Source organism: Phacochoerus africanus, chromosome 8 (genome assembly GCF_016906955.1).
Source record: "Phacochoerus africanus isolate WHEZ1 chromosome 8, ROS_Pafr_v1, whole genome shotgun sequence".
Taxonomy (NCBI): Eukaryota; Metazoa; Chordata; class Mammalia; order Artiodactyla; family Suidae; genus Phacochoerus; species Phacochoerus africanus.
Genome location: NC_062551.1, coordinates 18,392,552 through 18,608,000, shown reverse-complemented (window position 1 = coordinate 18,608,000; position 215,449 = coordinate 18,392,552). Strand labels below are relative to the sequence as shown.

The following is a 215,449-nucleotide window of genomic DNA, read 5'->3' as shown; positions in this document are numbered from 1 at the left end:
CCCTTCTCAGGGAGGCTTCTGCAGGAGCGTGTCCCCAACCCCCACGCCAGCTGCCAGGCAGGTGAAGGCTCCCAGGTAAGGACTCCAGAGCCAGGACCCCAGTCTTGGTCAGTTTTCCACCTTCCCTGCAGCCCCCACCCCGTCTGCCAATTACTCCTTCCCCCCATGGCCTCGGGGCAGATCTTATAGACCTTATCGCCCTCTCCATCTTTAACTGCCACTTGGCTGGTGACAATCACAGCTGCCCAACACCCCCTTACACCATCCCTATACACCCTGTCCTTGGAGCAGCTGTGGAAAATTCCTGATTAAGATCTCAGGGGAGGAAGTGGCCGGAGGGGCCAGGGCTGGTTTCCAAAAGCGCTGGGGCCCTGCAGAGTGAGGGGCCACAGCTTTGCTGGGTGACCTTGAGCGAGCCACTTCCCCCCTCCACGATTCCCAGGCCTGGGTCAGCTCCAAGGTCCCTCCCAGGCCTGGAGGGGAGCACTTGCTGTTTCAAGAAGACTTCCCTGTGCCCCCAACCCCGCATCTCTCTGGGGTGGGATTTCAGCGGGACCCCTCAAAAGGTTTCTCAATAGGACAGTTGAAGGGACTGTCAAACTCCTTGTCCCAAAGCACAGACCCCCAGGAAAGGGGCTTCCTGGCCTTGGAGGGAGGCCCATCCCTCGGGGAAATGCTCTCCTTGACGGGGTACACCATGGGTCTCACGCGCCTCCCGCCTCCCAGGGCTTCAGCTGCCATGTGGTCCCGATCCTACTGGGTGTGAGACCCAGGAGTGGGAGTTGCAGGAACCCAGCCCCCAGCTCCCTCAGTAGCCAGATACAATTGGCACCCCCGCAGTGCAGTTGTCACTCACTCACTAGTCCAGGGTCAGTTCCCGGTGCCCTGGCTGAGGGCCTCTGGTCTCCCCCAGGAGGATAGGGACAATAAAGGAATGGACAGACTTGGCATCAGGGAACTCCCTGGAAGCGAAAACCCGGGCACCGGGGGTGGAAATGGTGAGGACGGAAGGACCAGCTGTCTTCATGGCCACAGAGGCACCTAAGACTTTAGCACCAGGACAGGCACTCACAGCCTAGCCCTGGAGGCAAAGCAGCAAGGAGAGGACAGCTGGCTAGCAGAGGGGGCTGCCCTGGAGGAGAAGGGAGCCAGGAAGGGTGGGCAAGGATGGAGGGGGTCCTGGGGCATGGGGTCCGGGGAGGGTATGGCCAGTGGATGGGACCAGGTGATGGGACCAGGGCACACAATGCCATGGGGGTGGGGGAGGGAAGAGATGGTGGGAGATGAGGCCGAAAGGGGTCCGATCCTTTCTTCATCACACACATTTATTGAGTGCCTACTACATACCATGCCCTATGCTAGGCAAGGGAGGCGCCACAGGGAACAAGACTAAGGCCCTGCCCTCCTGGAGCTCACATTCTAGAGGGAGAGACAGACAAGCAGTGAACAAGCAATTATTATACATTCAGTGATAAGTGCTACTAAGAAAACAAATCTTTTTTTTTAAGGAGGAGGATTTACACCTTTCTGAGCAGTTTGAGCTGAGCTCCAACAATAAGGAGCCACCCATAAGTGTGCAGGTAATAAGCACAGGGGTTCCAGGCAGAGGAGGAGCATGTGCAAAGGCCCTGGGATAGGAGTGTGGTTGGGGATTCCAGACAGCAAGGAGGCCAGATGGCAGGAACTGAGGGACTGAGGAGGTGGGTTGGAGATGTGGAAGGGGAGACACCAGGCCATATAAGCCAGGGTTAGAAGTCTCATGTTCTACCGTGTGATGACCAGGTTTATATTTTTCAGAGGTTACTTTAGCTGTTGTGTGGGGACTGGATGGAGGGAGGCAAGGGCGAAGGAAGACTGGTGGGGCCACTGTGGGTACACGAAGTTGGTGGCCGGGCCAGGGAGAGCTTCGGATGGCAGGGTCATGAGGAGTGTTGAGAGTTGAGATCCATTCTGAAGGCAGAGCCAACAGAACCAGTACATGGATCCGTGTAGCTCAGGGGGTAGAGAGAAGAGGGGGGCAAGGAGGACTCTGTGGCGGAAATGCGGTGTCCTCGCTCATAGGGAAACCTGGCAAGAAGGGCCTTGAATGCCAGTGTAGAAGCCTGGCCTTTGTCCTGGGAAATCAGATCTCATCTGTTTCTGGAAAGCTGGGGTGGTGGGCAGTGCTAGGCAGAGAGAATAGGGCCGGGAAGGTTATGGCGACCGCCAGGCACGAACAGACAACTGCCCAGCTCTGAGCCACAGGGCTCACCCAACTGCACCCAGACTCTGCCAACTCACTGGAGCCTCTGACAAATGCTGAGCCTGTGGCTCCCCCTGGGGATTCTACGGGCCTGGGGCCAAAAGTGGGTGAGGGGCCAGCACCAGTGTTCTTGGAAAGCTCCCCAGGTGATCCTGAGGAGCAGTCAGGCTGAGACCCAGTGGGCTGAAGAGAAGGATCTTCCACAGAGAGACTGCCCGCCCCCACCCCACTCCCACAGCCGCGTCCGCCCTGGTCCCACGAGGCTGGCCTGGAGAGGATGGGTATGATGCAACCCTGGTGTCGTGAAATAGCCGGGTAAGAGGATGCGCTGCTCGTCGGCCTGATTCACAACACCAGCTGCAGCAACCATACCAGAACTCGGCGAGCTTCCTCCTCTGGATGTGGCTCCGAGGCTGTGAGGCAGCGGTGATAAACCTGTGCAAACATCCTCCCCCAGTGAAGGCTGCCCTGGGCCCGCCCGCGTGAAGCAGGGCCCTAGGGCTGTGAAGGATGGAGGGTGGGTCCCTGCCCACGGGGGGCGCACAGACTTGATGGTAGCCAGGAAGTGGGGAGCAGACACAAAACTGTACAGTGCAGGGGGCAGAGCAACAGGCACTGGAAAGGTCTGGGAAGCCAGAGGCTGGCCGCAGCCTCTCCAGCAACCAGGACCAAGAAATCAGGATTTCTCTTGTACCTTGCAAATCCTGGTCCTTCTATCCAATGTCATAGCAGTTGGACACAGAAGCTACTGGCAACTAAAGCAAAAAAAAGGAAACATGCTTGATGATTAAGATATTTTCGCTGTTAAAGGAACTACTCCTGGCTCCTTTTTCTTCACAGTTAGACTTTTTTTTTTTTTTCTTTAAATCTATTTAGCAAACATCCATTCCACAAGTAACTGTAGGTGTTAATAATGTATTAGAGGAGTTCCCATCATGGCTTAGCGGAAATGAATCTGACTAGTATTCCTGAGGATGCAGGTTCAACCCCTGGCCTCGCTCAGTGGGTTAATCGAGGGTGTTTCCGTGAGCTGTGGTGGAGGTCGAAGCTGTGGCTGTGGTGTAAGCTGGCAGCTACCACTCTGATTGGACCCCTAGCCTGGGAACTTCCATGTGCTGTGGGTGTGGCCCTGAAAAACAAAACCAAAAACCAAAAACAAAAGTATTAAACACAGTCTGGCTATTGCGGAGGATACACAGAAGAACAGGGCATGATCGTTGTCCTCAAATAGCATATAGTTCATCAGAGCAGGGAAAGCCACCAACAGCCCCAACCCAAGGCATCAAGGCATAAATCCCTGGATAAAATGCTAGATGGGTTCAGAAAAGGGATGACTTCCTCTGGCTGAGGTGATGATGGATCGAATGCATGCACGAGCATAGTTAGGTTACAGGCAAACAGAGATAAGCAATCCTTTAAGGAGGTAGAGTGCCATAGGTTAGCTTGGAGCGTCCTGGCAACCAAGACAGAAAGCAAAATTATCATCAGTCGTCACTATCTGATAAAAAGAATGAGATATCCTTGTTTCCCCCCTTTTGCTCTTCTCATAAAGAAAATAAATCTCTACCAACTCTTTATCCCTCCACCCAGGCTTGGAAAAGCTTCCAAAATGAGGGTGGCCTGAGCTCATTCCTGCCACCTCAATACAAAATAAAGCAGTGATTCTAGTAAAAATTCAGTCCTGTGGTAACAGACATGACCACAGGCTCTTCACCCTGATGGCTCTGTCGAGAGGCCAAAGAGCCAAACCCACTGTCTCTCCCACCCTCAGCCTTTCACTTTTACATACACCTTTAGTTTTTCTTAACTTCCCTGTTGTCAACGTTTTGTCTTTCTTGAAAGCAATACACATGGTCATTCTGCTCGATTTTGAATTCCACAGGTGCATTTCTTTTTTTTTCGGTCTTTTTTTTTGGGGGGGGGGCGAACCAGAGGCATTTGGAGGTTCCCAGGCTAGGGGGTGATTTGGAGCTGCAGCTGCCAGCCTACACCACAGCCACAGCAACACAGGATCCCAGCTGCGTCTGCAACCTCCACCACAGCTCATGGCAACACTGGATCCTTAACCCACTGAGTGAGGCCAGGGATGGAACCTGCATCCTCATGGATGCTAGTCAGATTCATTTCCGCTGAGCCATGACGGGAACTCCCATTTTTAATCAGAAGACTCTTTTTTAGTGCCTCTGGAGCCCTGGAGCCGCTGACCTGATCCTGGAGCTGGGACCAAGGGGCCTAGAATCATAGCCCCGCTTTAAAAGCTCACTCCCCCACCCCATTCCCCAGATTGGGTCCAGCCCTAGACACATGGAGGGAATGAGAAAGATAGAAGCCAAAGGAAGCTGGACCTGGCTTGGCACCACCTACCTCATGACCTCTGGCACCTTAGTTTCATCATCTGTCAGATGGGTAATCTTCTCAATGAATTTTTTGCTGATCAAGTGAAGGAACTTGTGAAGGAAGCGTTTCAGAGGACATTAATAATGCTCGGCACATACACCTATTCCTCCCACCCCCAGCTCGTTAGCTACCAGAAAAGAAAGGGGGGGAAATCAGCTCATCCTTTAAATCAGTGCTTTCTGGTAAGGGCAGGTGCTAAAAGTTATCAACAATCAAACAAAAAGTTAGGATATGAGGATGAGTTGGAGGGACAAGTTGCTCAGGTTCAGAAGGCAGAAACCCAGAGCTGACTTTGGTCATTTGCAGTCATCAGAGCTCAAGCTTTGACAGAGCAAAACGTTCAGAGGATCCTGGAAGCCCAGAGTGGAAGAGGCTCTTCCCATCATCTGGTTGCCCCCTACCGGGTACTTGAGATAAGCTGCTGACCTCCTCAATACATACCCCAGAGGATCTCCTGCCAGTGTCACCCCTGGTCCAGTAACAAGATAGCACTTGGCATCCAGGCTGCATTTGTGCTAAAGTGGGGAGGGGGCTGGATCCCAGGGGAGTCTTCCCTCCAGATGGGGTCCCTGAGGCTGGGTGAATGTCCCACAGGGTATGGAGCCCCATGGCAGGAAGTTGGAGGGGCTGCACATGGCACAGTAGCAACTCCCTCACCCCCAGGGAGCCTAGTTAGCAGCAGCACTGAACACACACTGGAGAGGCTCGGGATGAACCTGGCAACCTCGTGCCTGCCAAAGGTGGACACAGGGAGGCTGGGGCAGGTGGACACTAGGAAAGAGCATCCTTGATGAGGGCCCAGGGATTCAACCAGAGTTGTTAGATGGTCATTCACTTGTGATTTCCTGGGAAATGTGACACTGATGTCCCTTCCCACGCTCTCACCCCCCCCCCCGCCATGATGCTCTTCAACTGATGCCATGTTGACTGATTAACCACCACCAGCAAAAACCATCCTAGACCACTGGCTTTGACCTTGGTGGGTACACAGTGGGCCCTAGGTAAGCTGCATATCTTTCCTAGTTAGAACTTTCACCTTCCAGTGCCTATCAGACACCCTATGATTTACTGAAAGTCTGTGCTGAGGAGTTGGGGGATGCAATTCCACATTGAGAGAGGCTCAGAAGCCTACTTTACTCCCTGCTTCCAGCCAGAATAAGGGTCTTGACCCTGTTCTTGACCCAGTGCATGAAAATCACATAGGGAGCTTTTAAAAAAAAACAGTCAAAAAAATAAAATAAAATAAAAAAATAAAAAATAAATAAAAAATAAAAAAAGTCAGTGCCTAGACCCCTCCCCAGACCAGGTGAGTCAGAAGCTCAGGGGGCAGGGGCTTGGAAATCAGTAGTTTTAAGAGCTCCCGGGGTGATTCTAATATGTAGCCGGGCTTGAGAATGGCAGGGCTGGGACGTAAGCTAGAGAAAGACGTGTTGGCTAGGCTGTGCACAAGCACAAAATCTGGCTTTTCTTGATAAAGGTAATGCTGATTTAGAGTTGCCTAAAAATAATCTTCCACATTGTAAAAGGATTTTAATGAGCTTTTTTTCTCCTGGGTAGACTCATGAATACATAAGCAGGCCACCAGCCCTTTGTGTGGATCCAGTGCCTAAGGCCAACAGACAGCTTTACAACAGTTAATTTTCACAGACAATTGTGTGCCCCAAATCAGACCGCTCCTCATCTCTCTCTGCCAGATGGGCTGCACACCTCAGGTGCCTCCCCAGCCCCCACTTCTTCACCCCTTGGACAAGGTGGATGCCCCTCACTCAGGCTTCTGCTCAGCCAGGAAGGGCTGAACCAAGGCCTACAACTCCGGACAGGTCTCCACCTGGCTCCAGGGCCCCTCAACTCACCTGAGTCCTGCTGTTGCCCCTGCTTCAAGGTCGTAGGAGACATTAACAGCTGCACGAGACTGCTGGGGCCAAGCAGGGAGCTGGAGCTCAAAGGTATCATTCTGGGCTGGCAGGGAGGCCACAGCCAAACCACGTCCTCCCCGGCCTCCCCCAGTCTGCAGTGTGGATCGTGGTCACTTGCAGAGGGCTCCTGCATCCTCCAGCCACAGGAAATCCTGCCTCTGATCTTCTTTCCCTGGCCCTTTCTTGTGGGCATTTCCTAAGGCTCCCTATTTTACCATGGTGTCTGTGCACACACACCTGCTTACCTCCTTCCCCTAACCACGAGGTGAGCTGAAAAAATCAGGGGCTGCACCTCAGCCTCAAAAATCCCTCCATAGCTCTTAGTCCTGGGCCTCCTGTGGGTGCTGAATGGCTGAGTAAAGCTCTCGAGTCAGCCTGTGGGGGAAGTGATCCACTTTTATAGGAAGAGGCCCTTTGCTGGTGGTCTCACCCCAGGAGAAGGGATGTCGACTCATTTCACCACTGTGTCCCCACAGCGTAGAACAATGCCTGGCACAGGGTAAATACTCAAACATTGGTTGAATTTCATTCTGCATTTAGTGGTCACTGAATCAGCAAGAATCACAGGTTGAACTTGACATGCCAAGGTCTGTTCCCTAGTAGCATGTTTTCGACTTACTAATTTTTTTCCTTTTTGGCCATCCCAAGGCATGTGGAGTTCTGGGCCAGGGATCAGATTCCAGCCATAGTTTTGACCTATGCTGCAGCTGTGGCAAGGCAGGATCCTTAACCCACTATGCTGGGCCTGGAATGGAACCTGTGTCCTGCTGCTGCAGAGACACCGCTGATCCTGTTGAGCCCATGGCAGGAACTTCTGGCTTACTAATTTTAATCTAATTTTGTCTCTTGGGGAAAAACAACTGCCATCCTTAGGGTGGGGGTAAGTGATTCCTCCCTGTACCCAGTCAAAAAACCTGTTTTGAAGGGCAGATGACCTAGAGATGCGACTCAACAAGGCTGGGAGCACGGTACACAAAATTAACCTTTGTTAGGGGCGCAGAGTGTGTCAGGCATTAAGTAGGCGATTTCTGTAAATTAACTTCATCTTCCTATTAGTCTGATGGAATAGGGCCAGCAGCCTGCCTGACACCTGAGCAACCCGATTCGGAGCAGGCACACAACTTGCCCTCAGTCACATGATCGCCAGATGGGGAAAGAGGGATTTAGCCCAACTTTCAGGCTAGCTCCAAGGTTTGTGGTGTCTCTTGAAAATGCCCAGCCCTGAATAGGCCCTGATGGGCCCGTTCCATTCAGGCCTCTGTGTTTGGAGAGCCCTCAATCTTGGGCTGGTCCCCCAATATTCATCCCCTTCTCCTCCCCTGCCCTCATTGTTGCTGAGCATTTTCCTTTCAGAATTTAGTTCTCAAAGAAATCTCTGGGAAATCCATCTTGGGCCCTTTGTGCTAAGGCTAACGATCACTGCCGGCCACCAGAGGGCCACATCCCAAACATCCCCATTTGAGGAATCCAAGCGCTCTTTTAGGTTTGGTTTAATTTTCTTAAAAATAGAAGCCAGCTGATGTGTCTGGCAGACCAGTATGGAAGCTCACCCAGGGACCCACTCTGAGTGCGAGAGGGGCAGCTGGGTGGCGAGGGCAAGCACTGTTGCAGAGGGAGGCATTAACACCAACTGAGGAAAGAGACTTTCCAGCTGACCTCCCCAAGGAGAACGTCTTTCCCCAGCAACAGCACTGCCAGCCTGCAGGTTTCCCCAGCTCTGCCTCACTGCCCACCATCCAACCTTACACTTCTCTTTGGCTGGCTCCTTGCCAGGGCTTCCATGGAAGGCTGGCCATTCCTAGGAAACAGCCAAAGTACCCCTTGTTTGGGGTGACCAATGGCCCTCACCTTGCCCTCTTTCCTTGCCACTAGGGAGGCATTTTAAAGGTTTTTACTGAGGACTCCACTGAAAAGCCTCCAGCTCTGAGACCTGGCTAAGTGGGCTATGCTTTACCACAGTGGCCATCTCGCCACCTGCCCCTGGCCCCTTGCCCCTGCTCCAGGAGTTGCCACCAGTCCCAGAAGAGACCATGAAGCCCTACAAGGGGTGTGGGGGCACTTGAATGAGGCCCCGATCCCCAGGTGATTCATCAGGAAGTGGCCTTCCATAGGCCACAGGGGCCTGAGCAAGCTGAGGGCCCTGGGGGAGAGGGAATGGGCTGAAGCTCTTCCACGAAGCCCCTTCAAGGAGAGAACACTGAGGACACCAGGCAGCTGGAGCCCTCGCTCCAGGGCTTCTCATGAGGGGCCAGGTCCCCCAGGTGGAGAGAGACAACCCCCGCCCCCACCTCTTCAGCCATGTGCACATCCCCAGGCAGAATCCCATTCCCAGATCACGAAAACCCTCCTGGTCAGCCACACAGGCAGATACTGTCCAAGGGAGCAGGAGGCACCTGCTCTGGGATCAGGCCCAAGTCTCCCACCATCGAGCCAATCCTGGGTCCCCTTGCCAACCCCAAGGTCAATAACTGGTCCTCGCCCCTTCATTTAAAATGCTTTCTGCTGAGAGCCCAAAATCAACGGTCAGAGACTTAACAGCTCCCAGCCCCAGAATGCATGCCACATGCTGAATTAGTACCAGCATGTGCTGGATTTCTTGTCCCACCACACCTCCAGCCAGACTGACCTTCCTCAGATCCCTGGCCAGGGGACTGAGTTCTGAGGCTGATCAGGGGAGAGCAAGACTTTGGAGCTGGGATAGGAGTCCTGTACTTACAGAAACCCGTGGGGGCTTCGCAGACCCAGGGACGCAGCAGGCCTTAGCCTTTCTCGCAGGGAGTGGAGAAGGGACCCGGCTCAGTCACCCCCAGAGGCTGGGAAGAGGCCCTTCTGCTGCCTTCTGAGGAGCCCCAGGCTGTGCCTCAGCTAAGGACATTCCCAGGAAAGGAGGCCTGAGAGAGGTTTCTGCTCCCCCGAAGGATGGAACAAGGGGACACATGGGACTTGGGATAGAACATTCCAGAAATTGACTGCCTATAGACAAGGGTGGTGGTGAGGGAACCATCCTAAACAGAGTAAATGCACAAGTTATTATACAGGAAGGAACATGCAGAACACGTACAAGGACTCTCTCCCACCCTGTCCCTTCTTCCCACAAACACCACACAGAGCGACAATGTCAGCGAAGCAAAGACTCAATAAAAATAATCAGTCAACCAAGGAATTCTGCCCCTTGCATCCCTAATCAAAGTTACTGATCAAGTGAGAAAAGGCTGTACTTTGCCTCCTTCCTCTCTTTATAAAATACGCATTTGAAATTTCTGATGGAAAAATACCCAGTAGATGCCAGCAGCTGAGGTCAACAGGGGCTCACAGTCATCTAACTCAGCCTGCCTGGCTCTTCAAGCTGAATTCCCGTTACTGCTCTCTCTCAAGTGATTTCATATCTCACTGTCATTTCCACTGCCCACAGAGGCACAAACAGTGCAACAAATCAGGGTAATCCAATTTAGCTAGCGAGCTCCTGGCAGACTGTGCCAAGCCTGGAAGCCTCTACACGGCAGATGCCAGCAGAGGCAAGCCTGAATAGGGTAGCCAGATAAAATTGGGATATACTTATACTAAGAACTGTTTATCTGAAATTCAAATTTAGCCAGGTGTCCTGTGTTTTTATTTGCTAAATCTGGTGCAGATGAAGGGGCCTTCACTGCAGGCCATGTAGGCCTGGATTCTACCTGAGAGCCACCAGCCGAGGCCAGCCCTGCTGGGGCCACCCGAGAGATGGGTCTGTTTCTCTGCCAGACATCCCCTCTGGGATCACTGGCTCCCCCACTTCCTGCTCAAACAGAAGCCACTGTCTGAGGCAAACTCTTAGCTTTCCCCTCCTAAGAAATAGATTCTTAAGGACTCCAAGGGCAAAGGCAGCAGGGAGGGTAGAGTTTGCCATGGGCACAGCAAAAAAAAAAAAAAAAATTCTGGTCTTTACTATTGGTGACAGTAAATCAAATGTCCACCCCTTTCTCAAGGTCTCCCTGAAGATTATGCAGCTCTGCAAATTTCCTTCTTTGAAGGATCAGCCCTGTTTAAACTGACCCCAGGAGACACTCCTCTATACCTTCAGACTGAATGAATGCCTATTAAAGGCCGCTAAGTCTGAATCCAGGAGTGTGGAGCTGGTAGAGGATGTGGGGAGGGCGAAGGCACAGGAGGCCAAAGCAAAGAATCTGCTCAAACATTTGCTGAGCAAACCATCGTGGGCTAGATAGCCAGGAGAAGGCACACAGAAGCTATGTCAAAAATCAAGGTTAGGACAAAAAAATTTCCCTCCTTTCCTGGGTTAGCAATTTAGAGCCAACGGCATTTCCACTTAGGTGATCCTGGTAAAAAAAAGGCAAGGAGCTGGAGTTCCTGCTGTGGTGCAGCGAAAACAAGTGCAATTAGTATCCATGAGGACGTGGGTTCAATTCCTGGCCTCACTCAATGGGTCCGGGATCCGGTGCTGCCCTGAGCTGTGTTGTAGGTTGCAAACAGGGCTCGTATTCTGCATTGCTGTGGCTATGGCTGTGATGTAGGTTGGTGGCTGCAGCTCCAATTTGACCCCTAGGCTGGGAACTTCCGAATGCCATGGGTGCAGCCCTAAAAAGCCAAAAAAAAAAAAAAAAAGGAAAGAGCCCACTTAGACTTATGAGCAACCCTGGGGACTTGACTATCCTGGCTACTACCCCAGCTACCTAGCACAGCCCAGCACACGCAGGAGAGCTATATCTGCTGAACTGAATTTAGGCTGACACATCAATATATGGGGGCCTGCTTAGCCAGGCCCTGGACTACAGCCAGTCACAACAGTTATATGCATAAAAAGGCACAGATCATTTGAAATTAATTTTTAAATTTTCAGTTAGTGGTTTAAGCTTCTTTCTAACCTTTTCAGTTAGGAACAAATGGCAGACAAATTTATTTCCTTTCTGTCCCTGTCCTGTAATGGATACTAGTAACTGTTAGAAGACGGGCCAGACAAAGGTGACTTCTGAATTCAACCTAGAAGAATGAAGACTGGAGTCATCCTAGACCTCAAAACTGCCTCATTTTCCTCCAGGGAGCTACACAATTTCTGCTAAGTGAACTGTTGACCTCTTTACGATATTCTGAAACACAGGTACAAAAGCCTTTTTTATACTGATACATAAAATGAGCATCTTGAACGATACCATAAAACACACATTTCCATTAGGAATTTTACAACATTTTCTCCCAATTTGCTGGACACAGCTCAGTCAATCTCCATGAATGATGGAGCCTAAGTGGGAGCCCAGTCAGGGTGGGGCCTGCCAGCACTTTGGCGGGCCTGGGGCAAGGCACCAGCCTGGGGATTAACTCAGCATTCAGGATGCTCAAGTCACTTCCTGCGTGTCGTGAGGAAAACAATGCGGCAGTGACACGAACTACCTAATGCGCTAGGAAAGGCTCGGATGCCTACCGGAGAAACAAGGATTATGGAGTTCAGTTTAAAGCAGCAGGACATGGACACATCTGCACTTAGTTGGTAAACTGAGTACTGAAGCTTTGGCCGAAAGAGATCACTCAAAAAGAGCAGACAGGGGCGGAACAGTCCTCACCTCTTTCTCCTCTGTATCAGTAAATGTACGATTCTGTGGGAAAGTCTCTAGCGCCGTCCCTAAAGTAACCTAACCCTAGAATTTAAATGATTTGTCACAAGAATAACAAGGCTTGCTTGACCGTCATTAAGTCTCTAACTAGGAGTTCCCGCTGTGGCACAGTGGTTAAGAACCTAACTGCAGTGGCTTGGGTTGCTGCAGAGGCATGGGTTAGATCCCTGGCCTGGCCCAGAGGGTTAAAGGATCTGGCACTGCCGCAGGTGAGGCGGCATAGGTCACAGCTGTGGCTCAAATTCAGGCCCTGGCCCCGGAACACCCCTTTGCCACATGTGCAGCCATTCCAAAAAAACTGAGTGTTTCTAATTAGATAGTAGGTTCTGGTGCGGGGGGGTGGGGGGCAGGAGCAGGGGCTACAGTCTGGCCCCAGTGTGCATGGGCACTGCCTGCTCTGGGCTGAGCCCATCCAGCTCAGGAGTGATAAAACCAAAGGATCAGCTCTGAGAGCTCACTTACTCCACTCCAGTTTCCCATAAGAAGTCAGGGGGCCAGAGTTGTTTAAAAAAAAAAAAAGAAAAAGAAAAAAATCAAAGAACAGAATTCTTGCAATCAAATCTCAAGGCCTCTGAAATGGACCCAGAAGTCAGTACTTCCCTTCGAGTGTCTCAGTGAGTTCATTATGAGCCACTCCAGGCAGGCACTGACCCTTTCAGTCTCCAAGTGCCCTTGATTTTGTTAGAAAGATTGGAATCTCATCTTGGGAGGATGAAAGACCACTTTCTCTCAGTTTCTCTGGGTAAATGGTGAAACCATGGACCAGTGTCAAGGGAAAAGATTTAGTTCCCTGAAGGAGTGAGCTGATGACTCTTAAACCTAATAACCTGGCACAGGACCATGATTTCTGGGCACAGGATGTCACCATGGGTACACGGGTACCTATTGACATTACAGCTTTTCAAATCAGCCTCGTCTCTCCTGCATCACTGCACCAGCAGGCCTTGCTTTATCACACAACTGGCTGGTAAGACAAGCACTGGGGTTTGCTCCATGAGCCTGGCCCTCTGATATGAACTGAGTTCTCTCTCCTATAGATGTCTCTCTCTGGGCCAGTCCTCAACGGCCAACCGGGACTGCGTTCCCCTCATCCCCACCCAGTTCCCCAGTCAGGGCGGCTCAAGGGCTGGTGGTTTTCCTCTCCTTTCTCTGGAAGGTGGCGACCTCCTCCCCTATGCAGGGCTCACGTGCAGCTCTCCTATTTGGAGCTGGGAGAACGGCAGGACTCAAGCAAAGGCCAAGTCACTATTAATTCTCAGGTGTGGATGATGAACAAGAGGCGAGCTGGGGAGCAATTACATATTTAAACACCTTGAGCCTCTTCTCCTTTACGGCACTGTTAGGTTTCTATCTACAAGATCTAGTATTAAAACAACAACAACAACAACAACAAACAGAGCACTAAGCCACACTTTATGAAAAGTCCACGGGGTATTTAAAGAACTGTTAAAGCAAATCCGTTGATTTGTTTAAAATATACATCAGTACATATAAACAGGGCACGACTGGTTAAATCAAGTCCCCTGCTGGGCTTGTCTTCTGAGACTTTCTTAGTAAAGCTCAGTTGAAGGTGAAGAGACGGCACTAGAGGAGGGGAGACCAAACAGTCCCCACGGCCCCTCAGGCTACATCCCTGAGATATAATGGAATCCAAGTGATGAACAGCAGATGGTCCCATTATCTGCAGATTAGTCCTTTACCACAAGGCAAAGCAACAATTAATATTTTTACAACCAGCGGATTGTGAGGGTAACCCTGCCCAGTGAAGAGTTTTCTCCAGAGGAGCAGAAAGCACCTTTGGAGGCTCCGATCTTGAGTCCTCCTGGGAGAGCCGCCTCAGGAGCAGGCCCAAAAACCAGCAGAGCCGACCATGCCCAATTCATTTTCCACAGCCCCGGCTGCCCTGTTTAGGAACAAATACCTGTCCTCACTTCCTCTCCGGTTTAGTCTAAGGCTTCAGGGCCAGTGGCGGGAAAAACAGGGCCAACAGTGGGGGACAACCTCTGCTCAGGGCCCAGATACCCAGGCTGCTGGTGTCTGGGTCCTGTACATCAGACACTCGGAGAGAGGCCCGAGCTGGCCTGGCCACGTGAGTGGGGAAAGGAAGGAGGGGCTGTCCAAGCAGAGGAACCAGCCACTAGAAAAAGGAACAGAAGGGCTCAGAAGCCCTTGCGAAGAGGGGAGAACACAAGCCCAGGCAGCTGTCTCTTGTGGGGCAGCTATGGAGGGAGAAGCGGTGAGGTCTGCCCTTCCTCGAGCTCTGGCTTGGACACTGACAATGTTCATTTTTTAGGACAGCATTTTCTAGCCTATGTTTTCATCTCCAGTGGAATTTCAATTAATCCTGAGATCAGAGCAGATAATCTGCAGGATGATCTTGGACCCTGCCCTGGACCCCAAGGCACAGCCAAGAGAAGAGAGAGGACAAGGAGTGCTTGGCATTTCACACCAAAAGACTAACTAGCCCAAGGCTGAGGTTGGCTTTCGCATTCAAATGAAACTATGCAGTGAACTGTGACCCTGTTACAGGGAATATTATATCTAAATAAAAGCAACTCCCAAAGGCTTCATTTCCTTGCTCATTTTGGGTGAATTTTTAATCATTTAAGGTCAACTTTAACCAAATCATAGATGCCTATATAAGCCTATCATTTTCTAGCCCAAGTACTAGTAAAGACATTTCCTTCCACACAAATAAAAATTGAAACAAAATATCAAAGAAAAAAAAAAAAAAACAATGAAAGTAAAAGAATGTGAAAAGAAATACAAATCAAAGAAATTTATTGGTGTTGACAAAAATACATAATACAAAAAAACAAAACAAACACAACAGAAACAAAACCAGAGACTCCCCCTGCGGCGGGGCCCCGCGCCCGAGGTACTGATAGCCAGCAGCCCCAGGAACCCTCAGAGCATCGCACTTAATTCATGAGGACCTCCATCTGCACCAGCCTCGCATTGGTGTCTCCAGACGTCCGGTAGGGTATCATCCCAGCAAAGGTAATCAGGGCCCGGGCTTGACTGCGGAGTTGCTGAAAGAAAGGGGAAGCAGAGAAGAAACCCTGTTAACTTCCAGCTTGGGGCACTGTCCCGGGAACCACCACTCTGTCCCCTTCCATCTCCTACTCCTTGGTGCCAGGGCAGATTCCTGGCGGTGGATGACAGTCTTACTCCTCCACTGTCACGTGCGTTCCTCCAGCACAGTTAGTTAGGCTCTTCCACTGGGGCCCAATCCCAAAGCCCTTCTACTTAGTAAAAGATGGATGGGCTTGCCAGGCAAGCTGCCTCGCCTGCCACATCTGACCAGCTGCCAACTCCACCCTGTGCCTCACACTGCTGCTCCACTTCCCTGAGCCTCTCTCTCTCCCCTGGCTGGTTTCTGTCCACCTGCTGCCACAGGGACCCGAGTTTGCAGAACCTTCACAAAGCATCTGCATTACCAGAGGCAAGGCCGTACCTGAGTGCAGCCCCTGCCAGTTTTCCTCTCCTACGTCTTCCCTTTCCTTGAACTCCTTCCATTTCTACCCTCCTGACTGAAGGGCTTGGCCCTCTTCTCGCAGACAACAGTATTTCTGGGATTCCTGGATCGCTCCGGAATGGAAGAAGATTTTTGTCAGGTGTTTCAACTATAGAAAGAAGACCCTTCACTCCAATTTCCAAGTGATAAATTACTGAATAAGGAATAAAAGAAACGTAGGAGGAGGGCTTCAGGCTGCCCCATACTGAGATGCACTGGATGTTCATACCAGCAAGAAAGGAAACCGTATGTGCAACAGAAGGGGGTGGTTTACACACATCTTTTGGACCAGCAACAAGACTTTAAAGGAAAACTTGAGGATTACTTCCTTGGCTTCTCAGGGACCATTCAGGAAGAAAATAGAAAGGCAAGTGCCTTTCATGTGATACGTGAAATGAATTGGCAAGTACAGGTCCAATTAATGTCCAAACCAAAAGAAATTTTATGATAAGAGCACACATTAGATTTCCCTTAAAACTGCATAAATGTGCACAGGCTCTCATGCCTAACTTGAAGATCCTTTAAATGAGCTCCAGGGGTGTTCAGGCCAAGGAATCCATCCCCTCACTGAACAGCACTGCAACTTAAACCATGAAGCCAACTCCTTGGGCAGGCAGCTTTTACACATAAGCCTCTCCTCGACCCTATCTTTCATTACAAAGGAGAGCGGTGGGCAAGAGGAAGACAGGAGAATGGCTCTATCCATCATATGTAAAAACTAAGCGCCTAAAAAAGAGATTAAAACACACAAAGAATGTGAGTCCAGCTCGTCTTCCAACCATTCCCTTCAGATGTGGAAAATGGCCACATTTTCTTTGTCTGTGAGCAAGCCCTGCTCTGACCTGTGAGCAGCACACAGAATACCAGAAACACCCACCATTTCAGGACTCATATTCATGATGGCACCGCCCTGGGTTTCTTTTATCATGAAAACTCTGCAGCCAAAGCAAGCCCACCGCTGGCACATCTCCTATTTAGGCTCTTGCCTGTCCAAGTGCAGATGGTGGACCAGCAGCTGCCTCTGGTGCCCACCATGGATGGACCACCACGTCCATGGGCCGCTCCTGAGCACTGCATGTGTGCTGCCTAAGGTGAAAACTTCTACCATTACTCAGGAGGCAGACATTCTGACAACGACAGTGCCTGTGGGGTCAGAGCAGAGAGTGCCCACAGACATCCCTGGAGGCAGAAGGTAGTTTTCAAGGCTCTGGTTTCTTTTTTTTTTTGTCTTTTTGCTGTTTCTCGGGCCGCTCCCGCGGCATATGGAGGTTCCCAGGCTAGGGGTCAAATCGGAGCTGTGGCCTCCGGCCTATGCCAGAGCCACAGCAACGTGGGATCCGAGCGGCATCTGCAACCTACACCACAGCTCATGGCAACGCTGGATCGTTAACCCACTGAGCAAGGGCGGGGACTGAACCTGCAACCTCATGGTTCCTAGTCGGATTCGCTAAATTGGTGACCAAACATATGTACGGTTTTCATGAAAGTGCTGAACTGAGACTCATAAAGTCACCTTGCATTTTAAAATAGGAGGAATTCTTGTGGAATCACTATAAATTTGCATTTCGTTCGATTTCTCTAAGGGAGATATTCACTGACTCAGCACATCCCCCCTCCCGCCACCTTGAGAAGAGTAGCAACCCCATTAATGTTGGATTTCTCCTGAGAGTCCCCTGACACAAGCTTTACATAGGTGTCAGGCAGCAAGAATGAAAAAGAAAAAACCCGAGTAGATTAGGATCAGAGCAATGGTGTCAGACGGTGCAATGGACGGCAAACCAGAAAGGTAGTTCTCAGCGATGGCTCTGGCCAACGCTGGGATCTTACAGAATCACGGTCCTCGATGACTCGCTGGGGCCTGGATGCCGAGGATGGACTCGTCCCCTTGAGCCTCTTAAACTGTGTGAACAAGATGTTCATGGTGGCGAGAAGCACCTCTGAGAGGTTGTGCCTGATCTGGGCAGAGAGAAGGGCATAAAGTAAGGAGGAAGAACAGGTTGCGCCTGGTCCCATCCCATTTCTACAGCTGCCAGGTGGGGCGCTACACAGCCACTGGAGAGGAGCTGACGGCACTGAAATGTCAAGTGTGAGAGCAAAGCCCGGGCAGCGCTGCTCAGGTCAGGTGGGTCACTCTTCTGCTCCCTTCTTGAGCCAGTCCTTCTAGGTGAAAGCATGCTGACTGCATCTGGTCAGCAGAGCCATCACCGAAAAAAAAAAGGCTTCATCTAAATGTCAGTAGGTAGGGCTGCCCGTGCTAAGTTCTCCAGTCCCCACCACTCCGCACTGCCTCCCACCCACCACACTGTCTCCGGTGGCCCTACACAGCCCCAGCAGAGTCCTTGGGAGTGTCTATGAGGACAGGCCCTGGGACACCACTTCAGGTGACATCATGCATGATGTAACCAAGGGAAGGCAAGAAAACAACCAAAGGAGCGGCTGGGGGTTGACTTGCAGCAGGTGTGAAGGGAAGGCTGCCAAGAGGCAGGACCTCCAGAAATGTGCATACCACAGCAGGCAGGGACCCAGCCCACATGCAGAAGCTGCCTTCCTTCTTCCTCTAGCAGAGAAAGGAAAGGCATGTGCCTACAGAGTAACTGTTTTAAGTTGAAACACTGTCAGGAACATCCCTGAACTAGGCAGCTGGCCCTGCTGCCTGTGGTTCTAGAGAAGAGTCTTACCCCAGGTTCACATGGGAATAGCCAGCAGAGGTCTGGGCTGCAGTCCAGATCAGGGAAACCAGAATTTCTGGGCTTGTGCATGAAGATTTTTTTAAAGGTCTAGCAATTCCAATGTGCAGCCCAGACAAGCACCCTGGGCTAGGCAGCGACACATGTGATAGACCCTACAGAGATGGTGGCTCTGGGGCCAAGTGAGTCCATGGTCACTGCACCTGCTTCTTGAGACAAAACAGCTCAGAGAAGGGAAGGAAGGAAGTGTATCATGACGCACGTCTCTATGCCCAATGGAACTACTCAGATAAGATCACTGACATACCCTCTAGGACAAGTGGATATTAAGAATTAAACCAGATCTCAAAGGATCAACAAAAAAACCTATTTCTCCCAAGAACATGTTTGATCACTAAGGCAAGTATCTTTTCTGAGACAATAATCTAATGGGGATACGTTTACTTGCAGAAAAACCAGCCCAGGAAGCCTGGAATTGGACTCATCTGAGTGTGGACGGTGACTGCAGTAGGACTCTTAAAGTGACTGGCTACATTAAAACAAAAGCTTTCAGTGGAAGTGGGGAAAAAGGAATTTTTTATTTCAGGAAGAAAAGGACTCACCTCATCACTGAAATTTCTGAAGGCAGCCACTCTCTCTTCCACACTTTCCTGATTCAGAGGCACTAGCTTCAAGCGATCAATTATCTGTTTAAAACAAACCCCAGCATCCCCATAAGATACAACCATCAGAGTCATTTCATCTCCTTAAACACACAGTCAGCATCTAACATGTTCATAACGGGTTTCTTAATAGCAAATGCTACCCCCTAGTACAAAGGCTTTGATTCTTACTTGCTGACTGACTCAATTCCTATCCTTGTTTTCTGAGGTAGTTTCACAATTGAGAGATTTCAAATTACTCCGAGAAACCATTATGCTTTTAGACTAAAGAAGAAAGGAATAGAAAAAAGAAAAAGAAAAAAAAGAGCAACACAGAAATCCTTTTAAAATTCCCAGGATCATACTTGTCCTTCTTCACTTAACAGGCGTATCGGTGACATTTCCTTTGTTTTAGATGAGTCCCATGAAACATTCTCATTTTTCAAGGGCATACATTAACTTGCACTTCAAACACCCCTCCTGAAACTTACATCAAAGGCTCTGTCAATATGCCCGCTGTGATACTCGTCAAAAAAGGTGATCAAGTCCAACAGAAGATAGAACGTGGAGTCCACAAATTTATTTGCACTGATTCCCTGAGCCCTATACCTGAAGCACAAAAAGAGGGAAGGGAAGTATGAGTAGATGAGGAATTTCGGTGCAATCTATAACTTGAGGATAGCATGTGATTAATGTCAAAACCTCTCTAGATGAGATCAACGAGGGTGTAGAAAATAGTGTTTCCTTTGAAATGGTCAAGCATTTAATGGTGGACTTGATAGAAATCCACCTATAAATATTCGGCCTCCCTTTCAGTGAGCAGCTCCAACCCAGTTTTCTCTGGGTCAACTTCACTAGGTATATCTGTAGAGGGCACAGAAAGTGAGGCCTATCACCACAGCCTGGGAGTTACACCAGTTGAAGTAGGATAACTCCGCTAAGTCATGGGGATAAAAGTAGATCCTGAAACACTGGCCACTACACCTCTAAGAATTCCCCCATCCATCCATCACTAGCTCCATTCCAAAATGCCTTTGGGATGGCTGTTAATGGTATGCAGATGGGTACAATGCCTAGAATTAGGCATGATTAAAATGCTGAGATCTCTTTCATACCCTTCTTCTTGGCAAAAATGTTTACCAAGTGACAGGACCAAGTGTTGGTTATGATGTAGGGGATCAGGAACTCATTGCTGGTGCAGTGACGAGGCAGTAGAGCCACTCTGGGGAACTTAGACGTTACAGTAAAGCCGAAGATGCAGCTGGGTGGGTGCTGGGAGCCCCAGGGCCCCTGGGAGCCGGCTCTTACCGTTCTGCGATGGAGAGCGCCATGTTCTTCAGCCTCTCCTTGTTGGACTGTGGCGCACTGATCTGGGGGACGACAGGGCTGAGCAGTTTGTTCATCAGCTCCAGCACCTTGTCAGCATTCTGTTTGATTTTGGTAAATTAAGGGAGGAATCAATTAAAAAATCATCAGTAAGAGGGAAAAAACTAAATAACCAAAGCAAAAGCGGGAATTTCTGTTGTTTCTTGACTGGATGGTGATGACATGGATATATATACCTCTGGGAAGGCCATCAAGAGGTACACTGGATTATAACTATATATATATATATTTTTTTTTTTTGGTCTTTTTGTCTTTTTGCTATTTCTTTGGGCCGCTCCCGAGGTATATGGAGGTTCCCAGGCTTGGGATCGAATCGGAGCTGCAGCCCCCGGCCTACGCCAGAGCCACAGCAACGCGGGATCCGAGCCGCGTCTGCAACCTACACCACAGCTCACGGCAACGCCAGATCGTTAACCCACTGAGCAAGGGCAGGGACCGAACCCGGAACCTCATGGTTCCTAGTCGGATTCGCTAACCACTGCGCCACGATGGGAACTCCCAATTACTACATTTTTATACCTTTTAATCAGACCACAATCAAAACATTTTTAAATTTAAAAAATGAATTACAACTCTCTTTTTGCCCACTTTTCTCAGTTGGTAAAAGGAGAGAATGCAATCTTGAAGCCACAGAGTCATCAGTGTTCATGCACGTTCTGAGGAAGCACTGCTTACTCCAGCTCTCTCAGAACTCCTGGGCTGCTGTTTTGTTCCCTAGCACACCCCCATCACCAGCCCGTCTGCGGCTGCCCAGAGGGGGAGCATCGGGCATCTGCACCGGTAGCTTTACCACCCAAACATGATGGATGCTTACTCTGCTGCCAGTGAGACGACAGCTCAAGGCCTTCAGGATGTCCTCTCAATATGTCACTTTTGTTTGGCCAGAAATACCTTATGGGCAGAAATAATTCTGAAAAACGGGAATTTCGCCTTGACTGGACCATGAACTGCCTGAGCACTAGGAGAAAATGCCTTAGCAGGGAGAGGGGTACAACAACAGCACCTCCGAAATGTTTGTGCATTTAATGCCCAAAGGCTGACAGATCTATAAAGTGCAGAAGAAGGAAAGGGCACATTTTACCTTGGCAAGGTCATAAAGCTTTGCTGCTTCTTCAAACAGTCCTTTGTTTTCTGCCACAGAAGCAACTTTGTTGATAATAGGCTTTGTGTCACTAGTAAACTTATCTATGACTCCAGGCTGACAAAACAAATTATGGAAGAGAGGAAGAGAGAAACGGGGGAATAGAACTGTTATTTTAAACACAGAGAAGCAACTGGGATCCGAAAACTTCTTTAACTGAAAATGCTTGCCCTGGGCAATGCATGTATTTCATCAGCTAGACTCTGGCTTTCTTGAAAATATGAAAAGGACCAAAGAAACTATACATGAAGAGGCAGACTCACAGGCGGCACAGAGGAGTCAGCAATAAGACTCTGGGTTTTCTGATTTTCTAAAAAATGATCCAGAGTAGGAGAAATTATCAGTGATTTCAACTTTGCTGATGAGTAGGGGGAAAAAATTAGGAGGCTTAGAGAAAATATCTGAAAGATTTTGAATTTGCTAAGACAGATGGCAAAAGAAACCCAGTCCTGAAAAAACATATGGCAAGTGGTGTCAGGATATTTAAAAAAAAAAAAAAAAAATCACTCAGCTGCAACCAAATGGTCAAGAGACTATGGGAGAGGCCTTAGGAACCACAGAGAGAGGGTAGATAGCGTGACGTCTGATTGGCCGTCTGATTCTCCATCTGAGCTGGACCAATCAGGGTGACCTGCTCCCCCGACGATGGCAGCACGAGAGATCAGTGAAGAGGTTCTGGGGTTAAAAAGGACTGGGTTCAAATTCCAGCTCCCTTTCTTACTAGCTGTACGACCTTGAAGATATAATTAACCTCTCTTGTCTCTACTTCCTCCCTTGGAAAAAAAGATAAGGGTTCCCACTGTCTTAGGTTACTGTGGCAATTAGGTGAGATAATTCATGTCAAGCATTCAACACAGGGCCTGGCAGCTGTCACTACTCAATAAGCATGGCCACTGTCACCAGCACTGCCAACTGGTCTTCTACACTGGACAGTGTAAGCGGTGTGAGCTCATCTTGCAATTGCTGGCTGTAAATCATACCTTTGGCATGCAGAAGTTCCTGGGCCAGGAATCAAATGTGAGCCACAGCAGTGACAAGAGAGAGGCAGGTGACCCCACAAGGAGCATGACTGAGTGGGGTCAGGACTGGTCTCTGACACCAGGGCCTCTGCCCCTTCTGCTACATTGCCCAATAGGCATGATGGGTCTCAGGGAATCTAAGGCCGACAGCAGCAGCTGCACCTCTGGGGTGGTGTAGGGTTCAGAGTCCTCGGAAACTACCTTTTGAGACAGGTCAAGTGGATTTCTAACTTTCCCATCTGGAGAGAGTAAGTGCCATAATCTATTCCTTTCTTGCATATATTCTGAATTAAGAATGGCATTAACGTAGCCTTCTCAGGTAAAAAATGGCAGGCATGAACAGATTCAGTATTCTGAACATAATTTAAAACGCTCTCGAATCACAAATTTACACATTTTAAGGAGAAACATCAATGTGCGCAAAATCAAGGCCATCGTTTGGGGCCCCTGATTTTCATTCTTTGTTTTTAAAAAGAGGCAACTTCATTCCAATTTGCATCTTCAGTACCTTGACTTCCAAAATCTAACTGTATTCTTTTGACAATTATAAACCCCCAATTGTAAATTCACACATCTCTAGCGGTGCATTTTACTCACCTTTCTACTTCCATCATTCTCTAGTTTCCCAAGAATCATATCAAACTGCAGAGACAAAAAAAGTTTACTCAATTTACTGAATGAGGATATACACATAATCCACAATTCTTTGGAGACAAGAACAATGAGACTGAATCAATATTTTCACAGTCAGAAAGCAAAGAAAACTCTAAAGCCCTCCTGGCCACATCCACCAAACTCAGACCTCATCAGGTATCACATTAGCTTGAGAACATGTATACTGGAAATCAGAGGGTGGAAAACGAAATAGACATACCTCTCGACTTTCTACCACCAGCTCGCTCACACAGCGCAGAAACATATTTTCTCCTTGACTATCCTTCTCGTCCCTGGAATGGACACAAATAACCTGGTTTCAGGTGTGGCCTCAAGGACTCTGTCATTCCCACAATGGCAGAAATCAAAACCAGCTGAAGTAAATGTTCAAAAGCCAGTCTAACCTGAGGAAGTAAAAGTACTGGAGGGCCTCCCTCGGGTCTGTGGACTCAAACTTGCGGGTGTAGAGCATGAGTAGCCTCACAAAGTTCAGCCTCCGCATGCAGGGAGGGTCACCGGGCTCATGGCTGACTGCACCAAGGGGGACAGAACGGGTCACAACCACACTGCCCTTCTGACCCTCACCTCCCCCCGCCAGCCCACCCCACCAGGAACTATGGGAACTGACTCCAAAGACCCAGCAGCACCTGCTCCTGCAGCCCAGCCAGTGTTTGAAAAGGAGAGCTTTGGCCAAGTCCCTTCACTACCCTGTCCTCAATTTCATCCCAAGTACAGAGTGGAGGAAACAGCATGGTAGTAAACTACCAGCAGGCTAGGCTCTGAATGAAAAGAGGGAGACAACCGACCAATAAGACACGTGCTCTGGGGTGATGCTGCTGTGCTAAGGAAGCGGCAGCCCCTCCCACATATTTATCTTCTCTCCTCGCCTGACTCCCACCCAGGCAGGTACGAGCAGAAGATGGCTGGTGGCGCTTCCAGGGTCCCCAGTCAGAGCCCTAACGGGAACCAGAATCACGACTCCAGGGGCTGCTTCTCCTGCACCACCCTCTAGGCAACCTGACTGGCCACTATAAACTAGCACTCTGCACAGCATTTAATATATTAAACACCCCAGGGAATACTAACTGGGGGAGAGGGGCAGGCATGAACTCTCCCACTAATCATCCTACAGAAGCCCAACTGTCTCTAACACTCTAAAACTATTTATTTGTCCAAATCCTTGCTGGCTGCGCTCTATGTCCACCGCCAGCCACGGGGATGCGTTACGGCTATGCCACTGCCAACAAATACTCACGGAGCTGGGCGCTCTGTCCCGAGGATTTTAAAAGCAGCTTCAGCTCAAAGAGCACCAGTGCCACGTGGACAGCATGGCAGCGCAGCCGCTCCATGCGGAAGAGAAAGGCAATGGCAGCTTCAAACTGCGCTGTCAGGAAGAGCACTTGGAAGTAGAGGAAGGGCTGCTGGTTCACCGTGAAGTGGGACTCGCCTAGAGGGAGAGGAGGTCAAACTGACTCAGAAGGAGCCAGCCTACGGGCAGCCCCGAGCCCAAGCAGAGGCCCTGTGTGCTCAGGACTTGCTGGGTGGGATGAAAGCCCCAGCCTCTGCCTGAGCTGGTGGTAGGGGCTCTGGACACAGCAGACGCCACTCCAGCAGCGCCCAGCTTTCACGTCCTCCAGACCTCACCACACAGCTGAGTGGCGGCCACACTGTAAAACCCAAACTGCCTGTATCAGTTCAGGACCTTAAAATACAAAGGGGGCTGTTTATCTTCTTTAACCTGTTAAGAGTCACTCAATAGGAGAGGAATGAAGATTTCAAGGCTTCAGTTCACTGAGGTTCACGGATGTTTGCATTCAACATTGCCGACCACTAGTTGGAACCTTTTCTTTCCAGAATTTTTAAACAATGAGAGAAGGACAAAAAAGGAAAGCTATTTCTCCCTTGTTTGTGCTCAGATACAGCCACTGTTGAGATGTGAGGAAGCAATGGCCAGGTCCGTTACGTCTCTCTGAGCAAATGTCTACCAGAGCAGGTCTAAGAACTAGAGGAAAGAGTTTACTGTAAACGACCATATGAGTCACAATACGCTGCTTAAGGCCATATGGCGTCTACTCAAATTTGAAATCACTGCTCTGTTGCATTGTGTTTTGAAGATCCACTGCATTCTGAAGGAAAGACAGTGTTTAGAGAGGAAGGATATTTCCAGAAAAAAGCGAAGCAGTAACCTTAGGCGCACAAGAGCGATAAGGCAGTTATGTTCACGGTATCTTACCATAGTCTTCCAACAACTGTTTCTGGAACTGAGAGAGAGTGAGCCTGTCTTGTGGGGAGCTGGTGCCGTCGTCATCAAAACACACCTGGTTCAACTAAACCCCCAAGAGAAACACAGGCATTGGTATAAACTACTTCCCAAGCCGGGTGTGGCGTTGTAGCCAGTCAGCAGCCATGCTCGAGGCTCTGCTAACTGCAATTTACTTGTTGGGAACATTACACCGTAAAAAATGGGCCAGGAGACAAGCACCAGTCAGGCCACCTTACTGGCATCATGCATTAAGCAGTAAAATCTGCTTGCAGAGCATGAGAAGGGGGAGGGGGCAAATGTTCTACTGGGCAAGGGAAGCAGCGCCTGCCTTGAGCCACAGGTAGTCCTCGGTTTTGTCGGCCACCTCGCTCTGGTTGTCGGTGACATCACATCTGCCGATGATACAGTACACGGCCCGTTTGTAGGGATCCGTGTTGTTCCTGAGGGCCCTGCGGTAATGCAGCCGGAGCTTGTTCTCTGTAGCTGGGGACAATCTAAAGACAAAGGAACAGATACACATGCACACATGCTGAGGGTCCCCAAGGGCATCTGACAGCACCCAGGTCCCAACCACGGAACAGGGGCACAAAGCCTTCCTTCAGAGAGGGTAACAGAACGGTCCTGCCCACACTCCCCTGGGTACCCTCGCTTTAACCTGACCTGCAGGTAGGTACCAGCACCAGCGCCTCTGGCTGCCGGCTTCTTTCTCAAGTAGCAGCCTTCAGGGGCACGTGAGACTCTCTGGGGAATCAGTCCTCCACCCCACTCCCCAGCAGTCCTCAAGCAGTGATGGCCAAGGGCAAGTCAGTTCCTCTCTCAGTCCTAAGCTGGCCTCTCCACTCCCTTGTCCCTGAGAGGTCACCTCCCTACACTCAAGTCCTCGCCTCAGGGTCTCCCACTGGGGGAACGCTAAGACGTTAATTCTACTTTACACTCTCTAATGTCAGCAAGACAAGGGCTTACGAACAAGACAACTGACACTGCCTAAAAAAGTAACCCTAGTCTTCCAGAAGTATTGCTCGGGTAACATTATTTCTTCTACATGCAAGTGCATATATTTAAATTGAGTTCAGATATGAACTTAAGTCCAATTACATTAACAAAATCCAGAGAAAAAATAATGCTTAGTAGTTCCTTTAATGCAAGGGAACTAATAAACAACAACAAAAACCTTAGTGAATTCATTCAATGATTACACCTCAAGTTTGCTAACTTCTAATTCTGTGCTTTGAGCTATGAAATGTATGACAACCTATTTTCTTCTTCTTCTTTTTTTTTTTCTGGCTGCACCCACGGCATGCAGGCCAGGGATTGAACCTGTGCCACAGCTGTAACCACAGCCACAGCAGTGACAATGCCAATCTTTAACCTGCTGAGCCATGAGGGAACTCTGACAACATATTTTTATTTGGGCCAACCAGAAAAGCACTGAACAAGAATAAACCAAGTGTAACAACAAGGTTTCATTTTATAGAGTGTCTGTGCTATGCCTTGGATTTTGTAAGTCTAGACATTGGTGTCAGAATGGGGCTCTTTTAATGTTTTCAACTGTTATTCTCCAGAGTTCTACTTATTTTCTAAACTTCGTTTCTTCCCAAGGAGAAACTTATCTGGAGCCATGCACAAGGGAGAGAGCAATGCCAGCGGAGGCTGCCCTGTAGATGCACCGTCTCACTGACCGTACCTTCTGTCCTTGCTGTTCATGTACTCCTGGAACCAAGTTTTAAACTCTCCCAGCTGGTGCTGAGCACGGTTAACCACCTGTGAGGCGGCAAGCAGGTCTCCACAGCGCATGCAGTAATAAATTAAGGCCCACACGGGATGGCCTTCCACCTCTCCATCCTAAAAGAGGAACGGTGCTTGAATAAACAGGCAACCAAAGCTAAGTGATGGCTTTCGATGCGCTGGCCCTCAGCTAAGCCCTCTTCTTGTATTGAGTCACTTACTCTCACGACTCCATTAGGCAGGGACCGTGAATGGGCTCCTCCTCTGTTTTCCAAACCAGGAAACCGAGGCATGGGGATGTTAAATAATGTGCCCGAGGTAAGCTGGTAAGTGGCACTGCAGCTGCAGAGCCTTTCCTCCACAGCACTCTGTGCCCCACATGACTCAAAGCCAGCCAGTGAGCTTCCCTTGGAGCCCCAGTCCCCCACGGCACTCAGGTGACACCTTCTGTGATCATTACAGGTGTGCACTCTTGCAACCCCCACAAGCCAAGGCTGAAGACGTTCACTGACCAATGAGAGACTTATCATCAAATTCAGTTTATACAATGTTGGCCATTAGCCAAATAGCCCCTGAGCTGTTGGTTCAGTTCCTGAGTATCTCTGTTTTGGATGCCGTGCTAGGCACTGGGCATCTAAGAAGGCAGCTGTTCCCACTCAGCACCAGAGCTTTTCTCTCCTAAAAGTGGTTTCATCAAAACCTGCGAAGCATCACCAGGAGCCCTCTGGTTACTCCCCTCTGCTTCTCCCCAACTCCCTCACAAAAGTGGACCTCAGATTTCCTTTCTTGGCTCTTCCACCCTTCCCTTGACAGGACTCTTTCTAAAACCCAGATCTGATCGTGACACCCTACTTAAACCCCTCTGAGCTGTTTATTATCCCAAGTGCTCAGCCTGGCATTCGAGGTCCCACCCTACCAGGTGTCATGCATTTGTCCACGCTGCTCCCTCCTCAGGAACACCCTTTCCCAAACCCCTGGCTGGTGAGTGCCTATTCTTCAAGCACAAGTGCGGCCTTCACCTCCTGTATGAAGGCAGCCTTCTGTGCATCCTACCACCCTTGGTACAAAACACTCCGCACACAGCATGGTATCTAACATAACTGGGCTGTGAGCTGAGAAGAAAGGCACATTCTGGGAACCTTACGCAACTCTGTTCTTCCAGCTGTTTGAGCCAACCATCTCTGAAGTCATGCCTGACTCTGCTGCTCACACCCACAGACAAGTTCTATTGGGTCTATGTCCAGAACCCAATGACGTCATCACCACCCCCACAGCCCGCACCTCCTCTATGAGCAACCTGGACTCCTGCACCACTAGCCTCCCAAGGTCTCCCAGCTTTTCTCCTCGCCCCCTCTGGTCTCTTCTCCAAAAAGCAGTATCCACACATAACCTCATTTAAACTGAAAACATCTATGCATGCACGACTGCTCTGGGAGTGTTAACTGACCACACAGAGAAAGATGCCAGTACCTGAAGTCCAGGCAAGGGAGCTGGAAGTTTGATGTTCAGGAAACTTCGAACCAACTGGTAAGTCCCAGGCACCCCGCCCAGCTGGGCCTGATGCAAGTTTCCAAAGACAGTCACAAGGGTGTAATTCTTATAACTGGAAAAAATTTAAAGGTAAAGAAGAGGCAGACTGAAAACACGTATTACACACATCTGTGTCCCTACGCACTACGTTAGACTGTGAACTCCACAGAGAAGGGCTTGGACTTCAACCGCAGAAGAGGAAACAGCGCGTGCCTGATGAAGCACACTGCATTATTTATTCAGTGGGTGGTGGATAATTGTGAAGGTTTCTCATCACAGCAGATTCTCAAAAGAATCCCTAGAGCAATGTAATTGTGGACTTCAAATGCATTAAAGGCTAACATGTAGAATAATAATTGCTCCAGCTCAGAGCCTAATGCTCTAGTGAGATCTTTTTAAACTTTTAGCTTGGAAAAAATTTAAAGCTACAGAAAATTAAAAGAATAGTCCAATGAATGCTCATATACCCTTTACTTAGACTCACCAACTGTTAATCTTTGTAGGCATGTTTCTCTATGTATGCATACATACACATGTTTACATATGTGCACTTTTCATCTGAACTATTTGAAAATGTTACAAAAATTTAGGAATCGGGGCTACCTAATCTTAAGTACTTCACCATGTATCTCCTAATTAGGACAAATTGCCTACCTAACCTCAACACTATCATGATAGCAGGAAATTTAACATTATGTACTGTTATTATCTAAAATATAACCTATATTCAAATCTCTTAATAATGTTCCATAATTTTTTTTTTTTAAATAACCCAGGGTCCAGTCAAGTGAATGCCTGAAATTTAGTGGTCATCCCACTTCCATTTCCCTTACTCTTACTCTAGGGTAATTCTACCAACTTTTTATGGCACTGACCTTTTAAAAAGAATCCAGGCAGCTACCTGGTTACAACATCCCATAAGCTGGATAGTTCCTTGTAATCTCATCCAAGTTCAACTTTTTTTTTTGTCTTTTTGCCTTTTCTAGGGCCACTCCCATGGCATATGGAGATTCCCAGGCTAGGGGTCAAATCGTAGCTGCCGGCCTATGCCAGGGCCACAGCCACGCTGGATCCAAGCCACGTCTGTGACCTTCACCACAGCTCATGGCAATGCTGGATCCTTAACCCACTGAGCGAGGCCAGGGATCAAACCTGCAACCTCATGGTTCCTAGTTGAATTTGTTAACCACTGAGCCACGAGGGAACTCCCAGGTTCAACTTTTTTCGTCATGAATCTTACAAAAGCTGATGCTGGTACTGCCACTGAGTCCCCCAGTGAGGCAGGTTATACCATTTTGTCCCATTCATGGTAATATTTAGTTGTTCTCTTTTTTTTTTTTTTGGCCTCTCCACAGCGTATGGAGTTCCTGGGCCAGGGATTAGATCCAAGCCGTAGTTGCGACATAAACTGCGGCTGTGGCAATACTGGATCCCTAACCCATGTGCTGGGCCAGGGAGCGAACATGTGTCCTGATATTCCCAAGACGAGGCCCATCCGGTTGACCCACAGCAGGAACTCTAGTAACATTTAATTTTGATCACTTGGTTAAAAGGTGTTGTCCATCAGATTTTACTGCTGTAAAAACATCTCCTTTTCTCTTTGTAATTAAGAAGTACTCTACGGGGCAATATTTGGAAGTCATGTGATTATTTTGTTCACCAATAATCTTTCACCCAATAGTTTCCACTGATGGTCCTCTACTGTCACATTGGTGGGTCAAGTGATAACTTTCTATTATTCCCTCATCGTTTATATGTTAAATGCTTCTTACAATCCTCTACAGCGTTTTAAAATTGTTTTTACATTAAGATTAAAAGGTCCGAGTTACAGACATCTAAACATGGCGTTAACACAATGAAGAGCTTTCTAAATATGTTTTCTGTCCAAAACAAAAGACTGCCTCAAAAAGTCGGTGCTCCATATACACAAAGATATTCAACACCAGATTAAGTATGATAACAGATTGAAAGTGAGAGTGGAGACAAGAGAAAGAGAGGGAGACACAGAGAAAAACAACTGAATGTCAATTATAGAAAACACTCAATCGGAGTTCCGTCATGGCGCAGTGGTTAAGGAATCCGACTAGGAACCATGAGGTTGTGGGTTTGATCCCTGGCCTTGCTCAGTGGGTTAAAGATCCGGCGTTGCCATGAGCTGCAGTGTAGGCTGCACACTCGGCTTGGATTCTGTGTTGCTGTGGCTCTGGCCGAGGCCGGCGGCTATAGCTCCGATTAAGACCCCTAGCCTGGGAATCTCCATATGCTGCAGGATCAGCCCTAGAAAAAGACACACACACACAACTCAACAGAATTTGCTGTAGTTGTAAAAAATGATACTGACAAAAAACTTGAAAACTATATAAAACCATGTATTGTACATATCTGGATTATAAACTGTGTAAAAGATAAAAATCAAACAAAATACTCTTATGTCCCAAAAAGCTGGGGTGGGGTGGGGTGAGGAAATACAACAAGGTAAAAGGAGCCTCTGGATGTGGGAGAGGAGATCACTCCTTTTTTCAGGTCCTCTTTTTGGCATCTTCAATAGTTCTATAATAATCACGGAGCATTTTTTATAGTGAAAAATAAACACAATTCAATTTAACAAATGTAATGAGCTCCCATCACTGGGAGTATTTAAAAGCAAAGGTTGGAAAAGAGATGAGAGAAGAGTCCTGTAGCAACCGGGACAAACAGATGCTGCCCAGTTCGGTCTCTTCCAACTTGAATGAAGACAACCCACATGCTGGAAAGCGCCTCAGTTGGAAAAGGAGCCTAAACTGCTGAGGGCTAAGAAACACATATCCTGCTTCAAATTTAGAATGCGGCAGGAAACCGACAGACCAACTCTATTTTCTCAACATTTTTAGCCTTATACTCAAAATACCATTTGGGACTGGGTTTACTGTGCCACCTGGTACATTATATCACTTGAAATATTATATGCTATACTGTCAGTGGATTAGCATCAGCAAAAAAAAAAAAAAAATTTTCTGTCTTTTTGTCTTTTTAGGGCTGCACCCATGGCACACGGAAGTTCCCAGACTGAGGTCAAATTGGAGCTATAGCTGCCAGCCTATGCCACAGCCACAGCCACGCCAGATCCAAGCTGCGTCTGTGACCTACACAATAGCTCATGGCAACTCTAGATCCTTAACCCACTGAGTGAGGCCAGGGGTCGAACCTGAATCCTCACGGATGCTAGCCAGATTCGTTTCCACTGAGCCACGACAGGAATGCCAGCAAAAATATTTTTTAAAGCGAATACAATTATTTGAAATACTCCCTTTATCAAAAGGGACAACAAATCCTTAAAAAGGATGCCATCAGAGTGATGTCACTAATATGAAAAAAGAGAATAAGGTACAATAGTCGTGCCAAGGAAACTCCCAAGTAGTCCCAAGTGCTGCTAAAGGAATTAGTGGAACAAGATAATTCTAAAACAGTAAATGAAAAATAAATGGGATGGGTTACATATATAAAACTAAAAAATGCAGCTGGTACCACTAGGGAAGTTCAGCACCAATGTTAAGGTTAGGTTTATTAAAGGAAAAGCAGTCATGAGCAGTTATATACTTACACCCATTAAAAAAAAATCCTAATGGTTTTCATACACTGTAAGAAATTCTGACTGATATTCTGCTGACTAGTAGCAAATAAATACCACTCTATCCATTTGGTTCTTTATGGCTGAAGATCAATATGCCCAAAACCTACATTATAAAAATTTAGTGAAAGTCTGATATAATTATGAATTCCTTGTGCCTGTGCCAGAAAGAATAAAAAACCATTTGGAGTTTCAGATTTTTCATAACAAAGGAATGGAAGCTAGTGAGTTTAATATGTCTGATGGTGTTCATCTTATGTAGCTATTATATAATTATTACAGTATTTGGTACAAAAACCTGTTCTTTCTCTGCTGTACCAAGTCTGAATTACCTTGACTTCCTAATGAAGTATTATTTTGTTGACAAAGGGTGACCACACTACAAGACCACTGGCAGCTGCACGGGCTCGGCAGCAACGAACTGCAACTGAGCAAGCGTATTCAGCTTGGCTTTCTTTTCTTGAGCCAGCGGAGAGAGACCCAGCACCCTGTCTCTGAAATACAGAGGGTCTGCTGCACACTCATGACAACCCCCGCTGGGCAATTCAGAGCTAGAAGGAGTGTCGACAGGGAGTGCTGAATGGCAGGGGCCCTACCAGAGAGAGGGACAATGGTTAGGGCACAAGGGCACAGCCACAAACACCTCGGTGGCCAAATCCAACTAGGGAGGAGGTGGCAAAGAAACCCAGGCACAAAGCAGAGGCGTCAGCAGCCAGGAAGGACCCGGACTCACAAAGATTAACCGAGCAGAGCTGGGTGGAAAATAAAGGATCAAAGGGCCTTCCTAAGGTTTAAGGGTGGTAGTGCTGGGCGAGAAAATCAGAACGCTGAGAGAAAACACAGAGCCTAAGGAGAATTGTTGAATCACATTAGGGACCAGGATCCTGACCCAAGGCATCATGGCCTAATAGTCATGTCCCTGTACTGAGGGACAAAGAGCAGAGAGAGAAGAAAAGCCTAGCCATGTTCCGGGCTCCCACTCACCCTGATTTTATATCAGTGTAGAAACAGTTCTGGTAGAGAAGTGTTTCTGAAAACAGGATAACACCTCTCAGACTTGCTCAACCTTGTAAATTATACCAGCTACAGAGCACTTAGCTTGAGGACTACTTGAAACACGCGATCAGCTGACTTCAGGGGATTGTAAAGGCCCCTCTGTGTTGCCGCTGCCTTACCTCTGCTCCAGGTACCCCAAGGCCTGCCTGACGAACTCCATGCGCACCTCCACGCTGTTACGGCTCTTCAGGGCGTCGGTTGCCGGCGCCAAAAGCACATCTGTCATTTGTTTTACCATGGCCCACATGTCAGAGATGTTCTGCACATAAACAAGACCGCGTGTGACATGGCTGCAGGGTGGGGAAACTGGTTCTTCAAGGTGTTCTGACTCAAAGGCAGGCAGGATGTGGAGGGGGACTGGTCAATGTCCTGAGACCCTCAGGCTCAGGTCTAGTACAAAAGACCCACCTCTGCCCCGCCAGATACTAGGCTCCCGTCTTCCTACCGGCAGCCCCTGTTTGCGGGCTGGTTTTCAGATTAATTACTATACCAGGTCTGACATACCCACGTACATAGTTAAGACCACACAAAAGTAACAAAAACACTGAATCTCAGCGGGTTATCCCTTAAGAAAGAGTGAATACATTTATAATAATCCAAAGATCTAGGAGTTGAAACTCAAGTAGCTGCATTTCTGTCCTTACAAGGTCATATGAGTTTTTTAAGGCTTAAAATAAGAGTTTAACCTACATAATATAGGTTTTGTCCTCCCAGAGACTCTCCAGGGGCCACTGCTGCTATCCCATTTTGTGAGTGTCACGGCCTCCCATTTTTCTGCCTACTCACTCCTTTCAAAAGACGCCTCCCACGCGGCCGCCTAGGAAAGGCATGGGCGTTCTCTCCTGTGTGTTAGCACCACACAGCTGGACCCCCTCTTCCCAGAATCCTCCTGGCTATAAATCTCTCCTTAGAAACGTGTTCCCTGAACCCTCTGCTGACAAAGTTAAGAAGAATCCTTGGAAGACAGCGGCGATTAGACAAAAGCATGTTTACACTGTTTCCAAAGGAAAAGAAAAAAAATCCCCTTTTTATTGTCTCTCTCAAAAATTAAAAAAACTGTAGAAAATCCACCTAAATGACTCTTTCTAGGTGGTAAGATGGTAGATAAATTCTTACTTTCTCCTTTAGATCAGTTTATATTGCCTTATACTTTACTACTTAAAAAAAATAGAGTTAGGAATTCCCATTGGGGCTCAGTGGGTTAAGGATGCAGTGCTGCTGCACGCTGCAGCAGAAGTAGCAGATACGGCTTGATCTGGCATTGCTGTGGTGAGGCTGGCAGCTGCAGACACAGCTCCAATTTGACACCTAGCCTGGGAACTTCCATACACCGCAGGAAGTTGGATAAATTTTTAAAGAGAAAAAAGTGTGTATGAGTGCCTGCTTCTGTTATAGCCTTCCCTCCTTTTCCCATCCTGGCCACCTATCAATCTATTCATCCACTTTAAAAAAATTTTCTCCCCTAGGGGGAGAAAATTGGCCAAGGATAAGAACTGAGGGACAGGAATAAAGATGAAGAGCCAGAGAAGAATGGAGACAGTGGCATAAGAATAATGCTTGTAAAGACCCCACCTGAGTCAAGTTCAAGGGGCTCACTGGGCCTATTGAAGATGCATTTAAAATACATAAATTTGGAGTTCCCATTGTGGCTCAGGGGGTTACGAACCCGACTAGTATCCATGAGGATGCAAGTTCAATCTCTGGCCTCGCATGGCGGGTTAAGGATCTGGTGCTGCCGTGAGCTGTGGTGTAGGCTGGCAGCTATAGCTCCAATTCGACCCCTAGCCTGGGAACCTCCATATGCTGTACCTGTAGCCCTAAAAATAAATATATATATGTATGTGTGTGTGTGTATAGCATCATCATCAAAAACCATCCCAAAATAGTAAAATAAACCTTTGAAGAGCAGTTAACATCTTATTCCATGGCGCAGAGCCTCTCTTTAGCATTATTTCTGCAAAGTTGGCAAGCGCTAATCCCATCAGAACACCAGATCCCATGGGTCTACTCAGGTCAGCTCTGGGCACTACCTTATCATCCAGCTCTGCGACAGAGGCACAGAGGTCCACGAGATTAGGCTGCAGGTGTCCATTTACAATCTTCTCATTATAGATATAAATCTGAAATGAAAAGCAAAGTAAATGCCACAGATTTTATTTTCACCCCTTCTTTTTAGAACACCTTGAAGCAGTTCTGAAACCAGCTTTTCTGCCCAATGGTCAGCAGAAGCGTTAGCCAACCTTTCTTGTCTCAGAGTAGCTGGGTAGCCTCACTGCCTGGAAGGTAAGGCCTCTGGCTGGCTTCCAGTTCTGTGTCTGAGCTTTGAGCAACAGCATGAACACACACCAAAGTTAACTGTGACCCAAGTTTTCCTAACACTGAGGAATGGGAAGAGGGTGGAGCCGGGGGAGGAGTACCACCGGCAGGACTGTGCTGCTCTGCCCAGTAGACCCTCAGTCCTAGTGAGCAAGGACCAAAGGGGGAAGATGGGACGATGGAAGGTCTCCTGCTACTGCTTCCTATGAATCCGAGGCAAAGTTTGGTAAATCTTTCTGGCAAAAGGACTGAAAGAAAGGCCCCAGGCCCAGGGTTTGTGGAATGAATAAGGAGTGAAGGGTTGGAGCCTTCCACATGTGTTAGAAGAGCAGCTGCTGCATATTTGGGGTACCTGTTTCTCTAGGAAAGAATCCCAGTTCTCTAGTACAATCTTCCTAAGAAAAAGGAATATAGGGAGTTCCCATCGTGGCTCAGTGGTTAATGAATCCGACTAGGAACCATGAGGTTGCGGGTTCGATCCCTGGACTCACTCAGTGGGTTAGGGATCTGGTGTTGCCATGAGCTGTGGCATAGGTCACAGATGCGGCTCGGATCCCGCGTTGCTGTGGCTCTGGCATAGGCCAGCAGGTACAGCTCCGATTAGACCCTTAGCCTGGGAACCTCCGTATGCCACAGGAGCGGCCCTAGAAAAGACAAAAAGACAAAAAAAAAGGAATATAGGATGTTTATAGTATGGAAAAGCCATTATTACTCTGCATTTTATTTTAAAAGAACCAATATCATGATGGTAACAACTAGTACGTTCTAGTCTTTGCATATGAAGTGCTTGTTCTACTGAGGTCTGAACAAGGTAGGGATGTCACACAAATCAGGACTCCATCAAACCTTACTTCCCTCTACTTTTTTTTAACGGCTGCACCTGCTGCATGTGGAACTTCCCAGGCTAGGGGTCGAACTGGAGCTGCAACTGCCAGCCAACACCACAGCCACAGCAACACCAGATTCTAGCCACATTTGTGACCTACACCAGTGTGCGGCAACCGTGCAGCAACGCCGGATGCTTAACCCACTGAGGGAGGCCAGGGATCGAACCCACATCCTCACAGAAACAATGTCAGGTCCTAACCCACGGGAACTTACTAAAAAATGTTTTTTAAACCATAAGGTGTTTATCCTCTCAACAAGCATCTACAAGGGGCCTTCCCTTGGGTACTATGTTCAATATGGGATATAAACATCCACTCTCCACTGGAAGGGACAGCCAAGTAAACAGATACATGATGTTACAGTGTCTTTAGTTTTACAAAGCTTTCATCCTCACAGACACAGAAGATACCATAGTCTCCCTCCTCAGAAGCTTATAATTTCATTAAGCCTAAACTCTGGAGGTGCCTGTGGCAATGGAATAAGTAAACCATATAATGAAAGGGAAATTTTTAAAAATCTGAAAGTACATTTTTTTAAAATGTGGGAGAAACAGAGATTTAAAAATTGGAGAAGTAAATAAATCAAGGCACAGTCATAAAACATGAGGGAGTTGGAAGGATGGGGACTGGTATGCGCGAGGCCAATGCAACTGGCTTCAGATGCCTGGAGTTAGAAGTGGCAACAGTACGCTGAAGGAGAGAGGCTTATCAAGAACATTCAGGGAAATTTTCCAAACAAGGGGTGCAAGAAGGATTTCTGATAATACCATCAGCTCACCAAGTAGGTCAGTTAAGGCCACACTCCATTTGCTAAATAACTGGCAACTGAAGGCAGAGACCTCTGTTAAAGGCACAGGGTCTAAAGGTTTCTCCCTGTGCCCAGCTCATCTCCACAGTTGCTGTATGTTTTTGCCTCCACCCACCCACTCCAGGTTGGAGGGAAGGGAGAAGTGGGTAACGCTTGGGGTCACGTGGGAACCACCGGAGTTGGTCATGACTGTGCACATGTTCTTTGGTCACTGCTGGTGCAGGATGAGTTACAGGGAAGAGAAGCCCACCACCCTCAATTCTAGAAACAAGACTGTTTTCTCTTCTTGGTACTCTGTGTAGGAATGTGACATATTATAATAAAATACACAGATGGCCAGCACCAAAAGTTAATTTCACGTAGGTAGTGTCCTAAGGGCAGGTTCAGTTAGTGGGGTCCCTTTACCACAAAGCATCTCAATCCACACTCCCACTATCTCATGGTCATAATATACAGCTAGAACCATGACCCCCAAGATATCATGAGCTTCTCCAGGACAGTAATATGAGGTAACAGTGAATATACTATGCTTACCAAGGCAGAAAAGCATTTAGAAAATTTCTCTCAACAGCAAGAGCTGAAGGAGGTTTCTGGTAATACCACCTGCTGACAAGGTGATCAGTTAATTCAGAACTCCATTTGCTTAGTGGGGCAGTTACTCAGAGCTTTACTGTAGATGGGCTGTTGCCAAATGTAAAATGAGATGCTTTGGTTCAATGTATGAGGCAGATTTCAATTTCCTTAAATCAAACCTGAGTCATTTTATTACCCAATTTGACAGACTTCTCCAGGGACCTAGATGGTAAAATATTAACAAGTCCTCTCAGTGAAAACCCGACTTGCTTTTTCATGGTTTGTCTTTCACATGAAGTCTGTGTTCTCTTTTACTCCTCAGAGGGCCCCTGTAGGATTTTCCTGGATTTGATCTTTCTTGAAAACACACTCACCTGCCGGGCATAGGCCATCTCGATGCTGTCCAGAGAGCTTCGACCAGGGGGTCCCACATCACTGATATAACTTGGCTATAGATAAACAGACATTCAAAACCGGTTCAGAATAGCATTCATTCAGGTAAAGAAAAAAAACAAAACCTCATAAACACATGCTTGTCATTAACAAAGCTGTTAGGAGTCTGTTTCCTAGTCAGATTTCCTCAAGATGAAGACTTAGGGGTTTCAACAGAAGACAATCTCTTACCATGAACACATGAGACGGGAGCAGGCATGGGGACTCAATTAACTCAAAAATAACGGGAGGTCAAAGAGGCTATAAGGGTATCTCAGTGTCTGCTTCTGGAAAGGCATATGTTTGTATTATTCGGTTTCAATGCCAAGCCCTGCTCCACCTCATCTTCTCTCTCCATGTTGTTCTATGCGTGAGCCTCTATCGGTCATATCAGACAGCTGAGAAAATGGAGTTTCTAGGGTCACAACTCTGGGATTCAGACATTTCCAATCTAGAGTCCACACTAAGACAACAGCTGCTGATTAATATTCTGCATCTGAAGACAATGGAGCCAGTCCAAGTTGGGCAGTTATTCATTCATTCAGTAAACATGTGCTAAGTGCCTGCCTGCAGCATGCATAGCTGTGTACACATCCACCACACAGGGATAACATGCTAGCCCATGGAGGCTGTCCCCAAAGAGCTTACCATCTGGTGGGTGGAGTTAGACACCAATATATGGAAAAGCTGATCACAGTCTTTTTTGTCTGTCTTTTTAGGGCCACACATGTGGCATGTGGAGGTTCCCAGGCTAGAGGGCGAATCGGACCTATAGCTGCCAGGCTACACCACAGCCACAGCAACATGGGAGCAGAGCCGCATCTGTGACCTACATCACAACTCACGGCAATGCCGGATCCTTAACCCACTGAGCAAGGCCAGGGATCGAACCCGTGTCCTCAGGATACTAGTTAGGTTCATTAACCACTGAGCTATGACAGGAACTCATACCAGTCTTTTTAAAGAGAAACCAAAGTTATCTTGCGTTTATTTCCTACTGTAAATAAATACGGATCAAAATTAGCTATGTCCCAATTAGGTATAGTAGGCATATTCTTTTTTTTTTTTTTTGGTCTTTTTAGGGCCACACCCGGGGCATATGGAAATTTCCAGGCTAGGGGTTGAATCAGAGCTACAGCTGCTGACCTACACCATAGCCAAGACAAGTGGGATCTAAGCTGCGTCTGTGACCTACACCACACATCATGGCAACACTGGATCTTAACCCACTGAGTGAAACCAGGCATCAAACCTGCGTCCTTACGGATACTAGCTGGGTTTGTTACCACTGAGCCACAACGGGACTCCCTAGTAGGCATATTCTTAAATGTCCAACGTTAGTTTGTACTGTACTGTAGCAGAGATCAAATTCCTTGAGCTTCTCTCATTTAAAATAAAACAAAAACAAGGAAACAACCTAAATGTCCCTTGACAGATAAATGTATTAAGAAGATGTGGGAGTTCCCGTTGTGGCGCAGTGGTTAAGGAATCCGACTAGGAACCATGAGGTGGCGGGTTTGATTCCTGGCCTTGCTCAGTGGGTTAAGGATCCAGCGTTGCCGTGCGCTGTGGTGTAGGTCGCAAATGCAGCTCGGATCTGGCATTGCTGTGTCTCTGGCGTAGGCCAGTGGCTACAGCTCCGATTCGACCCCTAGCCTGGGAACTCCATATGCTGCAGGAGCGGCCCTAGAAAAAGGCAAAAAGACCAAAAAAAAAAAAAAGATGTGGTACATACACACAATAGACTACTACTTGGCCATGAAAAAAGAACAAAATTATGCCACTGGCAGCAACATGGATGCTACTAGAGATTATCATACTAAGTGAAGTAAGTCAGAAAGAAAAAGACAAATACCATACGAAATCACTTACACGTGGAATCTAAAATATGGCACAGAAGAACCTATCTATAGAACAGAAACAGATTCACAGACATAGAGAACAATGGCATTGCTGTGGCTGTGGCACAGGCTGGCAGCTGCAACTCTGATTTGACCCCTAGCCTGGGAACCTCCATATGCTGAGGGTGTAGCCCTTAAAAAAAAAAAAAAAAGACAGAAAAATAAAACGCTCTATTCTCTAAAATCTAAAACAAGGCAGTTTAAAGTAGGCTTCCTGGGAGACAAATGGAGGATAGCAGCAAAACTCCCTAGCACTACCACAGCTGGTAAAGGGATTCCAGCTTGAGCACGCACTAGACAGGACAGAGAGGAGAGAGGCAGGAGGCAGAAAGCTGAGTTATAAACCCTCAATGGACTGTGTGGACACCTGGGTTCCAGGAGGACCACTCCACTCCCTGGCTGTGGAGACCTGGAGCCTCAGATTCACGTCAGTTGATGAAGGCGCTCTTAGATCATCTCAAAGGATCCTCTTCAGCTCTGGTTTTCTGCAATCACTGGTATTAATAGAGCTTTAAACAGTTTACTGTTCAAAATATCCAATTTGATCTCTGCTACAATATAGTAAAAACCAATGTATTGAATGAACATTAAGAATAAAACTAGAGGTTCCCATCATGGTGCAGTGGAAACGAATCCGACTAGGAACCATGAGGTTGAGGGTTCAATCCCTGGCCTTGCTCAGTGGGTTAACGATCCAGCATTGCAGTGAGATGTGGCGTAGGTCACAGGTGTGGCTCGGATCTGGCATTGCTGTGGCTCTGGCATAGGCCGGCAGCAACAGCTCCGATTGGACCCCTAGCCTGGGAACTTCCATATGCCATGAGTGTGGCCCTAAAAAAGACAAAAGACAAAAAAAAAAAAAGAATAAAGCTACTATTTCTAGTAGGACATACCTGATTTTGATCTACATTCGTTTACTACAGTAGGGGGAAAAGTTTGACTAAAGGTTAAACTTTAGTCTTTCTAAAAAAAAGACTAATAAATTTTCCTTATGTTGGCATCTAACTCTCCCCATCAGATGGTAAGTGTGGTAGGTGATGCTGCCTGGCTGACCCAATGACCATTTCAAATCCCTACCTCTTACCTCTACTCCCTGTCACTTTTTCAATATATCCAATGGTGTGCTGGCTTGGGGAAGAGGACCTCTGCAGCGTTTGATGGTTTCTGTCGCATAAATTCTCCCGCCATGGCAGAATTCAAGCTATTCCAAGTGGAATCAACTATACTACAAATTTTCTGAAAACTTAATGACAGGTCCTCATGAGCTGACACCTATACACTACCCTTCCCCAGCCTCTGCCGCAGCTAGGAATAGCCATGCACCCTCATTTTAGCCAATGAGATGAAAGCACAGGCCTGGTAGTACATTCTGGCTTAGTGCAGCTAGTGCTTTTTCTGATAAAGGGAGAAAGAAGAGTCTGGCTTGGCCTTTCAGCTTTCTCCTCTGAATGCAAACAGGATGTCTAGAGCTGCAGCAATCATCTTGTGAGCCCAACGTAAGTGGCCGTGCTAAAAATGATGTACGGAGATAAGGAGGTGTCTCGGATGGCACCGCAGAGCAATTGAGTTAAGGCCCACTCTCCACACCTGCAGACTTCTTGTTAGGTGAGAAAAATAAATCAAGGTTTCTGTTACTCACAGCTGAAAGCATTCCTATCCCAAATGACTGAAAACGAGGTTACAATAACAACGGCTACACTTACTGAGCAAACTACTGTTTGTCAAGCACTGTCTTAATTTCTATTAACTCCACAACCTTATGAGAGACCTACTTTTATTATATCAATATTACAGATGAAGACACCACAGCACACAGCAAGCAACTTGCCCTGAGGTCACTCAAGAGGAAGGCAGTGGAACCATGGTTTGTGTCCCCAGCCTGGGGCCCACACTGCCTGCCAGGGCAGCCCGGGGCAACTGTCCAAGAACCCCCATCAAAGAACAAGAAAGAGTACTGGATAGAAATCCTGGCTCCACTGCTCACTGGCTATACGATCTTGATTGAGTAAACTGCTTCTTTCGGGCCTGGGTTTCTTCAGCTGTAACACAGGGGCAGGAGTGGTACCCACCTCATAGGTTTGTGAGAGGATTAAATGGGAAGAAAACAGTACTTACTTCACAGCATGATTGTGAGGAATAAGTAGAAGGAACTCACTGCCCAACAGCTGACCAATAGGCGCTAGCTGTTATTTTTTAAATAAAAAATAAACAACCATAATGAACACAGGAATAAATCCGACGTTGAACTATGGACAGATATGGGTAGATATGGGCACTGCAGAAACATAACGTAAAATATTTTACATTGTGCTGGCTGGGGATTCTCATCTCATTTTTCTACAGTGAACACACATTCCTTGTATGAACAGAAGCCCCCCACCAGCTCATTTTCTACTTCTGAACTAATTCTGAGTAACACAATTGAGGACTGTTCTATAACACAGCCATCTTTCTGGAAAAGAACTAAGTTTCTAAGTTCCTAAGTTTCCAAGTCTTCTGAAAGTAAAGAGCACAAAGTCTGTTAATTACAGTAACCTAACTGGGGGGAATAAACAGGAGGAAGAAAAGGGGAACAGCACTAAACAATTCTGCAAGGAAACAGTTGTTTTGGCTAAATATACATAAACAGCCTTGAGAAATATTTCCCAGTACTACTCAAAACCTAATTTTAAAAATTATCCATTTAAAAAGTAGTTGGTTTTCAGCCTTCAAATTTCCATTTAAATTAATTCTGCCTATCGTGCTTGTTTTCCAAAGTACCTTTCCTTCATTTGCCCTTGGTCAAGCCTCTATTTCACCACACTTAAAGTCAATTATCCATCAACATTCCTGAGCAGAGGAACCAGCAAACAGTCATTGGAATTTCAAAGCCGGGGTTGCTAGCGGGCTGGGAAAGTAGAAGCCCTTTGCTATGTGGGAGTAACATTCCCAACTTCTCAGGTTTCCTTGGTACTGGGGGCTGATCAGACGTCAGTGGGGATAAAAGGAGCAGCGGAGCAGCGAATCAGAGACCGAAAGGCAGGAAGATGGGAGGGTCGGCCGGAGAGGACAACAAGGGGCTCACCTTGCTGTCCAGAGATAATGTGGAGAAACAGCAGCCTCTACGAGCACAGACATGAGAAGGTTGTTTGGGGAACACTCGGTATAGCTGGTGTTCCCCAAAGAGCCCTTCTAAGAGAGCATTCCAGAACAGGTGGGATGTGGTTGCAAAGTGGCAGGAGGGAATCACAAACTTTTATTAAGCAACTGCTTTTGTACATAGTATACCCAGGGATGAATAAATCTCTTTTCCCAAGGAGAGCACATTTTAGGTAGGGAAAAAGGAATGTAACAGGCACTCACTTCCAGCAAAACAAATACAGAGTAAAGAGAAAAAGAGATGATACTATAGAAGAGAGTTTTTAATTTCCAACTGGAAGAACGGCTTGGCAAATAAAGCAAAACAGAACCAAAGTAATCAATGTACAATAGTTGTCTACAAAAGCTGTACACAGAGGCCCAGTACTACTAGGAAAAAAACACTACCTGGGGACCAGAAGACCCAGGTTCTAAATGCAACCCAACTGTGTGACCCTGGGTAATTATATCTTACTTCTCTGGAGCATAATTCTTCATGAATAAAATGGGAAGAATACTTGGGCCATTTACACAATGAAATCTATTACAGCAACTAAAAAAATGACAGAAACTATAGTACTAACCTAGAAAAAGCTGTACAATAAGTTAAAATAAAAAAATAATGCTATGTTGTAGCATCTTTTATATAAAACGGTACCATTTACTGAATAAACTGACAATAAATTGATCGGGTGGACATATATGTATATATGTGCACATAAATACTTGAGAAGGAATTAGAAGCAAAGAGTGCCAGAGGTTATATTTGGGTTGGAGGTGGAGGAGAGCAGCTGATGTTAAAATGAAGGGCCTGTTGAGTTTAGACTTTTTTGAAAGAGCAGAGCACTTTCCATACTTAAAATCCTACTCAAATTCCAACATGTGAAACAAAACCACCCCCTTAGGAAACTAACAGGGAACCATAAAATAGAGCTTGGAATCATCTAGTCTGGGGTTTTCAAATTCATACTCTGTCCGTCTATATTTTTGCTGTATTCCATCGAATCTAGTACACCATCTATTATAAAGCAATAGGAAAGGAAAATGCTGGCAACTACTGAATTTAAGATGTCTTGATTTCAGAGATGTTAAAATACAGAAAAGATATGTAACTGGGAATTGAAGAAATACATTTATTAAGTCAGTTATCAAAATTAGAGACTCTGGGAGTTCCCGTTGTGGCGCAGTGGTTAACGAATCCGACTAGGAACCATGAGGTTGCGGGTTCGGTCCCTGCCCTTGCTCAGTGGGTTAAGGATCCGGCGTTGCCATGAGCTGTGGTGTAGGTTGCAGACGCGGCTCGGATCCCGCGTTGCTGTGGCTCTGGCGTAGGCCGGTGGCTGCAGCTCCGATTCGACCCCTAGCCTGGGAACCTCCATATGCCCCGGAAGCGGCCCAAAGAAATAGCAAAAAGACCAAAAAAAAAAAAAAAAAAAACAACCAAAAACCAAAAAACAAAACAAAAAAAATTAGAGACTCTGTTCAATATACACAGTTCACATGTCACATCATCAACTGCAATGGTTAAGTTACAACTTAGCTTCTCTACCAAGCCTATTGCTTGCTAGGCTGAGTCTTTTTCCAGACAATACATTCAAGCATCATCATTTATGTCTAATATCAATACAGCCACTACATACTGAGGTTAGATAAAAATTTACTTCTAAATGTTTTACAAGTTGGTTGAGATAGATCAAAGATTCCCAAACTGCTCAAACCCCGCGTGCTGTCACAAAAGCAGTGCACACTGGGAGTGTTCTTTCCCACAGGCCACACTCAAGGAACAAGGGCACGGGGGTTCTTAGCCAGCAGTCTCTTTCTTGCTTCAAAGCACATTATTTTTATTCAGACCACAACTTGGAAAGTTATTAACAATTTTTTGATTCCTACCTTCTGTTAAAAGTTAAACCTTTTTCTTCAATGATATCCAAAGGAAATTTATTTCCCAAATTAAATTTATGTTATTGAAGCATCATTTCCCTTACTAAAACTTGCCAGGCAATAGATACTATCAATGTGTTTTTCCTTTTCTGTTAGAGGAAGACTTGGAGGAAAAATGTTTAAGGAACCACCATATCCATAGTTTGTTTTTTTTAATTTTTTTGGCTGCACCCGAGGTACACAGAAGTTCCCAGGCCAGGGATGGAACCCTCGCCACAGCAGTGCCAATATCAGATCCTTAACCTGCTGAGCAACCAGGAAACTCCTATCCTAGTTCATTTTGCTTTAAAACAAAAACAAAAACAAAAAAAATCCTCAAGCCTATCTTTATATTAAATTACCCAAATTTGGACACTGGTTTTCAAATATAAGGTCAGCCTAAAAAGATCAGGAAGCCTCTTTCCTAACTAATGACTCTTTGGTTTATTCCTGACAATAAAGTGACCAGAAAAGAAAAGAGTGGTTTAGACACAAGTCATACTTTAATTATTCTATTTATGTCAAGTTTTTTGTTTCAGCATTTTTTTTTGCCATTGCTAGTGACATTTTATAAATCAATGGACACTTAAAAAAGGACAGATCCACATTAAAATGATAAAAATAAGCAATAACGTGCAGCTTACTAAATACTAAGCACCACTAAAACACTGCTAAGATGTGCTGAGAACACACTCTATGCCAGCACTGGGCCAGGCGCCTTACACACTTACATTCCTTCCAATGGTTCTGCAAGGAGGCCTTTTACAATGAGGATGAGAACAATGAGGTTCCGGGAGAGGCCTGGAATCCCAGGCCTGCCGATTCCAAAGCCTGCGTCTGGCCTTCACACTCTTTGGTTTCCAACAAAGAGGTTAGAGAAAGTGCCTGACCAAGTGGAGATAGTACCACCTTTCCATCATTTTCAAGAAAATTACATGGAAAAAGCCTTTAAAAACACATGGTTCTTCCACACATCCACAAGAATGGTTGAAATGAAAAAGACAAAAAATACCAAGTCTGGCAAAGATATAGAACAAATAGAATTCTCATAGTACTGGTGTGAGGGCACATTGGTATACTATTTTAGGAAACGGTTTGGCAGCATCTACTGAAGCTGAATGCACGTGTACCCTCTGCCCCAGCAACTGCCCTCTTAAGGTGTACCCAATAGAGGTGAAAACATATGTTCACCAAAAAAACACATATGAGAGTGTTCCCAATAGCTCTATTTATAAAAGGCAAGAACTGGAAACTATCCAAGTGTCCATCAACACCAGAATGGATAAACAGATTGCAGTCTCACACTATTTGGCCAGGAGAATGAATGGCCTTCGACTACGTGTAACAATATACAGAATTTTAAAGCAAGAGAAGCCAGAAACAAGAGTGTATGCTGTTATGACTCCATTTACAGAGAGTTCAAAAACAGGCAAAATTAATCTCTGATGTCTCAGAGGTCAGGACAGTGTTTCTCTTGTTGGCAGTGGGGAGAAGCAGTGAATGAAAAGACACAGTAGTGGCGGCGGGTGGGGGGGAGGGTTGCTAGGGTGTCAGTAATGTTTCTTCATCTGGGGGTGTTCCACTATCAGTAATTCATTGATCTTTTCTGTATATATATTATACTTCAATAAAAAAGTTCAAAACAGCAACAAAAAACAAAACAAGGTTCCAGGAAATGGCAGTCTCCAGGATAATCTGAAGAGGGAACCACGTGCCTCACAGGCCAGCATTTTCAGTAAAGCTATCCATTATGTTAGGTGTCACAATAGAGGACAGCAAAGATATTGGTAATTCCCTTCCAAGAGGACTTGAGGTCAAGGAAGAAGAGTCTACTAAATAGACTAGTCTATTTTTAAGAGAAGAGCAATCAAGAAAGAATAGCTCATTAACAGCTTATAATTACTTCCAAATCCCAATACAAACCACAACCTATTAACACAATTTTTAAAATGAAGTTTATAAAACCATGAGCTGTTCTACTTATCTGCCCAGATTCACAGGAAATGGAGAAAAACATTAGGCTGGCCAACGGTTTTAAACATCAGCTCTTCTTTCCCCAAGACCACTCTGCTTTGAAGACTTGGGGTCTACGAAATGTGCACATGGTAATTACTAATGACTAATTTCCTAAGATAAACGACTTTGGTATCTATTTGGGGGCTAATTTAATAGAAAAACAGAGTTTCAAATCAGGAACAAAGTTATAGATAAGGGATGTGTGAAGTTATCCTCCAGGAATAACTCCACTTTGACCCATACTTCAATAGAACGACGATCTAGAAGTCAACAGTCCTGGGTCTTACCAGCATATTACCGAGCTCTCTGAGCCTCACTTGTTCTCTCTCTCGTGAGAAAGAATGCTAGATAATCATGATACAACTGCCGGGGAAAAGATTTATCAGGAAGCATTGGTAATATTACTTGAAATATGAGTCTAACAGTATAGTTTCTGTGACATTATAATTTTTAACCCGTACCTCCAAATTCTCTGAAACTACTTTATTTTTTTTTTGGCCATGCCTTGACATGTGGAAATTCCAGGGCCAGCAATCGAACCCATGCCATAATGGCAACCTGAGCCCAGCAGGAACAGCAGCCCCTTAAAACACTGTGCCACCAGAGAACTCCCTGAGGGCACTTATTTTAAAACAACAGTAAGGAATGGGTCAGGTGCTTTACATGAATACTAATCTTCCCAGGAATTCCATTTCATCAATAAAGACGGTGAATGCCTGCAGGTTAAATAACTTGGACAAGGTCTCAGAACTACTCAGTGGTGAAGCCAGGATCTGAACCTTAGAGCTGTCTCTCCTCGGCACCAGTGTACTAAATGTGTGGGAAGTCACACCCCCCACCGGCGCAAGGGCAAACATCACCAGTCAAGCATGACGGTCTTTCTTTACTTCTGGGGAGAGGACCTGAGGCTTGCCAAGAGGCACATGGGTGAGCCTGGGAGTGGATCCTCCTTGAATTGAGCCTTGAGATGAGTATAACCTCAGCCAGGACCTTGACCACGGCCTTAAGAGACTCTGAGCCAGAAACTGCGCAGCTAGGCTAAATGCTAGTTTTCAGTCACTATGGTTTGAAATGGTTGGTTACACAGCAGTAGATAATGGAAAAAACCAGTCAGGAAGTTAGTCCTATAATGTGAACAAGCAATGAATGATGGTGGCCTGGACCAGAGTGCTAACAGTGGAAGCAGTACGAAGTGGCTGGATTCTGGGTATATTTTAAGAATAGGTTTAAGTGAATCTGCCAACATGTGAGAGAGACTAGGTGGAAAAAGGGAAGGACAAAAGTGAATCTGAGATTGGAGTTCTCGCCCGTCGTGGCACAGCGGAAACGAATCCAACTAGGAACCATGAGGACACAGGTTCAATCCTGGCCTCGTTCAGTGGGTTAAGGATCTGGTGTTGCTGTGGCTGTGGCATAGGCCGGCAGCAATAGCTCTGATTAGACACCTAGCCTGGGAATCTCTATGAGCCGCCGATGTGGCTCTAAAAAAAAAAAAGACAAAAAGACCAAAAAAAAAAAAGTGCATCTGAGGTGTGTGACTTGAGAAAGTGAAGAACTAGAACTGCCCTTTATAAATTCTAAACATGTTTGGCTTGATGGCTCTGAGACACCTGAGTGGAGCCAAGAAGGCCACTAGAAAAATGAGTCTGGGTGGGTAGGGGGCTTGGGGCTTCGATATTAATTTGAATATTCAGTACACAGATGGCATTTAACACGTAAGTCCAGATGAGATCAACAGGGCAGTGACTGAGAGAGAAACAAGAATAGGTCAAGGATTGAGCACTGGGCCACTCAAACATCTAGAGGTCAGGGAATTGAAGAAAATTCAGTAAAAGAGGCTGAGCAGAGAAGCAGCCAGACATGTTGGAGGAAATCCAGACAAGTGTGGGCGTCTGGAAGTGAATGAAGAAAGGGCTTCAAGGGGGAGATAGTCATCCACTGTGCCAGGACTGCCAGCAGTCAAGCAGATTAGCATTCTCACATGAAAACCTCACATTTGCCATAGCGGTTTACCTTCTGGACTCAACCTACCTCACTTTCCTGAGTAAAGTCAAGGGCATCTTCTCCTGATGCCAGCAGTGTGTGGAGAATCCGCTGTTTCACTTGCTCCCACTCAACCAGCATTGACTCTCGATGGTACTCCTCAGCCATACCGAAGGTCTGTCAAAGAGGAGCAGGGAGAAATGACCCAAACAAGGAACAAAGAACAGTTTTCCTTGCAGTGCCCCAGAAATTCAAAGCCCTTCAGATCTACCATCTTTCCCTGAGCAGAAGCAATCTATTTTAAATTATCCTTAGAGAATTTACTGACAACTGTTTGCAACATGCCCTATTCCATCAAGTCGAACACATTAAAAAAATTTTTTTAAATTGTGGGAAAAATGTACATTTTAACCATTTTTAAGTATACGGTTCAGTGGTATTCAGTACATTCACACAGTTGTGCAGCTCATCACCATACATCTCCAGAACTCTTTTTATCATGCAAAACTGAAATTCTGCACTCATTAAACAATAACTTCATTCCTTCCTGCCCCAAGCAATAGATATCCACCACTGTATTTTTGTCTCTATGATTCTGACCACCTACAGGTACCCCATGTAAGTGCAATCATACAGTATTTGCCTTTTTGTGAGTGGCTTATTTCCTTTAGCATCAGGTCCTCAAGATGTATCCAAGGTACAGCATATGCAGAGTCTCCCTCCTTTTTAAGGCTGAATAATACTCCATTATATGTATACACCACATTTAGTTTATATCCATTCATCTGTCCATGGACATCTGAGGTGCTTCCAACTTTTGGTTGTTATGAATAACGCTGCTGTGAACATGGGTGTAAAAATATCTCTTCAAGTTCCTGCATTCAGTTCTTTGGGGGTACATACCCAGGAAGGAAACTGCTGCATCACATAGTCATCCTATATTTAATTTTTTGGTCAGTGGCATATTTCCAAAGAGGCTGTGTCATTTTTCAATCCCACCAACAGTGCACAAAGGTTCCAATGTCTCTACATCCTCTCCAATACATATTTTGTTTTTTTTTTTTTTATTGTAGCTAGGTTAATGGGTATGAGGCGATAATCTGCATTTCTTTAATGGGTAGTGATGAACACCTTTTCTTACGCTTATTAAGACAAATATCTTCTTAAAACCTTAACATTTCTGAAATCAGGCTGCGTATTACAATTGATAACATGTCAAAAGTTTAAACAGAAGTAATTTTTCTTTGTAGTACATAAAATGGTGGACTATAAAAATCAATGATTATCTTAAGATTTGATGAGCATCTAAAATAAGACCAAAAAAAAAAAAAAGAGTCTCATAGTGTCTTTGTTTTTTTAAGAAACTAATATAGGAGGAAGCAAATCAGAAAAGGAAAAACAGAGTCTACTCAAAGTCACTACTGAAACATTTGGCAAACCTCATTCCTATCTGCTGGTGACACTGCAGGTTGTTGCCAAAACACAGTCACTCAGAAGGAAAAGAAAAAAGAGGGAGTTCCCATCATGGCTCAGTGGAAACGAATCTGACTAGTATCCAAGAGGGCACAGGTTTGATCCCTGGCCTTGCTCAGTGGGTTAATGATCTGGTGTTGCTGCCATGAGCTGTGTAGGTTGCAGATGCAGCTTGGATCCCAAGTTGCCGTGGCTGTGGTGTAGGCCAGCGGCTACAGCTGCGATTCAACCCCTAGCCTGGGAACCTCTGTGTGCTACAGGTACAGGCCCTAAAAAGACCAAAAAAAAAAAAGAAGAAAGAGAAAGAAGGAAAACAAAGAAAAGAAGGACGGGATGGAGAAAGGAGACAAAAAACCAAAACAAAACCAAAACACCCAAAGAACCCTGTGAGGAAGAGATTAAAGCAATTTACAGAGACATACTGAGTCATGCCCACTCTTAGCCTATTATTCTTTAATTGGCAGATGAGGTTTCCCATCAGCTTAAGCCCACTTTTCAAAAAGCCATTTCATTTACAATCAGATTGGCATCGATTTAGGCAGCACCAGGGGAATGAGTATTAGTAATGCCTGCTTTACTTTTGGCAAAGCAGATAATTTATACTGATAATATTCATACACGTGAGCTCTGGGAAACTGTCAGAAAAATCATGTACTCTTCCTACCAATGGGGTGTTCCGGTATGGAGCAATATTTATTAGAATGTGAAAAAGAAAGAAGACGCACAAAAATGATTAGGAAAAGGGTTGGCACATTTTGCAAATTTGATTTGGTCCATCTATCAACAGATCTCTTTTCTAATACACATTCTGAAGACAAAAGAAGAAATAACAATCAAAACTTTAAAAACGAGTCTTTCACCTGGTTTTATTCTCACTGAGAATCAGGCAGAATAGACCATTCCATTTAGCCTGGATTGAAAAAAATAATCTGAGAAAAATATTTTCTCTTGTTACCTCAGTGAACTTAAAAGCTATGCATTTTGAATAGACAGAAGTATGCTAGAACAGAGAGGTGAGGTAGAGGGGAAGAGAAGGGGTAGCTTCCCTAGAAGCTGTCCAGAAACAGTGCACAAGCGAACCACAATTTCTTCTAAAACTCTTCCTACCTAGTGGTTAACTACCTCCACAACCTTGAACCTGTCCTAAAGGGAAAACAGAGGGCCACGGGGCTGGAGGACCAGGGTGGGTAGAAATAAGCAGGTGGAGGGCTGGTGCATCATACAGCTTTCCAAACTCGCAAAAGGAACTGAGGCACTAACTAAGCTGTAGCACTCACCCAAGACATCACAGTGTCATAAGAATTTTTCTTAGGAGTTCCTGTCGTGGCGCAGTGGTTAACGAATCCGACTAGGAACCATGAGGTTGCGGGTTTGATCCCTGGCCTCGCTCAGTGGGTTAACGATCCGGCGTTGCCGCGAGCTGTGGTGCAGGTTGCAGATGCGGCAGCTCGCATCCCGCGTTGCTGTGGCTCTGGTGTAGGCCAGTGGCTACAGCTCCAATTCGACCCCTAGCCTGGGAACCTCCATATGCTGCGGGAGCGGCCCAAGAAATAGCAAAAAGACAGAAAAAAAAAAAAAAAAGAATTTTTCTTAGGGACAAGTCCTCTGTCTGATAAAGAATGGCAGAGCAATAAAGGCAACTGAAGAAAACACAAGCTATCTCAGAGACACCGTGGATGAAGATGGCAGAGGTAAACTTCAAGTATCACGTAACTGTGAGAGTGACAACATGGGAATTAACCATCCCCTGTGAATCAAGCTGACCACCTGTGTGCCAAGAACTACTTCAAGAACACAGGAAGAACTCTGAAAACTGGCGGCTTTCTGGGCTCAAATCCTCAGATATATATGAGAATTGTACAAGGCTACTTATTTAGAAACAGCTCACAACCTGAACAAATAGCATTGCTGTTCCATTCGTTGTCAGTGTGATAAGGAGCTTCAAATAAAAACAAATGGCCCAACAGAAAAATTTTCTTCCCTTGACCATGCCACCCCCAGCTTATCTTAATTACATTAGAGATAATGGAACATCCAATTTGTGGGCTAATCAGGGATGATCAGCTACTCATCTGGCCTCTTCTAGCCTATTCCCTATTCAAATCTGAACCAGCGGATTAGGTACAAAGAAGAATGTCAACCAGAGGAGCTAACGAGCAAGAATCAACAGCTACTCAACTCAGAACTAAGAGGATTGCGAGAGAGTCTGAGGCAATGTGAGAGATAGGAACAGCAGTGACAGCAAGGAAAGAAACCCAAGGGAAAAGAAAAAGGGATAGACTGAAAGGATGTGCAGAGGTCTAAACATTATAAGGAAGGGAAGGCAAACCAGAGAAAATGAAAAAGTAGTGGAGAAACTATTACAGAGCAAATCAGAATCTTTCAAGTTACGTGGGGAAATAAATCTCTCCGAACACAGCGAAGAAAGGAAGGCAGGGGAAGAACTCAGCAACTGAATTAAGAACAGGTGGGGAGCACTCGAACCCCATTTTCATAAAGGGAAGAGGGCAATATGCTTTGACTTCACACCCGCTTACTACTGAGCTGTTGCTGGCTTTTAGAAACTCTACATATGTTCCGATAATGTTGTTCTGTTTTTGCTGGGACGCACCAAATGGGAAAAGATAGGACACATTTATGGTTTTGTAGCTTGTTTTCTTGGCATTTCAGCAGGACATTGGCAAGTTATTCAAACGTGAAATTACCACCAAAATGCCAGGAAGCTGCTCACTTTTTATTGGAAAATGATTCTTGCTCAGCGGCAGCCTCCCTGTGTCCCGACAGGTGAAAGGTCTCCCCCTAGGCCGGCTCCCAACACCGGAACCTCTCCCTCACAAAAACGTGTGCACACATTTTGCACTGTGGTATGTCACTTAAATGTTTTGGCTGGCTGCACATTTAGTCTCAGTATGGCACAACGTTCAGAGCCTGCCAATTTCAGAAACACATTCCTCAGGGTAAATGGATTAATAAGGCTCGGTGGCATTCGACAATCCTAATTTAATTTCATTGGTCCTTTACACCAGGAGAATCAATGTTGTTGAGTAATTCAGAGTGTGAACAACAGCAACAACAACCACCTTAAAATATTTCCAAATCTGAATCAAGTAAATTTCTCTATTTCTAAGAATAAGTACTACTGCCAAAAATATAATTACTTAAATTTTAGGGAATTTTACTCTGATAACTAAACATACCAGTCATTGAAATAATGTCTCTGAAACATTTTCTTACACATTAGAGCTGGCAGCCCCCCAAGTGTCCTGTTTCACTCACATGGGCCCTACTGAAGATATGTATGGATACCTGCATGGAATATTTTAATCAAGCACACTGAGAAGCAGCATTATTTTTTTACTTTCTTATTTTTGAACCACATAAATAATTCACAGATATATTTCACTTGATATAAGGGTTATGTAAATAAACAGCAAAACCCCTACCCACCCTTGCAGGAGAGCTACCACCTTCAGACTAGTGTGAGCATCCAGCCTCCTTCCTGGGAAAAGGTGCATTTTTAGAATCAACTCCACATGATCACTAACCTTCTTCCTCCCTCCTCCAAAGACCCAGGGGCTTGAGAATATCTTACTCCATAAAGCAATGATCTAGAAAGGTTTTGCTCTTTTAATCCTTGTCAGAAACAAATGGAGATAATTCACATGTTAAGTCACATGATCTCTGAGTATCTTGAGGGAATGCTTGTTGCAAAATATTGCTGCACATATAATGGCTGTTCTGACTGATTTATTTACTGTCCTCTTGAGCATCAAGCTGCTGTCTGTTTTAAAGAGCTTGGAGAAATTGTTAGTTTAAAAGGTGGCGTACAAAGTCAAATTGTGCGATAAAAGGAAAAGAAATTGAGTAAAATTATCACTGATCATAATTGCTTTTCTGAAATGCTAATTCAGCAGCAACCAAAATACTATTTATACTGTAGCAATGAAAACAAAGAACTGTCTGACCCTTCCATTTTAAGATTAATTTAATAATTAACTGACCATTCCAGTGTTTCAGATGTAGTCACTAAACACACAGAGTTACAAGCACGGTATTTTCCTCAAAAATGGTTCCTTTAGAACTCTCTCTGATGAACTAAGCAGGAGAGCTCGGCCTGGGACACAGATTCCAGCTTCAGAACCCGCACAACCTGGTATACATGTTGCCCTCACAACAATACACATCTACCTTTGGTTCATTTCTTACCCTCTTCCGGGACTCTTCGATGGCAGACAGCAGAGCATTGTCTTTTTCATTCTTTAGGAAGCCCTAGGAAAGAGGAGAGAAATGACATAACTTAGGTTACAATTAACAAAATTAACCTCAAATACCCAAAAGTACAGAAAAAAACAAAAACAAAAAACATAGACATTATCTGCTACCCTTACAAAAACCTCAACTTGAAAATGACCCATACTGGAGTTTCCGTCATGGCTCGGCAGAAACGAATCTGACTAGTATCCATGAAGATGCAGGTTCGAGCCCTGGCCTCGCTCAGTGGGTTAAGGATCTGGTCTTGCCGTGACCTGTGGTGTAGGTTGCAGATGTGGCTTGGATCTGGCGTTGCTATGACTGTGGGGTATGCCACCGGCTACAGTTCCTATTTGACCCCTAGCCTGGGAACTTCCATACGCTGTGGGTGTGGCCCTAAAAAAGATGAAAGAAAGAAAAGAAAAAAAGAAACCCATATTACAGATACAGCTTTGGCTATGCAGCCAGTCACAGTGCCTGTAAGTGTTCTTCAGTTTATATTTCTCTGTTGCTTTGAGTTAATTCTTCAGTTTCTTCCTAACGTTGAGGAAGCCATCAGCCATCCCCTTTGGGTATTTTCCACTTGTCAATGGCTGGGATACCTGAAAAAATCATTTATTTACACAGTGCTTCTGGGGTTTTGCCACGTGCACTCCCTATTTCAGGCCCAATGACATCTACTGCTTACTTAATACAGGTGGGGTCGGGTGACGAGACCAGGGCTCACAAGTCTAGCTGAATACATGCAGGGTTAAATACCTGCAAAACGCAACTTCATAATAACAGACAACAAACCTAGCTTTACAGCATGGTGCTTCCATTTACTACTTGCATAGACGACTTGATTTAACACAAAACACCCAGACTCTTTTTTTCTTTTCTTTTTTTTTTTTGTCTTTTTGCCTTGTTCCCAGGCTAGGGGTCCAATCGGAGCTGTAGCTGCCAGCCTACACCACAGCCACAGCAACGCAGGATCCGAGCCATGTCTGTGACCTACACCACAGCTCACGGCAACGCCGGATCCTTAACCCACTGAGCAAGGCCAGGAATCGAACCCACAACCTCATGGTTCCTAGTCAGATTCATTTCCGCTGCGCCACGACAGGAACTCTTTTTTTTCTTTTTTTTTTTTTTCACTCAGACTCCCTAAACTTTAGTTTAGTCGTATGTAAAATGACTATTAAGTGATATGATGTAATCAAATGCTTTACCCAAGGTTCCATGCATGCAGCTCTATCTCTTGCTAGGACAGATCAGGTTTAGATCTCCTGGTGACGGTAATGAAAGAGATGCACAGGTGGCTCCCTCTTGCTATTCACTGTTCTCACTGCTCAACCTGAGATCTTGGGGAGGAGGGTGGGACAGGTGCAGACAGAGTGGGCTTCCATGCCTGCCTCCATGCCAACGCCTTGCCCTCCACACAAGGATGCAGCTTTTTCCCCACAGCCTGGGGTTTGGGGCCAAACAGGCATAAGGAAGATGAGCCATCAATTAACAGGTAGAGATCAAAGTCTTAGTTGTAATATGAAAGAATTCACCCTATACGTGAGATCCAACTATACAATGGAACGCAAGGTATCTTCATGTCGAGCACACTATAGGTATATTTATACATGTCCAAAATCACCTGTTTTTTTCAGAATCATGTTTTTGCTCTTTTTGTTTTAGGAATTCTTTATGGGAATATGATACAAAGTAGAATTAAGCTAAAGTTTTATAAGTGACATGCTAAATTTTAAAACATTATCCGAGAGTTTTCGTGAAAACTTACTGTCATGGTTAATTGATTAATTTATTGATCACATTTATATTTCAACAACTGTAATGTTTTGTTCAAATAGTCTCAGATATAAGGCTGCAATTCTTAAAACAAGAATAGGGGGCTGGATTATGTCTTGGGGACAGAAATTTAAATAACATATTGCTCATCTTTACAGAATCCTCAGATCTTTTATGTGTTGGCCCACAGTTCTCCATATCCTGCTGTCACACCCCAACTAGGGCAGTGCACTGGAATGGACAGGGACAACGGTCAGCAGTCGAGAAACAGTTCCCTCACAGGCTCCTCCAGGGCAGTCCCTGAGGCAGCTATCACAACATGGAGGTGGCACCAGATACCTATACTGCTAATTGGGGGTGGGGTGGAGAGAGGCACCCACCACTTGTCTACCAATGTAATGGCATCAGTAAACCAGAGCACAGAAAGCTAGGACCCCAGGTAATCCATTCAGGAGGGGGCAACCTGTCACTCCATGCCTGTTTCTGGCCATTGCAGGGGAACTAGACCCAAAATGATGGGAAGGATTTTAATGGACCATGTTCATAGTCTTCACAGCAAATAACTGCATCAAGTCCACAAAGATTTGTCATGATTTTCCTTTTCCTGGGTGGGTTCTTCATCAGCTAAAGCAAAAGGCTTTAGCGCCACAGTTTATCAACAAAGCTACAGAACTATTATCTCTGGTTGTTGTTCTTGAACAAAGGGTTGTACAGCCTGTGCTCTGTTGTACCTTTTCGTGGTTACTGCTGATTGTCTAAACAAGGCACATTTAAGATGGGGAGTAGTGGTGACAACCACTGTCTGAGAAAGCCTGGTCTCATTTTGTTCTTTCAGGGTGGGGTAGGAGGGGCTGTGCTAAGTGCCCCACTCCCTCTCTGAGCTTCTGTGCTCTTCCCAGTCAGTGACCAGCCCAGCCCATCCACATCTGCATATAAACTGTACACACTATTCGAACACAAATGCAAAGCTTATTACTTCAGACACATTTGTTTAAAAGAAACACAATATTCAATAAGAAACACAATTTCAAAATTTCTAAAAAATGAAATTTCAAGTAGTGGTGAAGGAAAAAAAAAGATATTGCTTTGGGGGCAGACTATTCTCTTCTTTATAAACCTACCTTCCAAAAAGCTCACTTGTCCATCAACAGATGATTGGATTCGGAAGAGGTGGTATATATACACAATGGAATACTACTCAGCCATAAAAAAGAATGACATAATGCCATTTGCAGCAACATGGATGGAACTAGAGAATCTCATGCTGAGCGAAATGAGCCAGAAAGACAAAGACAAATACCATATGATATCACTTATAACTGGAATCTAATATCCAGCACAAATGAACATCTCCTCAGAAAAGAAAATCATAGACTTGGAGAAAAGATTTATGGCTGCCTGATGGGAGGGGGAGGGAATGGGAAGGATAGGGAGCTTGGGCTTATCAGACACAACTTAGAATAGATTTACAAGGAGATCCTGCTGAATAGCATTGAGAACTATGTCCAGACACTCATGTTGCAACAGAACAAAGGGTGGGGAAAAAAATGTAATCGTAATGTATACATGTAAGGATAACTTGGTCCCCTTGCTGTACAGTGGGGAAAAAAAAAATTTATTGGAGTATAAAAAAACACAAAAAAACCCAAAAAGCTCACTTAATAAAATAGACTACATATATTTTATTTTTAAAAACATATATTAGTGACCTATCTTTTGAAAAGACTCTGGTATCTAGAAAAAATATAGTTAATACACAGTCCTAATAGTGTTGGGATCTGTGTGCCATCTAGTGGCAGTTAGTTTCTTGCAAATAACACATATTTTAAGGAAAAATAAATTAAAGAACTAGTAAGTTGGGCAGGAAAATACCTGCCTTAGCCCAAGATTCCCATGGGTCTCTTCCTTGACTTTCCTTTTCCAGGTGTGTTTCCTTTCCTTCCCACTCCTGTGAGGCACCTCTCAGGCCCCTCATCTCGGAGATACACTTTCAGAACTTATCAGAAAATGGGTTCTGTAGAGGTGTGCTGGGTATTAGGAGGTGCCTTCTTTCACTGGGTGGACTCCCTGCCGCAGTGAAGGTTCCTGATTGTGGAGAAGGCCCAAAAACTTACTTCCTACTTGGAGATGCCAGCCCTCTATCTGGGACCCTCAGAGTTCATCACTAATATCCCCTCTTTTTGCCAATGAATGCTTTTTATTTACTCACAGTCTCCCACCCAGCCCCTCTGATTGCTGGACCACTGAATAAAGAACATTACATAAACATCTGCAAGCCTTCTAAGTAAGTAAGATAACTACTCTGGACTTCCCATCTGTATGTATGCTGCTCCTCGCTGCCAGAGTCCTGGAAACAGACACTCTTCTAACTGGCTCCTTGAATGGGTTTTGGTTTCAGGTTTTTTGTAACATATAATAGCCTCCATTCAGGAAGCAATTAAGGGCTAGACACTGCTCTAAGCAATTCAAAGACATTACTGCTAATCTTTTAACAATACGAAAGAATAGACAAGACCGCTGCATTCTCCCCACCGCCACCCCCAATCCCGTTCTACAGGTAAGAAACAGATTTCAGCATTTAACTAACTTGACAAGAGTTCCCAACTGACCAGGAAAAGGCAGAGGCAGAGGCAGAATTCAAACACAGCACTAACTCTCAAAACATCAACTGTTTCTGAAATACTTAGGGAATAGCAAACTTCTAAATTTGGAAAATAAAGATAAATGTCCTTTTCTCTCTATAAGAACGAGTCCAGGAGGAGAGCAAAAAATATTATCTTTAAATTTGCTTCCTTCATCAGTTATTAGTTCCCTTTTACAGATGATGAAGTTGAAGGCTCAGAGAATACTAATTCTTATACTGGTACTAATAAGAGCTAATGCTTACACGGATATGGTGATTATTTTGTGCTAGCTGTGTGTTACACACATCTGGTTCTAGTCCTCACTTTTAACCCAATGCTGAACTGTCTCTCAATACTACTCAAGCGAATCATCCTTGGAAGCATGTTCCTAATATCGGTTTAAACGTTGAAAGGGCTGTGTGAGATGGTTTCCAGAGCTTCTACTAACTCTAAAAATGTTATAGTTCCATATTAAGATCACCTGGTTCATAAGCAGCAAAGTTCAGACTTAAAATTCATTATTTTCTGAACCCTTTTCTACCTTTTCCCATTCTCCCATGCAAGTCAAGATGAGACAAACAGCTATTTAATGCTTGCATATTTATTCCTCTCTTCCCCTACCTCACTGTAGGTGAGGAATGAAACAATAAACATCAAGTTTGGGGCATTCCTTTAGAATGGTGTTTTTCAAAACATGGGTCAGAACCTACATCACGGCGGTAATCTGAGCCACAGCAGTGACAACACTGAGTCCTTAACTGCTAGGCCACCAGGAAACTCCAACCAACATTTTTTAAATGAAATAAAATGCAACAGAGATATGTAGTATGGGTAAATACTGTTTCATGAAATTTTCTTTCAATTATATACACTTATTTGCATGTATGAAGTGGATCATGGTGTTAAATGTCACAGGCAAAAAAGATGGAGAAATTAAGTGTTCTAGACTGCCAATTCTAAGGCGTTCCAAAGTACTATTTTTGATTATTGCTGTGGAACAATAAACACCATTCATATGCACAAGCAATATCTCCAGCCACGTGTTCCATCCAGAGGAAGTCGGCTGCCTTGCCATGTATACTGGCTGAAAACAACCCAAAATGTAACTGTAAGGTAAGCTGATTTTCTTATCAAAAGTGTTGTCACATCTCAGGGACCTGGAAGCCAAACTGGCTTTTATCTGGCTCAGGTTGAGAAAGACAAGCATAAAAAAACTGTCTTTTTTTTTTTTTTTGCAATTTCTTGGGCCGCTCCCACCGCATATGGAAGTTCCCTGCTTAGGGGTCGAATCAGAGCTGTAGCCACCGGCCTACACCAGAGCCACAGCAACACAGGATCCGAGCCACGTCTGCGACCTCCACCACAGCTCAGAGCAACGCTGGATCATTAACCCACTGAGTAAGGCCAGGGATCGAACCCGCAACCTCATGGTTCCTAGTTGGATTCATTAACCACTGCGCCACAACAGGAACTCCAAAAAACTGCCTTATTTCAATCACCACTCAGAATCTGGGTTTCGGAGTACAAATGACTGTAGAAAAAGCAAGTGGGCAAAAGGATTTTTGTCAAATGGCCAAATTCTCTTAGCTTATTTGCTTTCCAAAAGTGAAAACTGTAAGAAATAAGGGTCTCTGTGAGAAATATTTCAGTATCCACTTTAGCTAGGAAAGTATGACGGCAAAAAGAGCTTGCATTGATTCTTTCACGGTTCTTTGCTTCCCACCACCACCAAGTAAGTGATTTGTTGAACGATTATGTAAACAATTGGAACTGAGGAACACACAGATTTTCTAACCATTAAAAAATAAAACAAACAAAAAATAATTAGTCTAAGTTGGCCCCACAAAACAAAAGCCGTATTTTACATGGCCCTCAAACACAAAAGACATTCTATAGGTCTCTTTCCCTTCAAAAAACCAACTGGAAATCCACCCTGTCAAATTTTAAAGTGAGGCAGCCACAGTTGGCCTGACTTTCTAGGAGAAGCTATCTGACAATGTGATAAGTGTTATAAAAAATCTTGCATCTTCTCTCATTTAACCCATACAATATGTACAAATTAGTAGGAAGTCAATAACCAACACTCAAAATAATATTACCGCATGTAAGCAGTGACTATAGGTATCAGTCACTGTGGTTGAAATAAACATTGCCAAGACTCAAGCAAGAGCTAGGAAGGCAACAAAGAAGGAAAGAATCATATAGCAGAGCAAAAAATAAACTTGAAAAACAGGATAATCAAGAGGGTCTGCTCCAAGATGAAACAAGAATTCCAATGTACACTGCAAGTATTCCTCAGAACTTTAGATAGTGGAGAAGTGGCCAGTTTCTGTCAAGACAGGAATATGAGCTGTACTCATTATTTTGCTTCAGCTCCTTCTGAATAAAATACCACTCCCATAACTGCTCCCAAAGCTTCTTCCCAATTTCTGAATGAATGACCTCTTCTGAAGTCTTCTCTTGGGTAAAATTTTTACAAAGGTAAAACTGCCACTTATGGAGAAAGTGAGGATGAACAAAGCAAGATACTGTTTTCAGATGAGCACAACAGAAATCCTGCCTGCACTGGAGCTGCTGCACTTATCAGATGGTGTGGACGGCTTTTCATAAGCTCCCTTTGTGTTGCCTACAGAGAACGCCTCGAAGAATCTTTCAGGTGCAGATATGTTCATTACTGATAAAGCCCAAAAGATGAACAGAGAAATTTAAAGTCTGGGGCATTTTCAAAATCTGGGGAACTTTCATATAGTTTTATAGCATGGTTGGTTATTTTCTTAGATCAATATTTAATGCATTAAAATAAGTATATAAAAATGTCAGCTTAAAAGGCCCACACGAGATGGAATCTCCTTTTGTAAGAAATACAGACTGAATAGCAAATCCAAACTTTACTCTCCAACCCAGGTATTTAGCGTAAATTCCATTGCTTGTTTTCCACACACCAAAAAAATCAGTATTTTAAATTGTTTGCTCATGGATTGCATTAAATAACATGCATATTTTTCCGGACTGCATTAAATATCTATCTCTTCAAAAAATACCCCTACAGAAAGCAGGACAGGTCTGATATGGGGCCACTGTAATATATATTTTTAATGCTGTTGCATGATTTCTCATTGCACATTTATACAAAAGCCTGGCCACCTTCATCAGCAGGTGGCAGCAGACCCTGCAGGAGGGGCTGTGGAATTCATCCCATCATTTGCCAGTTCAGCAGACCAACTGGCCTACAGGCAGCTCTGGAGCCAACAGGTGGCCGACCTTGGTGCTATATAACATGGCACTGTATGGGCACCAGGCAATCTGTCACTGTCAGGCTGCAGGGCCCCATTTCGTACATGGTTTCTGCTACTAGGCTAAACAAAGGGTCACACAATTACATGATAGATTTGGGCCCATTAAGGCAAAACAAATCACTTGCTCCCATAATTCAAATTGGTTTACATGATGATCTACAAATTCTCAAAGGCTGAAGAGAAAATGTGTGCAAATACATTCTAAACCCAAGAATACACAGCTCTGAGCAGAGCTTCCACCCAGATCCACCTATGGTCTTAGGGGCAGCATTCTGACTCAAGTGTACTGGCATGACTGGTCTCTCCAAGTCATGCCAATATAGCCGTGACACAATTCCATCTCACCTGTGCCTTCTGGAAAAGGCTTTTATGAGGGACTCGTATCATAACCCCTACGAAAGAACTAGAAGAAGAAGGGGGAGGGAGAAAAGGAGAGGGGGAGAGGAGAGGAAGGGGAGCTGGAGGAAGAAAAGGAGCAAGGACCTCAGGCTTATACCCTCAGGAATTAGCCCTCCTGTCTCTGGGGAAGGGGAGGGCAGGAAAAGGGGAAGGGGAGGGGAAGGGAAGAAAGTGGAGGAGGTGGGGGGCGGGGAGAGGAAGGGCAAACAGAGAAGGGAGGGGAGAAGGTGGAGGGAATAACTATCCTATAACAAACACACTGTTTCTAAGACTTTCAGCACTGGGTAAAGAAAAAATGTAAGAGGTAGGACTCACCATGCTCCAGAAGGAGAAGCCATCTTTGAGAACAGGGACATGTCATTCCTGTGGGGCATGTCATTCCTGTGGGAAGGAGGCAGAGCACGCGTGCCTCCCTTTGCCAACACAATGTAAGTACCTAACTACTAGATGCCTCTTCCTACTTAATACACCAAGCATCAAACTGGGGCTGCTTAGCATATCTAATTGCGGCACTTGGAGAGTAAGGCCAAGGTTAAGGTAAGGTCTGCACTCCTGTGAGGCCACTCAAGTCTCTGGCGCTACTGTGACAAAGCCAGTTCTGTCCCTTTTAGGGGGTCCAGTGTATTCCTGTTATCTATCTCTGGCCATTCAGGAAAGGAAAGTGATTTGTCCAACTCAGTTATTGGGAAACTCCATGGAAGCGGGAGCAAGTAGTAAGGGCATAGTATAAATGAATAAAATAAAAAATGATGGCCATTTAGTCAATTAGTAGCAGAAAAAAGGCTTTTCAGCAGAATTCTCCCCTCCTCCCAAATCTAGCGGAGCCCTGCAATAACCTTTCAGGGTTGTGTAAGCAACTTTCCCCTGCTGGTCACAAGAGGTCTGAGGAGGGGACATGACTTGCTCAGTGCTAATACCTTACCACTTCCAGCAAACACGCCAGAGCCTGCACCCTACTGATGCAGCAGGATGTGCCATGCTGCAGTCTTGGGCCTCTGCTGGCCATCCTCTCTTTCCACTTCTGGAAAGGAGGACAGACCAGCAAGAACACCGGAAGCCAAGAAAGGGAGAGAGGGCAGCCAGCCAACTGCTCCCAGACTGCTGAGGTGGTCCCACGGATGGAAGCAAGGTCAGCGACTCTGAGCACTTTATCTCCTCTCCTGTCCCCCAAACCCGCACCTCCTGCCCCACTCTACCCCAAACTAGCATACCTGGCTAGAGCTACCATTTGGGGACACAGGAACAGGGAGGATCCTAAAGAGAAAACTCTTCAACCCAGCTTTGCGACTGGAATAAACAGTGTGCCAAAGTATGCCTAACTTCAAAAAGCAGCTAAAGAGCCCTATCCTCACACAAAAGTATGAATAGGTCTGAAAAATATATTAATCCCATAGCCACTCTTAGGTGATGGAAAGATAAGATACATTAAGGGATGATTAAAAAAATGTTTAAATGTCTTAGGAAATTGATTTCTATCTTGGAGACAGAGGAGGCCACATTCAAAGAACTTTGGGTATGAAAACCGCACTGCAGTATGAAACGAGAATGCATCAATAATGGCCTTTATCATGGCCAAAGTCCCCTCCCACTGCCTCCAAACCCACCCTAAAAGAATTTGTTAAAAGAATCCGATATTAAAACAAACAAACAAAACCAAATCATCTGCTTTGTCAGGTCTAGTGTCTCTTTCCTTTGGAAAAAGGAAACAAAAGCAAGATTTGGGGGCTATGAGAAGGATAGACAGCAGAGGGTGTGTCTCTGAGGCAGTCAGGTGGAAGCTGGGTGGTTTTTGCCAGGCTGGTTTCCACAGCGCTCAGCATTAAGCCCAAATGAGTTCTACTTAGCAAGCACAAGGAGAGCCGTTAGTCAAGACAATGTTTGGGGACCACGTGTCATATTAATTCCCTGCTGGTACATGGTGTCAGTCATTTACACTGCAGTTGAAAATCACAGCTCCTCCCGCTATGCAGCATTGCTTATGCTGATGGGACTGGAGCACTGATCATCATGGCTGTCACAGAAAAGGGAGCATTGGTTTTGCTGCAGTTTCTTCTTATTCAGAAATTCTTTTTCAAAAATTTGTCTGGAGACCACTAAAACAAACAAGAGACTTCATAACTTCCCATTGTCTTCAGTGGAATTTGTCATCGTACCCCTCTGCTAACAGTACTTAGGACTTCACACTCTCTCTAAAGGCATAATTAAGTTTGGAAACGTTCTGACTTTACCCTGTCAGAGCTGAGAGAATACTGCAGGATGCACCACTCACCACTGTCACCACCGGTACAGAAAACATGAAACATTGCTGGGCTAAAATGGCAAGTACACTCAACAAGAGGAGAGAGGGCAAGCCCATTTTCAAACACAAATTGCCGGAAATTGACAGGGAGCTAAAACCTTTTGCTCAGCCCATCCATACTAGGAAAAGGGGCAGCCCTCCTCAAGATAAAGGAGTGATGTGCTGGAGGGCATGTCAGGATGCCTGTGCCCTCCCCAGAAGACAGGCACTTTGCACCCTTCATGCCTAAAGTGAGTGGACCTAGAAACTCGACCTGCAGGATATATCTTGTTTTAAATGTTTGTTTATAAATACATATTACCTACAGCAAAGGACCAGGAAGACTCCAAGCATGGCTCAGTAAGTCATTTCTGAGAAGACTGGAAAAGAACATCTCTGTGAGTAGGCTGCTAAAGCAAAGACAGACTCTGCGGCAAGCTCAATCCATTAGATCCATCATCACCAGCCAATAAACCCAAAAGAGAGAGGGTCAAATGTAGACAGAGGCACAGCACAGATTAGGAGTTAGCTGGCCTGGATTTAGGCAAAATGGACTGCTTTCCAGATCTATGACCTTGAGAAACTGGTTTAACGACAGTAAAACCTGCTTTGCTTAACTATAAGATGAGCTGATTGCACTACATAAATTCTAAGGCAAGCTCCAGAAATTCTAACTCCATAAGAGGTGGGAACGGTAAGAAATTAGCATCGTCACTACCACGATGACTATCATTCACTTCCAAAATAATCCGTACCTTAAAAACACAAAAAGAAATACAATATACTTTGTTTATGAAGGCAGTCACATATATTTAATATGTTTTATCATAACCAAAGCCCACAAAGAGCTAGAACAAAAACCAAAGTCAAAGGCAAATAATATATTTTCACTGAAATGCTAGTTTTATTTGCCATAAAGGAGAAGCATAGTGGCCTGTTTCCTAAACATTCGTCCTGTACTGAAAGGACTAAGTGTTCACATTAAAAAAAAAAAAAAAAAGAAGAAGAAGAAGAAGAAAAAGCACAAAGCAAGGAAATTCAGAAGTATTAATAGAAAACATCTACTTAAAATTTTATTTTATCAATACCTGCCCACACCAATTCCTCAAAGGCAACAATCAGAAGCTATCTAGATGTAAATGCTAATTAAATCTTTACTTCAGGAAAATCTCAAAATTTCTGTCTCCTAAGAGAGTAAAGGGTAACTGTAAATTGGCAAAGCAGTGCTCCCAGAGGCATCTTCGAACTTGAAAAAGGAAAAGGACAAGGCCTCGCGTGGTCCGCCTCTTGTCACAGTGTCCTGGTGACGCCATTTTACTCCTTCCTCACTGCCATCTTAGGGCCACGAACGTCTCCTAGCGGGCTGGCCGACGTGCTTGCTTATCTACATTATGGCACTGCCAGAGCAGTCAAAGGTTTGATACGAATACATTTTTTTTTGCAGCAAAAAGAACCAGCCCCTAACTCTACTACCAGCCAGGCTAAAATTTCCAGAGTGAAGAGATTCAGGAATCCCCTACAAGTACCAAAGGGGAAAGCCTCTTCTCAGCAGCCAAACTTGGGTCGACCATGGTGAAGGCAAAGAAAATGGGAGGCAACTAACTGGGTCTCTGCCATGCCCCCAGAGTTATCTGGCACACAGCTTAACGTAAAGCCAGGGAAAGAAAATAAGACCAGAAGCTTCAACCAAGTTTTACTTAAAATATTTCAAAGGAAGGTTCTGTGACACCCTTTCTGTCATCCAACTAAACATTTTATGCAAGCAAAGACGCAGTCAAAATGGAGTGCTAATGTGCTATCCTACAACTCTTTGATTTCAAAGTGCAAGCCTATAAAAACCAAAGGAAAAAAATCCCTTCGCATTCTACCACATAATAAACAATTAATATATTAAATGTCCCTCTCAGGATTAACAAAATTACACTGAGATCTAGGCTCTTATGCTACAAGCGTAAGCTTAATGCAAGATTTATGGAATCTTTGTGGGGTTCTAAACGGGGTTTAGGACAACAGAGCCTTCCTATTTCAATGAAAAGACTGATGTGAAAAATCCTCTCTCCTAGTTTCAAAAACATCTCTTAGTTGGAGAAAAGGGCATTCAGTGACCAGAGAACAACAGCTGGTGCAACAGGACTTGGAAGAACACCTGGCTTTATAAATTTGATATCAAGCTAAAAGAGTCTCAGACATCCAGTTCTGTGAAGATTCAACTTCTGGAATAGCTACTAAAGCATTTTGAGCAAATTCTTCATGGTACAGTTTACTGTAAAATTACTATAAATTCTTTGGGGTTAAGTGCCTTTAAAAAGATAAGCACACAAATCAAAGTTAAAATCCACTTGTTTCCCCTTAGTAACAGCCAAGGAACAAAGGAATAAGCCAGGTCAAATCTAATTAATTTTAAGAATCAAGGTTTCTAGGCTTACAATCACAAACAAGAGTCTTCCACAAATTGCTTTGAAGTCACAACTATTAATTAATTAGAAGGCACTAAAAATTATCCCCATTAATGAGACTGAAAGCGTCAATCTACTGATCTTTTAGGAGAAAATCTTGCTAAAACATTTTTTTCTTATATATTTTAATCAGCTACTACTACAGAGACCTCACATGGAAGCATTTTCTTAAAAACCAAAAAACAATAAAACCCCTAAAATCCAGCAATTTCCTTCAGGTATGGCAAACAAACTAAAAGACAGTGAAAAGAAGCCTGAACTCTTATAAATATACCATATTCAGATTTCGTTTTTCTCTCAAAGTGTCATTTTCATCTTTGACAAGTGATAAATTCAAACCTCTCATTAACTTAAATTACCAATGAATATTTAATTAAAAGCATGTGTTAAAACAAAACCTATATTTCAAGTACATATACATCACATTACCTTCTAACACATACATAAAAAATACATCCAACAACCTCTGTGTTACACATTTAATATTTACAGCATTCGTTTTAAAGTCTATTTTGCCCATTCAACCAAAAATAAATTTTCAACCTCTCACCACTATCTGAGTATGAGAAATACTTACTGTAGACAAAAGGATTCCATTTTCTTTCCGGGAATGCTCTCCACCCTCCTAGAGAACTCTTCTATGCAGGCTGCAAATTCATTTTCTGAGTTTTACAGTAACAAAGCTCTAGTGCCACAGAACCTAATGTAAATGAAATGGCCCTGCAGCAGCCTTCAGAACCCAGCTCACCTCAACCATGATACAGCTAATTGTTAAAAATGGTGGCTGAGACATTTTTCCATACATTAAATTAGGAGCTCTGATGAAGGCACTGGCATCCTCCCACTTCAGACAAAGGAAAATAATTTGCAACTGTACCAAAGCATGGATAATTGAGTCATCTCCCATACAGGGTCAGTGTTAGAGGTTTCCTCCATCTTTACAAAATGCAAACCACAGCTCATTGTCTCATCTCAGAAATCAATTCTTTGCAATGCTGCACTGGGTCAGAGTTTTAAAGGGATCTTAGCCCTGGTTAAATCCAGACTTCCAATGCCGAGACAAGTGACATTCTCACAGTTCCTCTCCCTTCCCACAGCAGCTCTACTCCATTCCCTACTTGACAGAGCCTCAAGTCTTCCTATTGTTAAGAGTACAGAAAGTCCCACACCTCTGAAGGGAGCTCGATCTCTCAACTAGGTGAGCAATTTCCAAGTCCATGCTTCAGAAAGAAGTCCAGACCCTACAGGTCCCATGATACAAATACATTTCTTAGAATAAAAAGCTATACATCACCTTTTTTTTTTTTAAGGGAAGACAATCAAGCTACTCTTTAATGCTGAATTAAAAGCATTTTCTCTCTGATATTAAAAGTAGTATAGGCAACATTTATAATTTTTATCACCCTCCAGATAATGCTCACATGACTTAGGAAGTTTTCGTTTCACTTACACAAATCACATTTGCTGCACCAAAAACTGGAAATACACTTAAAGGTCTTATACTCTTTTGAGGATGAATTTAGGATAGAAAAAGTATCTTAATTTGAATTACCTACATTTGGTAAGACTTAAGAATTACTCTTTAATTCTTCTAACTTAAAGCCTTATGCTAAAGTATTTCCTACAAGATAATTCCAAATACCTCTAATAGTACTTTTCCCCACAAAATATTAAATGACTGAATTTCTTGTAAAGCATTACACACACACACACACACACACACCCCTACAATTCCAAAGAAGGATCTGGTTTTAGCAAGGAAAAATCCCATTTTAATATTTTACTTCATAAAAGAATCCTGTACTTTACATGCATCTTTTCAAAAAATCCAAAACAAAGTCCATACTACTTACTACTTAAAGGTCTGCAAAAATCCTAAATAATCAACAATTTAAATCTTTAAGCAAATACCCCTTTGCCCCACCCAATAGATTTTTTTTTTAAGAAAAATGTTAGAATGACAAGGCACAAATCTGAACAATCTTCAGGAGAATCAAGTACTTTTCCTATCAAATGAGTTAAATGTTTCTGAATTCATTTCAGTATTTTAAACAAACTGAGACCTTGTCTTTCAGAGGCACTGCAACAACATGCTGTCAATTTAGCAGGGTGCATTTATCTTAATTTCATAGGTAATCCTACCTGCAGTTCTCAAATTTAAGGAGTTACAGACCGGTCGACGCTGTTGGTCACTGCAGCTCTTCCATACCTTCAATGTGGGATGAGCTCTGGTGGAACCAGTGCTCAAGTTTTTCCCACTCCAAACAGCCAAAGAGGAAGGGGGAGGGAAAAAGAGGGAAGAGGAGAGAGAGAAGAGAGAGAAAAAGAAAGAAGAAACAGGAAAAGAGAACACCCTGCAAATGTTGATATGACAGAAGCACTAAAGAGTCCAATTAGACAATAAGATTACAAGGTCCCCTTAAAAGGGGGGCAGGCAGCCCCAGGGGCACAGCATCATCATTCAAGCTGCTCCATACAGATTCAGAGAAGTCTGCCATCAGTTTGAAAGCACAAACTGATAGGAGTAACAGTTTATAGGTTACAGAAGGGTATTTTATTGTTAACGGACTGTACCAAGTTAAGATTTAAGAGGGGGAGAGACAACATGTAGGCAAGGAATGCTATGATACATCTTGTTTTTTTGACCCAAGCCACTGCAATTACTCTGATGTGAATTTTTGATGACTTCCGACATCTTGCATGGTTAATAATCGCTTCAGCTGTCATGTTTGGTTAATGTGGAAAATGCATTTGCTGCATTGTGATGCAGTGCTGTGGCCACAGATTGTAACACCAGTTCTGAAGCTGGTCCCTTAACTGAGCAGCAGGAATTTGCACATGCCATGATGCTAAAATAAATGGTCGTTAAAAGATTTTATACAGCAGCAGGCAGATTCTGCCATTTTAACCTACAGAATGTATAGATCCAACATCCACAAGCATCTCAGATCACTGTGCCCTCATCAACTGCGCTGTCCTTCAAACACAACAGTAAATTCCCCATTTTATATGTTTGGCCTCTCAGTAGTTAAACGATTTTGATAATGTTCAAATAACTATTCAAATTAATTATAGCTTTGAACAGAACTGAGGTTATTTGCATTTCAGGAATACACAGCCAATGAAACTGACAGTGACACGGGAAAATGCAGACCTTTTATTAACATATGCTCAGCTCAACTGTCACTCCTCTATACAACATTTAGGGAAAAAATATATGATGTGTAAGTAATGAATATTCCCATTCTATCATAATGGTTTTTTATAGTGTTCCTTAGAAAGGGATTTTTTTCCTCCATGTTCTAATGTATAACCTGAAAATTAAAGACTACGTTAAAATACTAACATGTGTTTTTTATTGTCACTAAAAGAAATTCGATGCAGCAAACAACTGTGCAATTGCAGGAAAGCTTGTGCAAAAGCAGAGATGAAACCACACTGAAAACCAGGCACCAGATGATTAAAGTCAGATCAGTCAGGTAGTGGACCTTCATTACAGTGCAGATTGCAAAAGAAAAATCCAGAGAAAGACCCTTCCATCTTCAAAAGCAAAACCACAAACCCTACAACTCCAATCTGTTGGCTGCAAAACCAACACCTTTACTGCAGAACCTGAAGGACACATGATTTTGCCAATATCACAATATATATATATTTATACAAATATTAACTTGGCTACTTAGCATCTAGAATTTGGCTACTTAAGGTTCTTATCTATAATAATCATCTTGGTATTTAAAGAAGCAAAATCAAGTCAGACTTTGCTGCTTTAAAAGAAAACCAATTAATATAATCAACTTGTATTTCTTACATCAGAACTTTTGCCAATTAAATGTTCAGAGTTGAGATGTTTCAGACGTTTCTGCCTTAAGAAATAAAACTAAACTAAAAAGAATGAACATAAGAACACATTGGTGTCTGAAGACTGAATAACAATGAAAGAACTTATGTTACTAACATAAAAATCAACACATGATTTCCTTTGTTTTATTCATTGTGATAGCACCAAATGCATAATTTGGAGGTGCATGTGTTAACAAGAGCTGTAAAACTGAAGAGCTTTCTAGTTTTGTTTCTTCTCCTAACTTAAAATTAACGGCACCAACAGTGCTATTCGGTGCCATAGCAGATGTCACAGTAGTTGTAGCGAACATTCAACAATTCAAGCTTTTTTTCCTAGACCCAATACAAGGTACCACTAGCAGCTCAGAAACTGCACAAGGAGGGAGGGAGGGAGTGTGCACTGGGGGTAGCTTTGAAATTAACCAGGCTCAGCTTATGCTCCAATTACCGAACAAAAGACAATCCTGGGGGACCTTTCTCTGAACCAGTGCAAGAAGCAAACTCTTTTGTTTCTGATCAAATAAATACAGCACTGGAGCCTAGTGGATATGCAGCAATAGGAGTCTCTGCCTGGGGATGGAAGGGGCAAGAAAAAAAAGAACTCAAAGACCCCAGTGTGGTTACAGTCAAACCATTTCACTGACGATTAAAACCTATTCCTGAGGGAGACATCTGAAGTTCACTACAGAGGAGTGAGAAAACCCCCTTAAATTACTAAAAAAACAAACAAAAAACAAAAACAAAAAGCCCCACCTCACAGCATCGTGTTTTTCCACCATGGCCAAGTACATTAAGATGACATGTCTTCATGCTAGAGTGAACTGTAAACCAGCCTCTGTCTTCCCAATCCATGAGTATCCCAAGGAAATCAGATGAGTTGCAGAACATTCTGACTGCAAGGACCTCGCAGTAGAGAGTACTGAGAAGTGTTAACTAATCTGCCTCTGACCCCAAGCCAGAATATGTATGTGGAGGTTGTTAAAACACTGGAAAGAAGCCACCTTACAAAGGCAGTGCTTCTCCAATTGTTTTATCACTAGATGAAGTTATCCATTCCTAAATGTCTATTGGTTAGTCCGTTGTTTAATTCTGTGTTTTGGCTTTATATGGCCCTAAGCACCAAAAACTAAAACAATGAGAAAAGGGTAGACAACTAGTAGACCCAGCATTTCTTGATATAAGGGACATAAATGAGCCTGCTTATACAAATGCAGAATGATGTCTGACCCTTTCTACCAAAGGGGATCGATACAATCTTTTCAAAATCCTCTGTGCACTGCACTGCTCTGAACTGCAACAGCAGCTAACCTGTATATCACACACACATACTTATATAAAAAACACAGACACCCAAAAGTGTAAAGACAGATGGAACTTACTACCACAATGCCAAAGTATATTAAGGTCTTTGCGGATTTGAAAGGTCTCCAAATTTCAGGTGAGGACTTGAGTTTTAAATAGTATTCCATACAAATTCCAACAAAGACTGCCTTTAGACAGTTCCTTAGAATTCCCTGTAATAAGCTATAATAGAAAAGTTTCAAGTTTTTTATTTTTATTTCCATCTCTCTATGGATTCTTCCAATTAGTCCATCAAAGAACTTCTTAGCAAAGAAGAGGTATAGGACCAAGAAAGAAAGAAAAAAAATTTTCTGAAAACGGTAGGAAAACTTCCTCTAACTTAAAAGACAGCCAGATTCTAAAGACTCTGACTTTCTCCCTCATGTAGTTAACTGATTTGAAAGATCTGGGTAGGGGAAAAAAAGGAGGGTGGAGACAGTTCCAATTTCCTTAGGCCCACGCTTGAAACACACCAAGGATTCAGAGACATTTTTGAAGGCATTAGTACTCCTTTTTTTTTTTTAACCTGTTACCACTAATAAATAAGATTACAGAATACGAAAAGGAAGCCACTGAAATTCTGTGGTTCAAGTAGAATTACAATAATCACTAGGTGAAGTCATCATGCTCAAGTGAACAACCATAAAGCTCTAAAGTACATTAACAACGTGCAGGGCTTTACCCAATAATCAAACTTTTACACAACCCTGGTGAGCTCTGTTCTGCCTTCTGCCAGGTTCACTGGGCTGTTGGGAAGATCAAGTAATATCACCAGTGGGTAAGTTCTTTTAAGAGTTAAAAATGAGAGGCCATGTGAGGTCGGGCAATCACTGCCTGCTACTTAGGCCTTCTGAGGCACAGCTGGCTCCCAGTTGCCCTCCCAGCCTGCCATCACCAACCTGCTTCCGGCTCCCCTCTCCTAGCTGAGACCTTGTTCCCTGGCCCCATGCTTGCTATACTTTCCCCCAGTACATTCATCTGTACTGCCACAACTCTCACCTCTAGACCAATGGCTCTGGGAAATTCTGCCTGGAGCTATTTTCTGAGCAGTATTTCTTATCCTGTCTTTAAATGTTTCAGGGCCATTTCCACAGTGATGTCTTTAGCCAGAACATCAAAAACTGAAACAAAATCTCGACTCTCAATCTAGTTAATCTTCCCAATTTCTCAGCCTCAACTAATAGTACCAATAGCACCGATCCTTCTCTCGCTATAAACCTCAAGTTATTTCCAAACATCCTTCTTAAACCCATCAGGCACCAAGTGCGACAGATGTTTTATTCCAAACGTCTCTCACACATCTTTTCCTCTCCGTTTTCTCGGCCACCAACCTGGTCCTGGCTGTCACCACTGTGCCTGGATTATTGCAGTTGCCTCTGAACAACACCTCGGCGGGTATTCTTCCATTGGCCAAGCCAACTTCCCTAAGTGTTTCCACACCCTCCCTCCTTTTTTGTTGACATTCACCTGCTCCAAAACCAGTAACAGCGAGTACTGCCTACAACCCACAGCTTGGCAGTCACTCCTTCCACATCGGATCCCCCCTCAATGACAGATTTTATTTCTCAGCACATAACTTCTCACCTCCCTGACCTTGTTCAAGTTATTACTCTCAAATCCTCTTTCACTTCCTGCAGGCTGAACCCATTTAACCTTTCACAGCCTATATTGGGATGCTGCCTATTCTGAGGGTCTTCCCCAACCACCCCAGAATTTAGAAGTCATGACTCCCTTCCTTTCCTCTGAACTCCATATGGCATATAGAATCTCAAGCCATTTCCATTCAATTTTGCCAGTCACTTTACACTGTCTTGGATAGTGTGACCCTATTATAGGAATGTTAGTCTTAGCTCTCTGGAGAGAAAACAATGAGCTTCCAGAGGGCAGTATCCAGATTTTGTGTTTATTCTATTGTCATCAGTGCCTACCACAGTGCTGTCCTTAATGGGCACTCAACAAAACCATTTCATTGATTTTTATTAGTGTTCACGAGGCCCCATTCAGAGAGATGAAGGCAACTACTTAAAGGGGAGCTAAATATTACCTTTGCTTATTGTTTGCACTTTGAAATCTGTTCAGCTCTTTGGGATAATTGCAGCCTTAGGTACTAAAGTCAGATGCTGAGGTGGTTCTTGGCTAATACACAGAGGCACCAAATTCCTTCTTTGTGACTAAGCAATATCACCAACAGTATTCAATTCCCAAAGATGCAACTTCCTTCTTAGCGGCATCTAGAGCCAAGGAGGTTCAGGGAAAATGAGATGGTCCTGGCCCAAAGTCAGTGGTGTGGCCTTCACAGCTGATCTGCCCTAACAAATCAGCTGAGGATGAAAAAGCAATCTGCTAATTTTATAATGACATTTCACCTTGAGTATTAAGCAAGGATCACTAGATTTAGGCAGTTGATAAAAAACAAATCAGATGATTTCTGCATGTTTTACTTAGCAGTAAAATAAATTAAGGTTCATTCTCTGTTGCTTATATGCAAATCTGTCTGCTCAGGGAACAAAAGGGAAAAAGAAGCTCTCTGCATTGAGAAGCTGATGCCCCATACCAGGGGTCTACCTTGCTAAGCCTACAGGTCCAAAAGGGTGGGAGGAGGCTAAGTTTAGAAGTGGGCTGAAAACTTACGTCAGGCAGATGAAAGTAACTTCAGAAGTAAGATTTCCACTTTAAACACATTTTCAAGTAGTTGTACCTCAGCAAGTGCAGTTACTAATGGGAGTGGGCTAAAATGGGGAGCAGAAGCAATTTCCTCAAATATTCCTCCAGGGTAATTCACTGACGTCCCAGGTTTCAGAAATTCAGAATGAGAGCTCTCTGTCAGCTTGGGTCTAGGTCTCTGTCTGTCCGCCTCTCTCTCTCTCTCACATACCCACACAAAAATACTCATAGCCTCGAATGAAGCCTTAGTACTTAGATAAAGGGAATAAGTGATTTTGACAAGAACTTAGAGACTAAATGAAGACTTTCTCCCTCAATAATAATACATGAGATAACAAAGTATATTAAAGACTCATCTTCATCATAGCCATAAAACTTCAGGGGCAATTCGTGTTCCTTGCGGCACAGGTTAAGAAAATAAGGCACAGAAAAACTCAAGATTCTCACAGGTCCAGGTCCTAGATTCAGGACCTTAGTTTCTTGCTTACAGAGTTCTTTACACAATACAATGTGACACTGTACCAACAAAAACTGTCCAGGTGTGTGCTTGATGAAATGCGATTTCATGGACTCAGAAGTTATTACATGGAAGATGATAGTGGATATAAAAGAAAAGCTTCTAGCTTTTGAGTTCTTGTTACCAGTGTACTTTATACAACAGATGTATTTCTTACCAGGTTGATTGTAAATAGAATTCTTTTAAACAACTTCTATTTTAAATTCAGTAGGGAGGCTGTTATTTGAAGGAATACTAAAGTTACATATCACCCCAAGATTTAATAAATGCAGATAATCAGTTTGGATTTGCTTATTAATATGGAGTCCACATTATTACCGTTGTTTTAAAGAAAAGACATGAAAACCTCAATTTTCATGTAATTTTTTTTTGCTGCATATATTTATTATTTCTGTTATTAACTGGAAAACACTGATGAGACCAGAAATTAATTTAAAAAAAAAAAAGACTTCTCAATAGCAAGAAAAGGATTATTAAAATTATTCAATCCTCAATGGCTTAAACAAGGGGAAAAGCGTACATATTTTGCTATCTGGTCAGAATTTCAAATTTACTGACATATATAAGTTCCTGAAATTTTTCTAAAAAAATTTAAGAAAATAAGCAGTTAAAAATTGCATATAATTTTTAACGAAAATATGTGAAATAAGAACTCAATGAATTTGCAACAGAAAACATGGTGACGCTCTGGTCCCACATCAAGGAGCAGGAGAGGTGAGAGGAGGCCCTGCCTTTCATCGCCCACTGCTTTAGGCCAGGACAGACAACCAAGGCAAATGGGATGGGTGACCTTGTCCAGGCCCCAGGAACTTACGCTGCCCTATAAAACCACTGGCTCAGGTTTCCATCTTTGTACCACACCCTCTACATCTCAACAGGAACTTGGGGATCTGCAATTCTAAAACAGTTTTTTGAAGCCGAGGCTGGTTTTAAAATCTGCTCTTCCCACATCACTCCCTCCACCAGGCTTCCAGCAGGGACACTGGAGAGTCATTTTAAAAACAACAGTCCAGGAGTTCCCGTCATGGTGCAGTGGTTAACGAATCTGACTAGGAACCATGAGGTTGCGGGTTCGGTCCCTGCCCTTGCTCAGTGGGTTAACGATCTGGTGTTGCTGTGAGCTGTGGTGTAGGTCGCAGACGCGGCTCGGATCCCGCGTTGCTGTGGCTCTTGCGTAGGCCAGAGGCTACAGCTCCGATTCGACCCCTAGCCTGGGAACCTCCATATGCGGAGGGTGAGGCCCAAGAGATAGCAAAAAGACAAAAAAACAAAAAATAAAAAAATAATAAAAACAAAAGTCCAGTTTTATTAACATGCTTCTTACACACGAAGTCCTCCAGGAAACTACTGAGATGACTAAGACATTTCCAGTTCTACTCCCTTGCCATCTCACATCCTTAAGTCAATACTGGGACATTTCAAGTAGCTGAATCCCCTCGGGCATACCTAAAACACTGAAAATCTAATGAAGATGGGGACTATATTATATCCACTTATGGTGCTTAACCAAAGCATCGTGTACAAGGTTACGTGCTCAACTATATTTATTGATTAACCTGTAAGTTGTTGAGGATTGTTACTCAAATGGCTCGAGAAATATCTGTGTAACTGCGGCTTACTGTCAGCCTTCTCCAACTGTGCTATTTCTGTGCAAACTCACATTTAGAATTTAATCGGGAGTGTTACTGTGAAGCTACCTATATATTATTTGAACTTAATCTAATTAAATTCTATTTAAGCCTTATGGGTGAAATGCCATGTAAGGCTACCTACATGCTTTCTAAAACCAAGAGATAGTTAAGTCTCGTGGACAGCATAGTCAAGCTGGAGTCAAAAGAACTGGGTTGTTCACTTTGAGTCTCAGTTTCCTCATCTGTAAAATGGGAAAATGCCAGCACATCTATATGAAGAACACTATGTATATGCCTATACAATAGAATTACTCTTCAATGCAAAGAGAAGCCATTTCAAATGATTTCAAAGACACAGGCTGCACATTTTAATACATTTTTGAAATATGCAGACTGATTTAGACACTTCCAAGGAAATACTTATTCTGCCTCTCTGCTTTCTCTCATGGCATCTGTTGTTACTAGCAGCTGAGGAAAAGTAAAATCTAACATCATTAACAGCAGAGCAAGATCCCCAGCACTCACTCAATTCGGGAGGGGGTTACAGAGAAGCAAGTGAAAAAGTAAACAAAATGAGGATGAGAGGAGCTGAGGAGAAAGGCAGAGAAAATCAGGTTAATGAATAAAAACAACAAGTCCATCTTTCATCTCTTCTGGCTCCTACTGATGGCAGACGGTGTATTTAATCTGCTGAGAGAACAGATTTAAGGCCTCCCTTTGGCATAGTCCATCCATGAATTATTAACGTTTGCAGAGCAGTAGCACATCCGCTCATAGCATCAGAGAGGAAAGCGATGATTAACCAAGATGGGATTATTAATCCCTTCACTTCCCTTTCCTCTGTCTCCCTCTCTTCTGCATTTCCCCACTGGCCTCGGATTGTTTTTTAGACAGTGTGTTTTAAGGTACAGCCTCCGTATCAGAGTCAATACCTCCATGGTGAAAAAAATAATCAATGACCAATAAGTCAGAAGTTTTTAATATATAAAAATTTTTAACATATTTTATTAACCACTGTGTCCTTCATGAAGCAAAAATAAAAATAAGGGTGGTTACAAATTCTTTACAGACTCAAACAATTAAAAGATAAATACATTGTTTTGGAGGCTGAAAGTTAAGGGCTGGTCCACAGGTAGACTAAATAAAAAAAAGTTGGAGGAGATGGCTAGAAAAGCAGGTTTACCTACACTAGATTTCTGTAACCACTTAACCCAGTGGCTCTCACACTAGAGGGCTTGTTAAAGCACAGATTCTGGACCCCACCTCCAAAGATTTGGTCTCAGTAGGTCTGGGGTGGGGCCTGAGAATTTGCATTTCTAACAAGTTCCCAGGTGATGCTGATGCTGCCAGTCTGGGCACTACATTTCAGAATCACTGACAAAGAGCTTCTTTGCTATTGCCAAGGACATTCAGGGCATGAGAGGAATGGAAGAGGAAATTAAAACCAACCTGAAGTAGAAAGTACAAAGACAAAGATGAGATCTGTAGCTCCTCTTGCCTTCCTAACCCCCAATGAAAAACACAGAGGCCTAAAGGACTCTGTAATGCTTGCTGCTCCAAAATAAACGCTATTCCGTAAACCCCTCTTTCCCCCTCCCCAACGTGAGCTACTAGGATGAGCAGTTAACAAATAGTGAAGACTACATACGAAGTTGAGAGCTAGATTAATTTATAACTTCATTCCTAAAACATGAGAAACAAAATCAAATATGCCCTTTTTTGTCGGTCATTTTCTTCCCTGTCATCCCCCCTACTTATTAGGATTTGGCTCTAATGATTGATCGATCAATCTTCAAAAAGCAAGTAAGCTGTAACAGCCTCACCCAGTTTGCTATGTACTGTAACAAAAAACTCTTACACTCTCAATATCAAGCTGAGTTAGGCACCACGAAAACCAAAAGTAGAATATTAGCAGAAGCTTTAGGCAAGGCCCCAAAATAATGAAATGCACCTCAGGGTACCCATTAAAAGAGCAAAACATGAGCAGATTAGCTAGACGAATAAATTAAATTACACCTCTTTGGGTTTGCAAGTGCAGAAAACACGAATGATGGTAGCACATGAGGAAGAGGCCTACCTCTGGCAGCGGCAAGTCCAGGCTCCCACAGAACCAGCCTCTCCACCAGGCCCAGCTCAACCTCATACCCAGAACTCAACCTACAAAGCAAGGATGCATGCTGCCAGGTTGCAGGAAGCATCCTAACAGCCACAGATTTCACGGCTAAAAAACGGGGGTTGGAAAAAAGGGGGTATGCTCTCATTAGAAATGGCTGCTCCAGAAACCAGCCAGTCTAAAAGGCTGGGGGGGTGGGGGGAGACAAGAAAGAGGGATGCAAAGGACAGAGGAAAGCAAGAATGAAAAGAAAAAAGGAGCAAAGACAAAAAGAATGGACAATGGGAGGATAGTCCAAAGGAAAGAAGGATGGAAACAGGAGGGTGAAATAGAAAGCAAAAAAACAAAATCTATACATAGAACTTCCATATGACCCCGCAATCCCACTCTTGGGCATCTATCCGGACAAAACTCTACTTAAAAGAGACACGTGCACCCGCATGTTCATTGCAGCACTATTCACAATAGCCAAGACATGGAAACAACCCAAATGTCCATCGACAGATGATTGGATTCGGAAGAGGTGGTATATATACACAATGGAATACTACTCAGCCATAAAAAAGAATGACATAATGCCATTTGCAGCAACATGGATGGAACTAGAGAATCTTATACTGAGTGAAATGAGCCAGAAAGACAAAGACAAATACCATATGATATCACTCATAACTGGAATCTAATATCCAGCACAAATGAACATCTCCTCAGAAAAGAAAATCATGGACTTGGAGAAGAGACTTGTGGCTGCCTGATGGGAGGGGGAGGGAGTGGGAGGGATTGGGAGCTTGGGCTTATCAGAACAACTTAGAATAGATTTACAAGGAGATCCTGCTGAATAGCATTGAGAACTTTATCTAGATACTCATGTTGCAACAGAAGAAAGGGTGGGGGAAAAATATAATTGTAATGTATACATGTAAGGATAACCTGACCCCCTTGCTGTACAGTGGGAAAATAAAACAAAAAACAAAAAACAAACAAAAAAAGAGTTCCTGCTGTGGCTCAGCAGAAACGAATCTGACTAGTATCCATGAGGATACAGGTTCAATCCCTGGACTTGCTCAATGGGTTAAAGATCCGGTGTTGCTGTGAGCTGTGGTGTAGGTCACAGACAAGGCTTGGATGAGTTGCTGAAGCTGTGGTGTAGGCCGGCAGCTGCAGCTCCGATTCAACCCCTAGCCTGCGAACATCCGTTTGCCATGGGTACGGCCCTAAAAAGGCAAACAACACAACAAAACCCCAAAAAACTAGCAAAAACAAACCTCTCCCCCGACCTGCTCTGAACCCTGACAGTCTAGTTCATCTAAAGTTTCAAATACGACATTTGTTCTGGTCTGCCACGTTGCATTTGCCTGGTACCAGTGACCTATTCGGACAACATAAACCAGGCTCATAGTCTCTAGTGTGACAAATTTCAAGAAACCCTAAGCCCTTTCACTTAAAGGGCATCTGTAAACTGTCAGCAGCAGCAACAAACATCAGTATCACTTTTTGTTCCAAAGTATATTTCAGATGGAAAAATCAAGGTTTGTCATAACTCAGTATTACTCTTCTAGGTAGCATTTTCATCCATACAATTAATTTAGTTAGCCAGCAAATCTTTCACATGGAAAGGAATAAACACTTCAGGGAAAACAAAAACAAGTAAAAAGAGGTCCAAGAGGAAAGACAGGACCAAAACATCAAGAAATCTGACCAGTGGCAAGAGAACTAGCTTAGGGTTTTTGAGGAGAAAAAAGAAATGTGGGATTTACCTAACCAGTCCGCCTCTTGATGCCTTCCTAAGCAAGGCACGATAATAAGGCTACAGAGAAAGGTATTAAGAAGTATCCAGGTTCAAGTTCCACCTTTGACAATAACTAATCTATCCTGGACAACACCAACACTCATTCACCTCACCTCAAACACTGCAGTGAGGAACAAGATGGTGATGGACAAAGTATTACACAAATACCACTGCAAAATATAAACGTAAGGATTATTATGGTGTGCTCACCAAAGTTCACATAAAATTATCAGCCTGTTACTTCCCTCTAAATCCACCAAATTAGGACAAAGCCACACAATTTCTTTATTTTATTTTTTTGTTTCTTTGTCTTTTTGCCATTTCTTGGGCTGCTCTCTCGGCATATGGAAGTTCCCAGGCTAGAGGTCAAATCAGAGCCATAGCCACCGGCCTACACCAGAGCCACAGCAACGCGGGATCCGGGCCGCGCCTGCAACCTACACCACAGCTCACAGCAACGCTGGATCCTTAACCCACTAAGCAAGGCCAGGGATCGAACCCGCAACCCCATGGTTCCTAGTCGGATTCGTTCACCACTGAGCCACGACGGCAACTCCAAAGCCACAGGATTTCTTAATAACCATTTTTTCCCCAACAGTTTGAGGGGGACAGTGAAATGATATAATTGTTACTCATGAAAGCTGCATCCCTTTTCACACATTAGGAGGTTTTTACATTAGGGAATAAAGGAAAAGACTGTATACTGCTTTATAGGAACTGACCAATTCAGAACTATGAAGGGTATTCTGTCTATTTTAGTAAAGGGGTGAATTTTATTAAAGTACAGGTTGCTCTCTAACACATGCTTCATGAACTAACTCCTTACCACCCTGTTAAATCAATCTTCCTTGTCATTTCAAACAGACGTTCTACAGCCTCAAGTATGTGGTCCAAACAACTCAACACTCCCAAAATGGTCATAGTCAAGAAAGTGCACTATGGAGCCATTTTCCAAGTTCTCTGAATTAAGCATGTCTTGCTTTTGTAATTAGAGGGAAAAGTGAGTTCTCCCTCCTAACGCTATTCACTTCTCATTCACACACTCAAAATCCAAAACTTAATGTTTGTTTTCTCATCATCTAACTCTCTCAGCCCTCATTCAGCCTTCAGTTCCAGTCAAGAAGGGTCCAGGTTGTGAAACAGGCAATGATTTTTACAGGCAATGACTGCTTTTCTTCCAACCACTGTGAGCCCAGCTCCCTTCATAAGCAGGACACTGGACCTGCCCCTCAGCTAGACTCAAATTTCAACTTCATGCTAGGAAAGTGGGACCTGCTGAAGGCCACTCATACAGAGTGCTTAGCTGGGACCTACTCTGGAACACCACCAGGCCCCTTCAGCTCCCCATAGGTCTTCTCTTCAAGATTCTGTTATGTTAATTTGCATTTATTTTTAAGAGCCAGTTAGCCCATAGGGTACCAATCTGCATGACTTCAGGTGCTAATGTTCTGCTGAATGTCACCTTCTCATGTTATGCTGTCTCCTAGAAGTAATTTTGCTACGTAGAAATTCTTTCTGGTATTCTGGAGCCCACACTAAGTTGAGGGCTTTGCATGTGTCTTTAAAAACCAAACACACATAATACCCTTAGACAGCCAAATCATATTACAAGAAGTAAGATTTCAACATTCCGGCACACTGCCAGAACTTAATGGCCAGTCAGACGCTAAGTAAGGAAATGGGTCTGCATTAAACCTACAAATAAGTCAACAATCAATAGTTCAGGATTACAGTAAAAATTTGATGTGCCCTTTAAATTGCTTCTAGCATTATCCTTCTAACTCGAGCTCAGCTTCAGAAGCAAAACAAAACAAAGATGATCAAGCAAGAAGCTGGGCACAACCTATTTTCACAAGCACAAAGCCCTGGCATTTCAAAACTAAAAGCTGCTCCAGGATTTGACAGAAATCCTTTACCGTGTACCTGTAGGGCAGCAAACTGAGAAATAATAGGCTGAGCTTTAGACATTAAACCGACAGCTCAGCGAGGAGAAAACTATGGCAAAGAAGCCAGCATCTGGAGATAAACGGAGGAAGCAAGTTTGGCCTTCCTGCAAAACTCATCCCCAACCCCCAACCAGCAGGGGTTTGTATTAGGGTGTATAAACCACATTCCGGCCTCTCGCTCCACCAACATTATTTTACTACTAAGCATATATAAGTAAGAGCAATGCTCACCATGGGCTATCTACTCATTTTGCTCTAGATGAGCAATCAATTACACTTCTATTTCATATTTCTATCTCCTTCCTCCTTCAAATATACCCTGAAAATTCACCCCTTTACTAAAATAGACTTTGTCTACAAACTAAATTTAAAACCTAGGGGAAATAAGGCACAGTACTGAACTCAAATGCACAGAAGAGAGTTTCAGTCTGGCATACCTGCCTCTTAGGCCTTTGGGCTCCTCCTTGGGAAAGCAGGGTTAAGGATAATAAACACCTCAGAGGGTTACTGGAAGGACTGAATGAGAAAACCCAGAAGGTGCTTAGTAGTATCAGAACACAAGAAATGTTCATTAAACCTTAGTTTTGCCTCCTCGATTTTAGCAGGGGTAAAGCAGAAGACAGGAATTGAAACTTGTCTTTGGTGCCATGTTTCACTGCACCAGCAAGAAACACTTAAAGGGAAGGAAGGGGGATAAGAAGGGAGAGATGAAGAAAACACAGGTATTGAAACCAGCACTGAGTTCCTGTCATGGCTCAGCAGTAAATGACCTGACTAGTATCCATGAGGACATGGGCTAAAAAGAAAGAAAGAAACCAGCACTGCCCAAAGTGCGGCTGAAGGAGCACCAGCACACAGTCTGTTCCCATGTTGCAGCAGATAAGTACAAAAACTAAGAAGCATTTAGAAACTTTTATAGCAATCTGACAGAGTAATTTTTATATCTATTGAATTTAACTTTAAAAACTAAGCTTAGGAGTTCCCGTCGTGGCGCAGCGGTTAACGAATCCGACTAGGAACCATGAGGTTGCGGGTTCGGTCCCTGCCCTTGCTCCGTGGGTTAACGATCCGGCGTTGCCGTGAGCTATGGTGTAGGTTGCAGACGCGGCTCGGATCCTGCGTTGCTGTGGCTCTGGACCCCTAGCCTGCGAATCTCCATATGCCGCGGGAGCGGCCCAAGAAATAGCAAAAAGACCAAAAAAATAAAAAATAAATAAAAACTAAGCTTATATTTCGCATGTCTTTTATTTCATTCTTTCTTAGTAATTCATTTCTCCTGTATTTTATTCAAGTACAGGTTAAGTTGGTGCTAAAAAAAAAAAAAACCAAAAATCTTGAGAAGCATGGATTCTGTAGGAATCTTTTGTTTGTTTTGGCCACACCCATGGCATATGGAAGTTTCCCTGGCCAGGAATCAAATCCAAGCTGCAGCTGCAGCAACACCGGATACTTAACCCACTGAGCCACAGGAGGAACTCTTGTGTATACAACACCCATCACCACATTCCTTCAATATGAAGACATGGGGCAGTATGGGACCTCATCACAGAACCAAGTGCCATGTGGAAGCGTTAAACCTTCAAGGATCCACCAAGCCCTGCTCATTTAGAGACTGGTCCTGCTGAGACAGACTGATATGCACTGTGAACAAAAGAGAACCTAGTAAGAAAGGAGAAAGCACTCCCAGATACTATTACACACAATGCTATTGTAGGGTAGGTAGAAACAGCCTTGGAAGGTTATAATATACTTGACTTGCAATAGCATTTTTAAATAGACAATTTTTTTTAAAAGCAAGAAGAGGAGTGGAGAACACTCTCCCCCATATCGTTTTGCTCATGCCATTCAAAAAAAACAAATCCAAGCAGGTAGTAATAAAAAAAAAAAATCAGCCAGTGAATCCACATTCCCACTTACATCCTGCTAACCTAATGCTCCCCTTTGTTCTATAAACTAAACAACCCAATCCTGGTTGTAAATATGTTTTATAAGACAAGGGTTTTTTCTGTACAATTTCTTGGAAGCTGTGTCACGCCCAGCCCTGCTCAGCAGATTCTGCCGCAGTGCTTCAAGTGCTGCAGTTTTCTGAAAAGCACAGGCAGGATTTTGCTGATGGCATCTTGGCCTCACAGCCACTCCACAGTGAGAAGCGGGGACTCGCCCTTCTGTCCTCCAGGATAATTAACACGGTGCGTGCACCGCTGCTGATGGTTAGCGGTACAGACCAGGAGCTACCTTAGCCTCGGCTTAGCTGCCAGCAGCCTAAGCTTGGGGGACTCACTCAGCCTCTCTATATCTGAAGTGCAAGAAGGGAGCCAGTCATTTGTGAGACACGGAAATGCTCAAAAAGAAAGCAACACACACTGGTCCTGAGAGCTCTGCAGCAAAAGAAATCCTAAGTACCGGTCTTGTCAGTAAGAGGATGTTGCCCATTCTACCTGACAGCTTCTTTGTCCTCACCAAACAACAAACACAAGAAGCAACATCAAGAGTCTCTCCTGTCTGAGCCTCTCTCTCAGGTCCTTCACAGAATGTGGATTTTTAGTGGAGATGGTGAGAGCCTGGGCCTCAAAGTTGTGTAACTAGGGAGCCATACTTTGCAACCACCACCAATGGAAAGAGCCCCATCAGGTTGCCGGAAAGCTTTTGGTGGAACATTCCAAAACAGAAATAAGAGATTACGGGGCACTGTGGCAAGCAAATCAAAGTGGCACACAGGGTCAAGGGCTGCCATCTGAGAATGACAGACTGGTCTACGGTACTGCATTCAATATGTGACAAGGTTTTAACCTCCATTTAAATCAAACAGTTCAGCCCATTTCTGGTTCCTGAAACCAAGCAATATAAATATACCAGACTGACGATAACAACAGATGTTTTCCCCATCTCCAGAGTACTGGGGCATCAATAGATATTGGCAGGTTAAGAGAAGGCTAGTGAAGGAGGGAGGAGATGATGCAAGTCCACTTCAAAGGCACCAGGGCCTGGCCAATATTTGAAGTGCTCTATTCAATTGTTAGATAAATATTTCAGCCATAGGCTTCCTCCAAAATACTCTTAGAGAACCATTCCAACTTCTTTCTTCTTTAAGTTGGTAATTGATATTCCCCTGCTCACTACCAGGATATAAGAAACCTCTGAGAAGACAAAAAAGCCTGTCATTTCCTGCCTGCTCAGAATGCATTCAGCATCCATTTACTTGCTTGTTCTGAAAGCCCTGCATTCAGAAGTAAGTGTGAATGGGTAAGTAAAAAGGCTGAAATCTCATATCCTTGGCTCACATAAAAGCAGTTTTTCACATTTTCCACAGACGATGCCTTTAACAGCCATTTTTATTCCAAAGTTACCATTTTTAATTCCATTCACAGGACACTTTACAATAATTGCATACTTTGCTACCAGACCACAATGCCTACCTTTATCCTTATCACAGTCAGAAAAATGAAATCATTTCAACACCACAGTAATCAGCATTACCCCTAATTATAAACACAAAATAGGATGGCACATTAACCTGCCCTGTGAAGACACTATTTTTTCCTTTTTACATATTTACTGGTTTTTACCAGCTCTGAGATTTACTCTGGGTCAGGGTTTAATGAAAAGGAAGAGCAAACATGTTTATTAAATGGGGGTGATGCGGGCACCAGTGTTCACCTAAGAGACAAAGCCTAGCACAGCTACTACCCTGAACAAGAACACAGGGCACAGTTAGATGTGTGTCTTTTCCACATGCAGCTCTGCCACTACAAATGAATTTTGGCCAGAAACCTACCTGGTATTTGTTCCAGGAAAGGGTTTCTAATAGGCTTTGGATGTGGTGGGAACCGAATGCTAGTGAACCCAAGAGCATTATCTATAGGTTGTCTTAAGTCCAAGATAGGCAGCTATTATAAACTAGGAGGTACATGGTAACCTTACTTTTTAATTTTTAAAAATACAAAATAAGGTTACCATGAACCTCCCAATGACTCTCTTAGGAGCAAGAGGAATATAAAAAAGGTCAATAAACACAAATGCTTAACTAAAAATCATCACACTGTTAGATTCCATGCAACAGTCTCTTTAAAAAAAAAAAAAAAAATGTTATGGCCACACCTGCAGCATATAGAAATTCCCAGGCCAGGGACTGAATCTGAGCCACAGCTGTGACCAATGCCACACCTGTGGTCACAACGGATCCTTTAACCCACTGCTCTGGGCTGGGGATTGATCCTGCACCTCCAGAGCAACCCAAGCTGCTGTAGTCAGATTCTTAACCCACTGCACCATGGCAGGAACTCCTCTTACATGTTTGTATTATGTGAAAACATTTACAGAACAAAGTCTTATTCCTTTAGAGTACATCAGCTGAAAATTTCTGGCGTTCCTGTCGTGGCTCAGCAGAAACCAATCTGATTAGTATCCATGAGGACACAGGTTTGATCTCCAGCCTCACTCAGTGGGTTAAGGATCCAACATTGCCATGAGCTGTGGGGTAGGCCACAAATGCGGCTCCTATCTGGCATTGCTGTGGCTGTGGCGTAGTACAGCAGCTACAGCCAAGAGATTCGACCCTGGTGTAGGAACCGCCATACACCGCGAGTACAGCTCTAAAAAGACCAAAAAAGAGAGAGAGAGAGAAAAAGTCTCTAACCATCCATTTTGGGTGAGATCACCATTACGTGCAGAAAAGCCTGCTCAAGCATATTAGAAGCAGAAACAATAAGGAAGATAGGTATGTTTTGTCTACTTAAACCATTTCTCAGAATTGTTATACAAATTATCAGTATGCAAATAGATGTAGCTCTTATGAATGAACTTTCTCTCTTCCCTAATTTACTAAAGCATCTGTGGCAAAACCTCTCCCTGGTACACACACACTTAGCATTTCAATTTCTAGAAACAGATGAAAATGACAACTACTGTTTCTTTAAAAATAATCCCAGAATTAAGATACTGTTTCAGCATGCACCTTCCCTCAACTAATTAGAGCAAGGGAAAGCTCACCACAACTTTTCCTCAGTATTAACACTTAGCCAGGACTAATCCTTGAGAACTGCTATTAGCGTACTTACCATTCTAGGCAAGTCTGACCCCCTCTTCAACAGACTAACACAGGATTTCTGAAACCAATTCACTATCAAAAACTTGCCAGTACTACAAACACAGAATTAGTAAGCCACACAGCTACTTTCCCTCTTAGCTGTTGTAAATAGCTGCACTTAAGCAGCAGTACCTTAATTCTGAAGGTATAAAATTAAAAGATAAACCACAAAAACAACGATTTAGGTGATATGGGATTATACCACCAGTGACTCATTTTTACACTTATCAAAGCCATTTAGTTTCTTCTGATTATTTAAAAGATAACCTAAGAGTGGTTTGAGTACATTCTACATTTCCAAGGACTAAGGAAGGAAATAATGAATATTTTATTACACAGTGTGATAAGCAGAACAAGTTTCAGGTCAATTATTACTGCACCACTGGTCTTACGTGTGATAGATCAGTTTCTCTGACTATAATTTCTTATAGTTACTTTATCCTCTTTTAATAGTTCTTTTTCTCTTTACACAGAACAGATTTCCATCTCGAAATTTAGCAGATTATGAAAGCTTTCAGTTCAGTAAAAGGTTGGTCTTTCTGATAGAAGAGGCTAAATTTTCATTAATCAAGATTTGAATTTGCTGCTAAGTCAATTCTAACAACAATCTAAATTTCTGTTTACTTTGTGGGGTAACATTCAGAAAGCTTTATTTTTTCCTAAGCAGTAAAGCCAACATGCTATATTTGAAGGTCATGGAAAGGGACATATGAGAAGACTATGAAAGAGGTGGCATCTAAGGAAAGCCTTGGAGTGTAAGATTGCAATTAGGGCTCAGACATTTCAGAAGTGCTACGCCAAGCTAGACAAAGGTGGTGAACGAAGGCCCCAAGGTATAAAAGGAAAAGGAAAGGGTTAGATAACCTGGTTAGCTGAAGGAGAAATCAATTCCTCTCTCTTCCCTTCCACACACACATATGCATCCATACTTAACCTGAAAACTAGGGAACTTAAAAAATACTTTTAAAAATCAGACTGTTTCTAGTTGAAAAGTGTCTCTTCAGAAATCTCTTAAACACATTTACAGAGTCTTAATCCGTTTGGACAGAGTAACTACAGCTGAACTCCGGAATCAGACAGGGGTAGGTAGTCAGCTTCACTTTGCAAAGGCCTGAAAGAGAGTATTGAGGATGAGATCAGATGCTCGGTTGAAGTTTGCAGTTACTGGAACAACTAGCAGTAGGTGCCTTATTCCAATACTCCATTCACCTGTGAAACAGAGTTAGATTTGAAAATGTTTCACTAATTACAGTTAATTTACAGTTTTAAATTTTCTGTCACTGTTAAGTATAGTGGGTTGAAGCGTGTGTCCCACCAAGAAGATCTAAGTCCTAACTCCTAGTACCAGTGAATGAGAACTATTGGGAAATAGAGTCTTGCAAATGTAATTAAGTTAAGGATCTCAAGATGAGATCACCATAGATTTAGGGTGAGACCTAAACCCAATGGCTAGTGTCCTTAGAAGGGAGAAGTGGATTTGACACACACGAGGAAAAAGAGATGGAGACAGAGACTGGACTTACGCTGCCACAGACCCAAGAATGTCAGGAGTCACAGAGGGAGAGGACGAGTCTCCCGTAGTGCCTTCGGAGGGTGCTGTCAACACCCCGATTTAAAGTTCGGAGCTCCAGAACTGTGAAAGAATGAATTTCTTCACACTGAAAGAATGAATTCTCATCTTTTCAGCCACTAAGTCTGTGATAACTTGTTGTGGCAGCCCTAGGAATCTAACACAGTAAGTTTAGCAATAATATTATTATATTTTGCTCTAATGTCATTTGGAAATATTACAGCCTAATGCCAAGAAACTGCAGCTCCCATTTTTATGGCCAATCCAGGCTATTTCTGCACAGCCTTCTTGAAAGATACATGTAATCTAGTGAAAAAGTCCAGAATGTAACTGAACTGTGTAACTGTGCACTTTATTACTATATAATACACATCAGCCATGGTACATTAGGTCTGTTCAGACATCAGTAAAAAAGTGCAGTCTGCCCTTGATACTTTTTTCTTTGGACAGAAGTGAGCAAGCTCATCTCTGTGACAGGACCTGTACTCACAAGCAAGCTCATCTCTGTGAGAGGACCTGTACTCAGAGTCACTTAGAATAGAGTGTTTCAGCACCATGTCAATTGTTTCAGCACCATGTCCTCTTAATGGTTACTGCTCTTCTCCTGTTACATAAACATGTAGGCCTTCTTTATGACAACTTTCAAAAATTAAATCAATAAACATTTAAAAAAATTCTAGCAGCATCAGCCATACATATATTTAAGTGGCTTTATTTAAATATGTTACCTTTATCAACCACAGCAATCTTTTAAAAATGTATTCTCAACGCATGCCAACATCACTGATTATGACAACAAAACAGTAACAAAAAACCAGTATTAATTTCAAGCTCCATTAGAAACAGAAGGAAATATAATCAATGTTTACCAAAGAAGGACAATCTATTCATGGGAAAATGCCTTTTCGAGCTTATAAGTAATATAGACAATGGAAGGTACAAAGTCTTGGACGGCATTTATCAAAGGATCCTTCAGCATTTCCTGTTATGAATTTATAAATTAAAATCAGTTCACTCTGACTGATACTTGGGATGTGGGATTCAGGTGCCTTCAGGTCCCAAAAACTGCATTAGTTGGAAAGAAAACGTTTGTACACAAAAATCCATTTATGAAATATTCACATACCATCTATGAAGAATCAAGGTAGGTGAATAATATTTCAATAAACCTCGTAAAAATAAATGAGAAAAAAAAATCCATCAGAAAGTATACCTGATGGGCTGGGGGTTTAGGTTGGAAATGCTATAAAATTGGGTTGTGATGATCGTTTACAACTATAAATATAATAAAATTCATTGAGTTTAAAAAAAAAAAAAAAGAAAGAAAGTATACCTGGGAGTTTCCACTGTGGTGCAGTGGGTTAAGAATACAACTGCAGCAGCTGGAGTCACTGCAGAGGTGTGGGTTCATTCCCCAGCTAGGTACAGTGGATTAAAGGATCTGGTGTTGCCACAGCTGCGACTCGGGTTCAACCCCTGGACCAGGAACTTCCATATGCCACAGGTGTGGCCTTAAAAAAAAGTATTCCTGACTTTTCTAAAAGCAAAAAACTGAAAATGTCCAAATTAACTCTTCTTGGATAATCAACACATTAAGAGAAGAACTAGAAGGTGGACAACTTCACGCTAAGTTTGACTACTTAGCGTGAAGTTGGTTTGACTACTATACTGACTACTATACAAGAAGTCAGGCAAGGACATGATATTACCGTATATATAGGGAATTCAAACATAGGTCAGCTGAGCCACACGATACAACTTAAACTTCCAATCCCTATCAATCACTAGAGCCATCGCAGATCAAGCAAAAGGCTCAATCCTTTAAAAGTTTAATTTTCTCCTTTAAGCCTTTGCTGGCAAGAGGATGAAGTCAACAGAGGATTTTACTTTGAAAGCAGATAATCTAAAATCTTTCCTTTAAAAGGTGTAGATAATCAATTCCCCATTAATCAAAACTAATCTGTGATTGACTATTTTGCATTTTTAAAGCTATACCAGGAAAGGTCAACTGAGAGGTAAAATTTTGAAATGGAGGCATCCTTCCATCGAAGTTCAAAGATTTCCCAGTAGTGCCAGGACCAAAGCTCTTAGCCATACTCATTCCAAATTAAGAAACTCTTTGATGTGCACTGCTAGGAAGCTGTCTAGTGGGGCTGTTGAAGGACAGTGTGCATGCATTAAGTAGAAGATTAGGATAAACGATCATTATGACCCAATACATTTATAAACCTGTCATTAATACCTCAAAGCAAAGAATATGCACCACATCAGTGGGAATTCATGATGGGCATCACTAAATTTTTCTGGGTAGTCCAAATATATATTACACATATATCAACAAAAATCTTAAAAGCAGTTAGTTTTTAAAACAGTGTACTTTGCATTTCAAACATTAAAAACAACTCAAACAACAACCTCCGCAAGTGCCATTTCTTTCCACACTATAAGGGATGATCCCCTAAATATATGGTGATTATTCAAATTATCTGAGCGCTAGCTTAATCACCCACCTGAATCTTGTTATAAGTATCTGTTTTTAGTGCATCAAGTAATTGAAATAGAAGGTAGAGGGAAAATGGCTAAACCTTAAAAAAAAGGGGGGGGGGTAGGTGATGCAAATACACATGCCATGTTAAGATTACATGGAAATAAGATGACAGGCAAATAAAACATAGTACATAAAACTGGGGAAAAACAATCTATTTTTTTTTGCCACCCCCACGGCATATGGAGCTCCTGGGCCAGGGATCAGATCCGAGCCGCAGCTGTGATCTAAGCCACAGCTGCAGCAATGCCAAACCCTTAACAAACTGTGCTGGGCTGGCAACTGAACTCAAGACACTGCTGATCCCATTAAGCCATGGCGGGAGCTCCAAAACTGGATTTTCATACTCCGGGAACATATCAATAACAGTGAAAATAATGAATATCTATAGTTATTCAACTTTCAACTCAAAGTCTAGAGGCTTAGGTTTCTCAACTGGACTAAATGCAGAATTATGACCATTATATGGATTAAAACAGTTCTTGGGAAGAGTAGTAGGATAAAGAATATGATTCAAACTGATCTCAAATAATAAATAACAGAACCATTTCTACTGGGATTTGTCTCTGTAGATCCTACACCCTTTCATCTCAAAAGTAAATCAATGATAAAAATGGTATCCCTCCATCCCTTCACTCTAACACAAATCATTGTCCTAATTCCTCAAAACTAAATGGACTACAAGATTTTCCTTAATTTCAGGGACACACTAACACACACACACACACACACACACACACACACACGCATGCACGCACACACAAAATCAGTTTCTGATTAGATTAAAATAGCAATCAATTGTGCCAGTGGCATGCTAGGTTAAATGAAACTGGAGTGCTCTATTAGACCATTTCCTGGTGCCACTAATGGAGCCAAATACTTCCTAGAAATCGATGAGTAGGTTTCAGTAAATAGTACTTTAAGTTTCCTCCAGTTCTTTGCCAACTGATACAGGCAAAATGCAGAAAAGAAATCGTGGAAGATGAATAGTAAAATTATCTGAGATCTAGCAAAGAAAGCAAGAGAAACTTACACTAATGTCTCTGTGCCTTGGATTAAGCCCAAAGAAGGAAGAGAAATCTGTTCTCACAAATACAATAATTTTAAAAGTACAGGTTGGAGCTGCTTTCCTAAATTCAGTCTTAGAGAGCACTCTGAAAATAATCCAAAGTTCCTCATTATACCTCCAAAGCTGAGCCTCCCATTCTCTTAATATCAGAGGATGAAGAAAGTTAGCAAAGAAATCTGGAATTCCTAAATCAGCTGATCAGCAAAGGGCCAGGGCCTTCTGCCTTGGTGGCATGCTCAGGATTCCAGCTCACCAGTCCCAGCTCCAGGCAGCCCTTACCTGAATGTCTGTGTCCTTCACAGGCTCGAGAGGCTCAAAGGTGGTGGCTGCACTCAGGCTCTCCAATCGCTGGGAGATGTGAGATATGTCAAGTCCCCGAGACCCAAGGAGAACTGACCTATAGGAGGATACAGGGCGGGGAGGAAAAAACAATGAAGACTTCAAATATGCTTCCTACAATGCTAGAGAGTATTTTTAATTCAAAACTTCCTATATACTGCCCGAACACTTTTGGATGATTGTTGTACACCTTTCCAAAAAGATCTACCACCTGGAATAACAGACACAACATTGCATTTTGGTAGTAAGAGAGAGTTCTGATCATGCCTTAAGTAGAGTGAGGGACCTGTCTCAGATAAAATTACAGTATTTCAATTACAGGCTAGACTGCTCCAAACATTTCACAGTAAAGAAAATCATGAGGTAGATACTATTTTCAATCCCCGTTTTACAGATGGGGAACCAAGGTACAAAGGCATTAACCAATTTATCCAAAGTCAAAGAGCCATAAAGCAGCAGAGCCAGGTCACCAAGCTCCAGAGCACAGATGCTTAACCACCACCCTATATTTACAGCCTCTGTAAAGACAGATACAGTGAACCACCAAATTTTAGCAGTTTCAAGAGTAACCCAGTCTAAACTTCATTCATTAACTGAGGAAACTAAAAGTCCAATGCAATCAATAAGTCACAAAGGGCAATGAAACCAGAATCCAAGGTCAGTTTTCCAAAGTTTCTCTTTGAAAGCCAAACATCATGTGCAGCACATCTTCAAATTCTTTCTCTGCTGCCCAGTCCAACAGGAAGCTGTCCCCTGACTAATAAATGCTTTTGAAAAGATGGGAATAATACAGCTGGCTTTAGGTCTACTCATCTGAGACAATCTAACAATGGGAGAGAAAAAAATTACACAGTCTCACTGACATCTAGACCACTCTCTGGAAGAAAGAACCTTAGGGAAATTAACTGTTTAGAACGTTGTTTCTAGATTATGATTTAGTACCCCAACATCCCACTGACAAAGTGTTCATTCTGAGTAACTAAGAAGAAGTTAGATTACCTGGCAGCACAAGTGACCCTAACATCTATGGTAAGATGACCAATTCTGAACTACCAGACTTACTGGATAAAAGAAAGGACTTCTCATGCTTATTTCCATTCTACCAATTACTAGAGAAAAGATGAGGTGCACCCAGCAGGCTCCCCACTGTTTTTCTCTCTTCCACGTACACTGGTCGGCTACCATGCCATCCCTGAGGCTTCTCCTCCAGGTCCATCATTTCAAACAGATAATCTGCCTCTTTCTTCTAACAATCCTTCATAGCTAACTTTGTAGTACAGTGGTTCCTGGTCCTCGTTACACATTAGAATCACCTAGGCAACTTTCCTCCCATGATTCTGATCAGTGTTGGGGGAAGCCTGGAGCGTGGTTATCAGTATAACGCTGTCTTTTCCTTCTTTATAACAACTTTGCTGAGATATTATTCACATATCACACAGTTCACCCACTTAAAGTATAGAATCCCATGGGTTTTAAGTATATTCAGAGTCGTATAACCATCACCATGATCGATTTTAGAACATTTTCATCACCCCCTCAAAGTACCCCTCAACCCATCAGCAGTCATGGGAATATAAAATGCTCCTATCTCCAACTTTCCCCCAATCCCTCACAACCAGTAATTTAATTTCTGTCTCTATAAATTTGCCTATTATGGACATTTTCTAGACGAAATCACACAATATGCAGTCTTTTGTGACTGGCGTCTTTAACTCGGCATAATGTTTTCAGGTTCATCCATGGGAGCATGTATCAGTACCTCAATTCTTTTTATTACTGAACAGTACTCCATTATACAGACAGGCTACATTTCATATTTATGAACATATGCATTCATCACCTGAAGGACATTTGGGTTACTTCTACTTTTTGGCTATTATTTTAAAAAGTTGCTATGAACATTCACATACAAGTTTTCGGGTGAACGTATGTTTTCATTTCTTTTGGGTATATAGCTAGAGGTGGGATTGCTAGATCATACATTAACTTCCTGTTTAACCTTCTGAAGAACTGTCAGACTGCTTTCCAAAGCAGCTATAACATTTTAAATTCCCAGGAGCCAAGTACAACGGTTCCAAGTTTTTTTCCATCTCTGCCAATACCTGTTATTACCTTTTTTGATTACTGCCATTTTAGTAACCCCCCTTTTTTAAACTATTATAGAAAAAACTTTTAATACAAAATTAAAATAATAAACCCTGTACCCATTGCTCAGCTTCAACAATTAGCATGCTGTAATGAACTCTGTTTCACCTACATCCCTACCTACTTTCCTTTCTCCACCATCCAGATTATTTTTAAAAAGATGCAAGATATTCCCTGATTATTTCATAATTTTAAATTTTGTCTTTGCTTGAATAGAATATAAAGAAGTTCTCTACTTGTGAGTAATTGATATGTCTCCAAATGACTTTTAATCTATAGGTTGCCCTTCCATTTGAGTTCTTTTTTTCTTAGAATTTCTTTCTTTTTTTTTTTTTTGGTCTTTTTTAGGGCCACACCTGAGGCATATGGAGGCTCCCAGGCTAGGGGTCGAATTGGAGCTGTAGCTGTTGGCCTATGCCACAGCCACGCCAGATCCGAGCCATGTCTACACCACAGATCATGGCAATGCCAGATCCTTAACCCACTGAGTGAGGCCAGGGATTGAATCTGTGTCCTCATGGATACTAGTCAGATTTGTTTCCATTGAGCTGCAATGGGAACTCCCTTACAATTTCTTTGTTGGAGACTCTGGATCATTTGTCCTGTAGAGCAGTGCTACTCAAACTTGAAATGTACACATGAATCACATAAGAAGCTGGTTAAAATCACATAAGATTCTGTTTCAGTAGGTCTGGAATAGGGCCTGAGGTTCTCCGTTTCCAAAAGGCTCATAGCTGATGCCTATGCTGTTGTTCCATGGACCACATTCAATGTAGCAAAGATGTAGTTTCCCACATAACAGGTTTTACAGACTGCATCCCCATGATATAATCTACCATCTCACTCTGGCCTCTCCTAACCAACTTCCTGTAAACTGAAAGTTCTAACAGTTTGATCAGGTTCAGGTGGCATTATTTTTTGGTTAGATTACTTGAGACTTTTATCAAGAGGCACGTCATGTCTGATTGCCTCTTTTTGGAACATTACCAGACATTGATAAAAATTGCTTAGATTCATTAATTCCTTAGAGGTTGCAGAATGGTGGTATTCTGTCTTTATTAGCTGCAATATTTCCCCTCAGAGACACCCTCTTCATCAACTATGTGGTTACTCTGAATAATGAGTTGGTTCTCTAGCATCCTCCAAAGGTGACTGATGAGTTTTGCTTTAGTATCATTATGAACTCATGAATTTAAACTATTTGATGTATTTCAACACATTGCAGCTATTATCCCTACAATGCTCCAGTCATGTCATCTTTGGCCAGGAGAAGTCGGTTTCAAGTTGGTTTCTGAGTTCTTTTGACAGGTCTCAAGTAGACCATCATAACTGCCCTGCCACCCAGTATGACAAAACATGTTCCTCTTACACAGACCTGCCCCAGACCTGGAATCAGCCAACTCTCCAAAGAGCCCCAGTTACTTTTTATTAATAAATGGATTTTGAGAGACCCCTCTTTGGGTACTAGGATTGCTCACTGATACACTGTATCTAAGCCTTTTTAATAGGGAAAGCTAAAAAGAGTTTTTACTTTTGTTTCAGTTTCCTTAAGATATATTGCATATGAATTCATACTCATACTTCCAATTCAAAACTGAAAACATAAAGTCTGGGGGTGGGGAATTAAGATGGCTGAATAGAAGGACTGGAGCTCATCTCCTCTCATAAAAGTAACAAAATTACAATCAGCTGCTGAACAGTCTTCAACAAAATAGACTGGAAACTCAAGAAAGATATCCTACTCCAGAAGACAAAGGAGGCCACATGGAGATGGTAGGAGGGGCAATTACCTGATACAAGCAATCTGATACCTGCTGAGTGAGCGGTCCACAGACTGGAAAGTGACTATGTCACAGAGGCTCACCCATGGGAGTGAGAGTTCTGAGCCCCACGTCAGGTTTCTATGCTTGGGGATCTGGCATTGGGAGGTGAACCCCTGGAGCATTTGGTGTGAAGGGCCAGCAGGGCTTGTGCACAGGAACTCCACAACACTGGGGAAAAAAGAGACGCCACTCTTGAAAAGGCACACATAGGATTTCATGTGCACTGGGTCCCAGGGCAAAGCACAGACTCCATGGAAATCTGGGTCAGACCTACCTTCGGTTCTTGGAGGATCTCCTGGGAAAACAGGGGGTGACTATGGCTCAGTGTGGGGGAAGAACATTGGAAGCGAAGGTCTTGAAAATAATTATCAACATCAGTGTGAACTCTAGAGGTGGCCACTTTGGAAAAATCTAGCCAAATAACAAACCTGGTGAGCACACAGCCCAACCCATCAGCAAAGAGGCTGCCTAAAGACCCCCCAGCACACAGCCACCTCTAATCTCACCCAGAGACAAAGCCCCACCCACTAAAGGGATAAGAATCAGCTCCACATACCAGTGGGCAGGCACCAGTCCCTCCAATCAGGAAGCCTACAGGAAGCCCCCATAACAACTTCAACCACAAAGGGACAGATATCAGAAGCAAGAGAGGCTACAACCCTACTGTCTGCAAAAGGGAGGCCACAGCAAAAATCTATACAAAATGAAAAGGCAGAGAATTATCACTCAGATAAGAGAACACGGAAAAAACCCAGAAAAAGAGCTAAGTGATCAGGAGATTACCAACCTCCATGAAAAAGACTTTAAACTAAGGATAGTAAAGATGATTCAAGATCTTGGAAATAAACTGGTGGCAAAGATTGATATAAGAAACACTGAGCAAAGAAATAGAAGATCTAAGGATTAAGCAAGCAGAGATGCAAAATACGATAACTGAAATAAAAAACTTACCAGAAGCAGAATACAACCAACAGCAGAATACAGGAGGCATACAAATGAATAAGCCAGATGGAAGACAGACTAGAGGAAATCACTGATGTGGAAAAGAAAAGAGAAAAAAGACTGAAAAGAAATGAAGACAGTCTAAGAGAACTCTGGGACAATGTTAAATGCACCGTCTGTGGATGACATGATACTGTATGCCAGAAAGAAAAGAGAGAGAGAAAGGGCCAGAGAAAATATTTGAAGAGATACTAGCTGAAAACTTCCCTATCATGGGAAAGGAATCATTCATTCAAATCCAGGAACACAACGAATACTATATAAAACAAACCCAAGGGGGAACACCCTGGACACATATTAATCAAACTGACCAAAATTAAAGACAAAGAGAAAATACTGAAAGCAGCTAGGGAAAGGAAACAAACAACATACAAGGAAACCCTGATAAGGTTACTGGCAGATTTTTTTTCAGCAGAAACTCTGCAGGCCAGAAAGGAGTGGCATAATATACTTAAAGTCATGAAAGGAAAAAACCGCCAACCAAGATTACTCTATCCAGCAAAGCTCTCTTTCAGATTTGAAGGAGAAATCAAAAGCTATACAGACAAGCAAAAGCTAAGAGAATTTCAGCACCACTAAATCAGTTTTACAATAAATACTAAAGGAACTTCTCTAGGTAGAAAAGAAAAGGCCACAACTAAAACAAAAATATCACAAATTACAGGACTCACGGTAAAGGCATACATGTGGTAAAGGTAGGAAATCATCCACCCAAATACGCTACCAAAACCAGAAATCATGAGATGAGGGGAGTACAGATGCAAGATACTGGAGATGCACTTGCAGTTAAGAGACCAACAACTTAAAACAATCTTGTATATATATGGAATCCTACATCAAAACTTCATAGTTACTGCAAACCAAAAATCTACAATGGATACACACACACATAGGAAAAAGCAATCCAAACAAAACACTAAAGATAGTCATCAAACCACAAGAGAACAAATCCAAAACAGTTAACAAAATGGAAATAAGAACATACATATTAATAATTACCTTAAATGTAATTGGACTGAATGCCCCAACCAAAAGACACAGACTTGGCACAATGGGTACAAAAACAAGAGACCCACTTCAGTTCTAGGGACACATACAAATTGAAAGTGAGACGATGGAAGAAAATATTCCATGCAAACAGAAATCACAAGAAAGCTGGAGTAGCAATACTCATATCAGACAACATAGACTTAAAGAATATTATAAGAGACAAAGAAGGACATTACATAACGATCAAAGGATCAATCCAGGAAGAAGACATAACAATTGTAAATACATACGCACCCAACATAGGATCACCTCAATATAAAAGGCAACTGCTAAAGCCTTAAAAGCAGAAATTGACAATAATACAGTAATTGTGGGGGACTTTAACACCCCACTTACATTAATGGGCAGATCATCCAGACAGAAAATCAACAAGGAAATACAGGCCTTAAATGATGCATTAGAAGAGATGGACTTAATAGATACTTATAGTACATTCCATCCAAAAGCAGTAGAATACATATTCTTAAGTGCACATGGAACATTCTCTAGGACAGATCACATTCTGGGCCACAAATCAAGCCTCAATAAATTTAAGAAAATTGAAATCAGGAGTTCCCATCATGGCTCAGCAGTTAACAAATCTGACTAGCATCCATGAGGACGTGGGTTGGATCCCTTGCCTCGCTCAGTGGGTTAAGGATCCAGCATTGCCATGAGCTGTGGTGTAGGTCACTGGTTTGGATTCCAAGTTGCTGTGGCTCTGGTGCAGGCCAGTGGCTACAGCTCCGATTCGACCCCTAGCCAAAAAAACCTCCATGTGCCGTGGGTGTGGCCCTAAAAAGACAAAAAGACAAATAAATAATAAATGAATAAATAAATAAATACACCTAGAAGCAAATGATAACAAAGACCCAACAATCCAAATCCTATGGGATTCAATAAAGAAAAAGAAATAATAGGAATCCAAATTGGACAGGAAGAAGTAAAACTATCACTTTTGCAGATGACATGATACTATAACCTAGAAAATCCTAAAGATGCTACTAGAAAACTGTTGTTAGAACTCATCAATGAAATTTGGTAAAGTTACAGGATACAAAATCAATACACAGAAATTGACTGCATTGCTATATACTAACAATGAAACATTGGAAAGAGAAATTAGGGAAGCAATCCCATTTACCATCGCATAAAAAACAAAAACAGGAATATCTAGTCACTTATGATGGAGCATGATAATGTGAGAAAAAAGATGTATACATGTATGTATAACTGGGTCACCTTGCTGTACAGCAGAAAATTGACAGAACACTATAAACCAGCTGTAGTGGGAAAAGTAAAAATCATTATAAATTAAAAAAAAAAAAGGGGGGGATAAACCTACTAAAAGAGACAAAGACCTGTACTGTGAGAACTATAAGATGCTGATGAAAGGAATCAAAGATGACATAAACAGATGGAAAGATATACCAAGCTCCTGGATTAGAAGAATCAATATTGTCAAAATGACAATACCTACCCAAGGCAATCTACAGATTCAATGCAACCCTCATCAAATTACCAATGGTATTTTTCACAGAACTAGAACAAAGTATCTTTTTTTATAAATTAATTAATTAATTTATTTATTTTGGACTTTTTGCCATTTCTTGGGCCGCTCCAGCGGCATATGGAGGTTCCCAGGCTAGGGGTTGAATCAGAGCTGTAGCCACCGGCCTACGCCAGGGCCTACACCAGAGCCACAGCAATGTGGGATCTGAGCCGTGTCTGCAAACTACACCACAGCTCACGGCAACACCGGATTGTTAACCCACTGAGCAAGGGCAGGGATCGAAGCCGCAGCCTCATGGTTCCTAGTTGGATTCGTTAACCACTGCGCCATGACGGGAACTCCAGAACAAAGTATCTTAAAGTTTGTTTGGAAGCACAAAGGACCCAGAATAACCAAAGCAATACTGAGAAAGAAAAATGGAACTGGAGGAATCATGCTCCCTGCCTTCAGCCTCTACTACAAAACTACAGTCATCAAAACAGTATGGTACTGGCACAAAAACAGAAATATAGATTAAACCCATGTACCTATGGTCAACCAATCTATGATAATGGAGGTAAGAATATACAATGGAGAAAAGACAGTCCCTTCAATAAATGGTGCTGGGAAAATTGGACAGCTACATGTAAAAGAATGAAATTACAACGCTCCCTAACACCATACACAAAAATAAACTCAAAATGGATAATTTATAATAGCAAAAACTGTAAACCATGCAACATCCATCAATATGGGACTGGTTGAGTAAATGTGGTACCTGTACAAAGTAGAGTGCTTTTTGGTAACACAAAAAACATGAGAATGTACATTACCATGCAGTGACTCCAGCTCATATTGTTAAGTAAAATAAAAATGCAATGTGGAAGAAAGTAGATAGTACTCTATCATTCCTATCAAAATCCCAACTGGCTTTTTTTCTTCTTTTTATGGCCGCATGTGGAAGTTTTCTTTTTACGGTGGCATATGGAAGTTCCCAGGCTAAAGGTTGAATCAGAGCTGCAGGCCTGTGCCACAGCCACCGCCACACCAGATCCGAGCCCCATCTGCGACCTATGACAAAGCATGTGGCAAGGCTGGATCCTTAACCCATTCAGCGAGGCCAGGGATTGAACTGCTCACCCTGCCTTGCCCTGCCTCCTTGCAGAAACCACAGGGAAGGCTTTGCCTACGTTTTCCTCTTGCTTCTTCTGCCCCTTTTGACCAACTTCAGTGCTTCTTCAGTGGTCCTGCATGGCATGCCCTGCCTCCTATATTGAGTTTATTTAGTCATTTCCATGTGTGCAAGTCTTACTATAACTGATTATACCAAATCTCAGGTACTTTTAAACACGTTCCCTCTTTTTTTATTAGCAGATAAGTATATATGTTTGTGTTATCTGCTTTTGTTAAACACAGCTTTATTGAGATAAATTCACATACTATATAATCACTCAATATGTGTAATTCAAGGGTTTTTATCATATTCACTGGGGTTGTGCAACCATCACTACAACTGATTTCTGAATATTTCCATCACCCAGGAAAGAAACCCCCTCCCCACAGAAGTCATTCCCCATGTCCCCTAATCTACCCACTTTCATGGCAACCTCTAATCTACTCTGTTTCTATAGATTTGCCTATTGTGGACACTGCACATAAATGGAACTATACGATACACAGTCTTTTGTGACTGGTGTCTTTCACTTAGCTTAATGCTTTCAAGCTTCATCCATATTAGAACACGTATCAGTAGTTCTCTCTTTCTTATTGCCAAATGGTATTCCATTATATGGATATGCCACTTTTAGTCATAAAAGTGTTAGACATTTAGATTGTCTCTACTTTTTGGCAATTATGAGTAATGCTGCTATGAATACTCATGTACAGGTTTTTCTGTGGAAAGCTGTTTTCTTTCTTTAATTTTTGTCTTCTTAAGGCTGTACCCATGGCATATGGAGGTTCCCAGGCTAGGGGTCAAATCAGAGCTGTAGCCGCCGGCCTACACCACAGCCATAACAACATGGGATCCAAGTTGTGTCTGTGACCTACACCACAGCTCACGGCAATGCTAGATCCTTTACTCACTGAGCGAGGCCAGGGATTGAACCTGCTGTCCTCGTGGACTAGTCAGATTCATTTCTGCTGAGCCATGATGGGACCTCCAGAAAATTGTTTTCATTTCTCTCAGGTATACACCTAGGAATGGAATTAATGAGTTGTAATGGTAACCCTATATTTAATCTTTTGAGGAACTGCTAGTCTATTTTCCAAAGTGGCGACACCACTTTACATTCCTACCAACAGTATATGAGGGTTTCAATATTTTCCACATTCTCACCAACATTTGTTATCATCTAATTATAGCCTCCTAGTGGATGTGAAATAGTATCTTATTGCGGTTTCGATTTGCATTTCTCTGATGGTTAGTGATGTTGAGCATCTTTTCATTCACTTTTTGGACATTAATATATCTTCTTTGGAGAAATGCCTATTCAGATCACTTGCTCATTTAAAAATTGTGTTGGTTGTCTTTTCGTACAGCTACTATGTAAAACAACATGGAGGTTCCTCAAAAACTAAAAATAGAACTACCATATGATCCAGCAATTCCACCCTGGGATATACATATCCAGAAAAAAGGAAAACAATAATTCAAAAAAATACATGCACCCCAATGTTCACAGCAGCACTATTTACAATAGCCAACATATGGAAGCAACCCAAGTCCCCATCCAGAGACAATAAAGAAGATGCAGTATATAAATACAAGAGACTATTAATTATTTAAAAAAAAATCTGCCATTTGCAGCAACATGGATGGACTGAGAGAACATTATGCTTAGTGAAACAAATCAGAGAAACAAATAGAAATAAATACTGTATGATATCACTTATCTGTAGAATCTGAAAAATAATAATGAATGTAAATGCAAAATGGAAACAGACTCACAGGTATAGAAAACAAAATAGTAGTTACTAAAGGGGAGAGGTGAGACGGAGGGGCAAATTAGGGCTATGGGATTAAGAAATACAAACTACTCTATATAAAACAGATAAGCAGGGGTTCCAGAGTTCCTGTCGTGGCGCAGGGGTTAACGAATCTGACTAGGAACCATGAGGTTGTGGGTTCAATCCCTGGCCTTGCTCAGTGGGTTAAGGATCCAGCGTTGCCATAAGCTGTGGTATAGGTTGCAGACATAGCTTGGATTCCCCATTGCTGTGGCTGTGACTGTGGCGTAGGCCGGCGGCTACAGATTTTATTGGACCCCTAGCCTGGGAACCTCCATATGCCGCGGGAAGTGGCCCTAGAAAAGGCAGAAAGACAAAAAATAAATAAATAAAAATAAGCATGGGTTCCAATGTGGCTCAGCAGTAACCAACCCAACTAGTATCCATGAGGACACAGTTCAATCCCTGGCCTCGCTGAATGGGTTAAGGATCCAGCCTTGGCACATACTTCGTCATAGGTCGCAGATGGGGCTCAGATCTGGTGTGGCGGTGGCTGTGGCACAGGCCTGCAGCTCTGATTCAACCTTTAGCCTGGGAACTTCCATATGCCACCGTAAAAAGAAAACTTCCACATGCGGCCATAAAAAGAAGAAAAAAAGCCAGTTGGGATTTTGATAGGAATGATAGAGTACTATCTACTTTCTTCCACATTGCATTTTTATTTTACTTAACAATATGAGCTGGAGTCACTGCATGGTAATGTACATTCTCATGTTTTTTGTGTTACCAAAAAGCACTCTACTTTGTACAGGTACCACATTTACTCAACCAGTCCCATATTGATGGATGTTGCATGGTTCCCAATTTTTGCTATTATAAATAATGTGCACACATCTTTTCATATTTTTGCCAGTGCATCTTTGGGAGAGATCCCTGGACATGGGATTACTGGGTCAAAAGTAAATTCACTAGATATTGCCAAATTCTGTCCCATAGTCACTATATCTCCACCAGCAATATGTGAGAATGTATCCAGCATCCAGTGATTTTAAAGCATACCAGGATTGGGAACCTTGGAATTTAAAAATTAGCTATTAAAATTATGAGACAAAAAAGGTCATCCAAGTGGCTGGCGCCTGGAGGAACTGTGCAGTACATGGCTTGTGCAATGTGTCTGCAGAAGTCCTCATGGGGGAAGGCTGAGGGAGGAATGATGAAGGAGGCGAGGAATCTAGGGTAGGGATGGTTTTACAAATAAAGGCTGTACCAGAAAACATTCAGCTTCTAAGTGGAAAAATCCAAAGGTTCCCTGCCCCCAACCAGCCCCAAATTTTATAAGCCAGGCAGCTCCTATTGAGCAGAAAGCCACAGAGGCTGGAGTTAAACACTCCAGTCCCAGAACAAGAGGACAAAAGCTATTCTCCGTCAGTACACATGGGGAGCAGAAAAAAGTCAGGAGGCCTGGGTTAGTCCCCCCTGTCACTTACAGAATGAAAATCTTGGACACATCACTTTTCCAAGCTTCGTTTTCCTCCCTTTTAAATGTGAAGAAAAATCTGCCTCTCTCACCTCTCAGGCCCATGATAATCCCTTGGAAACTGAAAGTGCCATATGAACTGGGTAAAATTGTTACTGCCCAAGCTGGATTTGAGTTTTGGTATAACCACCTGCTATCTGACCTTCCTCAATTATAAAACAGAGACAGTAACACTTATTTCACAGGGTTATTTTAAGAGGAAAGTATATAATGCATTAAAGTACTTGGCACAGTGCCTGATAAATATTAAGTGCTCCAAAAGGTAGGTTAGTAGCATCAGCACACAAAAAAATTTGCTGTATAACTTTGGGCAAATAAATGCACGTGTTTTGCATGAACATGATGAAAAGTGTGAAAGAATAAGCAAATGATTAACACTGGTTATCTTGGAGGGTAAAGTCAGGGAGAGTGATTGCTGCCCTTTTCTTTGTACATCTCTACATTGTTTGACGTCTGAGCTGAATGGAAAAATCCAACGAGGCATGGGAAAGGGGCGGGGAGAAACACGCAACTGATGGTGCGTACCAGGGAGGGCTTTTCAGCTACTGATGATATTCTGCGTCCTAACTGTGTAATGTGCACAGAGGTATTCATTCATTTTACTACAATTTTCACTAGAAGTCAGCAAACTTGTTTTATAAAAAGCTGAGAGTAAATACTTCAGGCTTTGCCAGCCATACAGTCTCTGTCATAACTACTCAACTGCTATTGTAGCACAAACGCAGGAAAGACAATACATAAACAAGTAAGTGTGGCTGTGTTCCATTAAGACTTGAACAGGCAGTAGGTTGGATTTGGCTCCTAGGTCTTGGTCTGCCAACCCCTGATTTATATACCTTTATTTATGTTACACAATCTTCTTTATGTGTAAAGAAATTTTTAACAATTTAAAAATATCAAACACATATGCAAAAAAAAATGAATTTTTAGTGAAACTTTTAGTGGAAAAAAATCAAATCTGTTCCCTAAAATGAAAAATCCAAAAAATATATTTAAACAAATGAATTTCAGCATAGAACAATTCAATCTCAAACCTACGATCTAATCTTAACTAAAATCTTTAAGATTTCCTTCACAATTTATTTCAGGTAAGAAAATTTTCCCTATTCACTTCTCTCCTCTGCCCTCATTCTGTACTAAAATATTCACATCACACTTTATGTCTCTGCCTATCAAGGAGATGGAAAAATACAATCATCAGCCCTTTGGTTTCTTTTTAAGCACCTGCCCCACCCTATACCCATTCTTTCAATGTTCCAACTTCCACCTCCCTAAAATGATGAATTTAAGGTAGAAAGAGAAGAGGAAGAATGGAAATTTACAAGAAAGAGAGCATAACTGATAATTGTTACCAAGAAAACATTTTCCCTTTTTGCTCTTAATAAGCTGTAAGGCTGATGCAATTAAATTATAACTATAGCAACTCAGCTGGCATCACAGTCCTTTCGCTCCAGCAGCATCCTTGCACACAAGAAAAAGCCTGTGTGCTCAAGACCTGAGGTAACTGCAAGCAACCAGAAGCAGCAATAGCAGTAAGGGCCTGTAGGGAGGGCAAGTTAGCAGAAATATCTAAAGGCTGGTTGGGGTGTTGGGGGACAGCACAGGGGAGCAGTTGGCTGCTCTTAACTGTAGTAAAAGAAAGATAAAATTAAAAAAATAAAGTTCCTCTGACTTGCCTTTACCAATACCAACAGAACCCAAACAACTAACCAACATTTTAAAAAATAAAATTCTGGGAAGGCCTACGTAAGAATTTCCACAACATCCTTACTGACTCAGCAAAGCCAAAACATTCAACTCTCAACATTAGTTGGAAAAAGAATATAGCCCTTATACTCACGCCTATGACATTTACTATGTATCCAAAGCAATGTCACACCAGCACTTGGGTCTTTCTCAAGTTCAAGGAATAAAGACTGAACAGATAACTGACAATTTCTTACACAGTATTTCCCAAGCAGGATCTCAGACAACTGACAATTTCTCATAGAGTGTTTCCCACAGAGAATCTCAGCCATTTTCCAGGACCAGCATGATCGCAGCACCCCTCCATCCTCCCATGATCTTCCCATCAGGGCTAAGGGAGCATACGCTCTGAGGTCAGCCTCACTGGGCTTGACTCCTGACTCACCACTCACCAGCTGTGTCATCTCTAAGCCTTAGCTGCTCAACTGTAACACACGGACCACAGTCCTACTATTTGCTGTGAGGATTAAGCAAAATTTTACTGACAGACAGTTCAGTAATGAGTAAATTACATTTCTGTGGGTTGGTTTGTTTGTTTTTTTTCTGCCTCACCAAATTGTAAGTTCCCTGAGGGCAAGGACCATGTTTAACTCATGGCTGTAGCCCCAGAGATGGCCCAGGCCTGGCACATTGAGGACCTCAAACAAGTCCATGGAATCCACAACCCAATTTGTGTGGCAGCAACCACTGGCCGGACAGTCTGCACTGCTCTCCAGCTACACTCTCCTGGGGCTCACCCACTTCCTCTTCTACAATCAACTGGCAGGTGCTGCATTTCTAAGGCCTTTCAGAAGTAGCCTCTGGGGTCACTGACAATAAGCAGACAGAACTCCACCTCACTTGGATGGCTTATCACTAACTGCTCATCAGTTTCTTCCAAGTGCTCTTAAAAACTCTACTCCCGGCTGAGTGCTCTCTGGCTTTGAAGAGAACACTTACCTGTGTGACCCACATTTACCAACATACTTATGTGAGCCATTTATGACCCAACCCAAGCAGGAACTACTGGGGCCCAAAGCTCTTTGCCCTTTCCCACTATGATCATCTCTGCCTGTGACAGGGGCTCGGCGCTTGGGCAGGCAAACAGGGTGGAAAACCCAGGAGGCAGGGAGACAAAGTAAGGCCTGTTTACAAAACCTCTTTTGAATTCCCGAGAATCTGGCTTGTGCCTGCATTGACAGTCTGCATCGAAATCCAAGACAGGAAAGAAGAAACAGATCCTGCCCCCGAGCCACCCAGTACCAGTGCTGCCTCCCCACCAGTACTCACGCCTTGACATCTGCTGTCTCCTGGGACGTGCGTGTGAGGGTACGGGAACGCAGGCGCTCGCCTGCCTGCTGGATCTCCTGTAGGTTCCGTTCCACATGGGGAAGCTCTGAGATGCCCTCGGTCTCAGCGGCAAGCTGTTCAGCTTGCTGAAGGAGCTCACCAAACCCATCAGTATCCATTGGAGAGGCAGATCTTGGGCGGGGGAGAAAAAAAAAGATCTAAATCAAGGGAAAGATGGGCTTCAAACACTGCCTGAACCTGTCACCAGCTTAACGAAACACTAGGACTTTTGTAAACAGACAAGAAGACAGCTCATCAACAAGCAGGATCTGTTCCTGAACACAGCCCAAGAACAACAGGCCTGACAGAGAAAATGAGTCAGACTGGGACAGAGTACATCATTTCTGTGCATACTGACAGCCCCAAGATTGATTTCTGCCACTAGACAAATATAAAGATATTAAGCCACAGAGAGAACTCCTGCCTGCCTCCACAGACTCAAAGCCAACAAGGAAACAGAAGCCACGGTGGCCACCTCGGGAGGCTTACCATCACCCACACCTCCTCTCCCTCCTCCTGTCCTAGACAGAAAACCACCACCACCCTCAGAGGGCTGGGCAATTTATAAGGCCCTTATCTCCTAAGATTCCCAACAACTCTATGAGGATCCTGAGAAGACAGAGAAGCAACTCCAGTCCACAGAGCTCAGCTCTGTACCCAGAACACTCTGCTGCAATGAGCTTGAACTGAGACCAGAAGAACACAGGTCTTCTGACTAATCCCATGTTAGTCTCACACACCTGCTCCTTTGCTAACAGAAAAGACAGTCTTAAAATTCATGTCCAAGTCTTCATTCACTTGATCTTTAGCTTCCAAGGGTACTGAGAGCAGAGTTCATGTCTTGTTATACACGACATTCAAAATATTATAATATACCTACTACTTACAGAAATACCATTGCTACTAATAATTCTACTAATATAAACAGCAGCTGGCTTCTAGACCATGAATTAGCAAGATCACCTATTTCTTCAAAAACTGAGAAAAGCCCTACAGTGTTGATACTTTATGGATATTACACATTTATGAATCGTCTATACGCTCTACCATCCTTGTATAAGGTTCTTGACCAAGAGAATATTTTGAACTCTTACTACCATTTAGTCAACAGAAGATAAACAGTATAAAAATCATTTAAAAAATTTACATTGCTTGGGAGCTCCTGTTGCGGTGCAGCAGAAATGAATCCAACTAATCACCATGAGGTTGTGGGTTCGATCCCTGGCCAAGCTCAGTAGATTAATGATCTGGCATTGTGGTGAGCTGGGGTGTAGGCCGAAGACATGGCTCAGATCTGGCGTTGCTATGGCTGTGGGGTAGGCTGGCAACTAGCTCCAATTAGACCCCTGGTCTGGGAAGCTCCATATGTGACAGGTATGGCCCTAAAAAAAGCAAAAAAAAAAAATTTACATTGCTTAAAAGCTAACAAAATCATTACCCCAAAAAAGAAAAAATTCTTTAAATAGTAGCTCATGTTGATTATACTTTTTCTCTTTGTTTTAAAACCCATGGCTCTATTGCACTTTTGAAATCCCTCTGGTCTGGAACTGTAGTTACAATGTTAATGTAATGTCTAATTTTATCTCAGCTATGAAGCTCAAGTTAATGTTAAAAGGGCATGGTTTCTGCCATAAATCCACAGCAGAAAAATAATTTTTTTTGTTTTTTTGTTTTTTGTCTTCTTTGCCATTTCTTGGGCCTCTCCCAAGGCAACTGGAGGTTCCCAGGCTAGGGGTCTAATCGGAGCTGTAGCCACCAGCCTACGCCACAGCCACAGTAACACTGGATCCGAGCCACCTCTGTAACCTATACCACACAGCTCATGGCAACACCGGATCCATAACCTACTGAGCAATGCCAGGGATCGAACCAGCAGCCTCATGGTTCCTAGTCGGATTTGCTAACCACTGAGCCATGATGGGAACTCTAAAAAATAAATTATTTTTAAAATGAACATTAAAGGACATTAAACTTAAAGTCAAGGGCACAGGTTAAAACAAAAATAGCTCAGCTGGAGTAAACATTTTGATATTCTTCCTAAAGTGCCACGCTGACTTTAATCTTTAGACAAAAAATCACATATGCTATAACTCTTCACCTAAAGTTTCTAGATAATCATTGTCCCTTTTTTTGACCTAATAGAATCAGGCTGTAACTAACTAGCTATCTCTACCTGAGAAAATGGGGGTGGCAGAAGAAGAAAGATGTTCCCAGAGACAGGAGACAGACAGAAGAGTATTATTAAACAAAGGCTCCTGCCTGATGGACAGATCTTTTTCCTCAGAAACCTATAGGGCCAATGCCATTCTATGAACTACCAGAAACATGGCTGCTCACCAGAAAGAGGAAAGAAAAGTAGTATGCTGCCTCTTCCCCCAACCCCATACATTTTTTTATTCTAAGATAAAAATAATTTGTCTAACAGAGTCAAGGAGAAGGAAATACTTTTTTCCTTCATAAGGAAAAAAAAATTTTTTTTGTTTTTGTTTTTAGGCTGACCCACGGCATACGGAGTTCCCAGACCAAGGCTGGGGATCAGGGATCAGATCCTAGCTGCAGCTGTGAGCTAAACCACAGCTGTGGCCGCACAGGATTCTCTAATCCACTCCCAGTGCCGGAGATCAAATCTGCATCCTGGCACTGCAGAAATGCCACCATTCCCATTGCACCACAGCAGGAATTCCCATAATTTTTGAACTCCCTGAATAAAATACTGAATGAAACAAAACTTTTTTGTGTTTAAAAAAAAGAAGAAAAAAAAGGAAAAGAAATGCATCTAACATATTTAACATTTCACATAACATTTCCAAGTCAGAACCTTATACCATCCTTGTATAAGGTTCTTGACCAAGAGAATATTTTGAACTCTTACTACCATTTAGTCAACAGAAGATAAACAGTATAAAAATCATTTAAAAAATTTACATTGCTTGGGAGCTCCTGTTGCGGTGCAGCAGAAATGAATCCAACTAATCACCATGAGGTTGTGGGTTCGATCCCTGGCCAAGCTCAGTAGATTAATGATCTGGCATTGTGGTGAGCTGTGGTGTAGGCCCAGGCAAGGGGTCCAATCAGAGCTGTAGCCACCAGCCTACGTCACAGCCACAGCAACACAGGATCCAAGCCGCGTCTGCAACCTACACCACAGCTCATGGCAACCTCAGACAAAGAAAATGCTCAGTTTCTCAAATCACCTGTCCATACAAAGATTTAAAGTGACAGATTTAAGTAGTAAAGGCAAAATAAAAGTCATGATTTACTTTAATATGGTCCAATAAATAAGATTTTTTTAGTTAATTAAACAGAATTTTGACTACGGTAAATAAAGGCTGAATCTCTAAACAACATCTTAAATTTAATATGCCCCAAACTGAGCTCTAACCTTTTGCTTACAAAACCTGCTCCTCAGCCTTCTCAAAGTGGAGACTGTTACTCAGTTGCTTGGCTTAAAATCCTTGGGGGCCTCTATGACTCACACCCCACACCTAACAAGCCAACAGAGCCTTTCAAATCTGCCATCAAAATACATCCAGAATATTCCTCTTCCCACCATCTCCTCCCATCCAAGTCACTGCTGACTTTGCTGGCTTCCCCACTTCAGCCCTTGCCTCCTATAGTCTCTTCTCAACCCAGCAACCAGTGACCCTTTAAAAGTCTGATCACATCCATCCTCTGTACAGAGTGAAGCCCTACAGAGGCAACCCGCCTCTCTTGACCTTTCAGACTCATTTTCAGCCTGTCCCCCTTGCTTTTCTGGGCTCCAGTCACCCTGGGGCCTCCTTGCTGCTCCCCTAATGGGTCAAGCACATTCCTGCCCTAGAGCCTTTCTTTGTACTACTCCCTACTTCCTCTATCTGCAAAGCGCCCGTCCAAGATAAGTTCATTCCCTAACTCTCTCAGCTAAACTGTCACTTTGCCTTTGATGCCAACCCACAATTTTTTTTTGTTTTGTTTTGGTCTTTTTGTCTTTTTCTAGGGCCGCATCCACGGCACATGGAGGTTCCCAGGCAAGGGGTCCAATCAGAGCTGTAGCCACCAGCCTACATCACAGCCACAGCAATACGGGATCCAAGCCGCGTCTGCAACCTACACTACAGCTCATGGCAATGATGGATCCTTAACCCACTGAGTGAGGCCAGGGATCAAACCCGCAACCTCATGGTTCCTGGTCGGATTTGTTAACTACATGAACCACGACGGGAACTCCAAGACCAAGATATTTATGAGTGCAACCTGCAACCACTTCCCCAGAACTCCCCCATCTCCCTTACTGTCTGTTACCTTGACTAGAATGTAAGCCGCACATGGACAGGGATTTTTGCCTGTTTTGTTCACTGAGGTACCTCATGTTCCTAGAACAGTGCCTGGCACATAGTAGGTGCTCATCTGCTGAATGACTCAGAGGAGTTTTATTCTTCCATTTGTGGAGAGTCTGTTCTTCTCGAAGGCGTCCTACACACCCTTGCCAAATCAGCACCCACTGGCAAACAGAGACCAGAGCAAACACATTTCCTTCTGACTACCAACTGATAGATAACATTTCTGAGGCTGCACAGCATAAGGCAGTGACAGTACAAATGGCACGAATTCAGATCACACTTGGTGCAGACTAGTGCTTTCCCTCTAAATACCCAGACAAAAACCCAGTGGTATTTTAGAATAGCCCAGTTTTCAGGTGACCAAATTCCAAACTAAAAGAACGAATATACATACATGGAGAATTGTGCTATTTAACTTCAGAGTAGAAAATAAGCTTGTTCCATGTCTGTTTGAGAGAAGAGAAAAATGTACATAATACCCTATTTGGGAAAAACTGGATCTGTCTTGCATTATAACTCAACAAGTGGAAACTGATTTACAAAAAAAGTTATTAAAGTTTACAAATCTATACTGTGATGTAGTCATCATCCTATTTCATTAAAATTTTTAAATGTATGATTAACTTAATTAAAGACAGAATTCCTGTTGTGAATTGAATGAACGTGACTAATACCTGAGGATGCAGGTTTGATCCCTGGCCTTGCTCAGTGGGTTAAGGATCTGGTGTTCCCATGAGCTGTGGTGTAGGTCATAGACGTGGCTTGGATCCTGCATGGCTGTGACTGTAGCATAGGCTGGCATCTGCAGCTCCAATTCGACCCCTGGCCTGGGAACTTCCATAATACCCCGTGTGCGGCTCTAAAAAGCAAAAAAAGCATAAAATTAAATTAAAGACAAATTTTAAACATCAACTTAGCCACAAAACATAGGGGTTAAACCAACCAAATATCAATTTTGACCCAAGATACTGAAAACTGATCATGAAAGTACCTCATTAGCTTTGTCCAATAGAGAGAGCTAAAATGATCAGGGGGAGGCCAGATGTGAGAGGGAAGTCTACACTCGGTGTTGGGAAAATCTGGCCAGGACGCATGCAGAGACTGGATGCCGGCTGCAACCCTGGGGAGCTATGGAGGTGGGATCCAGGAAGAAGCTGCACTGAGAACCCTAGAAGGAGTATGTGGAACAGAAAATGCAGCAAAACTGGGACTGGACAGGAAAAGGCCAGCATGGACAAACTCACAGCACGAGGGGAAGGGTGCCTCCTAGCTGTCACTATGACTGTGAGCCTAACTGTTGAGAGGTCTCTAGAAACACTGGAAGTTGCTGCAGAGAGCATCACAGGCTACCAGCGCCCTGAGCAACAAACTGCTCTCTATGCCTCTAGGCAAAAGTCCTACTGAGCCTCCAAAGACCTCCTCAGACACCCGGGAAATCACAAGCCTTAAAGTGAAAAGCAAACTTACCACTGTTGTCAGAAGGCAAGATGGGCTACCCTTGTGGGGAGGAGGGCAGAAAGGAGGGTTCTGGGGGGTTGGTAATTTTGGTTTTCTATTCTGGGTTCTGCTTAATAAATAGTGTGTTCACTTTGTGAACATTCATTGAGCTAGATTCGTGATTTTACGCACTTTTCTCATTGCGTATCGTACTTCAATAAAAAAGGTCCCCCACCCCCAAAACAAAGGACAATAACCCACTGTTTTTCAGAGGCTGCAGTACACCCTGCTCTATTAGAAATGGTGGGTGTTCTTTGTGGGAAATTCCCAAGATCCAGACCTCTTCACCACATCTAAAGGATGCAAGGAAAATTAACTAGAGGTAAAAATTAAAGCCTGAAGCTTTAGAGAGACAGCTCCTACCTAAAGCTAAAACCAAAGGCTGGGCAGACTTCCATTTCCTCAAATTAGTCAGCATTCACCTGCTATTCAGTGTCCAAAAAATTGCTCCTCTCGGGCACATAAACATTCTTAAGAAAGAGAAAAAAAAAATCCCCAGGCTGCACATAGGATGAAATAAATTAAAAAAAAAAAAAAAAGGCAGAGCAAAAAAAATGCATTAAATAATTTTGGTATACTGGCCATTAACATGCCTTAATTATGAAAAATATGGTCATTTCCACATTCCCAATATAACCATGTTAAATATTTAATCAAGCCAGAAAAGAGTAGTTTAGTATAGGAAGAAATGTATTTAGTCTTTGTCCCCGGGTTCCTAGCACAAAGCTTCTAAAACCCCTAGAACATCCTGAAGTTAGGAGTCTTTTATAACTCAGAAGGAACCCCCCTTTTAAGTGCACCTGAGTTTATGTAAATCCAGTGACCTGGAGGGGCTATGCTAGATAGCTTCAGGATGGCTGGTCCCCACAAAGACCAAGTGATTAGAAGGTTAGAACTTTCAGCCCCACCCACCAAGGGAAGTGGGGGGCCGTGGTCCTACAGATTAAGCTCCATGAAAACTTTATTTTCTTTTCTTTTTAGGGTCCCACCTGCTGCATATGGGAGTTCCCAGGCCAGGGGTGGAAATGGAGCTGCAGCTGCCAGACTAAGCCACAGCCATGCCAGATTCAAGTCGCATCTGTGACTTACACCGCAGCTTATGGCAATGTGGGATTCTTAACCCACTGAGCGAGGCCGTAGATGGACCCCACATCCTCGTGGATCTAGTCGAGTTCTTCACCCGCTAAGCCACAGAGGGAACTCTTGAATGAAATCTCTTGCACAATGAAATCTGATGAGCTTCAGGGCTGGAGAATGGCACACCCTGGTTCCACAGAGACAGAGGACTAAGGACACTTCCGGACCTCGCCCTGTGCACCTCTCTATCTGGCCACTCATCTGTATCATCTATAATAAACTGGTGAATGTTAAGTAAATGTTCTTGAGTGCCCACCGTAGCTCAACAGAAATGAATCTGACTAGCATCAATGAAGACACAGGTTTGATCCCTGGCTCCGCTCAGCGGGTTAAAGATCCGGCATCGCTGTGAGCTGTGGTGTAGGTCACCAACTCAGCTCAGGTCCCAAACTGCTGTGGCTGTGGTGTAGGCCGGCTGCTCCACCTCTGATTCGATCCCTAGCCTGGGAACCTCCATATGCCGAAAGTGCGACCCTAAAACAACAAAAAAAATAAAGTAGATGTTCTCCGAGTTCTGTGAGTTGTCCTAGCAATCTAATCAAACCTGAGGGGGTGGGGGCAGTGGTGAGAACCTCTGATTTGTAGCCAATTGGTCAGAAGCACAAGTACCAACCTGGACTTGGCAACTGGCATCTAAAGGGGGTGGGGGCTATGGGACTGGATCCTTAACATGTGGGATCCAGTGCTATCTCCAGATAGTGTCAGGACTGAGTTAAATAGTAGGGAACCCAGCCGCTGTCCAGAAACTGACACTTGCTTGATGTATGGAAAATCCAAAGCTGTGGACTCTCCCGGGTTTGCCTCACATCAGCCCTCTGACCCTGGGACTGGCCCCTCTCCAGTCCCCCTTCCCTCTTTAAATTGTTTACTTGGAGAGTATATGTGGGAGAAGAAATGTTTTGTAAATGATGAAATCTGTCCAGTACATGTTCTTTTGACCCAGCACATAGTGCCAGTGGGAACTCGCAGCCCTTTTCAAGGACACCGCAACATACTCAACAACCCAGGTGAACTTTCCCTTCTCCCTACCGCCCACCATCCAAACAGACCAGTTATCCAAGAAATACCGCGGGCTGAGAAAGAGATGAAAGGGTAAAGACAGGGCCATCTGTCTTTCCTTCAGCATTAAAAGACTCTCTCTCTCAGTTCACTGACGTGCACAGGGAGATGACACCAGCTACTTTCCCTGCAGCAGGTCAATATACCCCAACAATTACTTATTACAGCTCACTGTGGAATTCTGCTTTTACCACATACCTAAATACTACCTCTTTCAATTACAAAGATCTCACAATCTAACAAATGCACATTTAGCACTGCTGTCTTTCGATTGTTGTCAGAGGGGGGAATTTCATTTACATCAGAGGAAATAACTGATGCTGCTACTTATACCTTTTTTATTCAAAATGTACAATGCTTTTTTTAATTATTTTTTTGAAGTTTTAATGTTACAGTAAAATAAATCTAAAAATATTTCAGGAGTTCCTGCTGCAGTGCAGTGGGTTAACAATCCAGCTAAAAAGGAAATGATAATGCTTATCAATTTCAAAGGGTTGATAACACACAGAGAGTATTTTATAAACTCCTGATTTATGTCATTGTAAAATGCTATTATAGCTTATTTCCAAATTTGCCAATTTGGCAACATTTTTCACTTAATTATAAGCATCTCTGCTTCGAATAATCTTCCCGTAAATATGTGATACTAAATTACAACTTATTTGATCACAGCATCATATGCATTCAGTAAGAACTTCTGGGAGACCGTTACAATTTTTAAACGTACAATGTAAAAAAATCCATTATCGGAGTTCTCATCGTGGCACAGTGGAAACAAATCCAACTAGGAAACATGAGGTTGCAGGTTCAATCCCTGGCCTTGCTCAGTGGGTTAAGGACCCGGCATTTGCCATGAGCTGTGGTGTAGGTCACAGATGTGGCTCAGATCTGGCGTTGCTGTAGCTGTGGCTGTGGCATAGGCCGGCAGCTACAGCTCCGATTAGAATCCTAGCCTGGGAGCCTCTATATGCCTCGGGTGCAGCCCTAAAAAGGCAAAAGACAAAAAAAAGACAAAAAAAAGAAAAAGAAAATCCATTATCGAATATGGTTTTTATTACAAATCCAAATCTTGGAGGTGTAAGTCAAAAGAAATTTAGCACTGAATTTCAAGGGGAAATATTGCCCTCAAACTTTCTTATTAATTGGACTGTAATAGGATTAAGACACAAGAACAGTGTTCAATGTTCAACACCAAGATTAATTAGGGAAGCTTCACAAGAGGTATCAAAAACTGAAGGCTGGTTCTGCTCTCCTCTCTTCTGAATAGATGAACTATGGATTAATGACAGTATCATTCTACTCTGTACTGTACCTGTCAGCTGTCAATTACAACAACCACAAGAAAATTACATCTTAACAGATACTACTGGAACAGACATCTCTGGAAGGGGAGGAAAAAGATGATTTAAAAAAAAAATGTATCTTGTTGGATAATTCTTTATAGTCCTGTGAGACTAAAAGAGTTAGACCTAATCATTATTCATAAGGGAGACTTCTGGAGAAAACAAAGAACTAAAATAAATTACCATAGACAGAAGAGAAATTAAAGACCTGGGTGATTCAGTACAGATGCTGGCCTGGATGACTCAGTGTTTGCAGTAAGGAGTGTGTAGTATCAGCTTTCCTGATACATAAAATAACACTTGTATCATTTCATCTTCAATGAGCAAAGAGAAGCAATCTGGAATCACACAGAAACTATCCACATAGGCTACTTTATGACAAATGCTCTAAGCAGAATAGATAAAGCTGGGATAAAGCTGTGGACTCTCCCCGGTTTGCCTCACATCAGCCCTCTGACCCTGGAACTGGCCCCTCTCCATCTCTGGATCCCAGTTTCACCACCACTGGAAGGACGGGGTTGGTTCAAGTGAGTTCTAAGGTCCTGCTTGCCATGAAGAATTTACAAATGAGGGATGTCTTAATGCACTCTTTCAACTCACTTAATGAATGTGTCCTCGGAAGGAGCAGCCCCGCTTTAGTGATGATGAAAATTACCTGTATATAGAACCTTAGGAAAGACATGGGCCCCATATGCACAAAGAGGGCAGGTTCACCAAGTCCATCTCCAAAAGGCTCTGGCTCTTTTCTCTAAACCAGCAGTTCTCAGGTGGGGGCAGCTTTGTTCCCAAGGAAGCATTGGCAATATCTAGGGCATTTTTGGTTGTCACAACTGAGAGAGAGAGAGGGAGAGACCATGTGCTACTGACATCTAGAGGGCAGAGGCCAGGAGTGTTGCTAAACACCCTATGATGCACAGCACAGTCTACACAACAAAGAATTATCCAATATCAAAACAAACAAACAAACAAAAAACCCCACAAACAACCCAGTCAAAAAATGAAAAGATTTAAATAGACATTTCTTCAAAAAGACATATGGATGACAAAAAAATACGTGAAAAGATGCTCAACTCACTAACCACTAGAGAAACGCACATCAAAACTACTATGAAGGGGAGTTCCTATTGTGGCTCAGTGGAAACGAATCCAGCTAGTACCAGTGAGGATGCAGGTTCGATCCCTGGCCTCGCTCAGTGGGCTGGGGATCTGGTGTTGCTGTCAACTGTGGTGTAGTCCGCAGATGCGGCTTGGATTCTGCGTTGCTGTGGTATAGGCTGTCAGTTGTAGCTGCAATTCTACCTCTAGCCTGGGAAATTCCACATGCTGAGGGTGTGGCCCTTAAAAAGAAAAAAAAAAAAAAAAAGTCTGCAAACAAATGCTAGAAAGGGTGCAGAGACAAGGGAACCCTCTTACACTTAGGAAATGTAAACTGGTTCAACCACTATGGAAAACAGTATGGAGGTTCCTCATAAAACTAAAAATAGAACTACCATATGATCCAGCAATCCCACTCCTGGGCATCTACCTGGAGGAAACCACAATTCAAAAAGATACATGCTCCCCCAATGTTCACTGCAACACTCTTTACAACAGCCAAAACTGGGAAGCAAACTAAACGCCCACTGACAGAGGAATGGATAAGGACATCTCACACACACACACACACACACACACACACACACACACACACACACACACAGGAATACTACTCAGCCATGAAAAAGAATGAAATAATGCCATTTGCAGCAACACGGATGGACCCAGAGATTATCATACTAAGTAAGACAGTGAAAGACAAACATCACAAGATATCACTTGTAGGTGGAATCTTTAAAAAGGATACAAATGAATTTATTTACGTAATAGGAAAAGACTCACAGATTTTGAAAACAAACTTATGGTTACCAAAGAGGACAGGTGGAGGGGGAAAAGGGATGGACTGGGAGTCTGGGATTGGCATATGCACGCTGCGGTATAAGGAATGACCGGCCAACAGGGATCTGATGCACAGCACAGGAAACTCTACCCAATACTCTGTGATAATCTATAAGGGAAAAGAATCTAAAAAGGAATGGATGTGTGTATATGTATAATTGAGTCACTTTGCTACACAACAAAAATTATCACAACACTGTAAATCAACTATAGTTCAACAAAACTTTTAAAAATGAAAATAAAATGTGCTGATCTCAATAGAAAAAAAAAAAAAAAAAAGGATTATCCAGCCCAAAATATCCATAGCGTCAAGGTTGAGAAACCCTGCTGTGAACTAAGGAAGGCTTCTTGTCCTGAAGGCCATGACACAGCATCAAAGGCACCTCTGGAAATATACGCATATTTTTTTATAAATATAAGAAAATACAGAAAATAGATTCTAACAAAAGTCTAGTCCCCAGTCCCTCTCCCTGCCCCAAATAATCTTAAAACACTGTATATACAGAATTACACCATTTGTGTTTTTTATAGTGATATGTTCGTTCATACCCCACCATACCAGAGAGCAATGAAAAAAATCAAACTACAGCTACTTGAGACAATAAGGGACACATCTCACAGACAAAAGACTAAAGTAAGAGCTCCTGTCGTGGCTCAGCGAAAACGAATCTGACTAGTATCCATGAGGATGCAAGTTTGATCCCCGGTTTTGCTGAGTTAAGGATCTGGCATTGCTATGAACTGTGGCTCGGATCTGGCATTTCTGTGGTTGTGATGTACCCATAGCCTGGGAACCTCCACATGCCTCGGTGTGGCCCTAAAAAGACAAAAAACAAAACAAAACAAAAAACCTACATAGCCAGATACAAAAACAAAACAACAAAAACAAACTGCATGAATCCATTTATTTGGATTTTAAGAACAGAAAAAAAAAATGAATCTGTGGTGCTAGAAATCAGAATCCTGGTTATTGGGGAGTGGAAGAGAATGACTGGGGGGTACCACAACAGAACTTCCCTGGCACTACAGAAAGTGAAACATGTCCCTCCAAAATTCATATTCTGAAGCCTTAACCCTCAGTGTGAAGGTATTTGGAGAAGGGGCCTTTGGGAGGTAATCAGGTTTAGATGAGGTCATGGAGGGAGGGGGGCTCAGGATGGGATTAGTGCCCTACTAAGAAAAGACACCTGAAGGCTGTTTCCTCTATCTCCCTCCTCCACACCACACACACATTCACCCAGGAAAGAACAGGTAGTGCATCTCCAAGCCACGAAGAGGGCCCTCACAGGAACCCAACCATGTGGCACCCTGGTCTCAGACTTCCAGTCTCCAGAACTGTGGAAAAAAACAAACTTCTGTTGTTTAAGCCACTCAAGTCATGGCAATTTATATGGCAGCCCAAGCTAGAACACTAGGGTATTGGAAATATTCTGTATCTCAATACAGGGGGTGGTCACATGAGTGAATATTTAAAAATTAATCAAGCTCTACATTCAATATATATTATATATAAGGTATAATATACACATATTAAGGTTTGTTTACAGATACCATTTAGAAGAAATAGCAAGAAACATAACATCAGTATATAAAGAAGCTGGGCGTTACCTTCAGAAAGAGCAAAGCTAAGAGTTGGAAGATTTCTACTTTTCATACACTCTGTCAATCCGAATGCTTTTTCATAAGTGTGTGTGATCTTTTCTAATTTTTAATAACCTGTTCATTTTAAAACCTCTAAACTCCCTGCTTCAGAATGTTGTCTCACCAGTGCCCCTTAAATCCGTGATGGCAATGAATGTTAAATCCACATCCCCATCCTGCTTCTGCACCCCACTCCAAGCCAAGAGTTTCCTGGCACTGCCTATGCATTTCCACCCAAACCCATACCTCTCACACCCAGCATGTCTCAAAATGCAGTTATCCACCCACAGTCACAACCATCAGCCGCCCTCCCAAATCCCTCCACCTGTATCCCGGCTTCTCTCTCTCAGGTTCTAAAAGACCCTTTCTGGCATCTGTGCATGACCTTGTAATATTTATTTACAGGTTATACTCCACTCTCTTGGCTTAGAAACCATAAAAGATGCAGATTCATTTTTGAGAGAAAGCAGGAAGGTATTCCTCATCATCCAAACTATTGCTCCTCCCTAACTCCCTACTCTCAGGAAACCAAGTACTGGAGATTCAGGTAACATGTTATGCCTCACTCTCCAAATCTCTCATTACCTAAACAGATTGAGATAGCAAAAGGTACTTTATGTTTGAAGTATCTTCTGTTGCTTTTTTTTCTCTTCTGCTAGCTTTATTAAGATATAACTGACATATAATATTGTAGAATTTTAAGGCATCTATCAAGTGATGATTTGATAGACATATCATACTGTGAAATGATTACAATAACGCTAGTCTGTTGCTTCCATTCTCATCACCATCACTCAAAGCCAGACCTCCACCCCTTTAAGCCCAAGTTCTTACTAGATGCAAGTTCTAGCCCCTACCACTGCACATCTTGCTCTGCTCACTGTGGACACATTCATCTTTCTACCATCATTTTCCCTATGTTGCCCTCATTCAAAAGCCCTCAGTGCCTCCCACTCACAGGATCCAGATGAGATGCTGCTCTTGGAGAAACCCTGTGTATCAGTGATGTGACTTACTCTGTCCCTGACCATCCTTGAGCATGCCTGCTCTGCCCTTCCTCATCCACTTTTCACAACCAGGAACATCTGCTCACCTTCCACTGCACCCCTGAGATCTAGCCAGGAACTCTACTCCCCAGCTGGGTGACTCTGGGCAAGTTAATTACTCCCTCTGGGCCTCATCTGTGAAATGGAAAAATAGTTCTCTCTCTCCCACCTGCCTCAGAGTAACCAAACATTAGCCATCATTTTTACAACAAACTCAGGTCCTCCATGGTCTTCCTTGATACCAGCTCACAGGAATCTCCCCTCTCCTAAATTCCTCTCTACTACATTTATTTATTTGCCGTATACATTTTCATATGGCCAAATCCCCTATTCTTGTGCTCCGCAGGGTTTCTGCAGCCTCCTTGTTCTAGAGCTCTCACAGAGCTATTCTCATCAATATATATTTATTTGATGTTTTTGTCATTTTTATGGGGGGACAAGCATCAGGACCTGTACGTCCACCATCCTGCTGACGTCGTTCTCCTAACTTGCCTTATGTCATTGTCTAGTAACACCTAGTTCCTTCTCCCCCAAACGACTTTAAAAATTTTTTGTAGCTTTTCCTTTTCGCTAAATATATAATTCCAACAGTGCCCTTAAAAACAGTAGCTAGGTCCTCAATACAGTCAATAACTGTTAAGTATAACGTTCTGCAAACCTTCCCCCAAATGTCTAATTGACTCATTTTCTAAATTCCTGTAGGCCTTGTAAAGTCCACCAAAGTTAGAGCTCCATCTTCCTTCTTTCCTTCATTCATTAAACAAATATTTATTGAGCATCTACTACATACTGTTTGTCCAAAGCAACAGGAGTGGAGCTATGGAAAAACCAGACAAGGTTCCCAGTCTTGAGGAGTTTAAGTCTATTAGGAAACAGACAATAAAAATGCATAAACAGATGCATGATACCAGGTAATAATAAGTGCTATTAAGGAGATAAAATAGGGAAATGTGGTAAAGTAAACGGTGGGACTGCTTTAGCTGGGGTGTTCTGAAAAGCTTTTGGTTTTTTTGTTTTTTTATTTTTTTGTTTTTTTTTGCCTGCATATGGAAGTTCCCAGGCCAGGGATCAAACCCGCACAACAGCGGTAACCTATGCCACTACAGTGACACCACCAGATCCTTAACCCACTGTGCCACCAGAGAACTGAGAAGTTTCTTTTAAAAGGAACCTTTGGGAGTTCCCATTGTGGCGCAGTGGAAACAAATTCGACTAGTATCCACGAGGACGTGGGTTTGATCGGTGACCTCGCTCAGAGGGTTAAGGATCTGGGGTTGCCCTGAGCTGTGGTGTGGGTGGCAGACTCGGCCAGGATCTGGCATTGCTGTGGCTGTGGCATAGGCCAGCAGCTACAGCTATGATTTGACCCCTAGCCTGGAAACTTCCATAGATATAGACCTAAAAAGCAAAAAAATAAAATAAAAATTAAAAAAAGGAAAGCTCTGAACAGAGACTTGAATGAAGTAAGGGGGTAAGCTATGGAGACATCTGTCAAGGACACAAGGCAAGTGTATTCACTCTTTGAGAGCAGGAGGCCAGAGGGCTGAAGCACACAATCATGGGGAATGGGGAAGGGTGGTGGGAGAAGAGGTCAGGGCAGGGTCAGACCACACAGGCTTCCCAGTACCAGGCTAGGACGCTGATTTCAGCCTATGTGTGTGATGAGAGCTAGTGAAGGGTTGAGCCTTCTCCAAGGTTCCTTCCCACTGCTGTGTGAGACCAGAGGAGGGAGGGGACAAAGTAAGAACCAGGCTAATCTATCATTCAGAAGACATGATAAACGAGAACAGTGTGGAACAGAGTAACAGCGGTGGATAAGACCCCCTGCCCCGCACCAAAAAAAGAATATGTTTTACATATGTTTTAAGAGTAGATTTAGTATAGACGTGAATTGTTGATATTGAGTGTGAGAGGAAAAAAGAAGTCCAAGACAATGCCAAGGCTTTAGGCCTGATTAACTCAGACCATGAACGTGCCATTTACTGAAATGGGGGAGATGGGAAAGGCAGCGGGCTTGGCATCAGGGGGCTGCCATGAGGATGGCATAAGAATACATAAGTAAAGCCCATGGCAGAGATTCACATGTAGCCAGAGCTCAAAAAGTGACTGTTGTCCTTTTTTCTACTGTCATTAGTTTCTTCTAAAACTTAGGTCTCTCCTTCCCTAAAATAATTCCTCACAATAGAGGAAACTGGGTGAGGGGTACAGAGGACTCCATACTATCTTGCATGTTTTCTGTAAATCTAAATTAATTTTAAACTAAAAAGTTTATTAAAGGAGTTCCCAATGTGGCTCAGCGGTTTAAGAACCCAACTAGTATCCATGAGGATGCAGATTCTATCCCTGGTCTCATTCAGTGGGTTAAAGGATCCAGCATCGCCCCAAGCTGGTCACAGGCACAGCTCAGATCTGGCGTGGCTGTGGCACAGGATGGCGGCTGCAGCTCCAATTTGATCCCTAGCATGGGAACTTCCATATGCTGCAGGTACGGCCCTAAAAAGCAAAAAAAAAAAAAAAAAAAAAATCCTAAACCCCATGTCCTCCTCTGGCTCCCAATCTCTTCATAACGAGATGGCCATTCTTTGCCATACCTCATTCGTTCATCACCCACTGCAATCTAACTTCTGCTTGCCTCCCTCCCATATCCTGAATTCCTGGGCAGTCACCGATGACCTAACTGCCAAATCCAATGGACTCGTCAATCCTTCCTTTCTCACACCCTCTGACAACCTGACCAGTCCTATCTTCCTGAAACTCTCTCTTCCCTTGACTTGGAGATTCTACCTTCTCCCGGTTCTTCTCCTGCTCTCCCAGCTCCTCCCTCTCTCAGCCTCCTCTGCTGTGGCTTCTTTACCTACTGGGCTCTCATATGCCGGGCTTCTATCCTTGGACCTCCTTTTCTCACATTATGTATTTCTCTGGATAACATTCACCTGGGCCATGGCTTCAACTCCAGTTCTGACCAGTGGCCATTATTCTTCCAGATGGCTACAGACCTCTCTGAATCCGTTCACATACACCTGCACACAACAGAACCACACCCATACTCTTGAGCTGGCAGTGTCAGGAGGCTCAACGCTGCCCTTCCTCAGCAAGTCCATCCAAGGACCTCTGAGTCAGGCAAGGATCCTGACCCATCAAACAAAGGTGACTTCCATATCTCTATGCCCAGCCCTGCTCTCCCCAGGCCAATTATTTCCAACTGTCCACCTGACACCTGCACCTGGCTGACCAATGGGTGCCTCGAACTACACATACTCCTAACTCCTCACTTCTCCCTCCTCTCAGCTGCCACTGCCACCACCAGCACCACCACTTCCTCCTCCTGCGTTTGTGATCTCTGTTGGCAAAATGGACCGAGTCAATTCAGTCAGAAACCACCTGAGAGTCACCTGAGCCAATCTCCAGCTCTACTTCTCAAATCTTTTGCAAAGGTGAACCCTCATTTCTTTTGCCCCCACTCTAACCTCTCGCTTTTCTCCTGATTACATCAATAGTCTAAACCTTTTCATTCCTCTAACTCACACTCCCCTTGTCTAGAGAGGTCTTTCTGAAGTGCTCACCTGCTTTTATCCCCTCAGGGACTCCATCTATCCTCTACAGGAGAAGCACTCACACTTTACCATGGCCAAACAGGGCACCCTCCAAAGAATGGGCACTGCCACCCTTATCATCCTCACATCTTACTGTCCTCCCCCCCACCCCCGCAGACACCCTAATAATGCACTCCCTGGGGTGCCCCATGCTGTTTCCTCCCTCCACACCCCGGCACATGCAGGTACACACTACTAGAACACAAACTCACCCTGTCGCAGGGGAACTCCTATATACCTTGCAAAGTCAGCTGGGACAGTCCCACCCACCACAAACCCTCCCACACTATCCTGAACCTTGTGTTACTGTTCTTCCCAGGCCAGCTGGAAGAGGTAGAATAATTTCTTCCTAAGTCTGTCCTCCTTTCTACATGGAGAATTCCTGCAGGTAAGGTCCACAGACTCCTCAGCTACTAAGTTAAGCACAAAAAAAGATACCAAATGTGAAGTTCCCACTGTGGCATAATGGGTTAAGGAGCCGCACTGTCTGGGGGCGGTGGGTTAAGGATCTGGTGCTGCTGCAACTGAGGCTCAGCTTTGATCCCTGGCCTGGGAACTTCCATATGCTGTGGGTGCAGCCAAAAAAAAAGGGTACCAAATAAATGTTTGCTGAATTAAAGTGACCTGACCCCTAAACATACCTAGGGTCTTCACCTTCAGGTCTTTGATCTGAGCCCTCCCTCTCCTTAGCACATCTGTCTTTCTACCTTATTTTCTACTTCAGTCCATCAGGAAGAAGGTTGAGACACTCAAACTCACCACATCTCCAAGTATTTGCACTTGCTATTCCCTTTCCAGGAATGCTCTTGCCCTAGATACTCCCCTCTCTGGTTTCAATTGGGTCTTTATTCAGATAACCTTGTCATCTTTTTAAAAAACAGCCCTGCTGCAACATGCTATCCCTGCATGTTTATTGCTGGTGGTGTCCTCCACAGAAACAGTAGCTCAGCGAGGGCAGGGCTATCTCAGTCACTGCCAGATCCCCAAGCCTCTAACAGTGCCAGGTACACGGATTTATTTCCTATTTATTGAGTACCTACTGTGTGCCAGGTCTAGGTGCTGAGGATACATGAGGGAACAAAACAGATTAAAAAAGAAAAAAAAAACCTTGGAGTTCCCGTCGTGGCTCAGTGGTTAATGAATCCAACTAGGAATCATGATGTTTCAGGTTCAATCCCTGGCCTTGCTTAGTGGGTTAAGGATCCAGCATTGCCATGAGCTGTGGTGCAGGTCACAGACGGGGCTCGGATTCCCACGTTGCTGTGGCTCTGGTGTAGGCCGGAGGCTACAGCTCCAATTGGACCCCTAGCCTGGGAACCTCCATATACCGTGCATGCAGCCCTAGAAAAAGACAAAAAGACAAAAAAATAAATAAATAAGTTATAATTTAAAAAAAAACCACTTCACATTCTAGAAGGGGAAAACAAACAATACACAAGATAAGTGAATAAAATATAAGAACTAAAGTGGTAAAGGAAGATAGGAAGCGAGAAAAGCCTCGCTAGATGACCATTGAATAAAGACCTGAAAGAACTAAGGAAGCAAACCATGAGTACTGAACTGCAAACACAAAGGTCTGAGGCTGAAGTGTATCTGCCATGTAGAAGAAGAGGAGGGTAGCAAAAAATCAAGGTGGAAAAGTATCAGTGGGTCAGATCACATAAAACCTTACAGCTCAGTGTAAGTTCATCTTTAAATGAGAAGACCCATTGGTTGGTTTAAGTAAATGAGTGATATGATCTGACTTGTGTATCAAAAGGATCCTTGTACAGTCAGCATTGCCATGAGCTATGGTATAGGTCACAGATGCAGCTCGAATCCCGCGTTGCTGTGGCTATGGCATAGGCCAGCAGCTACAGCTCCAATTCAACCCTTGACCTGGAAACTTCCCTATGCCTCGAGTGTGGCCCTGAAAAAATAAATAAATAAAAGGATCCTTCTAACTGCTGTGTTTAAAAGAGAAGTCAGAAGGTGACATGAAGACTACTTCAATTATCCAAGAGAGAGAGTTCCCATAGTGGCTCAGCAGGTTAAGGACCCATGTACATGCAGGGTGGATCCCTTGCCTGCCTCAGTGGGTTAAAGATCCGGCGATGCCACAAATGCAGTAGAGATTGCAGATGCAGCTCTGATCTGGCATTCCATGGCTGTGGCATAGGCCTCAGCTACAGCTCCAATTCAACCCCTAGCTCGGGAACTGCCATGCGCCACAGGTGCAGTGGTAAAAATAAATAAATAAATAAAAATCCAGGCGAGAAAGAGAGCAGTCAAGTATGACTCACTGGTTATAGGTCAGAGCCTTTTACCTACTGAGGAAAGGAAAAACAGCAAGAGGACTCTGGAAAGAGAGGTGGAAGGGAGCTTGCTATCTTCATAGGTTCCGTTTGATTCCCAACCATCTCAATGAAGATATTAAGTAGGCAACTGGATATAGATCAAGGGAGAGGCTCAGGCTGGAGATTAAAATGTGAGACCTGTTTCCCTAACACATAGGTATTCAGAACTATAAGCTTTGAGTGAGATCACCATAAATGAAAAATGAAAATGTCCCAAACACAAATAAATGCACAAAGAATTATAGCTGAAAGAAAGATGTGCTAAGATGCCCAAGGACATCCTCTCACGCCCGCCCCCCCAACGACAGAAAAGAAAGGTGACCCTTACTCATGCTGAAAGACATTTCTGTCAAAACAAAAAAAAATCGAAACCGTCTTCTCACACCCGATAAAGGGGCAAACCCCGACCAGCGGCTCTGTCAATGGGTCAGCCAAATTTTGAACAAAGACCCCTGTGGTCGGCCCGTAATTTCTTAAAAAGAGATCCGGTAAACATAGGTATTGCTTTTGCAGAGGATGAGGTGCTGTGAACCCAGAGAAAGTAAAGGCCACCTCCAGGTTCTAATCACTAGTTATCTCCCCGGATGAGAAGGAGCATTTCCCCTGGATGCAGACAGAGACGACAGGCTCGGAGTCATCACCCTCGCCTCAAAGAACCTTTTCCTCCCAACAGGGCGTATCCCCGAGAGGCGAGTGAGTTGGCAGGGCGCAGGCACGAAAGTTATCAGGCGCAGTGTGATGGAGGGGTGGGCTGGCAGGGTAGGGGTGGGCGTGGCACGCCGGCAAAGCGCTGCAGCGTGGGAGGAGGGCAGTCGGAAGGCCAAGGCTCTGTATTCAGAAAGAGGGCAGATAAAAGACACTGCTGAAGCGCAGCCTAACGCTGTAATTGGGGGGGGGGGGGGGGGGTTCGACAGGGCGCTGTGTCGCCGGCGTCAGGCGTGCCGGCTGCCATGAGGCGAACGGGAAGTGTGCGCAGCACCGCTCTGAGACTAGCGACTGGGCTCTACCTAGCCTCGGGGCCCTGGGTTCAAGGACATGCCTCGAGTCGGAAGGACACGGCCAAAACCACCCTTACCTGGCTCTGCAGCTTTGTCCGCCGCTCAGGTCCGGGCTTGAGAACGCGGCCGCCGGTTCTCGCGCCGCGCGCCTGCGCTTCCTGATTGGCCAAGGCCGGCTTTCCCAGAAGCCCCCGCGCGGCGCGCCGCCAAATGAACTTTATGGACACCCAAGGAGGAGGACACGGACAAGGACGGGGTTGGGGCGGAGCTGGGTGCTGGGTGGGGGCGGGGCCTTCGGCTGAGTTGTCAATCCCCGAACACCAGAGGCCCTGCCCTCACCCGGCCCAAGTGTTTAGTCAGCTATAGCCTGAGAAAGCGATTCTACAATTGCCTGCGGATTTCTCGCCCTTTATTGAGCGCCATCCGAGTACCAGGCACTATTCTAGGCCCCGAGGGGCACAATGGTGATCACGACAGGCAAGATCCTGCCGTAATAGGTTCTCAGGCTGATAGGGAAAACACAATATAATAAATCACTTCGAGTTTGTTAAGGACAATGACGGAAAAAGCTGGGTGATGGGAGAGAGAATGCCTACATGGTCAGAGTAGGCTTCTCTGAGGTGACCGCTGAGCTGAAACGTTGATGAGAAAGGGTCGGCCCAGGAGTTCCTGTTGTGGCTCAGCGGGTTAAGATCCCAGCTAGTATCCACAAAGACGCAGGTTGGATCCCTGGCCTTGTTCAGTGGGTTAAGGATCTGGCCTCATCGCAAGCTGCAGCGTAAGTGGCAGGTGCAGCTTGAATCTGGTGTTGCTGGGGCTGTGGTGTAGGCCGGCACCTACAGCTCTGATTCTGTTTGACGCCTAGCCTGAGAACTTCCATACCATGCGGCTGCGGCTATGGAAGGAAAGAAGGAAAAGGAAAGGAGGAAGGGAGCAAGAGTCAACCTAGTCTTGAGTCTTGGCCGTGGAACTTTCCAAGTAGAGGGAACAAAACTGAAGGCTCCATGGAGTTTGAAGAACAGAATTTGACTGGAAGAGGATGCTCCAGGCTAGGTGGAGTAAGACAGACTTTGCAGTTGAAATTATTCCTCATGTAAATGGAAGCCACTGGACAATCGTCTAGCTCTCTGAGTGGAGAATGGACAGTAGGCAGCAGACGGGAGCTAGGAGACTACTGCTTTGTCCAACACATAAGGATTGTGGGACTAGAATTGTCACAGTACCCACTCATACAACATATGTTAGTGCTCACAATGTGCCCAAAGTGAACAAGGCCCAGTCATGATCCAGTGAGAAAGCAGGAATTAAAAAGTATATCTTTTTTTTTTTTGTCTTTTTTATCTAGGGCCGCACCCATGGCATATGGAGGTTCCCAGGCTAGGGGCTGAATCGGAGCTGTAGCCACCGGCCTATGCCAGAGTGACAGCAATTCAGGATCCGAGCCGCATCTGCGACCTACACCACAGCGCATGGCAACGCTGGATCCTTAACCCACTGAGCAAGGCCAGGGATTGAACCCGCAACCTCATGGTTCCTAGTCGGATTTGCTAACCACTGAGCCATGATGGGAACTCCCCCTTAAAAGTATATTTCAATGTAACATGCTAAGTGCGTGACCAGAGCTATGTAAGGATGCTGTGGAGCTCAGCCCCCTCTCTGTTCCCTGATTCCCCCTTTGAAATGCCCAGTCATGGAGTTCCCATTTTGGCTCAGCAGATTAAGAATTTGACTGGTATCTATGAGAATCCCGATTCAGTCCCTGGCCTTGCTCAGTGGGTTAAGGATCGAGCATTGCCACAAGCTGCATTGTGGGTCACAGATGCAGCTTGGATGTGGTGTTGCTGAGGCTGTGACATACACCAGCAGCTACAGCTCTGATTTGACCTCTAGCCTGGGAACTTCCATATGCTGCAGGTGTGGCCCCAAAAAGAAGGAAGGAAGAAAGGAAGGAGGAAAGGAAGGGGAGGGAGGGAAGTAGGAGGAAGGAAGGAAGGGGAAATGCTCAGTCATCTCTATGCAAACCAAAGTTGAGTTCCACTGATGCTGGACTCTGTTCCCTACTGCAACAGTACACGTTGCTGATTAAAATATGTCCTTACAACCCTAACTAGTATCCAGCTTTGTTTATCTTTAACAGTTCATACCAGCATATTGTGGGTTCTGTAAAAATGATTGTTGCTGACTGACAATATGTATGGGTATGGCCTTTGTCCTAAAGTTATCAAATATATCCAGATCCTGTTGTGTTCAGATGATAACTACAAGTACAGCAGCATCTTGCATCTGAATAATGTTTTGTCCCTTTACATTGTTTTTTTTTTCCATTATGTAAAGAAGAATTTTTCATGAGACAAATACTCAAGTAACACTGCCAAATGAAAAATCAGGACATTTACCTTTTGAAGGTGAGTATCTCAATATTGTAAAACCCAGCTATTCCATTCCTTGATCCACACCCAAGAAAAACTTTTACACATGTGCACCAGGAGATATTCGCAGGAATCTTTATAGCAGCATGCCGACAGAGGAAAAAAAACAGCAAGCCAAATGTCCATTAACAAAAAAAGTATAAATAAAATGTGGCTATTATGACAGTGGACTATTATCACACAGCAGTGAAAATGAGTATGCTATAGTTATAAAGACAACATGGGCGTATCATGGAAACATAATGTTAAATGGTAAAAGCAAGTAGCAAAAGACTATATAATATGAGCTCAAGTATTCTAATAAAGCTAAAAAGTAAAACCAAACATTATTCATACATAGATACAATTGTGATAAAACTATAAAACACTGAAATAATAGGAATTTTAAGACTGTAATTATCTCTAGGGATAGAAACATATTGAGAGGATCACTTGGGAAGACATAAGATATGTTTTAGGAGTTCCCACTGTGGCTCATTGGGTTAAGAACCTGACATTGTGTCCGTGAGGATGTGGGTTCCATCCTTGGCCTTGCTCAGTGGTTTAAGGATCCGGCCTTGCCACAAGGCATAGGTGGCGTAGGCCGGCTGCAGCTCTGATTCAGCCCCCAGCCCGGCAACTTCCATATGCCACAGGTGAAGCCCTAAAAAGGAAAAAAGAAACGTATGTTCTAGTTTTTAGGTTGGGTAATTGGTTCATGGTGTTGATTGCATTGTTATTCCTTATTATCTATATATTACATATAAATAATTTTGTATATATAAAATGTTTTTATGGTCTTTTTGTCTTTTTAGGGCCACACCTGTGGCATATGGAGGTTCCCAGGCTAGGGGTCCAATCAGAACTGTAGCTGCCAGCCTACACCCACAGCCACAGCAACACAGGATCCGAGCCACGTCCGCAACCTACAACCACAGCTCATGGCAACGCCGGATCCTTAACCCACTAAGTGAGGCCAGGGATTGAACCCATGTCCTCATGGATGCTGGTCAGGTTTGCTAACTGCTGAGCCATGAGGAGAACTCCCTAATATATTTTTAAATAATAAGGGAAAAATTCTCAAGAAGAAAAAAGCAGAACAATATAGCTATAATTTCAACTTTGTCAGAAATACCCATTAGAAAAGGAGAGAGAAAGAAATATGATAAGGAATGGAGTCTCTAAGGGTTCACAGGCCCTTAAAAGCTGGTGCACTTTTCAAAGCTCACCAGTGAAATGACCGTGCATTCCTCCCATAATCAGAAAAAATGACAAAAACTTGGCTTTTTATTTCGTTTGCACAAGAATTAAAACTACCATCAGCTTCTCAGATATAAAATCCAAAGGATTTCCTTTGAGGATATCAAACGTACCTCCCACTCCTTGAACTGTCTTCTTGTCCAAATGTCACAGACACGAGTTTCTTTCTCCTGATGACAAGGTTACTATCACCGTCATTTGTTTCTGTCTGTTAGAGTTTTCTCAAACTTTGCTTTTAACTGAGCTCAGAACCTTTCAAGCATCGCTGAGGATTGTTCTGAATGTGCTCCCGGGTATTTGTAAGACCTGCCCTTTCTCCTAGAGTTGGGAATTGCACACTCTTTCTTTCTTAAAAGAGATCTGGGAGCAGCAGGGAATCCTTAAGGTCCTCCATTTAGTCTATTGGTGTCCAAACACACTTTAACAGTAGAATCCCTTTTTCAAAGGAATTATTTGGTGAAGCAATTATAAATAATATATATTTTTTTCTTTTTTGGTCCACACTTGCATCATATGGAGGTTCCCAGGCTAGGGATCCAATCAGAGCTGCAGCTGCTGGCCTACAGCACAGCCACGGCAATGCCAGATGCAAGCCCCGTCTGTGACCTACACCACAGCTCACAGCAATGCCGGATCCTTGACTTTAACTGAGTGAGGCCAGGCATGGAACCTGCATCCTCATGGATACTAGTCAAGTTTGTTACCTCTGAGCCACAAGGGGAACTCCAAAATCTCAGTACTAAAAACTATAAGGCACTGCTGAGAGCAACAAAAGAAAACCTAAATAAACATAGGGATATACTATGTTTTTGTTTCTTCATTTTTATAAAAAGCATATGGAAGTTCCCAGGCTATGGGCTGAATCAGAGCTGCAGCTGCTGGCCTATACCAGAGGCACAGCAGCACAGGATCCAAGCCACACCTATGACCTACACTGCAAAGCTGTGGCAACGCCGGACCCTTAGCCCACTAAGAGAGGCCAGGGAACGAACCTGCATCCTCACGGACACTATGTCTGGTTCTTGAACTGCTGAGTTACAATGGGAACTCCCTGGATTGAAGACACACCATGATAAAGGTATCAATTCTCCCTAAAATGATCTATAGATTCAAAGCACTTGCAGTCTTAATTCTAGGAAGTTTTTTAAGAAAATTAATAAGGTGTTTCTAAAATGTATTGGAAAATGCAAAAGGCCAAGAATGTTCCTTCTAGACATTCATAAAAAAGATAAACAATGTTGAAGGGGACTTTTTTATACTTCCAAACATCAAGACCTATTTAAAGCCATAATAATTTTAAAAGAATTGGCCCAAGAATAGATAAATAAACCAATGACCAGAAATGGACCCAGACTTATATGGTTGCCTGATTTATGGCAAAAGTGATTCAGAGGGGGAAAGGATGGAATTTTCAGTAAGTAGTATTGAGCCTATTGACTATGGCGGGAAAACTTCATCCCTACATTATACCATATACCCAAAATAAATTTCACATGGATTATAGATCTGCTGTGAAAAGAAAGCACAATAAAACTTCTGAAAGATAATACAGTAGAATTCATGACCTGGGATTGGCAAGCCTTTCTTAAATAAGACACAATAATCCTTAACTACAAGAAAAAGACTGATAAATTAGATACCATTGAGAGAGCAAAGGAATTGGAAGAAATCTACATTTCTCCAAGACTATATCCAGAATGTATAAAGAACTCTAGAAATCAATGACAGACAATCCAAATAGAAATGAGCAAAAAACTTGAATAAGTATTTCACAAAAGAGAATATTTATGATGGTTAATTTCATGTACCAACTTGACTGAGCCATAGGGTACCCAGATATTTGGTCCAATCTTATTCTGGATGTGTCTGTAAGGGTATTTTTGGAGAGATTAACATTGGAATCAGCAGACTGAGTAAAGCAGATTGCCTTCCCCAGGGTGGGTGGGCCCAATCCAATCAGTTGAAGGCTTAAATAGGACAAAAAAGCTAAGAGAGATTCCTTGGCATGACTACTTCCCAGCTGGTATATTGCTTTTTTTTCCCTTGCCTTGAGACACAAACTAAAACACTCGGCTTTTGCTGGGCCTTGAGCCGGTTGGACGAGGACTGGAACTACTACCAATTCTCCTGGGTCTCCAGCTTGCCTTCTCTGGAGAAACATGACCAGTAAAATATCAAAATAGCAGTAAGTTTATGGAAGGCACTCAACATTATTAGTCACAGGGTAATGCCAATTAAATCTACCATGAATAACCACTAAATAGCCACCAGGCCTTAATGACTACAATCTCCATGAAATACAATCTCCTTCCAAACAATAAACCTGTTTTAAAAGTATACTTGTATGTATCCAATAAACGCATGGCCATCACTACAATCAATGTATAGATTTTCATCCTCCTAAAAAGTTTCCTTCTGTCCCTTTATAGTCAACCTCCTATTTCCCAACACACATCCCAGGAAACCACTGATCTGCTTTCTATCACCATAACTTAGTTTTGCCTGTTTCACAACTGTATGTAAATAGAATCATACCATATATTTTGTGTCTAGCTTCTTTAGTTCAACAGGCTTCTTTTATTCATCCAAGTTGATGCCTGTATCAATAGTTCATTCTAATTGAAAAGTATTAATTGCACAGATAGACTCCATTTTATTTATCCATTCATCCTGATGAATGCTTGAATTATTTCCAGTTTTTGGCTGTTTTGAATAAAGATGCTAGGAACATTCTTGTATATGTTTTTGTGTCAACATATGTTTTCATTTTTCTTGTGTAAATACCAAAATTTCTGGTTCATGTGGCATTTATGTGTTTAACTGTATAAGCAACTGCTAAAATATTTTCTAAAATGGTTGTACCATATCACATTCCTATCAGCAACATAACAGTTCCTATTGCTCCAAACTTAACACTTGGTATTATCAGATATTTTTCTTTATTTGAGCCCTTCTGATAGATGCATAGAGTATCTCTTTGTGGATTTAATTTTCATTTCTCTGGTAACTGATGATAATGTTGAGAAAATGGCTAAATTTAAAAATTGACTAAACCAAGTGTTCAAAAGTTGTGAAGTGAGGATTCTGGGCTGATGGCAAAATAGGAAGCAGCTGCACTCTGTCTCCTCACCGGGACAACAATTGCACTGGCACTGTTTGATGTAACTATTTTGGAATTGTGGGTCTAATGAAGCTTGCAACTTCCAGGGGAAGACTTGGGTGGTAAATTGAAGTTACTTCAATCTATGTTAGCTCAGCTATTAATCCCCACCCCCAGGTCATGTGACAGACAGCTATGTACATATTCCTGGAACATCTTACACACAGTTGCAGGAGCCAGGGTGGGCAAAGAGGGCACTGTCCTCCAAATGCTGGGGAATCTGTACTCTGATCCCCGATTGCTATTTCTGATCTCAGAGGTCCAAAGAGAAGGGTGGCCACTGTTGTTACACCTGCTCCCACTGTCGCAAGTCCCTCCCCCTCTACTTAGTGGAGATGACTTCCAGTTTATTTAAAGGGCCAGTACCCTATTTCTGCCAGCTTCCCTTTATTTTTTTCTTTTTCCTCAGACGTTAAAGACTGGAATATTCAAAAACAACTACATATAAGGGTAAAATTAATAGGTGACCACCTGTGCCCTAGGAAAGTCATAGGCTCAGAGAAGATACAAGAAGACCTTAAGTTTACACTTCAGGCTGACCCTTGGCACAGAGATAGCCTGCAACAATCATAAAAACAAAAACAATAACAAAAAATGAGTAAACCTTGGGGAAGGGAGAGAATCTGATTTCCAGGGTTACTACCTTACTAGATTCAAGTGTTCACTTTTAAAAAATGGCAAAGCATACAAAGAAAATAAATAGAAAAGTATGGCTCATTCAAAAGAAAAAAATAAGTCAACAGAAACTGTCCCTGAGAAAACCCTAATGACAGATCTGCTAGACAAAGACTTTAAAACAACAGTCCTAAAGATGCTCAAAGAGTTGAAGATAGGGAAGAAGTCAAGAAAATGATATGTGACCAAAATGGAAATGTCAGTAAAAACATAAAAAACATATTAGAAACCAAAAAATGCTGGCACTTACTCTGAATTCAGAAATTGTGAAAAGTACAATAACTGAAATGAAAAATTCACTAGGGGATTCAAAGGCCTATTTAATCAAGCAGAAGAAAGAATCATAAACTTGAATATATGACAATGGAAATTATCAAGTCTGAGAAACAGAAAAAAAAATGAAGAAAAGTGAGTAAATATATCTGTGGAACATAAGTGAACAAACATATGCACTGTGAGAGAAGGAGAAGAGAAAGAAGGAACAAAGACAAAATGTTTGAAGAAATAATGGTTGAAAACTTTCCAAATTTGATGAAGGCATGACAAACATCCAAGAAGTTCAATGAACTCAAAGTAAGATGAAGTTAAAGAGACCCCCAAAAAGATACTTTATAATCCAACTTTCAAAAGACAAAGAGAGGAGTTCCCCTTGTAGCTCAGCAGGTTAAGAAACCAACTTGTATCCATGAGGATGGGGGTTCCATCCCTGGCCTTGCTCCATGGGTTAAGATCTGCTATTGCCACAAACTGCAGCATGGGTCACAGATGCGGCCCAGATCTGCTGTTGCTGTGGCATAGACTGGCAGCTGCAGCTCCGATTTGACCCGTAGCCTGGGAACTTCCATATGCAACAGATGTGGGGGAAAAAAAAAATCTGGAGTTCCCGTCGTGGTGCAGCGGAAACAAATCCAACTAGAAACCATGAGGTTGTGGGTTCGATCCCTGGCCTAGCTCAGTGGGTTAACAATCCGGCGTTGCTGTGGCTCTGGCTTAGGCCGGCAGCAACAGCTCTGATTTGACCCCTAGCCTGGGAACCTCCGTATGCCACGAGTGTGGCCCTAAAAAGAACCCCCCCCAAAAAAAAACAAATCAGAGAAAGAAGCAAGAGAGAAGCAACTTGTCACATACAAATGATCTGCAACATATTTATCAGCAGATTTCTCATTAGAAACCTGTCAACCAAATATCCTGTATCTGGCAAATTGTCCTTCAAGAATGAGGGAGGAGTTCCCTTATGGCACAACAGATTAAGGATACAGCATTGTCGCTGCAGTGTCTTGGGTCCCTGCTGTGGCGTGGGTTCTATGCCTGGTCCAGGAACTTCCACAGGCCAAAAAAATAAAATAAAAAACAGGGAGAAATTAAAACATTTTCAGATAATCAAAAGCTGAGGAAACGCATTACCATTACACATTCCCTTCACGAAAAGCTCAAGGGAGTCCTGCAGGGTGAAATGAAAGGACACTAGACAACAACTTGAAATTGTATAAAGAAATAAAGATCTCAAAAGGCAAATACAGGTGCACTTATAAAAGCAATTAGTAATGTAATAATGTAGCTCCACCTTTTGTTTTCTAAATGCAACTAGTATATGTTTGTAAATTATTAGTCTAAAAGTTGCCAGTATGGTAGCTTTGGTTTCTAACACCACCTGTTGTCTTCTACGTGATTTAAGAAACAAACGCATTTAAAAGAATTATGTTTACGTTTTGGGGCACAAAATATATAAGGATGTAATTCTGTGACACCAACAACAGAAAGGGATGGAGCTATAAAGGAGCAGAGTTTTTGTATGTTATTGAAATTAAGCTGGTATAAATTTGAGTGTTACAACTTTAGGATGTTAAACGCAATCCCCATGGTAACCATGAAGAAAATTGCTCTAGAATATACACAAAAGGAAATGAAAAAGGAATTTAAATATTTCACTATGAAAATTTAAGTAAGCACCAAAGAAGATGGTAAGAAACGAGGGACAAAAAAAAAAAAAAAAAATCTCTAAGACATGCAGCAAACAGATAGCAAAATGACAGAGGTCTCGCCTTACCAGCAATTTCCTTAAATGGAAACGGATTGAATTCTTCAATGGAAAGACAGTGATGGACAGAATGGATCCAAGTGTGTACTGTCTAAAAGAGATTCACTTTGGGAGTTCCCGTCGTGGCGCAGTGGTTAAAGAATCCGACTAGGAACCATGAGGTTGCGTGTTCCACCCCTTCCTTTGCTCAATGGGTTAAGGATCCGGCGTTGCCGTGAGCTGTGGTGTGGGTCCCAGACGCGGCTCGAATCCTGCGTTGCTGTGGCTCTGGCGTAGGCCGGCGGCTACAGCTCCAATTCGACCCCTAGCCTGGCAACCTCCATGTGCCGTGGAAGCGGCCCTAGAAAAGGCACAAAGACAAAAAATAAATAAATAAATAAATAAAAGAGATTCACTTTGGATCCAAAGGCAGAAATAGATTAAAAGTGAAAATATAGGGGGGAAATTCCGTGTAAATAATACCCAAAAAAATAGTGGAAATGACTATACTATTATCAGACAAAATAGACTTTAAATCAAGAATGATGACAAGAGACAAAGAAGGACATTATACATTAATAAAGATTCAATATAGCAAGACTATATTAACAATTACAGCTTCATACCTAATAACAGACCAGTGACATATATGAAACAAAAATTGACAGAATGAAGGGAGAAATAAATAGCTCTACAATAAAAGTTGCAGACTTTGATATCCCACTCTCAACAAAGGGTAGAAAAACAGAGTATAAGTGAGGAAACAGAGGCCTTAACACAATAGAACAATTAGATATGACAGGCATATACAGAATAAAGACAATACACATTTTTCTCAAGTGTCCATGAGACATTTCCTAGGATAGGCCATATGTTATGCCACAGATTAAGTCTCATTAGATTTTTTTTTTTTTGGTCTTTTTTGTCGTTGTTGTTGTTGTTATTGTTGTTGCTATTTCTTGGGCCACTCCCGCGGCATATGGAGGTTCCCAGGCTAGGGGTTGAATCGGAGCTGTAGCCACCAGCCTACGCCAGAGCCACAGCAACGCAGGATCCGAGCCGCGTCTGCAACCTACACCACAGCTCACGGCAACGCCGGATCGTTAACCCACTGAGCAAGGGCAGGGACCGAACCCGCAACCTCATGGTTCTTAGTCGGATTCGTTAACCACTGTGCCACGACGGGAACTCCCATCATTAGATTTTAAAAGATAGATATCTGGGAGTTCCCGTTGTGGCGCAGTGGTTAACGAACCTGACTAGGAACCATGAGGTTGCAGGTTCTATCCCTGGCCTTGCTCTGTGGGTTAAGGATACAGCGTTGCCCTGAGCTGTGGTGTAGGTTGCAGACGCGGCTCGGAACCCGTGTTGCTCTGGCTCCGATTAGACCCCTAGCCTGGGAACCTCCATATGCCACGGGAGTGGCCCTGGAAAAGGCAAGAAGACAAAAAAATAAATAAAAAATAAAAGATATCATAAAAACTACCTTCTCCAATCACGACAGGATGAAATTAGAAATCAAAAACAGAAGTAAAACTGGAAAAAAATTTAATGTGTGGAAATTAAACAACACACTCTTGAACAACTAATGGCTCAAAGAAGAAATTACAAGGAAAAATTTTTAAACAGCTAAATTTCTAAGATGAATGAAAATGAAAACACAACATATCAAAACTTGTGGGATGTAATAAGAGCAGTAAAAGGGGGAAATTTATAGCTCTAAATACTTTTTTTAAAAAGTGACACCTCAGCAAATTAACTATACACTTTAAGGACGTAGAAAAAAAAAAGAACCAAGAGTTAGCAGAAGGAAGGAAATTATAAATATTAGAGCAGAAATACATGAAATAGAGAATTTAAAAATATAGAAAAATCAAAGAAATCAAAAGTTGGCTCTTTGAGAATATCAACAAAATGACAAAACTTTATCTACATATACTAAGAAAAAAAGAGAGAACTATCATGTCACTAAAATCAGATATGAAAGTGAGGACATTACTACAGATTCTACATAAATAAAGATAAGAACACTATGAACTGTACCCCAACAAATGATAGATGAAATGGACAAATTCCTAGAAACATAAAACCTGCCAGGACCAAATCAAGAAAAAAGAAAAAGAAAAGAAAATGTGAGTAGACCTATAATTACCAAGGAGATTGTTTCAGTAATCAAAAATCTCTCAACAAACAAAAGCCTTGGCTCCACTGACTTCAGTGGGAAATTCTACCGAACATTTAAAGAACTACTACCAATCCCTCTCAAACTTCTCCAAAAAAATAATGGAGAGGGAACATTTCCTAACTCATTCTATGAGGGCAGTAATACTGATACCAAAGCCAGTCAAAGACACAAGTAAAAATTCTCAGCAAAATACTAGCAAACAAATTTCAGCAGCATATGGAAAAGATTATGTACCATGACCACATAGGACTTATTTCTGGAATACAAGGATGGTTCAACACATGTAAATCAATGTAATTCTGTTATTCATTAACTGAATGAAGGAGAAAAATCACATGATCATCTCAATTGATGCGTAAATACATTTGACAAGATTCAACAACCTTTCATTACAAAAACACTTTACCAACTTAGAAATGAACATAATACAAGCCATATATGAAAACCCCACAGCAGGCATCATACTCAATGGTAAAGAGCTGAAAGTGTTCCCTCTAAGATCAGGAACAAGGCAGGGATGCTTGCTTTTGCCACTTCTATTCAACATAGTACTGGATATTCTAGCCAAAGTAATTAGGCAAGAAAGAGAAATACAAGACATATAAATAAAAAAGTAAAATTATCTGTTTACAGATAGGCTCTTATATGTAGAAAACCATAAAGATTCCACAAAAATACCTAGTAGAATAAATGAGTTCAGCAAAGTAGCAGGATACCAAGTCAACACAAAAGAATCAGTCACATTTCAGTATACTAACAGTGAAAAATCTGAAAAGAAAATTATAAAAATAATTCAATTTACAACAGCATTGAAATAACTTAGAAATTCAGCTGCAGCTTAGGTTGCAACTGTGGCTCACTGGGAACTCCATATGCCTTGGGGCAGCCACAAATTAAAAAAAAAATTAGAAATTAACCAAGGAAGTGAAGAACATGCACACTGAAAACCACGAAACATAGCTGAAACAAAGACCAAAGGAAATACATTTTATGTTCATGGATTAGAAGACATAATATTGTTATGACGTCAAGGATTTCCGGTTGTGGTACAACAGAATCATCAGTGTCTCTGCAGTGCTGAAATGCAGGTTCAGTCTCCAGCCAGCACAGTGGGTTAAGGATCTGGTGTTGCCACAGCTGCAGCATAGGTCACGACTGCTGCTTGGACCTGACCCAGGGCCTGGGAAATCTGTATGCCATGGGATAGCCGAAAAACAACAACAAAAAAACGTCAGCATTACTCAGTTCAATGCAATCCCTATAAAAATCCTTATGACGTTTTTTGCAGTAGTACAGAAACCTATCCTTTATGGAAGATCCTCAAAAATTAAAAATAGAATTTCCATATAATCCAGCAAGTCCACTTCTGTATACACTCCAAAGACATTATGGGAGGGTCTCAGACTGAGACCCATGTTCATGGGTCTTTGTACACCCATGTCCATCACATTATTTACAATATCCAAATCATGGAAGCAATCCAAGTGTCCACTGATGGACGAATGGATAAGCGAACGTGGCATACAGAGACAATGGAAAATTATTCAGCTTTAAAAAAGGAAAGAGGAGTTCCCGTCGTGTCTCAGTGGTTAATGAATCCAACTAGGAACCCTGAGGTTGCAGGTTTGATCCCTGGTCTTGCTCAGTGGGTTAAGAATCTGGCATTGCCGTGAGCTGTGGTGTAGGTTGCAGACATGGCTTGGATCCTATGTTGCTCTGGCTCTGGCGTAGGCCGGTGGCTACAGCTCCGATTTGACCCCTAGCCTGGGAACCTCCACATGCCGTGGGAGTGGCCCTACAAAAGACAAAAATAAATAAAATAAAAAGGGAGGAAATTATGACATATACAACCACATGGATGAAACTTAAGGGCATTATAATAAATAAGCCAGTAACAAAAAGAAATACTGTAGGATTTCATTTACAGAGTAGCCAAAATTGTAGAGATGTAAAATAAAATAGTAGCTGCCAGGAGCTAGGGAGTAGGAATGGGAATGGGGTTATTGTTTAATGGGTACAGGACTTCAGTTTCACAAGTTTGAAAAGAGGGATGGTAGTGACGGCGCATATTATGACAGTATTTAATACCGCTGAACCATACTTTTGAAAATGATTCAGATGGCCGATTTTACGTTACGTGTATTTTACCACAATTTCTAAAATGTTTTTAAGGCTGAGACCATCATATACTGCAGAGGAGTTTACATAGGAACATTCACTTTGGAAACCTGGAAAAATATACTAAATCTAAATACACACATATTCTGTGATTCAACAGTTCCATGTATGTATATTGTATATACCTGCCTGTCTATATGTCTATCTCCTACATAAATGTGTACACACGTTCACGAAACCCATACACAACCATGTTCATGGCACGATTATGGGCACTAGCCCCAAAGTGGGAATGACCCAAATGTTCATTAACAGAGAATGGATAAACAAACTGGGGGGGTGGTCATACAACAAAATACTACGGTAACTAAAAGATTGAACTACATCCACAAATAACCGCATGAATGAATTTCACAGACGTAATAGTAAGCCAAAGAAACCAGACACCAATGTATGACTCCATTTACATCAAGTTCAAATCAGACAAAGCTAATCTGTGGTGGCAGATTGTCAGGTCGGTGGGAATTTGGAAGGGAGGAAGGATTGTTGATTAAGAATTGAAATGAGACAATTTTCTGAGGTCTGGTAGTGTTCTGTTTTTTCATCTGGATGCTGAGTACATGGATGTATTCACTTTTTAAAAATTCATTAAGCAGTACATTTAAGATCAGGGTACTTTACCACACATATATTATTCATTACGCAATAAAAAGTTTTTAAAAAGTTAAACACTGTGGAATATTCAATATTTTTGCTTCCCAGAATTCATATCCCTTCCCTCCCCTCAACCATTTGCAGTTTAGAACCTTGTTTCACTTCTTTGGTATTCCCCACCACCCTCGGCATGTGGTACCATGAAGGAAAGCAAGCAATATGTCTAAATGACACACAGAATCCAGCGCCACAATTGCCTCCTATCTTGAGCTGCTGCTGCCAGAGAGGTTCTTAGTGGGTGGCAGCAAATTGCATAATGCTGTGTGATCTGTGCCTGAATGATCAGCAATATTCTTTAAAAGTCATTAAAAGCCTAAAAGGGTATACGTCTTACTTTGCACTTCAGGTGAATTTCATTTCAGCTGCACAAAAGGTGACTTGGCATAATCAGAGATGGCAAACAGGCTTTGGCTGGAACATTAGCTCCTGTGTGTTCACACTTGGTCAGGTCTACCAGAAGTCCTGTGCTCAGGATGCTGAGAGCAGGTCCAGGCTCGCTGGAGGAACACTGGGATCATTCGGTGTATCGGTCAGGATGTTCGAGCTCCAGATAACCTATTGAAATTGGCCCGAACAATAAGGAAATGTTTTCAATCTAATTAGAAGTTTGGAAGGAGACGTCAGGGTGGTTGATCCAGCAGCTCACAGTATCCGGGCACTTTCCATCTTTCTGCTGTGTTATCCTCAGGGTGAACTCCATCATTTGGGCATAAAGATGTTGCTGATCAACCAAGATAGACAGTTCTTACCCTTTAAAATGGCTCATAATCCTTGGGCTCGGTCAGAGTTCCTGACCGACACAGGACACGTAAAGATATTCTCTCCTGGATTTCCTGCCATAGTGCAGTGGTTAAGAGACTATGATTCCTGTATTGCTGTAAATGGATCTCGGAAACTACTGTGTCGACTTGGAAGCCAGACATATAAGAATACATACTATGTGATTCTACTTTTATCAAGTTCAAGAACAAGCAAAGTGAATCTCTTGACTGGCAAAGGCACAGGAAAGTTTTTGGAGTGCCAGTAATATCTTATCTTGATCTGAATTGCAATACAGGTACATACATATGTAAAAAGGTATTGAGCTTTATACTTAAGATTCATTTACTTTACCGGATGAAACCCTATCTCAAAGAAAAGATGAATAAACTTCAAATGAAAGAAAAAGTGATTCACATCTCACATTGCACCTGAACCTTGCCACAACCCAGGGGCAGCAGTGCAGGGCTAATCATCATCAAGCATCCTGGGGGACCCTAAACTCCAGGAGGAACAAATGACTTACCCAAGGCTGCAGAGGGAAGTAGTGGTAGACCAGAGCCCACACTGAAGTCTTTTGATCTCGAGGCCAGCGTTTTCTAGTCCGAAAAAAAAAAAAAAAAAGCCCTCACAGATGAACTCTGAAAGAGCTATCCAGTGAAATCCTTAAATGGTCTTTCTTGCCAAGTTTCTGAATTGAGATTGGAAAAAAATCCCACATTCTTATTAATCCACAGCTAACTCTCAGATGACATGGTGAAGGTGGTAGGATTTTTTAAATATCTGGTTGTTTTATTTGTTATTAAACAAACTGACTACTGCCAAAAAAAGAAAAAAAAGCCATCCTTCACATCTCTTCATTGCTGCTGTTTCAAAACAGCTTTGCTGACATCTGCCAACTTTGTTTATGTCAAATTGCACAATTTGTCACTGATGCTGAATTTGCCAAAAGAAAAGTGAATCTGATTGACAAGGCCCCAGGGCTTCTCGCTCTTCCTTTTCAACGTTCCAGATGTTTAAAAAAAAAAAAGTTGGATCCATCCACAGGAAGTCTCATGTGCAGGTGAAAAACGTAAAGGAGCCTGGGAAATATGGTTAGAGTTTCTGCAGGAACTTCGCCTCCTGGAGACCCCATCTTCTTGATTGGTTCAAATTACCCTCAGTTTTCAATTTCTGCCTTTCAGTGGAGCCATCTGTTTTGAGGCCCATCTGTCAGGGGCTCTGTCGTGGTTGATTATTAAATGTATTTGCAGCTGGAGGTTCAGAGGGGAAAATAACATATGACAAAAGAAGTATCCCCCAAAATGAAAGTAGAAAACAGAAACAGACTCCTAGCTATTACCACTCTTAGAAATCAGAGGACTTAATGTTTCTCTGAAAACCCAGGAGAAAATTAGTATCAGCAAACAAGCCTAGTGGACAGTAGTGGACACCGGGTGGCATTGGAGCTTTCCACCATAGCTTCTCCCATCCAAGAACATGCAGGTGTATTCTGGGGAGATTACCTCTTTCATGCTGTGAGTATCCCCACAGGGATAATAAGATAATAATAATCTACCATGAAGGGTTGTCTAAGGATTAAATTAGTTAATACATATTAGGAGCTTAGAGCAATCTTACACATAGTAGGCGCTCAATAAATGCTAACTTTTTTCTTTCTAGCAGGGCCTATTGCCACAATACTCTAGAATTGAGCAGAAGTGTCTCTGACCCACCAGGACAAAGCTGCCATCTGTCTTCCCACCCCACCCTATACCACGTGTCATAGGACACTGCAGTTGTGTATAACTTTCATCAGACTGCGAGGCCTTAACAGCGGCAGCATGACATGTTCAGCTTTATGTCCACCAGGGGGCGCCAGGTGAATGTTAGTTGAAAAAGGTCCAGCACAACCCACTGGCCCCAGGACTCTCAGAATGGTGGCTCCAACACCCAACTGCTAAATAGAATTGGCACCCTCAGCATCTGGTCCAAGTCTAGGCTAACAGTGGCATGTGTGGCATAGTGAGGCAGGGCCAGCTCCGGTATGTGACCCTACCTTGGTGATCAGTGGTTCTGTAATATTTCTGGGCACTGGAAGCATTTTCTGAAACACTAATACCACCAGAACCTCTCTTGCCTTGAACTAGAAGACTCCTGAACCCTCAGATTTCTGTGAACCAAGGTCAGAGCTTACCTGTATGGAAACCATTTCACATGTACTTACCAGGCTACAGCCCCTGTCTGAAGTCTTAGACGTCTCATTTTTATTTTTTTTCATTCTTTTTTAGAGGAGAAAATTAAAAACACTCCTCAGAAAGTCAGGAAAGTGGCACTCAGATAAGAAAAAAAGTTCCTTTATCCACCTGGCTGATAATACAGTTTTAATGGAAAATATATTTGTTTACCTTTTTAATCCATATATGTCTTCAAGACATTTACTTTTTGTAATGCATTTGATTTTGTATTGTGAGAAATCTGATCTTTTGTTTCACAGTTCAGTTTAAGCTGTTTTTTGTTGTTGTTTGTTTGGTTGGTTTGGTCTTTTTAGGGCCATACCCATGGCATATGGAGCTTCCCAAGCTAGGGGTCAAATCGGAGATGTAGCTTCTGGTCTACACCACAGCCACAGCAACACTAGATCCAAGCTTCGCCTGCAACCTACACCACAGCTCACGGCAACGCCAGATCCCCAACCCACTGAGCAAGGCTAGGGATCGAACCTGTGTCCTCATGGATGCTAATCAGATTCATTTTCACTGAGCCATGACAGGAACTCCTAAACTGGACGATCTAAAGGGAGAGGTTTTAACCAACATGGTTTCAATTTTTAAAATCATCAATCAATTTCCAGGATTAAAAAAAATTTATCCTGGCAATAATCAATGTTTCTGTTTTCTTGAAGAAATTAATTCATGCAAGTAAAATTAAAATATGTTCATTTCAATGCAAGGCCTTGTATAGAATAAGCACTTAATAAACGTATCGAATGAATGAAAGGAATACAATAACCTGAGAAGAAACAGACTTGAACTTGTGGATTTGACTGGGCTGGACCTAGCCCATTGTTTCATTTCACCCCATCGGTGCCATTTAGGGAGGATCCATTATGATCTATGTTGGCAAAGAGAGCTCTTTGCTCCCTGCTTCCTTTCAGCAAGCGGGGAATGGGTGCTAACTCAATAGCTGACTCTGAGAGTGCATGGGAGTTGCTTTATCTCTACCTGGCGAATAGTCAGCATCATACTTTGTATCAGAAGATGTGTAATTAGCATACAATGAATCAACAGCTTCTCGCTTCTCTGGGACAATGAACGCTGGAGAACCCCACTATCAAAAAGAGAAAGTTGGGATTTCCCACTGTGGCGCAGAGGAAACGAATCCAAATCCGACTAGTATCCATGAGGATGTGGGTTTGATCCCTGCCTTCTCTCAGTAGATTGGGGGTCAGGCATTGCTGTGAACTGCAGTGTAGGTCACAGACGCGGTTTGGCTCCCGGGTGGCTGTGGTGTAGGCTAGCAGCTGTAGCTCCAATTCGACCCCTAGTCTGGGAACTTCCATATGCTGTACGTGCGGCTCAAAACTAGCAAGCGGGGTGGGGCGGGGGGGGGGAGTTAGGGGAAAGGACCTCGTATGGCAGACATTTATGCTGTTTAATTTAATCTTTCCAACAACTCTTTCAAAGTATCCCTATGTTTCACAGAGGACGTTGCCAAGGTCCTGTAGCTAAGGAACCAGAAAAGGATCTGAACCCAGACTGGTCAGATGCTGGAGCCCAGGGTTTTGCCCTTTTAGTAAGGATGATCAGCAATGAGGGGCTGCTGCTTAGAGAGAAGGGGCTGAGCTGCACATCCCACAGCAGGGACTCAGAGGAGTCAAGAGAAGCAGTGAGGGTGGTGCCAGCGGGCACCTCCTTGCCATACCCGCGTCCCAGCCCTGTCACACTGCCTGTCATTGGGGGAACAGAATTTTGCCCTCTGAGATGCTCCATGGCCAGACCTCACTGTACCACTCTGGTTCTCAGGCATTCCCATAATGCCCTGGGCAAAAAATCAGGGGATCCTATGCCAGTGACTTGTTTGGGTGTCAGGGGATAAGCAGAGGGCAAGTCACTTGCCATCTGAATCTCAGCCCCACCACGTGTCACGGGAAGCCAATGCTTGTCCAAGTCCAACCCATCTGGCAGGACATGATGAGACTCCATGGAAAGATGTGCTTGGAAGTGCTTTGAAAATGCAAGAGACTGTAAGAATGTTCCAGATTCTTCAATTTCTTTCCAAAGAAAAGAAGTTCCAGAGAAATTAACTGCTGTCTAGTTTTTTTTTCTTTCTTTCTTTTTTTTTTTTTTTGGTCAGCATCTGCTAACAAAGGAATGAAAAGTTGATTTTCTTTTATCCTCTCAAAGGAAAACAGCCAGGTGTAGAGGTTAGTATTTGACTCAGCTGTGTAAACAAACAAAACCCAATAATGGTAACAATACCCACACCTAGTTGTTTAAACAAGGTAAGATATTACTTCTTAGTCATGAAAGGGAAGTCTGAAGAGAGGCCATCCAGACAAGGTGGTGGCTCCTTAGTCATCAAGGACCCAGGCTTCTTCTGCACTGATGCTCTACCATCCCTAGCATCCTGCCTCACTGTCCAAAGTGGTTGCTTAGGATCCAGCTATCATGCCTAGGTTTCATCTAGCAGAAAGGAGGGCAGGGACCTGAAGCAGCTCCTCATTCCCTTCGAGGATATATTCCTATGGTTTTACATCCTCTTCCACTTACCAGTCACTGGACACAACTTGGTCACATGGCCACCACGGGCTTCAGAGTAGGCTGGGAAATGGAATCTGAACTGGATGACCACATCCCAGGTAATCATCGGGGTCTTATTACTGAAAGGAAAGGGATGGATATTCGGGGCAAAACTATTGTCTCTGACCCATCATATCTTGAGTTCTTAGGTTCCAGGTTCCTTGTTCCACATGGCATGTGTGTGTGTGTACCTGCATGCATGTATTAGGAGGAAGAGTGCCAGCAGGAGAAACAGGGCTTACACTATAGGAATAGATGTAAGAACTAGTGAAAATGAATAATTATTAATAATAATTTAAAAGAGAACTTCATTTTTCTAAATGGTCAAAAGACTTGAATAGGCACCTCATGAAAGACCATATAAAAATACCAAGAAACATGAATAGTCAACATCCTTCATCATTAGAGACTCTAAATTCAAACCACAATGACCCACTGCTTCATACCCACTAGAATAACCCAGTTTGAAGTCCCAAAGTAACGAGTGTTAACAGAAATGTGAAGCAACTGGAACTCTCACATTCTGCTAGATGGAGTGTGAAGGCTACAACCACTTTAGAAAACAGTGTGGCAGATTCTAATAAAGACCCAGCAGTTCCACTGCTGGAGAGAAATGAAATCACATTATCTACAAAAAGACCTGTCTAAGAGTGCTCAGGAGTTCCTATTGTGGTACAGCAGAAACGAATCTGACTAGTATCCTATGAGGATGTGGGTTCAACCCCTGGCCTCGCTCAGTGGGTTAAGGATCCAGTGTTGCCTGAGCTGTGGTGCAGGTTGCAGATGCTGCTCGAATCCCACGTTGCTGTGGATGGGGTGTAGGCTGGCAGCTATAGTTCTCATTTGACCCCTAGTTTGGGAACTTCCATATGCTGCGGGTGTGGCCCCAAAGAGGAAAAAAAAAAAAAAGCAGCTTGGTTTCTTTCTTCTTTGGGGGGCTGGGCCCATGACACACAGATGTTCCCAGGCCAGGAATCAAACTTGCACCACAGCAGTGACCTGAGCCACAGCAATGACAACTCAGGATCCTTAACGAGGCAACCAGGACACCCTGTAGCTTTCTTCATAATGGCCCCAAACCGAAAACAACCTGAATGTCCATCAAAGAAGCATGGCTAAGCAAACCATGGAGCAGGCCTACAACGGAAGCTCGGAGATGTGAAGGAATAAATTATGGATATATGCAATAATACAGATGAATTTCAGAAACATTGGGCTGAGTAAAAGTAGTCAGAACAAAGAAGTACTTGCTGTAGGATTCCACTCACCTGAAGTTCATGAATAAACAAAACTAACATGGGATAGAAATCAAAGGATGGTGTGGGTGGGTGAGAGGGGGAGCATTTTGACTAAGAGGAGGAACTATTAGGGTCATGGGTATGTTTTGAGTCTTGACTTGGGGGGGGGAGGAGTGTTTTATGAATTGCCAGCCCTGACTCAGAGATTCTGATTCACGGGATCTAGGAAACTGACATTTTTCACCTTAGGAGTTGGCTTGTTTGTTTGTTTGTTTGTTTGTTTTTTTAAATGGCCATGCCCATGGCAGGTGGAGGTTCCTGGGCCAGGGTTCGAACCCATAACACAGTGTTGATCTGAGATGTTGCAGTGACTATGCCAGATCCTTAAACTGCTGGAACTCTAGGAATTGGTTTCCCCCCACACCTTTTTACAGCCCCTCCTGCAGCACATGAAAGCTCCGGGGCTAGGGGTCGAATCCAAGCTGCAGCTGCCGGTCTACACCACAGCCACAGCAACACCAGATCCGAGCCGTGTCTGTGACCTACACCACAGCTCACAGCAGTGCTGGATCCTTCACCCACTGAGCAAGGCCAGGAATCAAACCCACATGCTCATGGAGACTAAGTTGGGTTCTTAAACCACTGAGCCACACTGGGAACTCTAGAATTGGCATTTTTGTCACCGCCTTCCTCGGGGTGTTGAGATGCAGGAGCACAGGACAGATGTGATTTCTGGAACTGGGGAGGGGGGTGTGAAAGCCATGTGGCTCTCAAGGTTCCCCACGCTCCAAAGGACCACAAGGTGGAGATGGGGTGAAGTTTGGGAGAGAGGCCTGGGCCCACTACACACAGGGTCCTGGAGGGGGTCCTCGGTTGGGAAGGTGCAGGAATGCGGGGGGCGCTGCTGCCTATACTGGGCCTGGGGGGTGCAGGCAGGGCCCATCACAGAGGCCCGTGGTCAGCGGGGGGCAGCGGGGAGACTACCTGTGTGGCCTGCCTGGAGCGGCTGGAGCTGAGGGCCAGCGGAAGCTGCACAGCACAAGGCATGGTGACATCAGTGTCCAGAGCTAGTGTTACCAAACCAGACTTGAGTCCACTCACCTGCGTGCAGTAAAGCCCATCTACGGACACCGGTTGTGGTGGATGAAGGTGCAGCGTGTATCGCAGGGCGTCCAGCATGGAGTCCAGGCAGCTGGAGCTGATGGGTTTCAGGGAAAGGTTTTTAAAGACAGAGAGAGGGTGTAGCAGGGCCAGGGGCACTGTGATCGGCTCATGGAGCATCTCGATTGGTTGCTGGTGAGGTAATTGGGAGGCAAGGCCATCAGCCTTCTGGTTCCAACCACTCAGGGATCTGCGAGCTTGCTCAAGGGCAGCCTACGGTTAACTTCTTCCACCTGCTGGTGGGAGGAGCGGTGGTGGGTGGGTTGTGGGGTTCAGTCTCTGCAAAACATCGGAGAAGGATCTGGCTCAGCATATTATCTCTGGCCCTTGAGGAAGACCTGAAAGCCTCTGACTTTGTTTAATGGCTGAACTATTGTTATTTTGCCTTGCTTGGCTAGTTTCCTTTGTTTCTGCACTTTTCTCATGTCTCTGATTAATGTATTGTTTGGCACTGGGGGAAGGCCTAGGAGGCTAAAATTTTTCTGTAAACAAGAGGCAGGCAGAGGACATGGTAGGGGGGCGGGGGGGGGGGAGTCTGTCCTGGGAAGGCCCTGCAGGTTCCTGCTCAGCTGCAATCCTCCCCTTGTCTTTGATACTCTTCCATCCTCCCAAGGAACAAGTGTGGGACAAGAAAGGGACTGAAGTGTCGAATGGAGAGGTTAATCAGAAACTTGGCAGGGGAACTCAGTGTTAGGGGACCCAGTTTTACTCGGAATCACACTAATAGTTAACATTTATTGAGCACTTCACAAGGGCTAAGAACTTTACATGCATTTATTCCATTCACTATCCCTGTATTATAGACAAGAAAACTAGATACCGGGGGACTGGGGGGGAGGGGGGGCGGTGCTGAACAACCTTCCAAGCTCTCACAGCTGGGCCTGGAGTCAGGCGTTGAACCCCGACAGTCTGGGTCCAGGGCTCGCATCCTGACCGTTCATGCTGGTCTTTCCCTTCCACTCACCCCCACCCCTGTGCCTTTGCTTTCCTGGGCCTGAGATGAAATGCTGTAGCCAGGGTTAGAATATGGAGTTTCGGAGTTCCCATTGTGGTTCAGTGGCTAATGAATCCAACTAGGAACGATGAAGTTGCAGGTTCGATCTCTGGCCTGGCTCAGTGGGTTAAGGATCCTGCGTGCCTTGAGCTGTGGTGTAGGTCGCAGATGCGACTCGGATCCCACGTTACTGTGGCTCTGGCATAGGCTGGCAGCTACAGCTCCGATTAGACCCCTAGCCTGGGAACCTCCATGTGCCGTGGGTGCGGCCCTAGAAAAGGCAAAAAGACCGAAAAAAAAAAAAAAGTTTCAAGAGACAATACAATTGAGGTTAGACTCCTCAAAGCCTTGGTGAATGGGACGCCACAATCCCCGGCAGGGCCAGCAGATCTCATAAGTGAGTGAAGAGGGCCGGTATGAGGCATTAGGGAGTGGTGGTGACTGTAGCACGTGCCACTTTAACGGAGGAGACCATTACTGAGATGGTCCCATTAGGGCCATGGTCTGGAGACTCAGATTTTTGCTCTTGTTTTTTTTAAATTATGGTTGATTTACAATGTTCTGCCAATTTCTTCTGTACAGCAAAATGCCCTGGTGATAAATATGCATACATTCTTTTTCTCATATTATCTTCTATCATGTTCTATCACAAGTGATTGGACAGAGTTCCCCGTGCTGTAGAGTAGGACCTCATTGCCCAGCTATTCTAAATATAATAGTTTGCATCTACCAACCCCAAACTCCTAGGCCATCCTGCTCCCTTCCCTCCCCCTTGGCAACCACAAGTCTGTGCTCCATGCCTGTGTGGAGACCCTGAGTTTTAACTATTTTGATCCTTATGGTCCACATTCCTGTCCAGTGAAACATGGGGGGTGGGGTGTGATGCAGCCCCCTCCCCGGGGGGTGGGGTGCCAACTGAAGTGGCGGCTCTCCTCCTCCTCCTGGGTGTCCTGTAGCAGGACGGATGACAGGCTGATGACCTTCAGAAAGTCACGTCTCACCCTGCTAGAGATGAGGGTGTTTATCTTTAGCCCACATTCCTCTGCACATTGAACCTGAACTTTCTGAGGCAGCCAGTCGAGTCCCACACTGCCCTTCTGTCTGTGGGCACCCCTCCTTCCTGACTCAGTAGCTCCATCCCGGGATCTAAGCACCCCCTCCTCAGCGACTCCTTTGCCCCCTGCCAGCTTCCTCCAAAGGCTCACGTCTGCCAAATCTTAGGATTATCCGCCTCCCCCTTTATTCACCCACATCTTCCCGCAGCCTCCTGCTCTATTTATCAGCGGATTTGTGTTTGTTTCTTTCCTTTCTTAAATTCCATGTGAGCCATCCGGCAGCCCCATCTTTCATCTTCCATATCTCGCTGCAGCCTGAGCTTGGGTGTCTGTGGGCTCTGCAGCCAGATATGAAAAGAGGAGAGATTCATTTCCTGCCTCCCGCCTCTCCAGCCCCAAACCTTCCAGTTTAATCCAAGAGCTTTGAAGTTTTTTCGCCTTTGTTTTTGTTTTTGTCATAAACAACAGACATTCATTGTTTTCGCTGTTCTGGAGGCCACACGTCCAAATTCAAGGTGCCAGCGGGTTGATTTCTTTCTGAGGCCCATCTCCGAGGTTTGTGGATGGTTGTCCTCTCGCTGTGTCCTCACATGCTCTTCCCTCTGTGAGTGCCTGTGTCCTAGTCTTGTCTTAGAAGGACACCGGTCATATTGGATGAGGGCCCCCTCCGTGACCTCACATTAACTCAATCATCTCTTTAAAGACTCTGTCCCCAAATACAGTGACATATGTGCGACTGGGGGTTAGCGTTGCTTTAACCTCACAGATAGCTTCTTAGGAAACCTCACTCATCTATAGGTGTCAGCTGGGGTGACGCAGGACATGGGCGTGTGGGCATTCCAGACCCCCTCACAGGCTGTCACCATCTTCCTTCTGACCCTGTGGCCTCTGCCTCCCCCTAAGCTGCCAGGGAGGTTGCAACCCACCCCTGAGTAGGTGTGAGAGACTAAAAGCCCACCTCCTTGCTCACAGCAGGACAGTTCAGGGGTATGACCTCTGCCCCAGAGCACCCCATCCGGAGAGGTCAAGGATAGAGGGTCCCTTGCAACACATGCATGCTAGGCCCCCTCATTCCCTGATCGGTTTCCCTCCTGCCTTCAGCAATCACATGCACAGAATTCTTGTCTCCAGCTCTGCATATGGGCAGAAGAGGGTCAGTGCTGGGCACAGGAGGGAGCAGGGCAATGCCTAAAACAGGCTCGCTTGTCTGCCAAATCTTAGGATTATCCTGAACTTCTATCAATAACTTCAAGACACTTAAATCCCATTATCATAGTAAAAAAAGAAAGTCTTTTTTTTTGGTCTTTTTGCCATTTCTTGGGCCGCTCCTGCAGCACATGGAGGTTCCCAGGCTAGGGGTTCAGTCGGAGCTGTAGTCGCCAGCCTGTGCCAGAGCCACAGCAACTAGGGATCTGAGCCGCATCTGCAACCTACACCACAGCTCACGGCAACGCCAGATCCTCAACCCACTGAGCAAGACCAGGGATCGAACCCGAAACCTCATGGTTCCTAGTCGGATTCGTTAACCACTGAGCCATGACAGGAACTCATAAAAAAAGAAAATCTTAATTTGCCAACCATAGGGACCAAGCTTGATACACTACAGCACACGCTTAGGATGCATATGATGCCACCATTAGCGGTATCCTGCAGAGTATGGAGAAATGTTGACATTTGTTGAAGCTGGAGGATGGGTGCATTTCATTTTACTCTACTCTCTTCCTTCACATATGTCTCAAAATTTCTGTAATAAAATCCTTATAAAAAGATGGATGGGGAGTTCCCGTTGTGGCTCAGCAGTAATCAACCAGACTAGTAACTATGAGGATAGGGGTTCCATCCCTGGCCTTGCTCACTGGGTTAAGTATCCAGCATTGCCGTGAGCTGTGGTGTAAGTTGCAGACGTGGCTTGGATCCTCCGTTGCTGCGGCTGTAGTGTAGGCTCTTTTAGTAAGGGAGATACTAACTACCAAAAACTCTCATTCGCAAAGAAAACAGTTAAAGCACAGAGAGGTTAAGTAATTTGCCCAAGGTCATGCAGCTAAGAAACAGTAAGAAATAAGTCAGACAAGGCAAACTTGCAAATTAAAGCGCTCCCAAGACGCCACCGATCCCATTGTGCCACAGCTGGAACTCCCTAAATATGTCTAATTACCTCCAATTGTACTATGAAATTGTCAAAAACATCTTCACAAAATGAACTCAACTGTGACTGATTATAAATTATAAATGCATTCCAAATAGGGCCATTAGCAGCAGTGAAGTTGGGGGCAAAGTCAGTGTCCTAAAAATTCAAACTAAGGCTCTAGGTAAAAGGCGGGGGGCGCCTTGTCAGTTCATGCTAACTCCAAACTATTTTCCCAAGTGTCTGTCTGTCAGCTGGGAACTTAGAGCTCCCTTTTAGGATTTACACAAAGCAAGTTTGATTGTCATAACCTTTTAAAATGCTGGTTGGTTGATAAGAGTAAATTGGGATTTTCTCCAACTTGCAATGAACAAGATGACCACCAGGGGGCAGAAGACAACCAGTAAAAGAAGTCAATCCCTTTTTAAACTATAAAGTGCTCAGGCTTGCAGATTTGAACTAGAGCTGGGCGCTATGACGCCTAGAATTCTGGGTAACCATAGCTAAATTATGTTATTGTTTCTTTTCTTTTTTTTTTTTGGCGGGGGGTGCACATGGAGGTTCCCAGGATAGGGGTCCAACCTGAGCAGCAGCTTCTGGCCTATACCACAGCCACAGCCGCGCCAGATCCGAGTCACGTCTGAGAACCACACCACAGCTCAGGGCAACGCTGATCCTCAACCCACTGAGTGAGGCCAGGGATCCAACGGGTGCCCTCATCGATACTAGCTGGGCTGGTTAACTGCTCAGCCACCACGGCAACTCGATGTCGCTGATTCTTGAAAAAATACATGTAGCTTTCAATCTAACTGCGATTCCTTCCACATTTTCCCGGAGTCTTGATGTAAAGAAAGATCTTAGAAGATAAATGAATAGATTAATTATGTCTGTTCTCAGCTGGAGATTATTTTGCCCCCCAGGGGAGATTTGGCAATAATCTGGAAGTAATTTTGGTTGTCACAGCTAGGGGGAGTGCTACTGGTATCGGGTAGGTGGAGGCCGGGATGCGGCTAAACACCCCATAGTGCACAGGATGGCCCCCACAAGAAGGAGTTATCCGACCCAGGATGCTGAGGTTGAGACACCCTGGATTCAACCAACAAACAACAAAGTCCTGCCCCTGATGAAGTGACACCACGGCTCCCTGGGGCCCTGCTTTCTGTAGCCCAGCCCCCTGGCCAGTAATGCTGCCGCACTGAATTGGGCGAGAACATGGGACGATAGGCCCCATCGCTGTCCCAGAGGAACTGACAGTCTCTGGGGGCTGAAATCACAGATGTCTCTGTGGCCAGGGTGGTAATAAAAAGGGTGGAGTGAACCAGAAGTGAGTAAAATAGGGAGTGGTGGGGACTGTGGCAAGCTGGAGGCTCTCAAGTGACAGTCACCACCCGTCCCAGCTCAATGCCACCGTGGGGAAGAGTGGACCCAGTGTTAGATCTTCAGCCTTTCTTTTCTTTCCTTTCTCTTTTTTTTTCTTTCTTTCTCTCTCTCTTTCTTCTCTTTCTTTCTTTCTTTCTTTCTTTCTTTCTTTCTTTCTTTCTTTCTTTCTTTCTTTCTTTCCTTTAGGACCGTGCCTGTGGAATATGGAAGTTCCTGGGCCAGGGATTAAATCTGAGTCAAATCTGAGCAGAAGCTTCGACCCACACCACAGCTGCAGCAACCCTGGATCCTAAACCCACTGCACTGGGCCAGGGATCGAACCTGTGCCTCCATAGAGACAAACTGCATCATTAACCTGCTGCCCCAGAGCAGTAAAATGCCCCGGATGCATTTTTGTGCTTAGAGAACTGGTCATTAAACGTCTACGAGCACTGCCCTGAAGTTCTAGCATTTTGTGGTGGGAAAATTTAGTGCTCTAAAGACGTCTGCTCTCATCCTCTCCCTCTGCCATGTGAGGACACAAGGGGAAGGCAGCTGTCTGCAAGCCAGGATGAGTTCTCACCAGAAACCAACCAAGCTGGCATCCTGATCCGAGAACTGCGAGAAAATACATTTGTTATTTAAGCCAGAAAGAGGGGGGGAAGTCTGCTTCCTCCAAATTGATCCATAGATTCAATGCAATTCTGATCAGAATCCACAGGAATTTTTCCATGCAATTTTTATAAGATGATTCTAAAATGTATATGGAAGAGCAAAGAGCCAGGAATAGCCAGGACTTTTCTGAAGACTAGCAGGGTTTGGGGGTGGGCGGGGGGGGGTGTGGGTAGGGGTGAGGAGAGAGGAGCTTGTCACTGCTAGCCATTAGGGCTTATCCTGCAGCTTTAGCCAAGTGAGCCCAGAAATGGCCTCCCACATCCATGGCACGTTCGTGTGACAGAAGTGGTCAGTCAGATCAGTGAAAAGAAGAAGGAACTTTCACTAAATAGACCTGCTCACTTACGAGGAAAAAAATGAAATTGGATGCTTGGCTCACCACTATTGCAAAAATCCATTCCAAGAGAGATGAAGGACTTCTATTGAAAAGCAAAACTTTACGAGATATCCTTTAGATATTTGGGGGGATTCAAATGTGCTTTAGACCTTAGAGTAGCAAACAATTTCTTAAACCACCAAAAGTGGATTATATTATAAAATTTGATAAATCTGACTGCTTTAATATAAATAACTTTTGCCCATCAAAACAGAAAGGATAAATTTCAAGAGTGCATAATGAACACTTACAATGCAGTAAAAAGGATACAAACAACTCAGAGTTCCCTCTGTGGCACAGTGGGATCAGTGGCATCTCTGGAGCGCTGGGACCCAAGTTCCATCTCTGGCCCGGCACAGTAGGTTAAGGATCAGGTGTTGCCACTGCTGCATAGGTTGCACCTGTGGCTCAGACCTGATCCCGGCTGGGGAAGTCCATATGCCACGGGATGGCCAAAAAAGAGAGAGAGAGACAGAGAAAAAGGATATAAACAACTCATAAAGAGTAGGCACAAACAGAAAGTAATGACGTTCTAGAAAGAAAGACAAAAAGACAGACAGAGAAAGAAAGAAAAGAAAGAAAAAAGAAAATTCACAAAGACAGGGGTATGTCAAAGGGACACAGGAACCAATTGAAAGAGCTCCTGATGGCTACAGCCGAAACAATTTGAGGAACAAAATAAAGTCCTCTTGGATTACAAATCCAAAGTGTAAAATAAATACCCATGAATCCATGCTGACCTAAATAAATAACAAATGAATAAATAAATGAGGAAGATATAAATTACCTGTGTAGCAGAATTTCAACTAGTGTGTGTAGACACCTGCCCTGAAGGCGCAAAACTTCTCGCTCCTTAGATGCCTAAGTATAAAGTGACTTCCTTCCAAAGAGCAAAGCGTGGAGAGCGGAGAACAGTAACTGTACAGGAGAGACACCTGGCTACTTCGGCCAGGTGGGCAAGGTGAAGGTCGCTTGTGATAAGTCAAGGTGATATGTGAGGTGGTGAGGGCCTCTGTGGTCTTCCTCCCCAAATGCACAACCCCCATCTAATGATGAAAAACACATCAGACACATTCCAGTAGAGGGCATCTTGCAACACTCCTCAGATAGTGGCCAAGTCAAGCAAAGTCTGGGAGATTGTCCCAGCCAAGCGATGCCCAAGGAGATGTGACGACTAGCTATAATGTGGTTTTAAGGGTTTTGTTTGTTTCTGTCTTTTTAGGGCTGTACCCTTGGCATATGGAGTTTCCCAGACTAGGAGTCAATTCGGAGCTACAGCTGCCAGGCTACACCACAGCCACAGCCACACCAGGTCCAAGCCACGTCTGTGACCTACACCGCAGCTCATGGCAACGCTGGATCCTTAACCCACTGAGCAAGGCCAGGGATCGAACTCGCAACCTCATGGTTCCTAGTTGGGTTTGTTACTGTTGAGCCGCACGGGGAACTCCTATACGGAGGTATTTTGGCTGGAATCCTGGAACAGAAAGAGGACATTAGGTAAAAGTTAAGGAATTCCAAATAAAGCATGGACTCAATTTAGTTCTTTTTTTTTTTTTTTTTTGGTATTTCTTGGTCCGATCCCGCGGCATATGGAGGTTCCCAGGCTAGGGGTTTAATCGGAGCTGTAGCCACCGGCCTATGCCAGAGCCACAGCAACGCGGGATCCGAGTCGTGTCTGCAACCTACACCACAGCTCACGGCAACACCGGATCGTTAACCCACTGAGCAAGGGCAGGGACCGAACCCGCAACCTCATGGTTCCTAGTCGGATTCGTTAACCACTGCGCCACGACGGGAACTCCCTCATTTAGTTCTTTCAAGTGAGTACAAGTTAGTGACAGGCATTTCTCAGAAACAAAACAAAACAAAACAAAACAAAAACAGCAACCCACATTTGGCAAGAAACCTATGAAGAGATATTCCGCATCTTCAGCGACAGAGAAAATGCAAATTAAAGTTGCAGTGTGGTACCCCTTTGATGGGCAGAAATTTAAAAGTCCCAACGTTCCAAGGGAGGATGTGTGTCCACCCGCTCTGGGCTGGCCCTGCGGGCTCTCGTGAGGAATCTGCCTTTTGCAGGGAGTGAGATGGAAACCAGTGGAGGGTTTTGAGCAGAAGATTCCTCTGGTTGCTGGGCTGAGAATAGACTACAGGAGGCAAGGCAGACATGGGGAGATGAGTCTGGAAACTAGGACGAGAGAGCAGATGGTAGCTGGGACCAGCGTGGTGGCAAGTGGGGGTGGTGACAAGTGTGGGGCATCTGCTTGATGCCCTCTATCACCCTCTGTGTTCTTGAGTCCCCACCCACCCACACACACCCACACTGTGGACTGAGGGCCCCTGGTGGGCAAAGACTGTTTTATTCATCATTGCTAATCAGTGCTTGCCCAGCACAGTGGAAGCACCTAGGAATGAATACATGCTCAGCCCCAATCACATTGGTCCCTTGCCCCACAACCCTCCATGGCTCCCCATTATCTGGGAAATGATCAAACAAGGCTCTCATTCCCATCTCCAAGCCTTTTCTTACATTGTTCGCTCCTTCGGGAGACTCGGGGGTGCCAAAGGCCCTGCACACATGCCCACTTTGGGCACTTTTTTTCCAGGGGAGCTTGTCTTTGAGGCTTTCGTGTCGTTTTTTCCATCTGGCACCATGTAGCCCGTAGGGGCATGAGAAGACTCACCTGATCGATACAAACGTTGAACCCCTGCCAGAAAAGGAAGTTTCCCAGGCCTGAGAGTGGCAGGTCCTAAGGGCAGGAACTGCCTACCTGCCCAGATAAAACCTCACCCATGGGCGTGTCTCACAGGCCCAGGCAAGAAGGAATGTGACTCAGGATGCGAGGTGGTGTCCAGGCCCCGGTCCTGCTCTGCCCTCAGAGTCTCAAACCCTGGGGATTTCTCACGGCCAGTCTTGGGCACAGCATGTGGTCCTGTGATGCCACGGAGGACGCGCCCTTGCCCCATCACCATCTTCGCCATACTCCTTGATTACAAGCAATAGAACAAAGTGGAAGGTCATTTGCTGGAAGGTGGGGGACCAGGCTCAGAAAGAGGGCTGAAACAAGGAAATGCCACAGGGTTGGGAAGCAGGAGCCACAGATCTGGTCTCGGGGACCAAAGGATCCCATCAACACACATGCCTGTGAAGCGTGTCCTTGGAACTCGTTCTAGCCCATGTTTGCATTTCGCAGGCGAATGTCTGATTGGCTGAGGCTCCCTGAAGAGCAAGGGTCTGGACCTCTAGCTTTTTTAGCTGGACCCCTGGATTTCCCCTCCCTCCAAGTCTGTGTTTGATGGGGGCAGAGGGTATTCCCCGAAAGGAAGTTGATGGGGAGTTCCCTTGTGGCACAGCAGGCTAAGGATCTGGTGGTGTCGCTGCAGCAGCCACTGTGGCATGGGTTCAATCTCTGGCCCAGAAACTTTCACATGCCACAGATGAAGCCCCAAAATTAACAAACAAATAAATAAAATTTTAAAAGGAAGCTGGGGGATGGATGCTGGACAGCCAACTTGATTCATGTCCATCACAAGCCTGAATCCACTCCCAGAGGTCACTTCTCTGGATGAAGAATTTCCCTCTGTCTCTGGAGGACCACATGACACTGGTAAAGCTTCCCAGCTGGGGTGTCCCAAGGTCACTGAATTGCTGGTGGAAGTCCTGGCTTAGCCTTGCTATGGGGGTGTGGGGGTGCAGGAGTGCTGGGGAGGTGTCTCGGGGACAGAGCAGAGGCTAAGCAGCCTGCGTGGCTGTACCCCCACCCCAGTGATGGCTGTACCCAACCCCCACCCCCACCCCATGATGGCGAGGATGTATCAGGCAGGCCAGGGTGGCTGGTAATCAGGCTCAGATCCCATCCCCCAGCTTTCGAAGCAACCTCTGGAATCCCAGGCTCTAGTCCACCTATTCCTGCATATCGCTGGAGCCTCGATGACAGCACTAGCTACCCCACCTTGCTTCTGTCCCCTCCCTTGAGTGCTCCAGAATAAGTCTGTTCAGTCAGAGGCAGAGGCTCAGAGGAGGGATTTCTGAGCCCTGAGAAGTCCCTACTGCTGGCCTGGAGCTGCAACCCAGCCAGCCTTTACATCAGACCCCAACCACCCCGCTTCTCACTAAGCAGAAGTGTCTGCAGAGGGAGCTGGGGCCGGTCGTGCGATGTGGGGGGAACCCGGGACCGGCTTTGCTGAATTCACAGCTTGGCCCCAGGGCGGGAAGTGGATGTGGGCCTTCAGCCAGCCAGGAGTGGCTGCAGAGATCACTCTGAGTACCCAGCAGGGATTATGATGCCAGCGGGGCCAGGTGAGTGTCCTAAGGGGACACACAGGTGTGTGATTCAGTTTCTCCTCTACCCCCCACCCCATAGGGGCTCTGAGCAGACTTGCCTGACCCTCCCCCCAAACCCAAAGAGCTGAATTCATCCTTGGATTAGTTACATTCTTCCAGGTTTCAAGGCCTTTGTTGGTGGAGGCACGCCCTGTCTGCGGGTTGCTGGCTATCTTCAGCCGCGCGCTCTCACCCTTCCTTAAATAATCCCAAAAGTGGGTGGGGGCAGCATCTGACCCCACACAGTATCTGGTTGGGTTCAGCCAATGGACACTGGCAGGAGATGGGAGAGGGAGGGCAGGGGGTCACAGAATCTGTTTTCCAGGCTCCCTTCTCACAAGGTTGAATGTCAACCTATCTGAAGAGCACAGTTCTTTTGGGGGGGTGTCCCCTCTTACAGCTATAACTGGTCTCTCTGGGACACAGTGACAGCCTTGTCCTTACCCTCCAGGCCTAACCTTTTTTTTTTTCCCTTTTCGGTTACCCCAAAGCATATGGCATTCCACTCTGCCGAGCCAGGGATTGAACCTGCATCCCAGTGCTTCAGAGATGCCCTCAATCCTGTTGTGACAAGTGGGAACTCCCAAGCCCTAAGCTTGGTAATGGTGCTACTGCTACAAGCCTGGGAGTCTTTCCATCTCTTGTTTCTTTCTTAATCCTTCCAACTCCTTTGTTTAAAAAAAAAAAAAAATCACTTTATTAAACTCTCCCAGATGGCTGACTGGTTTCCCTGCTGTGCTGAATTCCTGGGACTTCTTGGCATTGGAGGAAACCCCACCCGTGGTATGCAGAGTCCTGCCTCCCACTAGGGCATCTGAAGGTGGCCACATCCTCCTCCTCTCCAGCCTCAGCTAACTGGATTTCCTGGGACCTTGGTTCCTGGGCAAGAGGCGAAGAGCTCGGGGGTCATTCTAGCATGCATTTGCAGGAGCTGTGGTCAACGGTGGCGATGGGGGTAGGGGGGTGTTTGGGGACAGCGGAAGCAGGAGATGGCTGCGCCAACTGCAGCAGCCGAGCCAGACTGCTCCTGGGGCATGCCTGCTGCTTGCCCTCCCATAGCCCCCTGCCCATTTTCTGAGGCTAATTCTCCATTTCCGGTCAATTCCAGAGGACCTCAATACCCTTTCAAAGTATTGCTGTTTCATTTATCTTCGTTAGAGTCCATTTCTGTTGCTTTCACTCCAGGAGCCCTAAGTGATGCAGGGTTTGCTTTCGGAATTCAAAAGGAGGTGAAGTGTCATCGGGACTCCTCTCAGCCAATGTTCAGCCCCTCTGGGTCCCTACAAGACTGGGCAGCACAGCAGTTCTCCCAGAAACCCATTATGCAGCTTGGTCTAATGGTCCTCACGGCCAGCATATGGGCTGGACTCTTTACTGTTCCCGTGACGTTGGTCAGTTGTAGCATGAGTCCCATTACCCTTTGCTCCACCACCTGCACCTTGAATGCGCACTTCTCAGGAGAGAGGATCTGATTGGCTCCATTTGGGGGAACGAAGCATCTGCATTGGGCCAGGCTGTCATGTCCTCTTCTTCCCTTCTTCCAGAAGAGTTAGCCTCCTGCTCTTCCAGCCTACTCACCAATGCTCCAATCTGTTCTGGCCAAGAATTGACCATGTGAATGAATGAATGAATGAATGAATGAATGAATAGAGAATAGGGTTTACTCCTGGCTTCCTGGTCAAACGGAATCACAAACTGAATCTCAAGGCCTCCACACCTTTGTCCTAGCTTGTCTCACACTTGGCTTATCCCAGAGGCCCTGTGGAACGGGCTGTTCTCCCAAAGGCAGGAATGTTCCGACTCTGTCACTCTCTGCCCCAGCTCAGCAGCTGTATCTTAAGGTGATAAATAAATGCTCCCTGAATTCAACAGGCACTTGAATAAGACCTCCTCCAGCTGAAGGATTGGGTCTTATTGATTCGTTTTCTGCCCTCTTGGTGCCTTGCACAATGGTTTGCAAATAGTTGGAGCCGAATAAGTGCTCAATAAACCAAACAGAGAGCATTTATGGATCACTTTCTGATTGTCAGACGCATGTCTGGCCCAGAGGGAAGGAGCACTTACTGAACCCTTTTATGTGCCAAGGATGGTGTTGGACACGTTAAACCTCACAACGAGTGCAGCACAAATGCGCTTTTGTTCCCACTTTAGTGATAAGATGTATGAGGCACAGAGGGGCCCCCAAAATTCCCTGAGTAGTGGAGCTGTGGTTCTAGCCAGGCAGTCTGGCTCCAGAGCTGATGTGTTTAATTGCTTTACTAGTTAAACAAGGTAATAACTTCTATAATTAAACAAAACATTCTGATGCAGGCATTTAAAAAAAATTATAAATGAATCTCTCCCACAAAACACCCATAATGGTCATGCCCGCCCCACCCCTTGGGGAGATGTCACTCCAAACACGGCTTGGAAAGTAAAAAGCTGCCAGTTGGGTGACTGTGTTTGTCAGGCCGGCTGAAAACATCATGTACCCTTCCCCGGAGAGGTTTGGCAGCTGCGGTTCTCCAAAGGGGAATTGGGAAAGAACCACAGCCAGGCACATTTGCGACCTTGGCACCAGGACTTCCAGACCAAACAGAGCCGTGCCATGTCATACCCCTGCCGGAGCCCCCACAAGGCCATGCCCGGCTCTCTCACCAGGAAGCAGTGGCTGGGACATTAGCCCACCCCGAAGGTGGTGTTTCCCTAGCCTGAGCCCGCAGGAGGCTGGAGCGCCCTCTCAGCCTGGCTTGGTCTCTGCAAAGACACTCAGACGCAGCATCCCGCGTGGCGGGGCCTGCTCGCCTCTCCTTCCACAGACTGACAGCAACCAGGTTCCTCCAGGCTCCCTCAGGCCCCAGGATGGGCAGCTGCATGTTGGGGGAATTGGCTTCCAACACTGACTGGGATGGACATAGCGCCTGGCAGAGGCTCAGTTCATTCCACAAAATGATCCTGTGTGACCGTGTCAGGGGATTGCAACCTTGGTTACCTGTCAAAAATGAGGGCTTCCCCTGCCTGTCTTAGACCTAAGAAGTCAGATTGGGGGCTGGGAAGAGGGTAATGGGATGGTAGCTTGGGACTCTTTATTTTATTTTTGCTTTTTAGGGCCACACCTGCGGCATATGGAAGTTCCCAGGCTAGGAGTCAAATTGGAGGTGTGGCTGCTGGCCTTTGCCACAGCTCAGGGCCATGCCAGATCTTAACCAACTGAGCAGGGCCAGGGATGGAACGTGTGTCCTCATGAATACTAGTCAGGTCCCTTACCTCTGAGCCAAAACAGGAACTCCTTTTCTCCATTATAGGTTCTTACAAAATATTGAATATAGTTCCCTGTGCTTTAAGTAGGTCCGTGTTGTTTATCTGTTCTCTATATAGTAATGTGTTATCTCTTAATCCCAAACTCCCAATTTATCTCCTCCACATCCCCTCCCTCCCAGGAGCTCTTTTGATTTTAGTGATTCTGCTGAGCAACCAGGAAGGAGTCCCTCAGAGGAACAGGCCACGTGGTCTCCCCTCTCCCCTCTCCAGAGGGAGCTCAGACTTCCCTCAGACACTGTCCCAGACACAGTGGCCTCCTTGCTCTTTCCTGAAGAGACCAAGTTCTCTCCCACGTCAGGGCCTGTGCTCAAACTGTCCCCTCTGACGGTCAAGCCCACGGGCAAACATCTCTTCACTCAAGCTCACTGCACAGCATTCCCAGTCACAGCCCTTTTGTTTCTTTTTTCTTCTCTTCTCTTTTCCTTTTTGTTTTTTGTCTTTTTAGGGCTGTGCATTCAGCACATGGAGGTTCCCAGGCTAGGGGTCTAATCAGAGCTGTAACCGCCGGCCTACACCACAGCCATAGCAATGCCAGATCCCAGCCGCATCTGTGACCTACGCCACAGCTCACGGCAACGCCAGATCCTTAACCCACTGAGCAAGTCCAGGGATTGAACCTGCAACCTCATGGTTCCTCGTTGGATTCGTTTCTGCTGTGCTACGATGGGAACTCCCCTTTTGTTTCCTTTATTCGGTAATTGTCTGTCTGTAGGACCATCTGTAATTGCAGGGGTTTGTAGACTCCACGTTACGTCGCCACTGAGCCCCCAGCAGGGTTATAGGGCCTACAGTGGGCACATCTTACGTGCCTCTAACGTGAATATAGGTGTTGATACAGATACCAGTTACCCAGTTACTCTGCAGGAGGAGGTAGAGGATACATGCTGTCATAGCTCAAAAAAGCAGAGGCAAGGGGTTCCCTGGTGGCTCAGCTGGTTAAGGATACAATGTTGTCACTGCTGTGGCATGGGTTCAAACCCCGGCCTGGGAACTTCTGCATGTGGCCAGCGTGGACAAAAAAAAAAAAAAAGCAGAGACTAGCCCAGGCCAGACTGCAAGTGGCCTCGACCCCGCCCCACCCCTCCTGCCTATTTTCCCAGCTTCCTCAGGGCACTGGTTCCCCTAAAGCTCAAGTCCTATGTTCCCAACACATCAGGATGCATTTGAAGCAAGAGGAACCTAGGTGAGTTTATTGTCATTCAGTGATTTCATAGAAAAAGGAAAGAAGCATCGGGTCAAATTGAGTATTTTTAAAAATGTAGGTCTGTTCCCACTGTTCCATCTACATCTGGGGCAGGGTCTCCCCTGCATCAGGCCCAGCAGCTGTACTTGTCATGTGGCCCTTTGCAGATGCAGCCCTGGGCACGCAGCACGGAGGACTGAAGGTGGCCGGGAGATGCCCAGGGAATGAACATGAGAAACTGAGACGCTTCTCTGCCACCAACATTTATCGTGAAGACAGTGGGGACCTCTATGTGCCTGATGCCATTATGCCATGTATAGGAGGCTTTCCTTTGGATCTGAGAAACTGAAACTCAGCTAACCTGACCTGCTTAAGGCTCTCAGTGTATTAGGAGCTAATCTTTGCTGCAGAAACCAGGGGTCTGTTCTTCCTGCCCAATACTCCACACTAGTCCTAATGGACATGAAGTCTCCTGCTCAAGACAAATAAAGGAAAACAGAGCCAGAATGAAATCGACAACTTTTATTACAACTCACATATTTCACAGAAAAAGGGATGTAGCATGAAGTCAGCACGTGTGAAAAATAGCAAAATGCAAGTTTGTCCAAGTTGCTCTATTTACATCTGGGGCAGGGTCTCCCCAGACTTCAGGCACAGCAGCTGCACTTGTCCGAGGCCCCTTTGCAGATGCAGCCCTGGGCACACCTGGCACAGCCCGCGGGGCAGCAGGAGCAGCAGCCTGGGGAAGAAAGGGCAGAGTGAGAGTCAGAGGACACTTTATGGGAAACCGCCCTTCCCATCTGCAGGCCTGGCACAAGCTGTCCCCAGGCCCAGGGCACCCTGACTTGAGGATGAGGTGCTGTGTCCTGAGAAAACTGCCCTCAGACTCCAGGTAAAGGCTGCCTGCTCCATCTGAGCCCAGGTCAGAGCAGTCTTGTAGAGACAGTGACAGGGCTTTCAGTCAATCAAGGGAACAACAAAGTCCTCCAGATGAGGGGGCAAAACCCTTACAGAGTTGCTTGGGGCGTGGGAGGGCTGCTGGGGGCTGCGTCTACAGCAAAAGGCTCCATCCACAGTTCAGAGGAACTGCACCTTGTCACTAAGTTCAAGTATAAAGTGCTCAGGACACTGGAGGCTACAGAAAGCTGCATAGGGACACAGAGGACCTAGGTTGTGGGCCGGACTTCATCTATGACAATACTTGGTAACCAACCTGGACTCAGTTTACAATTTTAGAATGAGAGGTTGGGACACAATCATCCTTACGGCTCCTTCACATCCGACTCTAATTCAGGTGCTAAGGGAGCGGACATAGGGTCACAGTCCTGCTCCTGCCTGCTGAGCTCAGGGCTCCCTCCTCTGACTCAGCCCAGACTCCAGACCCCAGACCCCAGACCCCAGACCCCAGGGAAGGCCCCACACTCACTCTTCTTGCAGGAGGTGCATCTGCAGGCTTTGCACGTGCAGGAGCCTGCGCAGCTGCAGGAGCCACCTGCCAGCAAGGGAGAGACAGCAGTGAGCAGGAGCGGGACCCAGGGGCCACAGCAGATGTCAGCAATGCCTCCCTCCCCCTCCTGCTCTGTCAGGGCCCAGCCCTGGGAGCTCCTGCCCCACTCAGGCACATGCAGAAGCCCCAGCTTCTCTCTTCTGGTGTTGGATGGTAGGTCCCCTCCTGACTTCCTCCACAGGCAGGTCCCAGGCTCCAGACCCAGGCCAGGCTGACTGGGGCTGGGGGCCAGCACCTTATGAGCCGAACCCCAACGAAGCAATGTCCCCTCCTCCCACCAAGCCTTGGCAGCTCTGAGGCCTGGAAAGAGCATAGAGTCCCAATCCAAATGTCCCTTGATTTGCTGGGTAACATCAAGAAGGGCAGCCTGTGGCCTCAGTACCCCCAAACTTAAAACAGAGGCAAAAGGAGACTGGAAATGCTCCCAGGACCGTGGCTAGGAAAAAAGGCCTGGAATAATGACAGGAGCCCTCCTAAGCTCACTCACAATCCCCCTTTCTCTCACCCCAAGGACCCCACGTCCTGTGCCTGGGATGGGGCATCCGGAGGCTCGAAGCCAGCCAACTCTTACCTGTGGGGCAGGAGCAGTTGGGGTCCATGTGTGGAGGCAGGTGAGACAAAGCAGAGAGCAACGCGGATTCACTGGTCCAGTAGGAGGCGCATTGCAGTGTAGGCGCCCGCGTGCTCAGGTTTATACCCCAGGAGGCGGCCCGGGCGCAGAGGCTCCCCCGCCCACTTGCCCTCGCCCGGCACATCCCCGCCCGCAGCGCCGGGTCCTGGGCGGTGAGCAAACCTCAGGGCAGAGCGCACGGTTCCGGGAAGGCGGCCGGGCTCCGTGCGCACCGCGCCGGCCTCCCCCTTGGCGCCCCCAGCGGGGAGGGACTTGGTGCCGCGCGGCAAGCGGCGCCCCAGCCTCCCTGCCCGCCCCTCCCCAGCTTTCCGCGAGGTCGGCAAACGCCAGTGTTCCCCGATCTTCTGGGAACCCAGCCCCCGTGTCCTCGCCATCGTCCCCACCCCCAGCCCCCGCAACTCTGCCCTGAGGTGCGCCCTTTCCCGAAGCCCGTGCGCAACGGCAGCCTCGCGCGCACGTCCCATGCTTGGCTGGAGCTTGGAGTTATGCGCAGAGATGGGTGGTGGATGTGACCTTCGCCACCTACCCCTCCCCAACCTGCGCTGTCCTGGTCTCCAGCGTGGTCTTGAGGCAGTGGTTCTCTAAGGTTTCACCTGGAACAGCAAGGCTGTGAACACACGCCCTTGCCTGTCGTCCCTCCTTCCCCTCTGGGCGGCTGAGCAGGTGAATGGGCACATTTCCCCAGGGTCTGCTTTGCCTACATTTGCCAGTGGTTTCCCTCAGCGTAGGCGGCCCAGCCCACTCCAGGATGGAGGTTCCCAAAGCAGGGGATGCACCCCCCCCCCCCGGAAGCGGGGGAAGGCATCAGGGTAGGTGACAGGCGGACCTGGCCTTAAATAACAAAGCCAGACAAGTGGATGTTTCCCTTTGAGTCTTCCTGACAATCCCATACCTTGGAGTCTGTGCCAAGGCTGCTTTAATCACTGCTGCTCTTTCAATTCTAACAGGACACTACGGGGAGGTACTAGTTGAGAGCCCTTTTCCCAGAGACAAAACTGCACACAGTACAAGGAGGCTGCTGACTCAGTGTCACAGTGCTTGTGAAATAAGTTTTAACTGAAGAACAACACCCCCCTTGGCTAAAAGGGCAGCTGCAAGCCTTTTCAGCTCTGCTGGCCTCATACCATCCTTCTTGTAATAATGTAGCAACTATGTACCCAATGTCTAAGCCAGCAGCCCTGCTAATCATGTACCCAGCATGCTTATCAGTTCTGCTTCTGTAACCTTGCTGGCTCAGTTTCTTAGGGAGGAACACTGTCTGCTTGGGGAAGGGGGGAGGTCCCAGGGATGCTTACATGGGAAAATCAAGACCTTGTAGTGTATAAAAGTTGCTGAGAACAAAGACCTGGTGCTCAGACTCTGGAGGTGACTCCTCTGAGCCCGCACCAGTGCTGACTAAACCTTGCTTTTCCACATCTCCGAGTGCCGTTTGTCTCCTTCCACTGCCACGGTCTTTGCGGTTTCCGCAACACTTGGAATAGGTGACCCAGTTCTGTGTTTTGGCATTGGCACTTCTCAACTGAAAGAGAATGTCACTAGTAAAGCCTGCCTTTGGTCCAGAGCTGTGTCTTCAGCACCTCTCTACTGTGTTTCCTCAATCCTGGCTATGACAAAAGTGGTAGAAAAGGAACATATATTTATGTGTTCTTGTGGCTGCCCTCTATGACTAGAAGTAAACTGATTCTCAGATTCAGTAGTGGTAGGGAGATTCATTTTATATAAATAAAATCATTTATATGTATATGATCGTGGTGCAGGTGGCAGCGGAAATTGAAGGCATCATCCCTCATCTGTTTGGAGGACACTGGGAGACTTGATCGTGGTTGTATATCCCTAGTGCCAGCTCCTCTTTTGTGGGAAACAGGATACCCCTCAGTGCAATGGCACATACTCAAGAAGTTAATGAGGACGACACAAGACACACAGCCACGTACACAGTCCTGCCTTATTGGTTTGGAAGTAGGAAAATATCTCCAACGATGCGAACGGTAATAATAAAGCAACAGCTAATATATAGATTACTCACTGTATGCCAGGCTTCATTCTGCGTTTGGTGCATCTATTCAATTCTTAAACCATATTAAATTCCTAATCCTAAATTTATTGCAGGTATTAAATTATTACATAGCCAGACACTATTGTTTTACCATTTTACTGCACAGGGGACTAAGCCATAGAAAGGTGACATCACATGGCTATAAATGGCACAGGTGGGCGTGGCACTCCTGCAGGCTGACTGCAGCATCCTGCCCTCCCCCAGCACTGGGCACCATGACATCGCATGAAAGATGAGGGTACTGAACACCTGGCACAGAGGCAGCAGCGAAAAGAACACTGAGCAGGCAGGCAGATCTTCTGGGTAGCTCTGTGACCTCTCTGGGCCTCAGACTCCATCTATCTGTCCAGCCAGGAGCACAACTGGCTTGACTCAAAGGACCCTTCAGCTCTGGATAAGGAGAGGCATGAGTCAGCATCCTGTGACATCATAGTGAGCCCCTGTGGCCGGGTGTAGGTTCAGACCTCTGACAATGAGCTGTGTGACCTTGGGCAGGTTGCTGAACCTCACTGGAAGAATGCATAATCAGTGTCCTCTGTACATGTTCACTCTCTCACTGGTTGTGGGAGACCAGATGACATGAAGGGTGGGAAAGGCTTCTGTGTTTGTCCAAATACTATGGCACCATGTATCCCAAGGGCTTATGAGGGTCATCTGCAGTTCCCATGACATTGGATCAACAAGGTTCCAATGTCATCTCTGTCTCCACTTAGCCATGCTTAAAAATCATTGAGCCTTTCTCCAGGAGCTTGTTGGGAGCTCAAAGAATTCTCTGTGCAGGAATGTCAGTGTGCAGGGAGTGACCATAATGGCCACTGATCAGGAAGCCCTGTTAGGAGCCAGGCCCCCCTCTCACTTCATCCCTCACGTGGAAATGGACTCTCCTTTACAGAAAGGAGGACATGGAATGTAGAGAGTGTCAGTGACTCATCCGGGTCAGGGACCCTGGGTGCCTGACACCCAAACCCATGCAGTCAGCACAGGCTGCCCCCTTAAAGCCCCTCTTCACACAGGGCACCTGGAGGCAGTCTTGGTCCTGACCTCGGAGCCACGTGACTCCTCTTTCTCTTTGATGGCACATCCACTAGCAGTTCCCTCCACAGCCAGCCAGGGGGACAAACACTTGGAATATGTTGCAATTCACTCAGCCCACCTATCTGTCTAATAAACACCACCACACCCTCCAAACTGCAGAAAAACCATCACCCTGCAGAGAAAAACATGAGTCCTTCATCTGGACCGCTGTCTCAGGTACACCCCCCTCTCACTGAGAAATGGCTGGGAGATTCCCAGTTTCTTGGCTGGTCTCAAGTACCCAAGGGCTGAATTTTGAAGGAAGGGCTGATTTCAGCCTGACCTAGGGAGGAGCTTCCAAAGATTCATAGCCAAGTCACCAAGGGAGCTGTCAGAGGCACTGAGCAGCCAAGGGTATGTCCCTGTGCAGATGGAGGAACAGATATACTCCAGGTGTGTGTTGTCACAATGGGGCATTTGTCAAATATTTCTAGGGCTCCTGCATAATCAACAAATACATATGGAACATGTATTAATCTCTTTAATTTGTTCCTCATGTACTAATGTAATTATTTGTGTGGAATCTAAAAATGGACTTTGTATATTGCATCTGTAACACATTTCCTTAGCGATTCCTTTTCTTTTTTTAGGGCTACACCTGTGACATATGGAAGTTCCCAGGCTAGGTGTGGAACTGGAGCTACAGCCGCCGGCCTGTACCACAGCCACAGCAATGTGAGATCTGAGCTGCATCTGCAACCTACACTACAGCTCACAGCAACGCCGGGTCCTTCACCCAGTGAGCAAGGCCAAGGATCAAACCTGCGTTCTCGTGGATACTAGTCAGGCTTGTTACCGCTGAGCCACAACCGGAACTCCAACAATTCATTTTCTTTACCAAAGTTTAAAACTGTGATAGAGAATAAGAATAGCTCCCTGCATAGTACAAGTCCCTGCTTTAGAAGCAAGCCCTTTGTAGAAATCAAACAAGTGGGGATTTGGATTCCATCCCCTCTGGGTCCTTATGAAGTTCACATCACTGAGGACTGAGTTTGGCAGGAATACCAGGGAATGAAAAGGAAAACTGAGAAGTTTCTGCACCATCAGTACTCATAATGAGAAGCGAGGGGAGCCAGTGCCTGCCTGATGTCTTGATGTCATCTGGACGATGCTTTCATTTTGAACTGAGAAATTGGAGCTCAGAGAGCTAACCTTACCTACTTAAGGCTTTCAGTGTGTTAGCAGCTAATCTTTGGTGCAGAAACCAGGAGTCTGTTCTTTCTGCCCAATACCACACCCTAGTCCTAAAAACATGTAGTCTTTTTATCCAAAAAAAAAAAAAGGAAAAAAGAGCCAGAATGAAAATGACAACTTTTATTATAACTCACACATTTCATAGAAAAAGGAATGTAGCATGAGGTCAGCTTGTATGGAAAATATTGAAATGCAGGTTTGTCTATGTTGCTCTATTGATTTCTGGGACAGGGTCTCCCCGACATCAGGCACAGCAGCTGCACTTGTCCGAGGCTCCTTTGCAGATGCAGGCCTGGGCACACTTGGCACAGCCCGTGGGGCAGCAGGAGCAGCAGCCTGGGGAAGAAAGGGCAGAGTGAGAGTCACAGCACGTGTCGCCAGGAAGCACCTCCTGAGGAAGGGGACGCCAGGAAGTTTGGTCACTGTCCTGCTCCTGCCTGCTGAGCTCAGGGCTCCCTCCTCTGACTCAGCCCAGACCCCAGACCCCAGACCCCAGACCCCAGGGAAGGCCCCACACTCACTCTTCTTGCAGGAGGTGCATCTGCAGGCTTTGCACGTGCAGGAGCCTGCGCAGCTGCAGGAGCCACCTGCCAGCAAGGGAGAGACAGCAGTGAGCAGGAGCGGGACCCAGGGGCCACAGCAGATGTCAGCAATGCCTCCCTCCCCCTCCTGCTCTGTCAGGGCCCAGCCCTGGGAGCTCCTGCCCCACTCAGGCACATGCAGAAGCCCCAGCTTCTCTCTTCTGGTGTTGGATGGTAGGTCCCCTCCTGACTTCCTCCACAGGCAGGTCCCAGGCTCCAGACCTGACTGGGGCTGACTCCAGGCTGACTGGGGCTGGGGGCCAGCACCTTATGAGCCGAACCCCAACGAGGCAATGTCCCCTCCTCCCACCAAGCCTTGGCAGCTCTGAGGCCTGGAAAGAGCATAGAGTCCCAATCCAAATGTCCCTCGATTTGCTAGGTGGCCTCAAGAAAGAGCCTGGAGCCTCAGTACCCCCAGTTTTAAAACAGAGCCAGATGGAGAGTTGAAATACTTCCAGGACTTTGTCTAGGAGGAAAGCCCTGGACCAAGGACAGGAGTCCACCTGCGCTCACTCCCGCAATGCTCCCTTTTCTAACTCCAGGGACCCCACGTCCTGTGCCTGGGATGGGGCATCCAGAGGCTTGAAGCCAGAGGACTCGTACTAGCGGAGCAGGAGCAGTTGGGGTCCAAGTAGAGGCGAGGTGAGGCCTGAGGTCCAAAGCAAGAAGCAACGCAGACCTACTGGTCCTGTGGGAGGCGGGTTGGAGCCTAGCAGCCCGCGTGCTCAGTTTACACTCCGCCACCCCCCGCCGGGGAGGCGACCCGGGCGCAGAGGCCCCGCCCCCTTATCGACCCCGCCCTCTTCTCGCCCCCGCCCCCTTCTCGCCCCCGCCCCGCGGATCCCTGCCCGCAGCAACGGCTCCCGGCGGTGAGCAACGCAGAGGGCTGAGCGCACGCTTTGGTGCCGGCTGAAACGGCGGGACTGTGTGCCTGGCCCACCCCGCCCCTTCCCCGTTTTCCCGAGGTCAGTAGCCACCCTGGTCCCCGGTTTTCCAGGAACCCAGCAGTGTCCTTGGCGTCTTCCCCACCCCCGCCCCCGAGCCGCGGTCCTCGGGTTCGCTCTGCCCGACCCTGTTTACAGCCTCTGCCTCCCGCTCTTGGCCTGGCCTGACTGGAGCCAGAGATTTGTGTCAGCGACTGTGGCGGATGTGACCGTCAGAAACATTTCCCTCAGCTGTCCTGGCCTGTCCAGGTCCCCGCTGTGGATCTTTGGCAGCGTATTTCCTGTCGTGACTCTTGTAACAGCAACGCCAGGAACGCTGGCTTCAGCCTGTATTTGTTCCTAACGCCCCGTCTCCTTTCCTGTCGGGGTGATGACAGGCTGGTTTGGATGCTCCGTTGTTTAAACTTTCCCCTGATTGTCCTCAGCCTATCGGGGCCACTGCTCCTGAGTGGAGGCTCCCTAAAGATGGGATCCCCCCCAGGGAAGGGATCCTTGCAGCTGACAGGCAGACCTGGCATTAAATAACAAAGCAAGACAAGCGGATGTTTCCCTTTGGGTTTTCCTCACAATTACATACTGCTGTCTATGTCAGATCTTGTTAGATCACTTGGCTCTTTGAATTCTAACTGGACACTACAGGGAAATACTAGTTGGGCCCTTTTCCCAGAGGCAAAACTACATAGGGTGCAAGGAGGCTGCTAAGCCAGGGTCACAGCACTGGGAAGTGGTGACCCAGTTTTGTTTTTAGGCAGTGGCACGTCCCAAGTGAAAGAGAATATCACTGATAAAGCTTACCTTCGGCCCCGGGCTGTGTCTTCAGCACCTCTCTACTGCATTAATTCAATCTTTGGAGTGACCAAAGCGATAGAAATAGTATATATATGATTTTATAGCCACCTTCTATGTCTGGAAGTAATCACTCTTTTTCAGTATTGGTTAAGTGATGTCCTTTTATTAATATTTCTAAGAAAGAAGGAATCTTTGAAAAGAAATGGTAAGGAAATCCTGGTGCAGGGGCCAGCAGAAATGGCAGGATCTTTCTATGCTTCTTAGGAGGACACAGGCTGTCTGGCTCACGGCTTTGTATCTGCAGCGTCAGTCCCTCTTTGGCGGAAGAGAGGATAAACCTCTCAGAGGAACTGGTCATGTGCTCACACTGGGCAAGACAGGACACAGACCTAACATACCACCCTTGCCTAATGTCTGGAAGCAGAAAAATGTGTCTTACGCTAAGAACAATAGTAAAGAGGAGTAAACAGGAGTTCCTGCCATGGCTGAGTGTGTTAAGAAACCAACTGCAGTGGCTCAGGTGCTGGCAAAGGCATGAGTCCATCCCTGGCCCGGCCCAGTGGGTTAAAGGATCCAGCATTGCTGCACCTGCAATGTACGTCTCAGCTGGGGCTCAGATTCAATCCCTGGTCCAGGAACTTCCGTATGCTATGAGTGTAGTCATAAGATAGAATTTAAAAAATAGTAAGTAGCTAATCATATAGATTACTGACTATGTGCCAGATATATTTCCCTGTTCTTTGCATGTATTAAATTCTTTAAACCTAAGAGGCAGATGGTATTATTTTACTTTTTACAGCCAGTGGAGACTGAGCCACAGAGAGGTGATACCACATGGTTATAAGTGACACTAGGGGGAGTGGCACTCCTGCAGGCAGACTGCAGCACCTGGCCTTCATTCAGCACTGGGCACCATAACATCACATGAAAGATGAGGATACTGAACACCTGGCACAGAGGCAGCAGCGGGAAGAGCACTGAGCAGGCAGGCAGATTCCTCTGTGTCCCTCTATGACCTCTCTGGGCCTCAGACTCCCATCTGTCCAGCCAGAAGCACAACTGGACTATCTCGAAGAATGCTTCCAGGTCTGAATAAACAGAAGCATGAGTCAGCATCCTGTGATATCATCCTGAGCATCCTGTGGCCAGGAGGTAAGACAGCTCTGGGGTAGGTTCGGACCTCTGACAATGAGCTGTGTGACCTTAGGCAGGTTGCCGAACCTGCCAGTGCGGCCCCTGCATGTTCACTGTCTCACTGCTTGTGGCAGTGACATGAAGGGTAGGAAGGGCTTCTGTGTTTGTCCAAATACTGTGGCACCCTGTGTCCCAAAGGGCTTATACAGGCCACCCACACTTCCATTGACATGCTTAAAAATCAGTGAGCCTGGGAGTTCCCGTCATGGCGCAGTGGTTAACGAATCCGACTAGGAACCATGAGGTTGAGGGTTCGGTCCCTGCCCTTGCTTAGTGGGTTAACGATCCGGTGTTGCCGTGAGCTGTGGTGTAGATTGCAGACGTGGTTCGGATCCCACGTTGCTGTGGCTCTGGTGTAGGCCAGTGGCTAAAGTTCCGATTTGACCCCTAGCCTGGGAACCTCCATATGCCACGGGAGCGGCCCAAAGAAATAGCAAAAAGACAAAAAAAAAAGAAAAAGAAAAAGAAAAAATCAATGAGCCTTTCTCCAGGAGCTTGTTGGGAGCTCAAAGAATTCTCTGTGCAGGAATGTCAGTGTGCAGGGAGTGACCATAATGGCCACTGATCAGGAAGCCCTGTTAGGAGCCAGGCCCCCCTCTCACTTCATCCCTCACGTGGAAATGGACTCTCCTTTACAGAAAGGAGGACATGGAATGTAGAGAGTGTCAGTGACTCATCCGGGTCAGGGACCCTGGGTGCCTGACACCCAAACCCATGCAGTCAGCACAGGCTGCCCCCTTAAAGCCCCTCTTCACACAGGGCACCTGGAGGCAGTCTTGGTCCTGACCTCGGAGCCACGTGACTCCTCTTTCTCTTTGATGGCACATCCACTAGCAGTTCCCTCCACAGCCAGCCAGGGGGACAAACACTTGGAATATGTTGCAATTCACTCAGCCCACCTATCTGTCTAATAAACACCACCACACCCTCCAAACTGCAGAAAAACCATCACCCTGCAGAGAAAAACATGAGTCCTTCATCTGAACCACTGTCTCGGATACACTTTCTCTTGCTGAGAAGTGGCTGTGAAATTCCCAGTAACTTTGCATTTTTGGGGGGTGGGGGAGGGCCCTGAAATGTAGCAGCTTGATATGGGATCCCATTTCCCAGACAGGGATTGAACTTGGCTGCAGCAGTGAACGTGCCTAATCATAACCACTAGGCCACCAGTGAACTCCACTTTTCTGGTTTCAAGTAGCCTAAGGTGGGATGTTGGAAGAGCTGATTTCGACTCGACTTGGAAGGAACTTCCAAAGAGTCACAGCCAGGTCACCACAGAGAACTCTCAGGGAAAGCAGGTGTCCTGTCAGTGGCATTGGGCAGGTCAAGTGTTATGTTCCCTATGTGAATCCAGGGGTTAGGGCTATTCAGGGTGTGTGTTGTCACAGCAGGATATTTGTGAAGTGTTTCTAGGGCTCCTACATGCCTTCAAGGAACAAATATGCAGCATATAAAAATCTCTAATTTAGGAGTTCCCGTCGTGGCTCAGTGGTTAATGAATCCGACTGGGAACCATGAGGTGGCAGGTTCGATCCCTGGCCTTGCTCAGTGGGTTAAGGATCTGGCATTGCCGTGAGCTGTGGTGTAGGTTGCAGATGCGGCTCGGATCCCACGTTGCTGTGGCTGTGGTGTAGGCTGGCAGGTGTAGCTCTGATTAGACCCCTAGCCTGGGATATGCTGCAGGTGCGGCCCTAGAAAAGACACACACACAAAAATCTAATTTGAAATTTGTTCTTCATATATTAATTTCATTTGTATGGAATCTAAAAATGGGCTTTGTATATGGTGCCCTTAACATAATTTCCTTAGCAATTCATTGTATTTACCAAACTTTAAAACTGATAGAAAATAAGAAGTCCCTGCACAGTGTTTTAGAAGCAAGCCTTTTGTAGAAGTCAGACAGGTGGGGACTTGGATTCCATCACCTCTGAGTACTTTTGATGCTAACATTACTGAGGACTGAGTTTGGCAGGGACCCCAGGGAATGAAAAGGAAAACAGAAGTTTCTGTGCCATCAATACACATATTGAGAGGAGGGGGGGGGGAAACCATTGCCTGACCAATGTCCTTATGTCATCTGGACGATGCTTTCATTTTGAACTGAGAACTGAAGCTCAGAGAGCTAACCTGACCTACTTAAGGCTTTCAGTGTGTTAGCAGCTAATCTTTGGTGCAGAAACCAGATCTGTGTATTGTTAGCCCAGTTCTCACCCCAGTCCTCATAGACATGAAGTCTCTTTGTCCAAGAAAAATAAAGGAAAACAGAGCCAGAGTGAAATCGACAACATTTATTACAACTCACATATTTCATAGAAAAAGGGATGTAGCATGAGGTCAGCTTGTATGGAAAATATTAAAATGAGGTTTGTCTATGTTGCTCTATTGATTTCTGGGACAGGGTCTCCCCGACATCAGGCACAGCAGCTGCACTTGTCCGAGGCTCCTTTGCAGATGCAGGCCTGGGCACACTTGGCACAGCCCGTGGGGCAGCAGGAGCAGCAGCCTGGGGAAGAAAGGGCAGAGTGAGAGTCACAGCACGTGTCGCCAGGAAGCACCTCCTGAGGAAGGGGACGCCAGGAAGTTTGGTCACTGTCCTGCTCCTGCCTGCTGAGCTCAGGGCTCCCTCCTCTGACTCAGCCCAGACCCCAGACCCCAGACCCCAGACCCCAGGGAAGGCCCCACACTCACTCTTCTTGCAGGAGGTGCATCTGCAGGCTTTGCACGTGCAGGAGCCTGCGCAGCTGCAGGAGCCACCTGCCAGCAAGGGAGAGACAGCAGTGAGCAGGAGCGGGACCCAGGGGCCACAGCAGATGTCAGCAATGCCTCCCTCCCCCTCCTGCTCTGTCAGGGCCCAGCCCTGGGAGCTCCTGCCCCACTCAGGCACATGCAGAAGCCCCAGCTTCTCTCTTCTGGTGTTGGATGGTAGGTCCCCTCCTGACTTCCTCCACAGGCAGGTCCCAGGCTCCAGACCTGACTGGGGCTGACTCCAGGCTGACTGGGGCTGGGGGCCAGCACCTTATGAGCCGAACCCCAACGAAGCAATGTCCTCTCCTCCCACCAAGCCTTGGCAGCTCTGAGGCCTGGAAAGAGCATAGAGTCCCAATCCAAATGTCCCTTGATTTGCTGGGTAACATCAAGAAGGGCAGCCTGTGGCCTCAGTACCCCCAAACTTAAAACAGAGGCAAAAGGAGACTGGAAATGCTCCCAGGACCGTGGCTAGGAAAAAAGGCCTGGAATAATGACAGGAGCCCTCCTAAGCTCACTCACAATCCCCCTTTCTCTCACCCCAAGGACCCCACGTCCTGTGCCTGGGATGGGGCATCCGGAGGCTCGAAGCCAGCCAACTCTTACCTGTGGGGCAGGAGCAGTTGGGGTCCATGTGTGGAGGCAGGTGAGACAAAGCAGAGAGCAACGCGGATTCACTGGTCCAGTAGGAGGCGCATTGCAGTGTAGGCGCCCGCGTGCTCAGGTTTATACCCCAGGAGGCGGCCCGGGCGCAGAGGCTCCCCCGCCCACTTGCCCTCGCCCGGCACATCCCCGCCCGCAGCGCCGGGTCCTGGGCGGTGAGCAAACCTCAGGGCAGAGCGCACGGTTCCGGGAAGGCGGCCGGGCTCCGTGCGCACCGCGCCGGCCTCCCCCTTGGCGCCCCCAGCGGGGAGGGACTTGGTGCCGCGCGGCAAGCGGCGCCCCAGCCTCCCTGCCCGCCCCTCCCCAGCTTTCCGCGAGGTCGGCAAACGCCAGTGTTCCCCGATCTTCTGGGAACCCAGCCCCCGTGTCCTCGCCATCGTCCCCACCCCCAGCCCCCGCAACTCTGCCCTGAGGTGCGCCCTTTCCCGAAGCCCGTGCGCAACGGCAGCCTCGCGCGCACGTCCCATGCTTGGCTGGAGCTTGGAGTTGTGCGCAGAGATGGGTGGTGGATGTGACCTTCGCCACCTACCCCTCCCCAACCTGCGCTGTCCTGGTCTCCAGCGTGGTCTTGAGGCAGTGGTTCTCTAAGGTTTCACCTGGAACAGCAAGGCTGTGAACACACGCCCTTGCCTGTCGTCCCTCCTTCCCCTCTGGGCGGCTGAGCAGGTGAATGGGCACATTTCCCCAGGGTCTGCTTTGCCTACATTTGCCAGTGGTTTCCCTCAGCGTAGCCGGCCCAGCCCACTCCAGGATGGAGGTTCCCAAAGCAGGGGATGCACCTCCCCCCCCCCCCGGAAGCGGGGGAAGGCATCAGGGTAGGTGACAGGCGGACCTGGCCTTAAATAACAAAGCCAGACAAGTGGATGTTTCCCTTTGAGTCTTCCTGACAATCCCATACCTTGGAGTCTGTGCCAAGGCTTCTTTAATCACTGCCGCTCTTTCAATTCTAACAGAACACTACGGAGCAATCTTTCTTAGGAGCCAGTTTCCTAAAGGCAGAATTACATAGAGCACTAGGGGGCTACTGAGCCAAGGTCACAGTGCCTGGAAGTGGTGCCCTGGATCTGAGTCCTGTCACTTCCCAAGGCAAAGAGTCAGTGACAGTTGCCTTTGGCCCAGAGCTGTGTCTTTAGCACCTCTCTACTGAGTTTGCTCAATCCTGGCAGTAAAAAAGCAGTAGAAAAGGAATACATATAAATGTTTTCTGTGGCTACCATATATGTCTAGAAGTGCACTGCTTTCCATATTCAGTAGTGATTAAGAGTTTGCTTTTCATATAAGTGAACTTGTGTGTGTGTGTGTGTGTGATATAATATATTTATATATTTATAATGTAATATTTTATGTATTATATATTATATAGTATATATATGTGTGTGTATATATAATATATATAAAATATTAAGTAAAATCTTGGTGCAGGACACAGAAATGGCAGGATCCTCCTGTATATGTTAGTAGGAGCCGGGCTGTCTTGCTCATGACTCGATATCCCTAGTGCCAGACACTTTTTGTGGGAAGAGGCAGATAAGCCTCTCAGGACAACTGGTCACATGTTCAAATGCTTTTTGAGAACAGCAAAGGACTCACAGCTAGCATACCAGCCCTGGCTTACTGATTTGGAAGTAGAAAAATACATTCTATGCTTTGACTCATAATAATTATAATTAGATAATATTATAGATTACTGTGTGCCAGGCTTCATTCTAAGTTCTTTGAATGTATTCTAATCTTTAATCCTAAAAGCCAGACACAATTATTTTGCCCTTACAAACAGAGGAGACTGAGCCACAGGGAGGTGATATCACGTGGCTATGAGTGACACAGGTGGGAGTGGCACTCCTGCAGGCTGACTGCAGCACCCGGCCCTTACCCAGCACTGGGCACCACAACATCACATGAAAGATGAGAACACTGAACACCTGGCACAGAGGCAGCAGCGGGAAGAACACTGAGCAGGCAGGCAGATCCCGCTGTGTAGCTCTGTGACCTCTTTGGGCTTCAGGCTCCCATCTATCTGTCCAGCCAGGAACACAACTGGACTGTCTCAGAGGACCTGGACCCTTTCAGCTCTGAATAAGGGAAGACAGATGTAACATCCAGTGACATAATCAGCCACCTGTGGCCAAGAAGTAAGATAGTGCTGGTGTAGGTTCTGACCTATGACTGTGGGCTGTGTGACCTTGGTCAGGTTACTTAACCTCTCTGGAAGATGGCACAATCATTCAGGCTGTTGCATGTTTCCTCATTCACTGGTTCCTGTGCAGCTCAAAGGATTTGCAGTGAAGGAAAAGCTTTTGTCTGTCCAAAATAGTGTTGCATCTTATCCTGGGGGCTCTGCAGGTCCACCACACAGCCCCTGGCACTTGATCAGCAAGGCTTCAATCCATCTCTAGCCACCGCCCAAAGTAATGCTTCCAACCAATGAGCCTTTATCCTGGAGCTTTGTGGGAATTCTGTCCCCACAAATATCTTGGATACTGTCAGAATAGTGGCTACTATTGAAGCCCTAGCTAGGAGCAGCCACATCCTCATCTAACCCTCCACATTGATGTATAAGCTACTTCATACAAATGAGGAAATGAAGGCTAAGAAAGTAGCATGGACCTGCCCACATCACATGGCCAGGAAATGACAAGATGACTGTGAACCAAGATGCTTGACATTCCAACCCATGCACTCGACACCATCTGGCTTCTGCAAACCCCTCTTCACACGGGAACCCTGTGGGCAAGTGTGGACATGACCGCGGGGCCGTGCAATTCCTCTTTCTCTTTGACTGAACACCAGATAGCAATTCCCTCTAAAAATAGCCAGGGAGGACTTCCCTTTGTGGCATAGTGGAAACGAATCTGACTAGTTACCATGAGGATGTGGATTCGATCCCAGGCCTCGCTCAGTGGGTTAAGGATCCTGTGTTGTTGTGAGCTGTGGTATAGGTCGCAGACCTGGCTCAGATCCTGCGTTGCTGTGGCTGTGGCTGTCGCTGCGGCATAGGCTGATGGCTGTAGTTCCTAGCCTGGGAACCTCCATATGCCTTAGGTGTGGCCCTAAAAAGCAAAATAAATAAATAGCCAGGGAGAGAAACTGTTTTAATATATTGTAAGCCCCTGCATGCCTCATTCCTGTCTACAAACACCCCCAAACCGTCCAAAATGCAGAACAGCCATCATCCTGCTGTATTCTATCTGGAAGCAACCCTAACCCTATCTGGAAGCAACTTTCAGGTACATTGCCTCTCGCTGGGAAATGGCTAGCCTATTCCCTCTAAATCCCTAGTCCCTCTCTTGGTTTTATGCAAACCAAAACAGCCAGAATGAAATCGACAACTTTTATTACAACTCACATATTTCACAGAAAAAGGGATGTAGCATGAAGTCAGCGCGTGTGAAAAATAGCAAAATGCAAGTTTGTCCAAGTTGCTCTATTTACATCTGGGGCAGGGTCTCCCCAGACTTCAGGCACAGCAGCTGCACTTGTCCGAGGCCCCTTTGCAGATGCAGCCCTGGGCACACCTGGCACAGCCCGCGGGGCAGCAGGAGCAGCAGCCTGGGGAAGAAAGGGCAGAGTGAGAGTCAGAGGGCACTTTATGGGGAATTGCCCTTCCCATCTGCAGGCCTGGCACAAGCTGTCCCCAGGCCCAGGGCACCCTGACTTGAGGATGAGGTGCTGTGTCCTGAGAAAACTGCCCTCAGACTCCAGGTAAAGGCTGCCTGCTCCATCTGAGCCCAGGACAGGGCAGAGCCCTGGAGAGACAGGGACAGGGCCTCCGGGGACAGGAAAAAGCCAGCCCCCAGAGCCATCGATGAAGTGAGGAAAGTCTTCAAGACCAAGGTGGAGGCAAACCCCAGACAGAACAGCTCCCAGTACAGGCAGGGAAGCTCTGGGCCACCTTCACAGGAAAGGGCTGCGCCAGGTCAGAGAAGCCACACGTGGTCACTAGTTCATGGCTGTAAAGCACTTCTGCCCCAGAGAATATTAGGAAAGCAGCATCACCAGGCAGAGAACTAGTTCTAGTGTCAGGTGGGTTTTCTTGGTGGTAACCTGTATGGGCCTCAGTCTCCCTGTTCTAGAATGAGAGGTTGGGTGCCAATCATGTCCAAGGTGCTTCTAGTCAGGATCCTGACTCTCTTCCTAATGAAGGGGCTGCCAGGAAGTTTGGTCACTGTCCTGCTCCTGCCTGCGGAGCGCAGGGCTCCCTCCTCTGACTCAGCCCAGACTCCAAACACCCAGGGAAGGCCCAACACTCACTCTTCTTGCAGGAGGTGCATCTGCAGGCTTTGCCGCCTGCCAGCAAGGGAGAGACAGCAGTGAGCAGGAGCGGGACCCAGGGGCCACAGCAGATGTCAGCAATGCCTCTCTTACCCTTCTGCTCTGTTGAGGCCCAGCCCTGGGAGCTCCTGCCCCACTCAGGCACATGCAGAAGCCCCAGCTTCTCTCTTCTGGAGCAGAAAGGTAGGTCCCCTCCGATTTCCTCCACAGGCAAGTCCCAGGCTCCAGACCCAGACCAGGCTGACTGGAGCTGGGGGCCAGCACCTTATGAGCTGAACTCCAAAGAGGCAATGTCCCCTTCTCCCACCAAGTCCTGTAGCTCCAAGGTCTCTTCAGAGCACTGCGTCTCAGTCTAGATGTGACCTGCTGGGCGATCTGCAAAAGGTTAGCCTGGAGCGTCAGTGCCCCCAAATTTGAAATAGAGCTAAATGGAGACTGGACATACTTCCAGGACTTTGTCTAGGAGGAAAGCCCTGGACCAAGGACAGGAGTCTATTTGAGCTCACACAGTCCTCCCTTCTCTCACCCCAGGGACCCCACGTCATCCTGTGCCAGAGATGGGGCATCCTAAGGCTGAAAGCCAAGGTCCTTTACCAGGGGAGCAGGAGCAGGTGGGGTCCATGCAGAGATGAGGTGAGCTGGGAAGTCCAAAGCAAGCAGTTAAGCAGACTGACTTCCTTGGTGGGAGGCATGTTGGAGCCCAGAGGTCCGCGTGCTGGGTTTATGCCCAGAGGAGGCAGCCGGGGGCGCACAGAGGCCTCGCTCCCACCTTGCACGGGCCAGGTGAATCTCGTCCATTTGTAGTGAGCAAAGCCCCAGGCTGAGCGTCAGATTCTCCTAATGCACCTGGGACCTGGTGCACACGGAGGGCTGCGTTTGGTGCCTGTTCGCCCAGAGGGACTGTTTGCTAGGAGGTACGCAGTGTCCCACCTCCCTGCCCCACCCTTCCCTTTTCTCCCAGAGGTCAGTAGCCAAAGGGGTTCCCAGGTTTTCTGGGAATTAAGCCCCCTCATTCTCGCTGCCTTCCCCACCGCCCCTGACACCACCCTCCACCCCGCCAACCCTTGTGCCCCACCCCCTACCCCCCACTGTTGTCTTCAGGTTTGCCCTTTCCTGGAACCCGTGTGCAACCCCAGGCTTGTGCTCCTGTCCTCCCAGGTATGGCTGGAGCCTGAGAGTTGTGTGCAGAGATGAGTGGCAGATGTGACTTCCACCACCAATCCCCCCACCCCCTGTCCTCGTCTCCAGGATGGTCCTTAGGCAGCGTTTCTCTGACGTTTCTCCCTAACAGCACCGCTGTGAACACAAGCCTCTGCCTCCCATCCTTCTGTTCTCCAGGGCTGAGTGGGTGGATGGCATTAAATATCAAAGCAAGACAAGTGGATATTTGCCTTTCCATATTCAACAGTGGGAAGAGCACTGGGCTGGCAGATCCTTGGCATAGCTCTGTGACTTTGCTGGTCTTCACACTCCTACCTGTTGGTCCAGCCAGGAGCACATCTGGACTGTTTCCGAGGACCTTTCCAGTTCTGAATAATGAGAGGCAGGATTCAACCTTCAGTGACATCCTAATCGGTCATCTTTGGCAAGGAGGCGGGACAGCTGTAGTCTAGGTTCAGACCTCTGAATCTGATCTGTGTGCACCGTGCACCGGGGCAAGTGGCTTAAAAATCTGTGTGATTGGCACAGTCACTCCAGCCCCTGCAAGCTCAGTCTGTTACTAGTTCAGTGTAGATCAAATGACATGAACGGTGGGCGGTACTTCATCTGCGCAAACGCTGTGGTGGCATCTGATCCTAGAGGGGCAGTTGCAGGTCATCCACACTCTCCCCGCATTAGATCAGTGACTTTCCAATCAAACTCTAACCTTCCACTCACAGTAATGATTGTGAGACAAGGATTAGCCTTTCCCCAAGAGCTTGTTGGGGTTCAACACGATTCATTCCCTGAAAAGTCACTGTGAACACTATTTATTAAGTTCTAGTGAGGCCCAGGCAGCTCTCACTTAATACCACATAAAGATATAATCTGCTTTTTGTAGGAAACGGAGACTCAGAGTTGAGCGACTCATTCACAATTTGCAGCAGGCAGTGCCATACTGATCTGTGAACCAGGACTGCTTGATACCAACATGCGCTCACAGGCTGGCTCCCGACATCCCCTCTTCACACAGGGCACCTGTGGGTAAGTGTGGTCCTGTCTCTTGGGCTATGTGACTTGTCTTTCTCTTTGACTTTACATCCCATAGCAAATCCCTCCCAAAAGTCTCAGGGGGACTGGCCATTGCCATTATTACAAGTCACTCAGTGCCTCACTCTCGCTTAATAAACACCACACAGTTTCATAACTGCCAGGGATCGAACCCGCAACCTCATGGTTCCTAGTCGGATTCGTTAACCACTGCCCTCACCCTGCTCAGGCAGACACGGAGCCTTTCAGCTGGAACCAGTCCCCAGATCCTCTCCCTCATGTTGGGAAATGGTTTGGTGTTACCTCTGAGTTCCTGATCACTTTCCTGGTTTCAAGTAGATTTTGAAGACACCAGTTCAGCCTGACCTGAAGGAACTTCCAAAGATTCAGAGCCAACTCACCACAGGGAGCTCTCAGGGGTAGTGGGTGTCCCATGATGGGTATTGGGCAAGCCAAGACTGATATGCCCTGTGGGCATGGGGGGAGGGGCAGTGCTACTCCAGGTATGTGTGTTTCCATTATGGGCCATTTGCAAAGTCGTTTCAGTGTTCAGTGCACACCTTTGATGAACGTGTGGTTTATTTTTCTTTTTCTTTTCTTTTTTTTTCCTTTTTTTTTTCTTTTTGCCTTTTCTAGGGCCGCTCCCGTGGCACATGGAGGTTCCCAGGCTAGGGGTCTAATCAGAGCTGTAGCCACCAGCCTACACCACAGGCACAGCACAGCAATGCGGGATTCGAGCTGCGTCTGTGACCTACATCACAGCTCACGGCAACACCAGATCCTTAACCCACTGAGCAAGGCCAGGGATCGAACCTGCAACCTCATGGTTCCTAGTTGGATTCATTAACCACTGAACCATGATGGGAACTCCCTGTGTGGTTTCTTTTTAATGGAATTATAGTTGATTTACAATACTGTGTTAGTTTCAGGTGAACAAATGTGTAGTTTTTAAATTTAATTTTTTCCCAGGTTACTGCATTTCTTGTGTACTCATTTAAATTTGTTGAATCAAAAGTTGGGTTTTAGAGAGTTCCTGTTGTGGCTTAGTGTAACGAACCTGACTAGTATACATGAGGACTCATGTTTGATCTCTGGCCCCACTCAATGGGTTAAGGATCCAGTGTTGCTGTGAGCTGCTATGTAGGTTGCAGATGAGGCTCCGATCTGGCATTGCTGTGGCTGTGGCATAGGCTGGCAGCTATAGTTCTGATTTGGCCCCTAGCCTGGGAACTTCCATATGCTGCAGGTGTGGCCCTAAAAAAAAAGAAAGAAAGAAGGAAAAAAATTGGGTTTTGTATATTGTGTTCTTTTGAATTTTTCTTAATAACTCAATTTTATTTTACCAAAGTTTAGGTTTGTGAGGATAGAAAATAAAAACCCCAGCTAGGAGTTCCTGTCGTGGCTCAGAGGAAAAGAATCTGACTCATATTCATGGGGACAGAAGTTCGATCCCTAGCTTTGCTCAGTGGGTTAAGGATCTGGCGTTGCCATGAGCTGTGGTGTAGGTAGAAGATGTGGCTCAGATCTGGCATTGCTGTGGCTGTGTGGTGTAGGCCAGTGGCTACAGCTCCAATTTGAATCCTAGCCTGGGACCCTCCATATGCCATGGGTGTGGCCCTAAAAAGACAAAAAAAAAAAAAAAAATCTAGAAAATTCACACCAGGCTCTCCGTGCAGGGAGTTTGAGACTCTCAGGTAGGGATCAGGTAACTAGGGTTTTGATTCCAACTTCTTTAGGGTCCATCAAGCCTAAAATCTATGAGAAACTGAAGTTATCCAGGGATTTCAGAGAGTGGAAAATGAAGCACTGAGAAGTCACCAGCCCTTGCTGTGCCACCAACCTTTGACATGAGAACAGAGGGGACCTTGTATCTGCCCAACACCTTCATATCATCTGGCCTGATGCTCTTCTATTTTACAGAAGATGAACTCAGTGAAGGAGTGTGTTTTTTTTCAAGGCACTCAGCTTATTAGGGACTAACATTTTGTCCCAGGATCCGAGTCTCTGCACTTCTCATCCAGTCTCCTCCACCAGCCCTGGATGGCACAAATATCCTTATTCCCAGTGCACAGAAAAGAAAGCCGAGTCAGAGTAGTGTCAGCAACTTTTATTATCATTCACATATTTCATAGGAAGGGAATGTAGCAATTGAGTCAGGGTCGTGTAAAAATGCAGGTTGGCCCACATTCCTCCATTTTCATCTTGGGGCAGGTGCTCCCCGACATCAGGCACAGCAGCTACACTTATCTGATGCCCCTTTGCAGACGCAGCCCTTGGCACACTTGGCACAGCCCACAGGGCAGCAGGAGCAGCAGCCTGAGGAGAGATGGGGAAAAATAGATGCCGGAAATGATTTTTTCCCAGGCACCTCCTTGCCCAACAGCAGCCAGGCCACAGCCCTCAAATCCAAGGGACCCTTGGTGGAGAAGAACATGCTCTGTTCCAAGACAGTTGGGAGGGCCTTTGGGGTTTGGGTTCCACTAGGAAATGGCTTCCATGCCCCACCTAAGTCCAGGACAAGGTGGAAAGTCAGAAGCAGCTGTGACAGGTGCCGAGGGGCAAAGGAAGACCAGCCCCCTAGGGCTGTACACTCAGAACCAGTGCTGGGTACCCTCTGTCACCCTGGTGGCATCCCCCAGACACCCAGCGATGGCCCCACACTCACTCTTCTTGCAGGAGGTGCATCTGCAGGCTTTGCACGTGCAGGAGCCTGCGCAGCTGCAGGAGCCACCTGCCAGCAAGGGAGAGACAGCAGTGAACAGGAGACAGTGGTAGGACCCAGGGGCCACAGCAGATGGTCAGCAGTCCCTCCCTGCATCCTCCTCCTGGGTGTAGAGCCCAGCGCTGGGAACTCCTGCCCCACAAAGAAGAGTCAAGTCCCCCCACCCCCTACCTTCTGTGTAAAGGGCTGTGCACTGCCTCCTATTTACCCCAGAGCTATGGCCCCAGGCTCCAGAGCCGGTGCAGGACGCCTAGGTCTGGCGGCCAGGACCTTCTGTTTGAGCCCAGAGAACGCAGTGTCCCCCGCTCCCACCCAGCATAGGCAACTCAGAGGCCTGCAGAGAGCACGGTGGCAGACCCAGAAGCCCATCATTTCCCGGCCGATGCGGGCAGGAGAGCCGTGAGCCTCAGGGTTCCTGTTTGTGAAACTGTCGAGGGAGAAAGCTCATTTGGAGCTCACTAAAGAAATCCACCTCAGCTCAAGTTCAAAATACGCCCTCCTCCAAACCCAGGGACACTTCTTGGTTTAGGGGAAGGGGCATCCGCAGTGCCAGGGCCCGGGGTCCCTTACCAGTGGAGCAGGAGCAGTTGGGGTCCATTTGGAGGCGAGGTGTGGCCGGAGGTCCAAAGCAAGTGGCGGTGGCGAAGAGGCACTTGTCCTTTGGGAGGCGTGTGGCCGAGGAGCCCGCGATTCAGTTTATACCCGAAGGAGGCGGCCCGGGCGCAGAGGCCCCGCCCCTCGCACCTGCCCGGCGGAACCGCGCCGCCCGCAGCGCCCGGGGCCGGGCTGTGCGCCCGCCCGGGTGCAGGCAGGGTTCCGTGAGCAAGGCTTGGGTCGGTGTGCAGCGCCCGGGCTGCCCCTTTAGCCCTAGAACTCGTGGATGGCCGGTGTGCCGGGCGGCTGTAGGTGTCCCAGACTTCCTGCCCGCCCCTCCCCAATTTTCCCGAGGTAGGCTGCGACCTTTCTGGGGGGTATCTTGTCTATTTTTGCCACCCCAGCCCTCCACCCCCACCCCGTGCCATTGTCCTCAGCTTCATCCTTTCCCAGAGCCCGTGTGCAACCCAGCCCACACTCACACCCCTGGTTTGAAGGGAGCTGTGCAAAGACCTGAGGGAGTTGTGTGCAAAGACCCACGGTGGATGTGACTCTTGCCCCCCAGTACCTGTCCCCGCCTTGCGCCCAGAAGGCCTTTGGCCCTGTTTTTTTTTTTTTTTTTTTTGTCTGTTTCAAGGCGGACACTGGCCTCTGCTTCCATTCTTTCTCCACTCTTTAAGTTTGACCGGCTGTATGCGCACGTTTGTCTGGGTCCTTTGCATAAAACTCTCCAGAGACTTTCCACACCCTCTGCCAGCCCACCTCACTCCAGGAAAGCTGTGCAAAAATTGCTCGCAGGGGAGGAATCATTTTAGGTGACATGCAGATCTAAGGTTACATAATATATCAAGAAAAGTAATCATTTCCTTTCACTATTACTGACCACTACACAGCATTTTGTATGAGTCACATACCTGGTTAATCATTTTTTGATCTTTCAACCCTCACAACGACTCTGAAAGAGGAATACTTTTTCTTCTTTTCTTTTTAGGGCCTCACCCAAGGCATATGGAAGTTCCCAGGCTAGGGTCAAATTGGAGCTGCAGCTGCTGGCCTACACCACAGACACAGCAACCTGGGATCCGAGCCACATATGTGACCCACACCATAGCTCACAGCAATGCCAGATCCTTAACCCACTGTGCAGGGCCAGGGATCGAACTCTCAACCTCATGGATCCTGCTGAGTCACAATGGGAACTCCAGGAATGCTATTACTTATGAACCCATTTGGCTGATGGGAAAGGTAAGTCACAAGGAGTAACTTACTTGGGGTCACAGAACTAGGAAGTGGTGTCATTGGATCTGAATCCAGTCCGCTTCCCAAGGGAAGGAGAAAGTCCAGGATAAGCTTTTCCTTTGACCCAAAGTTTTCCTTTGATGTATCTTCAACATTAATGTACTGCTTGAAATCTTTTAAACAGAGGTAAGCCTCAAGCTTATCAGCGCTTCAGGCCTGTGTCATGATTTAGTTCTCAGGGACCTAGATTGTCTTTTCGGTCTGCAAGACATCACACTGGTACTACCTTGATGATGTTATGCTGATTGGAGCGAGTTGCAGGAAGTAACAACTACTCTAGCCTTATGGGGTAAGACTCAAGGAGTTCCTGTCGTGGCTCAGTGGTTAACGAATCCAACTAGAAGCCATGAGGTTGTGGGTTCGATCCCTGGCCTGCAGCATGCTGAGCAGCCCGAGCCGCAGGCATTTGATCCTTAACCCACTGAGCCACCAGGGAATTCCGATTTTTAATTAAAAAAAAAAAAAAAGCCAGTTTCTTAAGATAAATCTCTCTCTGGTTGTATTTCTCTGGAGAATACTAATACAAACATATTTTTAAAACATATAAATCATTTAAAGGAAACATGTTCAGTAAAATACTGGTGCGAATGGCAGCAGAAATGGCAAGTATCTTTCTGTGTGTTCCATAAGGGCACAGGCTGTGGTGTGCAGGGTTATAAATCGCCAGTGCTGATCACGGTTTTGTGAGAAATGTGAAAGACTTTTTGGACCACAGGTCACGTGCTCAAGTGGTGGATGAAGACAACACAGGACACACAGCTAGGCACACCAGCACTGCTTCTTTGTCTCAAGGTAAATAAATACCCCCATATGTTATGTATAATAATAATAACAATAATAATAACCAATAGCTAACATTAAAGACCACTCACCAGGCCATGCTGAGTTCTTTACATGTATTAACTCTTTAATCCCATGAGCCATATACATTCATTTTGCCCTTTAACATGTGGAAGAGACTGAGCCACAGAGAAGTTATGTCACGTGGCTGTAAGTGACACAGGTGGGACTGGCATTCATGCAGGCAGACGGCAGCAATGTGCCTGCCCCCGCCCCCCGGGGCACCATGCCATCACATGAAAGGTGAGGACATTGAACACCTGGCACAGAGGGAACAGTGGAAGAGCACTGAGCAAGCAGTCAGCATAGCTCTGTGACCTCTCTGGGATTCAGTTTCCCATGTGTCACGCCAGGAGCACAATTGATCCATCTCAAAAGGTCCTTCTAACTCTGAATACTGAGAGGCAGGACTTAGTATCCAGTGCCATCATGATTTGCCAGCCGTGGCCAGGGGGTACGTTCAGCTGTAGTGGAGGATCAGACCTCTGGCCTCCCAGCTGTGTGACTTTAACCTCTCTGGAACCGGCACAGTCACTCTAGCCCCTGCATGTCACTCTCTCACTGGCTCCTGTGCAGCTCAAATGACACAAAGCATGGGAAAGGCTTCTGAGTCTCTCCTAATGCTGTGGCAGTGTCTTGTCCCAGGGAGCTCATTGCAAGTCACCCAAACTCCCTTGGTACCAGATCAGCAAATTTCCAGTCCCTATCCTTAACCTCCCACCCAAAGTAATGCTTCCAAACCAGTGAGCATTTCTCCAGGAGCTCGCTGGGAGCTTAAAGGATTCCCTCTCCCGACAGCCAGTGGGGACATAATGATTGTCATGGCCATTGCTTATTAAGCCAGGAGCCAGGACACTGTCCTTTAATCCCCACATAGAGATATACTCTCCTTTTCACAAATGGACGCAGGTTCAATCCCTGGCCTTGCTCAGTGGGCTAAGGATCCAGCGTTGCCCTGAGCTGTGGTCTAGGTCGCAGACGCGGCTGGGATCCCTCGTTGCTGTGGCTCTGGCGCAGGCCAGCAGCTGCAGCTCTGATCTGACCCCTAGCCTGGGACCTTCTGTAGGCCGTGGGTGTGGCCCTAAAAAGAAAAACAAAAAAACACAAACAAGTGGAGAAGGGGAGCCTCCGAGATGTCGACGCACTTTCGCAGGTCATACCACTTGTGGCAAAGTAGGCGGTGAACTGAGCGGCCCACACAGTCAGCGCGGGCTGGTTTCTGAAATCCCCTCTTCACACAGGGCACCTGTGGGCAAGCGTGGGCCTGACTCCTGGGCCACGTGACTTGTCTTTCCCTTTTATTTTACATCGAATAGCAATTCCCTGTACCAATAGCCTGGAGGACTAACTGCTGGCATTAATTACGAGACCGTGGGCGCCTCCTGCTTAATAAACACCCCCACGCCGTTTCCAGGCAGACGTGAAATACTCATCTGGAACCAATTCTCAGGCACACCCCCTCTCCATGGGAAATGACTGGGTAATTCCCTCCAAATCCCTTGTTACTTTGCCGCTTTCACGTTGCCAAGGGCTGGACTTTGGAGGGAAAGATTTCAGCCTGAGCAAGGGAAGGACTTGCAAAGATTCAGAGCCAAGTCACAACAGAGACCTGTCAGGGGTGGCGGTTGTCAGGTCGCTGGAACTGGGCAAGTGTACATTTCCTGTGTGGATGCAGGGGAGGTGGCAGCAGTGCCATACAGGATGTGGGGGGCTCGTTTATGAATTGTTTCCAGTGCTCAACTTTCAATGAATGTTTATAAAACTTCTAATTTTCTTGGAGTTCCCTCATGGCACAGTGGGTTAAGGATCCAGCATTGCCACTGCAGCAGCTTGGGTGGATGCTGTGGTGTGAATTTGATCCCTGGCCTGGAAACTTCCACATGCCAAGGGCGTGCCAAAAAAAAAAAAAAAAGCATTAAAATCTCTCATTCTCTTATTTGTTCTTCATATATTTATTGAAATTACATGTGTTGAATTTAAAACCACGGGCTTTGTATCATTCTTTTATGGCATATTTTTGTGTGTCTTTTTAGGGATGCACACACAGCATATGGAGGTTCCCAGGCTAGGGGTCCAATCGGAGCTGCAGCTGTGGGCCTATGCCGCAGCCACAGCCATGCCAGATCCGAGCTGCATCTGCAACCTATGCTGCAGCTTGTGGCAATGTTGTATCCTTAACCCACTGAGTGAGCCCAGGGGTGGAACTCATGTCTTCATGGATACTAGTTGGGCTCATTACTGCTGAGCAACGACAGGAATTCCACTTCTGTGGCATTTTTATGGTAATTTTTAAAAACCAAGTCTTAAGTCTGTGATGGGTAGGAAATCAAATTTGTTCCTTCACTACGGGGATTTTTTTTCTGGCACCCCATTTAGATTCAAGCAAGTGGGGGAGATTTCCACCTCTTTAGTCACTTTTAAGCCTAAAATCCAATGAGGAAGTGAAATTGAAATGGTGCAGAATGAGAATTCTGGATTGAGAAGTTTCTGAGCCACCAATAGAGCAGACTCTGTATCAGCCCAACACCCTTATAGCACCTGGCCTACGGCTCTTTCATTTGACAGAAGATGAAGTTCAGTGAGATAACGTGGCTTGAAGGGACTAATATTTCCATCCAGAAACCAAGTACTTCTAGTCCATTCCCCACTCCCCTGGTGGGCAAGTCAAGGAAAACAGCCAGAATAAAGCCAACCATTTTTATTATCATTCATGTACTTTATGGGAAAAAAGAAAAGAATATAGCAAACAGGTCAGGTTGTATTTTAAAAAATGCAGGTTTGTACACATTGCTCTATTTACATCTGGGGCAGGGTCTCCCCAACTTCAGGCGCAGCAGCTGCACTTGTCCGAGGCTCCTTTGCAGATGCAGCCCTGGGCACACTTGGCACAGCCCACGGGGCAGCAGGAGCAGCAGCCTGGGGAAGGGAAGGAGGCAGCAGAGATGAGCGCTTGGGGCTAGGGATTAATAAGGCTTCCCATCCTCCCCAGGGGAAGTGCTGCCTTTGCGGAGGAAGAAACATCTACTGCCCTATTTAAATTCCCCTCGGAGACGCAGAGGGCTAGCAACACGGTGGGAGGGGGAGCGCATTAGGGGTAGGCGTAGAGAGAATTGCACTTACTTTTCTTGCAAGAGGTGCATTTGCAGTCTTTGCATTTGCAGGAGCCGGCACACGTGCAGGACCCACCTGCGAAGAGAAAGGCAGATGTAAGAACGGGCCCTGGAGACTTGATCGCGGGCATGCGAGACCGGGTTCCACAACCAATTCGTGGTATCGTAGGTAAGCCACGGACTCTGATTTCCTTAAGTGGTCAGGCAGGGTTTCCTCGTGTAACTCAGAGGAGGGCGCATCAAAACGCTTTAGAAAAGGCAGTTAGTACCCTGAACGTTAAGTGGGGAGTCAGAAATTGCTTCTCTAGCTTTACCGTCGACCTTCAGCCCTGGGCCAGATCTCCTTACCAGCGGCGCAGGAGCAGTTGGGATCCATGGCGAGCTCAAGCGGAGGCTGGCGTGCGGAGACCGCGGCAAAAAGGAGGGCGAGGAGGTGGAGCGGGCGCGCTGGGGCGGAGCGCGCGGCGGGCCGCCTTTATAGCGGGAAGAAGCCGGGGTGAGTGCAAAAGCCCTGCCGGGCCGGGCGCCGCCTGCACACGCCCCACGCTGAGTCACTGGCGGCCCGTGCGGCGCACCGGGCTGTGCACACGGGCCGCGGGGCCACGGTTCCCAGAAGCCGCCCAACGTGAGCACCTCGGCGAGGGAGGGGCTGCGCGCAGATCTCGGATGCCGCGTGCGGGGCGGCCAGGGGCCGTGTGCCAAACGCCCGGCCCCTGCCACCCGCTGCGGGCAAGGTCCCCGGCTACTGCCTTCCCCCTGCCCTGTATTTGAACTTTAGAGGTTAGAGGGCAGGTGAAAGCTGGTCTCGGGGGTCCTGCTAAAAAAGAAAACCGGTTGGAAGTCAGGACAGATTAAAAAAACTCTTTGTACCTGTCCAGGCTTAGTAATTGTGTAGCATCATTTTAAACCCATGGGATGGTTAGTGATGACATACTGTATACTGAGGGCTTCATCATGCTGTAGGGACGGTAGTAAGTGTGTTATGTTCCAGCGCTTGTTTAATCCTCCAACAACCCCGTAAGCTAAGGACTATTCATCATTCCCACTTTAGAGAATGGAGGCCCAGAGAAGTTAAGGAACTTGCCCAAGGTCACAGAGCTGCTGAGTGGCAGAGCCTGGTCATTCAAATCAGTGGGCCCAGCAGATGCTGAAGGCCCTCTAAGGGTAGGCATCACCAACCGGGGAGAATAAGGATCAGGAGCCACAAGCCTTGTGCTCATAAAAGCTCATAGTCATGGGGGCAGCCTCACTGGTGTGTGGGGAAGTTAATACGAGGGTCATCGAGGGTCATCGGCTGGGAAGGAGGTGCGGAGAGAGGAACCCAGTCTAGCCTGGGGGGAGGTGGGCCATTGCCTGGGGCCTGAGGGTGAGAAAGTCTTTGTTGGGCAGGGGAGGGGAAGGAGCTGAGATACAGGAAGCGGCGGGCTGGAAAGTTGGCATGGCCCTGGCATATTTGGAAGGGGAAACCCCACAAGAACTTTCTTCCCCAGTGGCTGCTCCAGGGGACAAGTGGATGTGGTGTCCACATTCCTCTCTGGGGAGGCACATCCTGCCCCCCCCCCACCTGCTGACACGTGTCTGGGAATACCCAGAGTGTGTCATTGGAGCATCAGCGGGTTACTGGAAAGTTCCTGGAGGGCTTAGGAAACGTTGCTTGCTGCACCGGGGAGTTTTGTGAGGAGGTGGGAGGACAGGCTGTGCTTGCAGGGTTTACTGTAAAGTCCTCTGGAAATGTCTTTGCAGCTCAGGTCAGACATCACTTCCTCCTGGGAGCCCATCCTGACCCCCGTGCTAGGTCAAGGTGCCTGTGGAATGTGCTGGTAAACAGCCTGTCCTTTTCCTGCCTGGCACTTCCCATGTCTGTAACACGTAGGAACGTGTGTGGTTCTTGGATTGGTATCTGTGTCCCTCTGTACCTCAGCCTGATGCTGTAAACACCAAGAGCATGCACTGCTCCGGAAATGTACCTCCAGCCCCTAGCCTAGGGCCAGGTTTGCAGGAGGTGCTTAATAAATATTTGCCGAATCGATTAATAGGGGTAATTCTCTCAATGTCTCCCCTCTTTCCCAGCCCCACTCCTTGCATTAGGACTTATTACAAGATGAAAGTAAAAGAAAAAAACAAACCTGTTTTTCACCGCTCTGGGAACTGTGTGCTTGCTCACTCAGGTAAAAATGCAGGGGAGTTGACTATGAAAAGGAGTAAATTCTAATGGTCACTCTGCTGCTCACTTGCTGAAGGACCTCAGATTGTTACGGGCTAGGGCTCCCCAAACCTCATCTGTCAAATGATCAGATTGTGCTAGAATTTGAGTGTCACATTCAAGCATCCTCTGACTTTAGAGCCAAGGGCTCAGAAATCTCCCTGCGTCTGGCAGCCCCGTGGGCTGAGCAGGGAAGGGCTGCTTTTTGGGCTATGGGCAGATTTTGTTCTTGTTTTTTATGTACGCACACACATTACAGAAGCCAGAATTTCTGGTTTTTTAATAAATCAGAGGTCACTTGTCCACTCAGGGGAAACAACTCAACTGTATGAAGAGACCATAAGACTTGTTTTTGCCCTGAAATGTTTTGAATCCTAGGTGTGGGCCATCCGTGTGGGCAGTAAAATTTGCTTTCACATCCAAGCTGTCACCTTTGAGTCATTTTGAGTCTGTGAGGGGAGAGATGACCAGCTAAGGAGAAGGGGGGCCCAGGCCCAGTTTTGCTCATCTCTGTAACCCTGAAAGCCTGGATGTGTGGGGGACAGAGGTGGAGAGGAAGGACTTCCTAATGCCTGCGTTCCTCACATGGTAGGAGGTCAGGGAAAAGAAGCCAACCAGCCTTAGATGAGGAAAAGCACCCATCTGACCCACAGATTTGTATGAGTCATCAGTGTGAGGCAGTGGTGTGGCCCCAGCCTGCATTAATAGAAGCATGCCACTTAGAAGGAGGGAGGTTTTTGTTTTTTTTTTTTGTCTTTTTAGGGCCACACCCGCAGCATATGGAGGTTCCCAGGCTAAGGGTCAAATTGGAGCTACAGCTGCCGGCCTACACCGCAGCCGCAGCTGCAGCAACACAGGATCCGAGCTGCATCTGCAACCTACACCACAGGATCCTTAGCCCACTGAGCAAGGCCAGGGATAAAACCCGCGTCCTCATGGATACTAGTCGGGTTCGTTAACCACTGAGCCACAGTGGGAACTCCGAGGAAGGTGATTTTTCATATCTTTGTTTTTTTTTTTCCTTTTAGGGCCACGCTTGTGGCATATGGAAGTTCCTGTGCTAGGGGTCAAATCAGAGCTGTGGCTGCCACAGCCACGACAATGCTGGATCGGAGTTGCAGCCTGCAGCAATGCCGGATCTTCAACCCACTGAGTGAGGCCAGGGATCTAACCCATACCCTCACAGACACCATGTCAGGTACTTAACCTGCTGAGCTACAGTGGGAACTCCTCATATCTTTTTAACTGCTAAGGTGGATATATATAGTTCTGCTGCCCAGCTATCCATTCATCCTTCCCCTGCGATGATACCCTTAGGTTTCCTTTGTAGAAGCACTCTTCCGCATTCTTAGTCCATATGGTTTGGATGGAGTAGACCCCATCCATGGGTTTTTGGGACAGTCCACCTCCCTGGCCATAGTGATTGGCTCTGATTATGTCACCCCAGCTGTGAACCAGAGAGAATCAAGGGACATGCTGGGAGAATGGCAGATGCTCTTTCCATCTAGACTTGAACCTGAAAGGATGTGAAACTGAGTTTCTAAAATCTTTGTCTTCATAATAAAAAGCCTGAGAATAAATTCATCACAAAGGAAATGGAGTCTGATAATAGCATTGAAACACCTGGATCTAGCCAAACCTGAAGCTACTGTGAATCAAATTTTTCCTTTTTTGGGAGTTCCCATCATGGCGCAGTGGAAACGAATCCAACTAGGAACTATGAGGTTGCAGGTTCGATCCCTGGCCTCGTTCAGTGGGTTAAGGATCTGGCATGGTGTGAGCTGCGGTATAGGTCTTAGATGCGGCTAGGATCCCGCTTTGCTGCAGCTGTGGCGTAGGCCAGCAGCCATAGCTCTGATTTGATGCCTAGCCTGGGAACCTCCATATGCCTCGGATGCAGCACAAAATTTTTTTTTTTCCTTTTTTGTTTAAATCATTATGGATAGATTCCTAATTGCCACCCTGAGAGCTGTATTCATTGTTGGGCTTCACTGGTCCAGAAGAAGCCCTAAGTTGATCACAATAGTCCTAAGACTCAAAACCCCATCATGTGAACAACAGCTGAGAGAGATGAGCAGGTTCAATGTGGAAGAAAACACTTACCCTCAGACATGTGGACAGTGGTTGTTCCAACTATCTATAGCTCGCAACAACTTACCTAAAATTGGCAGCTTTAGACAACAACCTATTTATTGTCTCTCCTGGTTCCCCGGGTCAGAAATTTGAGAAGGGCTCATTTGGGTGATTCTTTTGTTTCATGTATGGCTGACTAAAGTCACTCGGTGATATTTAGCTGATGGATGGGCCAGTCTGGAGGATCTAAGACAGCTTCACCCACGGGTCTGGCACCGTAGCAGGCATGGCTGGAGGGCTGAACTCAGCTGGAACTAAAGACCAGAGCTCCCTCATGTGGCCTCTTCAGCATGGTGGCCTCAGGGTCCTTAGTTCCTTACATTCAGCTCTGGGCTCCAAGGGCAGGAATACCGAGAGGCAGGGGGAGTAGCTGTGAGTTACTTAAGCCCTGGAGCTTGAAACTAGGACAGGTCACATCCACCACATTCGACTGGTCAAGAAGCCACAGAGCCTGCCCAGGTTTGAGAAGACAGAATGAAGACTCTGTATCTTTTTCTTTTTCTTTTTCTTTTCTTTGTCTTTTTTTAGGGCTGCACCGGCGGCATATGGAGGTTCCCAGGCTAGGGGTGGAATCGGAGCTGTAGCTCCTGGCCTACACCACAGCCACAGCAACACCAAATCTGAGCCGCAACCTACACCACAGCTCCCGGCAACGCCAGATCCTTAACCCACTGAGCGGGGCCAGGGATTGAACCTGCGTCCTCATGGATGATAATCAGATTCATTTCCACTGAGCCACAATGGGAACTCCCAAATACCCCCTATATTTTGATGGGAGGTGTCAACACATATGCAGGTATCTCTAATGTGCTGTAGTAGTCATGGGGCATAACATTGAGCACCTACTAGGCACTGGGACATTGAGTTGATTTCACTTAGAGCGCCCCACAGTCCTAAAAGGCAGATACTGTGAGTCCCTCCATTTTACAGGTGTGGCGCTAGAGAGAAATGCGGCCTGAGCAGAGTCTCACAGTTGTAAGTGGCACATGGGGATTTGAATCAGGATGTTCAGACTCCCTTCCTGTGTGTTTATGCCATGCTGGTAAGACAAGAATAGACTTGTGTTCTGTGGTCCCAAAGGCAGGGCCAGGAATAATGATTCTGCCCTGGGTGGGAAAGGCCTTCTTGAAATTAGAGCTGGTCACTCCTGGAAGGGACCACTTTAGGAGATAGTTTCCCATCACTATGGCCATAGAAACAGATGCTGGTGGATTCTGGCATTCGCCAGCGGGATAGAAAGAATATATATATTTATTTATCGCAGGAAGATCATCAACACTGTGGAGGCGGTGAACCAGCCTGGGTACCTGCTTGAGATGCCCGCACCCTTGGAGATGAATAATGTGTTTGACACAGGCTTGGGGACAGGTAGCCCTACCTCTACAAGCTCTCCTTCCAAATCACCCTCGCCCTGGGCACCTCCGTCACCACTATCACGCACAGGCTTGTTCAGGACACCCGTGCCTGTAAATAAAGTTTTAATTTCCCTTTTAATGTGATTAGCATTACAGTATATGTACACCTTGTTTTTCACTGAATGATAAGTTGCGGCAGTCTTTGCATAGCAGTACCCAGACTCTTACAGGATTCTTTTTATTAGATTTCATTATGAAATTTTTGTATTTGTATTTTTGTATTTCCCTCCTGAAGGATATTTAGCTTGTTTTGAGGATTCTGCTGTTACCAGTGATGGTACATTGAACTTCTGGGTTGAAGATTTGTACATTTTATTTTTTACTTTGTTTATTATTATTACTATTATTATTATTTTTGTCTTTTTGCCATTTCTAAGGTCGCTCCCGTGGCATGTGGAGGTTCCCAGGCTAGGGGTGGAATTGGAGCTGTAGCCGCCTGCCTACGCCAGAGCCACAGCAACCCTGGATCCAAGCCACGTCTGCGACCTCCACCACAGCTCAGAGCAACGCTGGATCCTTAACCCACTGAGCAAGGCCAGGGATCGAACCCACAACCTCATGGTTCCTCGTCAGATTCGTTAACCATTGAGCCATGACAGGAATTCCTGTACCTTTTAAATTTGAGTAACTTCTGTTAAAATATTCTCCAAATATCTCAGGACCCTGCTTTCAATCCTTTGGAGTTTATACCCAGAAGTGGAATTGCCAGGTCACAAAGTAATTCTATTTTTAACTTTCTGAGGAACCACTATTTTACATTTCCGTTTTGTTTGTTTGTTTGTTTGTTTCTGCTTTTTAGGGCCACACCTGTGGCATATGGAGGCTAGGGGTCCAATCAGAGCTACAGCTGCCAGCCTACACCACAGCCACATAGCAATGCCCTGATCAGAGCTGCATCTGCAACCTACACCACAGCTTATGGCAACTCTGGATCCTTAACCGACTGAGCGAGGCAAGGGATCGAACCTGCCTCCTCATAAATACTAGCTGGGTTCATTACTGCCAAGTCACAATGGAACTCCTACCTTTCCTTAAATAGTGCACAAGGGTTTCAGTTTCTCCACATCATTGCCAACACTTGCTCTTTTCTCTTTTTTGGATAGTAGTCATTTGCTCTGGTCTGACCGTTCGTGTGCTTTGGGGCCTTTGAGAGTTGTTTGTGTTTAAGTCATGAGGGTGGCGCTCTCATGAACGGGATTAGAGCTATTATAAAAGAACCCCCACAGAGCCCCTAGTCCATTCCACCATGTGAGGATGCAGTGAGATGTCTTTGACCCAGAAGAGAGCCTTCCCCCAACCATGCTGGCACCCTAATCTCAGACTTCTAGCCTGTGAGAAATAAATTCCTGTTGCATATAAGCTAGCCATTCTGTGGTATTTTGTTATAGCAGCCGGAATGAACAGACACGATCCTAATGGGTATGAGGCGATCTAGCTTTATTTTAGTGCTTTTTGTAACACAGGGCAAGCCAGAAACAGAGAAAACAAGCATGGTTAGGTTTAAAGGCCTAGACTTTAGTCAGACAGCATAGGTTCACATCCTGGCTCCACCACATTCTAGGTATGTGACTTTTACACACAAGACAGCAGGTCCAAAATGGAGTCACTTAGGCTAAGCCCCATGTCACCAGACTTGGGCTCTCCCAGAAATGGAATCTTTCATCCATCAGAAATCACCTGATCAGCTCCAGTTAGATGATCTGCCTGATAGGCCCCTGCCATCCCCTAAAGGAAAACTGCAGTAACCATCCCACTTTTTTGCCTGTTCTAACGTCCTTGTTCCTGGTCCCTTCCAGCTATAAAAGTCTTTCATTTTGTGCAGCTTCTCAGAGCTCCTTTCTATCTGCTACATTGGATGCTGCCCAATACAAATTGATATTGGCTCAAATAAACTCTTAAAACATTTTAATATGGCTCGGTTTATCTTTTAACAGACCTCATGCAAATTACCCTAAGCCCTATTGCCCCATCTGTAAAATGGGTATAAAAATCCTATCATTATTCTAGAATGGTAAGGATCAAGTATGATAATGTGCTTAAAAGGATTTTGCACAAGATAACCTCACATTTATCAATTTTTTTGGTGTCTCCACTCCAAAGTAATAAGCATTCTCTTATTTTCCTCTTCCAAATTCTTGCATAGGTTGGATTTTGCTCTTGGGTGTTTAAGTCAATTGAAAATTATTTTTTAGGCGTTTCTGCTAAGGTGCTGCAATAGGATTGTCTTTGCAGCACCAGGATGTAGGTTCTATCCCCCGCCTGGCACAGTGGGTTCAAGGATCTGGCACCACCACGCCTGCAGTGTAGGTCTGTGGCCCAGACCCTGCCTGGCCTGGGAACTTCATATGCCATGGGGTGACCAAAAGAAAATTACTTTTTCTATGATATGCAAAGGGCTAGTCAATTGTTTCAACACTTTTCACTAACTAGTGTATCTTTTTGCTGCTAATTTGATCATCTCTTACTTGCAGCTGCCCTGGGGCCTGGTTTTGAACTATCCTCTGTCCAACTGTTCCATCCCTGAACTGGCACCACTTCCCAAGCTTGAGAACAAGTCCTGCTGTGTGGTTAGAGCAAGGCTTTTTTGTTACTCCTTTTCAAAACTGGCTTGGCTTTTCTTGCATGTTGTTTTTTTGAAACTCAGCTTCCTGGGTTTTAACAAAAATCCTGGTGGACTTTTGAATGGACTGTCCTGATAAAGTAACTTGGAGGAAAACTGACATGTTTACAGCATTGTGTTTTCTGAACTGGGAAACTTTTCTCTCCCAGAGTTCTGTTGTTTCTTTTTCATTCAATCCAGGTAGATCTGAGTGTTCCCTTTCATCAAGGAATGAACCGAAACCACCACGGATTAAAGCTCTCATTACCCTTCTACCCCTTGAAGAAGGGACACAAACTGCCAAATGAGAAGATTTGAAAAGGAGCAGAACAGTCAGCAGTTGGGGAGACAAGCTATTCAAGGCAGTGACCTTGGAAACACAGTTGACATTTTGCCAAGACAGCCCCCCCGCCCCGGGGAGGAGGGGGGCCTGGACTCTCTTCTAACGACTCTGAAGATGCTAGAAAACTCGAAACCACAGGCCTCTGGGGTCTGGTTTTAACTTCCCCAACCCCATGAACAGATGAAGACAGTGAGCCTGAGAGGCTGGAGAAAGAGACAGAGCCACTGGAGTTCCCGTCATGGCTCAGTGGTTAATGAATCCGACTAGGAACCATGAGGTTGCGGGTTCGATCCCTGGCCTTGCTCCGTGGGTTAAGGATCCGGTGTTGCCGTGAGCTGTGGTGTAGGTTGCAGATGCTGCTCGGATCCCACGTTGCTGTGGCTCTGGTGTAGGCTGGTGGCTACAGATTCGATTCGACCCCTAGCCTGGGAACTTCCATATGCCTCGGAAGCGGCCCTAGAAAAGGCAAAAAGACAAAAAAAAAAAAGAAAGAAAAAAGAGACAGAGCCATATGGGCCTGGTCTCTCCTCTCTCCCTAGAGTTGAACTTGACTTGGCAAGAGGGTCAAGTGCCCACTGCAGGTGCGGAGGGCGTACCTGCCCCCCAGAACTCCAGCCCAGTCCGCAGTGGACCAGGGGCCAGCATCCAGATTTTACCTCCCACCGGGCAGTTCCCTCAGACTCAGCTTCTTCTACCCCCCACATCCTTTCCCTTTAAGAAGAGACCAGTCCTTGGTTTATGCCTTTCACAGGATTTATTGTCAATTGCCAGTGGCTAGCAGGGGAAGGGGACCAACTGCGGAGCCTCACCATGGGGACAGGTGGCACTAGGCCACCCAGCACTATTTACACACATTTCGCACGGAGGGGCACGTCCTCACTGGCAGCAGCTGCACTTCTCTTCCTCAGCTTCGGCCCCCTCTCCACCTTTACACACGCAATCCTTGGCGCATTTCTCACACTCGGCAGGGCAGCAGGAGCAGCAGCCTGCAGATAAAACAGGGGGTGCCCAGTCTGAGGGCCTCTCCTCCCCCATCTGCCCCCATCAAAAGGGAGGGAGAAGAGGAGGGGTGCCCCCTTCCTAGTCTCACAGCTGGGTTGACCCAGCATCTCTGGGCTACTCTGGGAGAGGGGTATTAGTAACTAGCCCACAGCCTCTTCTGTGAGTGCAGGAGCTCAGGGATGGTGGGGTGAGGCCCACGCGGGGGGAGTGCAAGGCCCTAAGGAGAAAACATCCAGGGTAAATGGCCTTGAAGGATAAACCTGGAGGAGCAGAGATGGGACAGGTGTAGGTGTCCAGGAGATCCAGGGGGGCCCATGTCCAGTCCTACAAAGAAAGAAGGGCACCTTCCTTCCATCTCCTCCTCCCTCTGCATAGGACACTGCTTTGGGGAGATTCAGGGCAGGTAAAATTGAGGGGGTTCACAAAGGCCGGAGAGGACCCGAGGGACCCCAGCTTCGGACCCCAGCCTCACTACTGGCTCCCCAGGCACTGGAGGTTTTGAGGGAAAGGTTGGGCCAGGCACTGGAGGTTTTGAGGGAAGGGTTGGGCCAGGGTAGCAGTTCTCAATCCCTGCTACCCATTAGAATCCTCTGCGCATTTACAAAAACATCTTGAAATTTACAAAAACATCACTGAAGGAGGGGGCCCTGCAATTGTGTGGTTCTGTGCCAGTAAGGGTCAGAAGCAACTCAACAGGGGGCCTAGGAGTCACCCCTTGTGGGACAGACGCTCTGCACAGGGGGCAGGGGCAGTGGGGTCCCCACACTCACTCTTCTTGCAGGAGGTGCATTTGCATCCCTCGCACTTGCAGGAGCCAGCGCAGGTGCAGGAGCCACCTAGAGAGGGAGGTGCCACAGGAAGGGTTAATGTGGTAAAACTCAGGGTGGGGCCAGGCCTCAAAGGAGGAGGTGGGGTGCCAAATCTCAGTGCCCGGTAGGGTGTAGCCATGCCTATCCTTCATGAAATTACAAATAGGAAATAAAGATCCCTTCCCCCAGATGTCCTTGAGCAAAGGCGAAGGGCATGGGTGCAAGTGAAGGGGCGCTCTGTGCCGCAGGCTGGGGGCGGGGGCTCACCAGTAGGGCAGGGGCAGGTCTCAGGGTCCATGTCGAGAGGAGCTGCCGCTGGAGCAGGTGGAATTGGCTTCTCCCGCAATTGGACGCACAAACGGCAGCAGGTGGCGAGGCTTTTATAGCCCCAGGCGGGGGCGCGCAGGCACGGCCGGCTCGGCGCGCGGCGCCCCCTCTCTCCAGCTGGGAGCACAAGCCTGGGCGGAGGCGCGCATTGCAGCAGCGGTTCCCCTCCCGCGTCGTGTGCAAGGCCCGGGCGCTCCCCTACCCCACCCCGCTACCGAGTGCACAGCCGGGCGCGCGCCGCCCTCCCCACTCGCTGCCGTGCGCGCGCAGCCACCCACTTTCCTCCGTGCGCACAGAGGACACTCCCCGCCTGCCCGCTCACGTGCGCCTCTGCCGCTGCCTCCACCGCAGAAAGGGCGCACTCCGGCCTCTGAAAGCGGAGAAAAGGTGCTTTGTTATTTCCCAGCCCTTCTCTGCCTTTTATGCTCTCCATCCCCTTATTCCTTATTCAGGAGTCTTTGGTATGCCAGGTTCGCCCAAATGGGGGTGCTGAGCCACCCTGCTCTAGGACCCCGTTCCCTGTCTGTCTCTTGGGGGCGGGGGCCGGAAGAATCCTAAGGCCCCTGGGAGGCCTAGAGGGCAGGGCTGGGGTGACTAGTGGGAGGGTTTTTTTTTGGGGGGGGTAATGGTGCTAGGTGGCTGCATCTCAGCTTCAGAGGGAAGCAGATCTCCTTTTATCTGTTCCTTCTGCACTGTTTCTCAGAGTCCCTTGTGCCTGTGGTAGGCTGAAAAATGGCCCCTCCAGAGATAGCTGTGTCAAATCTAGGAATCTGCGACTATTATCTCATTTGGAAAAGGGGACTTTGCAGATGTAATTAAGGATCTTGAGATGAGATTATCCATGATTATCCCGGAGAGGGCCTAAACCCAGTGAGGAATGTCCTTAGCAGATCCACAGAGAATGGAAGAGGAAGCGAGGTGACCACAGAGGCTGAGATGGGAGTGATGGGGAAGGCAGCCCTGGAAGCTGGACAGAGAAGTTCACGTCCTTGCTATAAAGCTGTGTCCTCACCCGGTACTTAATCCCCAGGAAGCAGGGGAGCAAAGGACAGCATTAGACAACTGGTTTAGGGTTAAAGAAGTAGGAGACAGGATTGCTGATGGCATCTCAGACGGGACAGTCACATGGTGACCCCTATGTGGAGGCCTCACTTTTCCTGCTTGTAGTGCAAGCAGCTTTCACAGGGCCCTACTGGGCTTCAGAGGGGCAGGACTCAGCTAGAGATACAGCGAAAAAAAGTTATCCCAGGACCCTTGCACTAAAACATTCGAAAGGTGGCATTGGCGGGGTTAGCCTCTGGCTTTTGTTTGGAATAGCTATTGCCTCCGCAAGAATGGAAGTTCCTTCTCGAGTCCTCCCAAAGCGATCTAATCTAAATCTCTCATACCCTATACATACTCTCATACTCATATGCACTTTTTTTTTTTTTTTTTTTTAAGGGCTGCACTGAGGCATACGGAAGTTCCCAGGCTAGGGGTTGAATCGGAGCTACAGCTTCGGGCCAATACCACACCCACAGCAACTCGGGATCCGAGCCACGTCTGTGACCTTCACCACAGCTCACAGCAACGCTGGATCCTCAACCCACTGGGTGAGGTTAGGGATCGAACCGGCATCCTCATGGATACTAGTCAGGTCCGTTACCACTGAACTGCAATGGGAACTCCATCAAATTCCACTTTTTACAAAGAGCCACTGAGATAGGCTAGGACATAAGCCCCTCGACCACAGTGCTCACACTTGCATTTGGACAGAGATCTCCTCCAGCAATAAAATAATAACAACAAAACTGTAAGGGACTAAAAATAACTGTAGGCATGCTGCAGTCAGGGCAGTTATGGGCAATAAGATATAAAAAGACCATAAACCAACTGCGGTTTCTGAGGTGCTGGGAGCAAAATCAGAGTACTACCCATGATCCCTGCACACAGCGCCACCAAAGAGCGGGCAGATCTGCCCCTACCCTCACCCATTTAAGGAATCAGCCCACCCTCCTTGGATAGGGAGCAAGCGCACCAGTTTCGTGTTTTCATGGGCTTGTTTCTTGTGGGCTGCAGCACGAGGCCCAGTAAAGCCTTGCTTGAATTTCCCATCTGGCCTCTTAGCAATTTCTCTTGGTAAGAGTCCAAGGGCCCTGAGTGGTTACACCCCCTTAGGACTTGCAGCCCTTGCTCTTTTTTTTTTTTTTTTCCCTTGGTAGGCCCACACCCGAGGCATATGGAGGTTCCCAGGCTAGGGGTCTAGTCGGAGCTGGAGCTGCCGGCCTACACCACAGCCACAGCAATGCGGGATCCGAGCCGCGTCTGCCACCTACACCACAGCTCACGGCAATGCTGAATCCTTAACCCACTGAGTGAGGCCAGGGATCGAACCTGCCTCTTCATGGATACCAGTTGGGTTCGTTAACCACTGAGCCACAATGGGAACTCCCCCTGGCCCTCCCTCTTGGGAAGTGGTCCCAAGGCTGCTTTCCAAGGAAGGCAGATGTGGGTGAGTCTCCAGGCTTTGGTTTTGCTGAGTGAAGGAGACTGAGACTCCCACAGAGAGACTGGCCCCTGCTCCCAGTCTCCTCCGTGCACAAAGGGGCCTCTTCTAAATCTGAGCTGGACAAGCACTTTGGTATGTTGGTGGGAAGCTGCCCACTTGAAAAATATTAGCTTCCAGGGGGCCTCCAACTGCCCTCGACTGTGGGGTGGAGCTAGCTGGCTTCTCTGGGCTTTTGCAAGATTGCTTTCTGCTGGTGCATGAGTCTAAGTAAACTTCAGTCAAGTTGAAGGAAGAGAAAGATGAACAAAGGAGAGTCCAAGAGGAGATGCTATCATCTGATATCCCAAGGTATTGAACTTGAAGCCCAAATTGCTTCTCAACATTGGCTCCTGGCAATTTTAGGTGGCAGAGCTCAGCATCTCTAGCTCGACTGTTGATTTCTTGTTTGTTTTCATTTTGCCCAAGGGCACCCTGGCCTCAGACTTATCTGACCTAGGTTCTAGCCTTGACCCCTGCTCAAGGCCTCAATATCTAGGATTTTTTGTGCTGAGTGAAATGGGCCTCCCCACACTCTCAGCCAAGGATGCCTCCCCTCGGGCCTCACAGATTTCCTGGGATCAAAGCCTCAGATCCTGGAGAACCATCTCCCCTCACCTCCTATCCCCCCCCCTTTTTTTTTTGCTTTTTAGGGCCACACCTGTGGCATATGGAAGTTCCCAGGGTAGGGATCGAATTGGAGCTGGAGCTGCCGGCCTACACCACAGCCACAGCAATGTGGGATCCGAGGTGCATCTGCCACCTACACCACAACTCACGGCAATGCCGGATCCTTAACCCACTGAGCGAGGCCAGGGATCGAACCTGCCTCCTCATGGATACCACTCGGATTCGCTTCTGCTGTGCTACAATGGAAACTCCTCCCCTCCCCTCCCCTCCCGTCTTGATGGGTAATTTTATGTGTCAACCTGACCAGGCTCAGGAATGCCCAGATAGCTGATTAAACATTATTTCTGAGCGTGTCTGTGAGGATCTTTCCAGAAGAGATTAGCATTCGAATCAGCAGGTGGAGGAAAGAAGTTCACTGTCGCCAGGTGGACATCATCCACTCTGTGGAGGATCCAAGCGGAACAAAAAGGCGGAGGAGGGGTGAACTTGCTCTCTGCCTGAGCCGAAGCGCTCATCTTCTCCTGCCGTTGGACTCCTGGTTTTCCGGCCTTTGGACTTGAACTAGAACTTCCGTCAGTGGCTCCTCCATTCCCAGGCTTCCAGACCGAATGATACCACTGGCTTTCCTGGTTTTCCAGCTTGCAGGCGGCAGATCCTGGGACGGCTGAGCCTCCATAATCATGTGAGCCAATTCCTAAAATCAATCTCTCTCTTTCTGTGTGTGTACACACACACACACCCCTCTCTCCCTCTGGTTCTGTTTCTCTGTAGAATCCTAATATATCCCCCGACACCCGAGTGGCCAGATGTGGAGAGATCTGAGAAATGCTGCATCTTCTAAAATACCCTCCTCGTCCCCCTTGACATGGCCAGCCTCCTCCTCTTTCACTTCTCAGGTTCTGTGACCTCTGAAGAGCGGGTGTCACTCCAGAGAGTTCCCCAGCACCCCCACCTTTACTTCCCTCTGACCTCTTGTTAATTCTCACAGTGTCAATTTCTTCTGCCTGTGCTCGTTCGGCCTCTGAGGCTCCTTCCCCCGATAGTCACATAGCTCAGTCCCTTCTTGTGAATTTTTGCTCAAATCTTACCCTGCATGAAGCCCACGATGATCACCCACTTTATTTTTTATTTTTTTTAGGGCCACCCCTGCGGCATATGGAAGTTCCCAGGCTAGGGATCAAATGGCAGCTACAGCTGCCAGTCGACACCACAGCCACAGCAATGCTGGACCTGAGCCACATCTGCAACCTGCACCACAGCTCATGGCAACACGGATCCTCAACCCACTGAGCCGGGCCAGGGATCGAACTTGTGTCCTCATGGAAACCAGTCAGATTTGTGAACTGTTGAGCCACAACAGGAACTCCTGTGATCACCCACGTTAAAATTGCAACACATGGAGTTCCTGTCATGGCGCAGTGGAAACAAACCCGCTGCCGTGGTTTCGACCCTAAAAAGACAAAAGACAAAAAAAAAATTGCAACACATACCTCCAACCCTCCTGATTGCTCATGCTTTGCTCTATATTTTCTTTCTTTCATAGCAATTTACACCTCCTAACTAATTTACTATGTAAAGTTTATGTTCTGTCTGTCCTGCCAGAATTTAAGCACCGTGATTTGTTCACTGACACATCTGAAGCGCCTGGGTCAGTGTCCCATACACGAGAGACATTTATTGAACAAACGAATGAATGAGTGGCTCTGATGTCAGGCTGGCTGCATTCAGATTCTGATTGCCATTTACGAGCAATGGGACGAGTTACTAGCAAGTTGCTAACATTTCTGTGCCTTGGGTGGCTCAAGGGTAAAATGAAAACAGGTTTGTCAGGGGCTTAACTCAGATGGCACCTGGAAAGCTCTTAGAGCAGGGCCTTAAATCACGTTGGCCCTTACCAACCATTTGCAAATGAGTCTGGAACTTGGGAGGTCAGATGAAGACTCTGCTGGAGCCTGGGATCTGCACAGCTCCCATCTGACACCCAGCTCTTTTGGTGGCCTCAGCTCTGTGCTTCCTGAGTTGCAGCTGCATCCAATTAACAGGATGATATGGGTCGGTCGGCTAGGATCACTCCTCACCCTGGGCCCTACAAGCCCAGTGCTTCCTGGGAGAAGGGCGTTCAGGGAGATGCTTATCTTTTTAATTAGATTGGAGCCAGCAGGAGGGACCAGGTAGGTTGAGGGGTGGAGATTACTCACGGTCCCATCAACTAATGGATGGAAAACCCCCAGGTGATCTCAGAAAAAAGCAGTGAGCCCAGCAAGCCCCACCCCTGGCTGAAATCAGGCCAGTGCAGGATTAAGACTGTTGCATTACTCTTAGGAGTTTCCCAATTCGGAGTTCCTGCCATGCTCAGTGGAAAGAATCCGACTAGGAACCATGAGGTTGCAGGTTCAATCCCTGGTCTCGCTCAGTGAGTTAAGGATTCGGTGTTGCCATGAGCTGTGGTGTAGGTTGCAGACGCAGCTCGGATCCCTAGTTGCTGTGGCTCTGGCGTAGGCCGGTGACTACAGCTCCAATTAGACCCCTAGCCTGGGACTCTCCATATGCCATGGGTGCGGCCCTCAAAAGACAGGAAAAAAAAAAAAAAAGTTTCCCAATCTATTATCCTGGGACTGAAAATTGGCCAAGCGTTTAAGAGCCTGGGTAAACAGTTGGGTACCAAAAGAGTTGGCAAACATGCTTATCTGTAATCAAAGTTACTTATCGGCGAGGTCTAGAGATTTATTACTAGAATGATTGTGGAATGTGCAATATTGTTCACGGGAGCAGCTGAAGCCGGGGGAAGGGCACTGGTCTACAAGCCCCATCATTCCAAGTTCCAGCTCTTCCAATAACTAGCTTTGTAAACTCTAGGAAGTCTCTTGCCAGTTTGCCATTGACTGACCAGATGACTGCTCATGGCTAATATCTGCCACTTGCTGGGTGCTTACTATGCATATTGAGGCACCATATTGAGTATTATGTGAAGTAAACCCTCCATATATTATTTTATTGACTCTTTCCAATAACCCTACTGGAAGGCATTGTTAACCCATTTTACAGGTGAGGAAACGTAGGCTGGGGAGAGTAAGTGAATTGCCCTGGAGGCAGAGCCAGGACTTGAATTTAAGCACGATGCTCTTCAGCCTGCCTTGATATCTTTAATTCAACTTGCCATGAATTCTAGTTGTTAAGCCAACTGGAATTATGTGCCAGGTTCCAGAATGGCCAAAAACAGTTTGATACTCGAAGCAAACTTTGTGGAATTACAGAATCTTCAGGTCAGCAGCAAAGAAAGTCATCCTGCCCTGCTGTCTACCCACAAGGCAGATCTGAGGACCCTGAAAATGTCTCATATGGGCCCTCTGTGATGTGCAATGTCAGCCTAGCCAGGTCCCATCCCTCTATTGTCAGGGGACCACATCTCTGAGCCTGTGGCAGTCATGAGCTGCAATATCTAGGTTCTAGGGACCCAGCTCTAGCCTTTTGTGACATTGGCTTCCCAACTGCCATCAGATTATTGATGCATTTGGGATCTTAGCCTTGATTTGGCAAAGTGCCCTTCCCCTCCCTGTCTTCCTTATCCCACTCACCCCAGGGTTTGAGGGGTGTTTCTGAGACCCCTCTCAAAAACCCATGCCATGGGTACCATCTGCCTTATTATAACAGTGGGAGGAGACCCAGAGACAGCAAGGATCTTGGCCAAAGTCACACAGCAAGGTTATAGTGAAGCCGGAACTTGAACCTTGTCTCTTGACTCCAAGTCTGATTCCCACGGTCCAGCTTCTCAAAGTGAGATGAGTGTGTAAAACAACCTGGATTCATATGACAAGGTTATTCCCCTTTCAGTTCTCCACCAGTCTTCCTAATTACTTCAAGGAGATGCAATTTGGTGCTAGGATGTCTTTAATGCTTTCATGCTTCTCTCATCCTTGCCCAGCTCCTCTCTTTCTATTTTTTTTTTGGTCTTTTTAGGGCTGCACCCTCAGCAAATGGAGGTTCCCAGGCTAGGGGTTGAATCGGAGCTGTAGCCACTGGCCTACACCACAGCCACAACAATGCCAGATCTGAGCCGCATCTGCTACTACACCATAGCTCATGGCAACGCCAGATCCTTAACCCACTGAGCAAGGCCAGGGATCAAACCTGCGTCCTCATGGGTGCTAGTCAGATTCGTTTCCACTGAGCCACGATGGGAAGTCTCCCCAGCACCTCTTTTTAATAGAGAGGGCGTAAGAGCCAGGGGAAGGATGGGGAGGGAGCCTCAGCTTGCCACAGAACCTAGCTAGAAATGTCATGACCTTGCTTCATTGCCCCTCCATCTCCATGCTTACCCCCTATTTATGGCAAACGATTCCATCCCTCCTCTGCAGTAGTAATACGCAATTTCCTTTTAAAATAAATTGAAGTGTAATAACAGACCAGGTGACATGTGACTATGACTAAAATAGTACAGGTGGTTCTCGAAGGACTGCAATTGGGGAAATATGGCCCTACACCTGGCTGACCCCCTAAGTACTCAAACCCAACCTGGCTGCTGATTCTGTCTCTTGTCCCTTCCTGCATCCTCCCTAGCCTGGCATTGGCACCTTTGTGTGAGGTGTAAACACCACAAGCAAAGTGTGCTCTTCTCCTTGGTCACTGGTGGGATGGGGGTTGTTGGAGGAGGGAAGCAGGGAAGAGCTGCTTCCCAGCTTTTGGGCTTCATAAGGTGGTCAGAATGACCCCAGCAACTGAGCCAAAATCTTGGATCTCAGTGTGGACTCGTGGCTCTCCAGATTGTAGCATGGAGTGTTCCCTCGCGGCCCAACCTCCTCAGAAGAGGAGGGACCGGGGCCTGAGGGATGAGTCATTAAACCCTGAGAGGGTTAGAGGCTCCGGCTGAGACAGATCTGAGTCTTA

At 45.6% G+C, this 215,449-nt stretch overlaps 7 protein-coding genes and 3 long non-coding RNA genes across 11 annotated transcripts; 2 read left to right on the top strand and 8 right to left on the bottom strand.

Annotated features, from left to right (window-relative positions):
* Window positions 1-14,925: 14,925 nt before the first annotated feature.
* On the bottom strand, window positions 14,926-130,479 carry NUP93 (nucleoporin 93). Its single transcript, XM_047789847.1, has 22 exons — window positions 130,383-130,479; window positions 109,342-109,533; window positions 94,290-94,407; window positions 55,020-55,082; window positions 49,389-49,517; window positions 38,346-38,420; window positions 35,418-35,507; window positions 33,507-33,646; window positions 28,665-28,797; window positions 27,154-27,311; window positions 25,798-25,963; window positions 25,440-25,533; window positions 24,462-24,653; window positions 23,611-23,737; window positions 23,427-23,499; window positions 23,150-23,194; window positions 21,474-21,590; window positions 20,315-20,433; window positions 19,498-19,615; window positions 18,968-19,051; window positions 17,506-17,634; window positions 14,926-15,193 (listed from the first exon to the last, which is right to left on the bottom strand). The coding sequence occupies exons 2-22, from the start codon at window positions 109,518-109,520 to the stop codon at window positions 15,083-15,085; spliced, it is 2,460 nt and encodes an 819-aa protein (XP_047645803.1). The 5' UTR covers window positions 109,521-109,533; window positions 130,383-130,479; the 3' UTR covers window positions 14,926-15,082.
* Window positions 130,480-168,682: 38,203 nt separating this feature from the next.
* LOC125132810 (metallothionein-1A) lies at window positions 168,683-170,486 on the bottom strand. Its single transcript, XM_047790548.1, has 3 exons — window positions 170,254-170,486; window positions 169,602-169,667; window positions 168,683-168,914 (listed from the first exon to the last, which is right to left on the bottom strand). The coding sequence occupies exons 1-3, from the start codon at window positions 170,435-170,437 to the stop codon at window positions 168,823-168,825; spliced, it is 342 nt and encodes a 113-aa protein (XP_047646504.1). The 5' UTR covers window positions 170,438-170,486; the 3' UTR covers window positions 168,683-168,822.
* Window positions 170,487-174,737: 4,251 nt separating this feature from the next.
* LOC125133171 (metallothionein-1C-like) lies at window positions 174,738-175,891 on the bottom strand (the record flags this gene model as incomplete). Its single annotated transcript, XM_047791308.1, has 3 exons — window positions 174,738-174,973; window positions 175,159-175,224; window positions 175,822-175,891. Coding segments are annotated over 3 exons (228 nt in total), but the record flags the coding sequence as incomplete, so codon positions are not given.
* A 167-nt stretch (window positions 175,892-176,058) lies between these two features.
* On the top strand, window positions 176,059-194,385 carry LOC125132815 (uncharacterized). Its single transcript, XR_007136328.1, has 4 exons — window positions 176,059-176,183; window positions 177,751-178,103; window positions 187,867-188,009; window positions 193,346-194,385. It is a non-coding gene; the product is annotated as an uncharacterized LOC125132815 (long non-coding RNA).
* Window positions 180,419-181,743, bottom strand: LOC125132811 (metallothionein-1E-like). Its single transcript, XM_047790549.1, has 3 exons — window positions 181,497-181,743; window positions 180,834-180,899; window positions 180,419-180,648 (listed from the first exon to the last, which is right to left on the bottom strand). Exons 1-3 carry the CDS (start codon window positions 181,678-181,680, stop codon window positions 180,557-180,559), a joined length of 342 nt encoding a protein of 113 aa, XP_047646505.1. The 5' UTR covers window positions 181,681-181,743; the 3' UTR covers window positions 180,419-180,556.
* On the bottom strand, window positions 184,871-185,838 carry LOC125132814 (uncharacterized). The gene is made up of 2 exons (XR_007136327.1): window positions 185,805-185,838; window positions 184,871-185,102 (listed from the first exon to the last, which is right to left on the bottom strand). It is a non-coding gene; the product is annotated as an uncharacterized LOC125132814 (long non-coding RNA).
* On the bottom strand, window positions 190,108-191,432 carry LOC125132813 (metallothionein-1E). Its single transcript, XM_047790552.1, has 3 exons — window positions 191,308-191,432; window positions 190,681-190,746; window positions 190,108-190,331 (listed from the first exon to the last, which is right to left on the bottom strand). Exons 1-3 carry the CDS (start codon window positions 191,333-191,335, stop codon window positions 190,240-190,242), a joined length of 186 nt encoding a protein of 61 aa, XP_047646508.1. The 5' UTR covers window positions 191,336-191,432; the 3' UTR covers window positions 190,108-190,239.
* Window positions 194,386-196,153: 1,768 nt separating the features above from the next.
* Window positions 196,154-197,054, bottom strand: LOC125132812 (metallothionein-2A). The gene is made up of 3 exons (XM_047790551.1): window positions 196,929-197,054; window positions 196,591-196,656; window positions 196,154-196,386 (listed from the first exon to the last, which is right to left on the bottom strand). Exons 1-3 carry the CDS (start codon window positions 196,954-196,956, stop codon window positions 196,295-196,297), a joined length of 186 nt encoding a protein of 61 aa, XP_047646507.1. The 5' UTR covers window positions 196,957-197,054; the 3' UTR covers window positions 196,154-196,294.
* On the top strand, window positions 196,319-202,410 carry LOC125132816 (uncharacterized). Of its 2 annotated transcripts, XR_007136330.1 has the most exons (3): window positions 196,319-196,749; window positions 198,651-198,748; window positions 202,181-202,410. It is a non-coding gene; the product is annotated as an uncharacterized LOC125132816 (long non-coding RNA). The 2 variants fall into 2 exon arrangements; XR_007136329.1 differs by lacking the exon at window positions 198,651-198,748.
* A 3,598-nt stretch (window positions 202,411-206,008) lies between these two features.
* Window positions 206,009-207,590, bottom strand: MT3 (metallothionein 3). The gene is made up of 3 exons (XM_047792797.1): window positions 207,352-207,590; window positions 207,046-207,111; window positions 206,009-206,259 (listed from the first exon to the last, which is right to left on the bottom strand). The coding sequence occupies exons 1-3, from the start codon at window positions 207,380-207,382 to the stop codon at window positions 206,150-206,152; spliced, it is 207 nt and encodes a 68-aa protein (XP_047648753.1). The 5' UTR covers window positions 207,383-207,590; the 3' UTR covers window positions 206,009-206,149.
* Window positions 207,591-215,449: the final 7,859 nt, after the last annotated feature.

Excerpts from the sequence above, each read along its gene's own strand:
- LOC125132811 (XM_047790549.1), bottom strand. The coding sequence starts at position 181,680 with ATGTGCCGGGCGAGGGCAAGTGGGCGGGGGAGCCTCTGCGCCCGGGCC. Across the intron at positions 180,900-181,496 it reads CAACTGCTCCTGCCCCACAG|GTGGCTCCTGCAGCTGCGCA; the intron begins GTAAGAGTTGGC and ends CCTTGCTGGCAG. Across the intron at positions 180,649-180,833 it reads ATGCACCTCCTGCAAGAAGA|GCTGCTGCTCCTGCTGCCCC; the intron begins GTGAGTGTGGGG and ends TTTCTTCCCCAG.
- MT3 (XM_047792797.1), bottom strand. The coding sequence starts at position 207,382 with ATGGACCCTGAGACCTGCCCCTGCCCTACTG. Across the intron at positions 207,112-207,351 it reads GACCTGCCCCTGCCCTACTG|GTGGCTCCTGCACCTGCGCT; the intron begins GTGAGCCCCCGC and ends CTCCCTCTCTAG. Across the intron at positions 206,260-207,045 it reads ATGCACCTCCTGCAAGAAGA|GCTGCTGCTCCTGCTGCCCT; the intron begins GTGAGTGTGGGG and ends TTTTATCTGCAG.
- NUP93 (XM_047789847.1), bottom strand. The coding sequence starts at position 109,520 with ATGGATACTGATGGGTTTGGTGAGCTCCTTCAGCAAGCTGAACAGCTT. Across the intron at positions 55,083-94,289 it reads TGAAGGACACAGACATTCAG|GGCTTCCTAAAGAATGAAAA; the intron begins GTAAGGGCTGCC and ends CCTCTTTCCTAG. Across the intron at positions 28,798-33,506 it reads TTGGGGTACCTGGAGCAGAG|TTATAAGAATTACACCCTTG; the intron begins GTAAGGCAGCGG and ends AATTTTTTCCAG.
- LOC125132812 (XM_047790551.1), bottom strand. The coding sequence starts at position 196,956 with ATGGATCCCAACTGCTCCTGCGCCGCTG. Across the intron at positions 196,657-196,928 it reads CAACTGCTCCTGCGCCGCTG|GTGGGTCCTGCACGTGTGCC; the intron begins GTAAGGAGATCT and ends TTCTCTTCGCAG. Across the intron at positions 196,387-196,590 it reads ATGCACCTCTTGCAAGAAAA|GCTGCTGCTCCTGCTGCCCC; the intron begins GTAAGTGCAATT and ends TCCCTTCCCCAG.
- LOC125132813 (XM_047790552.1), bottom strand. The coding sequence starts at position 191,335 with ATGGACCCCAACTGCTCCTGCTCCACTG. Across the intron at positions 190,747-191,307 it reads CAACTGCTCCTGCTCCACTG|GTGGCTCCTGCAGCTGCGCA; the intron begins GTAAGGGACCCC and ends CCTTGCTGGCAG. Across the intron at positions 190,332-190,680 it reads ATGCACCTCCTGCAAGAAGA|GCTGCTGCTCCTGCTGCCCT; the intron begins GTGAGTGTGGGG and ends ATCTCTCCTCAG.
- LOC125132810 (XM_047790548.1), bottom strand. The coding sequence starts at position 170,437 with ATGTGCCGGGCGAGGGCAAGTGGGCGGGGGAGCCTCTGCGCCCGGGCC. Across the intron at positions 169,668-170,253 it reads CAACTGCTCCTGCCCCACAG|GTGGCTCCTGCAGCTGCGCA; the intron begins GTAAGAGTTGGC and ends CCTTGCTGGCAG. Across the intron at positions 168,915-169,601 it reads ATGCACCTCCTGCAAGAAGA|GCTGCTGCTCCTGCTGCCCC; the intron begins GTGAGTGTGGGG and ends TTTCTTCCCCAG.